This window comes from Muntiacus reevesi, chromosome 2 (genome assembly GCF_963930625.1).
Source record: "Muntiacus reevesi chromosome 2, mMunRee1.1, whole genome shotgun sequence".
In the NCBI taxonomy this organism is placed as follows: domain Eukaryota; kingdom Metazoa; phylum Chordata; class Mammalia; order Artiodactyla; family Cervidae; genus Muntiacus; species Muntiacus reevesi.
Window position 1 is genome coordinate 118,238,821 of NC_089250.1, and position 288,358 is coordinate 118,527,178.

The window sequence follows — 288,358 nt, forward strand, 5'->3', positions numbered from 1 at the left end:
GCAACAAAGGGAAGGTAGTCAGGAACATCAAAAGATTACTGTTAAAGAAAACCAGATATCCTAAGTTAAGGAATTTAATGTCTTTGTATTTGTTGTTTAGTTGCTGTGCTCGACTCTTTTGTGACCCTGTGCACTATAGCCTACCAGGCTCCTAGGCAAGAATACTGGAGTGGGTTGCCAGGCCCTCTTCCAAGGAATCTTCCCAACCCAGATATCGAACCTTTGTCTCTACAGTTTTACAGTCAAAGGAGAAGTGGGGAGGGGGAGAAGACCTTCTTTGTCTTTCTCGAGTAGACTTCATGCTTCCATCACCATCAGTGCCTCCTGCAGTTTGGGCAGGAGAGTTTTTTTGTCCCTACATGGTCAAGCTAGGTCCACAAATTATTGGTTTTTTTTTTTTTTTTATGTGTTCAGAGAGCATGTCCTAAGGATCGCTAATTTACTGAGCTCCCTGGGCAGGATGTGGTTCTTATGCCACCACTGTTTTGTTGTTTGGGGGCGTGTCTCACACTTCTGTTGCATGGTTTTGTTGCTAAGCAAGCCAGCTTGGTTTTGTGGTTAAGCACACCTGACTTCTTGAATGATCATTAATTTACAGGGGTATCCCATATTTTTTCTACTTACAGCCCCCTAGTGGGATTAACTATATAATTACCTCCTTTGTCCCTTCACTGTATCCCTATCAAAACAACCAATTATGACTCTCTCTATGATATTGCATCCAGCCCCACCCCTCACTTCCATCTCTGGATAATTAGAATGTATTCATCTGTGCCTTGTGGAAGTCCAGATACCACTGTCTAAAGTAGTTCTTTAATCTGCCTTTCTAGTGATCCCATCACAAATGGCTCAATTGAGCCTGGCACGCCCCGTGCTTGGTGTGATTTTCTACACAGTACACTCATTATGGGTGGATAAGACAAATGATCTCATTAATAAAGAAAGCTACAATCAAAGCATTTTGTCCAAGACTCGGTAATCCCCATTAGAAGGAAACTACATTTTCTGTTTGAGAAACCTTGGATTTAAGCCTTCATTTGGAGGATGGAGAGTATAAAGAATGGACTCTGTAGCAACAAATTCATCCAAATCTTTATACAAGGTAAAGATTTGCTACCAACCTATTGTTTGGAGCTCTTCATATTAAACTTCTGAGTGGAAAGCAGTCTGGGGGATCAAGGTGACAGCATCTTCTTGCCTCAGAACTCCTGTGTGCCCTTTATATTATCAGGGAATCAAGTGTTAATAATCATAAACACTTTGTGATAGAAACCACTTTCACCCCTCTTGGCTTCATTACACACTGCCCTGAAAATGTTTCAAATTCTTCCAAAGACAACTGCCTGGGGAGTAGTCATAGAACATTCTCCTTCAACCTGCTTATTAACCCAGCAAGCAACAGCTTCGGAATTATGCACCTGTGATCAGGCCAAATGTGGTAGGAACATTGTTTACCCCCGTCTCCTCAGAGACAAAAAGACAAACAAACAAACTCTGCATTGCACATCAGCCTCATTTTTTTTTTCCTTGCTCTCTGCCCAGAGATCCAGCCCCACCCCTTAAAAGGCTGTTTATTCAACCAGAGAGACACACATAGTTGCCTTGTGCAAACCAGGCATAAAAGACACAAGAGCAATTTATTCTGGTTAATAAGCAGGGAAAAGACATTTAGAGGTCAACTGTGTGGTGGGCACAGAAGGGTGTCTTGTTGGTGGGTGTCTAATGTCATGGCAGATACTGTTAATTGTTTACCTACCCAATAGCCACCCCCCACCTTCTTTATTGACTAGAAAAGAACTATTTGCTACAGGTATCAGGCAAGTGGCCCTGGAATTTAGGAAAGAATGATTTGCTACCTGCCCTGACAGATGAACAAATGAGAATTTCTCTCTACAAATGTTGGGAGGCAGCTTCAGGATCCTCAGGTGATTGTCACCTCCTGGTCGTCTTGCCCTTGTGTAATCACCTCCTGCGCTGCACAGGGCTGATGTGTGAACAACCGGCTATTGTGGAAATGGCAGGGAACACTGGCTGGCGGAGCTGAGGACCCCTAGGAATAAAACTCTTAAGATGAAACAAAAGCTGAATCAGCTCATCTGGTCTGATGAGTGCTGCCTTTGGACCCACATAACCTTTTTAGCCAGGAGGAAGAAAAGAGTGGATACTCTTACAATGTATATACTCTGTGTTGTCACTGGACTAAGTGCTTTATTAAAATTATTTTAGTTGATTCTCACCACGCTATGTGTGGGCAGATATGTCGGCATTTTTCTCCTGATGAAGGACCCAAGGCACAGAGAATTTAAGTAACTTGCTGGAGGTCACCAATGAGCTAATCGGCAATGGGAAAAGAAATTCATTCCAGGTCTCTCTCAGTCCAGAGCTACAGCTCCTTACACTCTGAATGTTGCTATTTCCAAAAAAGTAAACAAACACAGCAGATCCTTGACTAATCTAAGAAGAACTAAAGAGCATTTGGATTAGATAATAAATACTGTGGATTCTTTATTCTTACAGTACTCTGCTTGAAGTCAGGAGATACTGCTCTTTCCATACCCACATCTTCAGCCTTCAAGGAAGCACCTCTAGGTGCCCAAAAAAAAAGCCTGGAAACAGCTTTTTTGGGAAAAAAAAAAAGAGACCATTCCTGAAAACTTAGACTGGCAATGCCCTGGAAAGTGACTTAAGCCAGAGAGCACCAGCGCTTGACTGCAACCTAGGGGTTACCTGGTGTGTGGTTATGTGCCAGTGAGCAGAAGGGGCTTCACACACTAGGACTTGAAGCCCATCTTGAAACCATTCCTGAGATGTGGTCAGTTCAGCAAATAGCACACTTTGGTATAAACCTTTTTTTTTTTTTTTGGTATAAACCTTTTAAAGTAAGATAATAGCCTGGTGGTTAAGTGCCAATTCAGGGTGTTTGCATGCACATTGTTTCCACTAGCTGCATAATCTGGCGTGCATTTGTTTAGCCCGTAGGCCTCAGCTTTCCCATCTGTAAAATGGGGATAATTGGGTTGCTTGTATGCAATTATGTATGTCTTATGCTTGACTTATGGAAAGTATTCACTCATCTTTACGTATCTTTACAATCATCATTACTGTACAGTGATGCAGGTCACTGAAGGAAGAGGCAGAGTTTCAACAATAAAAGGTAGACAGTCCTTACCATGTCTCCATATTCCTTGAAGCAGAGCTGGAAAGACAGGATGGACTTGGCCTCCCTGCTGCCCTAGGCCCTCCCTGTTGGATTGTCATTCCTCTGCAGAAGCAGCCCCACCCATCTGCTGAACATTCCCAACCAGGACAGGAGGCTATCATGGCCTCAACCCAGCAGCTGTATCACAGTTGAACCTCTTGCCAGATTTCCAGTGAATCCCAGGCCACCGCTTCTCCCATCCTTGTCCATCTGACCTGGCTTCTGACTGGTTTTCCTTGCTGAACACTTGTCTGGGACTGTGTCCCCAGCATGGATCTCATGGTCCCCTGCCCAGAGGCTGGGGGAAGAGGCTCCCACACGCTAAGATGACAGCTGAGCCCCGTCCCTAGTGAGGGCCGACTGTCAGAAGAATGATGGCTCCCTGTTTAATGGAGCAGCTGCCACTCTGACTCCCTTACCCGACGAGCACATGCCCCACCCCTGCGGATCACCAGCTGCTTTGTAGAAAGGTTATCCAGTCCTGCGATGACCTAATCTGGCCTCCTTATCATCCCCCAAATATGATACCGCCGAGGTCCCTGTGGGTCTTTCAGATATACTGACAAATGACATTCTATACACAAGACAAGTTGCTTATAATTAAACAGACTTGCTTTTCAGTTCCTGGGCCCTACTTCACGACAGATGGCAGCCAGCCATCTGGCTTAGCCACATAGACCAAAGGGATTCAGAAGCTTTCCCACTCATTAGAGCTACCGCCTTCCATTCTAGACAACATCCCTTAGTGGATCTACTAAAACACAATCTCTCTGCTCCACCTGTTTGGTGTACCCCAGGCAAGCCCATAGGCTCTTCTTGATTTCAGTTCCTATTACTGATTGGTATAGGAACATGGGAACTAGTAACCACATGAGAAACTGAGAATGCTCAAACTACCGCACAATTGCAGTCTTCTCACATGCTAGTAAAGTAATGCTCAAAATTCTCCAAGCCAGCCTTCAACAGTATGTGAACCATGACCTTCCAGATGGTCAAGCTGAATTTAGAAAAGGCAGAGAGGAACCAGAGATCAAATTGCCAACATCCGTTAGATCATCAAAAAAGCAAGAGAGTTCCAGGAAAAACATCTATTTCTGCTTTATTGACTATGCCAAAGCTTTTGACTGTGTGGACCACAACAAATTGGAAAATTCTTCAAGACAGGGGAATACAAGACCACCTGACCTGCCTCCTGGGAAATCTGTATGCAGGTCAGGAAGCAACAGTTAGAACTGGACATGGAATAGCAGAGTGGTTCCAGATAGGGAAAGGAGTATGTCAAGGTTTATCTTGTCACCCTGCTTATTTAACTTATATGCAGAGTACATAATGAGAAACGCTGGGCTGGGTGAAGCACAAGCTGGAATCAAGATTGTTGGGAGAAATATCAATAACCTCAGATATGCAGATGACACCACCCTTATGGCAGAAAGCAAAAAAGAACTAAAGAGTCTCTTGATGAAAGTGAAAGAGGAGAGTGAAAAAGTTGACTTAAAACTCAACATTCAGAAAACTATGATCATGGCATCTGGTCCTATCACTTCGTGGCAAATAGATGGGGAAATAGTAGAAACAGAGAGAGACTTTATTTTGGAGGGCTCCAAAATCACTGCAGAGTGACTCTAGCCATGAGATTAAAAGATGCTTGCTTCTTGGAAGAAAAGTTATGACTAACCTAGAAAGCATAGCTATGATATTTCCAGTAGTCATGTATGGATGTGAGAGTTGGACTATAAAGAAAGCTGAGCATCGAAGAATTGATGTTTTTGAATTGAGGTGTTGGGGAAGACTCTTGAGAGTCCCCTGGACTGCAAGGAGATCCAACCAGTCCATCCTAAAGGAAATCAGTCCTGAATATTCTTTGGAAGGACTGATGCTGAAGCTGAAACTCCAACACTTTGGCCACCTGATGGGAAGAACTGACTCATTTGAAAAGACCCTGATGCTGGGAAAGATTGAAGGTGGGAGGAGAAGGGGATGACAGAGGATGAGATGGTTGGATGGCATCACCAACTCAATGGACAGGAGTTTGAGTAAACTCCGGGAGTTGGTGATGGACAGGGAGGCCTGGCATGCTGCAGTTCCTGGGATAGCAAAGAGTCAGACACAACTGAACAACTGAACTGACTGAACTGAACTGAACTGAGAAACTGAGCTTGACTCTGGAATATTATAGAATCCAAATTTATAATAAATGATCTTGGGCTTGGGTCTGTATTATTAAAGGAAAATGATTCATGGATGCTTGTTAAAAAACAGCAAGACAGAGTTTATTCAAGACTATTGCAACAGAAGAGAGACTAAACTCAACTTTGAATATAAATGGAGATAGGAGGTGATTTATAACTGGGACAGGGTGAAGGAGACACTAGGATGAACTTGATGAAGTATCAAGAGTTGGGAAGAAGAGGAATTTGATTGGTTCTTGATAAAAGTGGAGCAAAAGGAGTTTGGAAGTCAAAGAGTGATTGGGGAAAATTCTTCATAAACTGGCTTAGAAGGATTATTTGGTGAAGCTAGACTTAGCAGGCCAAGGATGTACTTTAGTCAAGGAGATCAAGGAGGGAGTCTTTGTCAGTATCAGTCAGAATCCCTAGAGAAACAGAAGCAACAGGATATATGTATATGGAGAGGGGATGTAGGATGAGAAGGAGGGAGAGCAGGAAGAGAAAAAAAGAGAAAGAGATTTATTTTAAGGCATTGACTCACGTAATTATGGAGACTAGCCAGTTTGAAATCCATAAAGCAGGTCAGCCGGCTGGAAAACCCAGGCTGAATGTCTATGTTACAGTCTTGAGGCAGAATGTCTTCTCTGGGAAACCTCAGTTATTTGCTCTTAAGGCCTTTCATGGATAGGTTGAAAACCACCCACATTATGGAGGGTAATCTGTTTGTTTATTTATGATTTTTTTTGACTGTACCACTCAGCATGTGGGATCTTAGTTCCCAGAACAGGGATCAAATCTGCACACCCTACTTTGGAAGTGCATAGTCTAAACCAGTGGACATCTAGGGAAGTCCCCGCTTCATCCCTGCTTTATTTTTGTGATCTGCCTTTTTTCCCCCAAGTCAATTCATTGTAACTGTCAATCATTATCTATAAGTCACGTTCGTAGCAATATCTAGACTAGTATTTAACTGGAAGACTGGCACCCTCTTTGAACCACCTTGACATAAAATCACAAGGTTCGAAGAAAGTACAGTATGTGGAAGGCCAGTGGGCATGTCCAGTCCCCTTTGACTTCTGAGGGGTGCTCACCAGCCTCCTGATCCCCGTTTTAGAGAAGATGATACAGAAGACCCCTCTCTACAATGGTCCTCTTTATAGCCCAGAGATTAAAGTGAGGTAGAGAATACTCCTGCCTTTACACAAGTAGACATCTTTTGTTCAGGCACCCACTGTTCTGGGAACATCTGCCTCCCTCAGCAAAGGTGTTTTGAGCTGTTTCATACAGATGCACTGCCAAGGAAAGGGAAAAAATAGTCACTTGAACCTAAAAGCAAGGCCTCGTCCCTGAGACATTGAGGTTTGGCAAAAATGTTAAAAACACTGATACAGGCACCACAGTGTTATTTAGAGATAAGAGCAAGGAAGGATTAGGCCACAGACCTAATGATCAGGGACGATTGAAATGAAAAATCTCACTGCTCATATATGCTACTGTCTCCTGACTCAAAAATGAGCTTCTAGACTTGGCAGCATGGGAAAAAACACACAGATAGAAATGCCACCATCCTCTCCCAAATAGGAAATTGGCATGGAGCATCTTACTGGTCTGTTGAATCTTCACAACAATAATCCACAGAGTGAAAGCTAAGCTGCTCAGGACCAAGTTCCCGTGGCAGGCTGGCTGCTGCTGCTGCTCCACCAGGCACTTCAACTCCAGCAAGACGGGCTTAACTTAATTTCGCGGTGAGTCCCTCTAGTCAGAAGACTGAGATGGTCTTCAGGTAAGCAAGGGAGTGAATATAATTTTCCATCTGTGATGGATTTTCTTGCTGTTATTATAAAGCAGGATGTTTGTCTTTAGAAACATCTCCCTTGGCTTTACTTGCTATATCCAGTTCTCTTGGAACTTGGACATTAACAGTTGGGCTGAGGGACAAAGCTGAGAGACGCCAGGTCTGGCTCCTTCTTGATAACCAAGCCTGATTGGATCAGCCTCAACCTGTGGGAATGCCTCCCCTCTCATTCACTCACAAAGGCACTTTTTAAATGTATTTTGAATGCTTATTATGCACCAGGCACCACTCTGGGTGCTAGGCCATCAGCAGAGATCACACAGCCTCTACCATCCTGAACTGACCTGTCTTGTAGAACCTCTGCTCTCATGACCCCAGGTATCAGATGTGTCCACACTGGCCTGTTTTCAGTCCAGACTCAAGATGGGCTTTCTCATCCTAGCTATGTTTGAGCCATGAAGCAAAGCATGAGAAAACTTCCCCACCAGGAATGGAATCTGCACCCCCTACAGTGGAAGCTTGGGGTCTTAATCACTGGAGCGTCAGGGAATTCCTTGCATATTTTAAATAATATTTTGAAAGATTTGTCAAATAGCACTTCGTGGTATATAGAGATCTTTAAAATAGGAAAATGCAGAATAGTATAAAAAAGAAAAGTAATCCTTTCCATTGATACATCCATACCCAGAGACAACAACTATTAACATTAGTATATCGGTATATTTCCTTCCAATTTTTTCTCAATATGTACAAAATTGAAAACATACTACCCATCTTTGTAGTGGGAAGAATTGGCTATTATCTCCATTTCCTCCAGAAGGACTTGGAGGATCAAAAGCCCTTGGCTGAGGATGAAGCGAAGGCATTGTTAGAAGCATCATTTCACAGCTCCTCTCCGAGTAACCAAGGGAGCTTCCTCTGGGGCATAATGTGGCTCCTTTAGTTTTCAGGCCAGGCCCAAGGAAAGGCAGGAAATAAACCAGGCATGACACAGCCTGACAATGTGGCATACAGACTCCCAGGAAATAGGGAGGTGCACTTCTAATTAGGGAGATGCTCAGGGAAGAAGTTCCTGCTCATTGTGGGTTTGGACACTGTCTCTGACTACTAGCATTGCTGTTTGTACTTGGGACATATGGGTGTTGACGCTGGGTTTAACAGCTGCATCATTTGAGGAAGCTGGATGTAACAGGTGCATCCCTGGTAGGAATGTGGCAAAGGAAAGCTGACCCAATGACGGCATCCACCTCAACCCTTGACATCTGAGGACCAAAGTCCCTCCCGGCCCAGGATGTGTAGGGGACTAGATTATGGGGTAGGAGCTCCCCATCATCCTTGCAAAGCCCAGTGGATGACAGACTTGGGCCTGGGGAAAAGGCATGGGTGTGGGGAGTGAGAGGGCTTCCTCAGTGGCTCAGCAGTAAAGAATCTGCCTGCAATGCTGGAGATGCAGGATACTCGGGTTCAATCCTTGGGTGGGGAAGACCCCCCTGGAGAAGGATGTGGCAACCCACTCCACTATTCTTGCCTGGAGAATCCTATGGACAGAGGATCCTGGCAGGCTACAATTCATAGGGTCGCAAAGAGTTATACATGACTGAGCATGCACGTATGCATGCACACGTGGGCAATGATATACTGTTCCTCAGATGGGAGTTGTGTTGCTAAAAGTTGAGTGGGGGTTTAAAGAAGGAGGCATCACCACAGCGGAGCTGGTGCAAGAAGGGGACCTAGAGCTAATTTAGGACTCAGGTCATGCTCTGAGGGGCCCCTCTGTGAGCAGCTCCTCTCTGTGGTACTGTTTCTTTGGATTCCCGGGAGAAATGCTAATTACCACCTTCCATGAGACAAATCCTCTTTAATGCACTAATCAAAGGCCCTGAATGACATCAGGGGTCAGGAGGCCCAGGTCAGAGTAGACAGATGACACTGCAAGGAGAAGGCTCTGCCTTCTGGAAAAAAAAGGAGATAACTGCATACCTGTACCACAGAAGCCTTGCTTTTGTGGTTACTGTTTAAAAGAAGAAAAGAAAGAATGTGAGGACTTCAGGAAAGAAAGACACAAAGAAAGGAAATCTACTGATAACATACTCCCCCTCTAAGGAGAACATTGTCAACGTGGACATAATCAGGTAGCCTCTGTTTATTGATTTAACCAAAATAGTAATGGAACTATATTGGGAGAATGGAAGGAGGGAACAATGACGCAAGAAAGCTAAATCATGATCCAAAGGAAGTAAAGAGAGAATGTCTAAAATTAATAAATGATGATTAAAAGTGCTCGTCCAGGGAGAGCTGGGCTGTGGTCAGTGGTGGTGCAAGATATTGCTTTATCATCCTCCCCTTCCTTCTCCTTCTCCTCTTAATTCTCTTAGCCATGTTTGTGCATATCTTTTACCAAAAAATTACAATCTAGGAAATTATTTGGGAAATGTAAATGTGCTTGTTTATATGGCTGGTACATGGAGAGAAAGTCTTGGGGACTACAGGAGGGAGGTAGAAGAGGGGGCTTCCTGCATGACTCCCCACCTGCCAGCCCCCATGTGTGAGCTGTCTTGGAGGATGCGCAACAAGCAGCCGCCTAGATGATAGAATCTAGGAACAGCTCGAATGCTGAGGATGTCCAGCAAGGACCCCTCCTGAGATACCCAAGTCAGATCTCCTGACTTGTGTAAGTGAGAGGAAGCTGGTCTTAGATGGGGAGGTTGAGGCTGACCCTGATGTTTCACATAACTCTATGACTTGCTTTTTTCACTTTTCTTACAGGCATTTTTTCAAAGTTCCCTTTGGACATTTGATTGAAGTGATACCTGATCTCCTGTTGTGACTATTCCATGTTTGCGGCAGAGTCCAAAGCAGCTCCGCTGGGTAAGAGCGCAGGAGTACCAGTCCCATCTTCTGGGCTGGAGTCCTGGCTCTGCCACTTTCTAGATGTGTGACTTTGGGGACACACAGCTTCAGTTCCCGCCTCTGTAAAACGACCTACTTCACAGGGCAGTTGTGAGATTTAAATAAACGGATACATGCCAAGTGCTTAAAATAGCATCTGTTCCATAATAAGCACTCAATAAATTGTAGCTATCACTTAAAAAATATTTAACCATCCTCATTTTTAAATTTAGGTTTTTTTCCCCTAAAGCTCACTTTCATAAACATCCTTGTACAATTTTTTTTTTTGTGAAACTACACAATTAATTTATATATATTATAGAAAAAATCAACAATGCGGATGAACAAAAAAAGGAAAAAGAAAAGAAGAAAAGCTGCTTGTAACATTACACCTCAAGACAACCGAAATATATTTGGTATATAAATTTCATGTGTTTTTCCTATATATGTGTACACACACACACACACACACACACACACACACACACACAAACTCTTTACAAAATGAATCTTGTGATACTGTTTTATGATTTTCTTTCTACCAATTAAGAATAATCATGAACACTTGTCAGGAAAAAAAGGCAACCACCTAGTTTTTATTAGCTGCCTAGTATTCCCTTCTATATTTATATCATTCTTTATTAGCACTCATTGTTTCAATTGCAAACAACATTTTATTATTCAAATTGTGTATATATGGTGGGATAAAAAGATAAGCACAGTCTCCTCAGGTGCAGAAGAATACAGTTTTAAATTTTCTTTTTAATTATCACAAAGTAGTCTCTATCAAGTGGAGCAATGACAAGAATTTAGACCTGCCATTTAAAAAGTTCTGCCATCTTTTCTGGTCTGTATTTCTTATTAGAGATATTAATACATTGCCTGTCAATATTTAGTCTTCTTCTGAAATTGGGATCTGGGTTGATGGGAGCATGGTGTGTGTCGGGAGGAGGGGGCTAGTTCTGAGGCAGACCTTGGAGCTCTGTCTAGCATGAAGCCTCTGGGGGTCCCTTTCTACCACCTGAGCCCTTGACCCCTTACTCCTGCAAACCCTCTGAGCCTAGCCACTTTCTCCATTAGCCTCCTGGACAGTCTGTCTTCACCAGTACTCATCAATCTTCAGTACATAGAGCAATTAACTGGAGAGCTTGTCAAAACAGATTCCTGGCATCATACCCAGAGGTTCTGATTATAAGTCTGAGCTAGGGCCGAGAGTGTGCATTCGTAACAAACTCCCAGGTAAGGCAGGTCCAAAGCCCATAATTTGCATAGCCCTGGTCCACGTCTCCATCACAACCTCTGCTTTGGGGTCACTTTGCTCTCACGAGGTGGTCCTATGGCTGGCTCATTGATTTCCAGCTCAGCTGCCTACCCCATGTGTCAATGCATGCCCGCTCAATTATGTCCTAGTCTTTGCAACCCCATGGACTGTAGCCCACCAGGCTTCTCTGTCCAGTGGAATTTTCCAGATAAGAATACTGGAATGGGCTGCCATTTCCTCCCCCACGGGATCTTCCTGACCCAGGGATCACACCCAGGTCTCCTGAATTGCAGGTAGATTCTTTATTATCTGAGCCACCAAGGGAGCCCAGAGAACAGTATGGAGGTTCCTTAAAAAACTAAAAATAGAGCTACCATGCATGCATGCATGCTCAGTTGCTTCAGCCTTGTCCAACTCTTTGCAACCCTATGGACTGTAGCCTACCAGGCTCCTCTGTCCATGGGATTCTCCAGCTAAGAATACTGCAGTGGGCTACCATTTCCTCCTCCAGGGGATCTTCCTGATCTGGGGATCAAACTCACTCTCCTGCATTGGCAGGAGGATTCTTTACCACTGTGCCCTGGGGAAGCCCACCCCATGTGTTACTGGGAACTTCCGAGGATTTCCGGATTCCTTGCATTCTACAAGAGAAGCAGGAGTTGGGGCTGGGGACATGCTTCCTCTAGCTCCTTCTTGGATGAGCATTCCATGCTGCCTCTTCTCCCTAAGATGAGGGGGGAATTCCCTCTGAGAAGCATCCTTACAATGTACTAGTTGGGAAGAGAAACAAAAGCTCCCTGTGCTTTAGGCTTTTGAACAGAAGAGGCAGTTTATCTAGATGAATCTTCCCCCATTTTAACATTAAGATCAAATGTAGGGAGGGGTAACACAAGGACCCTGGCATTGTTTGTATCTCTCTTGGTCCTCTCCTTTCCTCCTTGTCCTTTTGAAAGAACCAAAAAGGCCTTTTTTTTTCATTTCTCCCCTTGTCTGAAAATCACTTTCCCATTTTTAATGTCTCCTTCTTCCTATGGTGGACATTTGACTGCCTTCCCTGGGGCCATAATGGCAGAGTGGCTACTGGGAAACATGAGTTAGAGAATATTAAAATATATACAGTTTAATGTTTTCAAAAGATTGTCTCTGATACAAGCATAATTGTGTTATCTTTTTTTATTACATTTGCCAGACATTTGTCTATTTGTTTATGCTTCTTTATTTGGTTTGATTTATTACTTTTACTTTTTTTTCCTATTTTCAAATTCAATAATACTGTTACTTTTTTTTTTTTTTTGGTTGCTCTGCGCAGTTTGTGGGATCTTAGTTCTCTGACCAAGGATTGAAACTGTGTCCCCTGTAGTTGAGTCTTGGTATCCTAACCAAAGGACCACAGGAAATTCCCAATATTTTTGCCTTTATGACATCCTTCCATTTTATATTTTTACTTATTTTTTTCTAACACCTTGAACAGAAAGCTTAGTTTATTAGATTTCACCATCTTGAACTTTAAAAAATATATTTCACAGTCACATATACAATAGGCAATTTTGCATAGATGGGCTCATGTCACATGGACACCATCTCTACTCCCCTCAGTTACATCATGCCTTTGCATCAGCCTGCATCCCTTTGCCTTTTTCTTCTTATAGAGCATCTGAGGCTAGAAGTTTATCCCTTTAAATAGTTTTGGTTATATCCTATTAGTTCAACATATAGCATTCTCACTGTCTTTAATTTCTATAAGCATTCAACTCTGGCTGTAGGTTGCCACATAAATAATGTGAATTTGAACATAATGCAAATTTAGATCTATTGAGATGGTGCTTTGCTCCTCCCTTCCTCTGAGCCCTCTTCTTCCTTCTCAAATAGGGGGCAGCTAGAATTCTTACACTTTGCACCTGGCTTTTTCCGCTTGACATTGTGACTTAAAGGAAGCCCCATTCCAACACATGGAGACTTGCTCATTGCTATTAACACCATTACATTTGTTTCACCTTAACTTTTGGAAAAACATCTTGGGTCATTCTTGGAAACCCCCAAAGCTGCCTCCTGCTCCCCACACTGTAGCTTCCAGTAAGAGATACCCTGTGCAGTCCCTGTGCCCTCAGGGACTGGCTCACCCTGGTTTTCCTGCCACTGGTGGAGAGGAACGAGCCAGTTCTAGCCACAGCGCTCTATTTCTCCCACAGAACAGATCAGCTGAAAAGGGAAATGACTTTTTCTGGAAGGGAGTTTGTGGACCTTCAACAATGACATGCTGACGCCTGGCAAGGAGCCCAGAGTCACAAATCCTCCCCAGTCATAGCAGGCAAATAGTGTTTATATGGAGAGGGCAAGCCTCAGTAATATCAAATCAGCAATCCTTTCTGCTTTATCTGCGTGTTTATCCTGTAAGAAAAACAAAGGGTCACTTTCCACAAGGACCTGTCAGCGTCCTTCTCAGGGCCCAGAGCTGCAGAATATCTCAATTTCCTGACTCCTTGATCATACAGGTTATTGTGTTCTCATTTCCTAAAAATCAGCCTTTTTCTCCCTAATTCAACAAATATTTTTGAGTACTCACTATCGTATTCTAGGCATCAAGAATATACCCATACAGGAAGATCTTTGCTTTCAGTCTAGTTTCCCTATTTTTTAATTCTTCAGACTTCTCTCTTACATACTCTAAAACCTGTTGGCCACTTCTTCTTCTTCTTTTTTTTTTTAAATTCGCAACCCCATGGACTGTAGCCTACCACGTTCCTCCGGCCATGGGATTTTCCAGGCAAGAATACTGGAGTAGGTTGCCATTTCTTTCTCCATGTTGGCCACTTCTTGTATGATAAGTTCATGAAGTGAAATGAAGTGTTAGTTGCTCAGTCGTGTCCCACCCTTTGCAACTCCATGGTATGTCCATATCCATAGAATTCTCCAGGCAAGAATACTGGAGTGGGTTGACATTCCCTTCTCCAGGGGATCATCCTGACCTAGGGATCAGACCCAAGGATCAAACCCAGGTCTTCTGCATTGCAGGCAGATTCTTTATCATCTGAGCTATCATAATATGTTCATTGGAAAGTAATTTCGTGGGAAGGATTAAAAAACTTTGTTCAATTTCCTGCTTGCTTTTAGTTCCTATGCCTTCTTCCAGACATGTCCTTGTCTGGAAGGTTTTCAAGCAAAATCTCCTGGCTTTCTTGGCTTAGTGCCTTGGTGCTCTGGATGATGCAGAGGAGGAAGCTGAAGGGAGAAGGGATCAGACACTTCACTGAAGTTGCCGATGGCAGAGATTGCCTCTAATACACATTCTCCTTTTCTTTGTAGGCATAGATTTTTTTTTTTAATCTGAGCACAGAACTATAGAGAGGAATGAATGCATTTGCCAGCCTCCCTACAACTAGGTGTGGTCAGGATCTAAAGTTTGGCTGAGGAAATATAAGAGGAAGTGTCCTGTCCACTTTCCGGAATCTTCCTTAAGAGACTGCTGGAGCAGGGATTTGCCCTGTCTTCGTTTCTTTCTCCATCTTACTGTTTAGAATACAGTTGTTGACTTAGATCTTGAAGATGGGAGCCACATCCTAGGGATGGTAGGGGAACTTCAAGAGAAACTGATGGTGCCAAGCCCCCATACCAGCTGATACTGGGCTACATACACCTTGACTTTTCCTTGAAGAAGAAAGAAATTTTGGTGTAGTTGTAACCTCTGTCAGGTTGAATTTTGCTGATTTTTTTTCCTGTCCCTACTGTATTCTACATCATAAGCTGCCATCCACTCAAAATTCTCAAAAAATATATTTTCAGGTTTATTTTTAAATCTCTGCTATTACTAATGGCAAGGGTTGATTTATAAATGTTGATTTAAAAGCTATCAGCTTGGGACTTCCCCAGTGGTTCAGTGGCTAAGACTTCACACTCCCAATGCAGGGGGCCCTGGTCAGGGAAGTAGATCTCACATTCTACAGCTAAATATCCTGTGTGCTGAAACTAAGACCCAACACAGCCAAATAAATAATCAAATAAATAAAAAATAATAAAAGCTATCAGCAATTCTCAGCCCCCTGCCTTTCCAACCTAGTCAGTAAATTCTCCAGCTTGAAACCTCAGGCCTAACCTCAGTCTTACCCAGTGTGGGTGAGCCTGAGAGGGGGGTATGGAGTGTGCCTGTGGAGCAGGGCAGGGAGTACAGAGGAGTTTGGAATTGTCTCTTTCAGAAGCTTGGATTCCAATTTGCCCAGGTTACTCAGGTGATACTCTGAACGCCATGTTCTCAGCCCAGGGCCTGCCCGATCCTTGGTGTTTTGCTTTTCCATCATGAGCAAGTCACTTACTCCTCAAGGGTGCACTTCCTCTTCCGCGTCTATTGTAAGAACTAGCTGCCGGTCAGCGCCCTCGGATGGGAATCCTCTCCATGACTGGTCCTGAGTACCAGGGAAATTGGAAACAGAATTGACATAGGAGCCAGTTGGGAAGAAAGGAAGAAGGCAGCCCATGGGTCACTAAGCAGATGGTTTCCTATCAGTGGCACATTATTGGCTGGAGGTTCATGGGCCCATTTACCCAGCTGAAAAGTCCAGGCTAATTTGTATAGTTTCCGACAGAAGCCTCTATGGGTTGTTGGTGCCTGGTCCCTGCACTCTGCCCAGCTCTAAACCAGATGGGTCACTTGGAAGAGCTCAGAGGCTGCCAACTGGCTTAGAGTGTCCATGTTGTTTAGAGAAGCTGCTTCTGGGCTCCATCACTATATCAGACTGGGATGGATGCTAGCTCAGAATGTAACTCACATTTGCTCTTTACTGTGTATGCTGATTTGGAATCACTGCTCCCTGTTATTGGAAGTCCTCTCTACAATGTCCTCAGTGACCTGAGCCCTGGGATTACTCATCATCCCTTTCCTTCTGATCCATTGTTGAGTCAATTGCCCGGGATCACAGACAGATTTTAGAAGCTCTGGGGTGTTTGCAGGAGAAGTGAAGCCGAGTCATCCAGAAAGAGCTACTGAGCCCGAACAAGCCAAGAGGACCGTATTTCTTGCTACCTAATCTGGAGTCTTCCACCTGGAAAGTTAAATAAGGGACACAGCTCCAGTGACTAGGGAAGGCAGGAGACAGCATCTTTGAAGACCCCAATTCTTTCCCACGACCATAAGGTCTTAAAAGCTATAGCCCCCCACCACCATCTCCCATAAATTCAGATACTTTCTTACAGAGAGAAGCAGGGAATGGATGCTGCCATTGAGATACTGGGCCTTTTAACTGAGAGATAATCAAGGTATTTAAAAGATCTGCTATGTCCAAGTTTTAAGCAGATTGATAATTTTTTTTTCCCCAAAAACAAGCAGATAAGGAGTAAGAGGAAAAGTCAGATTAGTTATAATCAAATAAAGGAGTTGAACTTTTTCTGCTATTATGAGTTAAATTGTGTCCACCTAAAATTCATATGCTAAAGTCCTAACCACAGTGCTGAGTGTATATGGATTGGTAAGTAAGTATTAATCTGTATTTAAAGTGGTAGTGTATTTCCAATAAAATGATTTCAGTTAAGGTAAAATGAAATCATTAGTGTGGGCCCTAATTCAACATGCTGGTGTGCTTTTAAGAAGAGGAGAATAGGACGTAGACACAGAGGGACACAGGAAGAAGATGATCTACAAGCCAAGCAGAGGGGCCTTAGAAGAAACCAACACTGCAGACACCTTGATCTTGGACTTCCAGCCTCCAGAAGATGAGAAAAAAACTTTATTGTTTAAGCCACACAGTCTTTAGTACTTTGTTATGCAGCCCTAGAAAACTAATATATCTACACATCTGAATAACAGTGTAAATAAATTTATATTCCCATAGCAACCTTAATTTTTATGTAAATTGAAGTGTGTTATAATAATATCTAATTATTTAACACTTCCTCTGTGTCAGGCTTTGTTCTAAGGGCTTACATATATTCATTTTATTCTTTTTTTAAAATTTGTTTGTAATTGGAGGATAATTGTTTTACAATGTTGTGTTGGTTTCTGCCATATGACAATGTGAATCAACCATAAGTATATACATGTTCCCTCTCTCTTGAACCTCCCTCCCACCCCCAACTCATCTCATCCCTCTAGGTTGTCACAGAGCAAAAGGTTCATTTTATTCTTATAAGAATAACCTCATTTGATCTCTGTTTACAGATAGGAACACTGAAGGACCAAAAATGTAGCTTCTAAAGCCCCACAAAGTATCCGTGGCATGTGACAGAGCCAGGATTCCAAGCTAGATAGTTAGGCTCCAGAACTACATGCTCCATCAGCATGGGGAAACTTGGTTTTTCACTGAAGCATAATGCTTCCTGGTAGTTTCCCATGTCAGTACATGCATACCTATTGTGTTTATTTAAAGAGCCACATGAAATTATAGTCTTATTCTAGGGTAGGGAAATTAAACCTGCATTAGTGTTTTTGCTGCTTTAACAAGTAGCCTTTTGTCCAGTCTCAGGAATAGTGATTCATTCGGAAAGAATTAAGGTATTTTCTCTCAGCCTGAAGGAGCAGGGTGGCTTTTGTGCTGCTAAAAATTGGTGGACCCTGGCTTCCCTGCTGCCTCAGCGGTAAAGAATCCACCTGCAGTTCAGGAGTCCCGGATGATCCCTGGGTTGGGAAGATCACCTGGAGAAGAGCTTGGCAACCCACTCCAGTATTCTTGCCTGGAGAATGCCATGGACAGAGGAGCCTGGCAAGCTATAGTCCACGGGATGGCAAAGACTTGGACACGACTGAAGCGACGGAACACGTACGCACCTTCCCTTTGCAGGGCTCCTTTTTGAGAAGCTTTGCTTGAAAGGAATTTAAACCATATTATGACAAAAAAGAAGCAAAATAAAGATTTGTAGGAGAAGTCCTAGATGGATTTGTCTGGCACCCTGAGAAATGCCTGGGAGCAGGGGATAGGAAGTCCTTTGAAAGGTCTTGGGGCCCATACTTGTATGGTCCTATCTGTGGCATATAGTCTGGAGAGAATCAGCTTTAATGTGAATGGGGTCAGAGGACTGTAGGCGGTTCTGCTGGAATGGCCAGGGTGAATGTCAGACTAGAGATGTGCTATTCTGCAACAGAGGCAAAAAGCCAGGGTGGGCCACACAGATGGGGTGTTTGTCCTGTCTGGGTGCTAAGATACTGCCTGTCCAGCCTCCTGGGAGAGTCTATGAAACCCACATTCCCCAGTGAATCATTTGCCAGTGAAGGCTTCCTCTTCATACTCTAGGAATCTGGCATGCCTTCAGGAGATTTCATTGAATTATTTAATCTCTTGTCTTCAATCTTTTTCTTCTTTCATCAATTTCTGAGCGATTTCCTCAACTTTATTTTCTATCCCTTTTACTGTGTTTTTTCCTTGGTGCTATATCTTTTTCATTTCCAATGACTCTTGAACAGTCTTTTCAGAACATTTCTTTCTTTATGACATGCATTCTTGTTTCATGGATGCAATGATATTTCTTATTTCTCTCCTAATTCCTTAAATATATTATTTATACTTTTTTTAAATGAGGCAAGTGAATGGGGGATAGTTTTTTCTTTTTCTCCAGAGTTTCTGGTTCCTTTCAGGTCTATTTGTTTGAGTCTCTGTTTTCTGTGCAGAGGTTATCTTCCAGTGTCCTGAAATTTTGGTTTCCTGTTCATTGTTAAGCAGGAAGGGGCAACTAAGGAATCCTATAAAATGATACTGAATTCTGTACCTATAGAAAATATAACTTTTTTGAAGTGCACAATGGAAAATTCAAGAAAATTATCCAAATATTAGGATCACCAAGAAAACCTTAAGCAATCCCAAAGAATAGAACTATACAAATAACATTCTCTGATCATAATGCTGTAACACTTTGAGAAATTAATGACAATTTCTAAAAAATAAAAAATTTCCTTTAACCCATTAATTAACTATTGGATTGAAGGGAAAATAATACATAAAACTGCAAAATTTCTTGAAAACAATAATGAAAACGTGACATAGAATCTCTGTGATACCACTAAGGCAGTTATTACAGGAAAACTTAGAGCTTTAAAACACCCTGATTGCAATAGAAATAAAAACATCAATATAATGAATTTAACATCCAAAATGGGACACTAGGAAAGTAAGCTAAAAGAAAGGAGAAAGAAATTAATAAAGATAAAATTATGAAATAATGATTTGGAAAACAGTAAAGAGTAGAACTAATAGATCCAAGAACTTCCTTGGAGGCTCAGACGGTAAAGAATCTGCCTGCAATGCGGGAGACCGGGGTTCGATCCCGAGGTTGGGAAGATCCCCTGGAGGAGGGCATGGCCACGCACTCTAGTATTCTTGCCTGGAGAATCCCGTGGCCAGAGGAGCCTGGTGGGCTGCAGTCCATGGGGTCGCAAAAAGTCGGACACGACTGAGTGACTAAGCATAGCCAGCACAATAAATCCAAAAGCAGGTTATTTGAAAAACACACAAAATACATGAACCATTAGCTAACTTAAGCTTTAAAAAAGGAGAAATGGCTCCAGCAGTAAAGAATCTGCCAGCCAATGCAGGAGCATGCAGGAAACACAGTTTCAATCCCTGGGTTGGGAAGATCCCCTGGGGGAGGAAATGGCAACCCATCCTGGGATAATCCCATGGACGGAGGAGCCTGGCAGGTTACAGTCCACAGAGTCGCAAAGAGTCAGATACACCCGAGGAGGCCAAGCATGCAAGCACACAGCAATACAAGAGAGAAATTGCATTAAAGGGGATGAACCGTTAGCTAAGCTACGATTTAAAAAGAGAAATCACAAAAATAAGAGGAAAATCACATAAAAACAGAGAAAACAAATTTAAAAAAAAAGCACTTTGTGCAACTCTATGCAGGTAAACATGAAAACTTAGAAGAAATGGGTATGTTTTCAGGCGAAGAGAAGCTTTCCAAATTGATCCTAATAGAGACATAAAGTCTAAACAAGCGAATTACTATACAAGACATGGAAAGGCCAAAGAGTTATTGCATAAAAACTAACACACAAAGAATCACTAAGTCAAATGGCTTCGTAAAGAGATTCCACATAATCTTTAAAGGCCAAATAATTTCGTTGTTACTTAAATTACTTCAGAGAGTTTCTCTTTAGGAAGCACATATAATCTTAATCTCCAAGCCTGATGGAGACTGCCAGATTTTTATTTCAGTACATTTCAACTTATTTGGAATAAATTCCAAAGATTTTTAGTCCGATAAAAGGAAACCATAGACCCTTTTCACTTAAGAATTTCCTTATCTATTCATCCATGTCTTGGTTATTGTGAATTATGTTGTGACTAACACTGAAGTACAGACCGAGCTTCATGACAGTGCTTCAGTGTCCTTCAAATATATACCCAGAAGTGGGATTTCTGGGTCACATGATAGTTCTATTTTTAGTTTTTTGAAGAAACACTGTAGTTTTTCCATACTGGCTGTACCAAGTTATATTCCCACCAATACTGCACAAGTATTTTCTTTTCTCCAAATCCTTGCCAGCAATTTTTTAACCTGATTTTTTCTTTTTTGTGATAATAGCCATTTTAAGAGGTATGAGGTGATATCTTATTGTGGTTTTGAAGTGCCTTTCACTGATGATTAGGGATGTTGAGTATGCTTTCAAAGATAAAGTGTGTATTATAATCCTTGAGCAATAAATTAATACAGAAAGTCCTTAGGAATACTAACTCCAAACTAGTAAAACATATTAAGATGTCTATAAAATTAAGAAAATACACTGAAATATTATGATTGTATTAAGTGTGTTCATTATAGTATAATATTATTGTATTAAGTGTGTTTGAGAATTGTGAGAAAAGTCTTTGCTTTATCTATTATGATTCTACTATAGATACTTTTTAATCTAATAAACATGCATGGTAAAAATATATAAATATGCTTGCTGACTCTTCTCTAGATTCATTCCCATACAGACATCCATAAGTCAGACACCTCACCTCCCAGACATTCTGTGCTGTCATACCATTTTTCTTAATAAGCAAGTCCAGACTGCAATTGGAAGGATCATCCAATTCCCTGTTTCTGTGCCCTGATAGCATTGGGTCCATCCCACAAAACAAGGAAGGTTTGTCACAACACCAACATTCCCACCTCAGCATTTTATACACCCACCCCTGACTCTTCATCTCCTGTTCTATTCCTCCTGCTCCTGGGGCTGGGCTCATACCCTGGACGTCTCATCTGTTCTCTGCTGCCTAGCTTGTGTTGAAGGCTGTCACAGTTATGATATTTATCCACATGATAACACACGATGCTTAAACCTTTGTCTCTCATCAGTGATTCATGGGTTCCTGGGAGATGGTCATCTCCTACCTGAGTAGGATGACAGTTGCATAGATTGTTGTTAGTAACAATGGTTCTAAAGGTGTGGACATTATTCCTTCCAGGAACTTATTAGAAATATAAATTCTTGGGTATCACCCAAGCCTTCTGAATCAGAAACTCTGGGGGTGGTGACCAGCCATCTATGGTTTACTAAGCTCCCCAAGTGATCCTGGTGCATGCTAAAATTTGTGAACCACTGCTCATCTGGATCTTCCCTCTCACCTTTAACCTCTGTCATAAACTGACTTTAGAGTCTCAGAGGTTAGATTTCCATGGATATATATAATAAGTATATACAATATATTTGTATTTAATATTAAAAGCTTTTCTATATATAGCTTATGTGCCTGATAGAATTAATAATAACAACCAAGTAAATGAAATAGGGATTAAGAGTAAACAGCACTTTTCCCAATAAGGAAAATTAGATGAAACTGGAAACTATCCATACATAGCAAGCACTCAATAACCTTTGTAGAGGAGGAAGGGAAAGGGGACAGTACTTAAGAGTTTCCAAACAAAAGAAAAAACATGATCAACTCAAGTCTTTAGAGAATCACAAGAGAGCAACCTAGCAGTTTTGAGAAGCGTAGCTCTTTCTGGTTTTTAAAACTGAGAGATGTTCCTTTCCTTGGCCCTCGAAAGCATACTATCGAGTATGTAGCATTTTCCCCAGTTCCTATGTATATAAGCCATGAGGAGCCATTTTTTGTACCACCTCTCAGTTTAGCTGATGGCATAACTCCCAAAGCACATGTTAGGAAGTGCATCTCTTGAGGATGTTCTTGAGGGTTGTGTTCAAGGGTTCAGTCTGGTGTTTGTCTCGTTACCTGACTTAATCCAAAGATAAATTACAGAGTGTTTAGATCTAGTCTTTCTAAACATTTTAAACATACATCTTATCATCCAAGAAATTCAATCTTTAACTTTAGGGGTTGATGTTAAAAATGACACTTTATTTTCCAAATATAAAAGTGTTAGATCATATTAAGAGAAATGTGGTTCTACAAGTCAGGCATGCTCCCTGGTATCAGTCTGGCAATTTTCATTCCCTTTCCCCTTGGAGTATCACTGATCTGGAGGATGGAAGAAATAAGTATTTTTCAAGAAATTCTCCTTAAATATTATTTACAGTGGAGATGTTGATAAGGCTGGCCCCCAAGAATTTCAGGTAGAAGCTAGCTTATTGCTACATAAGGGCAGCTCCAGGGTTTTTACATCCAGTCATATCCAGGGCGGAGGTTTCCAGGCATGTCCATTCCAAGGACACTAACAGGCCCAGGCATCAAGAAAGAAAGGAGGAGAAGAGAAGGCCTATGCGTGATTTAAGTCACAAAGGGAAGGAGGACCTGGTCCCAGACAAAGGAAACCCAGATTGATGGTGTCCTGAATTTGTTTCCATTCTCAGCACTCCGGTGTGCCTCTTCCTTCCCCTCAATCTCAGCAAGATCTGGCAGAGTCTGTGGTTCTGACACTACCCAGAGCAAGCACGGGAGGGAGGGCAGAGAACACGGATGGACTTAGAAATACAAACTGTTAGAGGTGTCTTTTCTATCGAAAGGTGGGAGAGGAGCCCATGTCTGACCCAAAGCTCAGACTACTCCTAACTTCTCAGGATCAGAAGGTTGAATTGCCGGGTTTGACCGCGGTCAGGCGACAAATGTTGGTTCAGGAGGTCGGCTGTAGGTGGGTCACCCTGTTAGAGGCATCACAGGTTTGGATCCAGCAAAGGCCTGAGTCAGGGGGCAGAGAGGCAAGGTCAGTGGAAGGGGGCGGGTCCCGAGTGGGGGCGTAGCCTGGGAAAGGCTGGCGTGAGGGCGGGGGCGGTGCCAGAGGTGGGCCGAGGCTGGAGTCAGACGGCGGGGGCGGGCCCAGAGGCGGGGCCTAGCCACAGAAGGTTCGCGCCTGCGCATGGGGGTTCCGGGGGGCGGGGCTGCGCGCGCGCGGTACGCGGGCTCCGGAGGGCGGAGTCCAGGCAGGCGCCGGCCGAGGGAGGGGGCGCGGTGGCTTTGGAGTCCTGCGCTCCCTCAGGCCGTGGACGCGATGGTGGCTGCTGCGGGGCAGGCGGCGGGACCGGCGTGGATGTGATGGGTGGCCCCTTGCTTTACCTGCCGTCCTTGGGCCTGTAGGTCGCTGGGCGACCCATAGCCCGGCCGCGGCTGAGGAGGCAGCGCGACCTCCGCACGGTGAGAGCTGGGGTCGGGGCGAGAGCCTGGGAGCGAAGTCGGGGGCGGGAGACGAGGGGCGGCGAGCCCCCACGGCACCGCTGAGCAGGGGGCGCGGCCCTGGGCCCAGACCTGGGCTCTTGGGATAGGGCTGTGGCGTCTTCCGGCCTCCTGCCTTCCGGAGGACCCTCTGGAGCCCCCGCGAGCCGCCTGAGGCCGGGCAGCTGTGGAGCGGGGAGGCCAGACGCCCCTCGCCCCTGGGGCTGTGACAGGCGCATCGGGCGCCTTGGGCCGCTGGGGTTGCGGCCCTTCTCTCAGGAGAAATCAGGGGGAAGCTGAGATACCCAGTGATTTCAGAGTCAGGATGCTTGTGAGGGTTGATAGGGGAAAGTACCGGGGTGCCCCGAATGACTGTGGGTTTTTTTTTTTTTTTTCCTTTTTAAAATAACTGGACCCAAACAAAGACACACCCTAAAAACACATCTTGAGGAAAAACTTTGGTGGCCCACACCGTTGCATAGGTTCAGATTCTTCTCTTGTTTTTACACATCTGCTGTTTTTCTATATATATTTTTAATGCACCTTACTTTTTTTGTCAGGCAAAGGGAGAATGAATCCTTTGGGGGAGCGTTTGATAGCCAAGCTTGAGTTTGAATTTCAATAATTGCAAATTCATCTTTGTAGGCTATCCAGCCAATTAGGCTTGCTGTTCCTAGGCTAGGCCTGAGCAGTGTGGAAATTACTGATGCAGGGACTCTTTGCAGTGCCAGATTGAAGTGTGTATGTTTCACTCCCACTGGTAAAATAACTGGAAGGTAGCTTTTTCAAAATATTATTTTGAAAGACATTCCTTTTCACCCCCTCCAGCGTTTAAATATTAATCGAACCTATTAATTTTGCCATTTAAAAATTTTTCTTAAGTGTAATCTTTTAGACTAGTTTAAAGAGAGTTTGGTTGTGGCACTTCTTAACCTAAAGGAATTTAAGATACTTGCTTTCTGCAGAAGATAGTCACAAAAAACATGTTTTATCTGTAATTGATTTATACATTACAAGAATTTAAGCATTCCTCCCCGTTTCGCCTGAAGTCAGACGTTATTATTGTTTACCCCTTCATTTACTACTTAGTATATTTCGTAGTTTCTTGCTTGTTTTCTTTGGTGGTTCATCAACAATGATGTCAAATAATCTTTAGGTAACACACACACTTTATTGAACCTATTAGCTGTAATTCATACTCTTTTACTTCAGTGTTGTATTAATATGCCATAGTAACAAACTGCTGGAAGCCATCCTGAATAGCAGGAGCTCTCCATTTAACAAAAACATAAGACTATTTATTCTACCTTTCCTCACTCAGACCTATATTTTCTGTTTGACTCAACTTTGAATGGGGGAAGAAGGGGAGACTTATTAATTTCATGTTTAAAAATTCATCTTGTGACTGTTCATAATTTGTATTTGATAAAAGTCAGAGTCCTTCACAGTTTCTGGTACTTGTCTGTATTTCTGATTTCATCTTCTACCATTTTGCCTGCCCTCTCTGTACAAAGACTACTCAGAGTTTTCTGAAGATGTCCTCTTCCTTTGTGGTTTTTCCTCTATTGAGAATTTACCTGTTGCCTCTATTGAGAATTTTTCTCTAGTAACAACTTGCACTTCAATACCTGACCAAATTATCACCTCTGAATCTTGTCCAGACATCTTATCCCGCTTGTCTCCACTGATCCATTAGTACATTGTACATTCTGCAGTTAGTACTTGTCAATTGGTAGTTAATGATTTCTTAATGTGTCCACTAGACTTTTGGGCTTAAGGGAAGAGACATTTGCAACTCCTAACACATGCTGTTGTATGGCACAGGTGCTCACAAACGGTTGATTGAATGAATTTTTGAGGAATGCTCCTAATCTTGAATATAGTTTCTAGGCAAAGCATGTTAGCTACCTCTTTCCATGTTAGAAGAGATGACTGCACAAGGTACTTTAACATTTCTAAGAATAAAGTGAAATTTACTGTTGCTAGTTAGGAATGAAACCCTATTTATGAAAACCCTATTCATAAACCCTATTATGAAACCCTTTATAAAAAAAGCCAATATGTTTTATGATACAAGAATGACAAAGAATATGACCAGTAAGGATTGCTGCTTTTTAAATTTAGGCCTTTATTTTAAGACAAATTTGGCCAAGGTCATGCAGGTAGAACGGGACAGAACTGGGATACAATCCAGGTCTTTTGACCATCTTTGTCCTTGCCCCCAGTTTCTTCTTTCTAACTCTTGTTACAATCAGAGTAGGAGATTTTGAGAGGTTTGGACGTATTTAGTTAAGGGAGTCTATTCGTGGAATATTGTACTTGAAAGAATTAATAGATTATTTGGTTCAACTTTAAAATTTTCACTCATTAAACAACTAAAGCCCCAAAGGCCAAGAACCTTACTTGAGGTTACTTAGTTACTTGTATCCCATTTCTCCTGACATCATGCTTGTGTATTTTTTATTATTCCATGGTGCTCTAGGGGAAAATGAGAAAGTTACCAATTTTCAGAGGGAGAGCAAATCAGCTTCAACCTCCTTGACTGCTTAGCTGCCTGCCACTCTTAGGGTCTTAGAACCCTTGAGGCTAAGAAACATGATGATTCATTTGGGAATATAGGAGAAACCTAATCTCACTGTTCCATTTGTCTAGAGAGTTTTGGATTTCATTGCTTGACAGAGTGCCCTATAATAAGTGACTTCTGCTCACCATATGGAGACCCCACATAAAGTTATATTTTGATGGTAAAATAAGATTTAATAAAATAAGGTTGCAGCTGCCTAATAGCATGGTTAAAATTACATGTGTGGCTAGCTGTATGTGAGAAGAACTATCTGATTACACCTACATGATAGGTTTTTTGGGAAAGAAAAATTGGTTTTATGCCTTTGAAAACTTAGTTTTGAAATGTGTACTTAGTACAATAGGCCTGATCAATATCAGCAGGCTACTTAATGGTCAAGAAATTAAAAAAAAAAAATTAAAATAAAGTTTTTTCTCATTTATTTGTTATATATACATGATTTTGTACTGTAATCAAAGCATAGATATAGTGTTCAATATTTGCTTTTGTATTTAATGTTTTCTTATTGTTATGGTTTTTATGCATTTAAATTATTATACAGTGTTACAGTGAATTTATTTATAATAATTGGATATCTAAGCTGCTTCCCATTTTTCACAGGATGCAGTTAATTAACTTGTAGAGGTCCTCTGTTTTGCTTCTTACCTTTAGGCTAAAGTTCCAGGAAGAGGCTTATAAGGTCAAAAGGTGTGAAGGTTTTTGTCATCTTTGAAAAATATTGCCAGATTTATTTCTGAAGGTAGTATTTATCTACACTGCTTCCAGCAGCTTGGTTGACCAGTTTTATTTTTAGATTTTACAGGCTTTTGTTTTTAACTTTTTTTCCCCAAATAAGAGTATCTGGTGTCTAAGATCACTGTTCACAATAGAAAAGGAAGTGCAGTATTTTTCTCATTGTATTTTCTTCTTTGTAGGATTGATTGTCTTTTGCCTATAAGTTTACAGGAATCTTCTTACTAATTTTCATTAGCACTTAGCCTCATAAATATATTATTCTCTTGAAATATGTTTGTGATCCATTTTATTTTTGTTATTTTTATTGCTGTAGACTTTCAGTTGTTTTTTTTTTTTGACTTTCAGTTTTAAAATTATTAAAATCATTGACCTAAATTTTTTTGTGTGAGATTTCATCTTTTGATTGTGAGGTCTGAGAAAAATGTCATTCCACCATGTGATGCATATTTTTATTTTCTTAAGCTTGTAGAGTTTGTTTTGTTATATATATATATATATATATATATATATACATATATATATATATATATCTTTAACAGTAATATATGCAGTTGTAATTGCATTTAAGTTATGTGGATTTTATACTGAAGAGAATCATCACATTCTTATGAATATCTGAATTTCTGTTGCTAAACTACTGTCTTTTTTCTTCTTGAACTTGGATAGGAAACAAAATGAAGCTAATATAGTTATTTTTTTTAATGGATTTAAAAAAAAAAGTAAATTTAGATCAAAAATTTCATGAAAGCAATATTTGGTTAATTGAAATTTTTGTTGGTTCAGGATTAACTAGAAGATCATTTCTGATTTAACTTTTATTGTTAATCATTCTAAAATATATGAAAATAAAATTTTGGTTATCTTCTTCCTTTGGGAGTAAGACAGTCTAGATAGATGAGACAATCTTAGCATAATAGTTAATGTTGATTGCCGGTACTTTGCTGGCACTTGAATAGAACTTACTTAATTTTCATAATGATCCTAAGATGTGGGTTCTTTTCATATTTTCATTTTTGCAAATGAGAAAGAGAGGTAAGGTGACCTGCCAAAGGTAACACAGCTAGTAAGCATTGGAACTAGAACTGAAACAGTCAGCCTGCTTTTGAAGTTCTTTATTTGAAAAATATATTATTTTCCCTGCTAAGGATTTGAACTTTATCTTTCAGGTCCTGGAAGCATATTAGATGTTTGAAAGCAAGGGGATGATACAGGATGTTAAAACTTTTAGGGAGATGTCTGCTGTGTCATTGGATACATGTTGATATAGGTATGTTGACATATCGTGGATATATATTGAATTGTGTTTCTGATAGGAAGTAGTTGAAATAGGTCTAATGAGAAATGAAGCCTAAACTGTAAGTTGGAAGTCGAGATCAAGGGATATTATGGAAATATATGGAGCTTAGTAACTGATAAGAGAGTGGGAAGCTGGAGTGTTGATTTGGACGTTATCGAGTGGGGTAATGACAGATGACTGTGTGCTCACAGCACTTTGTTCTGTCTTGCTCATAGCACTGACTGAGATTTATTGTACCGAACTTAGTGACACATCTACCTCCCCTGTTGGGTTATGTACTAGTCAAGGACAGGAACTGAGTAGAAGGCATGAGCTAATACGGGAAGATGACAAGAAACTGAACTGGGGGTAGGAAACATGAAATCACCAAAATCAAAAAGTGGCTGGAGGAAGAGAAGCTCTAGAGAGTGAAAGCCGTCAGGGAGAAGGGGGAGAAGCCATCAGTGGAGGATTAAGTGTGTTAAGGAGAGGGAAGTGTTAGTACTGAAGTGAATACAGAATGCCATCTCCAGCTAGAAATGGTTTTGGTTTGTGTGCCCTTGTGTGATTTGCTGGTGGCCAGTGGCTCTATGGAATTAAATAGTCTTTCCTTTGTTTCTGACCTTTTCCCCTCCTCAGTACCTTTTTCAGAGTATGCTGCGTCCTCTTTATAGCTTCTGCCATCTGCTAGGGCCTGACTCAGCCTATAGAGAGCAACCAATCAGAATGGCCCTTTCTTTTTAAGTGAATTGACCAAGCAAGAGTATGATAGGTGTAGTATCTTGAGTTTTCAGTTCTTTTCTCCTGAGTTGGTTGCCTTGAATGCTTCCAGAATTACCTCTCTGACTTGGTTACTACCTCTGGTTGGTTGAGATTTGGAGTCATTTGGAAGCCAGAGAATTCTTAAAGCCTGCATCCATGGAAGATTTTCACATTTTCCACATCAATCAGAAAGTTAATTTGAAAATATTAAGATCATTTTTGAGGATTGTTGACCATCATTCTAAATAATTAAGAATCTGTGTTCTCTTGGTATAGTTCTATCATTATGTAAGGTGTGGGAACTTATTTTAAATTTCCGCGATCAGTTCCTAACTTATTTCATTTGTCTGTTTTTTGAAGAGTCACTTAGAAAAGGAATTTGTGCATGATGTCGTCTGCTGCCATTTGCTTCAGAGCATCCTTTCCTTCACTGCACTGTCCTTTCTCTTATCCTTCTGCCCAGTTTCTGTACTTGGTAAGTAGAATAGGAAGTGGAAAAGAGAAAAAATATGGGTAATTATTCCTCCCTCCCGCCTTTCCAGTTGTTACTCTTTTCCCTCTCCCATTGCTGCTCCCAGCTGTCCATTTTGGCATGATCTCCTGCCCCATCTCTTCAACTCTGTGTGTGGTAATGGGAGATTTAAGACAGCTCTTTAATTGAGGAATGCTGGATTTCTTAGGGTTTTGGTTCTTCTGTGATCTCTGTTTTGGTGTTATATTGAAGAGCCTAGGTGACATCTTATATCTTAACAGATGTTTCAATTCCCCAGCAATCTACTTCTCTTTAAAATGGAAAAAAATAAATGCAAGTCCTGTTTCTTTGAATCCCTCCCGCCTCCCTCCCCCCTCCCCCCACCCCCAACACAGACACCCGTCCTCCCCTATCAAGATGCCACAATCTTTTGATGATGGAGCCCCTAGTGGATACACTAGAGACAATGAAGATAGGCAGTCACCAGAAGCTACTTTGAATAGTTGTTGTCATTATATTAATGAGACTTGGTTGCAGCCTGAGTGCTTTGGGGAAATTTGAGAGCTTTCTCTGACCATTATGTCTTGGCAGCCAGTGTTAGGGTTGGGAGTTACAATTTTCTCAGAAGACCATAGCTCAGAAAAGCTGGGACTATTCATAAGAGCTGTTGAAGTGTATAGAATGGATCTGGTGATATTTTGATCTGAATTGATAGGCCAGCCTACAGGAAACATATCCAGGTGGTGTTTCCTTATAGGGAGGCAGGGATGGCCATTTCTTCTTCATTTATTTAAAAATTTTATCTCAGGCTTATTTTAAGATAGTGTGGACTTGTCAGCCCTTATTTATAATTGGCATCAGCTAGAGATGTAGATTTGGTTGTTTTTGTGGCTAGTTTTGCAGTTGATTTTTTTTTTTTTTTAATGATATGAGGATTTCTTCATGGTAAGGTTCCTCAGCCCAGACTTTGAGACCAGTTCCTGAATCTGGATTTTCTTCATTCATGCCATCTAGCCATTCAACAGATACCAGCTGGGTGCTTGCTAGTATTGTTGCAGTGAAGAAAACATATTTTCTGATCTTGTAGGAACTTACATTCTAGTAACAAAATATAGGAAGTATATATATAATATGTCAGTTACTTTTGTTGTTGTTGTTTAGTTGCTAAGTCATGTTTGACTCTTTTTGTGACCCCACGAACTGTAGCCTGCCAAGCTCCTCCATGCATGGGATTTTCTAGACAAGAATACTGGAGTGGATTGCCTTTTCCTTCTCCAGGGGATCTTCCTGACCTAGGGGTTGAACCTGAGTCTCCTGCATTGGCAGGTGGATTCTTTACCACTGAGCTACTAGGGAAGCCAATCAGCTACTATATTGCTGTGGAAAAAAGCAAAGCAAAATAAGGTGGAAAGAACATGCAGGGGGGGATGCTTCTGTTTTATATAAGGTGGCTAGAGGAGGCTGCATTGATGAGTGGTGAACAGAGATGTGGAAGAAGTGAGGTTGTGATTAATTTGTGCTTATATTAGGGGAGAGAATTTGAGGAAGATGAAATAGGAGCACAGTCTTTTGTCTGAAGCATGCTTGTCCTATTTGAGGAGTTGTAAGTAGATCCTTTTTTTTTTTTTTTGTACTGTGGTGAGGAACAGGGATGCCTGGTGTGCTGCAGTTTATGGGGTCGCAAAGAGTCAGGCATGACTTAGCGACTGAACAACAACCACAAGTAGATCATTGGAGGCATTGAGGGAAAGGACATGAAGGTGGAAGATGAGGTCAGAGAGGTGGGGGAGGGGCCAAAGGGATGGCAGTGGGTGTGCGAAATAGATCATATATGACGTTGTAGGCCCATAGAACTTATCAGTTTTTACCCTGGAAGTGGGAAGCTATTGGTTGACTTTGACTTGTTTTAAATAGACCTCTTCAACTGCTGTGTAGAGAATGTCAAAGGCGAGGCATAATCAGATAATTCAGCAGGCTCCTGCAGTAACCCCCAATGGGAGATGATGGTGATTTTAGGCAGGGTTGGGAGAAGTGCGCATGTTCTGTATACAGTACATTTTGAAGGTAGAGCCAACAGAATTTGGTGGTGGATTGGATGTGGGTTGTAGGTTTTGACCTGAAAACCTGAAAGAATGGCATTGCCATTTACTGGCATGGGGAAAACTGCAGGAGAAGCAGGTTTTAGGGGTAAGTAATAATGAGTTCAATTTTGGATTTGTTAGCAGTCCAAGTGGAGATAATGCCTAGACAGCTAGGTATACTTGAGTCTGGAGTTCAGGTCAGAGAAGTGGCTGGAGATAGAAGTTTCCTGTCATTGGCATAGAGGTAGTACTTAATACTGTTAAAACTGATTGAGATAATCTAGGGAGTGAGAGACTTCTCCACTGGAGAAGTCAAGAGAGTTTGCCTTGGGGTCCTGTAACGCTGTTGGAGAGGGACCTAGAGAGGGAGAGTTTGTGCTAGAGTTTAAAAAGGAGAGTGGATCACAAAGAGTCAGATATGGCTGAAGACTGAGGTGAGGAGGTGTGTGTGCATGGGCGCGCGCGCGCACACACACACGCACACAACACACACACACACACGCACACGCACACACCAATTTTATCCTAATCTGTGACCCTAAGATCTGTCATTATCATGCATATGTGTTTATGTATTGACCTATTTTTTCCCAAGTGAAGACAGTGGCTCGAGTGTCTCTTCCTTCCAGTTTGGTGAGTTTTCTTGTTCAAAACTGTAATTTTTGTATGTAGGTAGCAACATTTTTAATGAGTTACTAGGAATCTGTTAAGTTTTTTTTTTTTGGTTGTTATTTTGACCAGTTTTTCTTTGGTAATTTTTACTAATTATCATTCTCAGTAGTTTTGCACAGTGCTAGTCATGTGGTTTGTGTGTTAGTCATGTCTGACTCTTTGCAACTCCATGGACTATAACTCAGCAGGCTCCTCTGTCTGTGGGATTTTTCAGGCAAGAATACTGGAGTGGGTTGCCATTCCCTTCTCCAGGGGGATCTTCCCAATCTAGGAATTGAACCAAAGTCTCCTGCATTGCAGGTAGATTCTTTATTGTCTGCGCCACCAAGGAAGCCCTTAGCCATGTGATAGGTTCTGAATTTTGATTTGGTTTTCTCTGCCCTTGTAGTTTTATTATGAAGTACCTTAAAATTTTTTTTAAGTAATAAAAGCCTTTTAAAGTATAAGCGAAATACTTTTAAGGGAAAAACGCAGTGGCCACTCTTTCTCCTTTTTTTCTAACGTCTCTGGTTGCACTTGTACTGTAATTGTTTCTGTTTATTGAGTTATCTGAGATGAGTTCTGAAACTCATGTTGAAAGCCCATTTTACAGTTACAGCACTTTATGTACCTCTTTCTGTGGTTCACTTATGCTTGAGTAAGTAGTTGTCAATATTTAGTGCTGGAGCATTAATGCAGTCGTTTCTTAATCTTTAGTTTTCTTCCAGATTTTCTTTCCTTAGCCACTGATCCATGCTACTGACTTGGATTTCTGAAATAAGTTTTGTTATTGCTTAAAAATCTTCTGTGTCTCCGCCCTGTGTTTTTCTTTTTTTCCTTCTCCTACCTGCACTTGCACTCTGCTTTAGGGGTTGAGAGTGCTCCTTAGGGAGTTCTAATGCACATTTGAGGTTTCTTACCACTGGACGACAGGGTAAGGGTCAAATTCCTTATCAGCGTACAGAAAGTCCTTCATGAGCTGTGGCCCTCACCTCTGTCATGGTTCCATGAAGATGAGAAACTCTTTGACATCTCCATGCGTTTGCACATGCTATTTCTTATTTTTCCAGAATACTTTTCAACTTCGTAGCTCTGTCTTGTTAAGTGACTTCATCTTTTGAAAAGCTCAGCATAGACATCTCCTTTTCCAGGATGGCTTCTAGGTCTATTTTTATCATGTCTCCTCTCCCCATCCTCCATTATCTCTGTTCTGTTACGTGTGTTCCTTTACATTTTGCAGTTATTTTGTTGTAGTATTTGCTGTATGTTACTCTGCTTTTTGTCTGGTCTTCTTTGTTCTAATGCAAACTGATAGTCCCTCAATAAATTTTTGTTGAATGAATGATTGAATAAAGCAAGTAATTATTCAGTATTGACCCAGTTTAGATTGACCTATTTGGTTGGACTTTTCAGCTCAGTTCAGTCACTCAGTCATGTCCGACTCTTTGTGACCCTATGAACAACAGCACGCCAGGCCTCCCTGTCCATCACCAACTCCCGGAGTTCACCCAAACTCAGGTCCATTGAGTTGGTGATGCCGTCCAACCATCTCATCCTCTGTCGTCCTCTTTTCCTCCTGCCCTCAATCTTTCCCAGCATCAGGGTCTTTTCAGATGAGTCGGCTCTTCCCATCAGGTGGCCAAAGTATTGGAGTTTCAGCTTCAACATCAGTCCTTTCAATGAACACCCAGGACTGATCTCCTTTAGGATGGATTGGTTGGATCTCCTTGCAGTCCAAGGGACTCTCAAGAGTCCTCTCCAACACCACAGTTCAAAAGCATCAATTCTTTGGCTCTCAGCTTTCTTTATAGTCCAGCTCTTACATCCATACATGACTATTGGAAAAACCATAGCCTTCACTAGATGGACCTTTGTTGGCAAAGTAATGTCTCTGCTTTTAATATGCTGTCTAGATTGGTCATAACTTTCCTTCTAAGGAGTAAACGTCTTTTAATTTCATGGCTGTAGTCAACATCTGCAGTTACTTTGGAGCCCAAAGTAACTGTTTCCCCATCTATTTTCCATGAAGTGATGGGACTGGATGCCATGATCTTAGTTTTCTGAATGTTGAGCTTTAAGTCAACTTTTTCACTCTCCTCTTTCACTTTCATCAAGAGGCTCTTTAATTCTTCTTCACTTTCTGCCATAAGGGTGGTGTCATCTGCATATCTGTGGTTATTGATATTTCTCCTGGCATTCTTGATTCCAACTTGTGCTTCTTCCAGCCCAGCATTTCTCATGATGTACTCTGCATGTAAGTTAAATAAGCAGGGTGACAACATACAGCCTTGACGTACTCCTCTTCCTATTTGGAATCAGTCTGCTGTTCCATGCCCAGTTCTAACTGTTGCTTCCTGACCTGCACACAGATTTCCCAGGAGGCAGGTCAGGTGGTCTGGTATTCTCATGTCTTGAAGAATTTTCTACAGTTTATTGTGATCCATACAGTCAAAGGCTTTGGCATAGTCAATAAAGCAGAAATAGATGTTTTTCTGGAACTTTCTTGCTTTTTTGGTGATCCAGAAAATGTTGGCAATTTGATCTCTGGTTCCTCTGTCTTTTCTAAAACCAGCTTGAACATCTGGAATTTCACGGTTCACGTATTGCTGAAGCCTGGCTTGGAGAATTTTGAGCATTACTTTACTAGCGTGTGAGGTGAGTGCAATTGTGCGGTAGTTTGAGCATTCTTTGGCATTTCCTTTCTTTGGGATTGGACATCAGTTTAATTTTTACAGGCTATGGCAATAAACAATTCAGACAGCATTGTTAAAGCCAAAGACTCACCCTCATAGTATCTTAGGAAATGGACATTTTGTTAAATATTTGTTCTTATGAGCAAATAATAAGATTTGTTGATGATTTCATTATGTAGCTCAAATTTCTCTTGTTTGAATATCAGAATGTAGCTGACTTGCAGAATACAAGTTTGAACTGCTTGTCCACTTATGTGTGGAATGTTTTCAAAAGTAGATACTATAGTATGGTACCATCTTAGTTGGTAACATCTACAGATTCAGAGGGACCAACTACAGGGAAAGTTGACTATAAATTGTACTTGATTTTTAGCTGCATGGAGGTTGGCACGCTTAGCCCCTGTGGTTTCATTTTTTTCTCTTTGATGTTTCTGTTTGGATGTTGTCCTCAGACACCTCTCATCTGAACCATATCTTAAACTCATTCCCTAAACTTTATCTTGACTTCTCCATTAGTGTTTTCTATATTACCATCTTGTAGTCACTTAGGTTTCTCTGTGCTAACTTTGAGTCATCCTTCTATATCTTGTTATTACTGAGTTCTTTTGTAATTTAACAAAATTTTTTTGGCCACTTCCTGTGTTCCTGTTCTGTTCTAATCGTGAGAGGCCTAATAAGAGAGGGTCCCAGTCCACAAATGATTATGATGCAATGTGATGGGTATAATAATTTAGTAATAGTGGAATATCTAGGGCACCCTGGGATTAGAGAATATCTCTCTTTCATGTATCTCTTTAATTCTTATTTTGTCTACTGCCAGCATCTTTCAGGCCCTCATTATTAACGTTTAGATAATTTTAAGACTGCTTAATAGCTTGTAACTCTCTCGTCATTCCAGTTCATCATGAAATTTGTCACCAGGCTAGTTGTTTCAAAAAGAAAAAAAAGCGCTACTTGTCTTTCTTTTTTCTCACAAAAAAAAATCTAAAATAGAATAAAATCTGGAATGCAAAGTCTTTGGCCCAGACTTCCTTTCTTGTCTTCTGCTATATGAACCTTTCATTCCAGCAAAACTCTCCCACATTCTGTTCCAAATTCACTTTGCACTCTTCCTTTTTTGTTTCCTCCTCCCAACAATGTTTTTTTTTTTTTTTTCTCTCTTGCTCCTTCTACTTATTGAGATTGTATCTATCCTTGGACATAATTACTAATTGTTAAATCCTGTGTGAACTGTTTAAATGATCATGCCCATATTCTTGACACTCTCTTTTTCTTGGCTTCCGTGATATCACACTCTCCTGGTTTTCTTACCTCTCTTTCTCAGCTGTCATTACTAACTGCTGTCCCTTAATGTTCATGTTTTCTAAGGTTTCAGCCTGACCTCTTTTTTTCTTCATTGTTATACTTTCTTGAACACACATTATTTTTTGTTGTCTCATATGTGTTCATTTATTCACCCTGGTTTCTCTCTTGAGCACTCCAGTCCTTAAGTTTGCTGTTTAGAATGTCCACCTGATTGTTCAGCAGAAAATCTGAAACTTAAAACATTAAAAATTTGTACATGGTCTTCTCCGGACTCATGTATTTACTTCATTTCCTGACTTGACTAGTGATGTTGCCAGTCACTCAGTTACCCAAGTTATAAACCTGAGAATCATCTTGACTTCTGTTCATTTTCCTGTGGCTGTCAAGTTCTGCTGATGGAGCTTTTCCTTCTCCATTCCCCTGACTGTTTCCTTGGGCCAGGTTCTAATATTCTGAGTAGACCATTGTAAAAAGCCCTTTTGAAAGTGATTCTTCTCCTTGTGTCCTGGATATTCTGCAGGAAATGAATGTTGGTTGTATCCAACAGGAATGTCAAAGGCAAAATCATTTTGAATCTGCCATCCTAGAATAGCACTTGAACCAAGGACTAAACATTGTGTATTCATTAAAGGTCTTTTTCCTAAATATCTCTGTTAGGTGACATTGTTATATGCTTTTTACAAGAAATTTGCTTAAGGGTTAATAATATAATCTGTAAGGATTAATGGGAAAAAGCAAGAAAAGATACATGGATAAGTGCCAGATATAACTTATAGGACAGTTTCTTAATGAGGTAGGAAAAGAGATTAAAAGTTTGAAAGTAATACTTGCTGCTCTGTGTCCAAATGCCAGTTAAAGAACAATTGAGTTTAGGAAGATCTTGAGGCTGTGAATAAATGAAAATAGGAGCTTTAGTGTGGAGAATTGTAAGCTAATATATTTGAGTAGTACTTTGAAGAGATGCTGTTTAACTGTCAGTTAATACCCAGAAGAGACTGCTGATATCATTGCTGCGTGTTCCTGGAAGATGCTGGCCTAATGTGCTGATGCTGCAGATAGGATAACATAACCAGTATACCTCTACATCCTTTAATATGATTCACAAGCACAAGTTGTTTAGTATTGAATCATCATTTTCTGAACCCAGATATAGCCATAGAAGAGCTCTTTAGTTTCCTGAACTTTTTCTTGATTTGCTAACAGATTTTGTAAAATTTTATGGTATTTGTCTTGCTTGTAACATTTAAAGAATTCCACATTTGCAGAAGAAAGTATTTTAAAATGTGAATCCTTTATATTCTGGATGCTTTAGCATATATTTCAAAATAATTGAATTTTACATGTTGGTGAATATTTTGCAAAAATATTAAGTATATTTTTATTAGCCTTTGCTGTTGCTCCATTGTTGATCTTTATTTACTTTTTGGATAAATTTAGGGTTTGTGAGGCTGGCAGTAGATTCTCACTTGAAACTTATGTTGGAAAGTCTTTGAGCATCTGTAATGTAGCATTTTGACATTTAGAGTGGGGTGTGTGTATCATTTTGACTTATATTGTTCTGCCTAGAGGGTACCCTTGTGGAGGAAGTAAAAAAGAAAGGTAAAAAGTCTTCAGAGAGAGTCCCTAAGATGGACCAAGGTGAGTGAGTGGGCATTTTGAGCCAAGGTGGGTAGTATGGCTTCAAGACTGATAAGAAGTCCTGAAAGATCATAGTATTGTCACAGATCCTTGGGCGGTTTGGTATAAGTGGAAGACAGGGTTTATTGTGCAGTGATGAGACAGAGCTGCTGCAAGAGAATGAAAGCCAGATTTTGAAGGGTTTTTTGTCTTAACTGCATTTTCTTTTAATTTTTATTTTTAGTTGGAGGATAATTGCTCCACAGTGTTGTGTTGGATTCTGCTGTTCAACAGCGTGAATCAGCCAGAGGTATACACATATCCCCCTTCTTCCTGAGCCTTCCTCTCAGGTGAGGGAGCCTCTCTCCCTCCCACCTCACCCCCTAGGTCCTCTCAGAGCACCATGCTGAGCGCCCTGTGTTATGTTTAGTTGCATTTTCTTAGTGTCTGTGTGTCTATGGATAGGTAGTGTGATTTCTCCAGTTTCATTTTACTTAAATTTGCAAAATGAGAATAATGAAAATATCTATATTGTGGAATAGTTGTGAGGTTTAAATGAGGTATTGTAGGTACCTGGGATACAAGTCCTCAGTAGATGTCATCTGCTGTTGTTAGTACTGTTTTAAAGGGTTTGTTCTTGGAGGACCATTGAAAGAGTTTGAGTTGAAGAGGGAAATGATCAGATTTGTGATTTTAAATATCAACTCTGGGAAAGCTATAGGGGTGAAATGAAGGGGAAGAAATTGAAGGTAGGGAATTGAGAAAAAATTAATGCTAGAATACTGGCTAGAGATGGTAAGATTCTAGATTAGGAAATGAGGTAGTGTTGGAGAAGACAGGATGGATTTGAGAATTATTACAAATTGACATGCACATTGTATTCCATGAGTTGGAGAGACCTAAAGGAAACTAGGAGAACAGACAGCCATCATAGAGTACCCAGCTGAGTAGGAAGCACTGTATTCTCCTACTCATAAGAGAGTGCAGAGAGGGTGGTTAGAAGCCAGCACTTGTCATTGCCAAGGAGCTAATGACTGAGCTGGGTTGCCTACTTTTCCTCAGTGGGGCTGGAGCATTTGGGCAAGTCTGGATGAGTCCAGATCAGTGACTCTGGGCAGCTCACTGGGATAATGTGCCTACTGTCAGGAAACTCTAATGAGTGGAGAAGAATAACATAGACCATAAGTAGACTTAAGTAGTGGGGCTTCCCAGGTGATGCTAGTGGTGAAGAACCTGCCTACCAGTGCTGGAGACATAAGAGGCATGAGTTTGATTCCTGGGTGGGGAAGATCCCTTGGAGGAGGAAATGGCAACCCACTCCAGTAGTCTTGCCTGGACTCTGTCCTCGGGAGAAACCCGAGGACAGAGAAGCCTGGCAGGCTACAGTCCGTAGGATCGCAGAGTCAGACACAACTGAAGCAACTTAGTGTACATAGCCCTAAGCAGTACCAGGTATGAAACAGGAAAAGAGCTAATCCCTGCGGAGTTGGAATGACTAACCGACAGTGTTGTGCTGTATTATTATTTGGATTTTCTAAGCACTAAAAGAGGATCACACCCTACTAGAGACTCACCTAAGGTGGTTTTGTTAATTTTACAAGCCCAGAAGTATCCTTCAGGCATTTGGTATTTTAACATTTGATCGTAGACCTTTTGAAGTATTACTTTATAGTCATTTTGGGTAAAGATGTATTTCTATTTTTTAGTTGTGTTTTTTTGGAAATACTTTATGCTCTTTATGTTTGTGTATTTTCGTTTAATTGTGTTGTGTCTGGCAAGTTTAATTGTAGCATTTGAAAAACTACCTTTCACAGTAAAATGATTAGTTTTTAATTTGTTTACTAAGTTGACTATTCTTACCTGACATAATTTTACTTAAACGTTCTTTCATAACAGAGAACAAAGTTCTATCTAGAATCTTATGACATGTATTTTCTTGTTACTGAAGTGTTCTATGCGTTGTATTGACCAGTTGCCAGTATAGGTTAAATATAAATGTACTTTGATTTTAAGGTGTGGTTTTTAAGACTTCAGACTTCTGTGGTTTTAATACTCAGACTTCAGCCTTTAACTTTTTTCAGTCATAGTTTATGAAATTATCTACTGTTTGTGTCTTTAAGGTAAACATGATTTTGGGATTGTTCATATAGTGATATTAGTATTTTCATTTCCTTATCAGCAACTCCTTGTTGTTATGTTTCTTTTGCTATGGAATTAGAATAAGACTCCTACATATTGCTATGTCCAAGGTAAAAAAAAACAAAACAAACCCAAAACACCCTTTTACTAAAATTGTAGTCATAACATATTTACTTTCTTCAGTAACTTTCATTTCTTCACTCAGTAGCTTTTACTGTTTTTCCTACATCTTTAAGAATGAAAATTATTCAAATATGTTGTGGTCCTTGTTTTCAAGGAGCTTCCAGTCTAGTAGAGAAAGTAGAACACATGTAGACATGATTTTAAAGATAAAATAGTGTGATGCTTGCTATATACTTAGAGAGGTATGGGAGTGTTTAGGAGGAACAATTAATCCAGGTAGAGATCACATGAACATGCTAATTCTACAGTAAGGTTTATTATTTATATTACATGAAAAGAGAAAATACAGAAGCATAGAGCTGTCATCTAGTAGCCTGATATAGATTAGAACATAAGGCATAGAACATTCCAGAGAGCAGAAGTATAGATATTATACTTCATTTGAGGTTACAAATTGCAAAAACCCTGTTCTAGTCCTTCACCTCTTCTCCTGCCATCTCTTTGTAGAGCTGTTGTGTATGCTTCTTGTCTCCCTGATGGGGACACTGCTCTGGGTAGTAGAAGAGACAGGTTGGCTTATTGAGGGGAAATAACATGTGAGATGGGTTGATTATTTAGCATGAATAAGAGAAATTTAGGACTGACTGCTTAAAACTTTTGTTTTTTTAATTTGGTAATTTTATACCCAGAAAAGTTACAAGAATAAGAGTAATACAGAGACTGAATAGTCTTTATCTAGTAGTCTTTATGTTGTTAATATTCTATGCCATTTGCTTATCATTTGCTCTCTCACATATGGACATAAATACATATATGTATACATATGTCTGTATATGTGTATGTGTTCTTGCACGTGCCCACATGTGCTAAGCATTGGGGAGTAAGTTGCATATGTCATGTGTACATGCTGAGTCGCTTCAGTTGTGTCACTCTGTGTGACACCATGGACTGTAACCCAGCAGGGTCCTCTGTCCATGGGCTTCTCCAGGCAAGAATACTGGAGGGGGCAAGAATAGTGAATACAAACTACTTCACTAAATTTTACATTGATACAATAATTTAATCTACCATTTGTATTCCAGTTTTAAAAAAATATGAGTGAGTCTCTCTTATAGCTTTAACCCACTTCCACAGACTGCCTTTTAAAGAGCAGAGAATGAATCTTGAGAGATTTTTGGTAGCAGTTTTCTATTAAAGGTCTAAAGGAAATCATGGAGACTCAAGTTGGATTCCCCTTTTATTCTGCATCTTGTCTTTCCCCCGGTCTTTCTGTCTCAGAAAATGGCAGCACCATTAGAATAACCATAAGTTGTTCCATTTAATCTATCACCAAATGCTATGGCTTCTATCTCCCCGGTCACCTTGAACTCCTTTCTATCCATCTACTTCACCCTGCCACTCCATATTTCTCATCTGAATCCTTCCTTCCTAGCTTCTAAACTGATTTCCTGCTTCCATCTTTTCTCTCTTACAATTCATTCTCCACATAACAGCCAGAATAATCTTTTAGAAATGCAGATTGGATCATGTCACTCTCTTGCTTATAACCTTGATTGGCTTTTCATTGCATCAGACTGCTAGCTCCTTTTGGGTAACAACTTAAATATTATGCTTCTAAGATGTTTTTCTTGATGTCCAGTCTGCTCTTTTCTCCTATAGCATTTCACTGTTTTCCTTCATATGATTTATGATTCATAATTGTTTACTTGTGTTTTTTTTTTCTTTTTCTCTGTTTCCTACACCAGACTAATTGCAAAAACTGTAACAGTCATGTCTGTTCTGTCAACTTTTGTATACCTAGCACTTAGTATATTGCTAGGATCTTAGCAAGTCATTAATAAATATTTGAATACTCTAGTAAAAGGAAACCTGGGAGGTTTTCTAGTTCTACTGCCCACTCAGTGTAAGAGTCTGCACTGTCTCTGGCAAGTGATTATCTATCTTGTTTTTGAATGCATTAACTTGTTGAGTAAATTCTGACAGTTTGAAAAGTTTTCATTGTTTTGGACTGAAAACTACCTTTTTGTTATTTCCATCCACTGATCCTAGTTCTGCCTCTTTTTGGCTTAAACTACTTGACAACAGTAATAATACATTGTCTTGGTTTTGCTAGGCTAAAACATTTGTAAATGCTTTATTTTTCATCTTGACATGATTCTTCACCCTTACACCAGGGTAGCTCTAAATAAAAGTGATTTATTGAAAGATAAATATACTCATAATTGGTACAGTAATTTGTGGTAAAATATAGCATATAAATTTGGTATACTATATTGTAGCCATTAAAATAATAACTATAACTGTATATATATGGGGATTATTTATAAAATAATGATATTTAAAGAGCAGGAAAAAAAGTAGAATATTAAATTGTTTCCAGATATTTATCATAGCTGACTTTGGCATACAGATGTAATTGAAAAGAGAAATAAAGTAATGAGAACAGTTTTGTTAGGGTAGTAGAATTATAGGAAGACGTTTTTAAGAAAGAGTTAATAGTAATAGTTTAATAAAAAAGGATAGAATGTGCTGCTCATAATGTCATTCCAACTAGAGTTAATTCAGTTCAGTCGCTCAGTCGTGTCAACTTTTTGCAACCCCAATGACTGCAGCATGCCAGGCTTCCCTGTCACCAGCTCATGGAGCTTACTCAAACTCATGTCCATCGAGGCAGTGATGCCATCCAACCACCTCATCCTCTGTCATCCCCTTCTCCTCCTGCCTTCAATCTTTCCCCAGCATCAGGGTCTTTTCTAGTGAGTCAGTTTGTCGCATCAGGTGGCCAAAGTATTGGCGTTTCAGCTTCAGCATCAGTTCTTCCAATGAATATTCAGGACTGATTTTCTTTAGGATTGACTGGTTAGATCTCCTTGCAGTCCAAGGGGCTCTCAATAGTCTTCTCTAACACCACAGTTCAAAAGCATCAGTTCTTCGGTGCTCAGCTTTCTTTATATCCATACATGACTACTGAAAAAACCATAGCTTTGACTAGATGGACCTTTGTCAACAAAGTAATGTCTCGGCTTTTTCTTATGCTGTCTAGGTTGGTCATAGCTTTTCTTCCAAGGAGCAAGTGTCTTTTAATTTCATGGCTGCAGTCACCATCTGCATTGACTTTGGAAACCCCCAATATGTAGTCTCTCACTATTTCCATTGTTTCCCCATCAATTTTCCATGAAGTGATGGGACCGGATGGCATAATCTTAGTTTTCTGAATGTTGAGTGTTAAGGCAACTTATTCACTCTCTTCTTTAAGAGGCTTTTTAGTTCTTCGCTTTCTGCCGTCAGGGTGGTGTCATCTGCATATCTGAGGTTATTGATATTTCTCCCGGCAATCTTGATTCCAGCTTGTGCTTCATCCAGCCTGGCATTTCTCATGATGTACTCTGCATTTAAGTTAAATAAGCAGGGTGAGAATATGCAGCCTTGACATGCTCCTTTCCTGATTTGGAAACAGTCTGTTGTTCCATGTCCAGTTCTAACTGTTGCTTCTTGACCATCATACAGATTTCTCAGGAGGCAGGTCAGATGGTCTGGTATTTCCATCTCTTGAAGAATTTTCCACAGTTTGTTGTGATTTTCACAGTCAAAGGCTTTGGTGTAGTCAATAAAGCAGAAGTAGATGTTTTCCTGGAACTCTCTTGCTTTTTTGATGATCCAGCAGATGTTGGCAATTTGATCTCTGGTTTCTCTGCCTGTTCTAACTCCAGCTTGAACTTCTGGAAGTTCACGGTACACATACTGTTGAAGCCTGGCTTGGAGAATTTTGAGCATTACTTTGCTAGTGTGTGAGATGAGTGCAATTATGTGGTAGTTTGAATATGCTTTGGTATTGCCTTTCTTTGGGATTGGAATGAAAACTGACCTTTTCTAGTCTTGTGGCCATTGTTGAGTTTTCCAACTTTGCTGGAGTATTGAGTGCAGCACTTTCACAGTATCATCTTTTAGGATTTGAACTAGTTCAACTGGAATTCCATCACCTCCACTAGCTTTGTTTGTAGTGGTGCTTCCTAAGGCCCACTTGACTTCGCGTTCCAGGTTGTCTGGGTCTAGGTGAGTGATGACACCATCGTGGTTATCTGGGTCCTGAAGATCTTTTTTGTATAGTTCTTTTGTGTATTATTGCCACCTCTTCTTAATACCTTCTGCTTCTGTTAGGTTCATACCATTTCTGTCTTTTATTGTGCCCATCTTTGCATGAAATATTCCCTTGGTATCTCTAATTTTCTTGAAGAGATCTCTAATCTTTCTCATTCTATTGTTTTCCTCTATTTCTTTGCAGTGATCACTGAGGAAGCCTTTCTTATCTTTCCGTGCTATTCTTTGGAACTCTGCATTCAAATGGATGGACTCAATCTTTGCTTTTCTCCTTTTTCTTTAGCTTCTCTTCTTTTCTCAGCTATTTGTAAAACCTCCTCAGACAACCATTTTGCCTTTTTGCATTTCTTTTTCTTGGGGATCATCTTGATCCCTGCCTCCTATACAATGTCACGAACCTCTGTCCATAGTTCTTCAGACACTCCATCAGATCTAATCCCTTGAATCTATTTGTCACTTCCACTGTATAATTGTGACGGATTTGATTTAGGTCATACCTGAATAATCTAGTGCTTTTCCCTACTTTCTTCAATTTAAGTCTGAATTTGTCAGTAAGGAGTTCATGGTCTTAGCCACAGTCAGTTCCTGATCTTGTATTTGCTGACTGTATAGAGCTTCTCCACCTTTGGTTGCAAGGAATATAGTCAATCTGATTTTGGTATTGACCATCTTGTGATGTCCATGTGTAGAGTCTTCTCTTGTGTTGTTGGAAGAGGGTGTTTGCTATGACCAGTGTGTTCTCTTGGCAAAACTCTATTAGCCTTTGCCCGCTTCTGCACTCCAAGGCCAAATTTGCCTGTTATTCCAAGTGTTTCTTGACTTTCTACTTTTGCTTTCCAGTCCCCTATAATGAAAAGGACATCTTTTTTGGGTGTTAGTTCTAGAAGGTCTTGTAGGTCTTCATAGAACTGTTCAACTTCAGCTTCTTCCACATTACTGGTCAGGGCATAGATGTGGATTACCATGATATTGAATGGTTTGCTTTGGGAATGAACAGAGATCATTCTGTCAGTTTTTGACATTGCATCCAAGTACTGCGTTTTGGAGTCTTGTTGACTACAATTCCTACTCCATTTCTTCTAAGGGATTCTTGCCCACAGTAGTAGATATAATGGTCATGAGTTAAATTCACCCATTCCAGTTCATTTTAGTTCACTGCTTCCTAAAATGTCAGTGTTCACTCTCACTATCTCCTGTTTGACCACTTCCAGTTTGCCTTGATTAATGGACCTAACATTCAGGTTCCTATGCAGTATTGCACTTTACAGCATCAGACTTTACTTCCATCACCAGTCACATCCACGACTGGGTGTTTTCTTGCTTTGGCTATTTCTCTTCCTTTCTTTCTGGAGTTACTTCTCCACTGATCTCCAGTAGCATATTGGGCACCTAACCAACCTGGGGAATTCATCTTTCTGTGTCCTATCTTTTTACCATTTCATGCTGTTCACGGGGTTTTCAAGGCAGGAATACCGAAGTAGTTTGCCATTCCCTTTTCCAGTGGACCACATTTTGTCAGAACTTTTCACCATGGCCTGTCCTTCTTGGGTGGTCCTACACTGCATGGCTCGTAGTTTCATTGAATTGCAGGAGGCTATGGTCCATGTAATCAGTTTGGTCAGTTTTCTGTGATTGTGGGTTCCATTCTGTCTGCCCTCTGATGGAGAAGAATAAGAGGCTTATGGAAGTTTACTGATGGGAGAGACTGACTGAAGGGGAAACTCTTTTGTTCTGATGGGTGGGGCCATGCTCAGTAAATCTTTAATCCAATTTTCTGTTGTTCCCTCCTTGTTGTTTGACCTGAGGCCAAACTATGGTGGAGGTAATGAAGATAATGATGACCTCCTTCAAAAGGTCCTTTGCAGGCACTGCTTCAGACCACTGCTGAACCCCACCTCCACCAGAGACTCTGGACACTCACGAGCAAGTCTGGGTCAGACTCTTGTGGGGTCACTGCTCCTTTCTCCTGGGTCTGATGCACACAAGGTTTTGTTTGTGCCCTCCAAGAGACTGTTTCCCCAGTCCTGTGTAAGCTCTGGTGGGTCTATGTTGGGTTAATGGCGACCTCCTCCAAGAGGACTTATGCCATACCCAGAGTCCCTGCCCCTGCGGCAGACCACTGCTGACCCTTTCCTCCCCAGGCTACACTCAGACACAGTTCTGTCTCAGTCTCTGTGGGGTCTCTGGGTCCTGGTGCACACAAGGTCATCTGAGCCGTCTGAGGATCTCTGGCGTGTGTGGGGTTTGATTCTAAATGTGATTTCACCCCTCCTGCCATCTTGCTGGGGCTTTTCCTTTGCCCTTGGACATGGGTTATCTTTTTTTGGTGGGATCCAACATTCTCTTGTCAATGGTTGTTCAGCAGTGAGTTGTAATTTTTTAGTTCCTGCGGGAAAAGATGAGAACACATCCTTCTACTTTGCCATCTACAAAAAGCAGCCCAGAAAGCCAGCTTGCTAAGTTAGAGTTAATTGTTTGCATTAACTCTAATGATTTATGTAGTGCATTTCTTTTAGTGGTCTTCCCTGGTGGCTCAGAGGTTAAAGTGTCTGCCTCCAGTGCGGGAGACCCGGGTTCGATCCCTGGATCAGGAAGATCCCCTGGAGAAGGAAGTGGCAACCCACTCCAGTATTCGTGCCTAGAGAATCCCATGGACGGAGGAGCCTGGTAGGCTACAGTCCACGGGGTCACAAAGAGTTGGACTGGACTGAGTGACTTCACTTTTTTTTAGTGCAGTCTAAGATTACCTGTTGTATGGCTTTATCACATTGTTAACCCTTTTGAGCACATCAACTGAAATTGCTAAAGTTAAACTAAAGCCCAACTTTTATTTCCTTGAGATATAAACTCATTTTAATTTTTCTGCAGTAATGTATTAAATTGGCTTAGAGACTTGAGATGATTTGAATGACTGAGATTGGTGGGTATTCTTTCCTGTCTAAATTGTTTCTTGAAGGTACCAAGACAGACTGCTAGTACATTATTTGACTTTTTCCTATCAATACTATAATTCCTACTTTCCTGAAATAGGATACTATTTTGATATTACTTTCAGTTAAAACTAATAATTAGGTGGTAATTATAACAAAAGTTTAGAAAGCTTTTTTTTTCTGAGAAAAATCTTATGTAACTAATATATTTGAAAGTAGACTTAAAAATAAATGCATACTTTGTTTACAGAGACATGTCTTTAGAATTGAATTATAGTAGTGTCCAAACTTCAAGATGTTTATTTGAATACTTAGAAAGCTGTTTTCTTATAAAACATTATTTTATCTTTGTACAACCCAAAATAATAGACAGTAACACCATTGGCTGTTAGTAGTTAAATTCAGAAAGTAAAATTGATTGAAATTATTCTTTTGAATTAATATGTGAAAAGAATCAAGTTTTATTAGATGAACATTAAGGACATTTAAAGAGAATGAGGGAACTGACAAAGGATTAATTTCCAAAATACACAAGCAGCTCATACAATCCAGTACCAGAAAAACAAACAACTCAGTCAAAAAGTGGGCAAAAGACCTAAACAGACATTTCTCCAAAGAAGACATACAGGTGGCTAATAAACACATGAAAAGATGTCCAACACTGCTCATTATTAGAGAAATGCTAATCAAAAACTACAATGAGATATCACCTCACACCGATCAGAATGGCTATCATCAAAAAATCCACAAACAACAAATGCTGGAGAGGGTGTGGAGAAAAGGGAACCCTCTTGTACTACTGGTAGGAATGTAAATTGATACAGCCACTGTGGAAGACAGTATGGAGATTCCTTAAGGAGCTAGGAATAAAACTATCATATGACCCAGCAATACCACTTCTAGGCATATACTCTTGAGGAAAACAAAACTGAAAAAGATTCATGTACCTCAGTGTTCATTGCAGCACTATTTACAATAGCTAAGAAATGAAAGTAACCTAGATGTCCATCCACAGATGAATGGGTAAACTTTTTGACCAGCCCAATATAGTTCTTTACATTGGCCATCATGTGACAATGTCTACTCAGGTCTGGGGAAAGGGAAAGTATGAGGGGAGCAATTCTCTGGAGGACTGACAGCCAGTATGTGAAGTTTTATGTATATCCAAAAGTTTGTTGGTAGGGTCTTTACATTTTAAAAGTTTCTAAGACGTTGCAGTGGAATGTTTTATCCTTGTGTATTTTAACATAAAATGTTCAGAACATTTTACATGCTGCATACACACACAGATACGCATAACTGAAACTATAGTGTCATGAAATACTTCCATGATGCATGATGCCTTCTGCTCTTTTCTGTTCTATTCTTATTGTTGAGTCTGTAGCGAGGGCATCGATTAAGTAGAAAAAAACTGCTTTAGGACTATAATAAATCTATAATTTCTAAAATTTAATATAAAGATGATGCTGAAATGTTGCAAAATTAATTTAAAAAAATCCAGCTGAGCTTTATAAAAACTGCTGTAACTATCTTGGGTTCTACATTGATTTTCCTTATATGAGACACTTACAAAACCAAAATGTTTACATAAAATAATTACGTTCTATAGTACTATTTCAGGTGTTAAAGACCTTGCTGGCATGTTTCTTGGTCTAAGTCCGCTGAATGTGACATGCCTCATTTCTTTGACCTGACAAGACCATTACTACCCACAAATGGTATCACTCCGTAGGAACAGTCTGTCACCATTTTACAATCTTTTTCTGCCTTAGTCTTTCATCAGCAGCTTGATTATAGAATTCAGACAAATCCTTTTGAGGTTATCTGCAACTTCTGTCTTCCTTTGATGGCATTTTCCCTCACGGTGGTCCATTCCAGTATTATTTTGCTGTTGTTCAGTTGCTAAGTTGTGTCAGGCTCTTTGAGACCCCATGGATTTTGTAATTCATCCCAAATAACAACTGTTTTTCACCTTCAGACAGTTTTGATTTTTATTTCTCAATTAAATCAATGTGAATTTCTATTTGCTGTTTTTCTCTTTTAATAATCATTGCCTACTTGTATTTGTATTCTCTTCCAACATCTCTTTGCCTTTTATTTATTCTTTAATAAGTTTTAGATTTCCCTGACGTTCACCTACTACTTCTTGGCAAAAACATGTCTTCTTTCATCTGTCTTGTCTCACTTAAAATTTCCCAGTTGTCATTTTATAGCTTCATTTTTATTTATTTGTTCCTTAATTTCCTTTTAATGATCAAGCTGACTGGCTGCCAGTTCATTATCTCTCCTTTTACTTAAGATTTCTTCCTCAACTGCTTTTAGAGTTTCTTTCTGCATCATTTGAATCAGACAGTTCAACTTCCAGTGCTCTAATGGCATGTTCCTGTATAGAGAATTGCTTTTCATTTTCCTGTCTTGGTTTCTTAGCCAACTCTGATACCTTTAGGTGGTGAGAAGTATTTCTTAGACTTAAGTACAAGTGTTGAGTTCAGCCTCTCAGTCATGTCTGACTCTTTGTGACCCCATGGACTGCAGCACGCCAGGCTTCCCTGTCCATCACCAACTCCCAGAGCTTGCTCAAACTCATGTCTATTGAGTTGGTGATGCCATCCAACCATCTTGTCCTCTGTCGTCCCCTTCTCCTGCCTTCAATCTTTCCTAGCACCAGGAGCTTTTGTAATGAATCAGTTCTTCTCATCAGGTGGCCAAATTATTGGAGCTTCATCTTCAGTCCTTCCAATGAATATTCAGGACTGATTTCTTTTTAGGATGGACTGGTTTGATCTCCTTGCAGTCCAAAGGACTCTCGAGTCTTCTCTAACACCACAGTTCAAAAGCATCAATTCTTTGGTGCTCAGCTTTCTTTATAGTTCAACTCTCACATCCATACATGACTACTGGAAAAACCATAGCTTTGACTAGATGACCCTTTGTCCAAAACTAGAAAAAACCCAAACTATTATCTTTATATCCTCTCAAGTTATTGCCTTTTTCTTTCTAGTCTTTGAAAGAATGGGTCACATATCCTGACTCCATTTCTTTATCTTTTATTTACTCTTGAGATTTCTATAGTTAGTTTTCTGTGCCTCATTGTATCCCCTGAACCTCCTCTGGCAAAGGTGACCAAATTTGCAAACTGTCAAGGGGTGATCATTCATTTCAGTATTTAGTTCTTTGCTTATCCGTGAAATTTGACACTCCTGCCTGTTATCATTTTCAGATTATCTTCCAGTTCTTTTCTTTGCTCTGGATTATGCGTCCTCAGCTGCCTTTTTGTTCTCGCTGTTGTTTTCCTCTCTGTTTCTTAAATGCTGGTGATACCCTGGACTGTGCCCTCAGTCTTTTTTTCCTTTTCTACATTTTCCCCAGGTGACCTCACCTGTTGCTGGTGGAACATTGACAGTTACTTCTACAGTCACAAATCCCAGATCTCCATCTCTCATTTGGACCTTGCCCTTGCATTTCATACTCCTTTCCATGGCTAGTAAACACCCCTACTAGCACCCTCTGTAGGTCCCTCAAGGTCAGCTTGGCATGCTAAGTTCATGGTCTGTTTCCCCATGTATATATAATACTTGCCTTCAATTAAAGGTACCACCCTCTGTTCAGCCAGACAGATCTGGAATCCTGAATCCTTTCCTCTCTACATCTAATCAGTCAATCAGTTATCTCTACATCTAATCAGTCAATCAGTTATTCATCCATTTCCATCTCCTATACCTAATCAGTCAGTCAATTATTCATTAAATGTTGTGCTCTCATTTAGTGTCTACAATTGTGATAAAGTTCTCAAAATTCAGTATTGCTGCTGCTAAGTCACTTCAGTCATGTCCGACTCTGTGTGACCCCATAGACGGCAGCCCATCAGGCTCCCCCATCCCTGGGATTCTCCAGGCAAGAACACTGGAGTGGGTTGCCGTTTCCTTCTCCAATGCATGGAAGTGAAAAATGAAACTGAAGCCGCTCAGTCATGTCTGACTCTCAGTGACCCCATGGACTGCAGCCTACCAGGCTCCTCCGTCCATGGGATTTTCCAGGCAAGAGTACTGGAGTGGGGTGCTCAGTATTGCTAATATCTTTTTTATTTGTACCTTTCCCCCTAACCTTTTTGCTAGAATTGTTGCCATCTTTCTTACATTAAAACCTCTTATTCTGTCTCCTTTCTTTGATCCAAACTTCATACTGAAATCAGAGTCACTTTTCAAAATTGAGATCAGATCATTGTTGTTTTCTGGCTTAAAACCCTTTGACTTTCTAACTGCCCATAAAGTGAAAGTGAAAGTGAAGTCGCTCAGTCGTGTCCGAACTCTGTAGCAACCCCATGGACTGCAGCCTACCAGGCTTCTCCATCCATGGGATTTTCCAGTTCAGATTCTTAATATGGCATCTAAAGCCTTTCACAGATTGTATTTTCCCCATTCACCTTCTCTTTTTTCCTGTGGCATCTTTGAACCCTGTTCACTACCCTTGTTTAATAAGTTTCTTGAATGTGCCATGCTGGTTCTTTGCTTTTGTTTATGCTCTTAGGCTGTATTGGTTCTCATATTAAGTGTCTTTATTATTATTTTCTATGTATCATTCGAGATTCACCTCAAGCATTGACTTCCTCTATGACACCACTTGTGAAAAGCTCTTCCGCCAATTAAGTGCTTTTCTTTTTGTGCCCCCATGGTATGCTCTCCTATAGCAATTATAGTACTTTGTTGCCTTTTTCTTGTCTGTATGTCTTTTCTCTGTATTGGAGTGTCTGTTGTATCTACAGCCTCTAGCACAGCCTGATTTGTAGTCTGTTTCAGTGAAAGTGAAGTCGCTCAGTTGTGTGCTACTCTTTGTGACCCCGTGGACTGTAGCCCACCAGGCTCCTCTGTACATGGAATTTTCCAGGCAGGAATACTGGAGTGGGTTGCCACTGGGGATCTTCCCGACCCAGGGATCAAACGTACCACATTGCAGGCAGACGCTTTACCATCTGAGCCACCAGGAAAGTCTTTAAAAAGGCTTTTAATGTATGTTTGATGACTGAATTAATATGTTCTAAGTTATTGCCATGATTAAAACTTTCCTTCCTTTGCCAGAGCATAAGCTCCTCCTGGCAGGCATTATATCTTAACCTATATGCCTTATCTTGTCTCACTGATGCTTAATAAAAATGTGTTGTAGTAATCTGAGGTGGAGGTATGCAGTGATATAAGTGGGGCTTCCCTGCAGAGGAAGAAGTTGAATTGTGTTAGTCCTAAGCTCAGTAAGATTGCTTTTATATTCACTGGTCCTTATGCCTTACCTTATAATCAACTTATAGATGCAAATATTGTACCTAACCTTAATCATTCTGATTTTTGCCAAATCAAGAAAATTTGGAGTGCCAGTACCTCGGGGGATTGATTAAATGCTGTTAACTAGCTTGAGGATTTTTACTTTTTAAAAATGTTAAAGGAGTTCCCTGCTAGTTCAGTAGTCAGGACTTTGCGCTTCCACTGCAGGGAATGTGGGCTTGATCCCTGGTTGGAGAACTAAGATCCAACAAGCTTGTGCGGCCAAAAGAAAAAAAAAGTTAAAATATGACTATCCTAGTTCTACTAAAAGTTTTAGAGTAATTATCTCAAATACTTTGTAATTAAGTCACAAAAAGAGTCAGCATTTAAAGAGTACAGTCAGACTAAGACTGATTGTGCCATCCCGTTTCTTTTGTAATTTATTTATTTATTTTTGTAATTTTTTTAAAATGAAGTTTTAGGCCAAAAGTTATAGGTTCCTTGGAAAAAACCAAAGAGGTAGGTGTACATGGGTATGGATATGGAATGAGATTCCAAACTGGAATAAATTCTTAAGAAGAAATCTTCTTAAGAAGAAATCTTCTTAAGAAGAAATCTATCAAGGAAGAGATTGGCTTCTTTACTGGGTTTAATAACTAAGTGTGGTTTGAGGAGGGGTGGAGAAAAAAGCTAGTGTCATGAATTTGGGTACCTGTTCTACCTAGGAAAGTAGGAGTTTATAAATAAAAGCTTACATTTGTGCCACGTTGTATGTTTTATACACATAGATGTTTATATTGATTTGAGGTAAAACTAACACAGTTCTCAGAAAGTCACTGTTAAGGAATATGCTTTTCTTGCTTTCAACCTGCATTTATAAAATGCCAGTTATGTGCCAGCCACTTAATTTCCTCACTAAGACCACAGTGAGGAAACAAATGAGTGAAAGGCATAGTTTGTATTCTCAAAGAACTTGGTCTCCAGTGAAGGGAACATAAACCTGGAGTGGTCTGAGGAATGCTTCTTGGCTTGTTGATAAGAAGTAGGAGTCCACCTTCATTTGGATACCCTATGCAGTTATTGAGTTTTATCTGAACTAAATAGTACAATTTGGAGAGAACTTTTGTGGTTTGGCCAAAGGAGCTTGCAGTTAGTTCTTCTTCACCTACTAGTATTCTCTTTGTTCCTTAAATTTAAGTTTCAGGAAGTAATATACTTAGTATCTACATTTAATAACATCAATTAATGTTCTTAAATCACAAATTCATTTTGAGACTTTGAACCCCAAGTTGCTTTGATCCCCATCTGCCTGAGAAAAAGTTGTAACTTGAAGACAAAAGGTTCAGCTTGAGCTTGGTGTGCACTCTTTAAAGCCATGAAGAAGCTGGAATGAAGTTGTATTGTTTTAAACCTTTATTTTTGAGGATGCCATTTTTGCTTATTTAATTGCTATAATCAAGTCTTTGAATCAACTTGACATAGATGACAGCCAGAAAAAAACAAGGGAGAAGGGGATTTGGTTGAGTGATACAAGGTAAAAAAAAAAAATTCTTTTTAAAAATTAAGATGTAGTTATCTGAATGTGAAAGCAAGTTTCCAGAATTGACTGATAGGGGCATGTAGTCATCAGCATTGTTGTTCAGTTAATTGCTCTTGGACCCTGGAATGAATTTATGCCGATGTAAAAGGTCTGAAATGAATTCAAATTCATACCTTCTAAAAAGCTACTTGAAAAACTAAAAAAAGAATTTGAGTAGGTGGTTCCTCAGATGATAGGGTAATGGATATGAAAGGAATTTGAAAAAGTGAAAGCTCTTACTTGTTTCTCTCTCTGCAAAAACTTCTTTGATCATTACCTGCATTCTTTGCGGTCTTCATGCTTCTCCTCTAACCTCTGCTGTCCAGTTCTTTCACTCTTGTCCCAAGCTATCAGTAGACTCAGAATATTTCATTCCTTTGTCTGGAAGGCAGTCTGCATGAATCCTGAAGTCAAGTGGACTTGAACATGAGTTCTCTTCAGTAATTTATGAACTTGTGACTTTGGACAAGTGTTTTAGCTTTTCTGAATCTTGGTTTATCTATTTAAAATAGGATGAAATCTACCACCTTATAATATTAGGAAGATTAAGCAATTAACAGGGACAAAGTGATAAGGATGGTACCTGTCATATAAGTGCTCAGTAATATTAGCTCCTTCTTTTCCCCTCTTATCCAATTGTGGATTCCTTGTGAAAGCAAAAAACTTTGGTTTACAATTTTTTAAATTTGGAATTTATAAGCAGTTTTGGGAATTCTTTTAAATGTGATTTGTTGTTCAGTTGCCCAGTTGTGTCTGACTGTTTGCGACAACATGGACTACAGCATGCCAGGCCTCTCTGTCTCTCACCATCTCCCAAAGTTTGCCCAAGTTTATGTCCATTTCATTGGTGATGCCATTCAGCCATCTCATTCTTTGATGCCCTCTTCTCTTTCTGCCCTCAATCTTGCCCAGCATCAGGGACTTTTCCATTGAGTCAGCTGTTTGCATCGGATGACCAAAATACTGCAGTTTCACCTTCAGCATCAGTCCTTCCAATGAGTATTCAGGGTTGATTTCTCTTAAGACTGACTGGTTTGATCTCCTTGCTGTACAGGGGACTCTCAGGGGTTTTCTACAGCACCAAAGTTTGAAGGGATCAATTCTTTGGTGCTCCACCTTCTTTATAGTCCGGTTCTCACAACCATATGTGACCACTGGGAAGACCATAGCCTTGACTATATGGACCTTTGTCGGCAGAGTAATGTCTCTGCTTTTCAACACACAGTTCAGGTTTGTCATAGCTTTCCTGTTAGGAAGCAAATGTCTCTGATTTCATGGCTGTAGTCACCACCCACAGTGATTTTAGAGCCCAAGGAGAGGAAATCTGTTACTACGTCCACCTTTTCCCCCCTCTATTTGCCTTGAAGTAATGGGTCCGGATGCCATGATCTTAGTTTTTTTAATGTTTGATTTTAAGCCGGCTTTTTCACTCCCCTCCTTCACCTTCATTAAGAGACTCTTTAGTTCCTCTTTGCTTTCTGCCATTAGAGTGGTATCAGCCATGTATCTGAGTTTGTTGATATTTCTCCCGCTTATCTTTTTTTTGCTTTAATGCATTTTATTTTTCATTTATTTATTTTATAATTGAAGGATAATTGCTTTATAGAATTTTGTTGTTTTCTGCCAGATATCAACATGAATCTCACTTACCTTGATTCCAGCTTGTAACTCATCCAGCCCGGCATTTCTCATGATGTGCTCAACATAGATTAAACAAACAGGGTGACAGCAAACAGCCCTGTTGTACTGCTGTCTCAGTCTTGAACCAATCAGTTGTTCCATACAGGATGCTAACTGTTGCTTCTTGACCCACATACAGGTTTCTGCCATACAGAATTACCATACTTTAAATGTATTATACTTAAGAAAAGATTACTCTTATGGAAAGTAACTCAGAAAATCTCAGACATTTCCAAACCCTGTACCATGAATTATTCTTAGTTCAACATTAAATTAAAACTCAAAGACAACTGTAAAGTATTTCAGAGAAGATTATATCATTAGATTGTGTATAGCCAACCTGTACTTTTTCAAATCGTTATGACTGCCTTTTTAAATTGCTTAACGGGGACTGCGTATCAGGTAAAGTGTATCAAAGTCATCACAGCTCCTAAAGTGAAGCCGACTCACGATGTCTGCCTCAAAGTTATAAACAAGTATAGGAGAAAGTTTCATGAATATTTGAAGACCAGAAGTTAGCTTATCAACAAGTGAAGTGATGGGCATTCATAATGCAAGCAAATAAGGAAACTTTATAGCTGAGCTGTCAGATTAGCTTTGGAGAAGGCAATGGCACCCCACTCCAGTACTCTTGCCTGGAAAATCCCATGGACGGAGGAGCCTGGTAGGCTGCAGTCCATGGGGTTGCTAAGAGTCGGACCTGCTGAGCGACTTCACTTTCACTTTTTACTTTCATGCATTGGAGAAGGAAATGGCAACCCGCTCCAGTGTTCTTGCCTGGAGAATCCCAGGGTTGGGGGAGCCTGGTGGGCTGCCGTCTATGGGGTCGCACAGAGTTGGACATGACTGAAGTGACTTAGCAGCTTAGCAGCAGATTAGCTTTGTCTTCAGAAAGACCACGGTCCAAGATGATTGATATCATTTATGTTGCAGTTATTTGTGCATTTAGAAATCAATAAATATTTTTGGTAGGAAGTAGTACATTCAGGTTCTAATCCTTTTTTTCTCCCAAGTGGTAGCACCCTAAGCATTCTGTAGTAACAGTGTCTTTCTTGTGAACTTGTGCCTGTCAGTTATTAATTCTTAAGATGTTCTTGGGAGATAACATATATTACCCTTATTTCCGACTGCCAAGTAGAAGTATAGAGAAGTGAAAGAATGTTCCGTTCCTGTCTACTCGTGACTGGCAGGAGAATATTAAAGCCACTCTGACTCACAGATGACTCGCCAGAGGACAGAGTCATTAATGTGGGTTCTCTAATGATTTGCAGGATGGCCCTGATATCTGCTATTGTTACCAGTGTTCTTATGGTCATCCTGAAAGGATTTGTATGTGTGGAGTGTGTTTTGTGGTAAAGATTATTATCAGAAAATGGGGATGGCAGTCAGCTGGCATAGGTATGCTGTCTCTTTTCCTGCTCATGGCAGATATTGCTGTTTGATCACAATTCTTTACTGCAGAGTCTAGATTTCACCTCAGAATCCTTCTGAATGGATTGCTCAGGGCCATTACCACAAAATGAAATGATTACTTTTCAGCCTTGACTTACTATTTATTAAATTAATTTTCACTAAGATTATGAGTTTACTTAAAAGTTGAGGATCTGTCATATTTGTGCTCCTATAGTAGGCACCAGGTATGCCCTCATACCTTCTTATGGGTCAGACAGACATGCATGCAGTTAGAAGACAGACTCAGCTCTATTAGTGGTGTGAAGGGAATAGAGAAGGATGCAAGATTAGTTTTAACTGGAAAGGTTTGTGAGTGTAGTGCTGTTTTACTTGGAGGGTGGCATTTTCCAAGTGGTTTTCACAACTTTAGCAAGGGCATAGAAGGTAGAAAGTAGAGGATAGATGTTGAGGAATGATAGAAATGTATCTTGGCTTGAATGTACAGTACTGCAGCGATAGGGTAGAACCTAACAGAGAAGCTTGATCTCTGTGCAATGGGTTTGGGTTTTATTTTATTGTTCCTGGGCCACATGTGGTTTTTAATCTGTAGAATGATATGATCAGATCTGTGCTTTGAGAGAATAACTGTTAACAGTCTGTATAGAAGTGAAGTGGAAATCTTGATAACGGAGGAAGCCTTTGTAGTCATGCAGAAAGAGGTGAGGGTAAGAACTAGAATTGTGAAATGGAAATGCTGAATTTAGTATAAAATTTTAAAGATAAAAATCGATGTGAAACATTAAATTGAGGTTGAAGTTTGGAGAGATTGAAATGGTATCTGTTGACTAAAAGAACCTTTTCTGCTTTTTAATTCAGACTTCTGTTTTATGTCTTTTTAAGTATATTCATGTACTATTAAACTTAATTTTAAATAATTTTTAAGAACTTGTTTGATACTGAATAAATTTTTAAAAAATTTTAATGCGGTTTTTTGGTTAAAGCATTTTAAGTGGCAAATATATGGGCATATTTAAAGTACATAAGCAATAATGATTAAAAGTAAAAGAAGCCTTCTTTCCACCAAATTCTCACTTCCCTTATGGTAGTCACTATTAACAATTTTTTTGTGTTTAAATATACGGGTGTACACATATCTCTATGTGATATCTTTATCTGTTTATCATGTTACTTTTATAAAAATGGGAATCACTGTACAGATTCTGTAAGTAACAGAAATGAACATGTTCATTTACATGCCCAAAGATAGAGTCTTTCTGTAGCATACAGTAACAAGAAGCAAAATATGCAAACTTGAAATTATTCTTAGTAATCAAAGTTTTAGTATTCTTACTTAGAAATGGTGTAGCAAGCCAATGATTATCCATTAATTAATTTAGTTTGTCTAAGCTTTTGTTACCTTAAGTTTCTTGGAAATTATCTGTAAGCTGATGTTTAAGTATATATTTTCTATAAACATAATTATTGTTGAAATAAAATGTTTGTTGGAATAGTCATTCAGCTTAAACAGTTTTGCATTTTCATAATCTCAAACATTGTGTATGAGTAATATTGGCTTATTTGATCAGTAAGCCTATATACATTTTAGAAAGTTGTTTTAATGTAATAGTCACTCTGCCTGCTTCAGCTTAGGTTTCAAAGCTGTGCTGATGATGTTTTCCTGGACTTTTCTAGGGCATGCCTAATCAGGTCTTTCCATCCAAACTAGAGGATATTTATTAGTTTCCAAGTTTTATTAACTCACCGGTTTTCTTTCATTACTCCTTCTAGGCAGTGTAATCAGGCTAGGAGCAACCACACTGTACGGAATCTTTTTCTGGCCACTACTTTTTAAAGTTTGGAGATTTTTTGTTTGAGCATTTCTTGTTTGATTGTAGCTAGTAGGTTTTTGGCTGAAAAATTACACACACACAAACACACATTTTTGTATACTCTGTTCCTTTTATTTATTATTGGGGATAGGAAGTTGTGTAATTCTGTTTCATCCCACTATCTTTTATTTATTTATTTATTTTTATTTAAATGTTTGTATGATTTTCTGACTATGTACATTTGACATGACTAATAACTAACACGTACATACTTTAGAAACTCTCTAATTCTTAAGGTCAGAAATTAGAATCAGTTTTTTTTCATTGAAAAAATAAAACCAACAAATTAAAGACAATGTCTTCAGATACATAGTTAAAAAAAATCAGTGACCCTAAGGCATGTGTTTTGCTGTTATTTAAATTTTGCTCTTGTATGTGGTCTTATAACCACAGAGATCATATAGTGGCCATATTACATTTTTGTTACTGTTGGGACATCTTAATATTTTTAATATTTAATATTAATCTCAGTTGTAATGTCATCACATGACATATTGTAGTATAGTAAATAATTACTCAGAGGACTCTTGTTTCTGATTTTATGCTCTTGTGTGTACTTTGAACCTTTTTATTGTTTTTTTAATTACCTTTAAAATAAATCTTAAGAGGTTGAGATTAATGGATTAGCCAATGTTATAAATCATTTTGCTTCTCACTCTGGCACTAACTGTAGTATATGTTTATATTCCTGGATAGATATACTTTTGAGATACTTTTAAAATGACAGCTGACATTTTATTCCTTAATGCCAGAATAATTTTTTTGCTGCTATTGGATTCTTTATCTGCATCCTTCCCATAAACTTTAATAATGAAAGTTTAAAGTTTTTGTAAGAGCATGTGTGCTTAAAAACAACAACAGAATCACACATTTTTATTTTTAAAGGAGATGTTGTTGTTTAGTCACTCTTTACGACCCCATGGACTGCAGGTTTCCCTGTCCTTCACTATCTCCCGGAGTCTGCTTGAACTCATGTCCATTGAGTTGATGATGCCATCCAATCATCTCATCCTCTGTCGCCTCCTTATCCTCCTGCCCTCTGTCTTTCCCAGCATCAGGGTCTTTTCCAGTGAGTTGGCTCTTCGCATCAGGTGGCCAAAATATTGGAGCTTCAGCTTCAGCATCAGTCCTTCCAATGAATATTTAGTGTTGATTTCCTTCAGGATTGACTGGTTTGATCTTGCTGTCCAAGGGACTCTCAAGAGTCTTCTCCAGCACCACAGTTTAAAAGCATCAATTCTTCAGTGCTCAGCCTTCTTTATGGTACAACTCTGACATCTGTACATGACTACTGGAAAAACCATAGCTTTGATACTATGGACCTTTGTTGGCAAAGTGATGTTTCTTCTTTAATGTGCTGTCTAGATTTATCATAGCTTTTCTTAAAAGGAGCAAGCATCTTTTCATTTCATGGCTGCAGTCACTGTCTGTAATGATTTGGAGCCCAAGAAAATAAAGTCTTCTTAAACAGAAAAATAATTTGGATTAGAAATTGGAAGTTGTGCTATAGAAATGTTATTTTCTGTACAGATTTGTAGTCTAATATTATTATTTCTGGATTTGCTATCATCATCCTTAGCCAAAGTTTATACAAGTGCTTATAAAGATGTTCTTTATTTTCTTATAATATTGTTATTAATTACTGCATTCAGTAGTTATTAAGAGTTCTATAGGAATCATGAGTAGCATTGGGCTTTCCTGCATATAATTATTTAAGAATATGCATTCATGTTATGTGATAATCCATGTTATTATCTTTATTTAGGAATGTTTAATCTATTCTTTTGTCTCCTCAGATTCTGTCAAATTTTAAGAACAGATGCACCGTATAGCTCATGGAAGAGAAAACACAAATCAAGACTTTTTTGGGTTCCAAGTTGCCAAAGTATGGAACAAAATCTGTAAGAAGTACACTGCAGCCAATGCCAAATGGGAAACCTGTTAATTTGTTGGGAACTTCCAAGAGTAGCAGCGTCAAAAGTTACATCAAAAATAATGGCTCTGATTGTTCATCGTCCCATTCATTTAACTGGAGAACAGCAAATAAATACGAGTTTAGTGCACAAAGTCCTGAAGAGCCTAATAATACTCAGAGTTCACATGCTAAAGTAATTGATCCTGAAAAAATTGCACCTACTCAAGGAGTGTTTGATAAAAATGGGATGAAGGGAGGTTTGAAAAATATTTCTCTACTCACATCAAAGTTAGCAAAACCATCTACTATGTTTGTGTCATCTACAGAGGAGTTAAACCAAAAGTCTTTGTCCGGATCATCTAATTTGGGTAAATTCACCAAAGGCACATTGTTAGGAAGGACTTCATATGCTTCAGTCAGTGCTCCAAAATCTCAGTTGAATGGGTTTTATGGAAACCGATCAGCCGGTAGCATACAAAGGCCTAGAGCAAACTCCTGTGCCACCAGAGGCAGTTCTGGGGAAGGCTTAGCACAGTCTCTAGATAATATCAAATCACTTGCTTGTGAAAAAATGGTAAGGTCACAGAGTTTTTCACATTCCATTCAGAATTCATTCCTTCCACCTTCATCTATAACCAGATCACATTCCTTCAATAGAGCTGCAGATCTTACAAAGCCTTATCAGAACCAGCAGCTGCCCATTAGAGTGCCTCTGAGGTCAAGCATGCTGACAAGGAATTCCCGGCAGTCAGAAGTCCTCAATGGGAATGAACATTTAGGATATGGATTTAATAGGCCTTATGCTGCTGGTGGAAAGAAGTTGGCTTTACCAAATGGCCAGGGTGTAACTACCACTTTCGGTTATAGGATGGTTCATCCCGCTCTTCTGAAATCTAGCCGACCTCCTTTTTCTGGGACTCTCACAGTTGATGGTAATAAAAATTCACCTGCTGACACATGTATAGAGGAAGACGCTGCACTTGGGGCTAAAGACAGAGCTGTGGATAAGGACCAAGAACTAATTGAAAATGATAGTTATAGAACAGAAAATGACCAGACCATGAAGCGTGATGCTAAAATTAGATACCTGAGTGATGATGTGGATGACATTTCCTTGTCTTCTTTGTCATCTTCTGATAAGAATGATTTAAGTGAAGACTTTAGTGATGATTTTATAGATATAGAAGACTCCAACAGAACTAGAATAACTCCAGAGGAAATTTCTCTCAAAGAAGAAAAGTGTGAAAATGTGCCACCAAAAGATATATTTGATTCCCCCAAGGAAAATGAAAAATCCTTCAGTAAAACTGATGAATGGATAGATATAAGTGTCTCTGGTAAATATTAATGTCCTTAATTTTTTTGCTTTCTTCTAGATAGTATAGCTGAATTTATACTTAGGATTATCTTCTGATTAATTTCAAAATACTAACAATTTCATGGAAGGATGGATCTAGACAGAATTGGAATGGAGCAACATTTACTATCCTTGTGACTTTTGTTCCTTGTCCTATTTTTCATGCTAAAACAACATCCATAAAACATCCATTCCCCTGTGGTATCTTATCTTTGTTCTTTGTCATACACACGCTTTTTCCTGCTTGTTTCAAAATTATTTTTTTTCCCTGCTTCCTCCAATCAGTGGCATCCTATTTTAAACCATCTCTTCCCTTAGGAACTAGATCACTGCTGTGTGTTGAGTAAAGCTGTACCACAGGGTAAATGGACTAATAGACGTTATGTCCAATCTAATGAATTTTTTTATCCTAGACAGTTTTCATTTTTTTAAAGGAAGACTTAGATTTTCTTGCTTAGCAAATCTAATGGTTATACTTTTGCAGGAACTTTTTTTTTAAATGAGAGGAGAGAGGTAGCACCTGTTTGACATTTCTTACACTTGGTCATCCTGGTGCTGAATCCTGGAGAAAATATATCTCTTTGCCCATCTGGACTTGAAAAAAGAACAAACTGAGGGTTTGGGTAGAGGCATGTAGTCTGATCAAGGGAGTAGGCCATCCCTGAAGATATGTATAAACTCTTGACTGTCTTGAGGGTCTTCTAGTTAGGAATGACTGCTGGAGCAATTTATTTCCTTATTAGGAAGCAACTGCAAGATTAAATGATAAACACAGAGTAAGGAGTTTCCTGGGCAGTGCTTAATAACAAATACCCTAGGAAATACTCAAAGAATATTAGGCTTTATTTACATTTCCAGAAATACTGCAGAAGTGAAAGATGGCTCAATGAAATTTATTGGGAAATATTTCAACAGGTTATTTTTAAGATTTTTACATCTTGATTTTTTTATTGTTTAAATTTAGAATATACTAATTATGAATACTTTTGCCAACTCTTTTGCTATATCAATTTATTACAGTTTATAGTTTTGAAACAAATAATTATGTTTTGTGAACTAATAACTTTCTTTTCCCCTTCTCTTTTAAAAATTCAATTGAAGACAGGAGTGAATGTTCAAAACATGCCTCTGGAAATAACTTGATTTCACCAGACACAGATTACAGAGCTGGTTCTTCATTTGAACTCTCTCCATCTGATAGCTCTGATGGAACATACATGTGGGATGAAGAGGGCTTGGAGCCCATTGGAAATGTCCACCCAGTTGGGAGCTATGAGTCCTCCGAAATGAACAGCATAGTATGTATGGATTTATGTACCACTTGGAAACAGTTTGTTTACTTTGCTGTAGAGAGACTTGGGATGTTTGGATTTTTGTAAGTTTATGAATTAACTCTTCTAGTCTGAGGAATGGGAATTGATATTTCTTAAGGATCTACAAAATATATGGTCTTAAATACATAATAAAGCATATATTTGTGTCATATAAAGATTGAGTTAATTATGGTCTCATATACATTCATAATATAGTTGACCTTTGAACAACATGGGTTTGAATTATGAGGGTCTACTTATCTGTGAATTTATTTCAGTAGTAGAAACACTACAGTACTACGCAGTCTCGTTGGTTGGATTTGTGGATATGGAACTGTGGATGTGAACAGCATGTATGGGGTGCCGGTGTAAGCTGACCACGGATTTTTAGCTGTGCTGAGGGTCAGCACCTCTGCTTGTGTTGTTCAGAGGTCAGCTCTACATAAATAAATGTACATGCGTATATTCACACAGGCGTGTTGCATTTTTCAGTTTCTCCAGGTAGGGGAAGGCAGTGTCTAGAGATGTTTTTGTCACATTGAGGAATGCGGCTGGTAACTAATGGGTAGACACTGGGATACTGTTTAACTTCCTGTAGTACACAGGATAACACCCACAACAAAGAATTATCCAGCCCAAGATGTCCGCAGTGCTGCTGTTGAGAAACCCTGGGCTGGGCTGTGCTGTGGTAGCATTCTCAATGCCAGTTTGCAGTGACCTAACAAGATGAACTGAACCGAACAAAACGAAAGCTTATTTTTTACTCTTACAAAGTCTGTTGTAGCTCTGGACAACTCTGTAAGGCAGCTGTCTTCAGTATTCTGAGCCACTTTGATCTTGGGGCTTCATCGTGGCCTTCTGAAACCCTTTGTCCCTCTGGTAATGAGGATGTCACACAAGCAGTTTACTGAGAGGATTTACACATGCAGTTACTGCTTTGGCCTGCAGATGGCATATGGCACTTTTACTCACAATTTACTAAGCTGAGTTAATCTCATGCATTGAGTGGGCAGGAAGTGTAATTTTCCTGTGTGCCTGGTAGGCAAGGGAACCAGACATGAATGGGCACTGGAAGACCTACCATATATTTATACATGCATATTTTAAGAAAATTTGCTAGTAATGTGGATTATATGCAATGTGAATAAAGTATAATTGGTGTGATTAAAATTATTCTCTATGATTACTTAGTATATAAAATACAATTTTCCAGTAGTTGTAAGGAAAACTGGTAGTCCTTGTGGATATATTAAATTCCAGGAAGATTTTAGGTGATGGAATTTTCTATCTCCATGTAAACCTGTGACTTGGAAAAAAAATAAGGGTCATTACCAGAAGCTTGTTAAATTGCACAGACATGGAGCATACACATACTTAATTTAGAGGCATCATCTCTTATTTCTTTAGATAAAAGAAGTCCAGAAAAGGTTACAGTTTAAGAGCATTATGTGCTGTCTTATTAGATAGAACTTTTTAAGCAAGTATGATTGGAGTTGAAATGAGCATTGAGTCCAGCAGATGGCAGCAGTCAGCCACCTGGTACTGGACATTTTTCAGACAGGTCATTGTTCTTATTACTTAAATGATGAGATAGCCTCTGGAAGAGTTCAGTACATATCTGAATTGACCATTAGTCTCTACAATTCACGAATTTCCTTCTTGGTGGTTTGGCCTGTGTATATGAGATGGTAAACAACAAAAATATTCATTCTGTGCTTTGGAGTGGAATGGTGTCTATGTGTCATTCTCTTTGGATCTAAGAGGAAGACAGTTTGAGAAAGAATGGAGAATTGATTAAGTTGAAAAGACTGTGATAGTGGGTTTACCATTTTTCTCTAAAATTCTACCAACTTTTTGCTTTTTCTACTGTAAATGAATTTTATTAGGTGTATACTTGTTTAGGGTTGTTTCCTTGGTAAAGTGGACTTTCAGTCATTGTGTAGTGCTCTTCTCTAACCCTCATTATGCCTTTTGTCTTAAGGCCTCTTTTTTTCAGAATTAGTATATTTCACCAGTTTTAATTATATTTTTGTTGCCTTTATCATGTATGGTTTTAGATTTTCGTGTAAATAAGTTTAGTAATGTTTTTCTTTACAGTTTTTATTGTGTGTGTGTAAGACATCGTTTTCTGGTCCTGGGGCCACACAAAGTACTTAGTATGTTGAGAGCAGCTGCTGCTGCTACTGCTAAGTCGCTTCAGTCATGTTCGACTCTGTGCGATCCCATAGATGGCAGCCCACCAGGCTCCCCCGTCCCTGGGATTCTCCAGGCAAGGACACTGGAGCAGGTTGCCATTTCCTTCTCCAGTGCATGAAAGTGAAAAGTGAAAGAAGTCGATCAGTTGTGTCCGACTCTTAGCGACCCCATGGACTGCAGCCTACCAGGCCCCTCTGTCCATGGGATTTTCCAGGCAAGAGTACTAGAGTGGGGTGCCATTGCCTTCTCCGACTATGTTGAGAGGCAATATAGCAAATAATTAAGAACCAGGACTATGAAGCAAATTAGATTAAAAATCCCATTACTGTCTTGTACTAATTGTATACCTTTGGCTTCTCTGTTCCCTTTTTTTTTTTTTTTTTGTAATAGAATGGGGATAATAACGGCACGCATCTCTAGGACTAATATTGGGAAGTACATGCCTGAATGTTTTAACAGCCATGTGATAGTGGTTGTTGAGTATTTTTGAGTATCACCTCAGACTACCCCATGGGATTGCTGTGAACCTTAAATAAGGTCATACATATAAAATAATGAATGCCAGGGAAATAGTAAGAGCTCAGTAAATGTTATTTATTTTTACCCTGTTGTTTTCATTTTTTTTTTTTAACGTTTAAGACTTCCATCTGAAGTTGGTATGAGGCATAATAATTTACCCTCATTAATATTCTTTCATAATATACTTGGGGTGCAATGCAGAAAAAAAAAAGACTTAAAATTAACATAGCAGCTGAGATTGCCTATCCTTAGAAAGGCTGACCCTTTGCTGGTAAACAGTTCCCTTACTGTGATACAAAACTTTCCTTTAAGTGGTAAGAGTGGTCCACTGTGCCTCAGCTGTACTATGTGGCTTGTGCTGTGTACCTGCTTTATTTCTGGGGTTCTGAAATTTTCGTATATCCTAGGCAGAGGGTGCCCATGTCACCAGCCCTCAATTAAAAACAACTGAATTTCTTAGGGACGTGTGTAACAGACAACACTTTTCATGTGTTGTTGCAACTTGTTGGAGTAATTGAGCATGTGCGTTGATTCTACTGGGAGAGGAGTGAAAGCTAATGCTTCATTTCTTCAATTTTGCCCCATCTGACTTTTCCTTTTCTCATTTTGTTTCATGTCCTTGGGCTGGAACACATCTTAGCTGTGAATATATATGACTGCTGAGTCCTGTGAGTCCTTCTTGTGAACCATCTAACTTTGGGGATGGTCTTGAGGACTCTGACATAGGTACTGATTCTAAGTTATCTTTGTTCACTGCAGTATCCTTTTTATTTATCATCTTTTCATATTTCTATAATAATCCTTTGAAGTAACTATGGACCAGTTAGTAACTCTTTCTTCAGATTTGGTTGAATTTAGATGGGTTGAGTAAATTGATACTGATAGGTTGGGAACTAGCTTACTGACTATTGTACTCAGTCTGGTATTCTTGATTTTCAGCCTTATGTCTATTCAGGATAACTGAGCATTTTAAAACTCAGTAAACTTTTAGTTGATATTTAACTTTTTTGAACAGGAAATGCAGCTTTTTTTTTTTCTTCGCTAGTAAATGTTGTCAGAATCATACTTTATGTGCACAGGTTTGAGCTGAAGCATTTTCTGCTGTTGTGAGTACAGCGAACCATACTCATATCATCTTTGCTTGTGGTGCTGTAACCAATATGAGAGCTCCCATTGCAGGGGAATTGAATTAAAATGTCACAATGACTGATTTCCTGACCCTTAAATATTTAGGGATTGATAATTTTAAATCATCACATGGACTGCTTTTATTTTTGGAAGGATTTTTATGGAAGACTAAAGAAGTGGTTGAACCAGATGTTCCTGGCTTTCTTTTTCTGTTCTGTCAGCCTTGACTTATCTTCATATAGTAGGCAGGTTTAACATCTTTATCATTTAGATAGAACCTTTTTCATTTTAAAATGTTGAATCAAACTCTAGCTTGGAAACTTTTGACAATCAGTAAGTAGTTCCGACTCATGATGCGCATACCCTTTATTGCATGTTTCTTTACCTGTGCATTTGTAAAGGAACAACTGGCTAGGTTTGGGTTGCTACCTTGGTGACTGATGTTGCTAGACTTTATTGAAACTTAAATGTATGCTAAATGTCATAATATTCCTTACAGTAACTTATGTGGGAATGGGACTCCCCTAGGTTTTTTTTCTTTTTTTTTTTGCATTGAATTTTGAAATTACCTGTGGCCTAGAAATGTAGCAGAGGAATACCAGAATATCAATTTGGTTTGTATTTGTCATATTTAGTTTTACTGTGCTTTGTTTAATTTCTGTGTACTGTTTCTTTGGGGTGTATTAACAGGAGTCAGCAGCCTACAGCCTTGAGGCTGTCCACTCATTTTTGTAAATCAGTTCAGTTCAGTTCTCAGTCGTGTCTGACTCCTTGCGACCCCATGGACTGAAGCATGCCAGGCTTCCTTGTCCATCACCAATTCCCATCGAGTCGGTGATGCATTCCAACCATCACATCCTCTGTCGTCCCCTTCTCCTCCTGCTTTCAATCTTTCCCAGCATCAAGGTCTTTTCCAATGAGTCAGTTCATTGCATCAGGTGGCCAAAGTTTTGGAGTTTCAGCTTTAGCATCAGCCCTTCCAGTGAATATTTTTGTAAATAAATTTATGTATATTATATATGTAGATAAACTTTTGTAATAAATTTACATGTGGTCTGGCTGCTTTTGTGCTACTCTGGCAGTGCTGAGTAGTTACAACAGAGACTGTATTGCACACAAACCTAAAGTATTTACTCTCTGAGCTTTAAGAAGAAGTTTGCTGACCCTTATATTAGAACACTGCAAATAAATTTTAAAGATTCAGAGATTAACTTTTTAAACCAAATAAAAGTCTATGGAAACCTCTTAGGCATTCAGTTTTCTCTGTGTTATCCTTGCTAAGCCATCATCCTCTGGCTGCCAGTGGGAGGCATCCATTGATACATTTAACATATTTGACTGATTGTCATGGGCAGAGCACTGCAGATACAATGATCCAGACAGTTGCAGGTTCTGTTTTAGTGCTTACATTCGGTTGAGGCACATGTAGTTGAAGGATGTAGCTAATTCATTAATTATCTTCAATTGATAAGTGAGAAAAGTGCTGCAAAGGAAAATTACCAAGTGAAAGTATATTGCTGGAACTCCTGGTCTGGTGTGGGTGTTAAATAAGGCTTTTTTAGAAAATGATGGTTACGGTTAGTTGGCCCAGGGAATACAATAAGTTGGTTAAAAGGATATATGTGATTGGAAGAATGTTGGAAAGGGGCATAACTTGATTTACATTTTCAAAATAACTTTGTATAAAGATTGAACTAGAAGAGAAGCCAACAGTATGCTGGAAGCTGTCATTCATGTGAAGGGTGGTAGTGGCTTGGACTAAAGTGGTGGCAGAGGGGAACTTAGAGGAATCTGCAGTTTTGAAAGTGGATTTAGAGGGTACAAGTGATTAAATTCCATTGCTCATTGATTGTAAGGGAGAAAAGTGTTACCTCCTCACTTTGAAAGTTATGATTAGTATTGCTGCTCTCATTCATTCTGCCAGAATCATCCTAAATTGCTAGTTTGACTTATGGTTTTCCATGGTTTTCCCATTCCTTGTAATGTCAAACCTAAACTACTTGACTGGCTCTCCATGGCCTGTTCTACTTTATACAGGTCTATCTAGTTGCTTTAAATCTCCAGATCCTACTTCATGTCTTGAATATAGTGATAACATCTCTCTGTCATCACTCTTCTAGGTTTCTGGCACTAAATAAGGACTCAATATATACTTGTTGAAACAGTGCCATGATGATGTGCCATTTAATTCAAAATAAATAGAAACACTTAAAACTAATGTTTAATATTATTCAATAGTTTTTCCATACACATTGTGACATAACCTATTTACAGAGTAAGTTTCTAAGGTACCACGTGTCATAATAGCAAGTTGCAAGTAGCTAAAAATGTGACATTAGCATAGACTGATAGTGGAGGGACAGCTTACAGAAAGTTGAGACCGACCTAATATAGGTAAATGAACATGTCAAACTGACAGTGATACTTTCAGTATGCTCTGATACAGAATGCAGAACTTGAACTCATGGAAGGGATCTATTACAAATAAGGGGACAAAATGAGTTGAGGAAACTACATTTTTCTTAATTTCCTTTTTATTGGCTAGACTAGTGGATCTACCATGCCCATTTAATTACTAGCATAACTTCTTGGCCTGTTAATGTAGCTTTCAGGTTTAAAAACAAAGTTTAAATTTATTTTATATAGTTGTTGTGACCCTTTAAACATAATATTTTTCTTCATTTTGTATTATTATTTCTTGTAGATTAAATCTCTTTAATATGAAGTTCAATTCAGTAATGATTTATTGAGCTTCTGGTATGTCTCAGGCATACTGTTCAGTGCCAAAGTTACTGAATATATGTAAGGCTGTCTTTATTCTTTATGGATTTGAAATCTAGTATGATAAGCGATTATAAATATATAGTCATAGTGTAGTTTTTAAGTGATATAATGCACGTTGTGTTAGCATATTTATGATATACTATGAGGAAGTGACAGCTGGGTTGAATTTTGAAGAATGGATACAAAGTGGACCAGTTGGTCAAAGAAAAGGGAAGGTGAGCGTTTTGGGCATAAAGAATAGCATGTACGTGGAGGGACCACAAAATCATAATGTATGAGAGGAATATCTGCATTGCTAAGAATATGATGTGTGAAGTAGAGAGTGGTTAGAGATGAAGCTATGAAATTAAGAAAGTGGAAGGGAAGAAAAATCTTGTATCTCAAATCAGAAAGACACATGTTTACAAATCAAATTTTAGAATAAGGCAGATATAATTTAAATTTTATATCAATATCTGTATTTCAGATCTTTATATACACTTCCAGTCTGTATATTAAGACCATGAGTAGAGTGTTTTTTCTGCACATTTTTTCATTTTTCATAAACATGGAATTATTGGATTGTCTAAAACTTCTGGGTCAAAGTCCCCATTTCAGAGAAAATGTGAGTGAATTTAAAAGTAGTTTGTTAATGAAAAAGAAAAAGAATAAGTAGTTCACTATGAAGTTCTTTTTACCTAGCAGAGAACCTGGCATAGAGTAGATGCATAATTAGCAATATTTATGAATAAAATATTGAATTCCATGAGTTGGATCAGATAGACCTTATGAACTAGTTAATGAGGATGCTGAGGCTGAGTAGTTAAGTGCGTTTACTAATTAAATGAAATCTGGGCTTCCCTGGTGGCTCAAATGGTTGAGTCTGCCTGCCATGCAGGAGACCCAGGTTCAATCCCTGGGTCCGGAAGATCCCCTGGAGAAGGGAATGGCTACCCGCTCCAGTATTCTTGCCTGGAGAACCCCATGGACAGAGGAGCTTGTTGGTCTACAGTCCATGAGGTCAGAAAGAGTTGGATATGACTGAGCAACTAACACAGGAGTTATTGAAGTTGCTGTTCTAACCTAAATGAGTAGTCACTTCAGAATTGTTAATTTGTACCCCCACAGGACATACCTTTATCAGTTAGAGTATGGTGCTTACGTAGAATTCTTTTGCCTTTAGCCTTTTGGACTCCATTCATTTCCACAGTTACTTAGGATAGTGTTTTATTCCCCTCACCTCCTTCTTGAGGTGGTTTCATAAACTTAAAAAAAAAATTGTATGCATTAAGATTTACTCTGTGCTATAAAGATCACTGAATTTTGACAAATGCTTAATGTCTTATTTCATAAAGAATAATTTCACCATCCTAAAATGTCCCTATATTTCATGTGTTTATCCCTCCCTGCAACGAACCCCTTGCAAATAACTAATGTATGTAGAACATCTCTATTATAATTTTGCCTTTTAAAGAATGCCATATAATTTAAATCATACACCATATATATAGCTTTTTCATATTGGCTTCTTTCATTTAGCAATATGTGTTTAAGACTGATCCATATCTTTTTATGGCTTGCTACTTCATTTCTTTTTATTGATGAGTAATATTACACTGTATGGATTACCACAGCTATCAAAGGACATTTTGGTTGCTTCATTTTTGGCCATTATGAATAAAGCTGCTATAATTGACCTGCAGGTATTTATGTGGACAGGTGTTTTCATTTCATTTGGGAAATACCAGAGTGCAATTGCTCAATCATGTGGTAAGACTGTTTAGCCTTATAAGAAATTACCAATCTGTTTTGCAAAGTGGCTGTACCAGATTGCATCCCTGCTAAGACTGTGTGAGCGTTCTAGTTCTCTGCTCTCACCAGCAGTTGGTATTGTCAGTGTTTTGTTTTTAGGCATTCTAATAGGTATACAGTAGTATTCTGTTATTGTTTTAAATTTGGAAATTCCCTAACAACAGAAGGTTTATCATGTGTTTGTCATCTGTATATCTTTAAGTGTCAGTTTAGTATCTTTTGTCCATTTTAAAATTGATTTCTTACTGAATTTTAAGAGTTCTTTGTATACTTCAGATGTCTTTTATTAGATACGTGATTTGCGTGTGTCTCTCCCAGCCTATGCCTTGTCTTTCATCCTCTTTAAAGTGTCTTTCACAGAGCAAACTTTTAATAAATTCCAACTTAATTTTTTTTCTTTCACAGATCATGCTGTAGGTTGTATTGTTAAAAATCATCACCAAACTCAAGGTCATATAGTTTTTCTACTTTGTTTACTTCAGTAAGTTTTATAGCCTTATACTTTGCATTTTCGTCTGTGGTCCATATTGAGTTAGTTTTTGTGTAACACTCATGTTTGTGTTAATTTTTTTGCATGAAGTTTTGTCTAAGAGTTCGAGCACTGTTTGTTGAAAAGACTATACTTTCTGCATTGAATTGCCATTGTTCTTTTGTCAGAATCAGTTGCGTGTATGTGTGTGGGCCTCCTTTTGAGCTCATTGCTTTGTTTTGTTGATCTGTGTGTCTATTCTTTCGCCAGTAACATACTGTCTTAATTATTGCCTTGTTATGTCTTATAATAAGTCTTGTGTTGTATAATAAAGAATTCAGCTGACTTTTGTTTCAGTTTTTGTGTGGGAGCTTCTACATCTTTGGAATTTCCCAAGTGATAGGGGTGTTTTTGTTCATGGTGGGTCCTGATAGTTTATGCTAACAAGGTGACTCAGGCCCGGGGTAGGGCATGCAAGAAGAACCAAACATGCAGTTAGAATGTTGGGGTGTTGAACCCTCTGATAGTTTGACCTCTAGGGAGCCAGGGAACTGGGCTGGAGATTGTGTGTAGTCATGTGGCTCGTGATTCAACCTTGTATGCCTTTGTAACGAAACTCCAATGAAAACTCGGGATACTGAATCCCAGGTGAATGTCCCTGGTTAACCATACTTTCTGCCTATTGTTATTCATCAGTTTGCCAAGGAGGTGACCTGTTCTGACTCTATGGAGAGGGAACATGGAAACTTCACATTTGGGACCACCCTAGACTTGGCCCTTGTGTCTCTTCTTTTGGTTGGTCATGATTTATACCATGTGGGCTATAATACAAGTGTAGTCATAAAGTATAATCCTTTGCTGAGTGTCGTAAGTTGTTCTGGTGAACAACCTGGTGGAGTAGTTTGTCGTTTAGGTGCTAAGTCATGCCTGACTCTTTTGCGACCCCATGGACTGTAGCCCACCAGTCTCCTCTGTCCGTGGAATTTCCCAGGTAAGAACACTGGAATGGGTTGCCATTTCCTCCTCCAAGGGATCTTCCTGACCCAGGGATCAAACCAGTGTCTCCCGTGTTTTTGTAGGCAGATTCTTTACCGCTGAGCCACCAGGGAAGCCTTGAGGGAGTATTGGGAACCTCTGAGTTTGTAGTCAGTTAGTAGGAAGTACACGGCCTGGGAACCCCTGAGATTTTTTGGCCAGTGGTGTCTGAATTAAATGTTAGTCTTTTGTAAGACTGTGCCATTAACCTGTGAAGTTTGTGCTAACTCTGGATAGCTAATGTCGAAAGTCATTGTAGCTGGTGTCAGAAAAAAAATGAAATATGCTACATCTAATTTGATTGACTGAAACATGTGGGAAGTAAAACGATTAAAGGACTGGGAATGAAGAGATTTTGATTCTTGGATGGCTGTGTAGTCAGTGATCATATGAAACTGCAGCCGTGCTGTGATCTGTTATTAAAGGCAAAAGTTTTAGAATGTTATTTAGAAATGGTGGTAGCCATAACCCCCAATGAGGTGACTCACTGGATACAGAAGAAAATGCAGAATAAGAAACAAACTGAATATATTATCCGTTGGCTGTTGTTACTTGTAATAGCTAAAATGAAAGTAATACAGAGTGCTGGGGCTGATCGTGATGCTGGGCCAAGCTTAGATTTCAGTCTGATCTACTACCAGTAGCTTTAAAGCCAACCCTAATGGGAACGATTATTCTAGGACAAAAGGCAGTACTCTTATGAACACAGGTTACCAGGAAGGTAGTAAAGTTAGGGAGAGGATGAGACCATAACACTACTAAAACCAGGGGTTATAGTGCCAGGGAGTAGTCTTATATTGTGGTCTGTGTCATCAACTTCCTGAAGAACTTTTATTAAATGGATTGTGAGAGTGACTAATTTAGGAGTAGTATCTTTGGTTTTAAGTGCTTCAGAGTGGAAGAGAGAGTATTGGGTTGATATAGGTAGGACCCACAACTCACTATAGAACCATCACAGATGGCTGTTCATAGTAGGTTACCTGGGGGAGTGGGTAGCCTGGGGGAGTGGGTAGCCTGGTGAACTGGATAAAACCTACTGTAGTCTGTGTACCTGAGAAGAGAGACTGTTTATTCTATAAATGCCAAGTGGAACATCACAGATGATGGGGCTGTGCCTTCTATAGCAAGCCATGCTGGATTGACTTTATAATGATTGTATTATTTTTCTACTGAATATGCCCCATAGTCAGGTCATATCAACTCTTGTGATTAAGAGGACTCCTTTTACATGGGCACCTCATGAAACCATACTGTTGTAAACAAATTTTAATTTATTAATTACTTATTTAATTTTATATTAATTTTAGTTAAATTAATACTTTATTTTAAATCAATAAATCTTAACAATTATGAATAATTATTTAATGATCAATGATTTATTTCAAATTAATAATTTATTATTTAATTTTTAGAAGAAGTAAGCAAATATGAATATATTTACCACCCTTCAACTTCTAAGCATATACGTTATGCTTTTGCTATTACAATTAGTTCTTTAATAAATAGCCTTGGCTTTTTGTATTTTAGGGATAGATATATAGAATTGTGATACTGTATTAAAGGTTAGATTTACAAACAATTTTCTTAGATATCTGAGTAATATTTTTAAATTTTCAAAAGCTCTTTTTTATTCTTGAATGAAATTTCTTTCAACATTTATGGTTAATTTTATGTTGAGTGAAATTTCATTAGAAATGGATTTAGAAAAGGCAGAGGAACCAGAGATCAAATTGCCAACATCCGCTGGATCATTGAAAAAAGCAGGAGAGTTCCAGAAAACATCTGTTTCTGCTTTATTGACTACACAAAGCCTTTGACTCTGTGGATCACAACAAACAGTGTAAAATTCTTCAAGAGATGGGAATACCAGACCATCTGACCTGCCTTCTGAGAAATCTGTATGCTGGTCAAGAAGCAACAGTTAGAACTAGACATGGAACAACAGACTGGTTCCAAATCAGGAAAGGAGTACGTCAAGACTGCATGTTGTCACCCTGCTTATTTAACTTAAATGCAGAGTACATCATGCGAAATGCTGGGCTGGATGAAGCATAAGCTGGAATCAAGATTGCCAGGAGAAATAACCTCAGATATGCAGATGACACCACCCTTATGGCAGAAAGTGAAGAACTAAAGAGCCTCTTGATGAAAGTGAAAGAGGAGAGTGAAAAAGTTGGCTTAAAACTCAGCATTCAGAATACTAAGATCATGGTATCCAGTCCCATCACTTCATGGCAAATAGATTGGGAAACAATGGAGACAGTGAGAGACTTTATTTTTTTGGTCTCCAAAATCACTGCAGATGGTGACTGCAGCCATGAAATCAAAAGATGGCTTGTTCCTTGGATGAAAAGCTATGACCAACCTAGTTAGCATATTAGAAAGCAAAGATTTACTTTGTCAACAAAGGCTCATCTAGTCAAAGCTATGGTTTTTCCAGTAGTCATGTATGGATGTGAGAGTTGGACTATAAAGCTGAGTGCCGAAGCATTGATGCTTTTGAACTGTGGTGTTGGAGAAGACTCTTGAGAGTCCCTTGGACTGCAAGGAGATCCAACTAGTCTATTCTAGAGGAGATCAGTCCTGGGTGTTCATTGGAAGGACTGATGCTGAAACTGAAACTCCAATACTTTGGCCATGTGATGCAAAGAGCTAACTCATTTGAAAAGACCCTGATGCTGGGGAAGATTGAGGGCAGGAGGAGAAGGGAAGAACAGAGGATGAGATGGTTGGATGGCATCACTGACTCAATGGATTTGAGTTTGAGAAAGCTCCGGGAGTTGGTGATGGACAGGGAGGCCTGGCGTGCTGCAGTCCATGGGATTGCAAAGTGTTGACACAACTGAGTGAGTGAACTAAACTGAAAGTGAGTATTTCAGTGGCAGTTAGTGTGTTTGCAATATTTTGTGTAACCACTACCTCTCTTTAGTTCCAAAGCACTTTATCAGCCCTCAGTAAACTTTGTACTCATTTATTATTACTCCCCATTCACCCCTTCCCAGCCTCTGAAAACCATCAATCTACTTTTTGTATGAATTTATCTACTTTGGATATTTCATATATGGAATCATACAACATGTGACCTTTTGTGCCTAGATCTTTTACTTAGTGTGATGTTTTTGAGGTTCTTGTATATTTTTGTAGCATGTATTAAGAGTCCATTCCTTTTTAAAGTTAATAATATTCCATCATATGTACATGCCGTTCATCCATTGATGGACATAGTACGTATGGGCTGTTTCTGCCATTTCATTGTGAATAATACTGCTGTGAACATGTATGTACATGTGTTAGCTTAAGTATCTGCTTCAGATTTTTAAGGTATATATATCTTTGAGTGAGATTGCTAGACTATATAGTAATTCTGTGTTTAACTTTCTGAGGAGCTGCTAAACTGTGTTTTTTTTTTTTTTTTTTTTTTTTAACTATAGCTGAATCATTTTACATTCCCACCAGCAAAGTATAAGTCTTCTAGTTGTTCTGCATACTTGATGGCACTTGCTTACTATTTTTTATTCTTGCTTTTTTATTATAGTCAACCTACAGGATATTAAGTGGCGTTTCATTGTGGTTTTGATTTATTTACATTTCCTAAATAAATAGTAATGTTGAACATCTTTTTGTGTGCTTATTGGATATTTGTATATCCTTTCCAGTTAAAGTCTATTTAAGTCCTTTGCTCACTTAAAAAACTGGGTTATTTGTGGTTTTATATACCCTGGGTACTAGACTCTTATTTGATACAATTTGCAAGTATTTTCTTTCATCTCATAGGTTGTCTTTTCACTTTATTGATAATGTCCTTTGATGCACAAAAGTGTTTTTTTTTTTCACAAAAGTTTGTAATTTTGATGAACCCAATTTATTTTTTGTTTTATTGCTTCCACTTTTGATATTGTACCTAAGAATTTATTGCCCAACGCAAAGTCATGAAGATTCAGGTTTTTTCATGCTACCACACACATTTTATAATTATTTGTTCTAGTTCTATGAAAAATGGTGTTAGTATTTTGATAGTGATTGCATTCAATCTGTAGATTGCCTTGGGTAGTATGATTATTTTAACAATGTTAATTCTTCCAGTCCATGAATATATATATCTCTCCATTTGTCTGTGTCATCTTCAATTTCTTCACTCTTATAGTTTTCAAAGTCATATTCCTATATACTTTATTCTTTTTGATGCAATTATAAATGGGATTGTTTTCTTAATTTTTCTTTTTGATAGTTTGCTGTTGGTGTACAGAAATGCAACAGATTTCTGTATATTAATTTTGTATCCTAACACTTGATTTATTCTCAGTTTTTTGGTGGTGTCCTTAGAATTTTCTAAATATAGTATCATGTCATCTATAAACAGTGACAGTTTTACTTTTTACTTTCCAATTTGATTTCCATTTATTATTTCTTTTCCTTGTCTGATTGCTGTGTCTTGGACTTCTAATACTATGTTAAATAAAAGTGGCAAGAGTGGGCATCTTTGTCTTGTTCCTGGTCTTAGAGAAAATGCTTTCAACTTTTCACTACTATGATATAAGCTTTAGGCCTATCATATGTAGTTTTTATTATGTTGAGGTATGTTCTCTCTATACCCACTTTCTGGAGAGTTTTTAATTGTAAATAGATATTGAATTTTTTTTTTTTTTAATTTTTCAGTGGGTTTTGTCATACATTGATATGAATCAGCCATAGAGTTACACGTATTCCCCATCCCGGTCCCCCATCCCACCTCCCTCTCCACCCGATTCCTCTGAGTCTTCCCAGCCCACCAGGCCCGAGCACTTGACTCATGCATCCCACCTGGGCTGGTGGTCTGTTTCACCACAGATAATATACATGCTGTTCTTTCGAAACATCCCACCCTCACCTTCTCCCACAGAGTTCAAAAGTCTGTTCTGTACTTCTGCATCTCTTCTTCTGCCCTGCATATAGGGCCATCGTTACCATCTTTCTAATTCCGTATATATGTGTTAGTATACTGTAATGTTCTTTATCTTTCTGGCTTACTTCACTCTGTATAATGGGCTCCAGTTTCATCCATCTCATTAGAACTGATTCAAATGAATTCTTTTTAACGGCTGAGTAATATTCCATGGTGTATATGTACCACAGCTTCCTTATCCATTCGTCTGCTGATGGGCATCTAGGTTGCTTCCATGTCCTGGCTATTATAAACAGTGCTGCAATGAACATTGGGGTGCACGTGTCTCTTTCAGATCTGGATTCCTCAGTGTGTATGCCCAGAAGTGGTATTGCTGGGTCATATGGCAGTTCTATTTCCAGTTTTTTAAGAAATCTCCACACTGTTTTCCACAGTGGCTGTACTAGTTTGCATTCCCACCAACAGTGTAAGAGGGTTCCCTTTTCTCCACACCCTCTCCAGCATTTGTTGCTTGTAGACTTTTGGATAGCAGCCATCCTGACTGGCGTGTAATGGTACCTCATTGTGGTTTTGATTTGCATTTCTCTGATAATGAGTGATGTTGAGCATCTTTTCATGTGTTTGTTAGCCATGTGTATGTCTTCTTTGGAGAAATGTCTGTTTAGTTCTTTGGCCCATTTTTTGATTGGGTCATTTATTTTTCTGGAATTGAGCTTTAGGAGTTGCTTGTATATTTTTGAGATTAATCCTTTGTCTGTTTCCTCATTTGCTATTATTTTCTCCTAATCTGAGGGCTGTCTTTTCACCTTACTTATAGTTTCCTTTGTTGTGCAAAAGCTTTTAATTTTCATTAGGTCCCATTTGTTTATTTTTGCTTTTATTTCCAATATTCTGGGAGGTGGGTCATAGAAGATCTTGCTGTGATTTATGTCGGAGAGTGTTTTGCCTATGTTCTCCTCTAGGGGGTTTATAGTTTCTGGTCTTACATTTAGATCTTTAATTTTTGAGTTTATTTTTGTGTATGGTGTTAGAAAGTGTTCTAGTTTCATTCTTTTACAAGTGGCTGACCAGTTTTCCCAGCACCACTTGTTAAAGAGATTGTCTTTTTTCCATTGTATATCCTTGCCTACTTTGTCAAAGATAAGGTGTCCATAGGTTCGTGGGTTTATCTCTGGGCTTTCTATTCTGTTCCATTGATCTATATTTCTGTCTTTGTGCCAGTACCATACTGTCTTGATGACTGTGGCTTTGTAGTAGAGTCTGAAGTCAGGCAGGTTGATTCCTCCAGTTCCATTCTTCTTTCTCAAGATTACTTTGGCTATTCGAGGTTTTTTGTATTTCCATACAAATTGTGAAATTATTTGTTCTAGTTCTGTGAAAAATACCGTTGGTAACTTGATAGGGATTGCATTGAATCTATAGATTGCTTTGGGTAGAATAGCCATTTTGACAATATTGATTCTTCCAATCCATGAACACGGTATGTTTCTCCATCTGTTTGTGTCCTCTTTGATTTCTTTCATCAGTGTTTTACAGTTTTCTGTGTATAGGTCTTTTGTTTCTTTAGGTAGATATACTCCTAAGTATTTTATTCTTTTTGTTGCAATGGTGAATGGTATTGTTTCCTTAATTTCTCTTTCTGTTTTTTCATTGTTAGTATATAGGAATGCAAGGGATTTCTGTGTGTTAACTTTATATCCTGCAACTTTACTATATTCATTGATTAGCTCTAGTAATTTTCTGGAAGAGTCTTTAGGGTTTTCTATGTAGAGGATCATGTCATCTGCAAACAGCGAGAGTTTCACTTCTTCTTTTCCTGTCTGGATTCCTTTTACATCTTTTTCTGCTCTGATTGCTGTGGCCAAAACTTCCAACACTATGTTGAATAGTAGTGGTGAGAGTGGGCATCCTTGTCTTGTTCCTGATTTCAGAGGAAATGCTTTCAATTTTTCACCATTGAGGGTGATGCTTGCTGTGGGTTTGTCATATATAGCTTTTATTATGTTGAGGTATGTTCCTTCCATTCCTGCTTTCTGGAGAGTTTTAATCATAAATGAGTGCTGAATTTTGTCAAAGGCTTTCTCTGCATCTATTGAGATAATCATATGGTTTTTATCTTCCAATTTGTTAATGTGGTGTATTACGTTGATTGCTTTGCGGATATTAAAGAATCCTTGCATTCCTGGGATAAAGCCCACTTGGTCTTGGTGTATGATTTTTTTAATATGTTGTTGGATTCTGTTTGCTAGAATTTTGTTAAGGATTTTTGCATCTATATTCATCAGTGATATTGGCCTGTAGTTTTCTTTTTTTGTGGCATCTTTGGTTTTGGAATTAGGGTGATGGTGGCCTCATAGAATGAGTTTGGAAGTTTACCTTCATCTGCAATTTTCTGGAAGAGTTTGAGTAAGATAGGTGTTAGCTCTTCTCTAAATTTTTGGTAGAATTCAGCTGTGAAGCCATCTGGTCCTGGGCTTTTGTTTGCTGGAAGATTTTTGATTACAGTTTCGATTTCGTTGCTTGTGATGGTTCTGTTAAGATCTTCTATTTCTTCCGGGTCAGTTTTGGAAAGTTGTACTTTTCTAAGAATTTGTCCATTTCATCCAAGTTGTCCATTTTATTGGCATAGAGCTGCTGGTAGTACTCTCTTATGATCCTTTGTATTTCAGTGTTGTCTGTTGTGATCTCACCCTTTTCATTTCTTATTTTGTTAATTTGGTTCTTCTCTCTTTGTTTCTTAATAAGTCTTGCTAATGGTTTGTCAATTTTGTTTATTTTTTCAAAAAACCAGCTTTTAGCTTTGTTGATTTTTGCTGTGGTCTCTTTAGTTTCTTCTGCATTTATTTCTGCCCTAATTTTTAAGATTTCTTTCCTTCTGCTAACCCTGGGGTTCTTCATTTCTTCCTTCTCTAATTGCTTTAGGTGTAGAGTTAGGTTATTTATTTGGCTTTTTTCTTTGTTTCTTGATGTAAGCCTGTAATGCTATGAACCTTCCCCTTAGCACTGCTTTTACAGTGTCCCATAGGTTTTGGGTTGTTGTGTTTTCATTTTCATTCGTTTCTATACATATTTTGATTTCTTTTTTGATTTCTTCTATGATTTGTTGGTTATTCAGAAGCATGTTATTTAGCCTCCATATGTTTGAATTTTTAACAATTTTTTTTCCTGTAATTGAGATCTAATCTTACTGCACTGTGGTCAGAAAAGATGACTGGAATGATTTCAATTTTTTTGAATTTTCCAAGACCAGATTTATGGCCCAAGATGTGATCTATTCTGGAGAAGGTTCCGTGTGCACTTGAGAAAAAGGTGAAGTTGATTGTTTTGGGGTGAAATGTCCTATAGATATCAATTAGGTCTAGCTGGTCCATTGTATCATTTAAGGTTTGTGTTTCCTTATTGATTTTCTGTTTAGTTGATCTATCCACAGTTGTGAGTGGGGTATTAAAGTCTCCCACTATTACTGTGTTACTATTAATTTCCTCTTTCATACTTGTTAGCATTTGCCGTACATTTTGCGGTGCTCCTATGTTGGGTGCATATATATTTATAATTGTTACATCTTCTTCTTGGATTGATCCTTTGATCATTATGTAGTGTCCTTCTTTGTCTCTTTTCACATCCTTTATTTGAAAGTCTATTTTATCTGATATGAGTATTGCGACTCCTGCTTTCTTTTGGTCTCCGTTTGCGTGAAATATTTTTTTCCAGCCCTTCACTTTTAGTCTGTATGTGTCTCTGGTTTTGAGGTGGGTCTCTTGTAGACAGCATATATAGGGGTCTTGTTTTTGTATCCATTCAGCCAATCTTTGTCTTTTGGTTGGGGCATTCAACCCATTTACATTTAAGGTAATTATTGATAGGTGTGGACCCGTTGCCATTTACTTTGTTGTTTTGGGTTCACGTTTATACAACCTTTCTGCATTTCCTGTCTAGAGAAGATCCTTTAGCATTTGTTGAAGAGCTGGTTTGGTGGTGCTGAATTCTCTCAGCTTTTGCTTGTCTGTAAAGCTTTTGAATTCTCCTTCATATCTGAATGAGAGCCTTGCTGGGTACAGTATTCTAGGTTGTAGGTTATTCTCTTTCATTACTTTCAGTATGTCCTGCCATTCCCTTCTGGCCTGGAGGGTTTCTATTGATAGATCACCTGTTATCCTTATAGGAATCCCTTTGTGTGTTATTTGTTGTTTCTCCCTTGTTGCTTTTAATATTTGTTCTTTGTGTTTGATCTTTGTTAATTTGATTAATATGTGTCTTGGTGTGTTTCGCCTTGGGTTTATCCTGTTTGGGACTCTCTGGGTTTCTTGGACTTGGGTGGCTATTTCCTTCCCCATTTTAGGGAAGTTTTCAACTATTATCTCCTTGAGTATTTTCTCATGGCCTTTCTTTTTGTCTTCTTCTTCTGGGACTCCTATGATTCGAATGTTGGGGCGTTTCACATTGTCCCAGAGGTCCCTGAGGTTGTCCTCATTTCTTTTGATCCTTTTTTCTTTTTTCCTCTCTGCTTCATTGATTTCCACCATTCTATCTTCTACCTCACTTATCCTATCTTCTGTCTCCGTTATTCTACTCTTGGTTCCCTCCAGAGTGTTTTTGATCTCATTCATTGCATTATTCATTTTTAATTGACTCTTTTTTATTTCTTCTAGGTCTTTATTAAACATTTCTTGCATCTTTTCAATCTTTGTCTCCAGGCTATTTATCTGTAACTCCATTTTGCTTTCAAGATTTTGGATCATTTTTATTATCATTATTCTAAATTCTTTTTCAGGTAGATTCCCTATCTCCTCCTCTTTTGTTTGACTTGGTGGGCTTTTTTCATGTTCCTTTACCTGTTGGGTATTTCTTTGCCTTTTCATCTTGTTTAGATTGCTCTGTCTGGAGTGGGCTTTCTGTATTCTGGAGGTCTGTGGTTCCTTTTTATTGTGGAGGTTTTACCCAGTGGATGAGGTTAGATGATTGGCTTGTCAAGATTTCCTGATTAGCGAAGCTTGCGTCAGTGTTCTGGTGCGTGAATCTTGATTTCTTCTCTTTGGAGAGCGATGGAGTGCCCAGTAATGAGTTTTGAGATGGGTCTATGTGTTAGGTGTGACCTTGGGCAGTCTGTATGTTGACGTTCAGGGCTATGTTCCTGCGTTGCTGGAGAATTTGCGTGGTATGTCTTGCTCTAAAATTTATTGGCTCTTGGGTGGTGGTTGGTTTCAGTGTAGGTATGGAGGCTTTTGGACGTTCATTTGTTACTTAAAGATCCATGTATTCAGGAGTTTTCTGTTGTTCTCAGGTTTTGGGCTTAAGTCTCCTGCCTCTGGATTTCAGTTTTATTCTTCCTGTAGTCTCAGGACTTCTCCAACCATACAGCACTGATAATAAAACTTCTAGGTTAATGGTGAAAAGTTTCTTCCCCGTTAGGGACACCCAGAGAGTTTCACAGAGTTACATGAGGAAGAGGAGAGGGAGGAGGGAGATAGAGATGAGCAGGAGGAGAAAAAGGGGGACTCAAGAGGAGAGAGACAGATCTATGAAGTTGTCTGATCCCAGAGTGTTCTCCGTAGCCCAGACACCCACAAAGATTCACAGAATTGGATTGGGAAGAGAAGGGGAAAGCAGGAAATAGAGGTGTTCTGAGGTAGAAAACAGAGAGTCAAGATTGGGAGGGAATAATCAACACACTCCTGAATAAAAATGGGAGCTGAATATTGGATTCTTAAATGCTCACAATTTATATCATATACTGAAAAACAAAAATTAAAAAACTAGATTAGAGGTTAGACTCTTAAAAATACTATATTAAAAACAAAAACCAAAACATAAAAAAAGTTTAGAAATATATATGAAGTTTGGTTTAAAAATAGGGCTTCTCTTCTTCTTCTTTTTTTTTTTTCTTTTTTCCTGTAAGGTTATAGTGTATTGAAAATGAAAATTAAGGAGTAGTAAGAGGAGTACTAGAGGACTTTAAAAGAAATAAGAGAAAAAGAAAAATAGAAAATAGAAGAGAAGAAGAAAAAAGAAAAGAAATAAAAAGAAGAAAAAGGAAAAAAGAAAAAAAAAATTGTTTTACCTAATTAAAAAAATCGTAAAAATCTATGAAAATGAAAGTTAAGGAGTAATGGGGGAGTAATAGGGAATTTTAAAGGAAAATAAAAGAGAAAAAAAAATTTTTTTTCCCCCTTACTTAAAAAAGAAAAGAAAATAAAAAAAGAAAAAATGTATCTAGGAATTGCTCTGGAGCTATTGTGGTTAATGTGGGTTCTGCTCAGTTTCAGATATCTCCTCGTTCCAGCTTACACTTCTCGATATCTACAGGCCCTGCCGGTGAAGTCGGTGTTTTCTTCAGGGATTTTAATCTGTTGCACAGGTCCCTTCGAAGCGGTTCCCTTTGTTTATTTGGCTTCTGTTGCCGGTTTCTTCCGGGCCTAATTTCCGCCCTGACACAGGCGGGCGGAGGTGGATTCTTATTCAGGTAGCTAGTTCCGTCGCGTTGCGGGGAGGGGCCGGCGCTGCAGGGAGGGGCCGGCACTATTTTCTCCGTCTGGGCTGCTCAGGCTCCTGGCGGTTCCAGCCCTCGGGTGATTCACAAAAGCGCGGTATACAAAGCTGCGCCTGCGTTTTGTCCCTACGCCGCCCGAGTGGCTCAGGCAGCCAGGCGCTTGTCGGGCGCTCTCTCCCCAGGTGTGGCGCGTCTTCTGTCCTGCGCGATCCCAGCCTCAGTTTCCGCTCGCGCCAGTTGGGTGCGTGCGCCTTCTGCCCTCCGCATCCCCAGCCCCAATCCCCGTCCGCACTGGCCGGGCGCGTGTACCGTGTCTAGCCACGACCCTCCCGGCGGATGTCGACCATCCAGAATCTCGGGAGGACTTTTATTAGAAGGTGAAGGCCTGTTTGCAGTGTGGTAGGGGATGCGATCCTTGGGGCCGAGCCTGCCCCCTTCCGGCTGGGCCGGTCCGCAGACTGCGAGCTCTTCTCAGGACTTTCTCGGTCTCTTTGTTATGCGAACGGCCGGCAGTGTGTTCAGGCCGGTTAATTTTCTCTCTCTCTCTTGCTGTCCCACAGTTCAAGCTGGGAACTCACAAAAGCTCCCTCCGATTGTTCTCAGGGCACTCAGGCCCGGACCCTGCCCCAAGCAATGCCGCCCGCTCCTCTCCGTTCCGCCCCCACTTGCTGGTTGCGGATGCCGGCGTCTGGGGTACTTGTCTGCTGGGAGTTGCTTTTAGGATCGTAATCTGTGGGTTTTATTTATTGTATCCCTCCCAGTCAGATTCAAACTCTGATATTCAAACACTTCCCCCAGGCCCGCCAGTGCGAGGGTTTCCCAGTGTCTGGAAATGTCCTCTATTAAGACCCTTCCCGGGACGGATCTCCGTCCTTATCTCTTTTGACTCACTTTTTATCTTTTATATTTTGCCCTGCCTCCTTTCGAAGACAATGGGCTGCTTTTCTGGGCGCCTGATGACCTCAGCTAGCAATCAGAAGTTGTTTTGTGAAGTTTGCTCTGCGTTCAGTTGTTCTTTTGATGAATTTTTAGGAGAGAAAGTGGTTTCTCCGTCCTACTCCTCCGCCATCTTGGCTCCTCCTCAGATATTGAATTTTGTTAAAAGCTTTTTCTGCGTCTATTGAGATGGCCATATGGTTTTTATTCATCAGTTTGTTAGTTATTATATCACATTCATTGATTTGTGTTTTGCCCGTAGTCCGAGTCCCCCGTCGGGAAAGAAGACTCCTCAAAACAATGCAACTCGCAATAGGGGAATTTATTACTGACTCGAGCCAGGGCCTCCCGCCCTCACCAGGTGTGTGAGGACGAAAGGCCCCGAGCCCCAGTTCTCTCGGGTATTTATTAGGTCAAAATAAGCAGCAGGTAGTTGGCACAATCGAATTGGTTACACAGTGGGTAGTTGGCCTAAGCGGATTGGTTACACAGTTGCAAGGTAATTTTTGTTGGCCCTTCATGGGGCTTTCAGCTTTCCCCTGATAGGTTCCCTTTTTTCTGGCTAGGCATATGTTGATTGGCTGGCTCCAGGAGGCCTGATAATTATGTTACCCCGGGAAACCAGGCCTACTCCTACTCTAGGCTGCCTGCCGTGGCATTAGCCGTGACACCCTCACAGTTTGCATATATTAAGCCATCTTTGCATCTCTGGGATAAATCCCACTTGATCAAAGTGTATGATCCTTTTAATGTGTTGTTGAATTTGGTTTGCTAGTGTTTTGTTGAGGATTTTTTTTCTTGTATTGCTACAAATTTCCTTTTTAGAGCTGCTTTTGCTGCATCTCATAGATTGGAACATTATGTTTCCATTTTTATTTGTCTCCATTTCTTTGTTTTTTTTTTTTTTTAACTTTGATTTCTTCTGTGACCCAGTGTTTGTTCAGTAGCATATTCTTTAACTTCATGTGTTGTAGTTGTTTTTTTTTCTTTCTTGTCGTTGATATCTAGTGTCATAGTGTTATGATGGGAGAAAATACTTTATGTCATTTCAGTTTTCTTAAATTTGTTGATGCTAGTTTTGTGGCCTAAGATATTATCTAACCTGGAGAATGTTGTATGTGCACTGGAAAGGGATGTGTATCTTGCTCTTTTGAACAGCATGTCCTGTAGATAATTATTAAGCTCAGAGACTAATGCATTCTTTAAAACCAGTGTTTCCTTACTAATTTTCTATCTGGATGATCTGTCTATTGATGCACATGGGGTTTTAAAGTCCTCTACTATTACTGTATTACTGTCAGTTTCTCCTTTTGTGTTTGTTAATAATTATTTCCAGTATTTAGGAGTTTTTCACTTAAATTGTTATACTTTCACCTCCAGAATTTTTATTTTTCATTCCCTTATGTTCTATATCTTCCCTGATATCCCGTACTGAGATTTGAGCGTATTTAAGATAGTTGATTTAAAGCCTTTGTCTATTAAGTTCAGTGCCTGTGCTTCTTCAGGGATCAGTTTTGTTAATTTTTTCTTTTTCCTTTCCGTGATAGATGCTGCTTTCCTTGCATGTCTCTAAAAAGGTTTTTGTTGAAAACTAATCATTTTAAATATATTAATTTAGCAACACTGGAAATCATAGCCTTTGTCTCCCTTAGGGTTTGTTTTTGTTACGTTTTTGTAGGCTTATAGTATAGCGTTTATTTTAGTGACTTCTAAAATAGAGAAGAGAGTGTGAATTTCCTCTCTTCTTGTCATGTGTGGTCTATGAAGTGTGTGCTACTTTAGTTTATGTTTATTGAGTGTTTTATGCAGAGATTTCCTTGAATACCAAATGGCAAATAAAAAGAAAGGAAAAAAGAGAGCGAGTGAGAGTAAGAGAAAGGGATTAAGGGAAAGAAGAAGAAAAGGAGGCAGGGAAAGAAAAAGAATTAAAAGGAAAATGAATTAAAAGACCTTACAGTCAAATTGAAAAAAAAAAAAATCCTCCCAGTGACTCTGTCTGCTCATTGGCTCAGTGTTGGGGCAGTCCTTCAATACTAGCCTGACCATTTACAATTCTACCTTCACCTTGGTTTTTTCGTTTTTTCCTGGGCTAGAGATCAGCCAGAGGTGAAAGTTTTGGCTTTTCTTACTTAGGTCTTTACTGAGAATACCTTCTGCCCTGGGCATTTTTTGTGGCTTCTAAAATTCACAACATACATGGCACTTTTGAATTACCTAATTTCCCAAAGAAATTCTCTCCCCAGCCTTTTTTTCTCTCAGTCTTTTAGTGTTCTATGTTTCAACTATAATCTCTTGTCCCAGGGTGATATGGATTGTTTATTTGACTTAAAATGTTTTTGACTAGTGCTCACAGCTTTTCTGCCTGAGTGAATTCCAAGTTGGGCAAAGCAATGATAAGCACTTTGTATTAGTCATTCAGGTAACCTCAGACAGGTTAGAGCAGACAGATACAGTATTTCATGAAGAAGTTGCCACCGTGCTCTTTGGGACCAGTAGCAGAATCCCACACTAGAAACAAGGTCTGCTTTAAGTCTGCGGTCAAGACGGGGAGGAGCATATGGGAAAGGCCAATCTCAATAGTGATTGGAATGCAAATAATTAACAGCAGTTCTGGGAGATGGTTTGGCAGCTCCTTATGAAGTTAAACATAGACTCACTATATCACCCAACAATCCTACTCACCTGGGTATTTACGCTAGAGAAATGAAAGCTTATGTTCACACAGAAACCTGTACGTGAATGTTCATAGTAGCTTTATTTATAATAACTGAAAACTTGAAAAACCAAAACATCCTTCAGTGAGTAAATGGATATACAAACTGGTATGTTCATGCAGTGGAATACTTAGTTTTGTTTAGTTGCTAAGTTATGTCCAACTCTTTGCGACCTCATGGACTGTAGCCCACCAGGCTCCTCTGTCTTTGGAATTTCCCAGGCAAGAATACTGGAGTGGGTTGCCATTTCCTCCTCCAAGGGATCTTCCCGACCCAAGGATTGAATCCGTGTCTCCTGCGTCTCCAACATTGGCAGGCAGATTCTTTACACTGAACCACCAGGGAAGCCCTACTCATCAGTTTAAAAGTAACGAGTTATTGATATGTTCAGTCAATTTAGATTAATCATATAGGCATTCTGCTGAGTGAAATAAGCCAGCTCTAAAAGGTTACATACTGTATGATTCCATTTATGTGATATCCTTAAAAGACAAAATTGTAGTGATGGAGAACAGATCACTGTTTGCTAGGGGTGATGAGTGGAAGAGAGTGTAATTATAGCTGGATAGTACAAGGAAGTTTCTTTGGGTGAAGAGATTATGTGTCTTGATTACATTGGTGTTTACACAAACTTATATGTGTTTTAAAATTCATAAACTATATAACAAAAGAAAAAATTAATTTGACCACATGGTGATTAATAGAAACTGGTGATGGTGTCCTTCGTTTGTCAAAATCATTTAGGCTTTCTCCAATTTATTAATGAAGGAGAAATTCATAGAAAGATTTCATAGATGGCCCACCATCTCTTGGTTCACTCTTCTTGAATGGAGAAGCATTCTCAGAGACCAAGAAAGTTCTGTGCACTTCTGCTAATATGTGTTCAGTCAGGGTTTGAATTCCAGTGGGGCTTGGGGGAAGCCTCTGAAAGCCAGAGAGTATACACATTTAGCTTTTCATTATCATATTTTCAGCCGATGGTTGTGCTAGATGGTCTCCCAACTAAAACAGGTGTATGTGGATGTTGGCTCCCAACAAATGCAAGCTTGCCAGTGAGAGGATGAGCCTGCCATCACAAACATGGGACAGAAACTCTTTCAGATGTTAAGCAGGCTCCATGCTTATATGGCTTCCTTTCTTCCTATAATAATGCATTTCTTGGGAAGTACAGATGACAGATTCCCAAACAAGTGAAGAAAAATTACAATAGATTTTTTTCCCTTATCTCTTTGCTTGAATCCTTTCTGAAAGGTCTAATAATATCTCTGATATAGCTCTTCTCAAAATCTGATATTGGAGAAGCAGAGACCTTCTATAAAAATGAATATGGGAAAGACTGTCTAAGACAGATCTTAGAATCCTGTCTTCTCAGTCAGCCTTGTCTCTCTTGTCAGACTCATTATTTAATAGCTTTCAGTTGTCATTATGTGAGTGACTCCCACACCTCCAGATTTTTTTGCTCAACTCCACTCCCCTGTATATTTAGTTGTCTGGTATACATCTCTTCTTGAAGATGTAGCAGGTTTGTCAGACTTGTCAGGTTCTAATAGTGTATATTAATTTTTTATCTCTTATCAGATCTGGTTATCCTTTTCTAATGCTTTATTTCAGCAAATGGAAATCACCCATCTCTTTCTAAATCTAGGAACCAAGGAGTCATTCATGGCTCTTTTTTTGAATTTTGGTCCTTTAGATTCTGACTTTTCTGTATGTCTTGTAATTGTTTATTCTTTCATTGTCATTGACATTGTTTATCATCAGGTTGTGTCATATGTTACATGGATTCTCCAATAACTGCTAAACTGTTTTCCCCCATTTTAAATCCATTGTCTATACTGCAAACAGAATAATGTTTCTTTAATGCAGATCTCAATTTGTCACTTCTTTAAATAAAGCTCAACAGTCATAACCTGTCATTGAAATACAGTCCAAATTCCTTAAGATGGCTTAAGTAGTGGTTCATGATGTAGATGTACTTTTGGCCCTTCCACTTACACTTTGTGTTTGAATGTTGTCTTAGTTCCAGTTACTAAAACAAAATACCATAGACTGGGTGGCTCAATCAACAGACAATTATTTTGTACGGTATTGGAACCTGGAAATTCTAGATGAAGGTATTGGCAGATTCAGTTCCTAGTGAAGGCCTCTTCACCTTTTAACAGAATCCTCATATGTGTGTGCTCCTGTCTCTTTTACTTCTTCTAAGTGCTGCACTCAATATGTCAGCAAATCTGCAAAACTCAGCAGTGGCCATAGGACTGGAAAAGGTCAGTTTTCATTCCAATCCCAAAGAAAGGCAATGCCAAAGAATGTTCAAACTACTACGCAGTTGCACTCATCTCACATGCTAGCAAAGTAATGCTCAAAATTCTCCAAGCCAGACTTCAACAGTACATGAAGTGTGAACTTTCATATGTTCAAGCTGGATTTAGAAAAGACAAAATTGCCAACATCCGTTGGATCATTGAAAAAGCAAGAGAGTTCCAGCAAAACATCTACTTTTGCTTTATTGACTATGCCAAAGCCTTTGACTTTGTGCATCACAACAAACTGGAAAATTCTTCAAGAGATGGAAATACCAGACCACCTGACCTGCCTCTTGAGAAATCTGTATGCAGGTCAAGAAGCAACAGTTAGAACTGGACATGGAAGAACAGACTGGTTCTAAATCGGGAAAGGAGTATGTCAAGACTGCATATTTTCACCCTGCTTATTTAACTTATATGCAGAGTATATCATGTGAAACATAAGCTGAAATCAAGATTGCTGGGAGAAATATCAATAACCTCAGATATGCAGATGACACCACCCTTATGGCAGAAAGTGAAGAAGAACTAAAGAGCCTCTTGATGAAAGTGAAAGAGGAGAGTGAAAAAGTTGGCTTAACGCTCAATATTCAGAAAACTAAGATCATGGCATCTGGTCCCATCACTTCATGGGAAATATATCGAGAAACAATGGAAACAGTGAGAGACTTTATTTTTTTGGGCTTCAAAATCACTGCAGATAGTGACTGCAGCCATGAAATTAAAAGATGCTTGCTCCTTAGAAGAAAAGCTATTACCAACCTAGACAGCATATTAAAAAGCATATTGTGTTGCCAACAAAGGTCCGTCTAGTCAAAGCTATGGTTTTTCCAGTAGTCATGTATGGATATGAGAGTTGGACTATAAAGAAAGCTGAGTGCTGAAGTATTGATGCTTTTGATCTGTAGTGTTGGAGAAGATGGTTGAGAGTTCCTTGGACTGCAAGGAAATCCAACCAGTCAATCCTGAAGGAAATCAGTTCTGAGTATTCATTGGAAGGACTGATGCTGAAGCTGAAACTCCAGTACTTTGACCACCTGATGCAAAGAACCAACTCTTTGGAAAAGACCCTGATGCTGGGGAAGATTGAAGGTGGAAGGAGAAGAGGACGACAGAGGATGAAGTGGTTGGATGGCATCACCGATGCAATGGACATGAGTTTGAGAAAGCTCCGGGAGTTGGTGATGGACAGGGAAGCCCGGCGTGCTGCAGTCCATGGGGTTGCAAAGCATTGGACATGACTGAGCAACTGAACTGAAGGACAACTAATCTCATTATCGGGCCCTGACCATCATGACTTTGTCTAAACCTATTAATAATTATCTCTCAAAAGCCTTGTTTCCAAATATCCTCATATTGGGAGTTAGAACTTCAACTTATGAATTTTGGGGAATGTACACACAAACATCCAGTCTGTAACTAGTTTTAATGGTCTACTTGAAGTTATTTGAATAAAACAAGTTAGCAGACTGTCTTGTATGCCAGATTTGACCAATCACCTGGTTTTTCACAGCCTGAAAACTAAGAATGTTTTTTACACCTTCAGAGGTTACACTTTAAATGGTTTTAGAAATACCTACATAATATACTTGATTCTGTCTGTAAGCTTGTAAAATCTGTAATACTTACTTTTCATCTTTTAAAAAAGTTTTTGCCAACATTTAGAGTGATTATGTGTTTTGCTTCCTTGCCCTTACTATACTGTTATTGCAGAAGGTCGTTTCTTCTTCCATGTTCTAGAGGCCAAATTTGTTGTTCCTTAGGTTGTCTCGACTTGAATTTGTTTTATGTTGACTCTAATTTGCTAAAACTAAGATCCATTTGATGAACCCTCGTGACACTTAGACAGTACCATTCTATGAAGAACTGTCTGTTTGAAGAAAGGTAACCTTGGAAGGTTGTTGTGACTTTGTTAAATTAACATTTGTTAACGAGAGCCCCAAGGCGTTGGCTGGTGAACCCCAATTCAACAAAAAATCACATGGGAAATTGAAGTAGAAAAGTTCATTGCTCACAGGTTCTGGAGGAAGGACATGGCATGCGTTGAGGAGCCATACAAGGGCAGACAGTGACAGGAACCTGGGGCACGTGCTTTTATTGTTAGGGTCCATGGCTGGAGTGTGTTGAAGGTTCCAGTGCTGTGGCTGGATTGGTCAGTTCAAACCAGAAAGTGCAGGGTTTTCATAAGCTCTGTGGTTAGTCTTGTCTAAGGTTGCCTAAGGGGCAGTACCTGGGGGACAGGGGAGACCGTTGCCAGAAGGGCTGCTGGAGAAGCCCTGTTAGGAACTTACATTTGCTTGTGACTCTGGCTGTTATCTGGGAATGAGCTTGGGGAAGGGGCCACTTTCAGTCCAAGACCCCTGCAGGCTGCTTGGCCACACAAAAATGGATTCCACGGCAGCAATATCATGGAGTAGTTTAGCTAAACTCAACTAAGATGGGGATTGTCTTTTACCCAGGGTTGTGCCTTGTGTATATTGGTTTTTATATGTGTTGAATTTTTGAAGGTGTGTCTTATGGTTGTCTCATGGAGGCGCATGGAGGCGGGGTCAACTCCCCTCCACCCAAGTTAGTTTTTGTGTGAGGAAAGATGGTGCTACACATGTAGCAAGAGAATGTGGAAAGACTTACTCACACAGTGAGATTTTCTGGGAACACTAGGGCAGGCACCCAAACTAGTCCAGACTGGCTTGAGTGAAGAGGGAAGAGGCAGGTGCTTGTGGTTATTATTGTGGTTAGTGGATGGGCTGAACTGATGAGTCCCACGTGGAGGCTAGATATGTGTGGTTTGAACTTCTTGCTCTTGCTATAAGAGGTTGACTTTTTTCATTGTCAGGTTTTGCTTATTATAAAAGCAGTATGTCCTTATTATGAAATAAAAAAAAGTGTAAAAAGTCACAATCAAAAAGAATACAAAGAGCATAAGCACATGTCTTATGTAGTGGAAAATAATAACAATTCTTTGGTATATCACCATTTGGACATTTAAATATGTTTTTCAGCATTAAAGATGAGGTCACATTTTACAGATGTAATTGCTTCCCCCCCACCATTTTACAGAACGTCTTTCCATGTCTCTAGATAAATTTCTGAAACATCATATATAATGATTTATTATTGATGTGTGTTAATGTGATTTTCTGTGCATCAGTTTCCTCATCTATAATATGGAGATTATATTAGTCACAAAATCAAAGTGAAGAATAAAATTAATTAATACCTGTAAAGTGCTTAGAACAATATCCTACAGGTAATGAACACTGTGTAAGTTTTTAAAATGCAAATGAAAACCAACTGGTGGGGAAGAAGACTAGGGAAAGGATGTTAAAATAGCTTAACCAAGCAAACCAGTTGAATTTATTTATTTATGTTTTTTCATTTAAAGATTGTATCTTTAAAATCTTTTGTTAACCACACAAACATTGAGTAAAATGAAATTCTCATATATCGATGTTTAGAAATAATGATTATACTGAGCTAGGTTATAGCATTATTTTTTTGTGCCTTTGTTGCCAGGATATTCTGAATAATCTTGAATCATGTGACCTTGAGGATGATGACCTTATGCTTGATGTGGATCTGCCTGAGGATACACCTCTTGAAAATGGTGAGTGAGGATAACATTGAACCTCAAGAGCTACTTGACAATACCCAGTTTGGTATTTGTTATCTACAGACTTCCTAATCTCTATGGAAGTAGCCTTTTCAGACTGAGAGTCTGTCTTAAGTGACATAAAATAGGTTCATTTGCACACTTGTTTAAATGTTTAAGACCTGACTTTGTAGGTCTTAGGTAATATACTCTGTGACCCAATAAAGTTGTGTACCTGTATTATAAAGTAACTGGTAGATACTGTTTGTCCTTTTGTTCCCTTTGTGCCTGCTCACTTTTTCTTCCCTTTGTCTCATTTGGATTTTAAGGAGGAATACATTTAGAGAAAAAGAGATATCTTTTGTCTTATGAAACAGTAGTAAAGACCATTAAGTTAATAAATATTTTTAAAAAATCAAGATGGTGACCTGAATGAATCACTCTATTCTTTTTACTCCCCAATTCAGTCTGTCTTTGTCTCTGGATCCCAGTAACTTCTGAAGTGGGGCTTTAGATAATCCGTGTAAAAGACGGACCTGGATGCTCTTGCCTCCACTGATGTAGCATTTGTAGGATTTTCTGTCTTGAAGACTGGTTAAGAACCAGAGAGTAGCCTAGGAAGCCCCTGGGGCAAAGATTGAAATGGGATCCTCCTGGTAAGAAGAATCTGAGAGAGCTGTGGCTTCCTTATCAGTCAGCACTTGCCAGGTTTCTTTGACTTTCTGGGGCAGGGGTGAACTAAAAAGGGTAGTAAAGTCCTTTTTATACCCAATGCTAGAAGAATACAACGGTATTTTTCAGAGAGGCTGGATGGTGGTTCTAGTGCTTCACTGAGGTTTTAGGAGCCTGCTTGCTGCTCGCTTTTGTCATATTAGTCAGGCTTATTTTTTCTCCCTTACTGCCAGGATGCTGCATAATAATCACTCTCAGAATCTCAGTGGCTTTCAAAATAAACTAATTTTTTTGTTTTCTTGAATTTGTGGATTAGCTGGGACAATTCAGGCTGTGGGACTGAGTTTAGGTCTACTCTTTGCTTCTTCATTTTGAAAACAGGACTCCTTTGAGCAGGTCGTGCTCATGGCAAATAGCAAGCAGAAGGACAACAGGGAGAGCAGAAATATGCGTATAATATCTCTTAAAACTAATCACTTAGAACCAGTACACTGTTACTTCTACCCACATTCTGTTGGCTAAAGCAAGTTGCATGGCCAAGCCTAACAGCAGTGGGACTGGGAGGTGTACTCTGCTCACTGTGTGAATCTCTGTGGTGGAGGATGTTGGATCTGTGAGTCTGTTGAAGGATGGTGTGGAGCTGAGAACAGTATCTGTTCCTCCACAGGGATGGAGACTGTTGCATCTTGTGGTTCTGCTGTCACTTGGGATACTCCAGCAGTCAGTGCTTGGTTCTCATCAACTGAGAAAGAAAGGTCACAGCCAACACCCAGGAAGAGGAACAGGGAAAACAGCGGAATGGGACTAGAGTGGCCCAAAGAGATAATAACAAGGGCATTTAGATTCCACTGCAGCACAGTGCTTTCTGGAGCTTATAAAAGATTTCCCAACAGAACAATAGATGACAGAAAGCATAGCCACGTTTGAAATCTAAATTAGTGTCCTGGAAGATCAAGTGGAAAAAATATTATAGAATACAGATGAAAAGCATAAATCATTAACAGTTATAGGAGAAAAGATAATGAGACTTTGTGATCTAGAAGATTTAATGTGAAGATTTTAGGGCTGGTATTGAGGGTGGCTCAGCTGGTAAAGAATCCTCCTGCAATGCGGGAGACCCCAGTTCAATTCCTGGGTTGGAAGATCCCCTGGAGAAGGGATAAGTTAACCACCCCAGTATTCTTGGGCTTTCTTGGTCGTTCAGATGGTAAAGAATATGCCTGTAGTGTGGGAGACCAGGGCTCAATCCCTGGGTTGCAAAGATCTCCTGGAGGGGAGGGCATGGCAACCCACTCTAGTATACTTGCCTGGAGAATCCTCATGGACAGAGGAGCCTGGTGGGCTTCAGTCCATGGGGTCGCAAAGATTTGGACATGACTCAGCAACTAGGCACACAAACAGACACAGTGAGAAATGAAGGATTTACCTCCATGAAATAAATTATATCCTTGATAATGGATTTTACTTTGATAGAGCTATAACAACTTCTCTCTGGAAGCCTGTGCCAAACCAGGAAGCAGAGAGATAATGTTGGTCTTAGAGCTTGCCTCATCTTTCAGTTCAGTTCGGTTCAGTCGCTCAGTCATGTCCGACTCTTTGCGACCCCAGGGACTGCAGCACGCCAGGCCTCCCTGTCTGTCACTGACTCCTGGAGACTACTCAGGCTCATGTCCATTGATTCAGTGATGGCATCCAACCATCTCATCCTCTGTCGTCCCTTCTCTTCCCACCTTCAATCTTTACCAGCATCAGGGGCTTTTCAGATGAGTCAGTTCTTCACATCAGGTGGCCAAAGTATTGGATATTCAGCTTCAACATCAGTCCTTCCAATGAATACTCAGGACTGATCTTCTTTAGGACAGACTGGTTGGATCTCCTTGGAGTCCAGGGGACTCTCAAGAGTCTTCTCCAACACCACAGATCAAAAGCATCAGTTCTTTGGCACTCAGCTTTCTTTATAGTCCAACTCATACATGACTACTGGAAAAACCATAGCCTTAGCTAGATGGGCCTTTGTTGGCAAATTTAACGTCTCTGCTTTTTAATATGCAGTCTAGGTTGGTCATAACTTTTTTTCCAAAGAGCAAGCATCTTTTAATTTCATGGCTGCAGTCACCATCTGCAGTGATTTTGGAGCCCCCCAAAATAAAGTCTGCCACTGTTTCCACTGTTTCCCCATCTATTTGACATGAAGTGATGGGACCAGATGCCATGATCATAGTTTTCTGAATGTTGAGCGTTAAGCCAACGTTTTCACTCTTGTCTTTCACTTTCATCAAGAGGCTCTTTAGTTCTTCACTTTCTGCCATAAGGGTGGTGTCATCTGCATATCTGAGGTTATTGATATTTCTCCCAGCAACCTTGATTCCAGCTTGTGCTTCATCCAGCCCAGTGTTTCTGATGATGTACTCTGCATATAAGTTAAATAAGCAGGGTGATAATATACAGCCTTGACGTACTCCTTTTCCTGTTTGGAACCAGTCTGTTTTTTTACATCCAGTTCGAACTGTTGCTTCCTGACCTGCATACAGATTTCTCAAGAGGCAGGTCAGGTGGTCTGGTATTCCCATCTCTTTTAAGAATTTTCCACAGTTTGTTGTGATCCACACAATCAAAGGCTTTGGCATAGTCAATAAAACAGAAGTAGATGTTTTTCTGGAACTCTCTTGCTTTTTCAATGATCCAGTAAATGTTGGTAATTTGATCTCTGATTCCTCTGTCTTTTCTAAATCCAGCTTGAATATCTGGAAGTTCACGGTTCTTGTATTGTTGAAGCCTGGCTTGGAGAATTTTGAGTGTTACTCTGCTAGCATGTAAGATGAGTGCAATTGTGCAGTAGTTTGAGAATTCTTTGGCATTGCCTTTCTTGGGATTGAAAACTGACCTTTTCCAGTCCTGTGGCCACTGCTGCGTTTTCCAAATTTGCTGGCATATTGAGTGCAGCACTTTCACAGCATCGTCTTTCAGGATTTGAAATGGCTCAACTGGAATTCCATCATCTCCACTAGCTTTGTTCGTAGTGATGCTTCCTGAGGCCCATTGACTTCACATTCCACATTGTCTGGCTCTAGGTGAGTGACCATAGCATCATGATTATCTGGGTCATGAAGATCTTTTTTATATAGTTCTTCTGTGTATTCTTGCCACCTCTTCTTAATATCTTTTGCTTCTGTTAGGTCCATACCATTGCTGTCCTTTATTGAGCCCGTCTTTGCATGAAATGTTCCCTTGGTATGTCAGGTTTTCTTGAAGAGATCTCTAGTCTTTCCCATTCTATTGTTTTCCTCTATTTCTTTGCAGTGATCACTGAGGAAGACTTTCTTATCTCTCCTTGCTGTTCTTTGGAACTCTGCATTCAAATGGGTATATCTTTCCTTTTCTTTGCTTTTAGCTTCTCTTCTGTTCACAGCTATTTGTAAGGCCTCCTTAGACAGCCATCTTGCTTTTTTGGATTTCTTTTTCTTGGGGATGTTCTTGATCTCTGTCTCCTGTACAGTGTCATGAACCTCTGCCCATAGTTCATCAGGCACTCTATCAGATCTAGTACTTTAAATCTGTTTCTCACTTCCACTGTATAATCGTAAGGGATTTGATTTAGGTCATACCTGAATGGTCTAGTGGTTTTCCCTACTTCAATTTAAGTCTGATTTTGGCAATAAGGAATTTATTATCTGAGCCACAGTCATCTCCTGGTCTTGTTTTTGCTGACTGTATAGAGCTTCTCCACCTTTGGCTGCAAAGAATATAATCAGTCTGATTTCAGTGTTGACCATCTGGTGACGTACATGTGTAGAGTGTTCTCTTGTGTTGTTTGCTATGACCAGTGTGTTCTCTTAGCAAAACTGTTAGCCTTTGCCCTGCTTCATTTTGTACCCTAAGGCCAAATTTGCCTGTTACTCCAGGTGTTTCTTTACTTCCTACTTTTGCATTCCATTGCCTCATCTTTAGAGCATAGCAAAAAGGTATCTCTTTAAAGTAGAATCAGAAGGAAGTTTAAAGTTTTTGAGGTTTTGTTTGTGAAGTCGCTCAGTTATGTCCGACTATTTGCGATCCCATGGACTGTAGGCTCCTCTGTCCATGGGATTTTCTAGGAGATAGTACTGGAGTGGGTTGCCATTCCCTTCTCCAAGGGATCTTCCCGACCCAGGGATCGAACCCGGGTCTCCCACATTGCAGGCAGACGCTTTTACCGCCTGAGCCACCAGGGAAGTCTTTCATAGGTTTTGTTTGGGGACCTATGAAAAATTGGAGGGAAATCCTGAGGTAAAACATCTCTCATTTAATAGATTTTCTGAGGAGAAGGCAAACAAGTATTGACTATTTTGAGCTAATTGAACACTAAAGGAAACAGAACCTGGGTGTAAAATAGGTAGACTTAAGAGGCATCAAAGATAAAACAGTATTTAGGTTTGGTATTACTGGGAAGGAGGAAATGACTTTTCTCTTTATAGCTCTGAAGTCCTGAATGACTATACCCCCTGCCTCTGAGGTTTTCTGTTGGGAGGATAGGAATGTTAAAAGGATTAGTACAAAATTTAAGGAGTCTTCTAATATGTTTTGACTGTTGGTTTTAGTTCCTGTGAGCTTCTGGTGTTTGAAGCTCTTGTGCAAATTTGAGTAGAGTTTGGGATGGATCACTCTGGATTTGATGGGTTCAGTCCTGCTAATTCTGCCAGTATCGGTGGTGTTTTTGTCAATAAGAAGACTGGCACCTTGTTGAGATCTTCAGTTTGGGTTTTGTTTGGACACAAGTTTGCTGTGACTTCATTATGAAAAGAGGAGTCTTCTGGGATTTCAAGGGGGAGGCCATGAGGAGAATATTTCTCTGGCAGTTACATTTCTGTACTATTAAGGTAGCATATATGGTAGCACAGACAAGGAAGGAAGATTTGTGGTCAGATGTTCCTTGGATAGTTTTGGGCTAGGATTTGAGATCTGTCTGAGTTATTGGAGATAGCTACACTGGGTGGTTTCCTGACATTGAAGGGGAGGTTATATAACAGTCATAGGGGTAAAAGTTCGTATTATAGTGCCTATATCAATGATATATTTGCAAGGCTGTCCTTCACTGTTTAGAAAAATTTATCTTTGAATTTAAGGGTAAAGCCAGAAATTGGGGGCTTGATTTCCCCCTCAGAATACTCTGGTTAGTCACTCACTTGCTTTTTCTCTTTTATTTCCTAGGCAATGCAAGATACTTTATTTATTTATTTATTTTTTTAGTGCCCTGCTATTTATAGTATATTAATAGTATCTGTAAGTATATTAAGAGACTACTTTCTCCAGTATTTAATTTATTGGAGTTATTTATTTAGCATAGTTGTTACATGTGAAAGACATAATTTATTCTGAGCCTTATTCTGCTTTTTCCTAAGGCTCTTTCTAAGCATTGGAAGTCTGTCAGTGAGGCTGTTTACCCAATTTCTGCCTTAAAATCTTTTACAGAAAGTGAGGAGGGAGACATGATCATATCACTTTCAGAATCTACTCCTGAATGCTCTCTAAGGGTGATCAGTCTAAATTTGTAGTGGATTTTGAAATCTGTGGTGGATTTTAATCTTTCTTTGCTTATAGAACTGAATCAGAGCCCATTCTGTGTTCACAGAAAATTCTTTGTTGGTAGCTTCTGAAAGTCCTTTTCTAACTTCCTCTGATTTCAGCTGCAGTTGATGTAGTTTATGACACACGACCCCCAAATATGGCACCTTGGCATACTGAATATTTTAAGCTGAAGGAGTTTGAGAAAGGGGCAGAAACAGGAAAGTGATTCTGATTTTCTTCTCCTATTGTCCATCTTCCCTGAAACGGGTCATAAAATCGTCATGTGAGAGGTGCCCTCCCCATAGCTATAGGAAAAGACCATCCTTATCTCTGAAGACAGTCAGATTAAGATCCTAACAAACCAACCTTTGCTAAGTTTCCCCTGTCTACCACACTTGTTCATACTTCCTGCCATAGTCCTTCTCCACTCTTCTTCGAGCCTAGCATAAAAATACACAGGTCTAACTGTTTCTTTGGGTCTTGTCTTCATTTCCTCAAGAAGGCTCGCATGTCACGTATTAGATAAGTCTGTATGCTTTTTTTTTCCCGTTAATATATCTTGTCTGTTTTATTTTCAGACCCAAAGAGAGTTGAGAAAAACTTCCCTCCTCTACACAATCATGGGTTCGTAAGTCCACTTTAGGTTTTTCACACTGTGACTTTTCCATTCTTTTTTTTTTGCTCCTAAAGTTCCCTCTTATGTAGGAAGTAATTGGTATAGACATAGGGGCCCTGGATTATCAATTCCTAAAACTATTTTAAATTCCTCTGCATATATCTCCAAAACTTGTTTAGACCTTAGAAAGTATATAGCCATGGCTCTCAGCCCAGAATGAGACCAGATCTAAAAATTCACCTTAAGGAGTTTTCCCCTCTTCTGCAGGAAGATTAAGTTTAAGAGGTACAGAGCTTCTGAGGCTTCTGGCCAGCTTGAGGGGGTCGGGAAAGGGGGACAGAGGGAGAGATGGTGCAGAAGGAAATTGAACACAGAATGAGGGAAGGAGTAAAAGGCAAAAGGATGAGGGAAGGAGTAAAAGGCAAAAGGACTTTGTATTTGAATGTGATTTGGGAGGATCGAAAGAGAGAGATTGTTTTCTTCTGCATTTTTCTTTTACCTTGGTCAAGGAATCTTTTAAGGAAATAGTTTTGGAATCTGAATTTCTTTTAGCAAACCAGCGGGTATTTGAGATTTGCTTCCTTTTTGTTCTAAAGTGTCTCTTGAATGATCAGTTGTGTTATATATGTGTATTGCTTTATTTTCTTGCTCAGGCACTTCTAATGGTCACTCAGTGCCTACAGATCAGTGCCTAACATTTGGCACATTCATAGTGTCATCTTAAGGTTTATGAAATTTTCATAGTGTGTGTTTTTTTAGATGTACTCTTTACGCGTTCTGTTTTAAACTTTTCTCTGTTGAAAAAGACGTCTTTCATTGCTTCCTGGATCCTATCCCACTAAGTTATGGTGCCTATTAAATTATACATATTTCATGTTGTTTTCTAAGGCCACATTTTTGTTAAACATTTTATTGGGGTAATAATCATAGGAGATCAGTAGTATTGTTTTCGATCACTTTTTAATTACTGTATTTTCTTCTGGAGATTTTCTTTTTCAGTACTGATGGTGTTTAGTAATAACAAGTTCATGATTTTTTTTTTTTTTAACATGAGCTTTTCTTCTTTCAAGCCAAATTTCATCTAAAAGCTTTCCTGTTCAGATTGTAAAACCTCCTGTGCAATACATTTTTTCCAGACTTTGTGATGTATATAATTTCTTCCTGCTATCTTCATAGCCAGTTGTTAGTCATAAATAGAAATACTATGTGTTATCAGTCATTATTTTCTTAGAAGTTTAAGGTGTCAGAGAAAGAATCTAGGTTACTTTTGGCATCACATTTTATCCTTTATCAAATTAGAAGAAATGGATATGATGAATGTTAGATGTGGACATCTCCATATCCTGTACCTTTCAATTAGCTATATTAGATTCTCTTTCCCTCTTCAGAGGGTACACATCCTAGTATTATTTGTCTCTTACTCATAGTAAAAGAACTACTAAAATCTGTTGCCTTTTACTTTTGTAGCTGGAAAGCCCCTTCAGAAGGCCTTTATTTATTCTCCATCCCTAAACTCACAGGGTCAAATCTGGTGTGTAGATAGTTTTGATCAGCATATTGGTTAAAAATTTTTTGAACTGGAATGCCTTTAGGGCTGCCCCATCCTTCCCTACGATATTACACATTCAGAAAGGTTTATTCCCTTTCTTAGTCTTGTTTGTCCTGTTCCTTCATTGACTCTGGAAACTTGCTTTAAATTAACTCCATCTTGTAATTTTATTGGCTCTGCATTTTATTTCTATGTTATTGCTTTCCTTCTGTCACAGAACCCTTAGTTTTTTCTAAGAAACCACAACTTATGTTATTAAGTACTTTTGTCTCAGTAACATTTTAAAGTATATCAAAGCATGATTGATGGATGCTGTAGGTAGGTAGTATAAGCAGGACTCTTTCTTCACTCAGAGTCTCAGGGCAGTCATTTTTCTGAGAGTTTACGCCTCCTCTCTCCAGTTTTAACAATAGTCCTCTGTGGTCCTGGAAAATATTTGTTTCCAGTTCTTATTTGCCATTATGCTGATGGTTGAATTCATGTTTCAGTAAAAGTGCTCTATTGGGAGCCTGTGTGTAGTACTAGCAATCCTTAGTAAATACAGCACATCAATTTAGTAAGAGCAGCACATTGATTTCTGCATTATAATTTCCCACAGTATTTAACCCTATCTCCTGGCCTTGTTATTTTGCTTTTTAATACTCTGTGTACTCTGTGTTGATGGTATCATATTTCAGATTCTTATTACAAAATTTCTTCTTTGGGGAGTGGAATTTTAGCTAAGTGAATAGGAACTTTCATAGTGGTCCAGTGGTTAAGACTCCATGATTCTACTGCAGGGGGTGCAGGTTTGTTCCCTAGTTGGGGAAGTAAGATGCTGCATGGAGCAGCCAAAAAAACCTGAAGGCTTTACCTGCATGAATTAAGAATTTAAAGTAGATATAGATTATCCCTCAGCTATATAGAATTGCTTAAACTAAAATAACATTTTAATGCCATGTAGAAATACTTAAGGAACTTAACTGTGTCTATGAGTATAATGCAAATGTTAACTGAAAACATTTTTAAGCCTTTGTATGGGTTATTTTTCAATTTATTTTTGTTTTTTGCAGTCTTATTTTCTTTTTTTTTTCTTTTTCTTTTTTTTTCTTATTTTCTATTCCTAATTTTTTTTGGCATAATGGTCACCATACCTTTATTTACCTAACAGTCAGGTTTTCATTATTGAACTTTAAAATTTATATATATATATATATATATCTTAATTTATCCCAATAAGATGATAAGAAATCATTTAAAATCTAAGACTTCTTTAAAAATTTTTTAAAACTATAAAACCTATAATTTTTTCCCAAAATTGGTTCCGCTAATGGAAATTTTCTAATAAACAAAATATCAGTATCTTTTGAAACTTTATTTAACTTTAACTGCATCAGCCTTTCTTTTTTGGAGTGGGGAAGTTTGTATTTATTTGGTATACTATGTTTCTGCATATCAAATTCATGTTTGAATTATGTGAAAACAAATCATTTAAATAATGAGTTTGTTTTTTTTTTTCCATTGGGGAGGATTTTTGATTTCTGAAGCTTTCTTATCGCAAGGAATTCTGAACATGCAGGATTTGAACTTTCTCGTGTAATAATTGTTCTACTGGAAAACCCTTTCCTGTTCCTGGCTTGGGTTAGTGTTTAGCTGTATTTTTAGTAACAGTCCTAACTCAGAGGCTGTGTAAGCACTGAGCGAGGATGGAGTCACAGGGTAAACTGGGCTTGCTTCCCACAGGGAGGGCTGGGAGTTGGGCAGGAAGGAAGGCCTGTTTGTCAGTGCGACTATGTCTGAGTAGGCAGCAGGCGACACAATGTCTCCCTTGTACAAAGTAACTCTCTTAGTGAGTGCTCAGATATGTGAGGAAAAAGTGTTTGGGTAAGTGAAGGAGAAGCCTGGGGTATTTCAAAGAGATTCTTTTCATGTTTTTGTGGCATTTGGATTTCAGGGAGTGTACTATTTGTTGCAGCAAAGTACTGGCTTTGTTTTCTGTGGCATTTTAGAATTTTTGAACAAGCTCTACTATCGGCAGTTTGGAACGTTTTACTTTCTAAAACTGTGAGCTTAATTTAAAAAATACGATTTGTTTTGATGAAAAGTTAATTTGTACTTCTTGAAATCAGTAAAAAATTAACTGTGGCTTTCATTTTTAGGAATGAGTTCTTTCCCAGACTTAAAATCTACTTTTTATTGTCATTTTCATTCTGAAGTCTGAGCCAACTACTGATAATGATGAAAACCACTTAGAGCTGATTACTGGTGTTTAAAATGTATAATGTTGATTTCAAGGATAATTTGCTTGTTTTAAAACAGTGGGGCTGTTGATACTTCAGTGACTGTGATAAAAAATTTTTTAAAATTTACTCCAGTTTGAATAATATAAAGTTCAGTTTTTAACAAAAGAACTAGTCATTTTTCTTATGGAAATCCTGATTTTTTTTGTGGTCAGCTAACATAAATGGCTGTTATTTTTAGAATACCGCTTTTATATTTTCAGCAACCTTTAATTATCAAACTATAAGTAGTTAATGTTTATAGAGTGTATGTACATGTTTCTAGTGTTTTGCTTTTGGATTTGTCTAGTGGAGTGTGACAATATGAACCGCTTTGACCGATCAGACAGAAATGTTCGACAGTCTCAAGAAGGATTTTGGAAAAGGCCACCCCAGAGGTGGAGTGGACAGGAACATTACCACCTTAGCCATCCTGACCACTATCATCACCATGGAAAAAGTGACTTGAGCAGGTGAGTCTAATTTAAAATATGTTTTCTCTCTTAAATAGTTTTGAATCGTATTTACCCCCAACCTCTCAGAACTGTTTTTTGCCTTTATTTTTAGAGGCACCGAAAAACATTTCAGGTTATGTGTGGTATTAATTGGAATAATATGTTTTGGCCTAAATCTTTTCTTCTTAGCTTTATCATGAATATAATTATCTATGTCTGCTGTTTGAACTTTAAAGTTTGGTGTTATTGTCTGGTTCTCATTTGGAAATGATCAGGTGTTTACTTTGTTAAAGTTTATTATGTTTCAGATATTAATGTGTGAAATTAATGCCAAGTGATTTGTCTTCTTTTGTTCATACAATAAATTGAAATTTAAAAATTCCTCAAATATGATGCTAGAATTCTTTTTCTTTTGAAGTGTAATGTAGTCTTTAATTTGGCCAGACCTAATGTATAATGTGACTATGTAGTCATTCAAAGCTGGGATCACACTCTGGCCTGGTACACTGTAGTTTTGTCAGCTTAGATAATTTTTTAACCTCTCTCTACTTCAGTTTACCATCTGTAAAGCATACTTAATAATACCTTTCTCTCAGGCTTAAGGATCAGGAATAAATGTGCCTGGAGTGGTGTCTGACTTACTATAGGCGCCCAATGGCAGTTATTAATTCTTTTCCTTTTTATTCTTTCATCTCATTCCCCTAGGGACTTAAAGTGCTTTTGGAGCACATTATTAATACAAATAGTAAATTTGGGATAAAGAAATAGTGGAAAGGGGGAAATGTGAGGTACTGTAGAGTTCTTGAAGAAAGAAAGAAATTTGTCTCTAAGATTCCTTATAGCAAAAGAAAAGAGCAAAAAGCAAAGAACAAAACTTGATCCATTACAAGATTTATAATGTACACGGATAAAGGATATGTTTCTCAGTTGATCTGCTTTTATGAGACAGAAACCTATAAGGGATTGCTTTGCATGAGTTCTTAAAAGGAGAACACCTTGTGATGTAGTGGAAAGGTCTCAGACAGAATCCCGAAGTAGAATTAATGATAAATCCCTTAAATCTTTAATTCCTTAAGTTAATGATAAATTCCATAAATGAAAAATCCTTTTTTATTTGTGTTCTTCAGTCCATGCTACAAAGAACTCTAGACTGAGAAAAGGAGTTCTACAAGTGAATCATTGGAGTTCTGCAATGAACTCCAACTAAAGTTCCTTCTTTAGTTGGTAAAGTCTGATGCCAGGATGAAATTTATAGAGTACCTGGAAGAATATATGTAGTACATATCCTCCCAGACATTATTTTGGCTGTTCTGTTCCTTACATCTGGGCTTTTGATAAGTAATGGACATCAGAGAGTTGGTACTATCAGACAAGAATCTGATGTAAAGATAGTCTTCATTGCTAATGATGATGATGCTTCCTTCATCTTTGATGATTGGTTTGTAAGGAGGTAAATTTAAGGCTAACTTAGGAAAATTTAGAAGCCTACCTAAAATGTGAACCTTGCTTACAAGATAAGGTTTATTCAACCATTTAACAAGTATTTATTGAGAACCTGTATGTTGAGTTCTGTGCTAAACTGTTAAGCTGGAATGAATTTGGAGATGGTATGAGAGGTGAAAGCTGTAGATTGGTAATGGCTACTTGAGCATTGGTTTGAGAAGGATAAAACAAATTACGCAGTGTGTGAGCTTAGTTGGAATCATTGCAGTTATCAGGTTGATAGAAGATTTTTGTGCCTTTTCCATCCCATAAAAAGATGAGTAGTAAATATCTCCTGCTGCCAGGGTGTTTAGAGTATGGGAGAGAGAGGTACATAGATAGTTACAATGCGGTAGTACGGTGTAATGGTGATAAGTGCCTTGAAGTAATGTATACAGGACTCCAGGAGCATGCAATTTTTTGCTTAGGATATTGGTATATCAAGAAAGTTACTGTTGAACTGATTACTTGACTGTAGCAATTGCAGAGGATTAGTTTCTATATAGGGGCTTCCCAGGTGGTGCTCGGAGAAGGCAATGGCACCCCACTCCAGTACTCTTGCCTGGAAAATCCCATGGATGGAGGAGCCTGGTAGGCTGCAGTCTGTGGGGTTGCTAAGAGTTGGACACGACTGAGTGACTTCACTTTCACTTTTCACTTTCATGCATTGGAGAAGGAAATGGCAATCCACTCCAGTTTTCTTGCCTGGAGAATCCCAGGGACGGGGGAGCCTGGTGGGCTGCCGTCTACAGGGTCGCACAGAGTCGGACACGACTAAAGCGACTTGGCAGCAGCAGCAGGTGGTGCTAGTGATAAAGAACCCGCCTGCCAATGCAAGAGACATAAGAGACCATGGCTTTGATCCCTGGGTTGGGAAGATCACCTGGAGGAGGGCATGGCAGCCTACTCCAGTATTCTTGCCTGGAGAATCCCTTGGACACAGGATCCTGGCAGGCTACAGTCCATAGGATTGCAAAGAGTCAGACACAACTGAAGCGGCTTAACATGCACACAATGCAGTTTCTATATAAGGATGAGTATTCAGATGGAAAAAATAATGTGTACAAAGCCATGTATGAAACACTATGGCATTTTCAGGGAACTACTCTTAGGTTCATAGCTGAATTGGTAGGTCATTTGGAGGAGTGAATAAATGTGATCTCTAACTATAGATAGCAAAAACTATCCATGTATTTTAAGATAAAGGGTGACAAGTTTCAACTTTGTGAGACTGTTAATAAGAATGTCCAAAATGGAATCAAGTACCTGGAGACAGCAATCTCTGTCCTTGGGAATGATCAAGCTGTGACTGATTATTTATCTGTCAGAAAAGTTAAACATTTTTCAAAAACTGTATTCCTGGATGTCAATAGGTGTAGAAAAGAGAACCTTTAATCAGATGACTATAGGAAGGACAAGTTAAATGATGATTTTTTTTTTTAATAGTAGACTCCAGTGCCTTTAATATATAATGATAGCACTGTGATGTTGCAAAAAGTGGTAAAGAAAAATATGGAGCCATTTCCCAAAACACATGACAACAAATCCCTTCTCCGCAGTGTACTTTGAGGTACTAGTGATTTGTGGGTCATCCACACTCTCGAGTCTGAATGAGGAGAGAGAAATGCATAATACTGTTGACGGTTGCTGATTTGACTTAGGGCAGAACTTCCCAACAAGTGAATTGACACACACTGGTTTGTTGCGACTAGTTATAAGTTAACTAGCTTATTGATTGATCCCTTCAGGCTTTTGGGTAGCTGTGTGAGGTTTAGGACTCTTAGATTTCTTAGAGTCAGTTATGAGGTGGGTGGTAGAGAAAAAAACCTCATCCAAGATAAGCCTTATTCGAGCAAACCTTAGAACTATTCTTTTCTTTCTACACCTTGATTTAAAATATTTGGATGTGCTAACCCCAGGGCCTTTTAATATATAACATGTGTAAAAGTTCCTCTTCCCATTCTTTGACTTCTTAAATGTTGCTGGTTCCCTTTCTTGTCTGTCCTTCAATTCTCATCATTGTCATAGTTAATTATAGGATTATGTTGTATCTGTAACTCAGGGGACTGGTGGTTCAGAACCACTCATCTACTTTCTCTGTATTTTTGTCAGTACTGCTTTCTCTTTTCACCTTACCTAACCTGTTATTCCTTTTTTTCTCTCCAGACCTCCCCTTTTCCCTACAGTTTTACTAGCCAAATGAAATTCTCTTACATCTTAATAAACCCACATCCTTGACCTCTTCCCCTACATTTTCCTGATTGTAACTTTTTCCCGAGTGTACTAATTCCTCAGTAGCATTCTTAGATGAAGGATTCTTATTTTCTAGTCACTCTAGAACTGTTCTGTTTAGGGGTGAGGTTTTGTTTCCATTCCTCATCTTCACTTCTGAATTAAGTGTTCTTAAACCTCTTTCCTTTGACACTTAGGGCATGTGTCTTTATCAGCTTCTCCTTAATGGTCCCATTCCCTAGCTCACAAAAATCTTGGCCCTGGGCTCACTTTCCCTTTATATTGTAAGTTTTGCTACAGCTCTAAATGTAGCCTCCAGTGTTCCTGTACACAATTCATTTAAACTTCTGGCTCCCTAGTCCCTCTTAAATTAATATGTAAAATCTGTCATCTGAGAATGCAGATAGTTTTACCTTTTTCTTTCCTGTCTGGATACTCCCTCCCCCTCCATCCCCCGGCCCCACATGATTGCTGTGGCCGGAACCTCTAGTACAAGTTGAATGATAAGAGCAGTCATCTGTGTCTTGTTTCTGATCGTAGGATGAAAGCATTTAATCTTTTACTGTTAAATACGATGTTCACTGTGGGTTTTCGTAGATGGTCCTTATCAGATTGAGGAAGTTCCCATCTGTTCATATTTTGTTGAGTGTTTTTTAGTCATGAAAGGGTATTCGATTTTGTCAAATGCTACTGCTGCGTCTTTTGATATAATTATTTTTCCTTTCATGCTGTTAATGTGATGTATGCTTTTGATTGATCTTCAGATGTTGTACTAACCTTATATTTCTCAAATATATCCCACTTGGTCATGATATCCTTTTAGATGTTGCTAGATTCAGCTTGCTAAGTATTTTGTTGAGGATTTTCTATATACATTCATAACAAATATTTGTAGTTTTCTTGAGATTTTTTTGTGTTTTTCATATTATCACACAAATTGAATTGGGAAATGTTTCTCTCATTTATATTTTTGGAAGAGTTTGTGAAGGAGTTTTGTTAACTCTTCATTTAATGTTTTGTAGAATTAACTGTTGAGGTTATTTGGGCCTGGTACTTTTTTTTTTGCAGTGAGTGTTTTGATTACTAATTTAACCTCTTAGATGTTCCGTGGATGTCTGTTAGGTTTTCTTAGTTTGTAGTGTTGTTCACGTCTTCTGTTTCTTTGTTGACCTTCTTAGTTGTTTTATCTGTTAATGAGGAGGAAACATTAAAGTCTCCAACTTAAGTATATCTTGTAGGGAAGGTTTGATGGCAACAAATTCACTTAGGTTGTTATCTGGGGATGTTATAGTTTGTCTTTAATTTTAAAGGATAGTTTTGCTGCATATAGGATTCTTGGTTAACAGTCTTTCTTTTATAACTCCTATGCTTTCTGTTGAAAAATCAGCTGTTAATCTTATTGAGCATGTCTTTTAACGCAATAAAATAACTTTTTTTCTTGTTGTGTTCAGGATTCTTACTTTTTATTTGGCTCTTGTTGGTTTGAATATGATGTGTCTCTTTTTTAGTTTATCACATTCGGGAACTAATGATTAGAAAGCAGTTTCCTTAAATGCCTTGCACCAATAAGTTTCCCAGCCTTTTCCAAGGGGCTGTGTGTGTGTGTGTGTATTCAGGGATCCCTTCAACAACCTGATAAGCAGTTTGCAATACTGCCTTAGCCTTTATTTCCTTTTTGTTCAGAGGCTCAGCATCAGCCAAAGGTGAGGGATTAAGACCTTCTTAGGTATTTCCTTGACTTCCACACGTGTATGGCCCTCTCTGTACCCAGGAATATGTTAGAGCTTTCCAAAGTTTCTTGTGGACATGTGATTCCACAGGTTTTTCCTTTTAACTTTTTCACTTTCTTCTTTGTCCCAACTGGTATTGCCATCTCAGGCAGCTGAGGTTTTTAAACCATTGTTACTAGTTTTCTTTTCTTTTCTCTTTTAAAACATATTAGAGTTAAGGCTGTTCCCACTGAGGGAGCTCTGAATCAGGTCAAATAAAACAACTGCTGAGAGTGGACCTTTTCTAGGGAGGTGCCATTTAGGTCAAATAGTAACACTTCTGTGGAAATGGTGGGGCTAGGAGAGTTCCAAGCCAGTTTCCCTCCCATCTCACCTTTAGAGATTGCTGAATGTCACAGCTACTGCACTTGTAAAGCTGTTGCTTTTCAAGCAGCCACAGAGCTAGGAAGATAGACAAGGAAATAGAATAAATTAAATGTCACAGAGTTTGTTCTCAGGAAAGTCAGTTGGTTTTCTTCAGTAAGTGCTTTTTAGTTGAGTTGATTTGGTTGTTTCTAGAGTTCTGAAAAAGTTGATTTTGCCAAATTTGCCGGTGTTCTGGATAACTCAAATGGTAAAGAATCTGTCTGCAATGTGGGAGACCTGTGTTCAATCACTGAGTTGGGAAGATCCCCTGGAGAATGGCATGTCGACTCACTCCAGTATTCTTGCCTGGAGAATTCCATGGACAGAGGAGCCTGGAGGGCTACAGTCCTTGGATTTGCAAAGAGTTGTACACGACTGAGTGATTAATACACACACACTCTTAGAGTTTCTATGTAGCAGTGGATTTTTGGAGATCTTTGATTATGCCATTCTGTAAGTACTTCCTTCTTTTCCTTTTGTCATGACTGTTCAAAAAAAAATTAATGACCTTTATTTTTTAGAGCAGGTGTAGGTTTAGAAATTTTTGGCAGAAGGTACAGAATTCTTATATATTCCCTTAACTCTTATACACAGTTTCTCTATTATTAACATCTTGGATTAATGGGGAATATTTGTTGTAATTAATGAGTTAATATTGACACATTATTATTAACTAAAATTTATAGTTTACATTCAGTTCAGTTCAGTCGCTCAGTCGTGCCGACTCTGCAACCCCATGAATCGCAGTGTGCCAGGCCTCCCTGTCCATCACCAACTCCCGGAGCTTACCCAAACTCATGTCCATCAAATCGGTGATGCCATCCAGCCATCTCATCCTCTGTTGTCCCTTCTCCTCCTGCCCCCAATCCCTCCCAGCATCAGGGTCTTTTTCAATGAGTTAACTCTTCGCATGAGGAGGCCAAAGGATTCACTTAAAATGCTTTGAACCAGTAAGTTGTGTGTACATTCTATGGACTGACAAATGCATAATGGTATGTATCTACTGTTACTGTATCATATGGAATAATTTCAGTGTCCTCGAAATCCTCCATCCTCCATCTATTCATCCTTTTCTTCTCCTCTCTACCCCTGCCCCCCCGCACCCCCCCCCCCCCGGAAACATTCTTGACAAACAGTGAAACTGATCTTTTTACTGTCTCCATAGCTTTGCCTTTTAAACAGAATGCCGTTCAGTTGGAAACAGGATGTAGCCTTTTCAGATCAGCTGCTTTTAGCAGTACATATTGGAGGTTCCTCCATGTCTTCCTGTGGCTTTATCTCATGTAAGAGCAGTCATTTCTCTTTATCACTAAGTAAGAGTCCATTGTATGGATGAACTAAAATGGACTCTTATGTAATGATGAAGAACCCACCTACCAGTGAAGGTAGACATAAGAGATGTGGATTCGATTCCTGGGTCGCTAAAATCCCCTGGATCAGGGCCAGACAACCCACTTCGGTATTCTTGCTTGGAGAATCCCATGGATAGAGGAGCCTGGCAGGCTGCAGTCCATAGGGTTGTGAGGAGTTGGACACAACTGAAGTGACTTAGCACACTCGCACACGCACATATGGATGAACTACAATTTGTTTATCCATTTACCTACTGAAGGACGTCTTGATTGCTTCCGAATTTGGTAATTGTGAATAAAGCTGCTCTAAACATTTGTGTGGGTAATTATTCAGCTCATTTTGGTAAATATTAAGAAACATGATTGTGGCATTATATTGTAAGAGTATATTTAGTTTGGGGTTCCCAGATGGTGCTTGTGGTAAATAACCTGCCTGCCAATACAGGAGATAGAAGAGACCAGGGTTTGATCCCTGGGTCCGGAAGATCCCCTGGAGGGGAGGGCATGGCAGTCCACTCAGTATTCTGGTCTGGAGAATCCCATGGACAGAGGAGCCTGGCAGGCTGTAGTCCATAGGGTCGCACAGAGTCGGACTCAACTGACGCGACTTAGCATGAATACACATATGCATACATGTTTAATTTGGTAAGAAATTGCCTTGGTTGTACATTTGCTTTTCTTCCAGCAATGAGTAGGAGCTCCTATTGGTACATACCCTTGTCAGCATTTGGTGTTGTGGGTTTTGATCATTCTGATAGGTGTTCAGTGACATTTCATTGTTATTTTAATTTGCAGTTCTCTAATGGTATGATTTTGGGCATTTTTTCATATACTTATTGGCTATATATGTGTTTTGTCTTAGTGAGATGTCCGTTTAGATCTTTTGCTCATTCTTAAAATTGGGTTATCTGTTTTCTTGTTGAACTTTAGGAGTTCTTTATATATTTTACATACCAATCCTCTGTCAGGTACATTTATTACAAATATTTTCTCCAGTCTGTGTTTTGCATCTTCATTCTGATAATGATATTTTTCACAGAGCATATATTTTTAATTTTAAGCAGGACTACTTGTCAGTCTTTTCTTTCATGGGTTGTACTTTTTGTGTCATATCCAAAAACATATTGCCAAAGTCACCTAAATTTTCATTGTTATTTTGTAGTTTTGCATTTTACATTTAGATCTTTGACCAGTCAGTGTTCAGTTAATTTTTGTGAAAGGTGTGCAAGGTTTTTTTTTTTTTTGGTGTATAAATGTCTAATTGTTTCAGTACTATTTGTTGAAAAGATTGTCCTCTCTCCTTTGAATTGCCATTGCTCCTTTACCAAGGATCAGTTCAGTTCAGTTCAGTTGCTCAGTCACATCTGACTCTTTGTGACCCTATGAACTGCAGCATGCCAGGCTTCCTTGTCCATCACTAACTCCCGGAGCCTGCTCAAACTCATGTCCATCATGTCGGTGATGCCATCCAACCATCTCATCCTCTGTCGTCCCCTTCTTCTCCTGCTTTCAGTCTTTCCCAGCATCAGGGTCTTTTCCAGTGAGTCAGTTCTTTGCATCAGGTGGCCAAAATATTGGAACTTAAGCTTCAGCTTCAGTCCTTCCAATGATTATTCAGGACTGATTTCCTTTAGGAAGATGGTTTGATCTCCTTGCAGTCCATGGGACTCTCAAGAGTCTTCTCCAACACCACAGATCAAAAGTATTAATTCTTCAGTGCTTAGCTTTCTTTATAGTCCAACTCTCATATCCATACATGACTACCGGAAAAACCATAACTTTAACTAGATGAACCTTTGTCAGCAACGTAATGTCTCTGCTTTAGGTTGGTCATAGCTTTTCTTCCAAGGAGCAAACATCTTTTGATTTCATGACTGCAGTCACCATCTGCAGTGATTTTGGAGCCCCCCAGAATAAAGTCTCTCACTGTTTCCATTGTTTTCCCATTTATTTGCCATGAAGTGATGGGACTGGATGCCATGATCTTAGTTTTTTGAATGTTGCGTTTTAAGCCAACTTTTTCACTCTCCTCTTTCACTTTCATCAAGAGGCTCTTTAGTTCTTCGCTTTCTGCCATAAGGGTGGTGTCATCTGCATATCTGAGGTTATTGATATTTTTCCTGGCAATCTTGATTCCAGCTTGTGCTTCATCCAGTCTGGCATTTTGGGTGATGTACTCTGCATATAAGTTAAATAAGGAGGGTGACAAAATACAGCCTTGATGTACTCTTTTCCCAATTTGGAACCAGTCTGTTGTTCCATGTCCAGTTCTAACTGTTGCTTCTTGACCAACATAACAGATTTCTCAGAAGGCAGGTCAGGTGGTCTGGGATTCCCATCTCTTGAAGAACTTTCCACAGTTTATTGTGATCTACACAATCAAAGGCTTTGGTGTAATCAATAAAACAGAAGTAGATGTTTTTCTGGAACTCTCTTGCTTACCAAGGATCAGTTGACTGTATGTATGGGTGAATTTTTGGACCCTCTGTTCTGTTCCATTAATTTTTTTGTCTCTACCACTGATTACTGTCAGTTGATACAGAAAGTCTGTAAGATAGTATCAGTGTTCTGACTTTCTTCTTCTTCAGTATTGTTGGTTATTCTGGGTCTTTTGCCTGTTCATATAAACTTGAGAATCCCTCTGTTAATATCCATAGACTATCTTGTTGAGATTTTAATTGAGATTATGTTGAATCTAGCATTAAAGATGTTTTAACCATGATGTTAAAAATATATGCATTTAGCTTTTAATATACCATTTTTTTTAATAGTGAGAAAAAAGCTAAAGGTTTTGTGAAGTCAAACTGTGATTGAGATTAGGAGATAAATGAGAAAGAAAAATCCCCAAATCTCTCTCTTTCTCTCTCTCTCTCTCACACACACAGAGTATCTCCAGTCACCATTCTAACCTATGAATCACAAATCTTCAATTTCACACAAAAGTCACATATCTTAGTCATAAAGAAACTCTGATAGAAGTAGAGAAGAATGTAAATGTATGAATAGAGCCATATAATTTGGGGAGATTACTTTGAAATTGCAGTAAGTGATTATGCAGCCAAGTGATTATTTGATGTGTGGATTGAATATCAGGTGCTGCTCCGGTATATGGTTTAAATTTAAATTGGTTTTGAAAAAGCTTATTTCTTACAGATTCCTTTCTGTAGTTATTCTGATCCTTTTTTGTTGTTGTTGATTTTATTGGGTGTACTTATAGAACAATGTTAAATTATACTAATGATAGTGAGCATTTCATTCTTATGCTTCTTAACCGTTGGGGTAATTTTTACCTTCATCCATACCTGTATTGGTTCAATTCTTCATATCCACCAGTCTATTTGGCCTGTGGTTGACCACATAGGTTCTGCCTTTGCAAACACACTTGAAAATACCTTCCAGTGTTTTCTCCAAAGCAGCTTGAAGTCTTCTGCTGCTCTCATGACCTAATTTCTCTTCTAGAAGTCAATGATTGTTAAAATTTGGACAAAAGTCCAAATTTATGACTGTCAAGCTAACATAAGGTATTTTGTCCAGTTTTCTTTGTTTCATGTTTTTAGCTCTCATTCTTTTTCAAAGATTCAGATTTTCCTTTGTGAACTGCATCATCTTCTCAGAATGTGAAATCTCAAAATCTTCATTATCTTGTTTTTTCCTTCTGTTTTAAACAGTCTCTTTTTATTTTCTGAAAATAGCCTCTCATAAAATTGCTTTCTGTTTCAGTTTTGTCTTCTTCTGTCTCTGTACTTTCTCAATTATATATAATTATATCCATTTTTTTCCCCAGCAACCTTCAAATGGCCCTCATTGAGATGTTATTTCCAGTTTACCGTCATATGGTTTAGTAACAGTTTACACACATATTGATAGAGCATTGTGTCAACATTTATCAGTTGGGTAATCTAGGAGAAGGGTATATGGCATTATAGTGTTGTTCTGACATTTGTGTTAGAAAAAATTTTCAGAATAAAGAAGTTAGAAATTATTGATAGTAATAATAATAGTAATACATCAGTAATTGGTTTTTGCCTAACAATGATTATATATCAAGCACCATTCCAGGCACTTTAACATATATTATTACCTCATTTAATCCTTTTACCAGCCTAGTGAGATACTCGTATTCTCATTTCTTAGGTCAGGAAAATGAAGCATAGATAAAGAAACTTGCCCTTTGTGTTATAGACCTAGTGAGTGACAGAGCTGAGATTTGAACTCAGATAATCTGCATTAATTGGATAATGTAGGAATGAATAAGTCCTTGTTTTCAAAGGGCTTATAATCAATTAGAGGTGACATGTATGCAGGTTTCTTTCATTTATGCTATAAAATAAGTTATGGATCATAAAACAGTTTTATCTAGTTGAGGGGCATTAAGACTTGGACGAGATATGAGTTTAGTTTTGGGTCTCATGGTGGAAGTATTAGAAATGTAACTTAAGGCATATGAACTTTATTTGGTAGGCGCTGGACAGCACTGCGAATCTATGGCCCAAAGATACTGAGTATTTTCAATAGCTAGTTACTATCAGCCAACATAAAAACTTAAGTTCTAGGCTGGAGCAGTGTCTTTTATACTATTTTGGCTTCTCTAGGTACCAGTTCTTTGTCCACATATTCAGTTAGTGATCAAGACCTTTTGGCCCTTTCTTTGAGATATTTTTAATTCATCACTTCCTTACATGTGGTTCACATTTATGCTGAAATCTAATATAAGCCATTATTCCATTCCTTATTCATGCTTTGGCAGTCTCTGGTAATTGGCTATTGATTAAAATGTTGGTCTGAGGGAGGCAGGTATATTGAGGGATGAAATAGAAGAATGAATTGGATTCAGGCTGTTTGTGGTCCCCTAAGCCATATATGTGGAGAAGGAAATGGCAACCCACTCCAGTATTCTTGCCTGGAGAATCCCGTGGACACAACTGAAGCGACTTAGCAGCGGTAGCAGCAGCAAGCCATGTATGAGTCTCCTTGTCCCTGAAAAACATGCACTTTTGTGCCATTTCTTTTTTCTTTTTCTAGAAAGCTTTCACCTTTCATTTCTGCCCAACTCAAACCTCATACTTTATAGTTCATCCCAAATTCTTTCCTATTCAAAACCATTTCCCAAAGTATGTCAACTGTTTCTCCAAAAACATAACTCTTGTCTCTACTATTCATTTGCCAAATGATTCTTTTTGCTTACCACTTGAAAAATGTTTCATCTTGTCTATTCAGTTACAGATGGTAAAGTCATAGTAATAATTATCAGTATTTAAAATTTAATAATTCAACTATATTTTGAATCAATAAAGATAAAATAGTTAAATGTGAACAAATTAGGGTCTTACCTATGGATCAGCAATTTAAATGTTCTTAAAAATCTCTTTCTTGGGTTGAAAGAAAAATCAGGCCTGAAATCAAGTATGAGAAGTAGCTTCAGAGAAGAATAATAACCTCATGAAAAATATTGAATATTTGAGAATTTAGAGATTTGGGAATATTTGTTAAAACCTAGAAAACTTATTAGAAAATATATTTCTACTTTCGAAATTTAATGCATCCATTAGTTTAACTTTAATCCTGATATGTTAATGTAGATGTTATATTGGAGAGAATACTTTTTTAGTATATTATTTTAAATATTGAAATTTCACATATATCACAAGTTCTTATATTAAAAAGTAACTGGGATTATGTGTAATGTGAATGCAGTACTTTTTAGATTGCTATAGCTATGACTTCTGGTTAAAAAATTGTGTTTTTCATGTCCATGAAACACATTACCCCTAGTTTTTATTTCCTCTTATTCAACATATGTGTTATGTGGAACAAAGGAAACTTTAAAATTTTTAAAAAAAATTTTTAAAAAGAGTAGATATTTTTAAAGGTAGTTTAAGATTAGGAAATATGTGGTGTGTATAACTTTGTTAAAACCTTGTTTAGTCTTTACTGGAAAAGACGGTTTATCAGCAATGTAAAAACAAAAGAAGAATAGCACTGTATTTATCTTAACTATCTGCTGGAACTTCCCAGAAATAGGAGTCCAGAGGTATATCCAAACTGGGGATTAATGAGGGTAACATTTAAAAAAAGATGTGAAGTTTAAGAGAGTAATTAAAATTAAAAGCTAAAGATCAATCAGTGCAGAAAAGTAAAATAAATATAATTTTTTCTAGGCAAGGCCTTTTCCCAGAGGTTTCTGTTTCTACTCTAGTTCCTAAGGAGTAAGATTTACTTAACCAACGTGTAAAATACATGAAAGGAGGGACTGCAGATGATAACTGTGTTAATGACAACTAGAATTGATGGAAATTTTCAGTGAAAACAATTCACTATCTGAGATGAGTAAAAGTCATAAGGCTTTGTGATAATAAATAATTTGTAATAATCACTGTAATAATTTCATAATCTTTATTTCTTTCTGAAATTATATTGTATATCTTTTTCCTCCAACTTCTTCCCCTGCCCTTCCAGAGGCTCTCCCTATAGAGAATCTCCCTTGGGTCATTTTGAAAGCTTTGGAGGGACCCCCTTTTTCCAGGCTCAGAAGATGTTTGTAGATGTACCAGAAAATACGGTGATACTGGATGAGATGACCCTTCGGCATATGGTTCAGGATTGCACTGCTGTAAAAACTCAGTTACTCAAGCTGAAACGGCTGCTGCATCAGGTTAGTACATAGGGAATATTTTCAACTCTGATATTTTGAATTGCAAATGGATTGACTTTACTTTTTTTTTTAAAGTAAAGTTGAGTTTCTAATGACTATTTAGATTTGTGGAGAAATAATGGTCGTAAATAGTACCCAACAAACTCTTCTGAGGAAAAACACTTGGGGTTTTGCATGATGGTCTCTGTAAAGTCATCAACATTTACAAGCTATATAATATTTGGTGAGCTCTCTGCTTCTGTTTCCTCATTTTTATAGTACCTATGTTGTAAGGTTGTTAAGAGAGCTAGAGTTCATGGTTACAAATTGAGTGACTTAATATCTGAAACATAGTAGGTGTTCAGTCATCAGTGGCTGCTACTGTAAGTTCAGCTAAGTGAGAAATAAGAAACAGCATTTTATATAATCATAGTCACATAATCCCACTTTGGTTTAAAACCTTCAAGTTTAAACTTCCCCAGTCTTCTCATTTTTTTGGAGAAAACATAGACTCAGAGCAGTGATGTGGTTGTCCACGTGGTGAGCTGATAGTAGAAGCTGACTTCTGATTCAGTAGTATTTTCTTGGTTTGAACAGTTAACACAGACAGAAAGGGTCCAATGTAAATCAAAAAACTAAGGAATAAAATACTATAAGTCAGGAATATCTTTAGTTTTAAATCTATATTTGTGTTTTGTAGACTGGGCAAGTTTAACTTAAAATTATGGTTGAGAAAGAACAGTCTGGATTCTCTGCACAACTTACTTTTTGAGTTACCTTCCTCAGGATTGTATGTTCTAGCTTGTATGAGCAGGGACCACGTCTTAGAATTTCTGGTGGCCATCCAAACCGTTTGGAGGCCGTTGAGATAAATGCTCAGTAAAGGCTATTTGAAATGAAATGTGGCTCCTCTGTTAGTAACTACAATTACTGTGAATATCTTCTTAGTCATGTAAATCATTTTATATTGCTCAATTATGGCTTTGCTGTACTGCTCTTCTCTATTCTTGTAGATATTTGAGTAGTTTGAGTAGCCCCCCTTTTAAAAAAGATTTATTCATATATTTTTGACTTTCTGTTGCTGTGCATGGACTTTCTGTAGTTGTGGCGAGGGGGGTGCGCCTCTCCATTGCAGCGCAGGGGCTTCTCATTGTGGTGGCTTCTCTTGCCATGGAGCACAGGCTCTAGCGCACAGGGTCAAGAGCGCTGGCTCAGTAGTTGTGCGCAGGCTTAGTTGCTCCGCGGCATGTGAGATCTTCCTGCAACAGGGATCGAAACCATGTCCCCTGCTTTGGCAGGAGGATTTGTCACCACTGGACCAGTAGGGAAGCCCTGATATTTGACTGCCTTCTTAAAAGACACCTATCTGTGTAAGGCCAGGTGGAAAAAAAGTGGAGAATCCTTTTTGGACCTGAGATTCTTAGATTTCTCTTAAGGCAGAAAGAGATTCAATCAAATACCCAGACAGAGTTTACACCTTAGTTTAACTGTAACTGGGAGATAGATTCAGTTCATAGCGTCTCCCTGTTTGCTGGTCTGGGGAGAAGATTTTTTGATCAGGAGCTTCAGCGACATTGGAAAGAAAAGGTAGAAGAGGTGAGAAGTAGCTGAAATGTGTTAAATATGTATGTGGAGTTAGTACTAGCTTTACCCTGTTTTATGTCTGGGTGTTTTGCCCTGAAACATGAAGCATGATTGAAATCATCTAATTAAGGCTGAGCCACCTCTAGTAATGAGAGAAGTAGCATAATACAGGAGAGTCTAGGTGGATTGGTAACCAATGATAAGTACCATAAATGCAGAAAACTATTTTTTGGATACTTTATGAAAAAACTGTGAATATTTTAGTGGCTTTTTTCTGTCATAATGAAATTTTAGATAGTACACATTGATCAAATTGACTTTATCCTTTGTTTATGCAGTGAAAACAAGTTGTGAGAAGAAAACTGCAGAATCTGTTTAGGACATCTTTAACATTTCCCAAAATGCTGATAGAAGTTAAAAGCTGAATTAGTCCAGTATTAGGCAGTATAACTGCCTCTTAATTTTTCTCTTTTAGTAATTATAAAAACTTCAGTGTGATATGTGTACATGGTTTTAAAAAAAATCACATAGTATCCAGAAGCTTATTGAAAAAAGCAATATTTCTCTCCTTCTCCACTTTAGCCAGTCTTTTCTAATCTGAACAGGTTACTAAGTGTCTTTAGAATTATCATACAGAGATTTTTTTCATCATCTTCTGGGATTGGGACTGTTATTTCTTGGATAACTTATTTTCTTTTTTCTTAGTTTGCTCTCATATTTAGCAGAAATATATCATTAATTTACTTCCTAAGAGAGGGCAAATGGATGGTACTTTTTTCCCTAGCTGATATGTCATTGAAATCTCTATCCACTTTCATATTTAGTTTATATTAATAGTTTGGCAGGGGTGGAATACTTTGGCTGCCATAGAAATGAGTTTTTCCTTAGAAATTTGAAGTCGTTACTTTTCTAGGATCCAGTTTAGCCACTGAGAAAAGTCTTCTACATTCTAATCCATTTTACCTTGTGTTTTGTATGCTTTTAATCTCTCTGGGAGACTTTTAGTCTTTTATTTCTGGCATTCTGCAGTTTCAGTGATGTCCTGGGATTTAAATTTTGTTGTACTTGTTCATTTTCCACTTAATGTGTTGGTAATCACTGAGTTTCATGAAGATTCATGTAGTGTGAAATTTCCTTAAGTCATTTCTATGATTATTTTATTTATCCTGTTTTCTCTGGGTGTCTGAGTGTATCTTTCTGGAATTTTTGGAAATCCAAACTAGAACTTATGAGTTAAGTTTTCAGTCTTTCTTTCTTTCATATTTTCCTTTTCTTTAAGTTTGATTACATTTTCTGGTGTATTTCCTCACCTTCATATTCCACCTCCCTGTTTCTGTTGAATTATTTACCTTGGCAGTTGTATTTTCAGTTTCTAAGAGCTCTTTATTGTGCCTTTCCTTTTTCATAATCATTCAGTTCTTATTTTGTCTTATTTTGTTAGTAAATATATTAAGTAGCTTGTTTCTGTTCTGTTTTGTTAAGATTTCTGAAGTGCCTTACATTATTATCTCTTTCTAAATGGTCATTTTGTTTTTTGTGTTTTAGTTTCTCTTTCTTTTGGAATATTTCTTCAGATATATAATGAGTCTTTGTTGTTTATTAATATTTAAGGTTAAAGGGTAAAAAAGTTGATTCAGGACTCTTTAACATGGGTTGGTCTTGTCACTTTACAGTGACACATGAATGTTAGTGGACCCTCAGTACTTAACTAAGTAGAGTGTTTTTCCTTCTCAGGTTGTTACTGTTTCTCCAGAGAAGAAACTTCTGCTTTTTTTTCTTCTTGGAATAGAGTTAGAAGACTGAGAATCTATTCTTGCCTTATGCAGACTTCCAGTTAATTCCCATATTTCTTACTCACATGAGCATGAGTGGTTTTGGTCATCCATTTTCTTCACTCTTAGTTCATTATTTTCCCTGTTTGCTTTTATCATATTATCACATTCAGCATCTGTTTTAACCTTGGAGTGAGAAATGAAAAATCGAATGTGGAGTAGTGAGAAGTACATGATGGTATCTGTTTGATATTTTTCTTTGGGATTACAATATATTTGATCTTGATGATTCATACTTGTCTATCTATTTGATCCTGGTGATTCATATGTCTCCCTGGCATGAGCATGAGCATGAGTGTTTTATGAACTATCAGGTATGCCATACAAATGTTTTGTTTTGTTGTTTCCTCTCAGCGCCAGTGTTGAGAATAAAACCAGTAGTGTGTCTCTCACATAATTCTCTTGTTTGTCGGTCTCCGTCTCTTTCTCTTTGTTCCTCTCTCTCTCTCTCTGTCTCTGTGTGTGGGGGGAATGGATGCATGGGTGCAGTGCTGGGTGGATGGACCATTTACTGCAGTAGCATCCTGGATGAGTGCACTAAAAGTTGAGGAGCTGCTGAATGATTGCCACCTGGTGGCAGAGAACCACAAAAAAGTCAGGGAACTCAAGGTTCTCTATCCCCAGACTTTTTTCATCATAACAGGAAAAATAAGTTCATGAAATATATGTAAAAAGAGCGTATACAATTTAAGGGTACCTTTTAATGAATAACATGACCCAGTTTTATACTCACCACCCAGGTTAAGGAATGAGACATTAAGAAGTGTTCATTTTCATTCTTCATTGCAGTATGTGCCCTTTCCAGAATCTAGTATTCCCCGCATTTCTTTTTCTGTTAATTTTTGGCCATCTCTGTTGACTCACATGGTTAAGTATCTGCCTGCAGTGCAGGGGACCCAGGTTCTTTTCCTGGATTGGAAAGATTCCCTGGAGAAGGGAATGGCAACCCACTCCAGTATTCTTGACCTGGAGAATATTATGGACAGAGGAACCTGGCAGGCTACAGTTCATGGGGTCACAGAGTTGGACACGACTGAATGACTAACACTTTCACAGTCTGTGTCCCTATAAATATACTAGTTTTGTCTCTTAGAACTTTATATAAATGAAATTATAGTGTAAGTATTTCTCTGTGAATTGCTTCTTCCATTCAGCGTTTTCTTTAAGGATCTTTAATATTTATGTTTAGTTCTGCTTCATTAATTTTCATTTTTGTAGTGTCCAATTCTGAGCAGTTTCTCTCTCTATTTTACTATTGATGTCCATTTTGGTTCTTTCCAGGGTTTCTTTTTTGCTATGACAGATATTATTGATATGAAGTATTCCTGGTATACATGTATGAAAATTCTTCTGGAATAACTAACTAGGAGTGGAATTTCTGTGTCATGGGGCATAGAAATATTCCAGAAATACAAAACTATTTCCCAAAATTGTTCAATCTGTTTCACTCTCTTCAAATAGTAAATGCTTTTTTGCATTGTTCTGCATCTGAGCAACACTTGGTATTATCAGACTTCTTAATTTTTGTCATGTGATGGGACTCTAGTAGTATTTAGTTGTGGCTTTATTCTGCATTTCAAAATCAGGAAATTCTAAAACATTGACATATTACTACCATTTAATCCTCAGAGCCCATTCAGATTTTGCCCTTTGTCCTGGTGTAGTATTTTTTTATAACAAAAAGATCTGGTTTACCATCCCATGTTGCTTTTAAAAGTTGTCACGTTTTTGTAGATTTCTTCAAACTGTGGTACTTGCTCAATTTTCTTTTCACTTTGTTGACCATAATATATTTACTTTTAACCAATTCTGACTATAATCAGCTTCTCACTGCCTCTCCTGTGCACTTGACCTCCTCACCCCTCCAGGATCCTGAATCTCCATGCCTGGCTCCTCTCCCGTGCACACCTTCCTCACCCTACGTGGGCTCTGACTCCTTGTCAGCCTCGTGGATTCTGACACTCCACGCCAGTCTCCTCTTCCTGTGGATGCCGCTTCACTCTGCTTGGCCTTGACACTACAGATGTCAGTTGATGCCTGCACGTGGGTGTCGTCTTAACCCTACTTGGGTCTGACGCCTGACACCGGGCCTTTTCCTGCAGAGATACCCTCTTCCTGCTGCTTGAGCTCTGGTAGCTCTCTAAAGGCCCTCCTGTGGGAGTGTGCCCGCTCCACGCCACTCTGCTTAGACTTACAGCCCACACCAGGCTGCACATATATCCTCCTCATTCTATTCAGATTTGACTCTGGTATCAAATTGTTCTCCCATCCCCTCTGTGTACGCCCTTTTCAGTCTTCTAAGCTCTGACGTGCCTTGGTAAGCTGGCCACCAGCAGGGACCTGTTGTTCAGCCTCCTTAGATTCTGAAACCCTGTGCTGGACTGTCCTTTTTGGTTGGAGACGTATTTATTTATTTATTTTTGCCTCATTCAGGAAGATAAAGGAAAGTGAGGAGGGAAAATAAGCAAATTTTAAAAAAATGATTGACTTCGTCAAGGTAGAATTTGCCTTCAAATAAAGTGTGCCTATTTTAAGTATATAATTTGAGTTTTGATGAATATATACAGCTGTGTAACCGCTGCCACAACAATCAAGATATAGGACATTTCTGTCACTGCTAAAATTCTCTCATGTTCCTTTGTAATCAGTCTTCTCTCAAACCTGGCCCAGGCAACCATTGCTCTGCTTTCTGTTACTAAGGTTTTGTCCTTTCTAGAATTTCATCTGAAAGGTTTGTCTTCCTCTAACCTATACAATGTGTGCTTTTTTGTTGCTGGATTTTTTCACTTACCATAATGATTTTGATACTCATCTGTGTTTTGTGAGTTTCAGTATATTACTTTTTATTGTTTTGATAACATTCCATTATGTGTGTGTGCGTATACCACAGTTTTATTTTCATCCATTTACTTGTTGATAGACATTTGAGTTATTTTTAGTTGTGGGTTAATTGAGACAATGTTAAGTTTCCAGAATAATGATGAAAGTTAGTGATAATAGATGTATTAAAAAATTAGAATTTGAATTCAGGACATTTTTTCCACTTGTCTGTTGTGTGATCTTGGATAAGTTAAATTACTTAAACTTCTTATGCCTAGATTTCCTCATAAAAGAAGTAGAAATTATAGTAGCTCCTGTTTCAGGAGATGTAAAGAAAGCATGAGGAAATTTAGATCAAGTGCTAAGCATAGTGTCTGATGCATAGAAAGCAGTTAATAATGTTAGTTGATATATTACTGACAGTAGCAACATCAATAATGATAAAAATGTGGTCAAGAATTTTTAATTACTTGTAGTGCTTATAATTTTATGTAGCTGCCTAAAAAGCTAATTCTTTTTACTTTAGAATCCATGGATTGTTATTTCATCATTCAATATACTTTATTAAACACTTGTTGAGTTTTAAGGATTGTGCTGGTAATGAAGATAAAAAGAAGATGTAATTCTTCTCCTGTGTCTAGTACATTGTTCTTAAAACTATGTGTTACAGCTGGTTAGTAGATTTTGAAATAAATTTTGTCCATCGTAACTATTTTTCCTAATAAAGTAGAATAGTATAGAAACTATGCTGTGCTTAGTCACTCAGTCATGTCCAAATCTTTGCGACCCCATGGACTTAAGCCCACCAGGCTCCTCTGTCCACGGGGATTCTCCAGGCAAGAATACTGGAGTGAGTTGCCATGCCTTCCTCCATGGGATCTTTCCTAACCCAGGGATCGAATCCAGGTCTCCCACACTGTACGCATGTTCTTTATAGTCTGAGCCACCAGGGAAGCCCAAGAATACTGGAGTGGGTAGCCTATCCCTTCTCCAGGGGATCGTCCCAACCCATGAATTGAGCCGGGGTCTCTTGCTTTGCAGGCAGGTTCTTTACCAGACGAACTACCAGGGAAGCCAGTAAACCAGATGGTTTGAGGAGTTAAATATTTTTTTAAATGTGGAAAGGTTAGAAGAAATCTACAACTAGTATTTTTAAATGCAAAAATAAACCTATAGAAAAAGATATCTATATGTACAAGTTGAACACTTAGGTTTAATAAAAAAGTTTAAACTGATGAAATGTATAAATAAGGTTTGCTTAGAATATTACAGATTTTAGCCATATATAACAATGTTCTAGTTAATTTGAATGTCAGTAAAATTTTTCTATTTTGAGAATGTCTTTGCCCCAAGCATCTGTAAGGATCAACTCATTTCTTAAACTTATTGAAAATCAGACTTTATATTTTTATAATCTTTCCAAATATAGTTTGAGTCTTTTGATTTTAAATCCCATAGGTGAATTACAGCATTACTCAAAAATTTATCTTAGCGCACATTCTACAGTTTGTGTGATGTGATAGGATGTTTTTCCATTTATTTCTGCTTTTTAAAAAAGTGACTTATGAAAAGAAAATGAAAAAAATCTCTCCTCTTCCTCCACTCCCTTTCCTAGGATGCCTCTTGTGATTGTGTTGTAGCATATCAGAAACACAAGAGAGCTTTGTTGACATCACTAATGCCACTTGTCAGCAGAGATTGGTCAGTGCTGCCAGGCTTTTGGTTAGTTCATTTCAAGTGTCCATGTCCGTTGCAGCTGCTTTGGAACTGATAGGAAAATCCCAGTTTTTGCAAACTAATGGAAGACCCACCTGGGTAAGATGGAATTTGTTATAGGGTTTCCTACATGTTAATATGTGAAAAGTTTAAATATTGAAACAAAAGTTTACTTTAATGCTTTGTTGAAAAAGAAAAATGGTAGATGGTGGAAGTCTTCCTCTTAGAACAGAGGAAGGTTTACCTGTCTTTTTGAATCTTTAATAAAATGCTAATGACATAAGAGTTAATCAACTTAAGGTTAATTGCATTCAGAGCTCAGAAATCCTAACTAGGACTTCCTTGGTGGTCTAGTGGTTAAGACTTTGCCTTACAATGCAGGGGTCATGAGTTCCATTCTTGGTCGGGGAACTAAAATCTCACATGCCTCATGGCCAGAAACCCAAAATATAAAGTGCAAGCAATATTGTTACAAGTTCAACTAGAACCCACAGAAACTGCTGAAACACTTCTCTTAATAAAGCAGCTAGAATACTTGGATAATCAGTTAGCTATGAATTGTTTATTTTTGTGCAGTGGTGTGTTATAGTTTTTATGTTTTTTATCTATGCATTTATTAAATATGTTTATACAAAATGCTTATAACAGTGCCCAACATTGGTCAATAAACATTAGCTCCTGAGGTGGTGCTAGTGTTAAAGAACCTGCCTGCCAATTCAGGAGACATAAGAGACACGGTCAGGAAGATCCTGACCTGATCCTGGGTCAGGAAGATCCCCTGGAGGAGGAAATGGCAACCCACTCCAGTATTTGTGCCTGAAATCCTATCGACAGGGGAGCCTGGTGGGCTATATAGTCCATGGGGTCACAGAGTCAGACATGACTGAAGTGACTGAGCACGGCGCTAGTGTGTGTAGTGTGAAGCATGGTTGTTATTCAGTGATTCTTAAAAAGGGAATGTTTTCTGTACATTTTATGATTCTCCCCCACCACCCCCAAAGCTTAAAAGGACTTCTCTCAAAAATGTTTCCTAATTTTGGCCTGAATACTTTTCATCTAAGTCAAGGTTTTATAGAGAGTACTACTATTATTTAGTGTCAAAGTTATTTGGAGGGTATGTGGTTTTATTATAGATAGAATTGGAGATTATATTCATGATCTTTAAACTCTGGTGCCTTGATGGAAATAATAGCCTTTTCTTTCTTTGATCTCTTGAATCTATACTATTAGCCTGTTAAAAATTGGAAGGCTCTGAGACTTGCCTTTGAGACATGTGGTTGTTCAGTTCTTCAGTTGTGTCCAACTCTTAGCGATATGCCAGTAACTTAAACATTGATGAATCCCGGTTGTCTTAGGCCATGCTATAAATTTATTTTATTTAGAATAATTTTTTTAATTTTCAAAAATGCAGGTTTGGTATACAAGACTTCTTTTTTAATTAATTTCTAATCTGGTGGCTCAGCAGTAAAAAAAAAAAAACAAACCCCTGCAGTGCAGGAGCTAAAGGGATCGATCCCTGGGCTGGGAATATCCCTTGGAGAAGGAAATGGCAACCCACTCTAGTATTCTTGCCTGGGAAATCACATGGACAGAGGAGCTTGGCGGGCTAGAGTCTATGGGGTTGCAAAGAGTCAGACACGACTTAGCAACTAAATAACAACAAATCTTAAAACTTTAAGCAAAGAATAATGTCTATAGGATATAAATTCTTTGGAATGTATTGATATTTCCTTTGTGTCCTAAAGCAAAACTTCTGAAACTTTTGAAAACTTTTCCTTTGGCCATATAGTAAATATATTTTAGCCCTTTTAGATAAGAGGCAAAATTGATGTTGTATTTGTTGTTCAGTCGCTCAGTCGTGTCCGCCTCTTTCTGACCCAGTGGGTTGCAGCTTGCCAAGCTTCCCTATCCACTATCTTCAGCTTCTGTCACCCCCTACTCTTCATGCCTTTAATCTTTCCCAACATCAGGGTCTTATTCACTGACTTAGCTGTTTGTATCAAGTGGCCAAAGTATTGGAGCTTCAGCTTCCAACACCATTCAGTGAATATTGAGGGTTGATTTTCTTTAAGATTGACTGGTTTGATCTCCTTGCAGTCCAAGGGACCCTCAAGAGTCTTCTCTTTCAAATAGTACAGTTGGAAAGCATCAATTCTTTGGCAGTCAATCTTCTTTATGGTCCAACTCTCATATCCTTACATGACCACTGGAGAAATCATAGTTTTGACTATATGGGCCTTTGTTGATAAAGTGATGCCTCTGCCTCTTAATACACTGTCTTGGCTTGTCATAGCTTTTCTTCCAAGGAGCAAGCATCTTCTAATTTCATGGCTGCAGTCACTGCATCCAGTAACATGCTGATGTTAGAGCTCCAGAAAATAAAGTCTATCACTGTTTCCATTTTCTTCCCCATCTATTTGCCATGAAGTGATGGGACCAGATGCCATGATCTTAGTTTTTGGAATGTTGAATTTTAAGCCAGCTTTTTCACTCTCCTCTTTCAACCTTCATCAAGAGGCTCTTTAGTTCCTCTTCACTTTGTGCCACAAGGGTGGTGTCATCTGCATATCTGAGGTTATTGATATTTCTCCCAGCAGTCTTGATTCCAGCTTGTGATTCATCCAGCCCAGTGTTTCACATGATATACTCTGCATATAAGTTAAATAAGCAGGGCATCAATATACAGCCTTGATGTACTCCTTTCCCATTTTGAACCAGTCCATTGTTCCATGTCTGGTTCTAACAATTGCTTCTTGACCTGCATACAGATTTCTCAGCAAACAAGTAAGGTCGTCTGCTAGTCCCATATCTTTAAGAATTTTCTGTGGTTTGTTGTGATCCACACAGTCAAAGGCTTGAGTGTAGTCAATAAAGCAGAAGTAGATTTTTTTCTGGAATTCTCTTGCTTTTTCTGTTATCCAGCAGATGTTGGCATTTTGATGTCTGGTTCCTCTGCCTTTTCTAAATCCAGCTTGTACATTTGGAAGTTCTAGGTTTATATACTGTTGAAGTCCAGCATGAAGAACTTTGAACATTATCTGCTAGTGTGTGAAGTAAACCTGTGAGTTGTATGGTAGTTTGCAGAATCTTTGGCATTGCCCTTCTTAGTAGTATTATACTGTATACATATGTCATAGCCTGTTTATCTGTTTAGCAGTTGAAAGATATTTGTGTCTTTTTCCAGTTTTTGGCAGTTATGAATAAAGCCACTATAAACATTCGTGCACAGATTTTCATGTGAGGATGTTTTAATTTTTCACCTGGGCACGGGAATGCTGGGTGATAAGTATATATCCTAACTTCTTGGGAAATCACCAAGCTGTTTTCCAAAGTGGTTATTTGATTTTGTATTCCTACTATGATTAATGAGAGTTCCAAGTATTCTGCATCCTGGTCCACACTGATACTGTCAATATTTTTCAAAAGCTCTTCCCATAGGTATGCATTGGTATCTCACTCTGGTTTTAATTTGCATTTGACTAATGACATTTAGCATCTTTTTTTTTTTTTTATAGCATCTTTTCTTATGCTTATTTTCCAATTGTGTATCTTCTTTCATGAAGTGTCTATTTTTTTGCTAACAAAATTTTTGTTTGTTTTATTTTTGATTATTGATAGTTTTTATATATATATTTTTTATCAGTTATGTAAATAATGAGACAAATGGATATTGAAAAAATTGAATGTACTTTTTGGGCAAGTATTTAAAATTTGAGTTAATGAAGTCAGTTAAAACCCTAGGTTTTCACATTATCATTATTTTTTTGTTGCTCTTGTTAAAAGTAGTCACTTTATAAATGCCTTTTACCTGTTTTGGTGATGGTTTGCAGTTGTCAAAAAACCTGCTTGGCTTCATTGATTTCTTTTTTTTCCCTGCATGTTTTAAATTGGCTTCACTGATTTCTGTTTCTTGATTTTCAATTTCTTTAATTTCCATACTCTTATTTTCATCTTTCTGTTTGTGCTGGCTTTATTTTGCTCCAGTTATGGATTTGACAACTTTGCTTTAATATAAGTATCTGGTACAATAATTTTTCCTTCTAAGCACTGCTTTAATTGTGTTCCACAGATTTTGATATGTGGTTTCATTTTCCTTTCAACTCAAATGGCAACCCACTCCAGTACTCTTGCCTGGAAAATCCCATGGACAGAGGAGCCTTTTAGGCTACAGTTAATGGGGTTGCAAAGAGTTGGACACGACTGAGCGACTTCACTTCACTTCAAAATATTTTCTAATTTACCTTGGTACTTCTTTTGACCCATGGATCAAAGAAGTTTCTTGTATTTGAAGATTTTTTTTCTGGTTTTGATTCTCTATTTAGCATTCTATTATGTTCAGAGAGCACTTTCCATTTTCAATTCTTTTAAATTGAACTATTCAAATATGTAGGTTCATGTCTTTCGCCAGATATGCAGTGTATTTATCCATTATTTCTTCAAAAATTTTTGCCCCGAGCCCTACCTTCTATGACTTCAGTGATATAAATATTAGATCTCTTGTTATTGTCCTATAGCTCCTGCACCAAGCTCTATTTTTTACCCCTCCCCCAACTTTTTTTCTCTTTATTGTTCAGATTGGATTTCTGTTGATCTATCTTTATGTTCAATCTGTAACTCAAATACTGATACTGTATTTAGTCTGTCTAAGTACCATAATATTTAGTGCATCTAGTATCTAATGCATCTAGTGCATTAAATTTTTTTGGTTATTGAATCTTTGCTGTTCTAACATTGTCATTTTCCGCTTTGTGTGTTGTCTTTGCTGAGACTTTCTGTTCCCTTTAAGAGTTCACCCTTACTTTTGGAGAATTTTTATAATGGCTCTATTAAAATCTCTTGTAGTTAGTTTTAATTTTTTTTGTCATTTAATTTTAACTTTTTAATTTTGTCATTGATGTTAATTGTCTTTTTCTGTGCTTCTTGAGGTTTTCTTTCTTTGTACATTGAGTAGTTTTGGATTATATCTTAGATGCTTGAATGTTGTATTATGAGACTCTTAATATTGTTTAAATGAAAATATTGTTTTCCATTTAAAACAAAAATATTGTTTATGGAAAATGTTGATTTTTTTTTTTTTTTTCTTTTCTTTTAAGCAGATACATTATTTGGTTGGAATCACATGGCAAGTTCTGATTAGCCACCTTTGGGTTGTGGTTGTAATGTCAGTTGTTTCCAAAGCCTTTGTCGTGCCTTCCAGGTCTGTTTTGAGTGTACACCTTCCAGTGGCCAGCTTGGGACTTAGGCAGTGTGGTCTTGGTTTATTTCTCAAACTCTTTGAAATGCTTCTTAGGATCAGATCCAAGCAAGCGTTATGCTCAGGAGTGGTGAACCTAGATATTTATATATAATTTTCTAGAGTTACTTTCTTCATGACATCCTGGTATTTTCTATTTCTATGGGCTTGCCTTTTTTCCTCTACAGTGAAAGTTCCTGTTCTAGTGCACACCCACAACTAAATCCATGTCCAAGGCAAAGCAGTGTGAGCTTGTGTTGTCTCCTATTCCTTGGGATTCCTTCTTTGCAGTGGGCAGGAAGGTATTGTAGATGTTGGAAAATAAGTCAAGTTTTATAGTTCCTCTTTTATCAAATATACTTATATATAGGACTGGCCTTGTTATTTTTTTTTTTAACTTTTAAAAGATTTTGTATTGGGGTATAGCTGATTAATATTGTTGCGTTAGTTTCAGATGAACAGTGGAGGGACTCAGCCATCCATATACATGTATCCATTCTCCCCCAGATTCCTCTCCCATCCAGGCTGCCACATAACCAGAGTTCTATGTGCTATGCAGTAGGTTATCTGAAGTATATAGTTGGTTATCCGTTTTAAATATAGCAGTGTGTACAGGCAACCATAAGTTAATTCTCTAAGTCTATGATCTCTTTTTCTTTTTTTAGGTAAGTTCCTTTGTATAATTTTTTTTTAGACCCACATACAAGTCATTGTCTAATGACATTTTTCCTTTTCTGTCTGACTTACATCACTCATGACAGTCTTTAGGTCCATCCATATTGCTGCAAATAGCGTTATTTCATTCTTTTTAATGGCTAATACTCTGCTGTATATATGTACCACATCTTCTTTATCCATTTCTCTGTCAAAGGACATTTAGGTTGATTACATGTCTTTGCTATTATAAACAGTGCTACAGTGAGCATTGGGGTGCATGTATCTTTTCAGATCATGTTTTTCTCCAGATATACGCCCAGGAGTGGGATTGCAGGGTCATATGGTAGATCTGCTTTTAGTTTTTTAAGGAACCTCTATTCTATTCTCTTTAGTGGCTGTACCAATTTACAGTCCCACCAACAGTGTAGGAGGGTTTCCTTTTCTCCATATCCTCTCCAACATTTATTATTAGTGGACTTTTTGATAATAGTCATTCTGGCTGGTGTGAGGTGATATATCATTGTAGCTCTGACTTGCAGTTCTCTAATAATTAGCTATGTTGAACATCTTTTCATGTGCCTCTTGGTCATCTGTATGTCTTTGGAGAAATTTCTGTTTTGTTCTTCTGCCCATTTGTCAGTTGAGTTGTTTGTTTTGATATTGTTAAGTCTCATGAGCTGTTGGTAAGTTTTGGAGACTAATCCCTTGTTGGTCACATCATTTGCAAATATTTTCTCCTAATCTGTGGGTTGTCTTTTCGTTTTGTTTTTTGTTTCCTTTGCTGTGCAAAAGCTTTAGAGTTTAATTAGGTCCCATTTGTTTATTTTTGTCTTTATTTCCATTATTCTGGGAGTTGGCTCGAAAAGGATATTGCTGCAATTTATGTTAGAGTGTTCTGCCTGTGTTTTCCTCCAGGAGTTTAGTAGTATCTGGTCTCACATTTAGGTCTATAATCCACTTTGAGCTTACTTTTATGTGTGATGTTAAAGAATGATCTAATTTCTTTCTTTCTTCTTTTTTTTTGTCTGTAGCCGTCTGGTTTTTAGGAATGGCTCTGTCTTTATAGTTCAAGGCAGAGATAAACTTTACTAAAATGAGTCTTGTATATTCCTTATTTTTTTAAAAAACATTTTTAATGTGTTCTGTAAACGCTTGTTACTCATTAGGATGGTGCATTCTTTCTCAGGTCGAATCCTTAATATCTATGGCATCACCAATAAAAATGTAATTTATCTCTGCTGAAAATTTGACAAATGCTAATACTTCACTGTCAGTCGCTCTCACTTGTTGCGTTTTTCTAAATAGTCATTCCTAGGCCCCATCACTAGAGTTTCTGATTCAGTAGGTATATACAGTACCATAAATAAAGAAGAAGATGGTCTGTATACTTGTGCCTTTTAGCACTTCTGTTCCAGTGTAGGAGATTGCCATGTCTGGGAGATGTCCTTCAGGACGGGTAGGTGCTGTGGTAAGTGCTCCTTGAAGGCTGTTGATTCAGTGGGTATCACAGGGCAGCCAGGTACCATCTGAACAAATAAGGTGTTGAGCTGCAGTTGTACCGCATTGGTCCGGGTCTAGGTCCCTCACCATCATCCCAGGCATATTCTTTTCTAGTTCATTTTTTTTAAGGTTGTCTGTGAATCATTGGACATGCCATGTTTTATCTGATTATTCCTAAACTATTTCAGTAAGGGGTAGGACTTAATGATACCCTGTTATTTTTTTAAAAATTGGGTTTAAGGACAGAAACTTTACTTTTTTCAATTTTTAAAATTGAGGTATAGCATATATCTGGTGAAGTGCTTGAGGTGTGCCAATCTTAACTGTAAAGCTTGTACTTTTCACTTGTATGTACCCATGTAACTGCCATACAAAGAGGACATAAAATATTTCCAGCGTCTTTATGGGTTATAATGCACTTTACTGTCCATAACCGCTTTCTGCTAAGTCAGCCACTGTTGTGATTTTTAGCACCATAAAATAATTTTACCTCTTCTCAAACTTGATAGAGTCATGCAGCATGTATACTCATGTGTCTATTTTTTAATCAAATGTTTTCTGTGGTCAGATCTTTTTGAGTCATTTAATATTATTGTTTCTGACTCCTTTGTACTCAAAGCACCAGATCTGATTCAGATCAGGTTTAATTTGACTTTTATTTTACATTTTTCCTAGGTGAAGTAATCTTAACATTTTTAAGGAATTGTGCCATATTTCTTTTCCTATTTTAAAACTTTCAGTGGCTTTCTCACCATCAACTTACATAGTGAATGTTCCACAAAATATTCTTTCTTGAACTCTGTTTCCTCTTCTATGTTTGTTTCTATCAGTGCATGGAGGTAAAAAGGAGATTTCTAAAATCTTAATTTATTACCATTCTAGCATTTGGTCGGGGGTGAGTTCAGGTTGAGCAGAATGTCTGCAGTTAATTGTATTACTCTTGCGTTTTCCTTTTCTTTCTGACAGCATGATGGAAGTGGTTCATTGCATGATGTTCAACTCTCATTGCCATCTAGTCCGGAACCAGAAGATGGTGATCAAATATGCAAGGTACGATGACTAGGTAGTCATGCTGAATTTTTAAAAAAGTCTTTTTATTACTACAATTATAAGGCAGTAATAAAACTTCTAATAATAAATATATTTAAACCTGCAATTTTGTTATCTTTGGTTTTGGTCAGATTTGCTTTTTATTTTTATTCACTTTTTAAGTTAAATTTATATCCCTGTGGTACTTTAATTTGAGTTTATCAGTTGGATAGTCATCTGTCCCTGTATTAATATTGGTATAGGATTCTTTTTAAAAAATTAATTAAATAATTAAATCTTTTTTCCCCAGAATTATGAATAACAATTTAAAATATGACTACCAATAAAAATTAAAACTGTTAATAGGTACTTCTCATATATATGTGTGTGTGTGTGTGTGTGTATATATATATATATATAAAATCACAATATTGAGGAACTATTAGCTGAAAATGACATTTTTTTTTTTATGTTTAAAGATATATATAGAATGCAGATGCATTTTGTACTTGAAGGTATATTTTTTTATAGTTCTCATCTTTAGTCTTGTTTTAGTTGAAGGAAGTTCTTTTTGTATCTTCCTGAATCACATATTTATTTCTTAAGGACATACAAGTATTCTTGTCTTTCCTAGTTGCAGGTAAAATTATTGTTTCCTTTCACATTCAGTTTTCAAAGTATTGTAGTCAGTGTGTTCTACTTGTCTCTGTAGTAACAGCCACAAGATATTGGTGGCTTACAATAACAAAAGTTTCTTTCTTTTTTTTGTTTGTTTTTAACAAAAGTATATTTCTTATTATTTCTCATTATGTTGCATTTTGGTTGTAGATTAGTGAGACTTCATGTTTTTTCTTCTTTCTGGGATTCTGGATGAGGGATGTGCTTTTTGTAGCTGAGGGAAAGCAGTATTGGCAGAATACATTGGTTGCATGTAACATATGTTGCTTCCAAAACAGGTCAAATGACCAGGCTTGATATTAAGCGTCAGGGAAGCACAGTTTTCTCATAGCATATGGAGTGACTTTTGGGGAACAAAGTTATGTATAAGACACAAAATCAAAAAATATCAGATAATAGTCACATCTGGTTATCTGATCTTGGCTTTTCAGTGTTACCTATCTGTTCTTATATAAATTTCTTCCCATCTCCAGGTTTCCATCCTGTTGTGAGTATAATAATAGATTTGCAGGAGGACATCTCTTTTTGAAAAACTTACTTGCGTACTCCCTTGAGAGCCATTGATTTAGATGATTTCTGGTTGTCTCTCAGTTTTTTTGTTTGTTTTGTGATTGCTGCTTTAAAAGTAAAAATTGACTTTTTTCTAAATTTTTTTGTGAGAAGTTTTTTACATATAAATAGATTCTTTTTAAAGAAAAAATTGAATTCCAACCTTTTTTGCAGAACTAGTGTCTTTTTTTTTCCATCTTCCTTTAAAGTTTGTCTGTATGTTTAATACTATAAGATAGACATACCATGGATTTATTTCTTGGCCTCAGTGCCTTTCGTTTCAGGCAGATCTTTCCTAGTCTTTCTTCTTTTTGAGGTTAGATGCAGTTTCTCATTGGGCTTCATAGGTGGTGCCAATAGTCAAGAATCCGCCTTCCAGTGTAGGAGATATAAGAGATGGGGTTCAATCCCTGGATCAGGAAGATCTCCTAAGTGTAGGAAATGGCAATCCATTACAGTATTCTTGCTTGGAAAATTCCAAAGACAGAGGAGCCTGGCCACCAGGTCACAAACAGTCAGACACAACTGAGCACGCATGCATGCAATAGCTCATACTTACTCTTTCTAGTGCACTAGACAGTCCTTCACTTTCATCAGCAAATCCTCAAATCTTCTCATTGAAGATGGTTTTGCAGTTCAATTTCAAGTGAAACAAATATTGTGACTTATACCATTACAACTTTAGGGCCTAAAATCTCCACTAGACCTGCCATGTCACCAGTCTCTCCTTTATCCCAGGACAGCTCCCTCTCCCATGTCCTGATGAGCTGTTTCAGACATTGACCACTTGTCTCAATCCCTTTCTCAGCCCCTCTTCTCAGCTGCTGCATCTGCCTTGTGTTCATCTTTGCCTTTCTGCCTCCCAGCTATCTGTGTCTCTGTCACTCTGATTCACTGTATTTCAGTTGCAGGGAAAAGTGAGCACTGTGCTGTGGAAGACTTGCCTTTCTTGTTCTCGGCTCTTTTCTCCTTCCGCAGTGAAAGGCCAAACTGCGTCTGCCGCCTCGCTCGTGGCTCGTTAGTGTGCTTTCTTTACTTCCTCTTCATCCTCACTTTATAAATTTCTGTATGTTACCTATCCTAAATTCCGTAAATCAGATAAACCTTTCCTCGACTCTCTAGTTGTTGTGGAAACCTGGAAAAATACACGTTTGGCACAGCCTTTGTCATAAAAGCTTTATCCCTTGGTTTTTGTGTCAGTTCTTTCTGAATTCCCTTACCCCTTAATATCCCCTCTCCTCCTCCATACCACCTGCCTGCCCACCTTTCTTGGATTCTTTTCTTTTTTAGAATGTAGGTTTGTATCTTTAGTCCAGTGTTCATTGAACTTTCTACTCTCATGATTTCACATGTAACATGTTATGTTGTTAGTCGCTCAGTCGTGTCTAACTCTTTGCAACCCCATGGACTGTAGCCTGCCAGGCTCCTCTGTCCATGGAATTCTCCAGGCAAGAATACTGCAGTGGGTACCCATTCCCTTCTCCAGGGGATCTTCCCAACCCAGGGATTGAACCCAGGTCTTCATTGCAGGCAGACTCTTTACCATCTGATCCACCAGGGAAGCCCCAACACGGGTTTCCCATTGTGAGTGGGACACATTGGAAATGTCCAGTGGACAACGAGATTACCAAATATGAGAGACAGTGATTTTTATATGTATCAATACAATCACTGTCTCTCATACTTGATAATATGGTTATCCACTGGACATTTCCAGTGTCCCACTCGTAGTGGGACACTTCAAACACATCTCTCACAGATGTGTGTACTTCTAACAATATTTTTAAAACTGAAAAACATTTTTCTTTGGACATATTTCTGTTCCTTCATTCTGTTTCTTTCTGTTTACTGTGTCATCCAAGCTAGAAATGGAGATGTCACTCTTGACTGTTCTTCTGTGCTCTTCTCTCACATGCAGTGAACTGCCGAAATCTCTTTTCCTCTCTTCTCCTCCCTATTATCACTCTCTTGGGTCAGGCTCCTGCTCTCACCTGGAGTACTGCAACATCTTGATAACCAGTTTCTTAGCCTAGTTTTGTTGTTATCCTTGTCAAATATATCTTCCAAACAGCTGTCAAAGCATCTCCAATGCAGATCTATCTGTTACTCCCTGCCTGAAGCATGCTTGATGTTCAGGCCCTCTGTGACCTGTCCCTTGCCTAGTTTACTAACCACATTGCTCCCCACTGTTCACCACAGCCTTCGTGTGACAGTATTACTGCTTATAATTCTCCAAATATGCCATGCTTGTCCCCATCTCTGTATTTTCTTACAGAATCCCTAAACCTAAAGTCAAAAGTTTGCCACACTGTGTTGTTAGAACTTCTTACTTACCCTTTAAAACCCCATTGGGGTTAACCATTTCCTGATAGGTTTTCCTTTTCCTATCTTTATGTGTAAAATCTTTAGAGCAGTGCTTATGATATAAATAATGCTATAAGCATGTTGGCTCTAAATGTTTTACCATACTCACATTTTGATTTCACTTTTGAGTTCTTTTTCTCTAACATCAGTAGAACCTAGCAGTGACTGAATGATGGCTGTATAGTATTCCATCAAGTTGGTACATTGTATTTCAGTTGTCCTCTTATAAGGCAGTTCTAAGTTTGTGAACTTGAAGATATCTTGTTATAGGTTTTCTTGTACTTGGGGTTATGTCTTTGGCATAAGAGTTGCATAACTGAAACTGGAGTGCAAGTAATTTTTGTGACTGTTTTATATACAGGCGTATGTTTGAACAAAAAGATAAATCTTTATGTCTGATAATGTACCTTTTTTCTGCAGTCTTATTAATCACATTGAGTACTTCTCCGACTAATTTAACTCATGATTTGCAATCCATCTTTTTTTGGTCTTGATTTATGATTTTTTTTAAGTCCCTGAACATTTTTAAAATTCAACTGAAAGCCATTTTTTCATACATAATAAATAGTTCTTTGCCATTGCTGTGTGCATAACAACTGCAAAATTAAAAAAATATTTTCTTTTCTATTGTTTCTTCCCCATTCTGATGCTTATTTGATACATCAGAGCCTTCGTAAAATGTTTGTTTTTGATCTCTTATTAATGAGATTGCAATATTTTTTGTTCCCAACCTATCTGAAGAAGATGGTATATTTTGCTTATTACCAACACATTATATTTGCTTATTTATTATTCTCTCTGGAAAGATGTATCGTTTATGTGTATATTCTACAGATGACCCTTGAACAAGTTTTGAACTGCATGGGTCCACTTATACTTGGATTGTTAAAAAAATACTCTAGTACTACATTGATCTGCAGTTGGTTGAATACAAGGATGTGAACCTTCTGGTTATGGAGGATGTGGAGCACTGACTAAAAGTTATACCCAGATCTTTTTACTTTGCATAGGGTGGGCACCCCGAACCCCTGTGTTATTCAACGGTTAACTTTAATTTCCCTTGGCAGTACTATTTCATCAGTATATATTTCTGGATAAAACAAAATGGTCTAACTATAAGATAATGATGTGACAGTATAACTGAATTCCTGCTTACCTTGACAATAGATTTGTGTTCAGTTCAGTTCATTTGCTCAGTTGTGTCCGACTCTTTGCGACCCCATGAACTGCAGCACGCCAGGACTCCCGGAGTTCACCCAAACTCATGTCCATTGAGTTGGTGATGCCATCCAGCCATCTCATCCTCTGTTGTCCCCTTCTCCTCCTGCCCTCAATCTTTCCCTGGCATCAGGGTCTTTTCAAATAAGTCAGCTCTTCACATCAGGTGGCCAAAGTATTGGAGTTTCAGCTTCAACATCAATCCTTCCAATGAACACCCAGGACTGATTTCTTTTAGGATGGACTGGTTGGATCTCCTTGCAGTCCAAGGGACTCTCAAGAGTCCTGTCCAACACCACAGTTCAAAAGCATCAATTCTTTGGCGCTCAGCTTTCTTTATAGTCCAGCTCTTACATCCATACATGACTATTGGAAAAACCATAGCCTTGACTAGACGAGGTTTGTTAATACCTGTTAATACTTTCAGGAATTTCTTTCTTTCTTTCTTTCTTTTTTTAAATTTTGGGAAAGGGATTGGCCTTAATAGAAATTTCCTATAAACTAAGTTGACAGGGTATTTATTCTTTGATTCAGGCAGTTCTCATGAAAGTAGCTCAAAGAAAAAGTATCTTCCTTGATACCCTTTCAGGCACATTTACCTTTCTACTGATTTCTGCACCAACCATGAAAATGACACTGTGCCTTTAATGATGCGATTTCCTCTACTTGTGTCCTTCGTTTCCTCTGACAGGCAGCTCATATATTCCTTGAAATCTAGCTGAAGTTATTATTTTGTGTATAATTTATTTTACTTACGTGGTTTAGTTCCGCTTATCTTTGAAATGGGAATAATAGTAGCTACCTCAGAGTTGCAGTTGGAATCAATTACTTAGATTCCCAAAAGTACTTAGCTCTTGGCACCTGATTAGTACTCAGTGAATGTTAGCTGTTGCTGCCCTTATTGTTCATTGTTTATGTGTCAGACTCCATTAAACTATGAGTTCCTAGAAGACCAAACTGGGTTTTTTGTAATGGATAGATAGCTGGGATATTTAAGAAGAATCTTTATGTTAAATAAACAGTTCATTGCTTAGTCTGCATCATTAATTTAGCGTTTTTCATTAGCATTTTAAAATACAATTAAATACTTCACATTGAATCTTCTAAAATATTTCAGAATGAAGATTTACTAAATGAAATAAAACAACTTAAAGAGGAAATAAAGAAAAAAGATGAAAAAATCCAACTATTAGAACATCAGCTTGTAAGTATTATAGTGTGGTATGTAAAGTGACACCTTTTCAAACTGGGCAATATATATATTTTCTATAAAACTAGCAAGAATTGAAATTGGACTTTATTTTTTGGCTTTTAAAATTGTACTATTGTATTGATTTTAGGTTACATGCACTCTATGTAAAAGTATGTGGTTTAACTTTCAGTCTAACTAATTTCTCAAAGTGAAAAACTCAGTCCATTTTCAGTTGTGTCTGTTTTGGAGATTTGAAATTCACCAAGTTGCCTTCACGTTACTGAGGAATGAAACTGGGTATTCAGTCTTAGAAATCTGAATGGCTATCTTGTTAGAAGAAGGTTATTCTAAAGAGATGTTTCCCCATGGATGATGTTCTGTGATTTCTCAGAGCCATATGATTCTTTATAATTTTATAATCGTTACAATGTCAGATATTAGTTGCATATGAAAACTGTATGTGCTGTGTGTTGAATTTAATTATAATTTAGTTTGTAATAATAAAAGGCCAGGATAACAAGAACATAATGGCATAACAACCACAGTAGGCCAAAGCTTTCTTGGAAGTTAAAAACTTACATTGGCAAAGCAAAGTAATTCGGCAATATGAAATAGTAATTTCACTCAGAATATAAAAAATCAAACATACTGAACTTTGAGCCACTGGGGTCAAATCAGAGATCCAGCTTATGAATAAATAGTAAGGATAGATGCAGCTTTCTCCCGGTACTCGAGCCCGGCCAAAACCCAGGATGCCTGGCCTCAAGACCTAATAAAGCTCAGGCTCTGACGTCTCATTGCAAAAAATTCAGTGAGAGACAAAGCAGTAAGTCAGAGGTGGATTTGTTAGGATTCAGAGAGAAGCTACACTCTTCAGGGTGTAGGCCATTGCCGTATGCTAGGGCTCCAGCCATGGAATGAGCCCTGGCTAGGTTTCACTATGGGGTGAATTCATATGCTGATGAGGGGGAGGATCATCCCAACCATTGGGAAACCACCCAATCCTCCATCTTTTGACAGTGCCTTGACTTCCCTTGTGGCTCAGACACTAAAACGTCTGCCTACAATGTGAAAGACCTGGTTTCTATCCCTGGGTGGGGAAGATCCCCTGGAGAAGGAAATGGCAACCCACTCCAGTATTCTTGCCTGGAAAATCCCATGGATGGAGGAGCCTGGCAGGCTACAGTCCGTGGGGTCACAAAGAGTCTGACACAACTGAGTGAATTCACTTTCACTTTCATAGATGGATCAGATGTTATGATTAAGGGTATCAGAGGAAAGTAATGAACCTGAAAAAAAAGAATAACCCTATACTGCAAACTGAGGGCCTACCGAGTATAAAATTTAAAAGGACAAGAGTAAGACTAGTTTTTGTATTTCAAAACTAAAGACAGAGAAGAAGATGGTGGAGCAGTAGGTGGACATAGAGTACATTTCTCTCCACGGATACGTCAGGAATACACATTCAGACACAGAAGTGCATGCAGAATACCAACTGAGAGTGAACAGGAGTAGCTGACAAGAGGAAAAGAACATACAGAGCCACGCAAAACTTGGTAGGACAAAGGAACTAGAGGAAAATGCAGAAGTGTTAGGACTGGACCTGCCCTCAGCAGGTAGGGGAACTAAAACAGAGATCTGATCCCCACATTGGGGCAGTTGTCTGAGTTGGAGGAGAAACATTTAAGGCTGCGAGTGAAACAGCTGATCTCTGGCAGCCTCAATGGAATGAGAATCAGATAGTCCTTGCCAGAGCTGTACATACCCCAGACAGGGACTCAGGTCCCCTGGAAGGCGTGGTGGCTGGGAGCTGGAGTTTAGGGATTGTGAAGCAATCCCAGGACGAGGGCTGCTGATGACTCCGGAGAGTTGAATCGAGGGGATGTGAGGGAGGAGATTGTGGTGGGAAATACCTGTGGAGGAAATCCAAGTAGCCATGGAAGCAAGGCGATTGTGCTGAGTCACGCATAGGGTATGGAGCCATCACCATAGCCTCTCTCTCCCTACAAGCCGGCATTGACAGCTGAACAGTAGAGAGGCTGGCCCATCAAACGCCTGATGCACTGAACTACAGAGCAAGACCCCACCCAGGGTGCTCCTTTAAGTACCTGATGCGCCAGTCTACAGACTAGGACCCCAGCCAGGGGGACCTCTCTTTGTCCCTGACCCATGGAACAACAGAGAAGGACCTCAGGCAAGGGAGCCCTCGGAGTGCCTGAATGGGTGGAGCTACGGAGAAAGACTGGCCACAGAGGCCTTCTGATTGCCAGCTACAAGAGGCTTGAAAACAGACTCTGATAGGGCCATAACTCCTGCGGTGGAGGCAGTCTGTGTCCCTGCACATGTGGTACCACCAGAGTCCCCACAAGCCAAGCAGCTGCGCCACCTTCATGCTCAACTGTCACTGGGGCAGAACTGCCACAGGCAAAACCAGTCTTGCATCTATGCATGCAGGGTCATTTTGGTAGTGTCTGACTCTTTGCAACCCTGTAGACCGTGGCCTTCCAGGCCTCTTTGTCAGGGAAAGGGTTTCTCCAGGCAAGAATACTGGAGCATATTGGCCAATATTGGTTGCCATACCCTTCTAGAGCACTGTATTTCCTGCTGCCCTAGCTGCCAACTCCCCTGAATACCTGGTGCTGCCAGAACCTCTGCGACGCAAGCAATTGGACCACCTCCACACCTGGCCCTCGTAGGGGCAAACCCAAGTCCTCCAGGGCAGTCTTAGGAGCAAACTGCAGTGGACAACCCACATGTGGAGGTGGAAATAAAACAATTGAAACCCAGGGGCAGTGTGGCTAAGGAAGAAGATCCAAAACGTTTCCACCAGCTATGCAAGCTGCAGATTAAATTCACACGAGCAACTAGGCAGACTCTCTGCCTATGGAATATATAAAAGATCATTGAGAGCTCCCACAAAAGAAAACGGAGTAGTTCTGATAGCTGTGGACTTTGGAAGCAAGAACACACAGGAGTAGGACCAGATTAGAATCTGAGCTGCCCCCACAGCAGGTCCAGAGATCACCAGTGTTGGAGGGCATCCTAGGGAGGTGAGGTGGACTGTGACTCCCAGCGAGGGGAAGGATGTTGACAGCAGTGACTCAAGAAAAAGGTTTATTATTCTTATGTTTTGACTTGTCCTGTAGATTCTTTTGGATTGTTTTTTTCTTTTTGTTCCTCTCTTTCCCCCTCCATTGTAGCTGTTGATTTTGTTGGCACTATGAAATCCATTTAAGCTTCTGAGCTTTTTTTTCTTCTCAGTCATACTTTTATTGTTGTTATAAACCTCTGCTTTTTTTGTTAGTGGGCTTTTGCAGTTCTGTGGTGTTTTCCTTTTTTTTTTCTTTTCTCTTTTTTTAATTTTAATTTTTTAAACCTATTATTTTTTTACATTTATTCCTTTGTTTGCTTTTCCTATTGTTCTTTTCCCCTTGCAGTCAATCTTTAAAACTTATATAAATCTTCCATCTACCTGTATTTAACTTTGCATATCTATTCTTTCTTTCCTTTCCTCTCAACATATTTGTTAGTTTTATTTTCATTGCTTTATTCCCCAATTGGTACCTTGCTTTAGTTTTGTTTTTCAGTTTGTGCTTTAGGTAGTTTTGTTCTTAACTGGTTAATGTAATTTTTGGTTTCCTTTGTTTGCCAGGTTAGTCTGTTCTACTTTATTTTTGTTGGACTGTTTCAATTTTTCTTATGGTTGTATAAGTATTATTCAGTCATATATTTTATTGTTGTTATAAACCTCTGCCTCTGTGTTGGGCTTTTGAAGTTCTGTGGAGTTTTCCTTTTTTCTTTCTTCTCCGTTTTTCATTTTTTAAAAATAATTTTAATTTTTTTAAACCTACTATATTTTTTCTACATTTATTCCTTTATTTGCCTTTCCTACTGTTCTTTTCCCCTTGCAATTAATCTTTAATGTATATAAATCTTCATCTACTCCTATTTAAGTTTGCATATCTATTCTTTCTTTTCTTTCCTCTCAATATATTTGTTAGTTTTGTTTTCATTGCTTTATTCCCCACTTGGCACCTTGCTTTAGTTTTGTTTTCCAGTTTGTGTTTAGTTTTGTTCTTAACTGGTTAATATAATTTTTGATTTCCTTTGTTTGCCAGGTCATTTTACTGTACTTTATTTTTGTTGGACTGTTTTGACTTTGCTCATGGGTGTATATGTATATGTGTATATTCCATTATTTTAATTATTATTTGTCTGATTTTGTAACTGCCATTTGTCTGGAGTTCATCTTTGGTTTCTCATTTTAGGATATTTGTTCTAATCTCACTTAATACCATAACAGACCACTTTGGAATCATTGTTTCTGACCAGAGATCAAGCCCTGAGCCTTTGGAGTGGGAGTACTGACTCCAAGACCCTAGACTACCAGAGAACTAACCCTGCTGCTAAGTCACTTCAGTCATGTCCGACTCTGTGCGACCCCATAGACGGCAGCTCACCAGGCTCCCCCGTCCCTGGGATTCTCCAGGCAAGAATACTGGAATGGGTTGCCATTTCCTTCTCCAGTGCATGAAGGTGAAAAATGAAAGTAAAGTCGCTCAGTTGTGTCTGACTCTTAGCGACCCCATGGACTGCAGCCTACCAGGCTCCTCCGTCCATGGGATTTTCTGCAAGAGGACTGGAGTGGGGTGCCATTACCTTCTCTGGAGAACTAACCATAGGGAGTATCAAATAGTGAGAACTCACACAAAGGAAACCACTTGAATAAAAGACCCAACATCACCCAACCACCAGTAGCACCTTGTACAGGATGCCTCATCTAAACAACAAACAAAACAAAAATACAAACCCAATCATCAGCAGATAGGATTACCACCTCGCTCAACCTTGCCCATCAGAGGAAAAGCAAACAGAAACTCGGCACCGATCTCACCCTATATGAAGCTTACATAAACCACTGGACCAAACTTAGGAGGGCAGAATCCAAAATGAAGAAAGAATTCAGCCTTGAAGCCTCGGAAATAGAGTCCTCAAACACAGTAAGTTAAAAGCAAAATAATGAAAAGGCAAAGAAAGACTACACAAATGAAGTAAACTAGAAACAGAGCAGTCCAAATAAATGAAGAGGAAGTAGGCAAACTACCTGAAAAAGAATTCAGAATAATGATAGTGAAGATGATCAAAAACCTTGAAAACAAAGTGGAGAAAATGCAATAATCAATTAACAAAGACCTAGAAGAATTAAAGAATAAACATACAGAGACAACAACACAGTTACTGAAATTAAAAGTACTCTAGAAGGAATCAATAGCAGAATATCTGAAGCAGAAGAACGACTCAGTGAGCTGGAAGATAAAATGGTGGAAATAACTTCTGAATAGCAAAATAACATAAAAAGAATGAAAAGAACTGAGGATAGTCTCAGAGACCTCTGGGATAGTACCAAATGCACCAATATTTCAATTATAGGGATCCCAGAAGAAGAAGAGGAAAAGAAAGGGTATGAGAAAATTTTTGAAGAGATTATAGTTGAAAATTTTCCCAACATGGAAAAGGAAATAGTTATCCAAGTCCAAGAGGCACAGAGTCCCACACAGGATAAACTGAAGGAGAAACATGTCAAGACACATACTAATCAAGCTAACAAGGAATAAACACAAAGAAAGAATATTAAAAGCCACACGGGTGAAGTAATAAGTAACATACCAGGGAAACCCCATATACTTAACAGCTGATCTTTCAGCAGAAACTCTGCAGATCAGAAGGGAATGGCAGGATATATTTAAAGTACTGAAAGGGAAAAATCTGTAGCGAAGATTACTGTACCTGGCCAGAACCTCATTCAAAATTGATGGAGAAATATAAAACTTTTCAGACAAGGAAAAGTTAAGAGAATTCAGTACCACCAAATCAGCTTTACAACAAATGTTAAAGGGACATATATAGTCAAGAAATACAAGAGAAGAAAAATGATCTACAAAATCAACCCCAGACAATTAAGAAAATGGCAATAGGAACATATATATTGATAATTACTTTAAATGTAAATGGAGTAAATGCTCCAACCAAAAGACACAGACTGGCTGATTGGACACAAAAACAAGACCCATATATATGCTGAGAAGAAACTCACTTCAGGCCTAAAGACACATAATAGACTGAAAGTGAGAGGATGGAAAAATATATTCCATGCCAATGGGAAGCAAAAGAAAACGAGTAGCAGTCCGCATATCAGACATAATAGACCTTAAAATAAAGAGTATTACAAGAGATAAGGAAGGACACTGCATAACGATCACGGGACTAATCTTAAGAGGAAGACAGAACAATTCTAAATATCTGTGCACCCATCATAGGAGCACCTCCATACATAAGACAAACACTAACAGACATAAAAGGTGAAATTGACAATAACATAATAATAGTAGGAGACTTTAACACCCCAGACACACAAATGAACAGATCATCAAAACAAAATTAATAAGGAAACACAAGTCTTCAGTGACACATTAGATGAGATGGATCTCACTGATATATCTTCAGGACATTACATCCAAATGTAGAAGAACACACCTTCTTCTTAAGTGTACATGGAACATTTTCCAGGATAGACCACATCTTGGGTCACAAATCAAACCTCAGTAAATTTAAGAAGATTGAAATCATATCAAGCATCTTCTCTGACAGCTATGAGTCTAGATATCAATTACAAGAAAAAAACTGCAAGAAACACAAACACATGGAGATTAAACAACATGTTTCTAAATAACCAACAGATTACTGAGGAAATCAAATGGGAAATGGGAAATGAAAAAATTTCTAGAAACAAATGCCAATGGAAACATGACAACTCAAAGCCTATGGTATGCAGCCAAACCAGTTCTAAGAGGGAAGTTTATAGCAATACAATCCTACCTCAAGAAACAAGAAAAACATCAAATAAACAATTTAACTTTACACCTAAAACAACTAGAAAAAGAAGAACAAAAAACCTCATAAAATTATTGGAAGGAAAGAAATAAATGTAAAAGAAATGAAAGAAACAATAATAAAGATTAATAAAACTAAAAGCTGGTTCTCTTAGAAGATAAAATTGACAAGCCTTTAGCCAGACTCATCAGGAAAAAAAGAAAAATCAATGCAGCAAAATTAGAAGCGAAGAAGGAGAGGTTACAACAGACAATGCAGAAATGCAAAGGATTATGAGACTATTATTAACAACTATATGGCAATAAAATGCATAACCTGGAAGAAATGGACAGATTCTTAGAAAAGTTCAATCTTCCAAGACTGAACCAGTAAGAAATAGAAATTATGAACAACCCAATTACAAGCACTGAAATTGGAGCTGTGATTTAAAAAATCTCCCAGAAAACAAAAGCCAAGCACCAGATGGCTTCAAAGGAGAATTCTATCAAACATTTAGAGAGAGCTAATACCTATCCTTCTAAAACTCGTTCAAAAAATTGCAAACTCATTCTATGAGGCCACCATCACCAGACAAAGACAAAGACAAAACCAGACAAAGACAACACAAAAAAAAGAAAACTGCAGGCCAATATCACTGATGAACATAGATGCAAAAATCCTCAAAAAATTTTAGCAAACAGATTACTGCAACACATCAAAAGCTCATACATCATGAATAAGTTGGGTTTATTCCAGGAATGCAGTGATTCTTCAATATATGCAAATCAATCAGTGCGATACACCATATTATCAAGTTGAAAGATAAAACCATATGATAATCTCAATAGATTAGAAAAAGCCTTTGACAAAATTCAGTACCCATTTATGAATAAAACTTTTCAAAAAATGGGCATAGAAGGAACTTAACATAGTAAAGGCCATATATGTCAAGCCTACAGCAGACATTATTCTCAATGATGAAAAACTGGAAGCATTCCCCCTAAGATCAAGAACAAGACAAGGGTGTCCACTTTCACTACTATTATTCAACATAATTCTGGAAGGTCTACCTACAGCAATCAGAGAGGAAAAAGAAAGGAATCCAGATCAGAGAAGAAGAAGTAAAGCTTTCACTGTTTGCAGATGATGTGATATTGTATATAGAAAACCCTAAAGATAGTGTCAGAAAATTACTGGCACTAATCAGTGAATTTAGCAGAGTTGCAGGATACAAAATCAGTACACAGAAATCACTTGCGTGTCTATATGCTAGCAATGAAAAATCAGAGAAATTAAGGAATCAATCCCATTCACCATTGCAACAAAAAGAATTAAATATCTAGGAATAAACTTACCTAAGGAGACAAAAGAACTCTACACAGAAAATTATAAGACACTAATGAAAGAAATCAAAGATGACATAAACAGATGGAGGGATATGCTGTGTTCCTGGGTAGGAAGAACCAATATTGTGAAAATGACTATATTACCAAATGTCTACAGATTCAGTGTGATCTGTATCAAATTACCAGTGGTATATTTCAGAGAACTAGAACAAAAAATTTCACAATTCATATGGAAATTCAAAAGACCCTGAATAGCCAAAGTAGTCTTGAGAAAGAAGAATGGAGCTGGATGAATCAACCTTCCTGACTTCACATTATACTACAAAGCCACAGTCATCAAGACAGTATGGTACAGGCACAAAAACAGAAATATATACCAGTGGAACAAAATAGAAAGCCCAGAAATAAACCCATGCACCTATGGGTGTGTTATTTTTAACAAAATAGGCAAGAATATACAATGGGGCAAAGACAGCCTCTTCAATAAATGGTGCTGGGAAAACTGGACAGCTACATGCAAAAGCATGAAATTAGAACACTTCCTAACACTATACACAAAGATAAATTCAAAATGGATTAAAGACCTAAATGTAAAACCAGAAGCTATACAACTCTTAGAGGAAAGCATAGGCACAACACTAATGACATTAATCAAAGCAAGATCCTCTGTGACCCACCTCCTACATTAACAGAAATAAAAACAAAAGTAAACAAGTGGGACCTGATTAAACTTAAAAGCTTTTGCACAGCAAAGGAAGCTATAGGAGAGGTGAAAGGACAACCCTCTGAATGGGAGAAAATAATAGCAAATGAAACAACTGACAAAGGATTTATTTCCAAAATGTGCAAGCAGCTCATACAATTCAATACCAGAGAAACAGCCCAGTCAAAAAGTGGGAAAAAGACCTAAACAGACATTTCTCCAAAGAAGACATACAGATGCCTAACAAACACATGAAAAGATGCTCAACATCACTCATTATTAGAGAAATGCAAATCAAAACTACAATGAGGTATCACCTCACAGCAATCAGAATGGCCATCATCAAAAAATCTAGAAACAGTAAGTGCTGGAGAGGGTGTGGAGAAAAGGGAACGCTCTTGCACTGTTGGTGGGAATGTAAATTGATACAGCCACTTTGGAAGACCATATGGAGATTCCTTAAAAAAAGTAGGGATAAAACCACCATATGACCAAGCAGTCTAACTCCTAGGCATATACCGTGAGGAAACCAAAATTGACAAAGGCATATTTTTCCATTGTTGATTGCAGCACTATTTACAATAGCTAGAACATGGAAGCAACATAGATGTCCAACAGTTGAATAGATAAAGAAGTAGTGGTACATACACACAATGGAATATTACTTAGCCATAAAAAGGAATGCATTTGAGTCAGTTTTGATGAGGTGGATGAAGCTACAACCTATTATACAGAGTGAAATGAGTCAGAAAGAAAGATATAAATATCATGTTCTAATGTGTATATACGGAATCTAGAAGAATGGTACCGAGGAATTTATTCACAGGTCAGCAGTGGAGAAACAAACAGAGAATAGATATGGACACGGGGAGAGGGTAGGAGGGGGTGAGATGTATAGAAGAGTTACATGGAAACTTACATTACCATATGTAAAGATAGCCAACAGGAATGTGCAGTACGGCTCAGGAAACTCACATGGGTGCTCTTATTTGTATCAATCTAGAGGGGTGGGATGTGGCGGGAAATGGGAGGAAGTTTCAAAAGGGAGGGGATATATGTATACCTATGGCTGATTCATTGTTGAGGTTTGACAGAAAACAATAAAATTCTGCAAAGCAATTATCCTTCAATTAAAAAAAAAAAACAACTAAAGACAAACCCAACCAGTGTAGCCAATTTTCAGGGAAAAGAAAAGGTAGCTTTAGGGAATTAAGCTTCAGATTTTACAGAAATGTATTATAGAGCACAAAAATTGTATCTAGTGACTTTAGAAAAAGAGATTATGACCCTCATATTCTGTAGCTAAACACATTTTTATTTATATACAAAGGTACATTCTCTGACCTTTAATGTATTGAAAAATATGCTACACATTTATCTTTGTAAAATTATTTAATGATGCATTCCAAATACTTTGAGAGAGAAATTTTAAAATAACTCAGAAAAAAGGAAGTAAAGATTAAAATGAATGAATGGTGAAATGGAAACCCATCTTTAGAGAAACTCAATGGGATAATCTTCCCAATTACTAACAGGAGAAAACTTGAGGCTCATTATTTAATCATATGTCATTGTATATCATTTGAATGTTAAGTTTAATTTATAAATTAAAACATTTTTAAATATTTTTAAAAATGTAAATTGCTATTTCTGTAGATATTTAGATAAAATAGGTTTCAGAAAAGAGATAAGGGGTATACTGAAGAAGTACTGAATTATTTATCTACAAATAAGTATCTAAAATTATTGTTTTTATATACTTAGATAAAATGTTTGTGAACTGCTCTAAGGTAACTATTAGTAGATTAGAATAATGTATCTTGCAAAAGATAAAAGTAAAAGAGGACATAGAGGAATACTAAGGATATCTAAAAATAGCAAAACTAAGGTGACAGAAATTGGACCAAATGTAATAAATATTAATATAATAATAAATGGAAATGGCATTATCTCATGTAGAGAGCTTTGTTAAGGATTTAAAGCAGAATCCGTTAATTTCTTTATATAAAGGAAATTTAGGTAAAGTAAAATGGCATAGTAATATTGAATATAAAAGGTTGGGAGTTTCAATATTAAAATTAAAAAAATAAATCTAAGACTGAAGTAATTATGAAAAAGTCACTTTATATTGATACATGATTAATAATGAAAGATACAGCTTTTTATGCTGAGAAGTTTTAATAATTCTTTTAACTTCAGTATGCCCTTTAAAAAAATACGTTTCTCATTTATAATATTACCTTTAATCAGTTAACAATAACTTTAAAATATTTTCTAACATTCAGTCCATATTCTGATTTCTCCAGTTCTGAAAATATCTCATACGTTTATACAGTACATCAAGTTATATCTCTTAAGTCTCTTCTTTTTTTTTCCATTGTACTCCCTTATTAAAGAGACTGGGTCAGTTATCCTGAAGAACATCTCACCTTACAAATAACATTTAGAAAGGTTTTAGAAATATCTAAGAGAATCCTACATGGACTTCCCTGGTAGCTCACATGGTAAAGCGTCTGTCTACAATGCGGGAGACCCAGGTTCAATCCCTGGGTTGGGAAGATCCTCTGGAGAAGGAAATGGCAACCCACTCCAATACTCTTGCCTGGAAAATCCCATGGACGGAGGAGCGTGGTAGACTACAGTCCATGGGGTCGCAAAGAGTCGGACATGACTGAGCGACGTCACTATGGAAAGAGAATCCGAAAGAAAGAAAGAAAAACACAAGCAAAAACATTACTCTTTATTGATATGTGAAATTGTCTGTATTTGATATATTAAATTTAGAAAGTATTTATTTCAGAAGAGCCCATCACCTATCTTTAGTTATGGTCTAGAAAGTCTCTTGTTCAAATCAAGAATTTAAAAGGATATAAACTATTGAAAGCAGAGATACGCAACTGTATTTTTCAGATTACCAAAATTGCACTTCTTTTTATAGTCTTTTTCTTTCTTTATATCCCTTAATTAGTTTTCTTAAAAACAGCAAAATGTCATCAGAGGAGCCGTGGAATAGGAATTAGAGAACTTTTCTTGTTGTCCGTATTAATTAGCTGAATGACATTGGCAGTTTCTATCACTCTAGTGCTTTCTTTATAAAAAATGTGGAGGTTTTTCTAGGTGATTTCAAAGTTCTTTTCCATTTCCAGCTTGCTATACTTTTAATCTTTTTTCAGAAATAGACACTCAGCTCTAACCTCTGTTTATATGTAAACTTAAAAAATTACGTTGACAATATAATGTGTTAAATTCTTATGAGAAATATGCAGATATAAAATCAGAGTGCAGTACTCCAAAAATTAAGCCAAAAAGTATAGAAGTTTGACTATTTAAACCTTATTCCAAATGCTTAGAATGTCTGTATATATTTTCACCTCAGTATACTGTAGTTAAATAATAATTGATTTAGATATATTTGTTCTTTGAGTCCTCAGAGTAATCCTATGAAAGTACTGGTGTAGCATTTTCTTTGTGGAGACATAGAAAGTGGAATTCAGCTTAAGTAGGCTAGCTGTGTATTTGAGTATTTGAGAAACCATGACCAGACTGAAGCTGCATAGACCTAGGTTCAAATTCTGGCTCTGAAACTTAGTAACCATACTCTATTAGGGAAGTTAATTTCTTTTAAGCCTCTTCTGTATGTGGGGATAGTAAAATAATACCGACTGTATAGTGTTGTATTATAAACGAAATGAACTATGTATGTAAACTCCTTAATGCTATAATTGGCCCATGGGTACATGATAAATAATAACTTTTACTTGATGATTTGCTCCAAATTACCCGTCTAGTGAATCAGTGCCTGTCTAGTGATGTTTTAAGTTTTAAGTAAAAGTCTGACTAAAGTGACTTGAAAATAAGAATGTTTATAAATTTAAATAACAAGAAAGTGTATTGGCCCATCTGTTTTCATGGTTTCTTAAGTGGTCATATGGGTAATGGTAAAGTTCTCACATGACTTTTCTGAAATCCTCTTAGATTCTTGCGTGTCCTTTCATGGTCACAAGATGTTTGTGGTAACTCTGTGTCACACACTCACGTGTGGTCCCCAAAGATAGGAAAAGCACCTGTTTTTCTTAAGCATATCCATTTTAAAAATTAAGATCACTTTCTTAGAAATAACCCAGAAGTGCCTTATGTTTTATTGGCTAGATTTGGGTTCTTTGTCCCTTAAGCATTGAGGAGTAGGATTAATTGGATTGGTTCAGACTAATCAAAATCTATCATTGAGTCAAGAGAGGATACATACTTCCTGAAGTACAGGACCACATAGAAGGTGAACCTCTGAAAGAATCTGTCAGCAATAAAGAACGCAGATGGAGAGGGAATGATATGATTAGCTGTTGTCTATCTATTGAAATGTCCCTAAAAGCTATATTTTCCGAATTATGGAAAATTCAAATATTTGCCAGTTATTGTCCTATGTATGTTAACATATAGGCTGCAGAAAGGAAATTGTTTCTGGAATTGCAGTAGTCAAGATAAAATAAGTAATGTGCTTGCATTAAGATAAATGTTTTATCTTTTTTCTGCTTTCATACCTCCCATATATGTTAAAAGTTAACTCCTACTGAATTCCAAGAGATCTAAGTTGACCTGCTTATATATTGAGTTTCATTTCAATGACTGTCCCATGTTTTGGAATGGAAAATATGTACATACTACAAAGAATAGGAAACAAGTCTGTACTACAGAGATTTTTCTTTTGACTAGATTTTGATTAAGGAAATTGTAATGATTTGATTGCAATTAAGAAAAAATTTGAATATTGGTAAATATTTTAAAAGTAGAAACGTCATTTTAGCTTGATGAAATAATCAAAAATTTGTTATAGAGGTTTTCCTATAAAAGAGTATATTTACCACCAGTGAGGGTGTTTGATGAATAATACAGCTGTATTCCAGCTTCACACTAAGGAGAAATTCTCATTATCAGTTTTTTCATTTTTTAAAAAAGCTTGATGTTTATTTGAGAGACCATAGTTTTACACAGTAGGCATGTTACTTTGTGTTGTGTAAATGATTGAATGAGTATGTTCTGAGTGAAGTAATAAGAAGAGAATTTATTTACGAACTGAGATGGTCAGATGGATTTTGTCAAAGGACAGAAATCCTATAAAATATTCCAGTCCAATAAAGTTAACACATCTTTAAAGAGGCAATAAAGTTAACACATCTTTAAAGAGGCTTTTAAATGCATTGCATGAGTGAAGAGAACTTTTCTGGAGGACTGGTGATATTTAATATCTGAGTCCCATCAAAAATGAGTTTAAGAGACTGGGTGCAGTGATTGTAGTACCATTTTAGGGAAATATTTAGTTTCACAATTATATTATTTATATGCTTATATATTGCTATATATATTCTATATCTGTATACATGTATATTTATATACATAAAACCATAGGTAGTGTGTTTCATGGTATGAGATTGCCAAGGGTAGTTTTGACTATTTAAAATTTTGCCTTGGTGGGTGAATCTAAAACCTAGTCTATGAATAAGATGGGAGACTACTGAGTAGATTTTGATTTTTTCTTTTATTTTAACCTCCTAAGAGAGACCCTAATTGCTTTGTTTGTATGTATAAGTGTATATGTAAAATTACACTAATTTTACATATACAAGTTTTTAATGTAAAATTCTGTGTTTTTGTTTAGGCAACTCGGTGTAACTGCCATCAAAAATCTAAAGAGGAAAAATGTACATATGCTGATAAATATACCCAAACACCCTGGAGAAGAATTCCTGTAAGTAACACATGCTCTTATCCTCTTTTCTTGTCATTTTCTATTTTGATGTTTTGTTCTACTTTTTTACTCTAATAATTTTGCATCTGCCGTGAATGTCAAATTTTTTTTTTAAGGTAAGTGGATTTTTCTTGTCTCCCAGTTGTTTCTGTGCTTTCTAAAGTTTCTATTCTGTGTCTTATATGAATGAATGTGCTTTAATAACTTTTCCATTCTGCATACTGTAGGTCATTTTATTTGAGTGTCTAGTCTCCTTCTCATTGCATGTATTCATGAGAGTGGTGTTTCCCCATGCCTACAAGAAAAAGAAGTCCAAAATATAGTCTTCCCTCTTCAATGGCATATGACTCTGAAAATATATTATGCAGCATATTCTTTTTATTTGTTGAGATTTTTCAAATACATTCTCTTATTATGATTACCCAAATGTTGAGGCTGTTAGGAAGCATAAATGCATTAAGATATAGACAGTAAAGGTTATGTTTTAGGCATAGAGTAAGGAATAGTTTCTTCTAAACAGTAGAAAATAACCATGCATTCTGTGCTGCTTCATTGTTTTTCAAAAATATTACATTTCAAAACATATTAAGTGCTAAAATACACTTTCTGAAGTCAGTTCAGGATATGCCTGAGCCAGAGAGCCACCATGGCTATCACTCATTATTATCTTATGGTATGGTACCAAGTAATAAGTACTTCTTGGTAAGAGGATGCCTGATAAGCCAGCCTTGACCCTACTTTTGCCTTATATTAATCTGTGGAATCCTAGTAACACAAATGAACAGGGAATTATAATGTTTAATTAATCAACAGTCTGATTTTTTTAAACTTAGTTATCAGCCTTTAAAGTTTATAAACTACGTATTTCTTTTCACTTAATAAGTAGTTACTTTTGTGTGCTCTGGATAAAGTGCAATGCTAATAATTTCAGCAAAGGTTTGCTGAGCCTTTCCTATCTCAGTTATTAGCCTCTTGAAGTGTGGAATTGGGGAAGAAGACACACAAATAGAGATTCTTCCATTAAAGTACTTATTAAAGGAACTAGCAAGATGATATAATTAAACTGTAGAAAGTGCTGTTAGGTTCAAAGGATTGGGAAAGTCTAGAAAAAAGAATCCAACTTAGTGAAAAGAGTAAATATGGTGGTTGAACCATAGAAAGCAAAGCTGTCAGTAGACAGAGGTGAGTTCTAGAATTGAGAATGAGAGACTCTTCTCCATTAGCACTCTTCCATAGAATTTCCTTGCTGTCTAGTGCAGTTGCCTCTAGCTGAATGTGACTGTTGAATACTTGAAAATGTGGCTAGTGTGACTGCAGAAGAGAATTTTAAGAAATACTCAGTTGTAATTAATTTAAATATAAATAGCCACATATGGCTAGTAGATATTGGACAGAACATCTCTAGAGTTAATGATGAAGTAGACCTAGATGTATAATGGGAAAACTGTGCTGTGCGTCGTTGCTCGGTTGTGTCCGACTCGTTGCGACACCATGGACTGTAGCCTTCTAGGCTCCTTTGTCCGTGGGGATTCTCCAGGCAAGAATACTGGAGTGGGTTGCCTGGAGCAATATGTAACAGGGAAGTCAGTGAAGGCAATTTTTGTAAGAAATGAAGTACAATTTAAAAAAATGGAGTTTTTATTTAGGTAGTGGAAAAAAGAGAGAGCTAAGAATGAGTTGTAGGAGAAGATGGTACCTTCCGAAGAAGAGTGGATAAGTCAGTTTCTGACCAAATGTTCTCATCTGAGGGATGGAATACTCAGGTAAAATGGTGAAATGGATAATGTGGTGAGAAGAATAAAAACATGAAAGGTACCTAATCATTCACACAAAAATACTTGGAAGACTAGGAATATGCAGGAAAATGGTGATTTTGTGAGAAAGAAGGATTCACTTTAGACATAAAAACTTCATGAAACTTACTTTTAAATATTACTGTCCAGGTGCAAGCATGTTTTTATAAATAGTATTCTCTTGGACTGAATTAAAATTTTTTAAAATGTATTTTCAATGTCATTTTTTAAATGCTACTGTATTTATTTATGACTGCACTGGGTCTTTGTTGCTGCAAGCAAGCTTTCTTTAGTTGTGGTGAGTGAGGGCTACTCTCTAGTTGCAGTATGTGGCCTTCTCATTGTGGTAGCTTCTCCTGTTGCGGAGCATGGGTTCTGGAGCTTGGTCTCAGTAGTTGTGGCCCATGGGCTTAGTTGCTCTGAGACATGTGAAATCTTCCCAGACTAGGAATTGAACCCATGTCACCTGCATTGGCAGGCGGATTCTTAACCATTGGACCAACAGGGAAGTCCTACTTTATCATCTTAAAAGCATGTAGCATCAGTATTTGAAGATTCTAAGTTAGTTTGCACATTAAGTAAATTCTAAATTTTCGTGATATATATTTTTATAAAGTATTTGTTCAAACATCTTAGCTATAGAAGCCACAATACCAGAATGCATTTCTAGACTTACACATCAGAACTTAATATTTTGCCCTTTAATCTCAAAGAAGGGATTGCAAGATGGACCCAAAGGGTTCACATAATGACCCAACCTGGATTACTCTGAAAATTGAGTGTAGTGTTTTATCAGTATCAGTGGTAAAGCTGCCCATCAGTTAAAACTTAGATCGTGCACGGTTTGACCTGATACTAGTTTTCTCTCATATTTTAAGAATTCTTATTAAAAAAAAGGTAGGCTTAAACAGTACATGAACCAAGAACTTCCAGATGTACAAGCTGGATTTAGAAAAGGCAGAGGAATCAGAGATCAAATTGGCAACATCCATTGGGTCATAGAGAAAGCAAGAGAATTACAGAAAGATACCTACTTCTGCTTCATTGATTACACTCAAGCCTTTGACTGTGTGGATCACAACAAACTGTAAAATTCTTCAAGACATGGAATACTGGACCACCTTACCTGCCTTCTAAGAAATCTGTATGTAGGTTAAGAAGCAATAGTTAGAACCAGACATGGAGCAACAGACTGGTTCAGAATTGGAAAAGTAGTACGTCAAGGCTGTGTATTGTCACCCTGCTTATTCAACTTAATATGCAGAGTATATCATGTGAAATGCTGAGTTGGATGAAGCACAAGCTGGAATCAAGACTGCCGGGAGAAATATCAATAACCTCAGATACACAGATGACACCACCCTATGGCAGAAAATGAAGAGGAACTAAAGGGCCTCTTGATGAAGGTAAAAGAGGAGAGTGAAAAAGTTGGCTTAAAGCTTAACATTCAAAAAACTGAGAACATGGCGTCTGGTCCTATCACTTCATGGCAAATAGATGGGGAAACAATGGACACAGTGTCAGACTTTATTTTTTTGGGCTCCAAAATCACTGCAGATGGTGACAGCAGCCATGAAACTTCCATGCTTCTTGGAAGAAAAGCTATGACCAACCCAGACAATGTATTAAAAAGCAAAGACATTACTTTGCCATTAAAGGTCTGTCTAGTCAAAGCTATGGTTTTTCCAGTAGTCATGTATGGATGTGAGAGTTGAACCATAATGAAGGCTGATTATTGATGCTTTTGAACTGTGGTGTTGAAGAATACTCTTCATGTATTTCAAGTACTCTCAAGAATACTCTTCAGAGTCCCTTGGACAGCAAGGAGATCCAACCAGTCCATCCTAAATGAAATCAATTCTGAATATTCATTGCAAGGACTGATGCTGAAGCTAAAACTCCAGAATTTGGCTACCTGAGGCGAAGAGCTGACTCATTGAAAAAGACCCTGATGCTGGGAAAGACTGAGGGGAGCAGAGAAGAAGATGACAGAGAATGAGAAGGTTGGATGGCATCACTGACTCAATGGACATGGTTTAGAGCAGGCTCCACAAGGTGGTGAAAGATAGGGAAGCCAGGCACACTGCATGCAGTCCAAGGGGTCACAAAGATTTGGACATGACTGAGCGACTGAACAACAATTACATGTAGCAAAGGAATGAAAAAAGATGCTTTTAATATAAATTTTAAATGCTCTGTTGGACTTAGTTTCTAGTACTGAATTAATCTACTTTATAGCATATTTAATAGATGGAAATAAAATTTATATAAATTTAATATTGGAATATGGTCAACATCATCTACAGTCCTTTGTGCTTATGCCTCAGATTTATTGGATCATTCATGTATTTCAAAATGTCATTGTCAACTAAGTTCCTAGTTTAGCTGTTTATAAAGTAGAAAATAGTCAGGAAAGTTTATAAGAGACATACCACAAAAAAACCCTATCCATTGTTCATAATTCCAAAAGGAGACAGAATTTACCTAGCTCTTACAGTCATGATGTATGGGCGAGTAAAGAACTCCGATCCTTTTTTTTTCTTGCCCAGGATATAAGGTGAAATGTTAAATGTGAGAATTAATGTAGCCGAAAGATTTGTCTCGAGTACATTTTCCTAAGTCCTTTTTATCAGAAAAATGCCTTTCTGATTAGGAAGTGGGCAGCATTATATTTATTTTTTTGTAAGGTTAATGTCCTGATTTTAAACTTAGATGTGCCATTTTCTCCCAGTTGGTGAGATGTTCCATTAGTGTTAATATATATTTCCAAAGGGAATTAAGGGATTTATTTCTTTGCCAAATTCTTTATTTATATTCACTATCGCTTATACCTAAAATATGCCACTGGAAAAAGTATTTTATGCAAAAAATATATATTGCATCATATGTATATACACATACATACTTTGGTGTATAAGTATGTGATATTTATGATGTGGTCATGCAATAATGTTTAGTCAGTACTAGACATTGAACATTAAATATGACCTATGTTTCAGTGAACTAAATGTTGATAGGAACCATTTTTGTACCAAGACAGCATTCTGGCATGCATTTGTGCATGACAACACACCAAGAATTCTATTATATATGCCTTTTACACTGGGTTTTATAAGCAATAGCACCTGAAACTAATAATTGAAAAAATGTAATTATTTCAAGGCTAGGGACCAATAAAATTTAGATATCATAGCAGTTGAGTGATTTATTTGTTCATAAATTTAAGGATACTTAAATTCATGTTCTCTAATACCAAAATCCAGAACTAAAATAGGAACTTTGTTTAGAAATAGCCACTGAAAGAAGAAAAGTTTGTGTGCACAGCAGTTAGAAAACAAAAGACACCACCAATGTTTTCCATTGCTGGGAAATATTTCATACGGTGAGGGCAGGACATAGATTTTATTCTTAGAATTTAATGTTAGGAACTTCCTGAGTGGTCCAGTGGTTAAAAATCCACCTTGCAATGCAGAAGATGGGGGTTAATCCCTGGTAGGGGAACTAAGATCCCGCATGCAGAGGAGCAACTAAACCTGCATGCTCTAGAGGCCGGCCAAGTGATACAGTTAAAAAGTCTGTGCTGCAATGAAAGATCCCATGTGCCACAGCTAAGACCACAACTAAATGGCCAAATAAATAAAGGGTTTTTTTTTTTCTTTTTTTTAAAGAATTTAATGTGAGCTAGTGAGAAATGCATGATCCTGCTAACTTTCTAAGAAGCAGCATGATTAAATCTGTCTTTTAGAAAAAATTAATCAGCTTCCATAAGAGATAATAAGAGAGATGATAAAAGCTGCTGTTCTTTTAGTTTGTGTTAGCAGAGTGCTAATTTATTAGGGTTTCATTTGTTGGAGCATTCTAGCTTTTCATTTTCTTAGGTAATTACAAAAAACATTTTTCCAGATGTTTAGAAAATTCCTTTTTTAAAAAATGTCATATGTAACTAAAATTTTTTTCCTAGAGAATGTCTCTTTAGTATTGTGCTCGGAAGCTTCTTTTGGAAAATAACATTGACATTCCTGACATAGCAGAAAATAATACCTAGTCCTAAAACTTCTCAACAAATGTAGCTACCCTGATGATTCAGAGCAGTAAAGTGCCAGTGACCTTCAGCCAAAGCCCACCTGTTACATACCTGTGAAACAGGGTGGGTGGATTACTTCTTGTGGCCAGGAAGAACACATGTCATGAAGAATGATCTCAAGCATGTGCCAGAAAGAATCTTTTACAATTTTTCAGCTTTTCTTGGATGGTTTGAGGGAAGATCTACGGAAGCAGGAGTTTGCTCAGATTAAATACTAACAGAAGGTAGAAAAGTCTAGAGTATTTCCAGTAGGACACAGTATAACCTTGCTTTTATCTGTACTTTGGTACGATTATAAAGTGACCTTATGTTGTTTCATGTTACCATGGTCCTGGAATAACTGTGGTACTCTGTGAGATTGTTTATGAGGTCACGGAGCACCACAGGCTGCTTGTTATCTTTCTCAGAAGGAATACCTGGGCATGGATTAAATAAAAATTTACCAAGCAGATGAAATTTCTTCTACTGTTAAAACTCTGTAACTTTTGGATTGTTACCTCTCTGTTTTTAAAAATCAGTTACTGTACTTTGCCATGTTTTAGTGTAGTTATTGGTGGTGGTAGTAGTAATGATTACATTGAGAATATTATGAGGAAGAGAGAAGTTTGGAGAATTACACTTGGATGGCATTATGGAGAGACTTAGGTGTTAGACTGAGAACTTTCAACTTAATTCTGTAACCGCAAGTTTCTAGCAGGAACCAGACTTAATTTTTGCTATAGGAAGAGTAATATGAGAGGAGAAACTGAACATCTTGAGGGCAGGGGCTGTGTCTCATTCCTTCCTGTGTGCTCAGTGTCTTAGTGCACGGCCCAGTAGGACTGAATCAGTCCCAGTGAGAACATAATGAAAGTAAGGAAAACTTATTAGATGGTTTATTATAACAGCCCAGGCATGAGGAGATGAGGGCTAACTTATGATTTTTGATCTCATGGAAAGAAGAGAAGATCACTGAGGCAGAATCTGTTGTCTTGATAGGTGATGAGATGAAAAAGATGTGAAGAATGGAAAGAAGATGAGTGTAAGGTATCAAATGTGGGTGACAGGGTAGATGGCATGTCAGTTAAGAAAATGGGAGAACTGAGAGAAAAAATTTTATTAGGGAAGAAAGACTGCTAAAGGTTTTATTTATATTTTAATCACTTGAACTTGTGATTCTGGCAGGACCGAAGGGTAGAGGAATTTGAATATGTAGGAATGGAACTTGAAAGATGCCAGAGAAATTAGATACAGGTATAGATTCAAAATGGGGCAGGTTGGAGGGGGTGTGTGTGTGAGTGTATGGAAGACAGTTTCATCCACAGGAAAGCTCAGTGCTTTAGTGCCAAGTGCCCAGACTCCTTTTGAAGCAAGTAAGAAGACCAATCCAGGAGACTTCCTAGGCTCTCCCAGAAGAGGGAAACACAAGCAAACTAATCTTCATGAATCAGAGTTTTATCTCTTCAGTGTTAATATTAAAAGTCTCCCATCGTCTAAGCTCATGGTGACTCTCATCTGTCCTCATCTCTGCTTCAAGAAAAAGCAGCTGCTGAGGAAAGCGCTGCAGGTGTTCTGAAGGATTTGGCCCACAGTTCCTTATCTTGTTCCACAGGGTTAGAGACGGAAGAATGTTTTTACTTGGTCTCTGTAGGCTTTATCTTGAGAGAAATGAAATTTTCTTTCAAGCCCTGAGTCCAGATACTCTTCGTTTTTTGTTTCCATATTCCTCTGTTCTTGTTTGTGTGTGTATGTGTGTGTTGTCCCACCAGTTTAAAGTGTAACTTGAGTGTTATGCATATGGTTAAGCTATATGTCAGACACCCTATGTTTTCCTACAAGTACTTTATTTTTTCCCTTGGATGTAATATATTCATATGCATTCCTACTGCTTTTTGTTTTTATACACGTTTACTGTGATTCTCTAGCAGAAAGCATCTGATATCAACCATTTCATCTTAAAAGTCATGAAGCTTTAAGGTAGATTCAGATGAGCAAAAGGCTCTTTCCTGGGCAGAGCTTAACTAAGAAAGCACCAACTAAGAAAGAATTATGTGCTTTCCTGCCCTCTGGTTAGTGCTCCAATATAAATATGATGTGAACTGCATATATAAATGCTTTAGTATCCAAATTAAAGGAGAAACATGCAAAATTAATTTTAATAAAATATTCTGTTTAACCCGGTAGTACCATTTGAACATGTAATCAAAATAAAGATACTGAGATAGATTGCATTCCAATTTTTGTTTTTGTACTAAGTCTGTGACATCTTGTGTGTGTTTTACATTTATAACACGTTTCAATTCAGAAATGTGTCTGCTTGGCCCCTTGTAGTTGGTAGCAACCATATTGGACAGGGCCAGCTCTGTGTGGAGGTCACTGGGTTTGGCTTTAAACCTGAACTAAGTAACAGGAATTGACCAAAAAACCAAAATAGAAAATTACTTCAACTCTTAAACCATAGATCCATTTGTTCATTTATTCAGTGAACTTTGACTAGTTTTTTCTGTATTTCAATCCCAGCACTAAGGTCTTTGGATACTAAATAAAAGGCGTTGCCTGATTTTTAGCTTGTGATACTCATGGACAGACAGCAAGATGTAAATCTGATGATAGGCTTTGTTTCTGGACCAGAGGATGGTAGACATGTCGTCCAGGTATGGGGACTAGACCTTCTGACCCTCTAACCTGCCTTCATGCTGCCGTGACTTCTGCAGTTTTCAGTTCAGGAGTACAGGGTATTCCAGCACTCACTGCTAGAACAGACCAGTCATCTGGGAACTTTTTCTTTCTTTGGTAATGCTGTCTTTTTGCTCAAAATTAAGTTTCCCACCCTTTGCTTATTAAATCATACATCCTCTAAGTTTCTAAGTTAAACTCTTTCTCTACGAGTTCTACAAACACTTCCAGTAGACATGGAATCATGGGCTTGGAGTTGGTCACATGTCTGCTGTCTCTGAACTTGCCTGGTCTCATTTATCGTTTAGTCAGTCATATTTTATAGCTATTTCAGTTGTTTTTAACTACTGAAAGGAATATATAATTTTCTTATTATTGTGGAAATTAGTTTATAGACTTGAGAAGGTCCTTAAACATATTTCCCTTCCCTCCCCAAGAAAATATCAATATAATTAGCATTTCAAATAATTTTCTGCTATGTTACCCTACAGTGCATTTTTTTTACTTCTCTATTTATGCTTTTACTTTTTATTTTAAATTCTTATAAATTCATAGGGAACTGCAAAAATAGATCTCTTATTTCTTTCACCCAGTATCTCATAGTAGTTACATTTTATATAACTATAGTAGAGTATCAAAACCAGGAAATTGACATTTAGAGTATGTACTATTGCATTTTGTCACTTGTGTAGATTCCTACAATGACTACCATATTTAAGGCACGGAATTATTGCACCACTACAGAGTTCTCCCTTGTGTGCTGCCTTTTAATAGTCATAGCCACTTCTTCCCTGCCTTTCTTAACCCCTGAGAACTACAGTGTTTTCCATATCTAATCTTGTCATTTCAAGAATTTTACATAAGTGGTGTTATATAGGTGTGTGAGCTTTTGAGACTGGCTTATTTCATCTAGCATAATACCCTGGAGACCCATCCAAGTAGTTGTGTCTTTCAATAATTTGTTCTTTTTATTGCCAAGTAGTATTCCATAGTAGGGATGTTCCAGTTTGTTTAACCATTCATCTATTGATAGACACTTTGGTAGTTCCCAGTTTTTCGCTGTTACAAATAAAGTGAATACTTGTGTTGATGTAAAAATTTTCATTTCTCTAGGGTAAATGCCCAGTAGTGTGATTTCTGGGTAATATTGTATCTGTATATTTAGTTTTCAAAGAAAGTGGCTAACTGTTTATCAGAGCATCTGTGCTGTTTTAGATTCTCATCAGTATTGTATGAGTGATCTGGTTTCTCTATATCCTCATTAGCACTTAGTGTTGGTATTATTTTAATTTTAGCCACTCTAGTAGGTATGTAGTTGATATCTCGTGATTTTAATTTGTATTTTCCTAATGGCTAATAGTGTTTGTCTTTTCATGTGTTTATTAGCCATCATCACTGAAATGTCTCTTCAGATCTTTTATATAGTTTTTTTAATTGGATTTCTAATTGGATTGGATTTTTCTACTATTAAATATGTATACTTCTTCTATTCTTGATATGAGTCCTTTTTCAGGTATGTGGCTTGCAAGTTTTTACCCTCAATAGCTTTGTTTTTTCATCCTATTGACAATCTTTCACAGAGCATAAAATTTTAATTTTGATGATGTACAATTTATTGATGTGTTTTTCTTTTACAGATTGTGCTGTTTATGTTATGTATAAGCTCTTTTTGAAGCCCAAGACACTAAAATTTTTTTCTTATAAACCATTTATAGTTTAGTATTTTATATTTAAATATATGGTCTATTTGAACTAATTTTTTGGTAGAATATGAGGTTTAGATCAAGGTGCATTATTTTTCTGTGAATATCTAGTTGCTTTGCACCATATGTTTAAAGATTCTCCTTGTTGAACTGCTTTTGTGCCATTGTCAAAAATCAGTTCACTGTACTTGTGTGGATCTGCTTCTGGGTTCTGTTCCACTGATCTATGTTCTTACTCCTTCACCAATACCATATTTTCTTGATTGCTATAGCTATATTTGTTGTTGTTCAGTCACTCAGTTGTGTCCGACTCTTTGCAACCCCAAGGACTGCAGCAATCAAGCTTCCCTGTCCTTAACCATATCCCAGAGCTTGCTCAAACTCACATCCATTGAATCGGTGATGCTATCCAACCATCTCGTCCTCTCATCCCCTCTCCTCCTGCCTTCAATCTTTCCCAGCATCAGGTCTATTCAGATGAGTCAGTTCTTCCCATCAGGTGGCCAAAGTATTGGAGTTTCAGCTTCAGCCTCAGTCTTTCCAATGAAGGACTGATATCCTTTAGGATGGACTGGTTGGATTTCCTTGCTCTCTAAGGGACTCTCAAGAGTCTTCTTCAACACCACAGTTCAAAAAAGCATCAATTCTTCACATTCACCCCTCTTTACAGACCAACTCTCACACTCTGGGCTTCCCTGGTGGCTCAGATGGTAAAGAATCTGCCTACAATGCAGGAGACCTGGGTTCGATCCCTGGGTTGGGAAGATTCCTTGGAAAAGGGAAAGGCTACTCATTCCAGTATTCTGGCCTGGAGAATTCCATGGATTGTATAGTCCATGGGGTCGTAAAGAGTCAGACATGACTGAGTGACCTTTACTCTCACACTATATAATAAGTTTTAAATTGAAAACAGTGATTCATCCTACTTTATTATTATTATTTTTAAAAAATGTTGCCTTTTGATGTAATTTTAGAATAAGATTGTCTGTATCTGAAAAAACAGATCTTGGCCAGGATTTTGAAGGAAACGTGTTAATACCTAAATATCATTTTGAGGAGAATTAACATCTTTAATATGTTGAGTCTTCCAATCCATAACGAAGATAGATCTCTCCATTAGTTTAAGTCTTCTTTTGATTTCTTTCATCACCATTTTAGTTTTCAGAATACAAGTTCCTGTATATGTTCTTTGATTTATTATTTCATCTTTTGAGTGATCATAGATGAAGTTATTATATTTTAAATTCCAGTTTCCATGTGTTCACTGTTGGTATTTAGAAGCACAATTTATTTTTGTGTATTTATCTTGTATCCAGTGAACTTATTGAACTCACTTATTATTTCTGGGGGTTTTTCTTTAGATTGGGATTTTCTTTGTAGATCATCATGCCATCTGCAAATAGGAATGCTTTTCTTTCTTTTTGATCTACATGTCTTTATTTCCTTTTCTTTCTTTATGCCACTGGCTAGAACTTCCAATACTGTGTTGAATAAGAATGGTGAGAGTGAGCATTCTTGCCCTGTTCTTGATCTAAGGGGGAGAGCACTCAGTCTTTCACTATTAAGTAAATTTTAGCTGAAGGTGTATCATGGAGGGAAGGCTGAGGAAATTTTCCTCTATTCCTGGTTTGCTGAGAGGTTTAATCATGAAATGTGCTGAATTTTGTTAAATGCTTTTACTCTACTAATATAGTATGAGCATGTGATTTTTGCACTTTAGTCTGTTGATTGCATTGATTGATTTTTGAATAGTGAGTCTGGTTAACCTAAATCCTACCTGGTCATGGTGTAAAATTCTTTTATATACACTATTTCTTAATTATATACACTAGTGTTTTGGTAAAGATAGTTTACATCTATATTCATAACGGATAATGGTCTGTATTTTTTTCTTTTTTTGATGCTATTTTTGTCTGGTTTTGTGTTATTAGGTAATTCTGTCCTCATAAATGAGTTGGAAAGCATTCTTCTACTTTCTGGAAGAGATTGTGTAGAATTGTTAATTCTTTGAAATATTCGCTAGCATTCATCAGTGAAACCATCTGGGCCTGACGATTTCTTTTTTGGCAGTTTTAAAATTTTTATAGACCTATTCAATGATCTCTTTCATCTGTGATGAGTTTTGATAGTTGGTGATTTTGAGGAATTAGTCCATTTCTTCTTGAATTTATGACTAAAAAGTTGTTCATAATATTCCCTTGTCTTTTTAATGACTGGGAGACCTGTATTGATATCTCACCTGATTTTGTTAATTTGTGTATTCTCTGTTTTTCTTTGTCAGTCTTTGGTGTGTTGATTTTATTGACTTTCTTATTCTCTTAATTTTCTTTGCTCAATTTCAGTAGTTTCTGTTCTTTGTTGTATTCTTCTTTCTACCAACTTTTGGTTTATTTTGATCTTCACCCCCTCCCAAGTTTCTTCAGGTATGAAGTTTTAGCTTATTGATTTGACATTTATTTTTTCTGTTTTTTCTGCAGTTTTTGAAATTTTGTCACTGTGTCAGCTGTGTGTTTTGCCAAAAGTTTTCACTTCCGTCTCAAAGGATTTGTTAACAAAATAAGCCACTCGTTATATACAGTTACATAATATAAATATTTGTTAGAGAGTTATCTAGCTTACTTTCAATATACTAACATTAAAAGAAAAGAGAAATAGAAACAGCAGAGGATACATCACCAAATTGGGTTTTGACCAACATCCAGACTTAAACAGTGCTGTGAAGTCCCATGTCACAGCACATTTGGAGTCCCATTTGGGAAAAGGTCCCAGGCAATACATCTGCTCTGTGGGTGAGATTTAAGATTGCAGTTCAGGGTTCCTGTTTATAATCCCAGGATGCAAACTGATGTCATCATCAATCTGTGACCAAATTGGAGCTCTCGTTTCATATTAATGCTGTTTTGTTGTGTAAAACTTGCAATGTAGTTAAGCCTGGGACTTGGTTGGCCAGGCCCCTTCCAGGGGCTCAACAATCTCAAGGTTTCTCCCCCATCTTAACTGTGGTGCTGCACGTCTTGCAGTCACACCCAGTCAGGACAGAGTCCAGGCAGGTTAGAAGCAAGGTCTGAGGCCTGCTCTGCTTTGTCTCTGAAGCCTAAACAGGACTATTTATTTACTTTCCCTAACACTGTGTCCTGCAACTTCTGATATTTTGTCACTGCTTTAGCTGTGTCCTACATCTTTTGATAATATGTATTTACTTTTGTATTCATATGTGTGTTTTTTTAAAATTTCCCTTGAGAGGACTTCTTTGACCCATGAATTACATTGTTTAGTATCTGAGTGTTTGGAAATTTTCCTGTCGTCTGTCTGTTACTGATTTCTCCTTTGATTCCTTTATGCTCAGAGAACACATTCTGTGTAATTTTAGTTCTTTTAGGTTTGTTGTGGTTTATTTCATGGCCTAGGCTATGCTGTTTTGGTAAATGTCCTGTGGACTCTTGAAAATAATATGTATTTTGTTGTTGTTAGATGGAACGTTCTATAAATGTTGAGTAGATCCTGTTTGTTGATGGTGTCCTTGAGTTTTTCATATCATTGCTGATTTTATTGTCTAGTTGTTTTATCAATTGTTGAGAGAGAAGTGTTGGACTCTCCAACTGTAATTTTGAATTTGGTTATTCTCATTTCAGTTGTGTCAGTTTTGTTTCATGTACAGTTGGTGTGTACACATTTAGGCTTGTTTTGTCTTCTTGGTGAATTGATTCTTTTATCATTTTATAAGGTTCATTTTACATTTTATCTCTGTTTGGTAATTTGCTCTGAATCCTCCTTTATCTGATATTAATATAGCCACTTGCTTTTTTTTTTTTTTTTTTTTAATTTTTTTGCCTGGTATATACTTTTACTATTTTACTTAAAAATACTTACACTTTTATATCTAAAGTGGATTTCCTGTATGCAGCATATAGTTGGATCATAATTTTTTTTTATCCATTCTGCCAATCTGTTTTTTCATTTGTGTCTGAGCACCCTTTATATTAATGGAATTATTGATAATGTTAGGGCTTAAGTCTACCATTTCTTTGGTTTCATTTTTTTTTCTCTTTTATTTTCCGTTTTCTTGCCTTTCTCTGTATTATTTTTAGTTCTTTTAGAGGCCATTTTGATTTATATATAGTGTTTTGAGTGTATCTGCTTATAGAGAAATATTATGGTTGCTCTTGGTATTATGTTATATATATATATAACTTTATGTGGTTTATTTACTAAGCATAGAAATCTTACTTTCATTAGGTCTCTTCTTCTCCCCATTTATAATATAAATGTCTTAAATATTTCCTGTACTTAAGAATTTGCTAACTGAAAGGACCACAAACTGTACAGAGGCAAAAAGACAGTTTATTGGGGAGGGGGCAGTCTTCAGAGTTGTAATTTGGTGGTTGCAGATTTCTAGAGGAAACGAGAATATTATCCGACTGGAGAAAAATGGGCAGAGGTTTTTATAGGAAAAGGATGGAAGTTAATGCACAAGTTATTTACCAAGAGTTTGTACTGGAAGGTAAAATTATTCTATACATACAATAGGGTTATGGAACGCATCTCATTCATTATGAGGGAAAAGTATGTTTTCTTTAGTTCAGAAGATGTCCAGTTCTCAGCGTTATTCTTCTCTTTTAGCAACTATTCAGCAGTTTTAATTTGGGATCTGCGGCAGGAGTCCAGGATGTGCAGGAAACATAGATTAGAGGTCCTCAGGCCACATCACCGTCAAACCGGACTTAGTTCATTTCACAGACTCCGTAAGACGTTAGGAGTAGAGCCAGTGAGGGTGGGAGCCTAGGTTCCCCAGTTGGTCTTTCCCAATGGGAATGGGAGTGCTAGAGCCACTGTTTGTCTCATGGCACTTAGCAGTTTATTGTGCACAAGTTTTGTGTGTTGCCAGGCCACCTCTTTCCTGGTCCTTTGGCAGGGTGCAGCTTTTCCTTGCGACTTTGTTGATTTTGTTTATGTGTGTGCCCATTGGCTTTTCCAGATGCTGGCTTCTTCATCACCTAGTCTGGGATACATTTGGGGGGAAATAAAAAAAAAACAGGGAATATTCTATGATTTTTTTTGGGAGGTTGAATTTCCAGGACCCTAGCTGGTCCGTCTTCTCAACTATACCTTTCAGAGTTCTTTGTTTTAGATTTAATGTCTAGAGTTTTTAGCTGTACTTTGCAGAAGAAAAGGAGAGTGTATCTGTTGCATCTTGTGTGGAAGTAGAATTCTCTCTTCTATTAAATTTTAATCATAGCATATTACTTTGATTCTGTGAAAGTCAAGAAGATATACTTGACACCAAGAAAAGTAAGTAAGCTATTATTATCGGGTGGTTATCTTTAATAGAAGAATAAGGAAAATACTCAAAGCAACATAATGAAAAGAAGAAGAAAAATTCTGTGAGGTATCCATCAAGAGATAGAGATGCTTATAAACAAAATGATTATAATTTATTTAGGTAGGATCAGGAAAAGCTTTTACAAAATGATTTGAAATGGATTGGGAAGACTGGATAGGATTATGACAACTAGGGTTTTGGAAGTGAAAGGAAGCATTTTTAAGTGACAGAAATAGAACAAGTAATGTTCTTTGCCTTTTTAGGTAGAAACTCAAATGTTCGACAACTGTTAAGTCAACTTAATAGAGGAGTGCCCCTTAGCAGTCACAGGCAGAACTGTTTTTATGTTTTATTCACAAGATTCTTTCTCCTTCTCATGCTCAGGTCCATCCCAGAGATCATGACTTGTTGGTCTTGGGGGAATTAAGAATGGGTATCATTGTGTTTGTTTTTTTGATTCTTAGGTACTTGCAATGTGTGTCCATGCCTGGCAGATTGTTTTATCTTCATCTCCAGTTAAACACAATAACTTAATTTATTTCAGTTTGAATTAGTAAAGAGAGTCTGCTGTGTGTTGAGGATGGTTAGCAGAGAATGTGGGACATTTAACATCTTGTAAACTCCTGCCAGGTTCTAGGTATTCTCCCAGATATTTTCACTTAAGTTATTGTAAAGAGCTAATGATTTATTAGGAGAGACAATTTAATACAAAGTTGATTGTTTTATGTGCCATATAAATAGAGTTATAAGGTTAAAGAATCACAATGACTGTGGAGTGGGGATATGGAGCAACTGAATTATAACAACTAAAAGTGAGAAGTTCCTTTAGGCACTTATAACAGAATACCATAGACTGACTGGCTTATAAACAATAGAAATTTATTTCTTATAGTTTTGGAGGCTGGTAGTTCCAAGATCAAGGTACGTACCTGCTTTCAGATTGTAGACAGCTGTCTTTTCCCTGTGTCCTCACATGGAGAAGAGACGAGTGAGTTTTCTGTGATTTCTTTTACAGGGTACTAATCTGGTTCATGAGGGTTCACGCCCTCGTGACCTAATCACTACCCAAAGGCCCACCTCCAAACCATCACACTGGGGCAATAGGTTTCAACATGTGAAACTTGGGGATAGGTACACAAATTCCAACCCTGCATCTTACAAATAAAGACTGAGATTTAGAGATCAATGGCTTTCTCAAGGTTACAGGACTCTTAGAAGATACAGGGAAAAACACAGTTCCCTGATTCCCAGTGGATACTATTTCCATAAACCTCCAGAGAGAACTTTGAGAGAGAATCTCTTGACTGCTGGTTTAGCTTGTATACAAAATCCTTATCGGAAAGTTTCTTTAGCCAGTGCAGTGAGTAGAAGCTCACCCTGCTGAAACCCATAGGGAGGGAAGGGCATGCTCCTTCTTGGCTGTGAACCTGCTTTGTGTAAATGTTCTGGGTCAGAACATCTCTTAAGCAGCAAAATGGAGTTCTCAAGTAACATCTATGGAAAGTGCCTCAGGTCATCACCCTATTAAATATTTTCTAATCTATTTCCAAAAATATCTGTTGCTAAATTAGTGGAGAAATTACAATAACTTAAAAAGACAGGATCTCTATTTACTAGGATATTCTAAAGATTGTTAATTGTATTTAGTTTCTTATGGCTATTTGTTACCTTAATCAACATAGAAAATGAGTCTTCTCTTTTGGTTTTTGCTTTATGGTGAGCAGTGTAGAATTACTCATAAATTTAAATAAGTGGTTGGTTATACTGAGCCATAGCCAAGGAATGCTGGTATGGGGGTGGAAATAAGTTTTCTATTTGGACCTGAATGTTCCTGAAATCTCTAAACATCAGTAAAATACACTTGGAATCCTTTAGTACTGCATTTTCATATCAGATTAATTGGTGTGAAAAATTATGCATACTTTCTTTTTGCAAATTGAGCTAGGTATGATGGTATTTACGGGCTCATTTTTCTTGATGCTATCATGAGTGTTTCTGTAGTTTAATGGGTCTCGTTAGTGAGGAGGCAAGGAACAGAGAGACATGAGACCCAATCTGGTTCTATTTGTGTGAAGAAATTCCCTCTAGAAGACCCAGTTTTACCTGGAATGTGAGGAAATTGAAGTAAATGACATTTCAGTTGTATTCCAGTTCTTATAAGCTGATAAAAATAAGTAAAGCTAAGAAGCCACAAGTTTTTAAAATTAAAAGGTTTGCATGTGTAACCCATCCTGTATGTCACATTCTTGATATGGTACTCACTCTTGCAACTTTCTAAGTCTTTTGAGTGCTCTGGTGGTTCTACTATCTTCACTAATGTTCTTTATTTTTCTTGCTAATCCTTTGAAAACCTAGGATTTAAAAAAGAAATAAAAAATTTTTGAATGGTAACTTTTAATTGCCTGATTTATTATTGATGGAATTTCTGTGTGTTTAACACCTAAAGTCTGTCTTCCCTTTTAAGTGCTTTCATTTTTGCAAAAAACTGTGTACTACTTTAAAAAGAGAGATAAGCTGATAAATGTTTACCAAAAAAAATGTTACTTCATATGCATTAACCACAAATATAAGAGGAAATAATTTTTTCTTCATATATGAAAAATAACTAGGTTTGGATTAAGATAATATTTTTAGTAATTTGGGCTACCTGTATTTTAAAAAATGGAATCTGTCTTTTCATTAACACTATTGTTATTTTTTTTTAAAGTATGACTGTGGTGTCTCTTTGTTTTGGTTCCCTTTTTTATTATGCCTCCCACCCCCGTCTCTCTCTGCACAGGGTGGGTATTCTGCTCCCTCCTTCTCTCCTTGGCAGGGCTCCTTCCAAGGGATCCCACGGACTGTTCCGCCGCACCGCAGACAGAGTGAGTCTGTGTCTCTCACTCCTATCCTGCTCTGCTTCCTGTTCACATATCCCCTTTCTGCATGACCGTCCCTCCCCAGCACCTCCTTTCCGTCCAGAGTGATCTGCAGGCACATGCTAAACCAGCACTCCCTGGGCTCTCCTCTCTTAATTAATATTTCCTACATCTGCATGTGAACAGACTTTTCCACGTAGAGCCTCAGGAAAGCTGTCTGAAGTTAATGTCATTCTAATGCCATTTAAACCTGTTGCCAGTGACCCTATACCTACCGACATGCATCTGTCTTTGATATATTTTCTATTTTCATGACCTTGAGATAATATGAATAAAGCTTGTTTTTTAAATATAGTCATGTTAAAAATGTACACTCTAAATGCAGTGGTATAATGGACAGATGCATATTGTTTAGGGAGCAGGCTTACTAGACCATTGCACATTTCTTTAAATATTTCCTAATCAAAAGGCTTTGATTGCGTTTCACTATTTTCTAATACAGAAATCTTTTAAGTCATTTAAAGGGTGTTTTTAAATAACTAATATGTCTTTATAATTTATCAGCCGCTTTACAGTACAGAAGAAATGACTTTTGAATATGCATGATTTACTAACATTTCTAATGATTTAGTAATTGTTTGACTTCAAAAAAAATCTTTGTTTATATTGAATCTACTTTCTAAAACAGTGTTTATTTGTGTTATATACTTACCTGGTAAGTTGGTTATATTTTATCTTTTTTGAAAAGTCACCAGAGAAGCTAATATTAATGAAAAACATATTTAAATATTGTCAGTCACAGTCACTTTTATGCCTTCTCCATGGATTTGCCCTAATTTGTAATTCATATCAATTTTTTCATAAATTATCCTTACCTAAATAATGTGAAGTATCAAAGATCTAAAAGGGGGAATTTTAAGCAATTAAAATTTTTAAGTGTGATTTATTCAAATAAAAATTTATTTCTTGAATTAGTCAATAGGAAGTATCAACATGAATTTGAGACAAGGTTTGAAATGTATGTTTTGGTCATTATGCCTTTCCTTCCCTTTTGCACTTTTTAAAGAATAGTGGGGTAGAGTTTGCATAGGCTTTTATATCAAGTTATTTAGTAGCAAGTTAACTTGCTCAAAGCATTCCTCCCTTCTCCTTTTTTTTTGGAAGGAAGTTCCTGCCTGTAATATTAATAGTATGGCTTGGGCAATAACTTAAAATGAAATACTAAGCAGTACTGTCCTAAAATCCACAGCGTTTCTCTGTCATTGGGAATTTCTCCCATCTCTAGGTTACCTTCTTCAAACTTTCTTTCTTTCTCCGTCAGCACCTTAGTCTTCAATAGCCTTCAAATTTCCAATATTTCTCATAAAGATCAGTTTGAATTTCTATCCCGTACCCAAACTGAGTTCCAAAGGTCTGTTAAACAAGGACAACTCCTTGGTGCATCCACAGCACAAAACACAGAGAGAAACTTTGAAGTTAGTTTCTCCTCCAACCTGATCACATATTTTAGCCTGAACTCCCATCCCTGAAGACATGTTAGGGGACAGAGAGAAGTACACAGGTATAAAAGCAACATAAATTATCTCTCTGTTTAGAGGGAGCTATTGTAGGCTGAGATGATCCCTTCTCCTTCTTTCCCACCTCCCACCACCTTTGTAAATCCTCCTTTTTACTTCCCTTGCTTCAATTAAGTTGCTTTCTTTTCTCCTCTAAAGATTGCTAGCACGTAAAGAATTATACTAAATTGCTAGTGAACTAATCTGAATTACAAAGGGCAGTTTTGATAATGTATTCTTAGGCTGTAGCCACTATACTGCATGGTTGACAGATTTACCTCAGAAGGATGCACCTACCTTGAATTTTCTGAAGCCTCCTTTTAGTCCCCGTTCTTTTTCCCCACTGTTTTTCTCTCCTATTCTTCTTCCTCTTGTATAGATGCAGTATGTAATTGGAGTTTACAGTTTTCAGTATTACAGATAGTTTTAGATTTATTTTTTAAAACATGTTTCCCAGAAGCACCCGTTTCACTAGTTTCTTATTTGCATACCTTTAAAAATTTCTTGTCCCTCAACTGAGTCGTTGGCCCTTCATTTCCAAATGCTTCTTTCTCCTTTGGATTTAGAGCTACTTTTTAAATTTCTAACTGTGTCTTGAAAGAACTGTCTGTTCTTCCATACTACCATCAAGATCTGTCTTTCTAGCTTTTCTGTAGATCAAACCTCCTTTCTCTGCATCTCCAAGTTAGCAAAAAGAAAGTAAGTTTGGTTCTCCAGCATTTGAATGTGTTGGCCTCAATATACATTGAGTTTTTTTCTTGATCATTGAGATTTTAGGACTCTGTTTGTGGAAAGTGATAGAGGACTTGTTCACAGCTTTTTGACAGGTCTTCTTGAGCTTTGAAGGTTCCTTTAAAGGAAATATGTATTAACTACTACATTGTTTGAATTTACCCTGAGAGCAGCTGACGGGAATATAAAAATAATAAGTATAAAATAATAACATTATTATTATGTAATGACAAAATAATAGAGGAGAAGGTTATGAAACATGGATAAATCCAGTGGTTTTCCAGAGAGTTTGGGAATAGGTCTCCCCTTTTCCTACACTGAACTGCTTATGTAGTCAGCGATACAGTATTTGTCTCCACGTTTAGTCAGTATGTAACTTGTAGTGCTGATTTTTGGAGAGGTTAATTCTGTAAGTGATGGCATATAGTTGAGAGAGTTCTCCTATATTATTGTATTTCAGTAGTAAGTTCTTTCTGATGCTCTCCTGAACATCAACTTAAGCGAACTGCCTTTTTTGGTAAATGCAGAAGCCAGGTAACCTTGGCTTATTAGTTTTCAGTAAGATAGTCTGTGTTTGGTTTTGTGTTTTAAAGTGTGTAAGAGCAGTGAACCTAACACAGGCATAAAGAGATAGCTTGTAGATATTGCAGAGCGTGAAATAACTGATGTTTATGGGACCGTTTAGTTCTGATAACTCTAGAAAACTGCAGTGACTAAGAATGTTCTTGGTTAGTGTAAGAATATCTCTAAAAAAGATAAAGGAGATAAAAGGAAGATAAAGGAGATGAAAGGAAAATCTTACTCTTTGTTTAAGTGTCTTTTTTTTTTTCCCTCTCAGGAAATTTTGACTTACATTTCTTTTCTCAGGTATATTACTAATCTTAACTTGATGATGCTTGTCTTCCAGTTTCAAATTAAATTTTCTCTAGGTTTAGAAAATATCTACATTTAGACATTCGAAGGTCTTCCTGTTGTCAGTAGGCACTTCAACTTTTATCCAGATTGACTTATCAGCTGGCATTAGTTTAGTATTTCTAATTTCCAACTGTGTAAAAGTAGGAATGATAGTTTTATATGTATATGTATAAAAGTTTGCATATATATATGTAAAACCTACTTCACAGTATGAAAATTTAATAAAAATAATAACTTTTGGCAAGTAAAAGTCTTAGTGGTAATCTTAAATAACAGTTCTTGCCAGAGCATACTGCTTCTAGAAATACTTGACTTTTTAAAAAGTGTATTGAATACTGCCTATTTCTTATCATGCCTAAAGAGACTTTTAAAATTTGCTCTTTAATACCTTCCTCGAAAGAATTTAGAAATCTTACTTCCTTTAGCTTCCATGTGCAGTAACTTAAATTGGAAGAGAAAAGGTACTTTTAAGCAACAGAAGTCATTAATAATGTTTACATATTAAAAGCCCTGTTAAGCCCAAAGTTTCTTTTTTAAAACATTTTATTGAAGTGCAGTTGGTTTATAGTGTGTGTTTAGCTTCTGCTGTAGAGCGGAGTGACTCAGCTATACATACATATTCTTTCATGTTTTCTTTGATTATGATTTATCACAGGATATTAAATAAGTTCCCTGAGCTACACAGTAGGACCTTGTTGTTTATCCATCTTACACATAATAGCTTGCATCTGCTAATTCCAAATGCCCAATCCAGACCACTACTTTCTTGGTATAGTTTTGCCTGGCTTGTAAATTTATATAATAATTAGTTATACTCACCAGAATTATGTTAAGAATAGCAATTATATTGTCTTATATTTTCCTCCTCCTCTTATAATCTTGAGTGGTTGTCTTACAAACCTTTTTTGACAACTGACATTTTACATCATAACCCGGTATGTACTTATTGAATGAAACTATACAACCCAATATATGCATCTGTGTATACTTAAAATTCAGATAAAAGATTCATAAAATATTACTTTCTCTTAGGACATTTGATACGCTCATATTTTCAGTTTTTGTTTTACTTTTTTCCAAATAGTATTATTTGAGCATTTTTCATACAGTAAATATTTCTTGAAAACATAATTTTAATGACTGCATGGTAATATGTTATCATGTGATTATGATATGCCTTATTGTTTTCCTGTTGTTTGACATTGATACTGTTTCCATTTCCCCCTATTAAAGAGAGATACTAGAGATATTATTGTAGTACAGTTTATTCTTGTGTATAGATCAGTGTTAGCATCAGAAGGATGGTCGTTAAAGGGCATGTGCTTTTTAGAATGCTTGATGTGTATTGCTGAACTGACAAACATGTTCATAAGGTATATCTTAGCGTGGCTCAATCTGATTGGCTTCACCATGTGACTGTAATCAATTTTATATGTAAAGATAGCATGTCAGTGCTTTAATGAGAAATTAGCTCGGAGAGTGACTTTTCATAAAAATAAAATATTTTTCAGTGAAGTAGAAAAGGGTAGTAACTCAGAACAGAACAATTTGATTTTACAGTAGGCTATTTTTTTTAAAGTGTAGTTAATATAGAATATGTGTCCACTGTGTCCATTTTTGCAGCTAGTTCAAGTGCATATTAGTCATTGGTTAACTGACTAGAAATGTGCATCAAACATGGTCCTGGAAGCTGCCCTGTAAACGTCGGCACGGGTTAGTTTCTTTCTCAACAGCTTGCAATTATGAGAAACAAAGCAGTTGCTGTTGTCTGCATAAGCCGTTTATGACGCTCCGCAGGTTTGGGGTGGTTTTGCTAGCTGTGTTTGTTGAGCTGTCATGGTGCCTGCAGCCCCCTGCTCTGGATAAGTATACTCTGCATATTGGTCACCAGTGGAACTGTTCTATTGTGATATTTAGTTTTTTCTTTTTTTCCTGAAGTATTCTGCATCCCAGAGGTAGATTCTGATGGGTTTTACATCTCAGAGATGTAAACTCATGAAATTTAAGCATCTCATACTGATTATGCCTGTGTGGTAAATGGCTTAAGTCACTATTATTCACTTTGTTAGTTTTTAAAAGCTGTTAACTGATTAACTTAGAAAAGCCATTGAACTGCTTATTTCAGAAATTGCTTATTTTTAATTTGTATTTTTAAGTCAGGTATCTTCCTGAGGTTCTCTTGAGATTTGGGGACATTACTCTGACATCTGGGGAATAAGACATTCCTGGTCTCCCCAAGTCCCTGAAAACTTTGATTGGGTTCATGTGGATTATAGAACAGAATTCACTGGACCCAGTCATGCTAGGGATCCAGTCCTGTCTTCCATCTCTCTAGTGATGTATGGAACCTTGCTTATAATGTGGAACATCATATTTAAAACATACATGAAGATCAGATTAGTCTTTTATTGCTCTTTAATGCAGCAGCATAAACTGAGTTGTGTTTGCAATATGCAAGACTCTGAAGTTATTAAAAATAATTTCTATTTCCTTTATAAGGGATTACATGCAGTTAAACCTTTTTAGATCTTTGGAGTATGAATATTAATTGTGTCAAATTCTTTTCAGTATTTTATTTGTGTAAGATTCTTCACGTGATTCCTTTTAAGGGTAAGAAGTTTATATACACTGTGCTGTGGATAGGAATATTTGTATTAACTTATAAACCACTTCAGAAAGTATAAATCTATTAAGAATATGTTTTCATTTTATACAAATATATTAAAATAATGCCTGAAAAAATACAACAAAAGCAAATACTGTTGGCTGCTACCCAGTCACGGCAGTTCCTTGGTGTTGTATGTGGTCTCTGACACCATTGTCCTGTCTTTTTCTTGTCTCTGCTCTCCCATTATGCTATTGGCAAGGAGTTGAGAAGTTAGTCCATTACTTCTCTGACAAAGCGTGGTACAGTACAATTTCAGATTTTTTCCTACCACCTTCCTCATTGTCACTTTTTTCTCCCCCAGTTTGCATGATGCATGTCAGAGCCTGCATGAAATTACAGGCATGTTACAAGTGGCTCCATTACCATCTTCCTTTTAACCTTTAAAATGTATTTAATAATGATAATAAAGTTATATGTACCAAGGAAAAATATTAGGTAATTCCTATGTCTGTCATGCAGTAGCATTATTATGCTTTAGGACATTTTCTTCTTTCTACCTTACATAGTTTGACATACTTTTATTCCATCAGGACTTGATATTTCTAGCTGCCCTCTTACTATTGGCGACTTTAGAACATGAATGTTTACAGAAACTGATATTACTTTTTCCTTATGTTAAAATGCTCAAAATCTTTGAAGTGGTATGAAACAGAGGTGAAAAGTTTTTCTTAGTGATGTGTGCTGATTTGCATTTTCTTGTGTTCAGTGTATTTCCCCCAGTGGATCACTTGAAACCACTTTTTCCTAGAAATAACCGCTTCACAATGTGGCTTGGGTTTGGTATCCGAGCACTTTCCTGTGTAGGACAGATCAGCTACGAAGGCAATAGGGCACCATCTAAAAGAGTTAATACCTGAATGTTGGTGTTGAATCTGCCTTTTGAGTTTTTAAAATAATCAACTGGCTATCCTGCATATTCTGAGTCTGTGAGCTCATTGGACTTAACTCAGTATACATAGAATAGTGGAGCTTCCCAGGTGGCACATTGGTACAGAGTCAAGCAGGAGACGGAGTTCAGTCTCTGGGTTGGGAAGATCCCCTGGAGGAGGAAATGGCAACCAATCCAGTATTCTTGCTTAGAAAATCCCATGGACAGAGGAGCCTGGCTGGATACAGTTGAGGGGGTCGCAGAGTCTGACATGACTGAGTGACTGAGCGTGCACACACAGGATAGTCAAGTTTTACTGCTGCATTTTAAATTCTCTGTCAGCTCAAATTCTGGCTTTGCTGTTTGCTCAAGTGTATGAATTTGAACAACTACTTAATTTCATTGAACCTCAGTTTACTCGTTTACAAAAAGATTATACCTTCCACCTAGGGTCTTATGATAATCAGATAATGCATGCTATGTATAGTTTAGTTGTCTAGCACTGGGAAGAAGGGAAACCCTTCTTTTACTGTCTGAAGTATATTTTTCAAGTATTTGGAATGTGTCAGTCTTTATATTGATACTGAGTACTTTGTATGCATGTTATCATTGTGATTAACAGCAATTCACTGAGGTGTAGGTACTGATATTATCGTCGTTTTACAAGTTACGAAATTCCATCTCAGAGGAGTAAGATAATTTACCCAGTATCTCATTGATAGATTGAGAAGCCAGAACTTAAACCCAAATCAGTCTGTCTTCAAAAACTAAGTGGTTCAGTACTGTGTTGTCCTGGCTCCTTCATATAGCCACATGTAAATTCTCTCTAAATGTTAAATTGCCTTGAATTTCCTAGCTTTGGTTTATCTCCAGGAGGGCACTTGAGGATCTGTGTCGTATCAGATATGCCTCCTGTGAATTTAAAATATTTAAATATGACCAACATTATTGAAATATGTATTTGGATTCTAGAAACCTTGTAATCTGTAACAACTAGTGTATTATAATACTGTTACAGAATTTGCTTTTCCCCCCTCCAGACCTAGCTACTGAAGGGTCATAACTTGAATTAATCATTTTCATACCTTTTAACAATCATAAGTGACATTTATTGAGCCATTTTGATGTGCTCTGGGAGGTTCTATCCTAAGTGTTTTACATGTTATAGTCATTTAGAATTAGAAATGGAAAATAGTTGAATGCTTGTTAAGATAGTTTCCCTAACACATTTCATCCAGAAATGTCTAGTTTCCAACTAAAAAGCACCTCTGGCTTAGTTGATTAAGTCACTATGGTGGGTTCAGGTCATATGGGAGGTGCTGTGTTCAAATTAACATGTAATGAATCCTTCATGCTGTGCTTCTAAACTTGAATCATTAAGCTGACCCCAAACTTAGAGAACACATTTTTTAAATTATAAAATTTCTTGTCCATCAGTGATTTTTAAAAAATTTGTTTAAATTAGTGCTGTATCATTGACCTATGGTAATTTATTACCAAAGAGGCAATTTTGGAATGTATTACTTATTAATAGTTATTTATTCATTTATCCTATAAATATATATTTAATCCCTATTATGTGGGCTTCCCAGGTGGTGCTTGTAAAGAACTGCCTGCCAGTGCCGGAGACACAATAGACGTGGGTTCGATCCCTGGGTCAGGTAGATCCCCTGGAGGAGGAAATGGCAACCCACTCCAGTACTCTTGCCTGGAGAATCCCATGGACAGAGGAGCCTGGCAGGCTGCATTCCATAGAGTCACAAAAAGTTGGATGTGACTGAAGCGACTTGCGCACGCACATGTGCGAAATACTGAGGATGCCAACTACAGCAACAACAACAAAATATGAATAAAGCATGGTACATGCCTTAAGGAGCTCATAGTCTTTGGTTATCTTTGTAAGCAGCACAGAACAGACTTTTAAGATTATCATTGAAGATGCCTGTCAGCCCCTTGCATAATTACTTGGTAGTGTGTATTGCTGGCACTGTTGACCTTAACGACTGTAGCCGTTGCATTTGAGAATTCTCAGAATAGTGCGTTGAAGTGTATGTATTCAATGACTAAAGTAAGATTTGAAGTTGCTGAGTTCAGTGAGAGGCACTGAGCTCTTTCAGTCTAGGAATGGGTCTCCATTTTTAAACTTTAGCAACCCGCTTTTCTGTAAATTATAAGGCTGGAGTACTAAAACTCTACTTATTTGTGACTATAGGGAGTTTCCTGAGATCCCCCAGGAGTAGGGGGAATTCCTCCTGCCCTCTGAGTCTCGTGGGCTGCTGAGGCTATGCAATGAAAGGGCTGGTGGGCAGCTTACCCAGAGGTCTTTTGTTTCTGGATACAGGGCAGTATCCTGTCATTCATCTTCAAAGCCAGAAACCTGGAACTCACCTTAAACTTCTCTGTTTCACCTTCAAAATCTTTTTCAGTCCTTTCCCTTTTTTTTTTTTTACACTAATATCCTAACTTAAAACCCATATATTAATAATTCACCTGGGTATTAGCAGTGGCATACTGTCTGGGTATTCTGCTTGACAATCTCATCCCCTTCTGTTACCTTCCTCATTGATTCCACCAGAATGACATTGTAATGACATTGGGTCTTACAATTCCTTTGCTTAAAATTCCTCAATGTCTCCCATCACCTACTGTACAGAGTCAAAACTACTCAGCCTGATGTGAGTTCCTTTATGAGCTGGCCCTTGCCCACACCTTCTCACCAGCACTGTGCTTGCCAATTCAGTCTAACAATTTGAAGTTGCTAGAACATATCATGTTCTTTTTTTGCCTTTGTATTTCATGTGTTCTGGCCCTCTACCCTGACTGGCACACTCCTGCTCTTCTTAAAACTCAGTTCAGATGTTGGTATTTCTTGGATGCCTTCTGTGACCTCTCTAATCAGGCATATGTTTTGCTTCTACATGTTGTTATGCTTGAGACACGGTCTCATCTTTTGTTTACCTGACTCTTTCTCATGAGGCCTCTCAACCACAGGAACAGCATTGTGTTCAGGTTCATATTTTCCTGTACCTACTACAGTGCGTGACATGTCAGACATTTTAAAAAAAGAATGTGTGGGAGTGTGTATGTATGTGTGTGCATTTAAAACATCTATAGCAACCATCCCTGTATCATGATAGGACCAATAGACTTTGCCCCATATACTTTACCTATTTGGGCCATAGAAAGATAACTTTGAAAGTCATATTTTCTTTACTGACTGCCCAAAAGTAATAGAAATTGTATGTTTCCCTTGATTTGTATAGAATATAATCGTGCCGTGGGCTCCAGAGGAGTGTGTGCAAGGCATGTCAGCCTTAAGAACTTTTCTATTGTAGGCTTCTGAGCTTTAGTTCAGGTTACAGGCAACTTGAAATCTGTTTTACTCAGACATCATCCAAAAAAGCTGACTATTTTTAATTTATTAATGGACATTTATTCCTGTGGAGGGTAAATCCATTTTTCACTTATCAGCCATAACAGAGCCTTAGTTGATCCCTCAAATGGCAGTGAGACAGAACGAATGAGCTGTGAAAGCCTTAAATTCCAAAACTTCAGTAGGAATGTTAAAAGTAACTTAACATTAGCTTAAGACATTGACCTATTTTTGTGTAAGTGATCTCATATCAACTTAGAATATAATCTTCATTCTAAATTGTGTTTATCTGCTGGTAATTTTAATTCTCAAAGTTTAGAGCTACAGCACCTGACACTTTTAAATTAATACTTCTAATAAAGTGATTTGAAGTGGAATACAGCTTTCCTTTTTAAAAAAAACTTTAAAATGGGTAATATTCTGTAATTCTTAGTTACTGTCTGAATGTTTTATAGAGATTAAACCAAATGACTATATAGAAATCATTCTGTCAAGCTCTCTTTATATATAAAGTTTTAAATAATTATTGAATCAAGATAGGAATCTTTTTTCTTCAATAAACCAGTACTTTAATATTTTTCTTTTATCCTGTTTGATTTTGGATCTTGTTTAGTGTTTACTGCTTATACCATTTTTTGTTTGCATCATCACTCATATGTATCTCATAAATTACTTGAATATTACAGCTTATTTTTTAATTAAAAAACCCTACATGCTTCTCATATTAAAACATAATAAGTGCCAGCACAGCCTAATTGGAACATATTAATTCTGGGTGGTGTTTCTAAAATGAATTGTTGCTAATGTTGTTTTTAATTTTAATAGCCTCAAGTACTACAGCCTTCCAGCAGCCTTCCCAGACCCACAGACCACACCCAGGGAAAACTAGCAAAGCCGCAACATACCGAGGCCCACAGTGAGTGCACAGTCCAGGGCACACATCAGGGTGTTGTACCTCCAGATGAAAGCTTTACACACGGCTCGCAACAAGAAAGCAGCAGTGGTTTGGAAGACCAGCCTTTTTCTTCAAACCCGGAATTCACTAAGGATGTGGTGAAGAGTACGCCTTCTGAAGCAAACTTGAACACGACCTTGAATGCTCAAGAGCCTTATCATCTGGCAAATAATCAAATCAGTGACATGCAGTTTGTGCCCACTTCTCTTCAGACACTTCCCCAGTCAAGTACAGATGACCAGGCTAAGAGAGTTGGAAGAAATCAGTCTTCTCCAGAGGGCTACACATCTCAGCCCAAGTCCTCACAGCTTTTTAAGCCACCCATCTTGAATTCTTTGGTATCTCCTCCAGTTCCTGAAACATCTCCAAATAGGACTCCCACTTATAAGAAATCACCAATAATCACACATTGTAATTCCGCAAAACTCCAGCCAACATCTAGTCAAACAAATCTTGCAAGTAATCCAAATCCAAAAGCGTCTAAGCTCCGCCCCCCTTCTGGCTCTTACAAACAAAAACACATAAGCAGCCCCCGACTAGAGCCTCAAAACTTCCAGGCCAAGACAAGCATCCCAAGGCCACTAATAAGAAGAAAAGAAATCATGCAGAATCCTAATGACAATTTGAATTCTGGGGATTGTTTGGCTTCTAATCAATACTCTCGTCTTCCTAAACCAAAGATACATTAAGTGCATGGCCATCACCTGCCAATTTGTTTTTTTTAAAAAAACAATCTGTTCCATAATAGCTTTATGTGTGCAGTTTGCTACCATGATGGAGGTTCCATTGAAAGCTTGCAAATCTTAAAATTAAAACATGGAAGCTTCTACTGGTTTGGCTCTTCCGTTTTATATCCTGGTTGAAGTACATACCATTTGAGCATATTTGTCTCAGGTAAACACGAAAGTTTGTTTACTCATTCAGAGGTCTACAGAAGGCTCTAATCATGTCATCCATTCCTCTGCACATCAGAAAATTCATAATATTCTACTTAGCAGGCAACAAATTTTTCTTGCTGATGTAGTCCTTTTAAGGTCTGTATTAATTGTGGTTCTCAGAGCCTCACCCTTTTCCACTTGTCCCTCCGTGAATATGGTTATTATTTTAACTAAAGATTTGGTGATAATGAAAGATGATAGTCTGTAAGCAGAGTGCTGGCCAGTGATTTGTATATTTTAAAGGTCTATGCAAAAGCTCTGTGATGAATAAAGGAGATCAGGCTTTTAATGGAAAGTAAATGTAAGTTTTATTTTTCCTTGTTATAGTCTCAGTATTTATTTATTTACCAGACAAATTCCCCTGGCTGAAGTGCTTCATATTACATATATAAACCAATTATGTGTTGCTTTAACATCTTGTTAAACACACACACACAGAGATTCACACATAATTTGTATTTGTTTTTATTACTGGATAAATTTTGGAAGGCTTGAGTGAAGATACATCTTGAAACCTGACCTAAAGATATATTCATTTGTAACATATGTTGGTGCTAGAGTTTTGCTGGTAATTCCATTTTGAATCCTATAGGCTTATGGATCCATGCTAGCTGTTTTGAGGTTCCACAGTATATATTTTAAATTAAGTCTTTATTGTAATATTTATATTTATTGACTTTCTGCTAATATCCGAAGACTGGAATAATGGACTTGAAATGTTTGCACAGGACTTTGATGGGATATAAATGTCTCATACATGGGGATTTAAAACTATTTTGTATAGCAAAACGAGTTAAAATATTTTGAGTATAATTATAAATTTAAGTAAGACTATCTTGAGAAAACTAGAATTCATAATAGTTGTGTTCTTCTGAGTTTGCCAGGTTTTCCTTTTATGTTGGTGTGTATTTGAATGACAGTTTCTTGAAAAGTAGATTTGGGAAGAAAACTAAAATTGGAAAGGGGAAATTGTGTTTTATTAAAACATATTAAAAGATATTTCAATGGCAATATGCTTATTTATTTTAATGTGCTAGGAAGGCAGCTGTGGAACTGCCAAGGGACCATACGCGTTAACCTAATCATGCTGCTGACCGCTCGTCAGGTGGTTCAGTCAATGTGCCCTCCTGTTCTCCCAAACCATGGTGTCTCTAGGCCGTTCATCTGCTGCTGCTTTTGTTAGGATTAATGTCTTTCAGACAGACAGTATTTACAAAATCAATTTTTGTTGTGATCAGCTGACCGAAAATTTACCAAAAGGGATCATGGCCAAAAAGTTAGTCACTCAAATTTCTAAGGATCCCTTTATAAAATGTACATTGCCCCATTTTAGAGAAACAACACAGCAAGAGCTCTAGTGGAAATTTGAAAAGAGGTGTTTACTGCCATTTGACGCAGTCATCCCTTCCCTGTCAGGGAACCATTTTAGTGGGTTTGCCACTTCACCAGATACCAGCCCTTCTTGAACTTGGTAATAGATGAGCCACCCAAATCTCGAATCAGGCTCTCATCCGACAGCACTTCTGCCAGAGAAGCACTGGAGTTTAGAAAGTTTTCACATAATGCAGGTATTGTTACTATGCTAAGTGATTAGGTATATCAGGAAGGCTCTTTTTTTACTTCATAGAGCAAGCAGTCATAGCTGAAGCTGTAAGTGGGTACGTGTGGTCTTTCATTTTGAGGAAGAAAGAATACGTTCTCAGATAGTACAAATGAGGTGTTTCCCTAAAGTAGAACATACTGATTAATAGGTTATGGTTTATTTGGAAATTGAACCAAACTCTTGAGAAATGTTACCTTTATCTTTAGGGAAAAAATTTTTAAATATTTACTTTAATCCCCTAGTCTGAGGGTAATGTCTTTGTGTATTAAAATGTTTACTCCTGCAGTATGTTTATTCTAATCCTTTTCCTGGTCTGTTTTTTATTCCTGATGAAATTGCAGAAATATTAATCCATCAGTTCAATTTCTGTGCACCTTTGTTGAGCCTTAATCTTGGCAAAAGGCTCATCAATATAATTTTGAAGCATACTATTATATTTAAGAGAAAAAAATCTAGGATGCTTGCACGAAACAACAAAGTATTTGCCTGCAGTTTTCTTTAAAAACTGCAAGAATATTATGCTAGTCTGCTCCTTAGTAAATGTTAAGTCAAAAATGAGGTGGGGCAGTAGCTCACCTGAATAATCAGAAATCACTGTCTCAGATTTGGCTTGATCTCTCTATAGTGCTTCTGTAAGTCAACTCTGTGCCAAATACTTCTCCATAGGAACTCAAATCACTTTTTTCCTTGGTTCTTGTGATTTTGGTGAAGATGGTTGCAGTGTATGAATTTATAATCCTGAGGAGGAAGTTTTTATGGGTGTTAGTTTCACATTTGTGAAAAAGAAAATAAGAGTATGTGGAATTATATATTTGGCTGTTAATGGGATGCATATCAAATTCCTTAAAGACAGCTTGGCCTAAGGAGTTAATCAGTACAGCTGCAGATGATTTTAAAGGCACTAAAGAATTATATAGTTAATATAATTTAGAATGCTTCTAATAACTGAGACCCTCTAGCTTTTTTCTTTAGGAGTCTCATTTTAATTTGTGCAATGTTTTCAGGCATACAACTACTGTTCATTGTATTTATATAGATATTAGAGAACCTTACTAAGTATTTTAACAAGTAAAAATCTGAATATGAGAGAAACTATCAGATTTGCACTTTAAATGAGCTTAATTGCTTGGAGTTGTGCCTGAAGTATTGAAATGCCTCCTATTGGGTGTGGCTTTCTTTGTTGAAATGAATTTCTCTATAATTGTTGCTGTTTGAAGTACAGCCTTTCACAATTGTATTCTAAGCATGTCACTTTTTCCATTGAATCACTAAGTTCTTTGAATGTCTCATTGTCCCGTTAAGTATTTTACTCAGACGCATCAAGGAGAACACAGTCCCCCTATAGCTGTCACTTCTAAATCTTCCTGTAGCGTAGATGGTACAACAGACACACAGATGCACTCATCCTTTCTCAGCGGAGTTGTCATGATGGTTTCCTGGTCTCTGGGGCACTGAGGATGTAATTTGGAGTCACCGAACATGCTTGCAATGGAGCAATAAGACTGCAGCAGAGTTCCGTTTACTCTCAATCTTAAGTTTTCATGTTTTTGAATTAGTTGGGGTAGTTATGTTTGCATGCTTATCCATACATTTAAACATTAATAATTATAGCTGTATACAAATACCTGATGTTTTTCCTTGGGGATGATGGCCTTGCTATTTTACTTGATTCTGATGCCCGAATTATATTTTAAATCTTTCTTTTCACACCTCCCTTCGATTTTTCTGCTGCAGCAATTTGAAAGAGTATGTTTGGATAAATGATTATGATGGTGAGCACCAATCTACAACTATGCTGTTAAGTAAAGATACATCATATGTTTTAACCTTAGTGGGGGAAAGCTACCCACTTTCTCCTTGGTAGAGCATCACCACAACAAAGTAAAACTGACCCTAAGAATTTAAAATCTCTTAATCACTGCTGACTAAAAACAGAACACCACAATCTCTACTATCTGCAGTATTGTTTTTCCCGTTGACTTAAAAAACCAGTTCAGAGTAAATACTGTATATTAGAATTTGCTTGTAAAATGAATTATAAAAACTGGATGTAAAGTCTCTTTCCTGAAAATGTTGGCATAGTAAATAAAAATAAAGTTCATAATTATAAAAATGTTCTTGTCTTTCTCAACATTGACATCCACAATGTACTTTTTCTCATACCTTTTTTCCACAAAGATCTAAAATGTTCGTTTGGTTGATTTTTTTTTTTTTCAAACTGTATTATTTCACACACTCCCAGCCCTCACTGAGTAAAAGCAACAAATAAATAAATAAATAAATAATAATTTATTTTATTTTCCAATTTAGCTTTATGTGATAGACATTATATATAGGATATTAGAAGTTGCTGCAGTGATATGTCACATTGTAAACCCAAAATGGTTACATAAATGCCAGAAAAGGAGTGAATGAAATTTTATTAGTAATAAATGGGACAGTGGCATTTACCACATGGTAAGACACCTGTGTCAGCTTTAAGGCTCTCGGTGGTGTGAGCAAGTATTCTCTTAGGTTAACTCAAAAATTTTCCCTTTTAATCTTTGTCAAGTGCAGTCATTTTTGTTTCCCGTTGTTTTTTTCCACATTTTTCATTCTGAAAATGTTTTTCTTCCCCCAAAGCAAAGAAAGAAGTTGATTGAGTTTAAGTAGTTTTGGTGCCCTGTGTTATTTGTGCCATCCCTGTGCGAGCTGCTGGGTGTGCAGACATGAAGACCACATGCTCTCTGTCTCCTGGAGCTTAAGGACCCACCATCTCATCTAGTTCATCATCTTGTTCTGAACATAAGAGTAAACTCCTTTCCTGTTTCTTTCATTTCATTCTGGGCTTTAATTCCCTTGTACTATCCTTAGCTTTGCTTCTGTGTTACCTTCCTGGTTACAGTCCTTTATTTCCTTTTGAAAACCCAGCCTTTTATAATCTGATTTTTATTCAAGAACTCCTTTTTCAACAGTCTTAGATAGTCTTAAATATTCTGCGTTCATTTCCATAGGTGATTAATCAAGATTTAATATTGAGGTTTTTCAGCTGTCTTAAGATGCCTTCCTTTTCTGACCTTAGCCCATAACATCTCTTGCTTACAGGGGGACAGACACTGAGTTAGTAGTCTTAATTCACAGTATGCTGTTACAGCAGCAGGACCAGGAGTCAATCCTGCAGCCTCATACACAGAAGAGCCTGTGGGCCAAATGGAGGTCCCATTTCAAACATCTTAGATACTCACAGGCATAGTAGTACAAACCTTGGTAGTATAAACCTTAGTACTTTACCATGCCAGCTCTGCTGATGGGTGCTGTATGTGTTATTAAAATACCAGTCATCATTCTAACACTTTATACACTACTTTTTAATTCTAGTAACAATCCTATGAAGCAAGCACTAATATCTCCATTTTACAGAGAGGAAGGTAAAGCTCAGAGAAGTTAAATAAGCTGCCTAAAATCTCAACAGCTATTGAAAGGGCACAACAGAATTTGAAACCAGACCCATCTGTTTCAGAGTCCATGCCATTAATCACAAGGCCACTATAATTTCCTAAGATGTGTTTCACCTGTTTCTTTCTCACATGATAGAACAGACTCAGGGTGTTAAAAGTCACTTGCCCAAGTACAGTTATTAAATAGAATTGGTTCCGGTGGGGGTGGGGAAGTTGAAGCTAATATAGTTTATTGAGCTATGCTGCCATCTAGTGGTAAATTTTGAGAACGTCCTTTTACATATGTTACCTTGCCCGTTTCCAAAAGACTTCAGAGTTGTGCAACATTTCACACAACATTTCATGAAGAGAGAAACCCTGCAAAATCCCTAAAGCATTCAATTAAGAGTGAAGGGACAACAACTAGACAATAATGGAGGTATGAAGGAGACAGTATCTTTAAACAGAGCCGACATGGTTTCCTGGTAGCCAACACAAAGAGAAAATTTTAGTGAAAATGTTACTCACTCATTTGTGGCCAACTCTGCAACCCCACAGACTGTAGCCCGCGGACGTGGGTTCCTCTGTCCACGTAATTCTCCAGGCAGGGATACTGGAGTGGGTTGCCATTTCCTACACCAGAGGATCTTCCTGACCCAGGGATTGAACCTGGGTCTCCCACATTGCAGGCAGATTTCTTTACCATCCGAGAGACCACAGAGAAGCATCCATTTTTCTCACTGCCAAAAAAGGAAAAAAGTAATACACCACCAGAGTTTTCCCGGTCTTGGGTTTCATTAGTAATTCAACAACAGCACTGAAAACACTGGAGGTGCCCTCCGGGACATTCATTTACTGGAAAGGCCAATCTGGAGTCTCAATAGAACAGGTGTGCCTGTTAAGTGGGGGCCCTGGCTCAGCCTCCTGCTCTCCCCAGGCATTCTCTCCTGGGATGGGACTGCCTTGTGAAGCCTTCAGCCAACTACCCACTAGATCTTTCAGGCCCAGGTACCCACGTGTATGGTACTTTTGGCCCAGTTAGATTTCAAAAGCAGCAATGAGAACCTGACATGCTCAGTTGTGTCGGAGCCCATAGAGATGAACTCTAGACCTGACAGTCCAGTATAGTAGCTGGGAGCCACTCGTGGCTGCTGAGCACTTGAAATGTGGCTAGTCTGAATTAAGATGTCCTGTAAGTATAGAATCTGATTCCATATAAAAAGGGTAAAATCTCATTAATAATAATTATCCTCATTACTTTTTGAAATAAAGTATTTCATATTGGGTTAAATAAAACGTCATTAAAATTAAGTTCATTTATTTCTTCTACAATCTTTAAATGTGTCTTTTAAAAAATTTTAAATAACATATGAGGCTAACGTTATATTTCTCTTAGAGCCGGTCCAGACCATTTGCCATCCTCTTCTTGGCTCCTACCAGGGAGCAGGTGGACTTGGCACTGTGGCTGCCCTGTGATGCCCAGGACCCTTCAGACTCTTCTGTGCCATCAAGAGGAGAAATCTTGTTCCCGTCTTCCAAATACAGACTGACTCCAGAGGGGATTTTCAAAACCCTAATACTAACCATACCAAAGCTGAGTTAGTGATGGAGAATTTGACTAAAATGTTCAATAGTCCCAAATAACTTTGCTTTGCTGGTTGGGACATCTTGTTCTCTAGAAACAATTCTAGGATGGGGTGTAGGGGGTCGGGTGGGGTGGGAGGCAGGTATTGCCAGCAGCGGGAGAGGAGGAAGCAGAAAGCAGGTCTTTTTTTGGAGCCCAGAGTGAACAACCCTCTGTACCTAAAGGAGGTCTCTCTTTGTAAAATGTTCCGCAGTCTCCAGGTGTATATTTCTCAGTCCCCTGCTGGGTCTAGGGCCAGGGTTTGGACTCCACCCACTAAGGCATACTCTCATTTGCTTTTGCATTGGTCATAGCTTTCAGAGGCCGATCTCTGCAGATTTTCTTTGGAGGCAGCATGAAGTTTTTGTCCATTATCAAAATCCCAAGAATAAACAAGTGCCCACATTTTCGCAGGAACCACAAGTCTCCAATCAGATAACAGCTCATCATCACTGTGACTCCATTTTTTCCTAATGTGGTGTGTTACAATATTGAGTCAATTTCCCAGAAGTTTCAGCGGTTTTGCTCTGACTGTACCAATTATACCAATAACGAACCCTCACAGTCACATCAGGTGAAAGTCAACAGATCCCAATGTGCTGTGCCCTACATAATGAATACATGAAGCCAGATTTCTTTATAGAGAGTTGTTGGGGGACAGCAGGAATTTTTGGCAAAATCTAAGAGATGGCATCAAGCTCTTCCATGTGCCCTGGGCAGCCTGGACCGAACGTGATGGCCTGGATGGCTGGATGGGTTTCTTCAGATTGTCCAGTCTACTCCTAAAGCATCTAAGGGTACCTCCAACTCTTAGGTAGGATTAGGTAGGATGAATGCCCACCTGAGTTATTGGATGGGTGTATGTGCCTCCCACACAGTAACTCCTCAAGTGTGAGTCTCTATATCAAGGAAGCCAGAGGTACATGAAGCCTTTTCCTGGGGCTCGAAGTTGGGGAGGGATCAGTGAGAAACCTCCTGCTGAGGTGCACAGGATTCATTATGGGGGCTTACTCCTTGGTAAGTCTGAATTTTGGGGGGTAGATCTGAAAGCTATCCGTAGAGGACACAGCATCGAAGCCAGGAAGGTGACTGGCTCTTGGCGGGACTCCCATCAGCCCCGCTGAATGACTGCAAGAGAAGTTGCGTGAGCTGTGCTGGTCTTGCTGCCTGTTACTCTGGGCCACTTTTGTGCTGCCCCAACCCTTCAGGGCAGCCCTGGAGGGGCCCTGCACCCAGCCCAGCTGAAAATCTCATGGGAGGCCAAAGACCCTGGGCCAGTAGCTGCTTCCTGAGTCCCCAAAAGGAAGGGGAGAGGATGCTCCCCAGGGGGAGTGACTATCATAGGAGGTCCGGTTCTATCAAGTGTCTTCCAGTTTGAGGAAGGCTTGTCGAAGGGCTCCAGGGCACCTCCCCTCTTTCATCTCCTGCCCAGGGGCGGTGCTTTCTCCCCGGGGTCTTTCCCTGCCGGTTCTGAGCCTGGGGTGGCCAGATTCCAGGACCTGCGTTCTCAGAAATGGCCACACGGGGGCGCGCGGCTCCCATTCCGAAGCAGCTTCTGCGTCTGGGAAGGAGAAAGGCAGACGGGCGTGGGGCCGAGGACGACTACTTCTTAGGGTCTCAGGAGCCCTGGGCTCCCTGGGCCCCCTCCTCGTCCGCCTGTCTTAGGGCAGGATTTCCTTTGAGCGTCTAAGAGGCGACGCCGCTGAGCCTGGAGGTGTCCTCCGACTTCGTTTCCAAGGACGCTCCCGCGGGGACCGCTGGTGCAGCCTGGGTACCCGCCTGTCGTCTGGGGACAGTGACAGCAGTTTTTTTCCTGCAGGGTTGTTGAGAGATGGAAAACGTTAACAGAGCCCAATTAGTCCTTTTCAGGTGCAGGGGAGATGGATGCGGGTCTCTTTTGCCTGCGACGGGGGTGAGAGGGCTGTAGCAGAGGCGGAGACGGTGGTGGAGGCCTGGGAAGCCCACGCAGGCTGGGGGCTCCCTCAGGAACCCTCCCTCTGCGGTCCTCGCCTGTCTCCTCCTCCCGCCTCTGAGCATGGGTCTGTCTGTCTGTCCGTAGTTCGCGGGGCCGCAGCGTTTGCCCCCAGCTGGGAGCTTCCACTGTGAGAGAAATGGGCTGGCCACAAACAAACTTGACCACTGAAGAAGGGGTTCCTGATCTTCAGTCCAGTCCGGAGTCATAAAGGCAAGCAGCCTCCAGACTCTGACAGGAGAGGCTGGGCTGACCAGCCCGGCCCAGATAGAGAGACTGGGCGCCTGTAGCAGCAGTTCCAGCATCTGGCGCTCACTCCAGGCCGGGCCCTCTATGCCTCAGACGGTACCTCACTTAACCCCACTGCCACTCGGGGACAGAGGTCCTCATGGTCCTGGTTGGACAGATGAGAAAAAGGAAGCACAGTCAGCTTAAGGAACTGGCCCACAGCTCTACCCAACTGCAGAGGGTTACAGGACTGTGAGGCTGATCTAAACCACTGCAATCCCATGGCCCCAGGACCTAGCCTCACCTGAGGGTTCAATCTGCTCTCCTGGCAGCTTTTCCATTTTCCTATCAGGGCTTCCCAGATGGCATTAGTGGTAAAGAACCCTCCTGCCAATGCAGGAGACATAAAAGACACAGGTTCGATCCCTGGATTAGGAAGATTCCCCTGGAGGAGGGCATCGCATCCCACTCCAGCATTCTTCCCTGGAGAATCCCATAGAGGAGTGTGAGAGGCACCAGTCTGTAAAGAGTCGGACATGACTGAAGCGACTTAGCTGGTACGTCCTCTCATCTGGACTGAGCATCCTTGTCTAACACATCTAGGTCTTCCAGCACACTGCTGGGGTGAAATGAGTTTCTTGTAAGACATCTGGGGCAGGTCCAGGCCCAGAGTAAAGGTTCAGGAAGTACTTTTCCCAGGGAGCCCACAGCTGGCTGACCCAGTGCACAGAATTCCCATTGTGAGGGGCCAGGAAAGTGTCTCATAACTCCTGGGGGATTCTTCTGTGTTTTTGTGAAAGTCTGGCGTGCTTTTTTCAACAAATATTTTTAAAGTGTTTGCCTCTGTCTGCCCCAGTTCAAGGTGTTAGGGATGTACCAGTATGGAGAAAAAAAGACACAAATCCCTACCTTCATGAAACGTACATTCTGGTGGGAAAGACAGAATAGAAGATAAATAGACCTTTAAATGGTGATGTGTGCTAGCGGAAAAAAAACCACACATCAGTGTGAGTGTATAATTTTGGTTTTGATTGGGGTAGGACTTCCTGAGAAGATGCCATTTCACTTGCTCCCTGAGGAAACCAGGTGATCCCAGCCTCTGACCTGAAGCTGCAGGGACTAGAGAAGCAAGCTAACAAGACCTGGAGCAGATGGGGTACATATGGAGGGCCCCTCAGAGTCCTCAGCACTGACATCTGTAGGAAAATGACAAGTCATATTCTCAAAGGCTTCAGGGATAGTAATTCCTGTTAAAACAAGGCCAGGGACATGGAGACAAGAAAATCGACAAAAAGGTGAATGTCCTCTAGATGAGTAACTGGTTAGAGTTGTAGTACATTTGAATATATGATAACGTGAAATTTAAACCTTTGGGTAGCAGCAGGCAGAAATGCTGAATTTGACCTTCATAAAGTGTTTTATTTAAAATCATTAGATGTTCTGCCAGCTAATGTGCTGAGGATGCAGCAAAAAGTCTTCCAAATGCATGTGTGTCCCCAGGGCCCTGCTTCGGAAATTCCTTAGGTCTCCTATGGGTGGGCCTGCTAGGGGTCAGGCTGCAGCCCTGGAAGTTGGGCTCCTGGCCAGCACAGTGCTCATTATCTGCTTGGCCCATGGAAGCCTCAGCCCCATGGGCACAAGTGTCCGTCTCTGTGTGGTGAGATTCCAGAGCCCATGTCTCAGCACAATCCTGTGCTGACTGCCCAGAGGTTGGCCATCTTGTGATTCGGTCTGGCTCTTGGACTGAAAGTCTCACCACGAGAGAGGTCCTTTCAGTCCCAGGAAAACCTGGAAGGCTGGTCATCTGTTGGAGGGCCAGGCACCCTCCCTGGGTCTCTGCCTGCTCCTTCCCCCTTCGGTAGCCTATAGATGATCTGTGAGGACCTGCTGATTAATGCTATGTTCCTGGTTGGGCCCTGAAATTCAGCAGATGCAGCCAGGCACTCAGCTCAATTTCACGCTTTTTCCCTGGCCCTTGGGCACGGTGGCTCCCTAGCCTCAGTGTGGGACTCCCAAGGGAGGGCTCCGATTGGGCAATCTAGATCTGCGGATGATGACCAGCCAGGAGAGGGCTGCTTCTGGGAGAAGGGGTGCAAGGGACTGTCACAGAGCGACTTCTATGGTAGAGACCATATCTACAAAATGGTATCCCCATTTTACAGAGGAGGAAATTGAGGCTCAGGGAGGAAATAATACTTAATCCGTATCACATGGCTGGAAGCAACGAGCTGAGATTTGAACTCAAGTCCAAATGACTGCTAAGAGCTTGCCCCTCCCTATTCCAGGCTTGTTTTGTGGGGAGCCACGTGGAGAGTCCCTGGGCTCTTGACTGACACCTTAGGACAAAGGAGGCTGCTGCTGCTGCTAAGTCGCTTCAGTCAAGTCCGACTCTGTGCGATGCGACCCCATGGACGGCAGCCCACCAGGCTCCTCGATCGCCGGGATTCTCCAGGCAAGAATTCTGGAGTGGGTTTCCATTTCCTTCTCCAATGCATGCATGCATGCTAAGTCGCTTCAGTCGTGTCCGACTCTGTGCGACCCCATAGACGGCAGCCCATCAGGCTCCTCTATCCCTGGGATTCTCCAGGCAAGAATTCTGGAGAGGGCTGCCATTTCCTTCTCCGACAAAGGAGGCTGGGCCCGCCCTTTTGTGTCTTTGGCGTCAAGTCCTGGCTTTCCAGGTGTCATTCCTGTCTGGGCCTCTAGGTGTCGCCCGCCTCCAACGTCCAGTCTGAACGCGGTTTCCCGAATTGGCCAACACAGCCAACAAACTGTGCCGAACCCCGCCAAGTACAGGGTCTGGGTCTCCCTCCCACAGGCCCCTGAGGTCCTAAACGCTGTCCGCACCCCGGTAGGCTGCGCCTCTGGGCGGCTGGGAGGGTGGGAGGAGTGGGTGGGGCCATGATCTGCCCGTGGGCCCCCCCAGCCCCTCCTCTGAGCAGAAAGGCCGCCCCCCACCCCCCGCCCCCGCTCCCACAGTCCTTTGCGCGTCCCACTGGTTCGGGTCGATACTTGAGGCACGCTGGTCGGTGTCTGATGGGGCCGCTCCAATGATGAGCAGGTCCTCACTTATGGTTACGCTGGGGCTCTGGGGCCTCTGCAGACCGTTCAGCTCTCCCCTGTTGACCCCGCTGCGCCTGCCCACGGGGGCCGGAGGAGCCCTGGACATTCGGGTCTCTGCCAGCAGGCCCCATCAGCGGGGCCCAAGACCACCCTCTGTGCCGTCCCGGCTCGCCCATCCAGACTGCAGCTTGAGTTCCTTCCCGGCACGCGGCAGTCATGAATTTGACCGTCCTGGACGTGGGTGTACCGAAATAGTCGTGTTGTTTCTTAAGGAAGTAGTTCTGCCTGCTCAGAGCCGACGTTTTCCATCAGAGAGCCATGCGTTGACAACCTGAGGTAAGTCTGTGACTTTTCACTTAAACGCAGTCACTTTGGGTGGACGCGGCTGTAGGTTGGCTGGGAAAGCTTGTCCCCTGTTTTTTTCCCTCCAGGGTCTGGGGGTGACTTTGCTGGGGAAAGCTGGGGTAGAGGGGCCTTGGGGTCTCAGGGCATCTTCTGTCCTCCTCCACCTCACCTGAGGGGTCCAGGGAGTCCAGCCAGGGTCAGGCGGGCCCTGTGACCCCGCTGTCACTGGTCCCACCACCGTCTCCACTTTGCCGTCCCTTCATCCCAACCATAGGGCCTCTCCCACTGCCTGGGTCCTGAGGAGGGGTACACAGGTATTCTGGAGGGGTGTCCCCAAGGCTTTGGACTGGGTCCGAAACAAAGAAAACCCTTCTCCCCCACTGTTTGACGTTTCAACTAGTAAAAACCCAAACTGCTAGCCATCGTCTCTCATGAAACAAACCCAAACTCAGGACACCAGCAACATTAAATTATGCCTCCCTGGTGCTCCGTACACATGCACCTAATTCTTAGCAGCTCAGCGAGGCCAGTACTGTGATTGTTGCCTGTGTCACCTGCCAAGCGGGGCGAGCAGGTTATGGTCAAACCCAGACTTGCCTGGCTCCAAGTCCAGGTTTTTCCCATCCCCACAGGGCTGCATGGAGGGGAGCAGATCAGAGAGAACTTGAGCAAGAAACTGTAGCAGTGTTACAGAAGGCTGAGCACAGAGGGAGCCCCCGCGGGTGCCCTCTCAGCCACAGTCCCTGGCCTCACAGACTGGGGGAGAACAGGGTGGTATAGAAGAGAGAAAGTGAGCAAAACGTGGGGGAAGAAATAGAAGAGCCCAAGGATGATCAGCCTTCCTCCCTCTGAGGGCAGTTCAGTCATGTTTTTCTTTTTGGAGGAGGGGGATGATTGTCTTTGTCTATTTGGGCTGCTACAACAGAACAGGCATATAAACAACGGAAGTTGATTTCTCACGGTTTTGGAGGCTGAAAGTCTGGGATGAAGGTGCCAGCATAGTCGGGTTCTGTGACTTCCTAATTTGAATTCTGTCTTCTCACTATAACCTCACTTGGCAGAAGGGCTGGGGGAGCCCTCCGGGGGTCTCTGCTTTAAGGGCATTAATCCCATTCACAAGAGTTCCACCTGCAAGGCTTAGTCACCTCCCAGAGGCCCTATTCTGAATACGATCACATTGGGAATTAGGAATTCAGTATATGAAATGTTGAGACTTCCTGGGTGGTGCTAGTGGTAAAGAAGGCGCCTTCCCATGCAGGAGACACGGTTGGTTCCCTGGCTTGGGAAGATCCCCTGGAGGAGGGCCTGGAACCCACTCCCGTTCCTTGCCTGGAGAGTTCCGTGGGCAGAGGCGCCTCTCAGGCTGCAGTCCATGTGCTCGCAAAAGAGTCGGGCATGATTAAGCACACAGACATGCACACGCACACGCACATACATATTAAAGCTTCAGGGGACATCAGCCATTCAGCCAGTTAAAATTCATGTGGTCTAAAACAGCAACAGATCTGGGACCCATCCCCTGCCCATCTGTGAGGGGTTGCCTGGGGATGGTCTTTTCCTCAGCTCCAGTCTTAGGTTTACCCCTGGAGGTTTAAGTTGCAGCCTGAGTAATGTCTGCAGTCAGTTTAGGTGGATCTGGCAGGTCCAGATGAACCCCTTACATTCCTTTCCTTACCTCTGCCTGACCAAATAGGCTTTTCCATGCTTCCCAAGTCTAGACTCAGCTCTGCCCCCACTCCTCCACTGCACACACAGACACCCACACAATCCACAGCTCACCTCTGGGGCAGCTAGACCCAGTTGACTCCCTTTTTTTCTTTTAGTTTGAGCCAGGAGGGTATGTATGTATACAGGGTCCCAGGGCTGGTTATGGGGTTGTCTGTTGTCCCCCTCATCTTACTTTACAACCTGAACTGTCCGTGCCACCTTCCAACCCCATGGCCATGACCCATCGTGATAACACTCCCCTGACTGAGTTCTTGAGCTCAAGTCCTGCAACAGGTAACCCAGTTAAAGACTTGATTTTCTCCATTATCCTCCATTTTAAACTCCTGTGTTCTTGTGAAAGAAACTAGTTGCCAATTGACTGCTTAGAAATCTGAGGATCTCAACCCTAATATCCCTGAGAAGGCTCTCGAGGTAGATTGAAGTATTGGTAATAGAATCCTACATCCACCCTCACCGGGCCTCATGCTGTGTGGAGTGTTCTTCCTGGTCCCTGACTTTGGCCTTGGCTATATAACTTTGGCCAATGGAATGCTAGCAGACGTGAGGTTAGCAGAGGCTTCGTGATGTGCTTGGCAGAGTACCTTTGTCTCCTGCCCTCCGAAGATGAAACACGAGACTCGTTTCTCCTGTATCTGCTGCCATTTCATGCTAGGCTTCAGGGTGAGCACGTGCAGAACAGGTGCCAGCTCACAGTGGGGAGATCACAGCTGAAGCAGAGCTGCCCTGTGAGCCCAGCCTCCACCAGTGTCTTCATGGGCCACACGAGCAGTGCAGACTGTCACACGCCGCTGAGGGTTTGTGGTGGCTGTAGCAAAGCTGAACAGTTAGTGCTGTTGTGGGGTCAGAGTTACAGCCCGATTCCACGATATAAACAACTTCATAGTAGTGCCTGCATGTGCAGTCGTGTCTGACTCTTTGGGACCCCGTGGACAGTAGCCCGTGACGCTCCTCTGTCTGCGGTATTTTCCAGGCAAGAATACGGGAACGGATTGCCATTTCCTTCTCCAGAAGATCAAACCTGAGTCTCTTGCATCCGCTGCATTGGCAGGTGGATTCTTTATCACTGCACCATGACTTCATGGTGACACTAAGATTTTAAAGACTGTACAAGCCAGACTGCTGTTGGTTTCTTGGGGGGAGGCGGATTTGTGTGTGTGTTGTATGGGGTATGTATGTAGTATGTGGGTAACGTGTATGTGTGTGGTATGTGTATGTGATGTGTGTGTATGTATGGTATACATGTAGTGTGTATGGTGTGCGTGTGATATGTGTGAGGTATATATAGTGTATGTGTATGGTACATGTGTGTGGTGAGAATGTGTGTGTGTGGTGTGTGTATGAGTGGTGTATATATGTGATGTGTGTGGTGTATGTGTTAGGTATCTGTGGTATGTATGTGTGGTATGTATGTGTTCAGTTCAGTTCAGTCGCTCAGTTGTGTCTGACTCTTTACGACCCATGAACCACAGCACGCCAGGCCTTCCTGTCCATCACCAACTCCCGGAGTCTACCCAAACCCATGTCCATTGAGTTGGTGATGCCATCCAGCCAACTCATCCTCTGTCATTCCCTTCTCCTGCCCTCAATCTTTCCAAGCATCAGGGTCTTTTCCAATGAGTCAGCTCTTTGCATCAGATGGCCAAAGTATTGGAGTTTCAGCTTCAACATCAGTCCTTCCAATGAACACCCAGGACTGATCTCCTTTAGGATGGACTGGTTGGATCTCCTTGCAGTCCAAGGGACTCTCAAGAGTCTTCTCCAACACCACAGTTCAAAAGCATCAATTCTTCAATGCTCAGCTTTCTTTATAGTCCAACTCTCACATCCATCCATGACTACTGGGTAAACCATAGCCTTGACTAGATGGACCTTTGTTGACAAAGTAATGTCTCTGCTTTTTAATATGCTATCTAGGTTGGTCATAACTTTTCTTCCAAGGAGTAAGTGTCTTTTAATTTCATGGCTGCAGTCACCATCTGCAGTGATTTTGGAGTCCAGAAAAATAAAGTCAGCCGTTGTTTCCACTGTTTCCCCATCTATTTCCCATGAAGTGATGGGACCAGATGCCATGATCTTAGTTTTCTGAATGTTGAGCTTTAAGCCAACTTTATACTCTCCTCTTTTACTTTCATCAAGAGGCTCTTTCACTTTCTGCCATAAGGGTGGTGTCATCTGCATATCTGAAGTTATTGATATTTCTCCCGGCAATCTTGATTCCAGCTTGTGGTTCATCCAGCTCAGCATTTCTCATGATGTACTCTGCATATAAGTTAAATAAGCAGGGTGACAATATATAGTCTTGATGTACTCCTTTTCCTATTTGGAACCAGTCTGTTGTTCCATGTCCAGTTCTAACTGTTGCTTCCTGACCTGCATACAGGTTCCTTAAGAGGCAGGTCAGGTAGTCTGGTATTCCTGTCTCTTGAATTTTCCAGAGCTTATTATGATCCACACAGTCAAAGGCTTTGGCGTAGTCAATAAAGCAGAAATAGATGTTTTTCTGGAACTCTCTTGCTTTTTCAATGATCCAGCAAATGCTGGCAATTTGATCTCTGGTTCCTCTGTCTTTTCTAAAACCAGCTTGAACATCTGGAAGTTCACGGTTCACGTATTGCTGAAGCCTGGCTTGGAGAATTTTGAGCATTGCTGTACTAGCGTGTGAGATGAGTGCAATTGTGAGGTAGTTTGAGCATTCTTTGGCATTGCCTTTCTTAGGGATTGGAATGAAAACTGACCTTTTCCAGTCCTGTGGCCACTGTTGAGTTTTCCAAATTTGCTGACATATTGAATGCAGCACCTTCACAACATCATCTTTCAGGATTTGAAATAGCTCAACTGGAATTCCATCACCTCCACTAACTTTGTTTATAGTGATGCTTCTTGAGGTCCACTTGATTTCACATTCCAGCATGTCTGACTCTAGGTAAGTGATCACATCATCGTGATTATCTGGGTTGTGAAGTTCATTTTTATACAGTTCTTCTGTGTATTCTTGCCACCTCTTCTTAATATCTTCTGCTTCCGTTAGATCCATACCATTTCTATAATTTATTGTGCCCATCTTTGCATGAAATGTTCCCTTTGTATCTCTAATTTTCTTGAAGTGATCTCTAGTTTTTCCCATTCTAATGTTTTCCTCTATTTCTTTGCACTGATCACTGAGGAAGGCTTTCTTACTTCTCCTTGCTATTCTTTGGAGCTCTGCATTCAAATGGGAATATTTTTCCTTTTCTCCTTTGCTTTTTGCTTCTCTTCTTTTCACAGCTATTTGTAAGGCCTCCTCAGACAGCCATTTTGCTTTTTTGCATTGTGTAGTGTGTGTGAGTATGTATGGTGTGTGTGTGTGATGTGTGTGTGTTTGGCGGGGGAAGAGGACATGCTCTCCTGTGGAGCTCAGGCAAACGACCTGCACACCTGTCCAAGGTGACGGGCCAGGTTCCCACCTATCGTCACACTGGGTGGAATGCCTCCTTGACTTTATAGACAAGTCGGCTTGACCCCGCAGCCTCAGCGTTAGTTGTCTCCCAGTCCCGTAAGCCTTCTTCTTAAGGAGCTGTTGATGCCTGTGTGTAGATACCAATTTTGCTTCCTTTTTCCTGTTGGGTGGAGGCAGGATCCTGTCTCCGTTCCGCTGCCACCGCAGGTACTGCCACCAGTGAAGTCAGTTGTTTGCAAGCATCACAGATTTCCTGGTCCTCCTGTGGTTTAAGTAGAGCATCATGGTCTGAAGATCCTGATTTGCCTCGAGTTTCCATACTAGAAAGAGGTATCCTTCCCCAGACCCCAAAAGCTCTGCAGATGGAGGCCTGAGTACCCTGCACAGGTGTCCATAGTAGCCAGCCACCAGCCTGTAGGCTGCATCTCATTGAGGCAGGTTCTCCAGGGTTTACCCTCTGGTTTGATAGGGTAGGTAGAAACCTCTGGGGGCTTCCCGCTGGGCATTAAGAGCTGGCCTTTGCCATCACTGTGGACTGCCCTTCCTCACTTGCTACCCACTTGGACGTGCTGGGTGACTGGGGGAGTTTCTGGCCAGCTCTGGACCCCTTCCCTAGCTCCAGCCCCTTTTCATCCTTCACCACCACGTCTTCCCTGGACATTGTTTTGTGCAAAGAAAGAAAATACCAGGGAGTTGTCAGAAAATGCAGGGGTCTCATAGGACCCACTGGCTTTGATATCCAAGCTTCTTTTCTGAAATGTTGCTTCTAAAACTCAACAGTCGAAGCAGATTTTTAGCAACCGCTCCAACTCCTTTCGATATGATAAAATAATGAGAAGCAATTGCCCCGTGACATCTGACACAAAACGTTTCTGTTTCTAGTTTACCCAAATAACTAGATAGTTTCATTTATAATGAGATAAATGGAAAGGATGCTCGGTAAGGCTTGGTGTCATTATAGAGCTATTTCTATGTTAATGGCGATGGGAAGAGAATGCAGAAATGGCTGTCACAGATTGAAAGGGGTGATGTTAAATATGTCTGTTGTAATGCAGCCAAGGTGGAAGGCCCCATTTCAGTGAGGAGGATGAGCAAGTGCTGTGTGCCTTGTGTGTTTCCTGGAGGAGAGGGTGTTTGTGGCCCTTTGAGCCCCCTCCCCATTGTCTTTCCAGCAATTACTCTGGTCTTCTCACACCAGGCATTTGACCCTTTAGTGCAGGGGTTTGGGAGATGACCCCACAGATTCTATGGGATACAAACCTCAGGTGGTCAAGCTGGGCACCAGCAGCCCTAGGGGGAGACAGACCATGGTCTCAGGGGCCGAGGAAGGAACCTGACATTGAAGACAGGGCAACTGACTCCAAGCTGGGCTGGGGATGAAGCCATGGGATTGACTCAAGTAGGTAATGAGAAACTAGGTACAAATTGGCTTAAGCAGAAGGGGCTCAAATGTGGCTTGATTTGGGCTTAAAGGAAGCCATAAGAGTGCCGTTTCTTTTTTCCTGCTTTGTGCTCCAGTCTCTTCCATGGTGGGTCTTATCTCAGGCTTCCCGTTGTGGTCAGGCCCCTACCCCTAGCAGTGCAGTCACATCCTGGCAGGCTCTGGGGAAAGAGGAAGAATCCTTTTCTAGGGCAGCTAGGAGCATGCCATTGCCTACCTTTGACTCTGATTGGCCCCTGTGCCCATCCCTGAAGCGCCCTTCCCCACCGCCCCATGCCAATTGAAATGCGGTACTCTGGTCAGGCCTGGGCCATGGACTCCACCTGAATCCCATGGTCCCCAAATGATGGTCCTCTGTGAGTCCTTGTCTGTGTCTGGGGATTTCATGCTCCCCAACAGTGCTGATAAGGGGACAGGTTGGGTGAAGCAGGGTCCAGCCCGGAGCCCACCAGGGGGTTTTAGGAAGGCAAATCAGCCTGGGTCCCACATGTGTGGGAGTATCTTCCATGTAACTGTTAGGCCCATCCCCTCATTCTGCCTGCATAGATGCTGCTTTATTTTGAGTCCCCATTTTTCTTTTTTCCCTACCAAATCATTATGGTCTGAGACCTTTTTGTGGAACACAAAACCTGAGTATGCCACATCCATGCCAGGATGAGGCCAGAGTCCTTAGTGTGGCAACAAAGCCTTTCCTTCTTCGGCCTCTGTCCCTTCCTTCCAGCCTCCTCGAACCAATCCAGGACCCCAAAACATCATGCTTGTGTTTTGCAGATGCTTCTCCTTGAGGTGCCCAGTCACGCCTGCCTGCAGCTAGAAAACTCCTGTGTATCCCTCAGGACCCAGAGCACATTGTCTGTTCTGCGATGTCTCCCCATGTTCTCCCAGACATTTGTCTGTCTGTGCTCAGGCTCTCTGTGTCTGCTTTTTCTTTATCAGTTTTAACAGCTGCCTCCTTGTCTCTTGTCCCCAGAAGCCTGGAAGTTCCTTTAGAACTGTGCTATGAACTATTCTTTTAAATTTTTTATTATGAAACATTTCAAACATTGGAAAACTACAGAAAATAACAAATATGTATTCACAACCCAGATTTCATAGATAACAACAGCTTGCCACATTTGTTTTAGATTTCTCTTTGAAGAAATAAATATTAAAAAATATCACCAAAGCCCCAATTCCCATTCCCTTTCCCCTCGCTCCTAAGCTCCTGGAATTGGAATGAATCTCTATTCAACACTACACTCCTGAGAATCATTCATGTTGGTTTGTGTAAATATGTTTGGCTCATTTGTACCACAATGGAGGACTTTTGATTTTAAGAATAAACTAGTTTGTTTATCCTTTTTCTCCTCCCAGTGAGTGGCCTTGTTTTTGCTTTTTCAATGTTCTAAATGTACCACAGGGAAGGTTCTTGTGCGTGTCTCCTGAGATTGCACGCAGGAAGGTGTCAGCAGATAACCCAGTGGTGGATTTGTTGGTTCATACGGATGTAGAGTCCATGTATCCTTGCCTTTGATGAACTCTGCCTGAGTTCTCACCAGGGTGTTCTCACCAAGTGTACCTGCTTACATGCCCCTGAGGGATTTCAGCCCTGGGCTGATCTCAAACCTCCCCGACACTGACTATTGCGAGGCTTTTAAATGTTGTTCGGACCAGAAGAAAATAAAGATTTGTTTCATTTGCCTTGCCCCACAACGGATGAGGCTGAACATCTTTTCATGTGATTGTTGTGAGTTGTCGCTTTTCCTAGTGGCTTGCTTGTCGCTCTGCGTCCTGGAGTGGACTCCTTTTTCTGCTGGACACATCGTGTCTTATCCATCAGTGAGTCCCTGCATCCCTCCGCTGGCTGCCCCTGGTGAATGTTTGCCGGAAAGAGAGAATGGAGGAGGTGAGCTGCGGGAACCAGGGAAGCTGGCCCGACTGTGTGACTGTACAGGATGGAGGAGATGCATCTGCTGGGAAGCGAGGTGCTGGGGGCTAGAATCAGAGTGAACAGAAAGGAGGCGATGGCAGGCAGCGCAGGAGGATGGATGTTGAGGCCCTGAGACGGGATGAGAGCCAAGGGTCCAAGGCTGTGCTTTAAAGAAAGCCTTCTGAGGAGTGTGGTGGGGAGGAGAAGCTGGGGAAGGGTCTTAGCAGGAGTGATCGACTCACCCATGAGGAGGGAGGACCTCACAGCTGCCTGAAGGTCAGGGGTAGGAGTCAGGGAGACTGCCGAGTCTGGTGACCCTTCTCAACTCCACCTTCCGCAGAGCAAAGAGTCTCCGGGTCTTCCTGGCTCTGTTGGCAGCAGTTCCTCTGAGGCCTCGCTAAGCTCCTTGGGGGCAGTAAGAAGTGAGCCACGGCTCTCAGTCCTCCTCTCAAGATGAGCCTGTTAGCAGCGACCTTCAGGACTTGTGTCTAGACTTTTTATTTCCAGTTCCTCCGGTACTGAGTCATTCAGCAGGCTCCCGGGCTGTCTCCACGTGGACACACACTCGAGGGAGGGCAGCCCCTGGGGGCTTTGCAGAGACAGTGGAGGACGGGCCTGGGCTTCAGCACTCACTGGGAGAAGTGGGCACTGGAGTCTCGAGTCCTCATCATGTCTTTATTCACAAAGATCCACTTGCAGCCACTCTGTGGCCACAGTTCAGTTCTCATCTATGCATAAGTGATTCTTTAAATAAAGTTCAGAATAATCTTTGAGAGGACAGGGGTCATGGCCGACAGCATGCCAGCACCTTCAATACACCTAATGCATAGGAGGCTGCACTAATGAGTTTTTTCAATAAATGAATGAAAAGATCAGATCACCCGACATTTCAAAGATGGCAGCTCTCCCGGAGTTTGTCTATACACAGAATTCCAGTTCAATTAAAATATCATCAGGGTCTTATTTTATTTTTTAAACACTTAATCAAATTATTCTTAAAGTTCATCTGAAATCATGAACATAAAATAGCCAAGAAAATCCTGAGATGAAAAATATCCACAAATTAAATTTCCTTCCTATAATAAAACCTATCATAAAAGGACAGTAATTGAAAGGATATGGTACTGGCCCAGAAATGGATATATTAATGGACAATATTAAAATGCAGAAATGTATTCAAGTAATATTGGAATTTTGGTCATAATAAAAATGGCATATCAAAACAGTGGAAAGATGATAATCTAATTGATGGTGTTGCAACCTCTGCCAGAATATTTAAAAAACCAGAAGAGTTAAATCTTGGCTTCACACCATGCACAAAATTAAGATCTAGGTGCTGGGGGAAGTTTTCTAGACTGCATTTCCAGTTTCCGTTGGACCAAGCTGTCTTGTTCCTTACCTCTAAGCCCTCTCAACAGAGGGGTCTTGGCCCAGCCCCACTTCCTTGGCCTGTCATGAGAGGCCACTGCTCTTGCTGGATGTGGGTCCTTGGGTCCACTCTTGCCCTTTCTGCTCAGGAGGTTGCCGTTCTGTAGGACTGTGAGGATTTGAGGTGCTAATGTCAGTAAAAGATATGACCATGAGAGGTAGCAAACTTTGTTGGGTGACGCTTGGACAGGGTTGCATGTGGGAGAAAGGAGTCGTAGCCGGAGCCTGGATAGAAGGCTTGGCAGCTCAGGGTTGCTGCTCAGAGAGGAGGAGGGCAAGGGACATCTCCAGGAGAGAAGGGAATCGAGGCGGGTGGCTTATGTATCTGAGGTCTCTCAGCAGCGTGGGCCTTAGCAGCTTGGAGGCTTATGACTGCAAAGCCCCATCTTATCAATAGGTAGCAGCTGCTGGGTGAGCTGGTTTGCAAAGCAGGCATTCTCTACATGGCTAAAAAGGTGCTTGTTTGGACTATATTAAAAATAATTGAATGTGTAAGAATTTGAATTTAGCAATGGCAAGCTTTTGAGCTCAGGGGTCTCAGTCTGCAGTGAAGAAATAAAGCCCCATGGAGACCAGTACACAGAGGCCATCTTTGGCTCATTTATATAGCAAGTCCCTACCTGCAGCTTCAGTGGCGGTGACTGGTGGGGCCCCCTCCCTTACCAGAGAAGCTGTGTATGAGCAGATCCTCTGAGTAGGGTCCAGAAGCCAGGATTTTTTTTTCTTTAAGCTCCCCAGGTGATTCTACTGTTTCACTGGAAACCACCAACATAGGTCCATGGTTCTCAGACCTAGCTGCCTATTAGACTATTTGGGTGAAGGTGAGAAGGGTGATAGCATCTACCAGGAGGGCCCCAATGCCCACGTGGACAGGAGTGGGAGTGTCCAGTGAGTGGCTTCCTGGGCCTTCCCAGGTGGCTCAGTGGTAAAAGAATCTGTCTGCCAGTTCAACAGACTCAGGAGATGCAGGTTTGATCCCTGGGTCGGGAAGATCCCCTGGAGTAGGAAATGGCAAGCCCTTCTAGTATTCTTGCCTGGGAAATCCCATGGACAGAGGAGCCTGGTGGGCAACAGTCTATGGGGTTGTGAAGAGTCAGACACGACTGAGCCCACACTCAGGCACTTGCATGAGTTCCTGTGTCCTCGCCTCATTTCAGACAGGAAACCAGGCCACCTGGCCTTCCGATCCTCCGATTCTCTTCTTCATGTCACTCAGGCTTTGCCAGGATTTTTCCTTGACTGGCAGTGACCTGGGATTACCTGCAGCGATCATGTCTGTTTACCTCCCACTCCTGTGGTGTCTGACAGAGCTCGCCCTTGGCCTGTAGAGCTGAGTTAGAAAGGTGACTTTCCAGCTGAAAGGCGCTGGAATTGCTGGCACGTCTTCCAGTGGCCCCGATTGAGGCTTGTCGCTCAGAGGTGAGGACGTGCCCCTTCCCCACTTCCTCACAGGCCAGCTGGGCTCCCCGCAGCTCTCTCGTTGCTGCACAGATTCAGAATCTGATCTCGGACTCTCACGTAGCCAGTGTACTGTTCTGTGGGGTGCGGGTGGCTGCGGGCCAAGGTCCCTCTCCAGACTGAACTGGGAAGAGGGCATAGTCCGTGCTCTGTGCTCAGGGCCTGGGACTCAGCCTTGCACACATCTGCTCTCCTGGCTGCTCCTGAGCCCATGTTCTGCTGAGTCCCAGGCAGTTTGCGAGCTTCTTCCTGGGACGTGTGGGCTGGGCAGGGAGGGAGGGGCGCCGAGCCCACCTGAGTTTTCTCTCTTCGCTCCTCGCCTGCCCCCAGCTCCTTCCTGTCACACGTGTGCCCGAGCGAGGCACCAACTCCTCCAGTGGAGTTTGACCTTTACAGAAAGGAATGATTTGATTTTCCAGGGAAGGTGGTGAGCATCGGATAGACTTTAGCCATATCAAAGCAGCATATCAATTAAATATCTGCCAAAGAGTCCTCTCTGGGTTTCCATCTTCTAAAAGGCTCACAATAAAATTAACTCCAAAGTTACTGAACTGAAAAGTGTACAATTACTGTCTTGTTGGTAGAATAAAACAGGAAGGATTGTTTAGGCACTTAATTGGCATCCAACAACAGGCGATGGTATGTTAATTAGATGTCAATTACAGCAGAGCGCTAATTGACATTTGATAAGCATTCTGACTGATAAGCAATGTTTGCTCTGCCAAATTAAATGGCTCGGTGGACTGTGCTTGACGGCTGGGAGGGGGCTTATCTAAGGGTTGCAAGTGCCTGGTGGCCTCCAGGAGGCAGAAGCTGCCTCTGGGGTGCCCTTCCCTTCATTCAGAAACACTTCCAAGAGCCAAGTGATTGCATCCTAGTCTTGAGTTTTCTTCAAATGTTGCCTCTGGGAAAAGAGATGGTTCTCCTGATGGAACCAGGTTTCGCCTGCCTCACATGCAGATCATCTTCCCATTTTCTGTCTTTCCTTCTCAGCTGGTTCGCCCCAGTGTGAGTCCAATTTCTTTACAGTCATACCTATTTGAATGCTAAACCTGCATCCACCTCTTCAAAGCTGTGAGCCCTGGGCAAGTGTAGTTGACTTCTCTGGACCTCATTTTCCTTCTCACTGCCACGGGGACATTGCCTCAGTATCAACACCATTGGCAGAAAAGTGTCAGCCAAATTTCTGGCACAGAGAAGGAGCTCAATACATTCTAGTTCCTCTTTTTCTCTCTCCTCACTTTCCCTTCTGGTCTCCAATTCCTACTCCTGGGCTATGGCTTTGTTCCATTCTGTTGCACTGTGGCCTGATTGCCATCATTCCAGTGCTCCATCTTAGCTGAGACCCAGGTTGACAACCACCAGAGAAACAGTGGCTTGGTTTAAATGCTGGTTCCGCCACTTGTTAGCTATGTGACACTGAGCCAGTTACTTCCCTTCTCTGTTCTTTGGTTTTCTCCTCTGTGTTGCAGGAATAATTGACAATGCTTATCTTCTAGAGTTGATGGAATGACTTAAGATGAAGCCTGTGCTCTCAAGTGTTCAGTGTACATTGGCTGTTGTAGTCATCAGACCCAGTCGTCTAGAGTGAAGCCATTGAACTTGATTCTCTTATTCAGTAACCAGCTCTTGAGTGTATTCAGGCTTCCACAATCCTTTTTTAAATGGATGGCAGCATGCCAAATGGCCTTATTCCATCCTCTTTACCTCCTTTCTCTTGAGGACTGCTGGATTGGTTCAGATAAACTCTGACTGCTGTATGTGGCAGCTGCATGGCATGCTTTGTTAAAGAGCGTATTTGCGCGCTCGCGTGTGTGTGTGTGTACTTGCACATGGGCCTGCAGACTGATTAAGTGTTAGTGAGTCCTAGTTCTCTTGTAATAAAAAAAAAATGTGACTCTTTCTTTGCTACCAGTTGGCATTTTATTCTAAAATATCACTTGGGAACTTAGTTTGCCGATGGAACTAGGTCAATTTGATGAAAGCTAATTTATTGAATGGCTAATTTGCCAAAAGCCAATTCACCAGAAGTTAATTTGCTGAAAATAAGTTTGCTGAATCATTAAATCACTGAATGACCAGTTCATTGAAAACTGTCAAGCCCTCCACCCTGTTTAGGAGTGGTATCTGTAGATGTTTTGTGGTCAGAACCAGAGGCACATGTGGAAAAGACTCAGAGGCAAAGCCAAGGGTTAGACAAAAATCCTTAAAAATAAAGAAGCTAGGAACTGAAATTAAAGGGAAAGCCCCTCTGCTTCCAGCTAAATATCTTCCATTAAAAAGTGCTCTGCCTTTGAGCGTTGAAACCATACACATAGCTGACCTAGGCTGCTCTGTGGTTCAATGGCTGCAAGCAAACTATGATGAAATATTAACAAAAATTCATTCTCAAATATTTATGACTAAATCAGTTACAGATTGGCTTTGGCAAACTGATTTTCAGTGAATCCATGAGAATGGCCAACTGAGAGAGGCCAGTCATCCATCCATAGAGAACAAGAGGCTGATGGTGGCCTCTGGTCCACATCTGCATTTCAGCTGGGGATGGGACAGGGGAACTGGGACAGGGAGCAGGTCAAGCAGCCTGTGCCTCTGGAGCAGAAGGATTGATAATTAAGCCAGTAGTGGTTCTTAGTTCTGGGGCATGCTTAGAAGGATGCCAGACCCAGACACTGCTAAGAATGGGACAGGCAGAAGCTCGGAATTGACCTGGGCCCAAGGCAATAGGCAGGGCTCTGGGGAGGTGCCCTCCACAGCCCCAGGCCTTCTATGAGGAGCAAAACAGAATTGGCAGGGGCCTGGGGACAGCCCCCGACCACCGGGTTAAGGTGGGGGCCCTGGGTTCCCTGAATGTAGGCTCACTTATCAACAACAACAAAAAAACAACAACAAACTATCACGTGCTCATAACAGTAAAAAGAAATAATATTAGCTGAATATGTTCTCAGTCGTGCCTGACTCTTTGCAACCCTATGGACTGTGACCCACCAGGCTCCTCTGTCCATGGGATTTTCCATGCAAGAATACTGGAGTGGGTTGCCATTCCCTTCTCCAGGAGATCTTCCTGACCCAGGGATTGAACCCAAGTCTCCTGCATTGCAGGCAGATTCTTTACCGTCTGAGCTACCAGGGAAGCCCCTGAATATATTGAGCATTTACTATGTCCTAGAACCATGCTAAGCACTTGTACATAAGATCAGAGAGCTAACAAGAGTCAGAGAGTGTCTTTACAACTAGCTCTGTCTGGTTGCAGATCTATGCCCTTGACTCAAAAAAGTTTATGTAATTATCAGAATACAAAGTTGCTTCAGTGGTGTATGACTCTTTACAACCCTATGGACTGTAGCTTGCCAGGCTCCTCTGTCCATGGGATTCTCCAGGCAAGAATACTGGAATGAGTTGCCATTTCCTTCTCCAGGGGATCTTCCCGACCCAGGGATTGAACCCGCGTGTCTTGGACTCCTGCATTGTAGGTGGCTCCTTCACTGCTGAGCCACCGGAGAAGGCTCATATGTATTTATATGTAAACATATATGCATGGTATATCCTTTATTTTTAAAATACATGTAAGATAATATACTGTTCTTTTTACTCTTTTCATTTAAGTACATGAATTGAAATTCTTTCTATATATACATATATATACGTACTTCATTCTTTTTAAAAAACTGAGTGGTATTCCATTGTGTAGAGCTGTTGAATCATAATTTATTTAAACAAGTATGAGGTTCCGATTGCTATATTTGATAGTTCTTGTTATTACTCATTCTTTTAAGTTTAGCCATTCTGGTGGGTGTGAAATCATGTTTCATTGTGGTTTTATTTTTAAATTTCATTTATTTATTTTTGGTTGTGCTGAGTCTCTGTTGTTGTATGAGGACTTTCTCTAGGTGCAGCAAGTGGGGGCTACTCTTCCTTGCAGTGCATGGGCTTCCCATTGCAGTGGTTGCTCTTGTTGCAGAGCACAGACTCTCGGGGAACGGGCTTCAGTAGCTGCAGCACATGGACTCAGCAGTTGCAGCTCGCGGGCTCTAGGGCTTGGGTTTGTTGTTGTGGTGCACGGGCTTAGCTGCTCTGCAGCAAGTGGAATCTTCCCAGGCTAGGGATCGAACCCTTATCCTCTGCATTGGCAGGTGGATTCTTATCCATTGTACCACCAGGGAAGTCCTCATTGTGGTTTTAGTGTACAATTTTGTGATGACTATTGGAATTGAGTACATTTTCATATATCTATTGGGCATTTTTCTACACTTTTTTGTGCCTGCTCAAGAGTTTTCCTATTTTTCTATTGCAGTGTCTTATTTTTGTTTACTTGTACTAAATCTTTGTATATTCTGGATTCAGGTCTTTTTTTACTTATATATGTATATTGCGGAAGTTCTTGCATCCACTGACTTGTTTTTGATTCTTTGAATAGTGACAGTGAAAGTGAAGTTGCTCAGTCGTGTCTGACTCTGCAACCCGTGGACTGTAGCCTACCAGGCTCCTCTGTCCATGGGATTCTCCAGACAAGAATACTGGAGTGGGTTGCCATTTCCTTCTCCAGGGGATCTTCCCAACCCAGGGATTGAACCCAGGTCTCCCACATTGCGGGCAGATGCTGTAACCTCTGAGCCACCAGGGAAGCCTTGAATAGTATCTTTTGGAAATAAGAGGGTTTTCGTTTGTTTGTTTGTTTTGTTTTTGTGTTTCTTTTTTTGGCTAAGCCACCAGGTGGGTTGTGGGATCTTAGTTCCTGAGGAGGGATTGAACCTAGGCCCCCTCAACCCTCCACCCCCAGCAGTGGGAGTGCCAAATACGGGATTACCAGACAATTCCAAGAATTCTCAATTTTAACCAGGTTCAACCTAGGAATTGCTACCTTTAAAGTTGGTGTCTTTTGGGTCCTGTTTAAACATGATTCTTTATTACAAGATAATGAAGAAATTTTCCCATATTATCTTCTAAAAATTTCATTGCTTTGTGTTTTTATTTATATGTACAATCCACGTTTAATTTTTGTTGATGACGTAGAGGTCCAGATTCCACTTTTTTCCCAAATGTTTATCAAATTGCTGATGTATCCATGGAGAGAGATATACTCCACGTCAACCTACTCCTCTGCCATCTAGTTCTTCCTCCATCACTGTTTATCAAATTAACCCAATGCCAGGTTGATTAAGAGGCCATTGTTTTTCCCTCTGCTATATAAAGTTACCTTTGTTGTAAACCAGGGAGTCATTGGATTGACTGTTTCTGGACTCATATTCTGTTTCATTGTTTAATTACTGCCTTAATTATTTTGGCTTTCTAAATCTTTATAATGAGTAGCTCCTATTATTCCATCTGGCTTCAAGAGATTCTTCATTTTTCTCGGCCCTTTGTATTTCTATATAAATTTTAAAATTGTCTTGCCAACTTCCAAGCTGAATAAGAAAAGCATGCTGGAATTTTAATAGGAGTTCATGATAGGGTGTGTCCCTCCTTTTGTTTAGGTGATCTTCAATTTCTCACAGTATTTTGTAGTTTTGTGCATAAACTAGAATTATTGTACCTTCTTTGTTAAATTTATTCTCATGTTTATTTATTTTTCTTACCATACTATAATTGGAGTATTTTAAAGTTTTGTTTTCTACTTGTTCATTGGACTGTAAAGCTACAATTACTTTTTGTGGGTTGATTTTATACCAGTGACTTTGCTAAATATATTAATCCTAGCAGTTTGTCTATAGATTTTTGTGTATTTTCTCTCACACTGTCTTTAATGCAGTCTATATTTTAATTTCTGTCCTTTATATTTTCTTTTCCAAATTTTAAATATTTCATTTTTGGTTATGGCTTAATTATACTGTAGTATCTCTAGCATAATGTTGAATAGATGCTGTGACAACAAGAATTCTTGTCTCATTTCCAACTTCAGGGGAAAAGTGTTTAGAATTTCATGGTTACATGTAATGTTGTTTGTAGATTTCTTTGTACCTATAAATTAATAGATTAAGAAAATTTCATTTTAGTCCCAATTTGCTAAGATTTTTAAAAAATCATGAGTGAGTGTTGAATTTATCAAATGATTTGTCTTTATTAAAGTGATCATGTGAGTTTTCTGCTGTTGTTTATTTAGTAAATTAAATTAATTGATTCTCTAGTAGTAAATTCCTGTCAGCAGAACAAACACATCTTCGTCGTGGTGTGTTATTATTTTTATGTCACTAAATTTCTATCATTTTTGATTCTGTGTTTATAACAGAGGTTAACTTGTGATTTTCTTTTCCTGCAATCACTGTCAGATTTTGGAATCAAAAGCTGTGCTTGCTACAAAGAACACATAGGAAAGCATTTTCTATTTGGTGTTTTCTGGAAGAGTTTAGGTGTGTCTGACATTATTTCTTCTTTAAATATTTTGAAGAATTCACCAGTGCAGCTGTCTGGGCTTGAAGTTTTGTTTGAGGAAATATTTTTCATTATAGATTTAATTTCTTTAAAATGCCATAGAACACTTTATATTTCCTATTTTGGGAGTATTTTCTTAGATATTTATCCTTTTCATCTAAATATTTAAATATATTGGCTAAAGGTTGCTCTTTGTTTTCACATTTCTTTTTCATGCCTGGCAGATATGAAGTCATATCAGTCTTTTCATTCTTGATATTGATTCTTGCACCCCTCCACCCCAGATTTAGTCTTCCTAGGGATTTATAAATTTTATTAAAGCTTTCAAGGAGCAAACTTTACTTTAGAACTTTGGCTGTCTAGATTTTCCTCTGTTCTATGTTTGTTTTCTCTTTTATTAATTTCTGTTCTTTATTATCTTCTTTGACTATAAGCTTGATTTGCTGCTCTTTTGCTGACTTAAGATGGATGTTAGATCCTTGTCTTTTGGCATTTCATCCTGTCTCATGAGTACATTTAATGGTAAACATTTTCTTCTGTTTATAGTTTTAACTGAATTCCATACATTTTGACATGCCACGAATCACTGCCATTCAGCTCCAAATATTTTCTAATTTCCATTGGTATTTTTTCTTTCACTGTGTACTATTTAGAAGTATATGGCTTAATTTCTAAATATTTGAGAAATTTCTCGTTACTTTGTTGCTCATTTCTAGTTTACTTCCATTATAGTCAAAGGTTATACTCTGTGAAAATTTAATCTCTTTACATGTTTTGATATTTGGTTTATGGACAATATATGGTTGGTACTGGTAAATTTTCTGTGTGCCCTTTGAAAATAATTGTATATGTTGCAGTTTGAGATATAGTGTTGTATCTATGTCAATTAGCTAAAATGTCTTAAATAAGTTTAAATACTCTATCTGGAGTTTTGTCTACTTACCTTTTCAGTTAAAAAGAGATGTATATGAAAAATTTTCATGCTAAAATTGTGGATTCATTTACTTTTTTTCCTTTTAGATTTGTCACTTCCTATGTTATGAATTTTGAATCTATGCCATTAGGTACATATAATTTTAGATTTTTTTCCAATTTTACTGATTGTTCACTCTTTTATCATTATGAAATATCCCACATTCTCATTTGTAATGTGTTGTCCCTAAAGTTTATTTTGTCTGATATTACTATAGCAGTCAGCTTTCTGATACTGTTTACTTGGTACCTTTTCTAGTTTTTTACTTTCGTCCTTTCTATATCCATATATTTGGAGTGTGTCTCTTATAAGAAGCACATAGTAATTGATTTTTAATCCCTATGATAACCTTTACCTTTTAATTGGAATATTTAACGTACTTAATTTTAATACATTTACTTATATAAATGTATTTCTTGATACGTTTGGGTTTAAATCTGTCATCCTGATTTTTTTTTTTCTATTGATTCTGGCAGTTCTATGTTCCTTTCCCTGTGTTTTCTTGCTTTCTTATAGATTCATCAAGTAGTTTTTATTCCCTTCTCTATTAGTGTGATGGCTTTTATATTCCTTTACTGTTTTTTAAATGGCTACCTTAGACATTACAATAAGTGTCCTTGATTTTTTAAGCTCTAATAAATTATCTTTCACATCTCAGTAATTCAAAGAGTTTAAGATACTTTAACTTGGTGTATTTCTTGCCTTTCGTACTGCTTACCTCTTGTATCTTAATTGTGTAAAATTTTAAACTGTGCATGACATCATTATTATTGTTGTTTCATACAGTCATTTAGATCTATCTATCTTTCAGTCTGTCCGTATGTATACCCTTTCTAATTCTTTTTGTTTTTTCCTGGAAGTCCATGCTTCCATTTAGAATTATTTCTCTTCTGCTTAAAAAACTGTAGTGTTTCATGTAATGCAGGTATCTTTCATGAAAAAAATGTCTGTACTTGGTCTTTATTTTGAAGGACATAAAGAATTTTTTTGCTGGTATAACACTTAGTTGTCGGTTAGCACTTTGAATATATCATACCACTATTTCAGACATTCCCCTCCTTGTCTCCAGTGGGAAGCAGCAGTTTTATTTCCCCTTAATAATCAGGATCATGTAACCCAGTCTGTGTAGTTAGGCCCCCTTGTTGCTTCCTGGTTTAATGGCATGTGGAGCTCGAAGTTGCCATGTGGGAATCTCAACTCCTAGTGTCTCTGGTAGAATAATCTCTCCCTTAGTAATTATGAGCTTGAAGCCAGCAGAGCTCCATTTTTGTGCCATAATTGGGCTCATACCCCTGAGTTATGCTGTGGTCTTATCCTCGAAGTGGGTCTTCAGGCAAGAAGGAGTAGTGGTGGTAGGGGTGTGGATCTTAAGAAGACTGAGTCTCCTTTTGCAATTAATCCTCTTGATGCCAGGTAGTCAAGATCCTTTAATCAAGGCAGAACTATGTAGTCATCACTGAGGAGAGAGGGGAGACTTCTCTTGGCAAAGGATGACTCAAAAGGATCTGGGAATTTGAGTTTTTTGGTTTCATCCACGTTTACCCAAATGACCCCATTCTCAGTGTCCAAACCAATCATCCTAACTTTATCATGAGAAATCTGGTGAGAGTGTGATTCTTGTTCTCAAGCTGTTTATCCTTTGATTGAGAACACTGCAGGAGATTCTTGCTTACCTCACAGTAATTACAAAACCATAGGTTGGATGAAGCATAAAGTTATTTCCAAGTCTGAAGAGAGCAGACTCATAAACAACATAAACAAATAGTAGGTTTAAAGAATGTGTGCAACATTTGTGCTGACAATGGGCAAAAATCCTTTTCAAAAAAAATTACTTCCATACTTTTTAGTAGGAAGAATCATGGCCCATAAAAAGATATCCACACCTAATCCCTCAAACCTATTCAAACATAAAGAAGTTTGGTTTATGTGACAGAAGGACTTTGCAGATGTCTTTAATGGACCTTGAGATGGAAATCTATGCCTGGACCATCTAGGAGGGCTCAATTCAGTGCATCATTGAAAGCAAAGAATCTGTCCTGGTTGCAGGGAACCAGAAAGATGACAGCATCAGGACTTAGATAGTTACTGTTGGTTTTGAAGTTGGGTGAAGCGGCCATAAGCCAAGAAGTGTGGGTTGCCTCTAGAAGGTGAAGAGAGAAAAGAAACAAATTCTCCCCTAGAGCCTCTAGATAGGAACATAATCTAGCCAACAACTTGATTTTAGCTCAGTGAGACACGTTTCTCACTTCTGACTTTTATAACTGGAAGATAAGTTTGTGTTTTTTAAGCTACCAAGTTTTTGGTAATTTGTTATGGCAGGAATAGAAAACTAATACAGTGAGAAAAAGACAAATAACTCAACAGGAAAATAGTCAGAGAATATGAAGAGATAATTCACAGAATTATCCAATTAACATTTGGAGAGATGCTTAATCTTACTAATGAAGCAGGTAAATGCAAACAGAAACAAGATACCATTCTTCACTCATCAAACTGGCAAATGTTAAAACAATTGGTAATGCACCCTAATAGTGAGAAATAAGTACTTTTAAACATTACTGGTGGGAGTTGAATTTCTGTAACTTTGGGGAAAGTAATATGGTGATATCTAATAATATAAATAACATACACATTTTCTTTTCTTAAAGATCTTCCCTCTTTACCTATGGCCTTCCCTGGTGGCTCAGATGGTAAAGAATCAGCATGTAATGCAGGAGACCTGGGTTCAGTCCCTGGGTCAGGAAGATCCCCTGGAGAAGGGCATGGCAACCCACTCCAGTATTCTTGCCAGGAGAATCCCATGGACAGAGGGGCCTGGCGGGCTACAGTCCGTGGGGTCGCAAAGAGTCGGACACGACCGAGCAGCCAAGCACACACTCTTTACCTGTAGCCCATAGTCCCTCCTGATTTTCTTATATATATTTAGGTATTTTTCAAATTATTTTTGACTGTGTTGGATCTTTGTTGTTGCTCAAGAGCTTTCTCTAGTTGCAAAGAGTGGGGACTTCTCTCCAGTTGTGGTGCACGGTCCTCTCATTGCAGTAGCTTTTCTTGTTGCAGAGCATGGCTTCTAGAGGCTGGGCTTAGTAGTTGTGGCCTACGGGCTTAGTTGCCCCTAGGCATGTGAAATCTTCCAGGACCAGGGATCGAACCGCCAGCCCTTGCATTGCAAGGTGGATTCTTAACCACTGGACCCTCAGGAAAGCCCTAACACACAAATCTCTTGACTTAGTAAATAAATCCAATTTCAGCCATCTTTCTTTTACAGAAATAATAGGCCAATTTTTTTCTGTAATGTAAAAAGAAAATTTGGTGTCAAAAAGCTGGAACTAATCTGAAGTTTCTTCTTGGGTAGTGGTTAAATAAATTTTGATAAATTTATGATATGAACTGTTATGCATAAAGTAATATTAACTAGATCTCTATGTGGAGGTCTATAAGGTGGTCTCTTGTGTACTATTGAATAAATAGGTTGCAAGATAATGCTCATAATGTGAATCCATTGAGATGCAAAATAATACAACAAAGCATAAAGTAACGTTTGCCTGCATATGTTTTTATATATTTCTATTTCTGTAGAGAAATATGTGTAAAGATATACACAGAGCAGTTAACATTGATTATCTCCAGAAATGGCATTGGAGGTGGGGGAGTAAGTTAACTTTTTCTTCATACAACTCTATTCTTCATCTTTTTACAGTGAGCATATGTAACTTTTAACTAAACATTTAAACATTTCTAATACAGCATTTAAGAAAGGGATGAAGCCTTGCATTGTTGAACTTACACGATCGCCCATCAGCTGACAAATGGCCCTTTCAGCTGGTGCTGGGGGCACTGCCTCCCGGCCACCAGTCCAGTTTCGGCCACAGCATGCCTTTGTGTCTACACAGCAGTGTACTTTTATGTAGCTACTTCAGAGTTTTGTCCCTCTTTTATAAAAATGAGGGAAAGATGGGAAAAAATGAAAGTGCAGATAAGAAGTGTAGGTTTCATAAATTTAAAACAATAGAATCCAAGATGGAAATCATTAGATGTGCTGAAAATAATAAATCTCTTGCCTGAATCAGATACTCACTGGACTTGAAACAGTTGATGGTGAGTTTGGTTGTGAAAGAAAAGAATAAAATTAAGGAAAAGAGGCAAAGGTCTTATATCTTTTGAGACAAGTAATTTGGGGTTACATGATATATTTTTTTCTCTCCAAGATGGAGCCACCTCTAAACACACTTAAAACTGATAGGTCTGTTGCAGGTTTTTCTCATAATTACACTGTTTTTCAGGTACACTTTGGATGTGTACAGTAATAACTTATGCTCTTACTGCTGCTTCCTGGCATCTCTTTGTACACATGTCCTGATGCTCACCTCTGGTCAGGTAAGACACTCAAGTGGTCTTCAGGATGGATAAGATAAGTAGGAATAAAAAGAGCAAGAAATAGTCAAATTTCAACTATTTGTTTCCCCAAATGGGCTTTTAAGATTCAAAGGGGCAAACCCAAGTGAGGCAAGGGACAGAATTTATATCACAAGAAAAGACTTGGAGAGAAGTCACAAGGAGAGTAAAAAAAGGAAGGAGCATGCCAACTGGGAGCAGAGAGAAGGGTGGCTCAGGCTGGAGAGGAGAAGGGTAACAGTGAGCCTGTCTCTCTGTGACCCCGGCAGGGACCGTGACAGCCTTTGGTCTTTGCTAGATCCAGGGTGAATATGCACATTATTTCTTTTTTAAGCAAAACAGCTTTGTTTATTTGTCTAGAGGCAACACTAAGGTGCTCAATGATATTATTTATTCTTCAGTATTATTTGGATTTTTTTTCACTTCACACCACCAGAAGCACTAGTGATCTGGGGACCCGTTTGCCTGCCTGTTGCCCACCTTCTCACATGTGTTGACAGAGGGGTGGTGGGCTATGTCCCCTCTACCCCTGCCTGTAACTGAGTGAGTCAGTGGTGTACACAAGACCCAGATTTGTTCATCATGGAATTTGCAGTAGTAACTCAGAGACTCTGTGGGGAGAAAGAAAACTGAGGTTGGGCTTCTAGGAGATGAAGGGCTGAAAGAGGAAAGGGACTCGTCTGCGGACGGATGGGGAAATCTAGTTCCAGACTTTTCCATCTCTGACTCCCTCCTGAGCCTTGACTGTATTCATCAACTTTTTTTGCCATGAAATCACAGGCTATTATGATACTTATACTTCCTTTTACCGCCTGCCTCCTCTCCACTATTTAAAAAAAAATTTTTTTTTTTTGGCTGCATCTCTTGGCTAGTGGGATATTAGTTCCCCAATCAGGGGTCAAACCTGTGCCTCCTGCATTAGAAGCCCGAGTCTTAACTGCTGGACTGCCAGGGAAGCCCCTCCTCCTCACTCTTTTTGTAGTTCAGTTTTTTGTTTTATTTTAACCTTTTTACTTGGAAATAATTTTAGATTTACCAAAGAGCTGGAAGAGTGGTACAGAGTGTTCTTGTATGCCCTTCATCAGCTACCACTAATGTCACCATTTATATCTCCAGGATACACTTAAGTCAAAAGTAAGAAATGAACCTGGTAACCCAATCATCCAGGTTTTTCTGAGACTTGCCTGGTTTTATCACTGAAAGCCTCCTGCACCAGAAAGCCTCCAGTTCCAGACAAACTAGGGCTATCCTGATTTTTAAAACTGGAAGTCCCATGCCTAAGAGACTCCTTCAGTCCTGACAAACCAGGATGGTTGGGCACTCTATTACCTAATGTCCAGACTTCATTTGGATTTCCCCAGTTTTTCCACTGATGTCCTTTTCCTATTCTGGGATCCAGATCTGAGATCACTTTGCACTTGGTTGTCCTCTCGCCTTAGTCTCCTCTGATTTGTGACTATTTTCAGTCTTTCCTTGATTTACATGACCTTGACACTTTTAAAAATTGATTAATTTATTTTAATTGAAAGATAATTACTTTATAATATTGTGATGGTTTTTGCTATACTTCAACATGAATCAGCCACGGGTATACCTGTGTCCCCGCATACTGAACCCCACCTCCCACCTCCCTTCCCACCCTATCCCTCTTGGGTTGTCATAGAGAACTGGCTTTTGGTGCCTTGCTTCATGCATTGAACTTGCACTGGTCATCTATTTTACATATGGTAATATACGTGTTTCAATGCTATTCACTCATATCATTCCACCCTCTCCTTCTCCCACAGAGTCCAAAAGCCTGTTCTTTATGTCTGTGTCTCTTTTGCTGCCCTGTGTGTAGGATCGTTGTTATTGTCTTTCTAAATTCCATCTGTATGCATTAATATACAGTATTTGGGTTTCTCTTTCTGACTTACTTCACTCTGTATAATAGGCTCCAGTTTCATCCACCTCATTAGAACTGACTCAAATGCATTCCTTTCATAGTCGAGTAATATTCCATTGTGTATATTGTACCACAGCTTCCTTAACCATTCATCTGCCAATGGACATCCAGGTTACCCCCATGTCCTAGCCATTGTAAACTAGCCAGTGCGTCAGTGAGCATTGGGGTACAAATGTTTCTTTCAATTCTGGTTCCCTTGGGGTGTATGCTCAGCAGTAGGGATTGCTGGGTCACATGGTAGTTCTATTCCCAGTTTTTTAAGGAATTTCCAAACTGTTCTCTATAGTGGCTATTCCAATAGTGCAAGAGGGCTCCCTCTTCTCTACACCCTCCCAGCATTTATCTTTTGCAGACCATTTGATGACGGCCACTCCGACCAGCATGAGATGGTACCTCATTGTGGTTTTGATCTGTATTTCTCCAATAATGAGTGATGCTGAGCATCTTTTCATGTGTTTATTAGCCATCTGTAAGTCTTCTTTGGAGAAATTTATGTATTCTTCGGAGACACTTTTAAACAGTACTGGTCAAGCATTTTAATGGTAGCTTTAAAAAATTATTTATTTTTTATTTTTGGCTGTGTCTTGTCTTAGTTGCAGCATGTGGGCTCTCCATTGGGGTGCACAGGCTTCTTTCTAGCTGTGGCATGCAAGCTTTAGTAGTTGTGGTGCATGGGCTTTAGTTGCACAGAGGCCTGTGGGATCTTAGTTCTCTGACCAGCATTTGAATCTACTTGCCCTGCATTGAAGGGCAGATTCTTAACCACTGGACCACCAGGGAAGCCCCTGGTCAAGTATTTTATAGAATGTTCCTGAACTTGGGTTTGTCTGATATTTTCTCATGAATGGTCTGGGGTTATGAATAAAAGAGAATGAAGGAGGCAGTGCCCTTTCTGTCATATCACGTCAGGGGCACATGACATCAATACAACTTATTACTGGTGATTTAACCTTGACTGCTTGATTAAGGTGATGTCTGTCAGTTTTCTCTACTGTAAAGTTATCTTTTCTTCCCCCCTCTTTCATAGCCTGTTCTTTGAAATTGACTCAGTATATCCAGCCCACACCCAAGAGAGAGGAGTATCAAAGAATTTCTGGACATATGCTAAAATCACCAAAGCAATGTTTGGTGGAGATTCTTTGAGACTGGGAAAATATCTTTGTTTCTCCTAAAAAACTGGCCCGCTAATTCTTAGCATGCATCAGTGGGTCTTGCTTGTAAGTAGTTGTTACTGTGGTGTTCTAGCGGTGATTTTCTATCCTTCCATTAATTTAATTGTCAAAGTTTATAATATTGGTACTCTGTCCAGGGTGCATCTTCTCCTCTTTAATTTTGTGAGTTTCACCTGAATTTTTGCATTGATTCTCCATTTTGCCAGGGTTAGCTCAGCTGGATTCTTCTCCTTACAAGCCAAGTGAAGCCTTCAAGGGTGAGTACTTAAGATGTAGAAGGTGCTCAATAAATAATTTTTCGCTATTGTCTTTCTTTCCAAGGATAACAGGGATCTATGCAAAAAAATAGCATCTCACTTGGAGCCCTAGTGGCTGAGGATTCAGGAGGAAGAGAGATTGAGGACTTAGATGCCACTTTCCAGAATTTCTCTCCCACCTTAGTAGAGAACTGACCCAAACATGGAAGCACTTCCCTTCTTCCTTCCCCTTCCCTATACTAAATTCTCCTCCATAGACCTTTCACATGGCTGCCAGAGTTCCAAGCTGTCTTTTTCTCCTCCATAGACCTTTCACATGGCTGCCAGAGTTCCAAGCTGTCTTCCTCAAACACAACACTGATCATGGTTCTCTCTTGAAGGCTTTTCATTGCAAACAGAGTTACATTCTAATTTGTCACAAGACCCTCTATATACTGCCCTTTACTTCCCCCTTCATCATCTTTCACTGTCCTTCTCTTTAGATCTAAAACTGGAACCACACTGTACATCTCTCCTTTTCCTAAAACACTGCTGTTATTCCATGGCTCTGTGACTTTGCATAGCATGACCTCTCCAGATGGAATGTCTTTCTGTGATATCTTCCTTGACTTTCCCAAGATCTAGTTTCCAATGTTCCTATAGCAGCTTTCACCTATAAACCTCTGTCATGGATCATGTTATGTTTTGCAATTTATCTGTGTCCATTTCTGTCTTTTCTACTAGGTCATCTTGTTTGTTATTTATGTATTTTCATCACAGAGCCTGGCAACTAAAAATATGAGCTAACATTTTTCAAGTGCCTGCTTTATACCTGACAAGACAAATTATATCATTGATTCCATTTAAGAACTCTAAGGGAGGTATTTTTTAACAATTCAATGGGGACAAGAATAGTCTTTTCAATAAATATTTCTTGGAGAACTAGATGTCCATATGTAAAAGAATGAAGTTGAACCCCCTACCTCACACCAAATACATATTAAATTAGATCACAGACCTAAATGTAAAAGAAATTGCACAACTCTTAGATTAAAACATAGGGGTAAATCTACCTGAACTTGGGTCAGGCAGTGGTTTATTAGATATAGGGCATAAACAACAAAAGAAAAACAGATAAATTGGACTTCATCAAAATTAAAAACTGTTAGACTTCAGAGCACATTATCGAGAAAGTGAAATGGCAGTTCACAGAATAGGAGAAAGCACATACAAATCATATATCTGACAAGGGACTTGTATTCAGAATATAAAGGTAATCATGTATGTGTGTGTGCTAAGTTGCTTTAGTTGTGTCCGACTCTGCAACTCTATGGACTGTAGCCCCAGGCTCCTCTGTCCATGGGATTCTCCAGGCAAGAATACTGGAGTGGGTTGCCAAGCCTTCCTCCAGTGGATCTTCCCCACCCAGGGATAGAACCGGCATCTCTTACATCTCCTGCATTGGCACGCTTATTCTTTACCACTAGCGCCTTGTGGGAAGCTCTTGTACAACTTAATAATTCAAAGACAGTGGCACCAGCAGTTTGGACAGGTGTCTTGGTCACCTTTAGTCACCGATGAGACCAGAAACACGATAAACAGTACAAGAAAGCCCGTCTGGGCAAAGCCATGAAGGCCAACCCTTTTGGAGCCACTTCTCATGCAAAAGGAACTGCTCTCAAAAATGTGGAGTTTGGAGCCAAACAACCAAATTCTGCCATCAGGTAGTGTGTCGTGGTTCAGCTAATCAAGGATGGCAAAAATACCACAGCGTTTGTACCCAGTGATGGTTGTTTGAATTTTATTGAGGAAAATGTGAAGTTTCAGTTGCTAGATTTGGTAAAAGATCATCCTGTTGCTGACATTACTGGAGTCTGCTTTAAGATTGTCAAAGTAACCAGGGTCTGTCTTTTAGCTTTGTACAAAGGCAGAAAGAAAAATCCAAGACCATAAGTTTTTTTTCCAAGATCATAAGTTTTGATGGTGAAAGTGTGATAGTAATAAATTTTTATGTGCCAAAAAAATAATAATTAAAAGACTACCCAATTAAAAATGGGCAAAATATTTTAATAGATATTTCTCCAAAGAAAAGATACAGATAATCAATAAGCACATGAAAAAATGCTCAGTATCATTAATAGTTGTGAAAATATATATCAAAAACAAAATGAAATGCTGCTTCATGCTTATTGGGATGGCTGTAACCAAGAGGACCAATAATAACAAGTATTTGTGAGGATATGGAGAAATTTGGAACCCTCATATACTGCTGGTGAGACTGTAAAATGGTAAGTCACTTTGGAAAACACTGAAAGCGTCTCAAGAAGTTAAACATGAAGATACCATATGACCCCACAAGTTCCTATATATAATTGTCCTATGTACAGTTGTCCCTCTGTATTCACGAGGGATCAGTTCCAGAACCCTGCTGATACCAGACTCCTTGGACATTCAAGTTGTTTTCATCAAACTGTGTAGTATTTGCATATTACCTATGCACATCTTCCTGTATACTTTTCATCACCTCTAGATTACTTGTAATACCTAATATGATGTCAATGTCGTTTAAATAGTTGTTGAGAGTGAAAGTTGCTCCTTTGTGTGTTGGTGCACTGCAAATTCAAGTTTTGCTCTTAGAAACTTTCTGGAGCTAAACAGTTTTTTTTTTCTGGATCTGTGGGTTCACAGATAAAGAACCCATAGCTATGGAGAGCCAACTGAATATACTCAAAAGAAATGAAAATGTGTCTGCACAAAACCTTGTGCATGAATGTTCATAACAGCCTTATGCATAATATCCAAAAAAGCAGAAACAACCTAATGTCCATCAATTAGTGAATGGGTAAACAAAATGTAGTATAGTCATTAAAATGGAATAATTATTCACAATAAAAAAGAATGAAATATGGATACATGCTACAACTATTGATAGATGGACTTTGAAAACACTATTCTAAGCTACAGAATATGGTCACTAAAGATCATATGGTTTCCCTCATAGCTCATTTGATAAAGAATCTGCCTGCAATGCAGGAGACTTGGGTTCAATTCCTGGGTTGGGAAGATCCCTTAGAGAAGGAAATGGCAATCCACTCCAGTATTCTTGCCTGGAAAATCCCATGGACAGAGGAGCCTGGCGGGCTATAGCCCGTGGGGTCACAAGAGTCAGACTTAAGAGACTAAACCACCACCAAAGATCATATATTGTATGATTACATTTGCATGAGTATTCAGAGTAGGAAAATCCATTGGGAGAGAAACATGGGTTAGTGTTTATTTGAACTTGAGGAGGAGTGACTGCTAATGAGTGTGGGGTTTCTTTTTGGGGGTAATGAAAGTATTCTAGTATTAGTAATGGTTGCACAGCTCTGTGAATATACTAAAACCCAGTGAATAGTACACTTTAAAGGGACTAATGTTATGCAATGTGGATTATATCTCAATTAAGCTGATACGTGTCATAATATATCTGGCTTAAAACTCAACATTTGAAAAAATAAGATCATGGCATCTATGGCAAATAAATGGGGAAACAACGGAAACAGTGACAGACTTTATTTTCTTGGGCTTCAAAATCACTGCAGATGGTGACTGCAGCCATGAAATTAAAAGACAATTTCCAAAATAAATAAATAAATAAAAAACACTTTCCTTGGAAGAAGAGCTTATTAAATCCTTGGAAGATAGCATATTAAAAGCAGAGACATTACTTTGCCGACAAAGGTCCGTCTAGTTAAAGCTATGGTTTTTCCAATAGTCATGTATGGATGTGAGAGCTGGACCAGAAAGAAGGCTGAGAGCCAAAGAATTGATGCTTTTGAACTGTGGTGTTGGAGAAGACTCTTGAGAGTCCTTTGGATTGCAAGGAGATCAAACTAGTCCATCCTAAAGGAAATCAACCCTGAGTATTCATTGGAAGGACTGAAGCTGAAACTCCAATGCTTTGGGCCCCTGATGTGAAGAGCTGACTTATTGGAAAAGACCCTGAGGCTGGGAAAGATTGAAGGCAGGAGGAGAAGGGGGTGACAGAGGATGAATTGGTTGGATGGCATCACCAACTCAATGGATATGAGTTTGAGCAAGTTCTGGGAGATGGCGAAGGACAGGGAAGCCTGGTGTGCTGCAGTCCATGTGGTTGCAAAGAGTCTGACAGGATTGAGTGACTGAACAACTGCAAATGTCATAATATATGTATGTGCACACACACACTCAAAGATATGAGGTGGAGGTAGCCTGTGATTATGTCAACAATAATTGAAACTAATTTATTAGTTACTAAGAAATTTCTTCTACTTAAAAAAAATTGAAGATGTATGTCAATACTATGTTTCTAAGAGTTTAATCAAATAATATTAGGTATTTTGAGAATGTTTCCTTACCCAAGGACTTAATTAATTCAAAATGTAAAAAAACTCCTTTTCTTACAAGTAAGAAATCTGAGAAACTATGGAAGAAATGAAAATGAGGTATTAGAGATGCGATAAAATAAACTCAGACACTTAAGTGAAGTGCTGGAGCCATGACTTTGGGTAGAGCACATTGAATAAAGAGAAGTATACTTGGGAAGAGAACTGTGAAAAGTCCCTTAGGAGCCATCCAGTAAAAATCATGGGGCTGCAGTTGTTAGCAAGCTGGAAGGAGCAGAGAAGGGTAACTAGGGGAATACATGTGTAACTGGGAAATTAGCAATGCTTGGTGTCGGAGACCAAAGCCAGACACACCCAGTACCTGGAGAACGATCTTATGAATGACCACTGAGATCTGCAGCAACTGTGTAAGTTACACTTGGTGCATCTACTTAGATAATGAGAGGTCCGGAGAGAAAGTATTCAGTAATGGTTAGTTATTTCTCTCCCTCCCCTCTGTGCACACTTTCCTCCTTTCATTTCCTACAGTTACTGTTTTATGTCCTTTAAGTGTTCCATGTAACAGGAGGTACTTTAAGCCTTTGTCTGTGAGCTTGTTCTTCAGTGACAATGGCCAGAACGCTCTCCTTGGCTTCAGTTGGGGGAAAAAAATTAATGGAAATTTGAGGGTAGAGCTGCAGTTTGAGTAGAAATGGCTGGTGGTTTCTGAAGGCTTGGTGAACTGGACTTTTGTGCATTTTCATGTTTCCTTTCAGGCAAACTCAAAATAGTTGTACCTCTGAAAGCTTTGGCAGTTGCAAGGCTTGCTCTTGTCCATGGTCTTCCAGGCCACCCATTCTCCTCACCCTCTCCCCCTCCTGATGGCCTTTTGGGGAATGTGCCCTCTGGGGAAGAGAGTCCCTTGACAGCAGTCTCCACTGCTCAGGAACTCTATATAGGGACAGTGTGGAGCAACAGTCTTGAGTGTGGCCAATCAGTATTGCATCTGTTGCTTCCTGGCCAGTCCCCAGAAAGTTCTCCAAGTTACTAAGGAGAGGAGGTATCCAATGATCTCAAACTGAGTCAAATGAAAGAGCTGTAAGAAAAGACACTGGCCTCCCTGACTGGGGAAGAGAACACCCAAAGCTGGCGTGTCCAGACACTACAGTGAGTGCAGTGATTAGAAATGAAATGAAAGCATCACAGGTCTGCACTGGGGTGGCAACAAGAGCTTCAGCTTCAGCCATGATGGGTGAGGTCCACTTCATGGCCACGAGCCCACGGCCACCCGGGAGAAGCAGCATGGGCAGGGACAGTGAAGACAGGAGTGTGACACCCACCCACCCACCCAGAAACACCCCAGGGCACCGAGAGGTAGGTCCTTGTCTGAGGGGCTAATGAAGGTTTTACACCTGGGGCTGAAGTCAGGGACTCTTGTGACTGGGACCCACATTTCATGATTTTGGTTTTTCAGTCTGGCCTGTGGGAATGGGTGCTATTTCTGGCCCTGCTGAATGCTCATCCCTATAATACTTGAAGGTGCCTCCCATGCAAGCTTCCAGTGGTTTACACACACACACACACACACACACACACACACACACACACTTGCTGAGTACTCGTGGGGATGGGCTGCACATCTCTACATTTCCTTCCCTGTGCCCCTCTGTCCTCCTCCCCACTCTGTCCTGGGGACTCTGATCACCTTGGTCCCTCTGGACTCTTACTGTTGTCTCCTCACCTCATAGAACCAGGGCCCTGCATGGACCCCACCCCGCTTCCTCCCTTGAAGCTCTCTCAAGGCAGGAAGCTCACCATGTCTGTTTCCCATCTCTCTTGGGTCACCATTCTTCATGGCCAGATATCCAGGGTCTTGAAAACCATTATCTTATACATCTAATGTGTTTGTTGTTGCTGTTTCAAAGGAGGGGAAATCCAGTCCCTGTTACTCCATCTTTTCCAGAAGCAGGAGAAATCATGTTTGAACTTGGACCCAGTCCACCCCAGTGCATGCTTCACCCCCACCACGCCTCAAGTCTCAGGCAGAAACAGACTGCTTCTGAGCCAGCAGACGTCAGTCCAGCAAATCTCAGTCAATGTGTCTTCTCCTCAGGCCCTTCCTGACCTCCTGAATTTGAGTTTGGACTCCTCCTGCTGTGCCCCAGGACCTCCCTGTGGCCCCCGTGGGCTGTTCCCTGACTCTCGTCAGCATCTCCCCTACCTGAGCTCTGGAGCTCACCACCTCTTCCAGTGCTCAGCCAAGACCGGTCCTATGAATGACTAAGGGGATGAATGAGTGAAGGAACCCCGCTCCTTGGTCAGCTGAGCCCTGGTAGATTGGATGTGAGGCAGCTTAGGGAGGGAAAGGATCTAAGTCTGGCCGAGTAATTCTGGCAGAAATTCACTCTGGAATCCCATTTCTAGGCTGCTTGACCAAGTGTGGGGACTTGAACCTGTAAAAACAAACAGAGTGGCATTTTATAGAGAAGAAACTTAGCCTTCTTAGTTGGCATATTTTCAAGCGAGAAAGGCACCATCTAGTGAGGTCGGGATTGTGGTTCATAAAAAGGTCTGTTTTCATGGCCATTTTCTCATGAGGGCTGGGGAAGAGGGCTCAGACTCAGGGATGTTTGGCGTGATTCTCAGCATCCAGGAAAAATCAGGAAATACATTGCTGATAATGACAAAGTCATGTCTTAGGGGAGGGGGAAGGGGGAAGAGACCTGTGCAGAGTGGTGTGGATTTGGGAAAATAAGAGAAAGATGAGAATGATTTGTTTTTAGACAAGGACAGTGTCATTTCATGGGCTTCCCCGGTGGCTCAGTGGTAAAGAATCTACCTGCAATGCAAGAGACACAGGGACATGGGTTCGATTCCTGAGTCGAGAAGATCCCCTGGGGGAGGACATGGCAACTCACTTCAGTATTCTTGCCTGGAGAATCCCATGGACAGAGGAGCCTGATGGGCTGCAGTTCATAGGGTCGGACAGGACTGATGTGACTTAGCATGCACGCACACTGTGTTATCTCATACCTTTGTCACATAGAGGAAGGAGTATGGCTTGTGTCATATACACTTGGTATAAATTTAAGAACACTTGGGCTCGTTGCTTCACTTCCAAGAGACTCGGTTTTGCTCTCTGTTGACTGGGTGCCTGGCTTGGGGAGACAATGTGTGGGAAGCATGAATCCCAACACCATGTGCCTTTTCTTCCTCTTCTCAACTCTTGCCAGTTCCTGCTCCTTACACAAGATGGGAAAAGACAGGCCAGAGGTATATGGTTTCAGTTCCTTAAGAAAATGAGGACATGGGAGCACGTTGTCTCTACCAGCCTGTCTGGAGCTTTAGGGTGACTGAGATGAGGCTGCCCCATCATTGGCTGGTTGAGGATGATCAGCCCAGAGTAGTGTAAGCATGAGGAGTTTTATTTTTCCCCAGCCGTTTCTCTTTTTTTTTTTTTTTTTTTTTTAAATATTATTTTATTAGTTGGAGGCCAATCACTTTACAACATTTCAGTGGGTTTTGTCATACATTGGCATGAATCAGCCATATAGTTACACGTATTCCCCATCCCGATCCCCCCTCCCACCTCCCTCCCCACCCGAATCCTCAGGGTCCTCCCAGTGCACCAGTCCCGAGCACCTGACTCATGTATCCCACCTGGGCTGGTGGTCCCTTTCACCATAGATAGTATACATGCTGTTCTTTCAAAACATCCCACCCTCACGTTCTCCCCCAGAGTTCAAAAGTCTGTTCTGTACTTCTGTGTCTCTTTTTCTGTCTGTCTGTTTCTGTTTTGCCTTGCATTCCTATACACTAACAATGAAAAAACAGAAAGAGAAATTAAGGAAACAATACCATTCACCATTGCAACAAAAAGAATAAAATACTTAGGAGTATATCTACCTAAAGAAACAAAAGACCTATACATAGAAAACTATAAAACACTGATGAAAGAAATCAAAGAGGACACAAACAGATGGAGAAACATACCGTGCTCATGGATTGGAAGAATCAATATTGTCAAAATGGCTATTCTACCCAAAGCAATCTATAGATTCAATGCAATCCCTATCAAGCTACCAACAGTATTTTTCACAGAACTAGAACAAATAATTTCACAATTTGTATGGAAATACAAAAAACCTCGAATAGCCAAAGTAATCTTGAGAAAGAAGAATGGAACTGGAGGAATCAACCTGCCTGACTTCAGACTCTACTACAAAGCCACAGTCATCAAGACAGTATGGTACTGGCACAAAGACAGAAATATAGATCAATGGAACAGAATAGAAAGCCCAGAGATAAATCCACGAACCTATGGTCACCTCATCTTTGACAAAGGAGGCAAGGATATACAATGGAAAAAAGACAATCTCTTTAACAAGTGGTGCTGGGAAAACTGGTCAACCACTTGTAAAAGAATGAAACTAGAACACTTTCTAACACCATACACAAAAATAAACTCAAAATGGATTAAAGATCTAAATGTAAGACCAGAAACTATAAAACTCCTAGAGGAGAACATAGGCAAAACACTCTCCGACATAAATCACAGCAAGATCTTCTATGACCCACCTCCCAGAATATTGGAAATAAAAGCAAAAATAAACAAATGGGACCTAATGAAAATTAAAAGCTTTTGCACAACAAAGGAAACTATAAGTAAGGTGAAAAGACAGCCCTCAGATTGGGAGAAAATAATAACAAATGAGGAAACAGACAAAGGATTAATCTCAAAAATATACCAGCCGTTTCTCTTATCCGCACCCTGCTGAATCTCTTTTGCATCCTTGATAGCATCTTGGTGAGATTCTGTAACTTTCAAGTCTCTTTTGGATATTTAAATTTAATCCCAATTTACACCTTCAACCTCAACCTTGATTTGAACTCACCTCCTTGGAATGTAGGACATTTTTTTTTTTTGTTTTGTTTTGTTTTTGTTTTTTGCCTTGCCCTGTGGCATGCGGGATTTTAGTTCCCCAACCAGCGGTCGTTGAACCTGTGCCCCCTGCACTGGGAGCATGGAGTCCTAACCACTGGACTGCCAAGGAAGTTCCTAGGACATTTTTTAGTGGGAAACCAGACTGCTAATTCTCAGGCACTGGGGAGACTGTCCCTCAACAGGAGGTTTTGCTCCTTTTATGATGGAAGGGCAGGGATGGGCTTTTGGGAGCTGGTTAGAGGGACTTGTCATCTTCAGCTGCTGGTGTCTGCCCTGGAGTGAGGAACTGGCTGTCGGGTGTGGTTGTGAGTGAGGAGAATGCTGTTGGCCTGTTCTCTCTCCTTGTCCTCAGACATGTGCTGTCCATCTAGGGGTTTGGGAACATCATTTAGGAGCTATTGAAATCATCTCCACCCCTGAGTTCTAGCTAGATAGTCCAGTTGTCTTTCTTTTTGGGCCACACTTCTATTGAACCATTAAGAAATGTACCTCTTAGGTAGAGGGGGGTCTGATTCACAGCCCCACCTCCCTTATTTCCTGTCTGCTGGTGAATGGGGAGTCTGGCAAGGGTCCTAGGAGGCCATTTGGTCCTCTTTTCCCCTACTTCCAGGTGCCCACACTCTTTCCTGAGTCAAAGCTGACCATCCTAGCTATATGGGGGCTCCTGTCATTATCTTGTGATCTTTCCTTCATCAGCTCCATTTTTTTTCTGCATCATTCCTCTGAGATGCTGTCCCCTTACTGACCACCTCTCCAGCAGGCTGGGCCCACATGTCAGGGCAGATGCCTGGCCCCTGGGTTGGTGGTGGGGACAGCAGTGGGGTGGTGCAGGGCACCAAGGAGAGTGGTCCAAAGGCAACATCATAAACGGCAAGGAAGACAGTGGAATTCTGAGCAAAAGGGAAGACTCCAGGGTTGTTGTAAAGGACAAGAAATCTCAAGAAAAGAGAAAGGTGTTTTCCAGCTCCAGGCCACAAGTCCTCAGGGGAGACTGTTCCCCATCAGCAGTAAGGGAGGGCTTCAGGCCTGGGGGCCACTCCCCGGCCACGGCTGAGTTCCTTCCTCCTGAACCCACTCATGGCCATGCACTGTGCCCAGATGCGCAATGACTTCTTTCTAGATCCCTGCTTGGAGGCTCTTTACACTTAATCTTAATCTCACTATCTACATCAGACATACAACAATCTCATTGTTTGTATCACTGAACTGAACAGGCTTATGAGACCTCATTTTCATTGAAGTCAGGACCATCCCCCTCACTATGTATCAACCAACCAACTTTAACCTTGGTAGTGCAGTTTCTTCTGGTATAAGACATTGTACATTTGGTTATGTATTCAGACAAATTCAGAAATGACCCTTTCTCCTCCCCCTGTCCTCACTTCTGGGGAGAAGTAAGTTCTCAGTGGGCGTGCCTATGCCATTTCAGCTTCAGAGAAGGCAGGGTGCCATGAGACAGACAGCTGACAACTGAGCCCTATTCACCTTGGCCATGGGCATTGCTGCTTCCAAACTGCTGGACTTTATCCCACCTCTGCCACCATGGAAACCAGCTACCTGATCGTGAGGTCCTGCATCATGCAGGAGCCAAGATCCGGTGGTAGCACCTGATTGGCCGTACTCAGGTCACACGTCCACCCTGTGGGCTGGCAGGCGGGGAGAGGGAGGACCTGCTTTCCTTCTCTTCTACTGCATGGCTTTAGAGGTAAAGTTATTTCCTTTTTATCTTGGGATTCCCCCAGATAGGAAATATTCTTGGGAACCCAAAATGAGAAATATTTTCTGGAGCCATTGAGGGCCTGAGCAAGCGTCTGTCTGTGTCCCTTCCCTCCCCCTAGTCTCTCTCAGTTTTTGCAGAGCCAGGAGAAAATCTACAATGATTCCCTGGTAACTCAGGTGGTAAAGAAACTGTCTGCAATATGGGAGACCTGGGTTCAATCGCTGGGTCAGGAAAATCCTCTGGAAGAGGGAATGGCACCCCACTCCAGTATTCTCGCCTGGAGAATCCCATGAATAGAGGAGCCTGGTGGGCTACAGTTCATGGGGTTGCAAAGAGTTGGATACGACTGAGCAACTAACCTTTCATTTCTTTTGGAGAGGGATGCAGACATTGGGCAGGCACTCTGAGATAATGTGCCGGTCAGAGGTCACTGTGGGATAGGGCATGGTCCTCCCAGTGAGTGAGGAGCGGGCTGGGAACAAGAGTGGGCCTGACTGGTGGTGAGTCTCAGAGAATTAGCAGTGTGAGAATGATGGAATCATCAGTAGAAGGACATGGGCCAGCTTTGTGCAGCCAGTGGAGAGCATGAGTTGACCAGCTTTAGACACTTGGCCATGGCATCTGCATGGGCAGAGGCCAAAGGCCAGAGATCGCCCAGCTGACTGCCCAACTGAGGCCTCATGTGCCATGTTCCTTCTGTCCATTACTGGATGCTCTGTTACCCTGCTGATAAATGTCTCTTCTGATTATTTAGCCAGAATTGGTTTCTTTGTTTTAAACCAAGAATCTTGACAAATATGTTACTAAACATGCTGTGCCACCAGCTCTATTTTCCAGAGGTCCCACGATGCTGTAAAGCATCTGGGTGATACTATTTCAGAATTTCAGCACAAAACGGGGAAGCCTTCTGTCCTCTACTTTCAGGTTCCCCTCCAGGTAACTCAGCTCTCTCAGTCCCTTCAAAGGCACACAGGTAATGTCCCATATTTGGTGTCACCACTTCCAAATCCTCTTGATGACCTCCAGGCCCATCTCAGCAGGGAGATGGTTCTTTATCCTATCCTGTTTCCTTCTCCACATTCACCTCCTCCACTCTGGGACTTTAACTCCAGGCTGCATTCACAGAGCTCTGGTTCCACATCTTCCAAATCAAATACATCCTTTGAAATTCAAAGGGAAATCAGTTCTCTTTTAAGCACCCAGCTCTTGGAATTGAGCTCAAAGGTGAGAATTTAACTCTTTGACTGGTCTGAATCTCTTGTCCCTCTTCCCTCCTGCTGAAGGCACTGCTGAGAAAAAGCGAAGGTTCCCTGAAAGGTGGGAAAAGATCACAGGACAGGACCCCTGGGAGCTGCCTTTTAATAATTGAAGATATTATAGCACTACATTTTACTTTTTAAGTTAGGTCACACTTTTCTTAATTATCTCTGGAGGGCTTATTAAATTTTGAAGATTATGGTATGAAATTATTAAAGATGACTTTATAAATGGTAATGCATTTTCGAGTCCAGATATTAAACTCTATCAAAGACTCTCAATCCCAGATGGAGATGAGGAGATGTGTTTGTAGAGAGGTCAGCTGAAGACTCTGTTTGCCTCCAGGGAGCAAATGTGCAGGAGCCCGGAGTTTCCACAGTTGATGCTCCCTCCTTGAGACCCCAAATGAGGGAGCAGCTGCTGCCTTTGACAGGCAGCCCTGCTCACTCAGCATCCCTCCTCTCCCCTCCCCCAGGGAAAGCCTCTGGGTTTTGCAGAAGTGGATTCTACCTACTCTACCAAAAGTAGTAGCAGAGCCTCTGCAGGGGGAGACTGAGGACCAGTGCTGAGGGACCTGAGGATCCTGGAAGAAGTTCTAGGCCTGCCTCTTGGGTTCTCAACCCACAGATAGCTGAGGCCAGAGTGACTCTCTGCGTGGAGGCACGACGCTTTTGGTGGTGTCCTTTTAGTTCTGTTGGGGAGTCATATTTGTATGGATCTATGGGCTTCTTTCGGAGAAGGCAATGGCACCCCACTGCAGTACTCTTGCCTGGAAAATCCCATGGACAGAGGAGCCTGGTAGGCTGCAGTCCATGGTGTCGCTAAGAATCAGACACAACTGAGTGACTTCACTTTTACTTTTCACTTTCATGCATTGGAGAAGGAAATGGCAGCCCACTCCAGTGTTCTTGCATGGAGAATCCCAGGGATGGGGGAGCCTGGTGGGCTGCCGTCTATGGGATCACGCAGTCGGACACGACTGAAGCGACTTAGCAGCAGCAGCAGCATGGGCTTTCCGGGTGGCGCCGGTGGTAAAGAACCCTCCTGTCAATGCAGGTGACACAAGAGACCTGGTTATGATCCCTGGGTCGGGAAGATCCCCTGGAGGAGGGCATGGCAACCCGCTCCAGTATTCTTGCCTGGAGAAACCCCATGGACAGAGGAGCCTGGCGGGTTATAGTCCACAGGGTCACAAAGAGTTGGACATGACTGAAGTGACTCAGCACACACTCAGGGGTGATCAGGAACATTGCATCTTGATAATGTGAGCTGGCTGGGACCTCAGTGGCTGAGGATGGCATGACTATGGGAGGTCCTAGAGCTGGGGGTGGAGCGAGGGGCTTGGACAGTGAGTTGAGGCTGGCAGCACAAGAGAGTCCTGATCCAGGAGATGGAAGGGGTGAGCTTTCTAATGACAGCATCTGAAGAGCTGGTTCTCGCTGTGGGTGGTACAAGCCTGAATTGACCTGGATGCGGTTTCCTCCCAGCCCTAAAGGGAAGGGACTGTGATCTCTGCAGAGTCTTTGACAAAGAGTGACTTGGCTTATGAGGAACAAGGTCTGAGCTAGACAAGGGGGACTGGGCAGGTGGGCAGGGTGTCAGCCTCCATCTGGCACCTGACATCCAGGATAGATCCTGCCCTGTAGGGGTTAGGGTGCAGGAAGTGGAAAGAGGCACACATGTCAAGGTGCAGTCAACCTCAGGGGGCCAAGTCCTCTGACTTTCTCCTCACCTGGGAAGAGTCACAGGCAGCAGACCCGCCCGGAGGCCCCTCTTTCTGCATTTAGGGACCCTTCTGCCCTGGAGGTCACTGGACAGATGTGATCAAAGGTCAAGCCCCTCCTTCCACTCCTCTTGCTACACCTCCTCTCCTACAGTCCTTATGTTTTCAGAAGGCTGAACCCCAAGAGCTGTCCTTGAAAATATCCAAGCAGGAACTTCTTGTCCAGTCCTGTGCTCTTTCACATACTGTTGAAGCCTGGCTTGGAGAATTTTGAGCATTACTTTACTAGCGTGTGAAATGAGTGCAATTGTGCAATAGTTTGAGCATTCTTTGGCATTGCCTTTCTCTGGGACTGGAATGAAAACTGACCTTTTCAAGTCCTGTGGCCACTGTTGAGTTTTCCAAATTTGCTGGCAAAATGAGTGCAGCACTTTCACAGCATCAGCTTTTAGGATTTGAAATAGCTCAACTGGAACCATCACCTCCACTAGCTTTGTTCGTAGTGATGCTTCCTGAGGCCCACTTGCCTTCGCATTCCACGATGTCTGGCTCTAGGTTGGTGACCACACCATCGTGATTATCTGGGTCATGAAGATCTTTTTTGTATAGTTCTTCTGTGTATTCTTGCCACCTCTTCTTAATATCTTCTGCTTCTGTTAGGTCCACACCATTTCTATCCTTTATTGTGCCCATCTTTGTATTGAAATGTTTCCTTGGTATCTCTAATTTTCTTGAAGAGATCTCTAGACTTTCCCTTTCTATTGTTTTCCTCTATTTCTTTGCACTGATCACTGAGGAAGGCTTTCTTATCTCTCTTTGTTATTCTTTGGAACTCTGCATTCAAATGGGTACATCTTTCCTTTCCTCTGTTGCCTTTCGCTTCTCTTCTATTCACAGTTATTTGTAAGGCCTTCTTGAACAGTCATTTTGCCTTCTTGCATTTCTTTTCTTTGGGGATGGTCTTGATCCCTGTCTCCTGTACAATGTCATGAACCTCTGTCCATAGTTCTTCAGGCACTCTGTCTATCAGATCTTATTTCTTGAATCTATTTGTCACTTCCACTGTATAATCGTAAGGGATTTGATTTAGTTCATACCTAAATGGTCTAGTGGTTTTCCCTACTTTCTTCAATTTCAGTCTGAATTTGGCAATAAGGAGTTCATGGTCCATGCCACAGTCAGCTCCTGGTTTTGTTTTTGCTGACTGTACAGAGCTTCTCCATCTTTGGCTGCAAAGAATGTAATCAGTCTGATTTTGGTATTGACCATCTGGTGATGTCCATGTGTAGAGTCTTCTCTTGTGTTGTTGGAAGAGGGTGTTTGCTATGACCAGTACATTCTCTCGGCAAAATTCTGTTAGGTTTGCCCTGCTTCATTCTGTACTCCAAGGCCAAATTTGGCTGTTACTCCAGATGTTTCTTGACTTCCTACTTTTGCATTTCAGTCCCCTACAATGAAAAGGACATCTTTTTTGGGTGTTAATTCTAGAAGGTCTTGTAGGTTTTCATAGAACCATTCAGCTTCAGCTTCTTCAGCATTACTGGTTGGGGCATAGCCTTGGATTATTGTGATATTGAATGGTTTGCCTTGGAAATGAACAGAGATCATTCTGTTGCTTTTGAGATTGCATCCAAGTACTGCATTTAGGACTCTTGTTGACTATGAGGGCTACTCCATTTCTTCTAAGGGATTCTTGCCCACAGTAGTAGATATAATGGTCATCTGAGTTAAATTCATCCATTCACTTTCGCTTCCTAAAATGTCAGTGTTCACTCTTGCCGTCTCCTGTTTGACCACTTCTAATTTGTCTTGATTCATGGACATAACATTCCAGGTTCCTATGCAACATTGCTCTTTAGAGCATTGGACTTTCTTCCATCGCCAGTCACATCCACAACTGTGTGTTGTTTTTGCTTTGGCTCTGTCTCTTCATTCTTTCTGGAGTTACTTCTCCACTGATCTCCCGTAGCATATTGGGCACCTACTGACTTGGGGAGTTCATCTTTCAGTGTCCTATCTTTTTGCCTTTTCATACTGTTCATGGGGTTCTCAAGGCAAGAATGCTCAGGTGGTTTGCCATTCTCTTCTCCAGTGGACCATGTTTTATCAGAACGTTCCACCATGACCCATCTTGGGTGGCCCTACATGGCATGGCTCATAGTTTTGTTGAGTTAGACAAGGCTAACGCAAGTGGTTCTAACTAACCGCAAGTGGTTCATGTGACCAGATTGGTTAGTTTCCTATGATTGTGGTTTTCAGTCTATCTGCCCTCTGGTGGAGAAGGGTAAGAGGCTTAGGAAGCTTCCTGATGGGAGAGACTGACTGGGGAAATTGGGGCTTGTTCTGATGGGTGGGGCCATGTTCAGTAAATCTTGAATCCAATTTTCTGTTGATGGGTGGGGCTGTGTTCCCTCCCTGTTGTTTGACCTCAGGCCAAACTATGGTGGAGGTCATGAAGATAATGCTGACCTCCTTCAAAAGGTCCCGGGCACGCACTGCTACACTCAGTGCCCCCAGCCCTGGAGCAGGCCACTGCCGACCCATGCCTCTGCTGGAGATTCCTGGACACTTCTGGGCAAGTCTGGGCCAGTCTCTTGCGGGGTCACTGCCCCTTTCTCCTGTGTCCTGGTGCGCACAAGGTTCTGTTTGTGCCTAAGAGTTTGTTTCCCAGTCCTGTGTAAGTTCTGGCGGGTCTGTGGTGGGAAATGGCGACCTCCTCCAAGAGGGCTTATGCCACACCCAGGTCTGCTGCACCCAGAGCGTCTGCCCCTGTGGCAGACCACTGCTGACACTTACCTCCCCAGGCTACACTCAGACACAGTTCTGTCTCAGTCTCTGTGGGGTCTCTGGGTCCTGGTGCGCACAAGGTTGTCTGAGCCCTTTGGGGGTTTCTGGTGGGTATGGGGTTTGATTCTAAATGTGATTTCCTATCCTTCTACCATCTTGCTGGGGCTTTTCCTTTGTTCTCGGATGTGGGGTATTTCCTCACAGTCGCTCAAGCGCCGTGTAGCTGCCGCTCCAGCTGGGGCTTCTCTGCCCTTGGACATGAACTTTCAGATATTCAAGCTGAATTTAGAAAAGGCAGAGGAACCAGAGATCAAACTGCCAACATTTGTTGGATCATCAAAAAAGCAAGAGAGTTCCAGGAAAAGCATCTACTTCTGCTTTATTAACTATGTCAAAGCCTTTGCCTGTGTGGATCACAATAAACTGTGGAAAATTTTTCAAGAGATGGGAATACCAGACCACTTGACCTGCCTCTTGAGAAATCTGTATGCAGGTCAGGAAGCAACAGTTAGAATTGGACATGGAACAACAAACTGGTTCCAAATCAGGAAAGGAGTACGTCAAGGCTGTATATTGTCATCCTGCTTATTTAACTTATATGCAGAGTATATCATGAGAAACGCTGGGCTGGATGAAGCACAAGCTGGAATCAAGATTGCCAGGAGAAATATCAATAACCTCAGATACGCAGATGACACCACCCTTATGGCAGAAAGCGAAAAGGAACTAAAGAGCCTATTGATGAAAGTGAAAGAGGAGAGTGAAAAAGTTGGCTTAAAATTCACCACTCAGAAAACTAACATCATGGCATCCTGTCCCATCACTTCACGGCAAATAGATGGGGAAACAGTGAAAACAGTGTCAGACTTTCTTTTTTGGGGCTCCAAAATCACTGCAGATGATGACTGCAGCCGTGAAATTAAAAGACGCTTGCTCCTTGAAAGAAAAGTTATGACCAACCTAGACAGCATATGAGAAAGCAGAGACATTACTTTGCCAACAAAGGTCTGTCTAGTCAAAGCTATGGTTTTTCCAGTAGTCATGTATGAATGTGAGAGTTGGACTATAAAGAAAGCTGAGCGCCGAAGAAGTGATGCTTTTGAACTGTGATGTTGGAGAAGACTCTTGAGAGTCCCTTGGACTGCAAGGAGATCCAACCAGTCAATCTTAAAGGAAATCAGTCCTGAATATTACTAGAAGGACTGATGCTGAAGCTGAAACTCCAATACTTTGGCCACCTGATGGGAAGAACTGACTCATTTGAAAAGACCCTGATGCTGGGAAAGATTGAAGGCGGGAGAAGAAGGGTACGACGGAGGATGAGATGGTTGGATGGCATCACCAACTCAATGTACATGAGGTTGAGTAAACTCTGGGAGTTGGTGATGGACAGGGAGGCCTGGTGTGCTGCAGTCCATGGGGTCGCAACGAGTCAGACATGACTGAGCAACTGAACTGAACTGAACTGTACTGCTTAAGAATCATTATAAGTACAAGAGCATGAGTCAAAACCATTTAAATGAAAAGAGGGTATTACTTGTTAAATCCCTGGTGACTTCCCTTATGATAGAACACTTTTTCTGTGTCAAATCTAACACTAAGGCTGGACTATGAGACTCAGAGGTCTAGGGAGTAGGAAACAGGGGCTCCTGGGAGAAGGGTGCTCTTTGGGCGGGTAAGAGGAGAATGAGATGTAGGGGTGTTCCATTCCCTGGTGGTGATGAGGATGGAGGGTTTGGGGAGAATCCTGCCTTGGGCCTGAGGAACACAGCCCCCCACGCCTTACTCCTTGACCTGTTGGGCAATGGGCAGGAGAGGGGGCTGAGAGAAGAGGAGGAGCTTGGGCTTCTGAGGGAAGCCAGAAGTGCAGCTAGTTCTGGAACTACATCTGTCACTTGCTGATCCTTTGAAAAGTGCTAGTCTCCTCTCCCCCTGCTGGGACGAGACACCTTTGTCATCCAAAATAAGAATCAGAAGAATATCATTGTGTGCTCACACTTGAGGGAGAAGAATGTATTTTTTCTGGAATGTCTTACGATTCTGACTTCTTACTGATAATAATGAAGTTTGCTTACAACTCATTCAGATTCTGAATGAGCTCCATGGACCTCGGCCACGGGGGACACCCCACTTTCTTCTGCTCTGCTCTCCAAGTCAGACTAGCTCCACCAGGGCCCCCTGGGTCAGTGGCTGCTGATGTGGCCCAGACTACAGATGGGCAGAGGGCATTGCTGAAGAAAAGGCTGGAATTCAGACCTCCGGAAGAGAAGGCTAAAATGGGATTGTTTTTTGAAAGCACCAGGACTAGTTGAAATTCAGATGCCTGAAAGGAAGCCCATAGAATCAGAAAAGGGAGGCTGCTTTGTCCTCCCTGGAGCGGCCTCCTGCTGAAAGAGGCTCTCAGTTCTGCATTACCAGCCACCTGAAACATCAAACCCCTAGAAACCAGTTTTACTGCATCAGAAAATGATTTATTCTCTGGAGTTAATGATCTGGAACAATAGATGGGCCTTGGTCAAAAATCAATTTTTATTATTTGGAGAAAGGGTTGGATAAAGTCTCCTTTTCATTATCAGTCCCACAGATGACAATCCTAAATTACGATTGTTCAAGGACAAAACTTCATTTGGATTGTGGTTTGGGCACATTCGCAGTTTTTTCCTTTCATTAATTCTTAAAGCTGAAATCCATACTTGGTGATGACTTGTGTAACTCTCACTTAAAATAAATCAGCTAGATTTGGTTTCTACCTAGAAAAGAGGAGCCTGGCACTCTTGGATACAGTTCTGAGTGAATAGTTATTAAGTGGGTTCATTGTTTGTGTGACGCTGCCTGGAACATACTGCGTTGGCTCTGAGACCTCACAGCAGGGCTGCTTCGGCACTTGTGTGGTGTGCGTGCCTGCTCAGTCACGGGGCAGTCATGTCTGAACCTTTGTGACCCCACGGACTATAGCCCACCAGGCTCCTCTGTCCATGGAATTCTCCAGGCAAGAATACTGGAGTGGGTTGCCATGTCCTCCTCCAGGGGATCTTCCCAACCCAGGAACTGAACCCGTGTCTCTTAGCTTTGGCAGACAGGTTCTTTTTTGGAACTAGTCTCAGGACCCTACAAATCACAATTCTCTGGGTCTTTGTATCTGTGGTGAGAAGTGGGAGGAGCAGGAGGGCTCCTACTCAAAGGGGAAAGGGAAGGAGCCCGGGGAAAGGTGACAGACCGACTTCCAAGATGACCCCTCTCAGTCCTGATACTCTGGGTCCTCCCTCTGACTGATGAACCACATTCATTCTCTCTTTTCCCCAGAGCTAGAAATCCCATGGCATTTCTGACACTTTCTGCCTTATTAAGGCTCAAAGACCCTTGGGGTCTGGCTCCTGCCTTTACTTCCCACCCCACAGACCTTCCATGAACAGACCGTCAGAGCTCAGCGGCTTTGCCGCTCCTGTCTGCCTGCGTGTACGGGCCCTGCTCCTTGAATTTAAGCTCACAGCAATTGTCACCTCAGCAAGACTGCATACTTACCTGTTTGCCGTCACTTTGTCCCTGTAGGATTAGTTAGGGAGGCATCCAGTCAGCCTTCATTTCTTCATCTCTGCTTTTCTCTTTTGTCTAGAAACTTAGGTGCCAGTGCATGCAAATATGCCCCAGGGCAGGGTAGCGGCTCCTGCAGAGGAGGAAGCCAACTGGACTGGGAATCCCTGTTCATGCCTGAGTGGCAAGGACGCCTGCTCGGTGTGGATGGGGCATGCCTGTAGCTTTTGATGCTCAGAATCTGATTTCATGGATCTTTGAAATTTATCTAAGCTTTTTTTTTTTTTTTTGTCTTGCCTGAAACCCATGGATAAGGTTATTACGTACAAAGAGGTTGTGCCAGGGAAAAATGTCAGTTGGAGTTTACAAGTGACATGGGGAGGAAGCTCAAAGGATGAGCCACACACTAGGGAGGCTGAGCTGTCTGGGTGCTGAGCTGCAGGGGGTGGGTGCCAGGAGGCCAGGTACAAGGTGCGGGGCAGGTGTCTGGAGACAGCAGGTCAGGAACAAACAGCGGCCCTATATTCCCCATGGGGTCACCATCTCACTGTGATCGCCCCATCTCCTGGGACCTGGTGACCTACTTTGTGGGTCACTAAGATTTCTCAGACTGGCTCCAAACAGGAAAAGGAGCACATCAAGGCTGTATATTGTCATCCTGCTTATTTAACTTATATGCAGAGTACATCATGAGAAACGCTGGGCTGGAAGAAGCACAAACTGGAATCAAGATTGCCGGGAGAAATATCAGTAACCTCAGATATGCAGATGACACCACCCTTATGGCAGAAAGCAAAAAGGAACTAAAGAGCCTATTGATGAAAGTGAAAGAGGAGAGTGAAAAAGTTGGCTTGAAACTCACCATTCAGAAAACTAACATCATGACATCCGGTCCCATCACTTCATGGCAAGTAGATGGGGAAACAGTGGAAACAGTGTCAGACTTTCTTTTTTGGGGCTCCAAAATCACTGCAGATGGTGATTGCAGCCATGAAATTAAAAGGCACTTTCTCCTTGGAAGGAAAGTTATGACCAACCTAGATAGCATATTAAAAAGCAGAGACATTACTTTGCCAACAAAGGTCCGTCTAGTCAAGGTTTTGGTTTTTCCAGTGGTCATGTATGGATGTGGCAGTTGGACTATAAAGAAAGCTGAGCATCAAAGAATTGATGCTTTTGAACTGTGGTGTTGGAGAAGACTCTTGAGAGTCCCTGGACTGTAAGGAGATCCAACCAGTCCATCCTAAAGGAGATCAGTCCTGGGTGTTCATTGGAAAGACTGATGCTGAAGCTGAAACTCCAATACTTTGGCCACCTCATGCAGAGTTGACTCATTGGAAAAGACCCTGATACTGGGAGGGATTTGGGGCAGGAGGAGAAGGGGAAGACAGAGGATGAGATGTCTGGATGGCATCACCGACTCGATGGACATGAGTTTGAGTAAACTCCGGGAGTTGGTGATGGACAGGGAGGCCTGGTGTGCTGCGATTCATGGGGTCGCAAAGAGTCGGACACGACTGAGCGACTGAACTGAACTGAATTGAAGATTTCTCATTGTCCCAACTTGACTATATCCTAAGTAGTTTTCTTCTTTTATCACCCTAGTCATTGTACCTGTGCTTTGAACATTGTCTCTGGGCTCCCTTGACTTCTTGGGTACCTCCTCTTTACTGCCACTGGGGTTCCCACTGAGGTCTTTGCTGGCCTCTGTTTCCAGTGGGAAGTTCAGTTCCGTCACTCAGTCATGTCTGACTCTTTGCGACCCCACAGACTGCAGTACAGTAGGATTTCCTGTCCATCACCAACTCCTGGTGATTCCATCCAACCATCTCATCCTCTGTCATTCCCTTCTCCTCCTGCCGTCAATCTTTCCCAGCATCAGGGTCTTTTTCCAGTGAGCCAGTTCTTTGCATCAGGTGGCCAAAGTATTGGGGCTTCAGCTTCTGGTGGGAAGAAATCTTGCCAATTTAGGGCACTTTTTCTATGTCTGGACCTCTTTTTAATACTTACATGCATTTTCTTATTCTCCATGAAGACGCTATGAAGGGGTGAAAGTTGAAGTTGCTTAGTCGTGTCTGACTCTTTGTGACCCCATGGACAGTCCATGGAATTCTCCAGGTCAGAATACTGGAGTGGGTAGCTGTTCCCTTCTCCAGGGGATCTTCCCAACCCAGGAATCGAACCCAGGTCTCCCACATTGCAGGCGGATTCTTTACCAGCTGAACCACCCAGGAAGCCCAAGAATACTGGAGTGGGTAGCCTATCCCTTCTCCAGCAGATCTTCCTGACCCAGGAATCGAACTGTGGTCTCCTGCATCGCAGGCAGATTCTTTATAGGCTGAGCTACCAGGAAAGTCTATGAGGGGGAAAAAGAGATGAAATAGTCTGCCCAGAAAACAGAGTATAGAGGTAGGTCAACTGGAAGGCAAAGTACCACCACCAGCTCCTCTTCCTCCTCTTCCTGACTAGTGATTGTCCATCACTGTTATTTAGTGAAGCACTGGTAACCTTCCAGTTGTAGTACTTCTAGATTGGGGGATATTGACAGGAAATGAGTCAGGGAGCCATTCAGCAATTGGTTCCTTTTATGAAATGATCATATGTTTGAAAAGACACCTGCACCAGGGGTTGGGAAGTGGATGATAAAAGATGCTAATCAAAAAAGAACTTTAGGAAAATTAAGTATGACATTTTTAGGTTAGGTAATATGATTGGGGAATTGATCTTATCAGATGTTTGTGTTTAGAAATATTTTGGGTATGATCCTTGTCTTAGAAGTAGAATTAGAATGTACTGATTCAGCTGAATCCGAAAAATAGATCTAGGTCAACAATACAGTAAGGAAGACAGGCATGAAAAAGTGGAAGACACTATCTTTTTATTTTTTAAACCTTTTGTGTTTGACCACTTTAGTAATTACACAAAAATGGATAAGAGAAATTCATATTATCTGTGTATTTATCACTTAGCTTTTCAATGATCAACCATGGTCAACCTTGTTTCTTTTTCTGAATACTCTTTTTAAAAAAGAAAAGTATTTATTTATTTGGCTGCACCAGGTCTTCGTTGTGGCTTGCAAATCCTTAGTTGCAGCATGTGGGATCTAGTTCTGCTATCAGGGATTGAACCTGGGCCCCTTGCATTGGGAGCATGGAGTCTTAGCCCCTGGACAATCAGGAAAGTCCCTCTTTCTGAATACTTTTGAAGCAACTCCCTGACAAGTAATATGGATGTTAGAAAATATACCAAACATAGTCATTACATCTAAGAATTTAAATACTTGCAACACCAATATCCAGTCAATGTTTAAACGTCTCTGTATTAACAAATGTGACTTTTAATTAGTTTATTTGAATCAGGATCCAGATAAGGTCCACATCTTGAGATTAGCTAATTTCTTCTAAGCCTCTCAATTCTGTTGTTGTCTTTCCTACAAAGTTTCCACAGTCAGTTTGGTTGATAGCATCCTCACAATCAATGACATTGTTCCTTGTCTCTTGTATTGCCTACAAATAGATCTAGAAGCGTGTCCAGATTCAGGAGATGTTTGTCGGCAAGACTGCTTCCTAGGTGGTGGTGTGACTTCCGTTAGGAGTCATGGAGTGTCTGGTTGTTTATTTTCATGATTAGTGGCCGTGACGATTGTACCTTAGGACCATTAATTCATTAGAAGGAGCAACACAGTGTCATCCTATTTTTTAATCTTTTTTTTTTTTCATTTATAAACTGGAAAATCATCTACAAAGAAAAACCTCACTTCATTAGCTGTTGGAATACCCAGAAATCTAGGTGTATGGGAAAGAGAAATAGCCTTAATTCTTCCCCTTTACTTATAAGGCTTCAAAACTGAGCTGATTTCAGAACATCATCCAAATGTGTCCAGTGTAGATTTTTCTCTTTGTGAGCATTATTATGGAACTCATAGGTTGAAACATATCAAATATGTGTCAATCCATTGTAGCTCTTAGCCTTGCTGATGCCCAAATTGTCCCTTCTTTGTTGGAAGATCCCCAGTCTGTTCAAACTGGCTCTGAGTCCTGTGGATGTGACTGATCACTTTCTTACTTTCTAGTTTAATGAGGTGTAACATTCTCATCTTGTTCATGTCCTGATCCAGAATGCACACTTCTCCTTGGAACCCTGCTTCCCTTTCGTCGGATTTGGAGACTACCATCTGAATGCTGAGGATGCTCATTGCTATCGGGTTGGTTATTGTTTCTAGACCTTCTCATTAAGCATAGCTAGGAAACATGTATTTGTTTTTAAATAAATTACATCATGAAATCATATTGCTACTTCCAGTTCTAATTGAGGATTGTTGAATTTTTACTTAACCATATCAATTTGACATCCATGTCTCCTCTTATGCTGAATATCCCAAGTTTTCACCTGGGATTTCACTTGCTTCCCAACACCCATTGCAGGTGTCTTTCTAAATGTGTGATCATACCGACATAATCTTTTGCTTTTTCTCACAATATCTACAACAACAGAGCCTGGGTTAATTTTCTGGCTATCACATGAGTGAGAGGAAATGGTTTTCAGTTTGAGAGGAGTGCTTGGAGAATCTAATGACTCCATATATATGTGAAAAGTTTGATTCGAGGATAAGGAGGAAGGCGTTCACTGAACTCGAGATATTGAAAACTCTTGGGCACTTCCTGTCTGTGGTTTATCCTACAGATAAATGTCCTGTCTGTGGTTCTGAATCTACCTGTCCCACCTACTGACTCTAACTATACAAGGAAGCTCTGTCCTGGGAGCAGGAAGGCTCATGCTTCTGGTTACTCTAGTGAGTACAACTCATGATTGTACTAGGTTAGCTGCCTTGGTTTACCTTTTCCCCTCTGTTTTCAGCAAAGGGAGGTGAACTTATTCCTCTCTCAGGGGTAGGATAAATAGGATGAATCCCTTTCAGTCCCTGAACAGACACACTATTTGTTTCACATTGCTAGTTTTTTCCTACACAAACCATCCTTTGTTGCCTCTCTGGGTATCATTACCATTCACAAATGTGCCATGAGTCTTTGGGTCCACTTTTCATGCAATTGTGTACTTAGTCGCTTCAGTCATGTCCAACTCTTTGTGACCCCATGCACCTGGCCCTTCAGGCTCCTCTGTCCATGGGATTCTCCAGGCAAGAATACTGGAGTGGGTTGCCGTGACCTCCTTCAGGGGATCTTCCCGATCCAGGGATTGAACCGGTGTCTCTATGTCTCCTGCATTGGCAGGCAGGTTCTTTACCACTAGCGCCACCTGGGAAGTCCTTCATGCTATTAAAATAGTTGAATATTAAAGTAGGATTGGAAACACACTGTTAAACTTCCCATGCACCAAGCCTTTCTCTCCGCTTACAATCTTCTTAGGTTTTTTTTGAGGGAAGAAGAAGAAAGACACTGATTTTTCCTGGTTTGCTAGGGGATAGGCTTGTTATTCTCTGGTGGTCATGTGATTATACATGGAGCGGGGAAGTCCCCTGTGGCATTTTCATGTTACCTTCTGTAAGATCACTCACTCCTGCTGGAGGATCCTGATCATAGCTGCACGTGGTGAACAGATGATAATAAGGGAACAAGATTTGTTTTCTGACGTAGAAGAGATTTGAAGGACTGTCTTGGGCTCGTTCTTAAGCCAAATGTTGGGACTTGATTTATTAGATCTCTACTCTGTGGGCTCTTGGCACCACCAATAACAAAGTGACATTCTGCTTCCTGTTTTCTGCTGTCATCATCTGGGTCGGCAGGATCCTTGGACCTGTACTTCTATTCCCTGAATGTGGTATCATTTAATAGTCTCAAGATATAATTCTTATTTTTAATATAGAACTCTACAAGGTTCGAGTCTTAAAGGAGATAGGTAATAAACATCAGATCTACTTTGTGGGTTAGGACATCATGAGCTGTGGAGGTGGCACTGGCCTGTCAGTGTGTGTTTGGGGTGGAATAGAATGAAGATGGATTCTGACACTCCTGCTTACTGGCTGAGTGACCTTGGATCAATCAGCTGGCCTTATCAAGTTCCACTTCCTGGTGTTTAAATAGGAATGCTGGTACTTACAAGGTCCTGAGAATTCAGCGAGTCAGTGGCACAGCACAGGTGCACGTTCAGCAGATGTGAGTTTCTTCCTGATCTCAATTACCACCTGAATTATTGAATAGAAACAATACATTCATTGAATAAAATAGTTCCCACCTGTGACCCACCCAAAGCATACTCACCTTGCTCTGGCAGAGTCAGTTGAAGGCATCATTGATCTCATCCTTCCATCCCTAAACGTGCCAGGCGGGTCTGAGTTCATTCTGTTTCTTGCTCTGAGGCCCTACTTTCTTCTGTCCGTTACTTCTTCCATGTCTTCTCTTAACCTCCTCTTTCTGACTCGGTTATCTTCCTTTGTCCTCTCCCCCCACCTACTGAAGGTGACTAGAACCATATGACACATGACGATATGGCTCTTGATATGTCTTTTCAGTGAAGCAATAGTGCTGTGAGCTCAGGGGATACCGAGTTTTAGGGGCTTTCTGGAATTTCCAAGGTGAAATCTGGTAAGTTTCCCTGCTGCCTTTCTTTGCTAGAGACTCAATGGATTTGTTGGTATCACAGTGCAGGCTGTGCATAAATACCACATTCTCCAACAGAGCCACTTAGATTGTGACTTATTTTCCAGGCTCCCTTTCCTATGGGCGCAGGACAGTGGCTAAAGGCCTGCCAGCATTGCTTCCTGAGTCCCCAACTCTTATTTGTCCCTTTTGTAGGAAGGTTTGATTTCCACCCAGCCTTCCTGGGTGAAAAATCAGAGGCCCATCTACATAGGAACTGAGAAATGAAGTCAAACCCATGTCTTCTCAAACTCAAAGAGCAGAAGTATCTGTTCAGTACTCTCCTGTCCCCACCCCATCATCATAGGTAAGGTCTTCCCAATCCTGGGCTTCACACTTGCATGGGGAGGTCTTTTTGGACACTAAGTTAGGGCCATGCAAAGCTAAGCTCTGATTTTGTTTTATATATAGGATTATTGGACCACCCCATCCATCCATGTCACCCAAGTTCTACTTGTCTGTTCACTCACGGAATCATTCATTAATGCATTGAACAAAGATTTACTCTGAATCTGTGCTGTACCAGACACTGCCCTAGGCGCTGAAAGTTCATACAGAATAAAATTCATGCTTATACTTCCATTAAGGAGTTTTCAACCTGGTAGGGAAGTGGGGGCAAGTGTGCAGTTCTCTTTACTGAGACAGACTGTAATAAATGTCACAGGGGTAGCAACAAGCATAGATGGGGGTACAAACAAGGGAGAGAGCATGTCAGTCTGGAGATAAAATCCAGTTGTGTGCCTTAAAATAGGTACCCCATGAGTTTGAAACTGGGAAGAATTTCAACAGATGGCAGAGGGATGAAGTGCATTCCTTGCCGAGGAAATGAATTTGTAAAGGCAAAAGTGGGAGAAAGCACAAGGTATGTTTAAAGATGGTATGAGATAGATGTTAGGCAGTGGAGGGGTGGGTTAGACTAGAAATGCGGGGTGGGATCTGATCATGGAGAGCTGCAAGCATTCAGCCCGGGAGTTCTGACGTATCCTGACAGTCAGTCCACAGCAACAGAAGGTGTGACATGCCATGTTCCTTTATTTCTCTAAATCAGATTTAATTTGCTCAGAGACCCCCTGCCTGTCTGCTGGCAGGAGACCTGGTAGCAATTATAATGAGGCTTCATTCCCTCCTCCAGGGTTTCATCAAGGAATCTCAGGTACATCTGGTGTCAGAAAAAATTTGAGAGAGGACCCACTTCCATCTTTTGCATGGTAGTCCCGCTGATTATCCAGCTCCTTAAGGCAGTTCTGGGGTTCTTATCCCTGTCTCCTCTTTGCCTGCTTCTGTTTCTGTCTTAAAGAACTCTCACTTTTATCCTCTTCTTTTATAGGACCAACTAAATATTAATTCTCTTTAAAGGACCTAAACCATACACATCCAAACATACCTACACATCCCACAAACATGTACACGTATAAACTTGCATACACACACATGCACCCTTACACTCACACAGAACTCTTAAGCTATCTCAACAGTAGAGAGAGGGGAAGGTAAAGACAGATCAGAGTCTCAGGAACATGGCTGGGCTTGTGTTCCTGGAGAGGGGGATTAAGAAAGGATATACTCACACTGGTTAGTTTCTTTCTTAGTAACCTTGGGTATTGGAGAAGGAAATGGCAACCCACTCCAACCTGGAAAATTCCTTGGACAGAGGAGCCTAGTGGGTTATAGTCCATGGGTTCACAATGAGTTGGACATGACTGAGTGACTAACACTAGGTATTTCATGAGATAAAGGGGATGATCTAGAGATCTTGAGTAGGACAGTGACAAGTTTGTGGTGATTTTTGATGCTATCCACCTGGCATCACTTGCTCCTTGGTTTGCAGTGGCAGGAGAAGCAATGTTCCCTAGTCCCTGGTGCAGGGCCTGGCCTGCAGTCTCAGCTCAATGCGTGCTTATTCAGTGAACCTGTGAGCAAAGGACTGGCAAACCATAGTGATGGTTCAGAAGAGAGAGCCAATCCCAGAGTCATGAAGATGACCATGCAAGTGGAGACAGAATATTGAACGTGACATTGCAGAGAAGTGAAAGGACAGATTAGCAATGAAGGGTGATGGCCACAATCTCTGGAATTCAGTTCCCTGTGGGATGGGGCTTTAGAGACTCTCTGACTATCTGCTGGAGACCCCTCCCCGCCCTTTGTTGCTTCTCAGCATGGAATCTGTGCTGCTCTATGAATGACTTAAACATGGAACTGAAAGCTGGGACGGACCAGGGAAATGGGAGAATGTGAAAAGGAAGAGGAGGCTTCTCTGCAGAGAGAACCTGGACCAAACCAACAAGGGTTGGAGGGGGGGTTTTGGAGGAGCCAGCTCTGACTTGGCAACCCCTGCTCCTAAAGTGCTGAGGTTAGCGCTGGGGGTGGGCTCTGCCGGCAGTGGCATTGATGGCTCCATTTGGGAAGAGCCAAGAATATAAAGGAAATGAGATGGGCTCTCAGACCCCTCTCAGAGTTCATGGAAGAGTCAGGATCCAGCGAACCATGCTTCCACCATCTCAGTGGAAAGTTTTACTCTCTAATTCCACTCTCAGGTCGCTTTGGAGTGGTTCTTGGCTGAGGTCTTAGACTAAGAATGAGAAACTTAACACCTGTCTAGAGGGGAGTCATGGACTATTGTCAGGGGCTCTGGCCAAGGCTGTTTGGTCCTCATGCTCACTTCCTGGTCTTTCGTCAGAGACTGCTGCAGGGGCCCACCATTGGACTTACCTTCCCTCTCCTCTCGGGTACAGAGGAGCCCTTTCAGGGACTTCCTGACCGTAGCAGGTGTCATAAGTCCTCTAGGACTCTATCTTCCCTTGATCCTCTACTCAGATTTGCAAGTTGGGTTTAAGATCAGAGCATTCCTATTTGGGGAAGGACCAGAGCATCAGACGGCAAGAAATGTACTGTCTTTGCCTCCTGCCTGAGCAGTCATCCTGGTTCCCCAACTTGAACCCTCAGATCTCCCCCAGGCCCGGGTATACCCTCACCTCCACCACCGGTCATCTGGAGGTCAGGTGTTGATTCCAGACCTGGGCATACATTCAGCTCACGAATGGTCAAGGACCATAAATAGGTCATTCTGAAAGAGGATGTATAGGCTTTCATAAAGGTAGAAATATATGCTGTGACTTAAGATCATTAACAAGAAGGATTAGCAATAAACAACGTTAGTAGTGAAGCTAAGGGAATGGACATTTTTTATTCTACTTCTGGTCTGATTATCTGGGCTTCAGAAAATCTTCCAATGACCCATGACCAGGGACCTGCTCAGAGGCTTTTCTCTCCTTCCTCCCCATTTCCTCCTCTTCTTCCCCCTTCTCTTGCTCTCTATCTCTAATTGATTTAGAAACCCTTTGCTATTTCTTGGACTTTTTGGCTATGTAAACAGCCCCAAACATACATAAAGTTTAAATACCTTGGGATCCCAGAATCATATTTGTGAGCTTACTGATGGGGTTGAAAATTAAGAATATCCTAAAGGGAGATGAATCTCCTGGGCAAGATTTCACCAAGGCCTTGTTCTGATGCCTTCTTGTTTTCGTGGAAGAAAGATGGGACACCTGAGAATAGTGACTGGCTGGGTCCCAGGTTTGCCCTTCTGTTCCCTGTTCTCAGACAGGAATTTCTCTGATATATTGTTTTATTTAATCTGCCCCAAATCAGCAAATGGGGTGTTTATTTAAAGCCTTTCCCCATAACTTTTTATTATGCCAACCTGTAAAGTACAGGGAATTTAAGAGAATAGTATAGTGAACACCTATACATCTCAGCTGAATTCAACAATTGTTAACATTTTGCAGAGTTTGCTTCTTGTTTCATTTTTTTCTCCCCTCTGAACCATCTCACAGAAGATTGCAGGCATCATAAAACCTCACCTCTAAATACTTCAGCATGTATCTCCTGAAAGTAAGTAAGTTCTCCCATGGAACCACTATACTACTTTTACTACTTTTATTATTAACAGGCAGTTAATAATATCCCAACATCGTTTAAAACTCAGTCTATGCACAGAATGTCTCCAATCGTTACCCAGATTTTTTTTTGGGGGGGTCTGGTGTTTTTTTTTTTAAATCAAGATCTAATTAAGTTTTGTGCTTTGAAGGATGTGGAATCTAAGGCCTCCCCTGGAAGTGAATAAGCTATCAGCCAGTGGACAGTGAGCCTGGGGTTCCCGGCTGTGCCTGTAGAAATTCAAGTCCACACACTCCCTTGTATTAGATATCCCCAGATCTGGTTTTCACGGGCCAGTTCCATTTCCAAAAAGAATTTTAGATACCATCCCAACCATCTATCTTAGCAAATGTTAGCATTAAAAAAAACCTAGGTGTTAATCTTCATCACTTAACATAAAGAATAACATTTTAATGCCAAGATCAAGGACACAATTTCAGAATATAGGATCGTCTTGCCAGAGTCCAGTTACCATGTTGGCTGTGGAATTACAGGGCTAGAAGGGAGAAAACTATACCTGCTAGACAGCTGAGCTTGCAGAGAGGGCCTCTGAGGACCAGGAGCTGAGAGGTTGGTGGTGGAGCCTATGGAGCAGGGGCTGAGGACTCAAGGGCTTTCATATAAAGTACTGTCACCCTATCTTCCCCATCCTCTGCAGGTGAAAATGCCCTCCCCAGCCTCTCAACATTGTATTATAACAATTTTCTAACAGTATTCTTACCGAGAAGATTCCATGGACAGAGGAACCTGGCATGCTACCGTCCATGGGGTCGCAAAGAGTTGGACACAACTGAGTGAGCACACACAAAACTCACAAGCACAATATACTACACACAGTTTAGACATTACACACACACACCAGAATATTTCTCTCTCCTTATCCCTTGGCCTTCCAGAGCTGATCTGTCTCTAGTGTAAATTTTGTGACATGCACATAAATAAACCGAATGTAGCAACCATGGGCCAACACCCCTAAGCCTGAGACCAAGGATCAGAGAGCTGCCTGAAGCTGGCAGTCAGTGTTGCCTGAAATCCTGAGACCTAAGGATGCATGACTCCCAGGAAGAAGGCAATTATTTTTTCTCTAATTTTTAAATTCAAGAAGGTGTCTTCAGAAAATTGCACAGCCCCACAAACAAATAAACATCCAAGTCAAGAACGAGGACGACAGCCAACAAAATATTTTGCTGAGGTAAATGCCAGAGAAAAACAACCTTTAAATATATCTTCAACCAGATTTTATAACTGTTTTCTTGTGAGTTATCTTCATCTCCTGCGAGTGTAACTAATGCTTTTGAGAAAGGTGCAGAAAAATTGAGAATCCAGAGAGACAATCTCAAATTTGTTAAAATGTTATGCAATGTTCTGTAGATACAAGTAATCTTTTCTTCGGAAGAGAAAGAAGCATATGATTTGTCTTAACAGAAAATTTGTTTTGCTTTCTTATTCTACCATGTTGAATAAGTTTTAAAAATTGGTTTGAAGAGGCTCTGTGAAATCGGCCCACCTAGAATTTGCATCCCCAGGGGCCCTGGTGAAGCCAGCCTCATCATCACCTGCCCAGCTTCTCCCTCAGCCTGACTCTCAGTGGCCGACCGCCCCGGCCTTGTGTTCCTGTGGTGAGTTCCTTGCTCCGTGGGGTCATTTGCTCCCGCATCACTGACAGGGCTTGGTCCCCCACCTGTGTCCCATGGAGGAGACAAGGAGATAGAGGGGACCCCGTGGAGGTGACAAGTAATCTAAGTGTGTTGGTCGCCCTGTCCCTGGCAGGCTGGGTCTGCCCTTGAGGTGCAGGCTCCCAGGTGTGGAGCCGGGGCCTGCAGTAGGCCAGGGAGAGGCTGTGGCACCTGGAGAGGGGAGGGGCCGCAGTACTTCTTGGGGTCCCCTGAGCTTCTAGAAGGGGCCAGCCCTGGTGCTGGTGAGGAAGCTGGGCTTCCAGCAGGCAACTTCTCTGAGTCCATCTCAAGGTGCAGCCATAGTCCCCAGTGTCTCTTTCTTGGCTGGTTGTGCCTGACCCCACAAAGCTGACCATTTGACTGCCCCTGGACAAAGCTGGACAGGATATTCATCATGGTCTTAGTGTGGCATTCTTCACTGGAGGTGTTTGAGGGGCAAAGAGGCTGGAGTCCTGAAAACTCTTGGCTGCTTTGGAGTGGTTGTCATTGTTCAGTTGCTGAGTCATGTCTGACTCTTTGTGACCCCATGGGCTGCACCACGCCAGACTTCCCTAACCTTCATTTTCTCTATGTGTTTGCTCAAACTCATGTCCATTGAGTCGGTGATGCCATCCAACCATTTCATTCTCTTTTGCCCCCTTCTCGTCCTGCCCTCAATCTTTCCCAGCATAGGGTCTTTTCCGATGAGTTGGCTCTTCACATCTGGTGGCCAAAGTATGGAGCTTAAGCTTCAGTGTCAGTCCTTCCAATGAATATTCAAGGTTGATTTCCTTTAGGATTGACTGATTTGATCTCCTTGCAGTCCAAGGGACTCTCAAGTGTCTTCTCCAACACCACAGTTCAAAAGCATCAATTCTTCAGCGCTCAGTCTTGCTTTATGGACCAACTCTCACATCTGTACATGATTACTGGAAAAACCATAGCTTTGAGTAGACAAACCTTTGTTGGCAAAGTGATGTCTCTGCTTTTTAATACACTGTCTAGGTTTGTCATAGCTTTTCTTCCAAGGAGCAAGAGTCTTTTAATTTCATGGCTGCAGTCACCATCTGCAGTGATTTTGGAGCCAAGAAAATAAAATCTGCCACTTGTTTCCACTTTTCCCCCATCTATTTGCCATGACATGATGGGACCGGATGCCATGATTTTTGTTTTTTGAATGTTGAGTTTTAAGCCAGCTTTTTCACTCTCCTCTTTCACCTTCATCAAGAGGATCTTTAGTTCCTCTTCACTTTCTGCCATTACGGTGGTATCATCTGATTTGGAGTGGAGAAAGAAACAGTGTCATAAATGTTGGAATGATGAGGGCATCTGGTACTTACTAAGTGTCCAGTAAACATTCAGTGAAGGCACAGAGGAGAACAACTTCATCAGAGGAGATAAAAAGAACCTGTGTGTTTGCAGCTGCTAGCCACCCTGAGGGGCTTCGCACACCTCATGGAGGAGAAAAGATGGACACTTTGATGGGTCGCGGAGGCCACCTTCATCGAACCAACAGCGCCTCCTTCCTGCCTGCAGTCTTGGCAGCTATGTGGGCCCCTCCAGTGGGGTCCACATGTCATGTCTGCTCTGAGCTTTGAGGCTGCTTCAGTGAAACAGCTTCAGGGCATTCAGTAGAAAAGGGTTTGGGGGCCCAGGCAGGGAGGGAATTTCTGTACACACCAGGATAACTGGCCTCATAGTTTATTCTACCTGCAGTCAGAGAGAGGGAAAAAATGAAGTTTTTTTCTCTTCTGTTCTGCAAGAGTGGAAGCAAGACCTTTTATCTTTGGGAAGAAGGACATTTATGCTTAACTATTTACTGAACCTTTGGGAAGTTATCAAAAGGAGAAATTCTACTACAAACCTATCGTCTGATCCTGTGAGTGGAGGTAGGTCTTTGTCTTGACTGAAATGGAAACTGCTTCTTCAGAAACCCAGGGGATGGAGGGACTTGGGGTGATGGCCAAGCTTTTCACAGGAGAATTGGGCTTTTCCCAGTGCCCCCCTGGCTGCACAAATTCTCCCTATTTACCCATCATACCTGGTTTAGGTCAGAGTTGGCTGAACTCCATCCACCTGAGAAAGCTACGCCTTTAATTTAGCACGGAGCCTGTTTCCAGAAGATGCCTGTGCTAAATTGTGCCAGGCTGAAGCTTGGCGGAGCCCTCTTCCTGCTCTCTTAAATGAGGCCAACCAATATGCTGCTGCACTGAAATCTGGAAATCTGTATCAGATGAAAAATTTGGGTAAGGTTTTTTTTTTTTTTTTTTAAGATGGAAAACTTCCCAAGCTTCAAGATGAAGCTACTAAACTTGGCAGATGAAGTGTGAGTACAGAGGTTCCTGATTGAAGGGATCATTGACTTCTGAGTGACAGAAGTCAATAGGAGGGGGGATTTCCCTGGTGGTTCAGTGGCTAAGAGTCCATGCTCCCAGTGCAGGAGGCCTGGGTTCGATCCTTGGTCAGGGAACTGGATCCCACATGCCGCAACTAAGAGTTTGCATGCCACTGCAACTTAAAGATCCCTCATGCCACTACTAAGACTTGGTGCAGCCAAATAAGTAAATAAATATTAGAAAAAACCAAAACAAAACTAGACCAGCCATACAGCTCCATCCTGCCCTGGACTTCTACCATCTTTTCTCTATTCCTGGCTGCAGTGGTGCCTGAAGTCTCATTAACTGGCTACAGGCAACTTGCTTCCCCACAAAGGTGGTGATGCCATTTATCCCTGGGCCTCAGAAAACTCAATCTGGAGATGTTTGACAGTGCTAGTTACTCAACCATCCTCTAAGTGGCTGTAGGGCCCAGAGTGCTCACTGGATGACCAGGACCTTCCATCCTCTTATGCCAAGATGCCTTGCTTATCCTCCCTGAGCTGTCCAGGCATCTGCTTGTGGTTGGGTGGTTCCTAGATAGTAAGAGCCAATGCCTTCTCTTTTTGAAGCCCATGGATGCCTTTGGAGGGTATGCAGAAGAGGCCAGCTGCCAGTAATTGAACTTGGCTCATTGACAACGCTCCCAGGTTCCTGTCTGGTTGACTTCATCGTCTAAGGAGTTCCCAAGTAACTCTTGTTCTCTTCAACTCCACTACACTGCTCAAGCTTTTGCATAAAGCTTTATTAGGACTTCTGGGTTACAAGTAATAGAGTTTCAACTTTCAACCTTAACCAAAAAAAAAAAAAAAATCACTCTCCTTCCAATTCCATGGAATGCAAAGGAAGGCTGGGGCTAAAGTTGGGTCTCAGAAATGGGACCGGAGATTGGGCAGTGCAGGGCCCAGACAGCTTTCCATTGTGACCTCTCTGCTCTGTTTCTCCTGTACTGTTTGCCTCCTTTCTTGCAAAACAGCTCCCTCTATGCTCTATCCCATGACAAACGGGACCGCCACCAGCTTCTTTCAGGTTCATAATCATAGACCAGGTCCTCCAAGAAGATGAGATTAAGCTTCTCCAGTTCCCTGGGCTTCCCTGGTGGCTCAGATGGTAAAGAATCCACCTGCAATGCAGGAGACCCAGGTTCAGTCCCTGGGTTGGGAAGATTCCCTGGAGAAGGGACTGGCCACTCACTCCAGTATTCTTGCCTGGAGAATTCCATGGACGGGGAGCTTGGTGGGCTACAGTCCATGAGGTTGCAAAGATGATTGAGTGACTAACACACTTCTCTGGTTCCCAGGTGTGGGCCTCCCTGGCCAGCTGCAGGCAATTTCTCCCACAGGGCCGGGACTGTGAAAAGGTCTAAAATGTGCCCCGTTTATGTCGCTGCTCATTACTGGACCAGGGCAGAACAAACATTTGCTCTGTGGTAGTTTTCCATTGCAGTGCTAGGGAGCTGGGCAGGCCGAGTATCAACTGCAACCCTCGGCGGCTGATCTGCCTTCCATTTTTCTCTCCTGCACTGCTGCTGTCCCAGCCGCTCTACTCAGGGACCCGGCTGGCTCTGCTGGCCAAAAGGAGGGATGTCTACCTCCTGAGCCCTGCAGACGGGGTTGGTACCTTTTCAGCTCCCATAACCATCTTATTTCCCTTCAGTGATCTGAAACATGCTCTGATTTTGTGTCTGCTTCTTTTGCTCATGCTGTTTTCATCACACACAACGCTGACCTATGTCTCTTTTGTCCAGTCACTCCTTATCTTTCAGGAATATGGCTCAGGTGCAGCTGCTCCTGACCAGCCTTTCCCAGATGCAGGGTCTGCTCTTCCCACCGCTGCTCCATGGACGTGGTGCGGATCCCTCCGTTCATGCAGCTTGTTGTCACAAGCCTGTCCGCTGGGGGGCAGGTCAAGTGGAACTTGACCTCCTCCAGGCAGAGGCTGCTCAGCTTCGCCTATAGGAAAGTGAAAGTGATGGTTGCTCAGTCGTGTCCAACTTTTTGGGAGCCCATGGACTGTAGCCCACGAGGCTTTTCTGTCCATGGAATTCTCCAGGCAGGAATACTGGAGTGGATTGCCATTTCCTTCTCTACGGGATCTGCCCTATTCAGGGATCAAACCCGCATCTCCTGTATCTCCTGCATTAGCAGTCGGATTCTTTATCACAGAGCCACGTGGGAAGCGCTGATTAAATACTTGTGGAAGGAAGAAGTGAGTTGCTAGTGTTCCATATGTGATCCTGGGTGACAGCAATGCACAAAGAAGGAGAGGTGGGCACAGTCCTTTTTATACTCTGGGTTCTTGGGTTCCTTTCTGGTTGTCTTCTCTGAGAGGGTTGGGTCCTTGCCAATAACGGGCCTGGGAAGGGCATTCTCTGAGCCCCCCAGGGATGAGGTCTGTCGCGGGGCAGGCTCTTTTTGCCAGGCAGTTAAGCTTGGTGTCTGGTTCGGCGGTGACTGCGGAGCTGAGCTGGCTGGGAGGGAAGATTGGATTCAGGCTGCAGTCTGTGCCTTCTCCAGGGAAATTCAGGTGAAGCGAGAAGGGAGGACAGGAGGGAGGGCAGAGACATCAAACCAGAGGCCCACGCAGGGCTGCAGTGTTTTCCCAAGTGCGGAGCTCCTGCTGAGAGGCTCCGCAGGGCAGGCTCTGCAGATGGGGAACCGTGGTCCAGACCTGGGCCCTTTGAAGTGCGCAGGGGGAAGGGGCTCACACAGTTATCAAGGCAAGTCAGGTTTTAAATGTTGCCCCCTCACCCCATTGTAAAGCGATGTGTGTCTATTGTGAAAGATTGCAAAATACAAGTCAAAAGAAGAAGAAACAGGCACCCATAAGGCCATCATCCAGAAATAACCACTGTCAGCAGTAGGTAACTTCCCTGTTTGTCTTTTCCTCTATGACTGTTTTTTTTTTTGTGTGTGTGTGTGTTGTTGATCTCTTCCTATGAATATCAATGTATCTGTTGTTATTTATTTTTAATTTTACATATGACCATTTATTTCCATAGCCATAAAAACACTTTGTAAACTTGCTTTCAAGGTCTCTGTAATATCATATTTCTGGATGAGCCATGCTTTGTGGACTGATTTCAGGCCAGGATTTTAAAAGTATGTCCATAGGGCTGCTACCACCTTCGGGCTGTGAAGGGGTGGCAGTGGCTGGGCCCAGCTGAGTCAGGCTTGGTGCAGAGCAGAGCAGAGGATGCCTGGAGGCGAGGCCTTGGGGTCCAGCCTGCCTCTGCTCACATCCTGGTTGTGACTGAACATGAGACCCATCCAAAGAGCTGACACAGAGAAAAAGGGCATGATTCTAGTTTCAGGAAAATGTAGGTTTGCATTCTGTTTGTCACTTCCTAATAATAGGACTTTAGACAATTTATCTAAGCTTGATGGGCTTCAGATTTCTTGTCTGAAAATGGGGTGATAAGTAACTGATTCAAGTGATGGTACTAAAAATAAAACAGGTAATAAGCCACATGGGATGAGAAAAGTTTTGTAAAAAAGTACTCGCTTCTGCCCCAGTGGCTGAGGTGCAGACTTGCCCTGTGCAGGCTGGAGGAACTCTCTGGGAGATAAGTGTGGTCCCCTGAGGTTTTATCAGCTGAATGCCAAGCATTCAGGGGTTCAGTGAGATACCACTTGAGAGGTGGGCACGTGGAAGAGCTGGGCTTCCAGACTCCGGTCCCCAAGTCTCAGGTCCTTGTTATTGGAGCTGGTTAGAGGTTTGGCCTGAGTTAGTTTCATCACCAGTTACTGATTTGCCCTTGAACAATTCACTAATCCTTTCTGTAGAACGGGTACCATGAAAGCCATGTTGCTAGATTGTGGTGAGGGCTAAATTAGAGAATATGTGTAAGGCATCTCGCCCAATTCCCTTTCCCACTACTTCTTCCTCTCTCCCCCAAGAGATGCTCGTGCCTCTGCCTCGTCATCACCATGTTTACACACAACAGACATCTGGACACGTGCACACACGTGCATACAAAGCACACACTCACAGTCGCACATGCATGCACGCACTCAGGCATATGCGTGCACATACACACAGAACCATACACACATGCTCACAGCACACGCACTCACACACATACACTCACACACACATATGCACATAGTAGTCTCTCCACATTGATCTGTTTAACTCCCTAAGCATGCTGTGAATTTTCACATTTGTGTGATGGCGAAAGGGCTCTTCTCTCACCAGGAAAACATCTCCAGTTTTTCAGCCCATACACACCTCCTCACTGTGTATAACTCATGTCAGATGTCACATCTTCTCTGAAGCATTGCCCAGTTTTCCTAGACAGAACTGCTAGCTCACCTTCATTTCCCTGGAAACTGTGGGCAGGCTGAGGGACATTTCTTTCTCGTCTTTGGATCCTACACACATCACACATCAGTGTCTAACATGGAGCTAGGGCTCTTGAAATGATGGCCGAATGATGAAGAGGCATGTGTGAGCTTCACTCTATCAGCTTCCTCAGTCTGTGACCCCCTTATAGAGGCTTGTGGGCCAGTCTCTGGGGAGAATGGCTGTTTTATTTTTTTAAATTAATTAATTTATTTTAATTGGAGGCTAAATACTTTGCAATATTGTGGTGGTTTTCACCATACATCAACATGAATCAGTCACGGGTTGTTTTAGAAGGACTTGGAAGGAAGGAAGATAGGATACATGATAGCTTGCAGGATACAGGCTCCAGGGCTGCAGGAAGTGGCAGGAAAGCAGGAGAGAAGGGAGAAAGCCACTCTGTGCCCAGAACACTGTCAACTCAGCCCTGCCTGGGGCCAAGAGCAGAGCAGGGGTGAAGGGGGAGAGAGAAGAGAAAGAGAGAGAGAGAAATGCATCTGGTAGAATGTGCTGGGTGTCTGTCTGAGAACATAAGGGATGAGAGAGGAGGACCATTTGCTCTAAGTAGGGGACACGGACAAGGACCGGTGTCAGGGCAGGGAGCAGTACAGGGTGATAAGCTGGAAAGTCCAGTTAGAGGTTTCGAAATTTTTTCTGTCATAGGACCTCTTTACACTCCTAAAAATTAGTGGAGAGTCTAAGGACTTTTTTATTTATATGGGTTATATCAGTCAATATTTATGATATTATAAATTAGAAAAGATAATTTTAAATGTATTTATGAGCTCATTAGAGTAACACAGCAAACTGTAAACCTAACAATTAAAAATAACTCTATTTTCTAATTCAAAAATTAGAATAAATAATGAAAAGAGTGGCATTGTTTTATATTTTGCAACTTAATGTCTCCTCAACAGGATACAGCTGGGTTCTCATCTCTGCCTTTGCAGGCAGTTGAATGGATTCAGGAGAATAAAGTTGGCATTTGTCTTTTCATCATTCAACAACCACTTTAGGAGCTCCATCCAGTCTGCTGTAACATCACATGTCAGGTTAACTCTGGAATAGTCCTCTATATGCTCAGGCAAGAACGGGAATATGGAAGCCAAATTCTACCTTAATGTTACTGTACTGTGAAAATAGTTTTGACTTCACAAACCCATTGAAAGGGTCATGGGGACTTCCATGGGTCCTGGCACTGCATTTTGAGAACTGTTGAGTGCAATCATATGAAAATCCTGATATTCTGTGGTTTCCTTTTTCCAGTTGAACTTTACAGTATGTCTTAGTGTGATGGAGGAAATTTGACCTTGGCCTGTGGAAAGGCAGACCCACCGATAGAACTTGGAGCCTTGTAGAGCTGGGAGTCCTTACTGCGTGTGGCGAGCTTCTGGCCACCCAGGTTATGGGAGGTGGTAAGCAGCAGGGGAAGGGGAAGGGATCCTGAGCTCGAATCCTGAACTGTGAGGGGGCTGTGTGTCCTTGTGCAAGCCTGTCCTTCAGCAGACCTCATCTCCCTTGTCTGAAGTGCGAGTGCGGGTAGGTTCCCAAGGATTCTCCAGTGTGACAGATGCTGGTCTCTGATCCTGAATCTTACACGGTCCCCTTTCCTACCCCCTTCTCAGGATGAGACCGACCATCACAGAGCGAGCCAGTCAGCAGTTCCCAAATCCTGTTATTCATATGCTTCATATAGTAACTTGCATTGTTTTTTCTTTCATCACAAAGGTAGTAAAAATTCATTAAAACAGAAAAATTAGATCTGTACAAAAGAAAGGAAAAATACACAAGTAGCACATGTCATCTGCCTAGAGAGAATCATTGCTGACATTATGGTGAATTATCTTTCCAGGTGTTTTCTATATCTATAGTTTGTGCTTTATCTTTGCCGGCTTATTTCTTTTTAAATACAGCTATGTTATGTGATTCTCAGCGATTGATTGAATACAGTTTAAACTCTTTATTCTGGCATTTGAGGCTTTCTCCATCCAGAATTGTCTTCTATTCCTTCCATGCTGGATTATTTCTTCTTAAATACAACTTAATTATGTGATTCTTAGCACTCAAATACAGTTTGAGCTCTTCATTCTGGGATTTGAAATGTTCTCTCTCCAGACTTGTCTTCCGTCCTTTCCCTATCTCTGTCCCCTACTCTTGCCTCTCCCCAAATAAACCACGTGCCTGCCTCTCCATACTTTTAAAGTATCTTCCTAGTTTAGTACCCCATCTCTAAATTGAGTTTATTCTGAAAAATCAGTCATCCTAACTTGCTCATTCCTCAGTTTGCTTCCTTGATGGCTCCAACATATTCTTGGAGATTTTGAACCAATGTTGCTCCCAAAGTCTTGCCTCTTCCTCAGGCTGTCTGCCCCTCCCTCCTCTGGGCTCCCACAGACAGCATGCCTACCTTAATTGGTACTTTGCTCACTGGATTGTCGTTTCCTGCATGCTTTTTACTATCACCTGGTTCTGGAGCTGCCCACGGTGTTGCACGCTGATTATTTGCTGACTGTGTTGTAACCTGGATGTGTGGCAGGTCATATCACCCAGTGTATATACGTGGACTGGGAGCCCCCTGCATGCAGGGTCCCCATCCTCACTTCCACTTGTTGGGAAAATCTTGTGAAACCTGGGGGTAGCTTTGTCCTGTGATTCTTGGGAGAGGCAGAATTCCAGACCACAAGATGTCAGTGTTGTCTCAGTTACCAATGAATGGCCAGGCCGTGACTTCCATGCTTGCCTGGTGCTGGCAGAGCTGGGAGCTCACAGGAACTGACAGGGTTAGACAAATCCTCCTCCTGAGCCACAGGCCTGATCTGAAGGAAAGTGAGCTGCAGGACGAGGGTGGAACTCCATCATGGGGAAGGCCTGGATGGGGCAAGCTAGCGAGTGGTCTCAGTCTGCCTTCGACGTGGGAGATGGGTTAGCAGAGTTGGAACAGTAGAGGAAGGCCACTTATTATTATCCTGCTATGTATACAGCTGAGCATGCTAGAGGATCAGAAAGAGTCATTCAGTGAGTTGAGTAAAGGCGGGTTTAAACAATATCAGTGCATGTGTAAAATCTTTATCCTCAGATCCAACGCCAGCAGACTAGGTACTCACTGAATTCATTGCTGGTCACAGATCTCCTGAACCTACAGAAACAATTCATCTTTCAGAGCGAACTCGGGTGACCACTGTCCTCGGCCCTGACCTTCAGTGGCAGACCAAGTCAGTCAGCCCAAGGGATGCCTGGAATAGCATCCTTACTGGTAGCAGATGATGGAGCTTCTGAGGTTTTGCCTCTGAAGTGGAAAATGGGAAGGGTGCTGGGCAGAAAGCAAGGAGGGCTGGCTGCATTCTGTTGCTGTGACCTAATGGCTTGAACGCTTGGGTGAGAAGCATGCTTCTCCAAGTTTCTAACTTCTCATTTCCTTTCCCCCTCCCCTCTGCCCCTTCCCCTTCAGATACCTGCTCTTCAAGGATGTGGCTTCTGCCTTTGTCCTGTACTATTTCCACTGTGAGTGACTCACCTTGCTTTTTCTCACATGGCCTAGATATAAATATTTCAGTGATCCAAAGCAACATTGTGTTCTAATCGATGTTCTGCTATTCACTAAATTGTAGGTAAAGTTAGGATTATTCCAAAGCTTATTCAAAAGCTATTTTTATTTTGAATGGGGAAAAAAGTCATTTCCAGTAAATCTGTTCATTTACATTGAATTTGTGCTTCATGTAAAAATTTTGCTGGTCTAAATGCTGTCCGTGAGCACTTCCACTACTGTTCTGGATCCTAAAGAGAAGTTTCCTGAAAGCCCAGCACCTCAAGATCTCACAAATCCTGTGATTTTGTGCAGACACTGTTGAAAATATTGTTATCTTCATTGTTGTTCAGTTGCTAAGTTGTGTCTGACTCTTTGTAACCCCATTGACTGCAGCACACCAGGCTTCCCTGTCCTTCACTATCTCTGGGAGCTTGCTCAAACTCGTGTCCATTGAGTTGGTGATGCCATCCAACCCTCTCATCCTCTGTCGTCCCCTTCTTCTCCTGCCCCCAATCTTTCCCAGCATTAGGGTCTTTTCCAGTGAGTCAGCTCTTCTCATCAGGTGGCCAAAATATTGGACCTCAGCTTCAGCATCAGTCCTTCCAATGAATATTCAGATCTGATCTCCTTTAGGAATGACTGAGTTGATCTCCTTATTGTCCAAGGGACTCTCAAGAGTCTTCTCCAGCACCACAGTTCAAAAGCATCAATTCTTCAGTGCTCAGCCTTCTTTCTGGTCCAACTCTCATATCCATACTTGACTACTGAAGAAAACATAGTTTTGACTGTACAGACCTTTGTTGGCAAAGTGATGTCTCTTCTTAATACACCATCTAGATTTATCATAGTTTTTCTTCCAAGGAGCAAGCATCTTTTAATTTCATGGTTATGGTCACTGTCTGCAGTAATTTTGGAGCTGAGAAAATAAAATCTGTCACTGTTTCCACTTTTCCCCCCATCTATTTGCCATGAAGTGATGGGATCAGATGCCATGATTTTTGTTTTTTGAATGTTGAGCTTTAAGCCAGCTTTTCACTCTCTCACCTTCATCAAGAGGCTCTTTAGTTCTTCCTTACTTTCTGCCATTAGAGTGGTATCATCTGCATATCTGAGCTTATTGATATTTCTCCAGTCTTGATTCCAGCCTGTGATTCATCCTGCGTGGCATTGTGCATGATGTACTCTGCATGTAAGTTAAATAAGCAGGGTGACAATGTATAGCCTTAATGTCCTCCTTTCCCAATTTTGAACCAGTCCATTGTTCCATATCTGGTTCAAACTGTTGCTTCTTGTCCTGCATACATGTTTCTCAGGATGAAATCCAAGTTGATTGTGTTGTTTAATATCTTCTAGAGGCATCACACACTACTTATTGATTTTTAAAATTAAAATTAAGAAGAAAAAGAAACCCACACAGTTGTTTATCATTCGCTAGGTGTTAGGATCTGGAATCTGCTGAAGCAAGAGCCTCATTTTAAAATACTGGAAAAAAATTTCAGTGCAGGATCAATAAAATATATGACAGTAACGAAAAGATGAATAATGATCAGAAACAACCCTTGACCCCTGAGTCAGTGTCCTACACAAGCATTGAAAGCATCGTTTTCCTTGCCCTTAAGATGAAGGCTGGAAGTAGGAACAGGTAGAGCAGGAATGGCTGAGGGAAGACACAACATTTATTGGGTACCTTTTGTGCTGGATCCTGCGTGGGGTGCTCAGGATCCCCAGTTGTTTACAGTATGTTTTACTATTTTTTTCTTTTTTTAAATTTATTTTTTATTTGGAGAACAATTGCTTTACAGTATTATGTTGGTTTCTGTTCTACAACAACACTTAGCCATAATTATATTTATATCTCTTCCCTCTGGAACCTCCCACCCCATCCCATCCACTCCTCTAGGTCATCACAGAGTGCTTGGCTGGACTCCCGTGTTATATAGCCGCTTCACACTAGCTCTCTATTTTATGTATGAGAGTGTATGCTAAAACTACCACATGACCCAGCAGTCCCACTACTGGGCATATACCCTGAGAAACCCACAATTCAAAAAGGCACATGTACCCCACTGTAGCACTATTTGCAATAGGCAGGACATGGAAGCAACCTAGATGTCCATCAACAGAAGAATGGGTATAAGAAGATGTGGTACATATATACAATGGAATATTACTCAGCAATAAAAGGGATGAATTTGGGTCAACTGTAGTGAGGTGGATGAACCGAGAGTTTGTGAAGTAAGTCAGAAGGAAAAATACAATATATTTTAAATGGGAACATGTGGTCTTATCTCCACTACTACTGTGGTAGCTCCTATTCACCTACTCAGTTATATTCCCAGTGCCTCAGGTATCATCTGTGTAGACTGACTTGGTGAAGAAGAGCCAAAGAAGTTCATCTAGAGTAAGAACCATAGTACCACAGAAGCACTGACATGTCCTCACATGCCACCTCCCTCTGCTAAGAACTCTAGCTATACCTACCCATTTGATTCTTAAAACAGAATGAGGGTATGTAGGTAGGTAGGTTCCCATTTTTCAAGCACTGGAGTTTCAGTATACTGTTTGATTCTTATATTGGCCTAGGAGGACACAAGAATGCTATTACTATGATTTCCATTCCATAGAGGGGGAAAATGTGACTCAGGGAGCTGTAGTAAGTTGTTTGAAATCACAGACCTAGAAAGATTTGAACCTGTCTTGAACCTGGGGAATCCAGCTCAAGGCTGTGTTACTGTACTGAGTAGTATGAGCTGATCACCTCTGTAGAAGAGAAGTCCCCACCTGATCCACCACTTGGAGTATATACTCAGACTCTGAGGAGTAGAGATTTTTCAGAAGTATGGTAAGCCCAGGAGGAACTGGGTTACTCCCTTCACAGGTGATAGGCACTGATGCTAGTCTAAGCTTTTGCACAGCCTGGTGGACCTACCTTACTCCATCATTATTCTTTTTTCTGAGAAAAAGCCATGAATTTCAGGGAAGGGTGTGTGTGTTTGTGTTTGGCCGTGGAGTACAAAATGAAGCAGGGCAAAGGCTAACAGAGTTTTGCCAAGGGAACGCACTGGTCATAGCAAACATCATCTTCCAACAGCATAAGAAACGACTCTACACGTGGACATCACCAGATTGGTGAAATCAGATTGATTATATTCTTTGCAGCTGAAGATGGAGAAGCTCTGCTGCTGCTAAGTCATTTCAGTCGTGTCTGACTCTGTGCGACCCCATAGACGGCAGCCCACCAGGCTCCCCCGTCCCTGGGATTCTCCAAGCAAGAATACTGGAGTGGATTGCCATTTCTCTCTCCAGTGCATGAAAGTGAAAAGTGAAAGTGAAGTCACTCAGTCGTGTTCAACTCTTAGCGACCCCATGGACTGCAGCCTAGCAGGCTCCTCCATCCATGGGATTTTCCAGGCAAGAATACTGGAGTGGGGTGCCATTGCCTTCTCCGGGAGAAGCTCTATACAGTCAGCAAAAACAAGACCAGGAGCTGACTGTGCTCAGATCATGAACCTCTTGTTACAAAGTTCATACTTAAATTGAAGAAAGTAGGGAAAACCACTAGACCATTCAGGTATGTGCTAAATTAAATCCCTTATATAGTGGACATGACAAATAGATTCAAGGGATTAGATCTGATAGATGGAGTGCTTGAAGACCTATGGACAGAGGCTTGAAACATTGTACAGGAGATGGTGATTAAGATCATCCCTAAGAAGAAGAAATGAAAAAAGGCAAAATGGTTGTCTGAGGAGGCCTTACAAATAGCTGAGAAAAGAAGAGAAGTGAAAGGCAAAGAAGAAAAGGAAAGATGTATCTATTTGAATGCAGAGTTCCAAAGAAGAGCCAGGAGAGAAGAGAAAGCCTTCTTAAGTGATAAATGCAAAGAAACAAAAGGAAAAAATAGAATGGGAAAGACTAGAGATATCTTCAGGAAAATTAGAGATACGAAGGGAACATTTCATGCGAAGATGGGCACAATGAAGGACAAAAATGTTATGAACCTTACATAAGCAGAAGATATTAAGAGGTGGCAAGAATATACAGAAGAACTATACAAAAAAGATGTTAATGGTATAATCACTCACATAGAGTCAAACATCCTGGAGTGCAAAGTCAAGTGGGCCTTAGGAAGCATCGCTACAGAGCTAATGGAGGTGATGGAATTCCAGCTGAACTATTTCAAATCCTAAAAGATGATGCTGTTAAAGTGCTGCACTCAGTATGCCAGCAAATTTGGAAAACGCAGCAGTGCCCACAGGACTGGAAAAGGTCAGTTTTGATTCCAATCCCAAAGAAAGGCAATGCCAAAGAATGTTTAAATTACCGCACAATTACTCTCATCTCACACGCTAGCAAAGTAATGCTCAAAATTCTCCAGGCTAGGCTTCAATAGTACGTGAACCATGAACTTTCAGATATTCAAGCTGGATTTTGAAAAGGTAGAGGAACCAGAGTTCAAATTGCCAGCATCCATTGGATTCTAGAAAAAGCAAGAGAGTTCCAGGAAAACATCTACTCCTGCCTCATTGACTACACTAAAACTTTTGACTGTGTGGATCACCACAAACTGTGGAAAATTCTTCAAGAGGTGGGAATACCAGACCACCTGACCTCCTCCTGAGAAATGTGTATGCAGGTCAAGAAGCAACAGTTAGAACTGGACATGGACCAACAGACTGGTTCCAAATTGGGAAAGGAGTACATCAAGGCTGTATATTGTCACCCTGCTTATTTAACTCATATGGAGAATACATCATATGAAATGCCAGACTGGATGAAGCACAAGTTGGAATCAAGATTGCTGGGAGAAATATCAATAGCCTCAGATATACAGATGACACCATCCTATGCTAGAAAGTGAAGAGGAACTAAAGAGCCTCTTGATGAAAGTGAAAGAGGAGAGTGAATAAGTTGGCTTAAAACTCAACATTCAAAAAACTAAGATCATGCCATCTGGTCCCATCACGTCATGACAAATAGATGGGGAAACAAGGGAAACAGTGACAGACTTTATATTCCTGGGTTCCAAAATCATTGCAGATGGTGACTGCAGCCATGAAATTAAAAGATTCTTGTTTCTTGGAAGGAAAGCTATGACCAATCTAGACAGCATATTAGAAAGCAGAGACGTTACTTAACCGACAAAGTTCTGTCTAGTCAAAGCTGTGATTTTTCCACTAGTCATGTATGGATGTGAGAGTTGGACCACAAGGTAAGCTGAGCACCAAAGATTTGATGCTTTTGAACTGTAGTGTTGGAGAAGACTCTTGAGAGTCCCTTGGACTGCAAGGAGATCCAACCAGTCCATCCTAAAGGAAATAAGTCCTGAATAGTCATTGAAGGAGTAATGCTGAAGCTCCAATACTTTGGCCATGTGATGTGAAGAGCTGACTCATTGGAAAAGACCCTGATGCTGGGAAAGACTGAAGGCAGGAGGAGAAGGGGATGACAGAAATGAGATGGTGGATGGCATCATCGACTCAATGGACATGAGTTTGAGCAAGCTCTGGGAGTTGGTGATGGACAGACGAGCCTGGTGTGCTGCAGTCCCTGGGGTCGCAGAGTTGGACAGGATTGAGCGACTGAACTGAACTCTGTGTGTGTGTGTGTGTGTGTTTGTATGTATGTTGGGTGTGTCAGGAAAGGCTTAAGGAATTGACATTTGAATTACCTGGATTCATAGGGGATAACCTGGAGGAAAATGGGTTTAGAGGGCAGTGCTGAGAAAGGATGTGTGTGACAGCAAAAGGAGCAATTATGGCAGAATTTTAAGGACATGGAATAGTTGTATGTTACTAATCTAATGTCAAAACACAATATCCCGCAATACTCCAAACATATCATGGTCATGCATCAGAGATTCACTTAACACATTAAAGAGAGATCCAGAAGAATGGTAAAAACTGGTCTAAAAGATATTATGATAGCTTGAAGCATATTGTCAATGAAAGAAAGAATGCTGAAATATAATTGTTTGGTTCGCTACCTAACTGGTTAATCTTCCACACGGCAGTTAAAACCATAACTGTTGATGGTTTTCTGTTGGACAAAATTCGTTTTGATTTCTACTAATTTTTTTGGTGACATCAATTTTCTGAAGTTAACATCTAGTTTCACAGAGTCTGAGTCTTAATCAATGGGAAATAAGAAGTCAAAATTACTTTTCCTTAGAACGTCAGGAGATCCTTTGGTGGGCTTGCTAGGCTGTGTGCCAGAGTGACACTGAGAGGTACAAGTCTTTTTGTCTTATTTCCAAGCTTGACATTGTTTTTTCTAAGTACCTAAAGGCTGGAACTAGGCAGAGGTTGGGGATGAGGTGGTGACATAGCCAGAGCTGATGGAGGGCTTTGCCTGCCATGGAAGGAGTGAAGATTGCATCCTAGTACAAGTTAGTGGCTGGTTTTAATCAAGGAAGTGACACAGTCCACCTCCTTCCATCCACTTACTCAGTAAAACTTTATTGAAAGTGCCAAGTAGTAGTCTCAGAGTCAGGAATAGAGGGGTGATCACGACAAGACAGCCGAGTTTCTGTTCTTGTGCAGCTGACGTTGGAAGGAGGAATAGAATAAATATGTTGATTCCTGGGTGTTCCAACCTGAAAGATGAAGGAAGTCCTTTGGAGAAGTAATAGTGCAGAGAAGGGAAATCAGTTGCACAGGATCTGGAGAAGTGGATTCCAGCTTGGGAAGGTGACAAGGGCAGAGATTGGAATGAGGTTGGCAAGTCCCACAAATGGAACTGCACATGTCGGGGCCTGAGTGCCATGAGTGTCAAAGGAGCAGTAGGATTGGCGGGTATTCACAGCCCGTGCTCTGAATTCTTTTCTGAGTGCGATGGTGTTTAAGCTGGGAAATGACACGACCAAATTTCTGTTTTGTAATTTACCCTTTTTGCTGTTGGTAGAATGTGGATTATGGACTACAGCAATAGAAGATATAAGGGGGCCAGTGTGGGTGGGTCTTGGAAAAGAAGATTGCATTCATATCTGTGGAAGCTGATGAGGTTGCACCTCGGTGTTAGCTTGAGTGAGTTCTTACTTTTGAAAATTGACCTTTGCAACGGAGGGCTGGTGCTTGGCAAGGACTGAGGCTAGTGTTAGGAATTATCTGTGAGTTCAGAGGAGAAGTGATAAGTCTCCAGACTGGACAATAGTGTGAGGAGAAAGGAATGGATTGGAATGATGTTTGAGGCTTGAAAAAAATAATTCACAAGCTGCTCCTCAGGGTTCCTTTGTTGTCAGAGGGAGCCTCATTTCTCTGTGCAGAGCCCAGCTAGAGGTGGGCCAAACTCCCATCCAGACCTGGTTCTTCCAGCATGAAGAATGGAAGTTGTCCTGGAAGGAATACGAAGGGAGGTTGAGTTAGCATTCCAGAAAAGGACACCCTTTCTGCTGTTCCATGCTGCTCCTGGGGTCTTAGTAGGGCACCCAGGGGTTAGCCCACACTTTTATAAGAATTTCTCCCATCATAATGATCTTGGAGGCACTTCCTAAGGTGGTAGCTGAATGTGTTGGCTAACCTGTGAATGATTTCAGAAGGAGAAAAGAGGCCCAGATATCTTCAAATCCATTCCTGCCCAAGGCCAGGCTTGTTTAGGATCCCACAGTCAATAGATAGTGGGACAGACATTTTCATCCAAGTCTCTGTCTCCCAGGCCCATGCTCCACCATCACTCCAACCCAGCCCTCAAGGGTGAGTTGTTTTCAATTCTGTTTTTCAGTAAACTGCTGACTCTGGAGGCCCAGACTGGAGGGCAAAGTCCCAGGGGCTCATTTGGGTAGATTCCTGGAATGCCTCCTTGAGCTTCCTTTCTGACCACAGTATTCAAGCACCAGTCTGTTGTCCGGAGATGGTATTTTCCCATTTCTGAGCAAGACTAGCATATGTTGAGCTTAGGGATGCTATTTATGCAGGAATGAAAATGCCAGGACTTGGGGAGCGCAAAAGAGTCCGATGTGGTCTCGGTTGTTGTAATAAGTAACAAGAAAATGTGATTGTATTTCCAAGTGCTCAGCTGTCTGGGTAATTACTTACGGTGTTCTGTCCTCCAAGATCAAAGGGTGACTCTTTGGATCTGGGTTGCTGCACTTTGCAAGCTAACCGACTGCTGCCTAGGCCTGTTGTGAGCTGGGGCAGGTGTGCCAGGACACCAGGTCTCAAAGGATGACACAGCAAACCCAGTATGGCAGGAGGCACAGCTTTAAAACTAATTGGAGGGGAGAAGGGCTTGAGAGTGGGAGAGGGGACACAGTCATTGAGTGCAGAAAAATCCCACGAAAGGAAGACATTCTCAGGAAAATTTAGCTTGGAAGCAGTTCTAACATCCAAGGTAGAGGACTGTCAACCACCCTAATCCTCCATCCCAGTGCAGCAGCCAAGAGAAGGTGTTCTGCCGCTGATATTTGCAGGGTGGCTTGGAAGGAAGTGTTGTTCCTGAAGTTCCAGTAATTGCAGGCATCTGTCACTAACAAATGGAAAATGGAAATAGCTCAAGGAATAGACTTACACTTGCTGAAGTTAGTGCTTGCAAGGCTGAACTTGAAGCAATTTTAGACACAGACTTTGAAGACTTCAATGAGTATATCTGTCGACCCTGATAGAGACAAGAGACCAATTCAGTATAGATCAGTGAGGGGATGGGGAGCATGTGTGTGTGTCAAGTCGCTTCAGTCCTGCTCGACTCTTTGCAACCCTTTGAACTACAGCCTGCCAGGCTCCTCTGTCCATGGGATTCTCCAGGCAAGAATATTGGAGTGGGTTGCCATTTGCTCCTTCAGGGGATCTTCCTGACCCAAGGATTGAACCCACATCTTTTATGTCTCCTGCACTGGCAGGCGGGTTCTTTACCACTAATGCCATGTGATAAGAGAGACCAATTCAGTATCCATTAGGGGAAAGAGGAGGTGGTGAGTGTGTTTGTGTATAGGAGAGGATATTTCTATAGGAAGGGCCATGCCAGGTATTCAGATAATATGCTGCTGATTTGACAGCGTGCAATCTGATGCTCAGAGGAGTTGGCCCGCTTGTCCCTGTCAGACTTGGGTCCTTGTCTGTGGAGTTCAAACTGCCCTGCCCATTCATGAATTGGGGGCCGGGGCAGCCCTGAGGTGGGTGGGGAAGGTGAGAGGTAGACCAGACAACCAAATAAAGGGAATTTGAGTGCCTGATCAGAGGAGGCCTATTGCCTGGCATACTATTGTTTATATTTACCATTATGTACAGTAAATATCAGCCTTTCTCAAATTGTATTTTTTCACTTATTACCATATTACTCATATTTTATGAAACATTTAGAAGTGTCCTACATAAAAGGCATCTGTGTTCAAAGAAATTTGAGTTAAAAAATGGTCCTTTAACTGGAGGATTTTTCCAAGCCTAAGGCTTTTATGCGTGGTGAAGAGGAAATAGAGTATGTTCTGTTTCCTAAATTTATTTGATCTTAGTGCCTCTTCTTTTTTTGGATGGTCTCCATTTCTATAGCTATATTCATGCATCAATCTGCTTCATTATAGTAAAATGCATATGTAGTTGATTCTATGGAGTGAGTTTTGGTCTTTCTGCTTTTTTCTTGAAAGTGTTCTGCATTACGAGAGCTTCTACACACTTGACAGTTCAGAATGTTGTTGGGGTACGTGGAAGGCAGAGGGAAAGGTCAGGGAAAGGGACTTAGACCGTGGGGGGTCAGCAGATTCAACTGTGTGGGAGGAGGATGCAAGCCTGGAAAAAGAATGTATTATGGAGAGAAAATGATAAGGGAGTAGCCATTCAGACAAGGAGGGGAACAGGTATGGAAGGAATGATATGCTTGAAGTAAAGCAAAGAAAACAGAGGAGGATAAAAAGTGTGAGAGAATGTGAGACTGCTGTTCCGTGAGCCTAGAAAGGGAGGATGTCAGAATGCCTTCTCACTGCTGGGCTCCATGTGCTCCGCTGAGAGGCAGGAGTGCAGTCAAATAATCAGGGGCTTTGCAGCCAAGCAGGTCTGCATTCAAGTCCTCTCACCAATCCCTGCTTTGTGACTTTGAGTAAATTCCTTCAACTCTCATCTCTTGACTGCTCAGAACCATTGAGAGACTTTATTTATTTGTTTTTTTTCATTGAGAGACTTTAATGAGAAAATGCAGCCAGCACAGCTCCTGCCCCTCACAGCCAGAACCCTTGGGTGGGCCTGACCTTCGGCCCTCTTACTCTCTTCCTGGTTTAGCCTCCCTTTATCTATCATGGACTTGGCCTTGCTCACCTCTTCACCTTCCCCTTACTCACCTCTTCACCTTCCCCTTACTCAGCCTTACCTCCTCCTCCTTCAAGTCTCTATGTTGGGCTCAAGGCTGTTCAACCTTGAGGATTTCAGATAATCAGTTTCTTGATAAGAGGGGCTCTATTGCTCTGGACACTAATTGCTTAAGCCAGTGCTCTGAGAAAGCCCAGAGGGATAGGGTGGGGAGGGAGGTGGGGGGGTGGCCAAGGATGGGGGGGGGGGGGACACATGTATACCTGTGGTCAATTCATGTTGATGTATGGCAAAAGCCATCAAAATATTGTAATTATCCTCTAATTAAAATAAATAAGTAAATTGAAAAAAATCAAGCTGGGTAAATGGAGCAGCTCCCCATACCGCATGGCCCTGTCTCTTGGCAGTTTTCTCAGACTGAAGGAGGGCAGCACAGCTCTGGGATCTGGGAACCAATGGATGCTTATGCTGGCTTATCTGTTCCTCTTTGCAGTGTTATATTCTGCCAAATAGTTTTAAAGACAATATGATGGACCTATTGGCAGTGTGGTGTTGGGAAATTTCTTATTGGTGTTTTTTTCTTTCTGTCACTTGACTCTATTTGTTACATACTTTCTTTCAAAATGTGACTCAAAACTCCCACAGTATACTTTCTGCCATTATTTTACATGATGATTGCTTTCTATTATATCTGAGAGAAAGAGTTCTGGAAGGTCTGAAATGGCTGCTGTCAGCTTTCAAAATTCCAGACAAATGACTTCAATCTATCTGAAGGGACAATGGATTATTTAGGAGAATTGCCAAGATGCTAACCTTGGAGAACCCTGTGCTTTTAAAAAAAATGTTGAATGAGTAAATTTTGAAGATTTATTATTTTCTTTCTGATTTATAAATGTAATAGATGTTCATTGTAAAAACTAGAAATGCAGAAAAAAAGAACTATCACAATTAAAATTATGGCTTATTTTCTAAATCTCTCTCATAAATCAATAAGGTAATCATACTGCATGCATGCATTGGCTTTGCTTAGTTAAAATTATATCATGAAAAATTCCTTATTAAATAATCTTTCATGCATGATTTTAATATCTTTTTAAGTATATAAATGTATCCCAGATAATTTATTCCTTATTGCTCTAGTCCCCTATTGTTGGATATTTAGGTTGCTGCTAATTATTGTGAATGATACATATCACTGGGAGGAACATCATCATATAAACATCTCTGTGTGCATCTCTAATTATTTCCTTAGAATTAGTTCCTAAATAGCATGAGCTAATTTAAGGCACTGGATCTGTGATTCCAAATGGCCCTCCAGAACTGCAGCACCAGTATACATTCTCATCAGAGATGGATGGCTGTTCTTATGCACCTTTCTAGCTTGGGTACCCGGAGAAGGCAATGGAACCCCACTCCAGTACTCTTGCCTGGAAAATCCCATGGATAAAGGAGCCTGGTAGGCTGCAGTCCATGGGGTTGCTAAGAGTCGGACACGACTGAGCAACTTCACTTTCACTTTTCACTTTCATGCACTGGAGAAGGAAATGGCAACCCACTCCAGTGTTCTTGCCTGGAGAATCCCAGGGACAGGGGAGCCTGCTGGGCTGCCGTCTGTGGGGTCGCACAGAGTCGGACACGACTGAGTGACTTAGCAGCTTAGCAGCAGCAGCTTGGGTACCAAACAATACAAAGGAAAGCAAAAAAACAAAGCAACATTTGCCTATTTGCTGTGGGAACCATGTCATCTCATTATTGTGTTATGTCCCATTTCTTTGATTTCACATGAGATTGACTATTTTATCTAGTGTTTATTTTCTATTGATTTTCTTATTTTATAAATTGGTTCATTTATGCCCTTTGCCCATTTGTTTATTGGAGTATTTGCTAAGCTGTAGAAGCACTGTCTCTATTATATATGAAATGTATTAACCCTTGATCTGGTGTATAGTTTATCCATATTTTTCCTATTTTGTCAGTAGTCTTTTAATTTTGCTTATGGGTTTTTTTTTCAATGTTCAGAAGTTTAAAAATCTGTTTAGTTTATTAAAATGCAATAAAATCAATCAGACTTCATTTGCTCATATAATTACAAAGATCTTCCTACTTCTGAGTTAAGATAGCTGTTTTCTTCAATGGTTTAGTTTCTTTTTTTTTTTTCTTCCCAATTATTTTTATTAGTTGGAGGCTAATTACTGTACAATATTGTAGTGGTTTTTGCCATACATTGACATGAATCAGCCATGGATTTACATGTGTTCCTCATCCCGAACCCCCCTCCCACCTCCCTCTCCTTCCCATCCCTCTGGGTCATCCCAGTGTACCAGCCCCGAGCAATTGTCTCATGCATCCAATTGGACTGGCGATCTGTTTCACTGTAGATAATTTACATGTTTCGATACTGTTCTCTCAGATCACCCCACCCTCACCTTCTCCCACAGAGTCCAAAAGTCTATTCTATACATCGTGTCTCTTTTTCTGTCTTGCATATAGGGTTATCATTACCATCTTTCTAAATCCCATATACATGTGTTAGTATGCTGTAATGTTCTTTATCTTTCTGGCTTACTTCACTCTGTATAATGGGCTCCAGTTTCATCCATCTCATTAGAACTGATTCAAATGAATTCTTTTTAACGGCTGAGTAATATTCCATGTTGTATATGTACCACAGCTTCCTTATTCATTCGTCTGCTGATGGGCATCTAGGTTGCTTCCATGTCCTGGTAATTATAAATAGTGCTGCGATGAACATTGGGGTGTCTCTTTCAGATCTGGTTTCCTTGGTGTGTATGCCCAGAAGTGGTATTGCTGGGTCATATGTCAGTTCTATTTCCAGTTTTTAAAGGAATCTCCACACTGTTCTCCATAGTGGCTGCACTAGTTTGCATTCCCACCAACAGTGTAAGAGGGTTCCCTTTTTTCCACACCCTCTCCAGCATTTATTGCTTGTAGACTTTTGGATAGCAGCCATCCTGACTGGCGTGCAGTGGTACCTCATTGTGGTTTTGATTTGCATTTCTCTGGTAATGAGTGATGTTGAGCATCTTTTCATGTACCACAGCTTTCTTATCCATTTGTCTGCTGATGGGCATCTAGGTTGCGTCCATGTCCAGGTTTAGTTTCTTAGATTAAGCTTGTTAACTGGTCAGAAATTATTTTTGTGTGTGGTAGGAAGTAGGGATCTAATTTATTATTTTTAAATGCTTAAACAATTGTCTTGTTACTGAACCGAACTTGGATCTGCTCAGCTGTGGGCAGTAAAGCCAATCTACTGACACCAGATTGTGGTGAAGTAAAGTACAGTGTTTATTGCAGGGCACCAGGCAAGGAGATTGGCAGTTCATGCTCAAAAGACCCAAGCTCCCCAATGGCTTTTGGGGGGGCGGTGGTTAAAGACAGTGTGAAGGAGGGGGCTGCAGGGTGCATGATCAGCTCGTGCACAGTTCTTGGATTGGTTGGCATCAAGGTGAGTTCTTAGGTGTCACCAACCTTCTGGTTTCAACCAGTCTACATTCTGTGTCCTTGTGACCAGCAGCTTTCATCTGGTGGGAGTCTGCTTCCTGTAAAAGCAGCTTAGGAATGTGTTCAGGCCTTTATTTATATCTTTTGGAGAACTGTGAGTTCAGTGATTCTGCTCGATGGCAAATTTAGAGTCTAAATTGCTAGCAGTTTCTGGGCTCAACAGTTATTCTTTATATCTTCACATTCCCTAATCATTAACTGTTTTTTTTAAAAAGAAGTAACTTTTAATTTTATCTTGGAGTCTAGTTTGTTGGCAGTGTTGTTAGTTTGAGGTGTACAGCAAGGTGATTCTGTTGTAAGTATACATGTATCAGTTCTTTTTCAAATTCTGTTCCCGTTTAGGTTGTTGCATAAAACTGATCCTGAGCAGAGTTCCCTATGCTCTACGGCAGGACCTTGTTGGTTATCTATTTTAAATATAGCAATGTGTCCATGTCCGTCCCAAACTTCCTAACCGTCCCTTTCCCCTCCTTCCCCCCAATCCCCGCCAGTAACCATGTTTGTGCTCTAAACTGTGAGTCTGTTTCTATTTTGTAAATAAGTACTTTGGTATCATTTTCTTTTAGATTGCACATATAAGTGATATCATATTTAACTTTCTCTGTCTGACTGTCTTCACTCAGTATAACAGTCTCTAGGTCCATCCACCTTGCTGCAAAGGCATTATTTCATTCTTTTCAGTGGCTGAGTAACATATTGTGTATATGTAACACATCTTTATTTTGTTTGAGTGACTCTTTTGAGACATGGGAGGCCTAGGAGACTAAAGCAAAAGGACTAAAGCAAAAGGGGCTTGGACTTCAAAGGATAGAGTCACAGGGGCTTGGACACGATTTCAGTGTTAGTGTTACTATTTATTAAATAAAACTCCTGTTATGCATTGGTTTCAAATGCCTCTGTTGTCATATCAGCAGTACTTTATGTGAGTTCGTCAAATTTTCCCCCTCATTAAGGTGTTTTAATTCTTCATTAGTGCCACATTTATGTGGCTGGAAATATATAGTACACTTCTTTAACAGAATAGATGCTTTTCTTTATTATTATGACAAAATATATTTATTTTAGTGAGTGCCATGTAAATTTTATTGTAATTTTGATTAGAATTCCATTAAAATGAAAAAAAATTGTTTAATTTTTTAAATTACATTTATGATGTATTTGTTATTTAAGCTTTTTTAATTTTTACAGAAAACAGTAATTTTCTTCATATTTGGTAAATTGAATATTAAGTGTTTTACATTGGTTGTTACTGTTATGAGTGATTTTTTCCACATTAATTGATCAGTTCTTTTCCTGGTTGTGTAAAAATCTAATGGTTTATGCATATTTATATTGTAATTATTTAATGAACTCTCTTACTAGTTCTAATAGGTTCTTGCTGATCTTTGAAAAGAATGAATTTTATATATTCCTATGTATGCTTATATGTAATATATATATTTTGTATATATCTTTGTCTGTGCTACTTCATTTTCTTATTTTTTGGTTTCTCTTATCGTACAGATTAGATTCCCAGACAGTGACAAAATAGTGGTGGTCATGGCAGGAATTCTTTTCCTGCTCCTGAATTTGATGAGAATGCCTCTCAGTTGAATCATGAAGAAATATATCTGTTCTTAGCTTAGCAGATATAATTTTTGTCACATTAAAGAAATAAGCTTTAATTTTTAATTTTTCTTAGAGTATTTTCCCACCATATAAATGAGATCTTTATTTAATCATACATTTTTTTTCTGCTTCTGTCCAGGTATAGTGTAGTTTTTCTTTTTATAACTTATTGATGTACCATAGTATTTTAATGGATTTGCAAGTATTAAACAACCCTTGAATTCATGGACGAGTTATGTTGTATATTTATTTGAGTGGATTCAATTTCACAGATAATTGCATTTATATTTGCAATTGATATATAGTTTTGCTCTCTGTGTGAAACTTTTCAAATTTCTACTTTTGTCTTGGTCAGTTTTGATGATTTATATTTGCTTTTGAAAGTTTCCCATTCCTTTAAGATTTCTAAATCCATATGCATGGACTTTTAAAAATGTAATTCTCTATTTTAAAAAAGTCCCCTACCTCTCTTTCTTTATCCTTTTCTCATATTATACATGTAAGCTATCTTTCTCTTTTTATTGGATATTTTTATTTCTTTCTAAAATTCAGCCTATAAATTTTTTGGTTAGCTGTATTATTTTCTGTTTTATAAATATTTATTTTGTTGTTATCTTTACTATTTTTTTTTCATTTTTAAGATGTGCTTTTCCCCTCTGATTTCTTAAGTCAAATAGGTCATATAATTTTATTACTTTGCAGTTAAATTATAGACTTGGCCACATAACACATGTATTCATATATAGTGATATTTTCCATTATGTTGTATTTAAAAATAGTTTATAATTGGGATTTTTATTTCTTTTTGACACCATATAATTATTTTGAAAAGCTTATTTTTTACATGATCAAGTCTTCTTTCCTTTTTGTTTTTAGAAGGAATGCCCTTCATTTTTTGTTTTCTTCTTTTGTGGCAAGGGTATACCTTATATGTTTTTGCTTTTTAATGTTTATTGAAATTTAATTTGTGGTCTTAAAGTGAAGCCGCTTAGTCGTATCCGACTTTTCGCGACCCTGTGGGCTGTAGCCTACCAGTCCATGGAATTTTCCAGGCAAGAGTACTGGAGTGGGTTGCCATTTCCTTCTCCAGAGGATTTTGCTGAATCACAAGTATTCTCAGTAGGGCAAAAAATAAATCAATGTATCTACTTAATCATTAAAATTATTTAGACCCTTGAGAGCCAATAATATCAAAAGTGGTTTGTATGTATTTCAGAAGATATACAGATTTTAGAAAGTAAATAATAAAATATTTATTTATTTTTATTTTAATAAAACAAATTAAGTTGTATTAGTATTTTCTGTATGCTTGATATGGTCACTCTGATTCTAGTAGATTGATTATAATGATAGCCCAACTCTTTTCCCTTCCTTGCATCCATACTTTTGGTACTCTGTCACCCTGACCCAGAGCTCAGCCGTGTGACTTACTTTGCCCAATGGGATGGGAGCAAACATGATGCACACAAGGCTTGAAAAGTGCTTATAGGATCGGGTTTGCTCATTTTTGCCTCTGTCATTGCCGTGAGGATTTCCTTGGGCTTGCCTGCTGGAAGATGAGAGGTAGTAAAGCGCCTCACTGCTCCATAGTACTATCAGAGGCCTTGCTAGACCAGTTGACAGTCAGCCAACTCTCAGACATGAGAGCCAGCCCAGCCAAGATCAGCAGAGCCTCCTAGCTGGGCTGCCGCTGACCTCAGAGGTGTGAGTGAGCCCAGCTGCCAATCAATGGATCCTTTCAGATTTCTGAGTCAAATAAGTGTTTATTATCTTACGTCTTTAAGGTTTTCTGGCTGTTTATTATGCAGCTTCATTATGGCCAGAGATGACTGATGCCAGAAAGTTACATGCCTTGGGTCATATGTAAGTTTTTCTAAAAGATGGTGGACATTTCCAAGCAGGAGGATCAATAATATTTCAATTATTCTTTTATTAGTCTTTAACATATTGTGATGCATTGTAAGTTTACCTGTTCTGAGCTCGGTAGAGTTAAAGATAACTTTTTAGTTTTAACAAAATTAATTCTCCCTGAGTGGAAAAGTAGGTTATAAAGATTTGTGAAAAATGACACTATAGAATATTCTAATAATGAAAACACAGACAAACAAACAGCAAGACACCCCCCCCCCCCCCCCCGCCCTCTGCACATGGTAGAGTAGCACTTCTTCTACTCCTGGTATTAATATAAGCCTTCCCCACCCTAAGAGATAAAAGCAGTGATGATGTAATCAAGTCTCACCTAAGGGTGCTTAAGTGTATACTGCACAGGTAATATAAAGCCCTCACAATAGCGAGGCATTCAAACCTAAGTGTTCATACGATATACAACCCAAATGTATTAAAAATATAAAATTTGTTTTGAGATTTCTGTTTGTATAGTAAATGACAAAAAGCCTCACATCATAGGAAATGCACCTGTTCTTCCTTTCATGACAAAAATCACTGAAATTATACCCAGAAAATCACCTTATGACAACCTTAAAGTATAATCCTTATTTAGCAAAGAGTATTTGAAGATAGGGAAAATGCATTGTTATATATTTGAAAAGACAAATTTTAGAACAAATTCTTCAGTATGGGAGGTTTTCTGTATTTAATTGGATAAAAGTACAGATGTCTCTAAGAAACTTCAAATAAGAGTGTGTACTAGATGATCTTTCAATATTTAAATGCACAAAAGCATATTTTGTGTGTGTGTGTTTGTGTGTTGAGCCCCTGAACACAGTCTCTAAATGTACTAGAGAAAATAGTTTTCCAACAGTACCTTACTTCTTTAATAACAGTTTTTTAAAAACCTGCTGTTTTATGGAAAGTAGGAGAGTGGAAAATTGAGTAAGTGTAGTTACAGATGGAGTAGCTGCTTCTGCTGGAATAAAATGTGTCCTAGGGTGAGTCACGGATTGTATTAAACATGAAGTTTATCCACTGCCTCCATCATAGGCCAGGAAATGTATCTAGTTGAAGCCAGAACTATTAGTGATTTTTTTTTTTAAGAGGGACAATCTGTGATATTCAAGAGAAAAGGGCTGTGATCACGGGTATTACTTGTACCTCACTGAGGAGAGTTGATTATCTCATGGTAAAAGGTTTCAAAGGTTCATCAAATTTCAAGATAAAGTGAAACACGTTTTTCTCATGCAGAAAGATAAACGTCCCAAATTTGATAACTTTTTCCCCTTTAGTGACCAAGTGGACATTTTTGAAGAGATTACCCATTTCATGCTTCCCTTCAAGATAGAGATGATGTTTTAACAAGTGAGAAACTATTTTTTGACAGAAACTTGTGTTAAGGCAAGAGCATTTTGAAAACAGATCTCTTGAATGTTTCATGATTACATGATTTTGCTGTTGAGAACAATATATGTCACTTATAATATCTCTCACATATGCATACCCAGAAACACTGGAATTAAAAAAGTCTAGCTTGCTTTAAAAACTGCTGAAATAATTTTATTGCTTTTGAGCTTATTTGGTAAAAATAAAAGTCAGACTGCTTTCCAATTATTTGGCATGAATGACTGATTGACAGCTGGAATGATGAAAATTTCCTAACAGAATTTTAGCAAAAAACTCCTTATATTATATATATTTATGGAGTGCAGCCAACAGTGTGATCCTTTTATGTAGTTCTGTGGGCTTTCATAAGTAGTTTTTTGACTATAGCAGCCATTAAAACTAATTATTGACATACAGTACACTGAATAAATTACCTGGCTGTTTGATCAGTGTCACAGAGATTTTAAAAAACAGTTAAGTATATTCAAGCCTTCTCAAGCCTGTGTTCTTCAAATGTGATGTCATGGATGGTCCAAACTTTGTCTTCTCAGTCCGTTTTGTTGCCCCTCACCACATATTGTAGTTAATGCTATGTTTTTGGCATATAAACTTTTTTCTTTTAAAGTCAGAATGGTGAGAAACAATAGAAGTAGATATTTCTTCTTTACTTCAACTTCAGCGTAGGAAAACACATGTTGAGTTTCCCTTAAGTTTCATGTTTTTTAAAAATTTAAGATAATAATTATTTATTTTATTTTTTATATCCTCTTTTTGAATAAAAATTGGCATTGTCTTATTCTTTTAACCATTTTTACAACAAATATTTAAAGACAAATTTATGTGTGGGATTTCATTGCAAATTACCAATATTTTGTATTTTAGTCTCTTTACTTTGGAATTTCTTAGTGTGATTTTTATTGAGATTGGGTCCAATACATTTAAAACAAATTTTCTGCCAAGGATATGGGAGTCATCTGGTGTGACTGAAGTAAAAGTCTGAGTCTAGTTTGATATTTTATTCCTTTTTTGTGCCATCAGTTTTTCCCCATCTTCATTTTCACAGAATTCTTCATTCTTGTCATTTTTAAAGTTGCTAGGATGTATGTATGTGTTATTCCTTTTTGTTAATTATGTTTGGCTTTTGGAGAACAACTTTAATCTGAATTCTTAGAAGGTATTGCTTTTTTTCAGGAAAGTTTTCTTTTATTATATCTCTGATGACTGCTTATTTTCAATGTCATATGGTTTCTTTCCAGTGTATTGCATATGTCTATATGTGTCTTCATTTTATAGCATCTATGTTTTCCATCTTTTTATTTCTTTGCTCTTCTCTGCACTAAGGGAAAGATTTTGT

The 288,358-nt window shown here is 39.9% G+C and overlaps 1 protein-coding gene across 5 annotated transcripts; it reads left to right on the top strand.

Annotated features, from left to right (window-relative positions):
* The first annotated feature begins 23,610 nt into the window (after positions 1-23,610).
* Positions 23,611-190,603, top strand: CCSER2 (coiled-coil serine rich protein 2). Of its 5 annotated transcripts, XM_065922728.1 has the most exons (12): positions 23,611-23,812; positions 60,885-62,340; positions 63,462-63,658; positions 94,437-94,527; positions 105,459-105,621; positions 119,261-119,456; positions 135,744-135,827; positions 141,733-141,819; positions 156,380-156,469; positions 174,804-174,888; positions 180,654-180,695; positions 185,820-186,053. In XM_065922728.1, exons 2-12 carry the CDS (start codon positions 60,924-60,926, stop codon positions 185,912-185,914), a joined length of 2,547 nt encoding a protein of 848 aa, XP_065778800.1. In that variant the 5' UTR covers positions 23,611-23,812; positions 60,885-60,923; the 3' UTR covers positions 185,915-186,053. The 5 variants fall into 5 exon arrangements, 4 of the variants coding, with proteins under 4 accessions (XP_065778800.1, XP_065778801.1, XP_065778799.1 ...); XM_065922729.1 differs by lacking the exon at positions 180,654-180,695; XM_065922727.1 differs by lacking the exons at positions 174,804-174,888; positions 180,654-180,695 and having other exon boundaries at positions 185,820-190,603.
* The last annotated feature ends 97,755 nt before the right edge of the window (positions 190,604-288,358 follow it).

Coding starts and splice junctions, on each gene's coding strand:
- CCSER2 (XM_065922727.1), top strand. CDS start 60,924: ATGGAAGAGAAAACACAAATCAAGACTTTTTTGGGTTCCAAGTTGCCA. Junction 119,457..135,743: donor TGAAACGGCTGCTGCATCAG/GTTAGTACATAG, acceptor TCTTTCTGACAG/CATGATGGAAGTGGTTCATT. Junction 141,820..156,379: donor AACTATTAGAACATCAGCTT/GTAAGTATTATA, acceptor GTTTTTGTTTAG/GCAACTCGGTGTAACTGCCA.